Genomic DNA, 216,109 nt, shown 5'->3' with positions numbered 1-216,109 from the left:
CTTCAACTTGAGCTGGGTTGTTTCAGTGCTGATTGAGATAGGCTGCTTCAGTGCTGAGCTCTCCCTGGGCAGCAGCTGCACTTGACCAACTGAAGCAGACCACCAAACTCACACACACTGGTGCCATCTATTGGTCAGAATTTAACTTCGGTCCTTAATTCAGGCCACCCAACAGCTGACCTTTGACCACTGTAATTCCTGTAGTCCATTCTGTTTCTGCTTGTAAGTAAAGCAGACTCAACCTTGTGCTGGCTGTATGACCTTGGGCAAGTTAGTTATCCACTCAGAGCCCAGTCTTCTCATCAGTCAAATGGGGAAAATAATACTTCTTCTCAGGGTGGTTGTGAGGAATTCCATGAGATAACTTATGTGAAGTGTTTAGCAAAGTCCCTGGCACATCCTAAAAGCACTCGGTAAATGTAGTAGTCGTCGCAATTGTAGTTTTAGTAGTGGTTATTATTAATTTTATAACAGACATAAGCTTATCTGTAGAGTCATCTAATGACTGGTTTACTCGACTAATGACTGATTTATCCGGATCCACCCAATCTCCCTGGCACCATTTGGTTTGGCAGTTGAAGAATCTTTGTCATGTCTGTCTCCCATTAAAAGAAAAAAAACGCCAACAGAGGTCACATATGGCTTCCCAGGCCACTCTCCACGGGTTTCTTTTTCCTAAGACAGAGGCTTCAAAACTTACTTTTTGTGCTTCTGCGAAAACACGTTTTTTTGAATGCAATACAGAAGCCCGATATCCAAACCAAATGGAGATGGAGCTGCCCTGGCGGAAGCCACAATGTCTGATGCAGAATTCCTACCCTGCTGTCCTCTCTCCAATAACTAACTCTCTCCACTTCTCTGTGAGGTGCTCTCGGGGATTCCTAGATTGTTGGGAAGATGGTTTGGAAACCACTGTCCCAAGGGCTAAAACAAGATTGATTTGAAGTCGAATTGGGGGGCGGGGGGGGGGGCAGCCCCGGTGGCTCAGCAGTTTAGCGCCGCCTTCAGCCCAGGGCCTGATCTTGGAGACCGGGATCAAGTCCCACATCGGGCTCCCTGTGTGGAGCCTGCTTCTCCCTCTGCCTGTGTCTCTGCCTCTCTGTGTCTCTCATGAGTAAATAAATAAAATCTTAAGAAAAATGAAGTCAAAGGGGGATTAGTATTTTAACAAATCCAGTGTTCCTTTTAAAATCCTTGTCTGGGTCCTAAGCTCAGCATTTCATAGCTCAAAAATTGCTCGAGTCGTTGTACCATAGGTTGTGGGCATTTAAAATCCTTGGAATCCCAATATCCTTGGTTTTAGGGTATTATATAGCATAGAATTACAAATCCCTAAATCCCCAGGGGCTTAAAGACCCTAAAACCCTTGGAGCAGTAGTTCTTAACTCAGAATGAGCTTCTCTTACTTTCCCTGCCCACCTCCTCCTTACTGCGCACGCGCTATTGGTCAGCGGCAGACATCTTGTCTCACTCCCCTCCCAGTCCCCTGCCCTGAAATGGCTTCTGATCCTCCTCCCCACACATGGTTGCTAAGTGATTGGAATTCACTGTTATGAGTAACCAGAGCCCAGTGTGAGTTACTTTGTCACGGGTGTATCCAGTCCTTGTAACAACTTGAAATCCAGTGCACAGACACAAGAGAAAACTGCACAAAACTGGAGAGTCTTTCCTCCCCCTCCACGACAGCTGGCCCATCCTAGGGCTCCGTCCTGCCTCGCCCCAGCACTGATGTCCCTGGCTCCCCCACCCAAAAGCAACAGAGAGAGGGCACGTTAGTTGAATGGGAGGCTGCATCTGAGCTGGGCTTTGAAGGATGGGCCCAGGGAAAGATGGAGGAGGAACACTTTACAGAAAGAGGCAATGGTATAAATTCCTTCATGACACAAATACTTATTGAGCACCTACTCTGTGCCAGGCGATAATATTGTAATGGTTAAGGGCGTGGGTTTTGGAGGCAGATGCACCTGTGATCCTATCGGGTCTCTGCCACGTGCTGGCTCTATCCATAGGCCCACTCCACTCAGGTGTCAACGAGCTGTCAGCTCTCTGCTCATTCCCCTATGTCTCTAGGCAAGGAACTCCCTCTTCCCTACCCCACTGAGTATCACCAACCCCCACCTCTCCCCTCTCCCTCTAACTGAACCTGTGTGTTTATCTAGTGGGCAGTTTGTCTCCTTTCCACTTCAAGCCCCTGTTGTAAAATGGTTGCCCATCCTGTTCCCAAACAAGGTTGTCGTCAGGTGGCCCGAGTTCACTATTTGGATCTGTCGGGAGCCTGGTGTGGGGTACTGTACTTTTGGTTTACTCACAGGTGGGAAGGCTTGCAGCAACCTCCATGCAGGCACAGAAACCCAAGTACAAAAACCTGGCAAAGAGTGAGTACCTAGTAAGTGGTAGCCACAACACTCTTTACTAGGTACTTGCCATTCCCGTAACACCCATGATCACCTGTGGCACTATAATCACAATAATCCTAGGAGACAGGCACAATAATATTATGCCCATTTATGAATGAGAAGACTAAGAGTTAGCAAGGTCTTTGTAGCCTGGATTTGTGTGCTTGCATGAAGGTTGAGCTTTGCTCACTGGGGGTAAACTGAAAAACACAGTGGGCAACACCAGATCCCTGACAGGTCAGAACAGGGAACTCAGCCACCCTTTTACACCAGGAGCCTAGGGAGGAAAGGAGACAAACTTCCCATTAGATAGCCCTGCATGCGGAGTTGAGAGTATGTGGGTAGGAGATCGTCACAGCAAGGCAGAAGAGGGAGTTTTCCCTATGTAGAGGGGACAAGGCAACAGGATGGCTAGGAGGGCAAGAGTTACAACAGCTGATAATCATTGAATTCTTAGTATGGACTGAGTGCACAGCTAGAGACCTGACAAGGATGAACTCTTTTAATATGCCAATCCTGCAGGATGGGTACGGTTAGGAAAACTGAGGCTTACAGTGCTTTTTAAGACTATTTATTTATTTATCTGAGAGAGAGAGAGCCAGGGTAGAGGTAGAGGGAGAAGCAGGCTCCCCGCTGAGTAGGGAGACCTATGCAGGGCTCGATCCCAGGATCATGACCTAAGCTGAAAGCAGACAACCAACTGAGCCACCGGGACGCCCCTACAGTGTTTAAAAAGAAAAAAAAGCCTTGCCCCAAATCACACAACTGGTAATCCATGGCCCCTTCCAAGTGCCAGGCCCTTTACATGTATTATGTCACTTCATCCTTTCAGCAATCCTGAATCTTAAGTACTAGTTCAGGTGAGCAACAGTGAGGTTCAGAAAGATTAAGGAATCTGCTCAAGGTCACACAATTAATACGGCAGAGCCGGTCTTTGAGCGAGGACAGCACGTGCCTCAGGTGACCCCGACGCTAAGCCACAGGAGCAGGCTTCAGGTCTGTCTACTGCCAGAGCACCACACTTTCAGGAGATGAAATATACATGCTGGGGGAAGGATTACATCTGTGGGAGGGGAGGAAGAAAAAAAAAGTTTCCGTTCTGGCGGGGAGGGAAGTGAGTCAGAGGTTAGGAATAATTCCGGGCCAGGAAAAACTGAGGGATGCTGAAAGGCACAGAGTGGCCAAGCTTGGCACGTTTGCAGGGCCTCCAGCTGGGCAGCAGCGTGGTTCCCATAGAACCTGGGGTGCTTCCTGGGCCGCAGGACTGGGGGCGGGTGGCCAGGGGCTGCTGAGGGACTGCTCCTGGTCCTACCCCTGAGGGCTGTGTGACCTCTGAGTGCAGTGGGCCCCTGCTGGGTGTCTGCTTAAGAGCCTGGAGGGAGGAACTACCTACCCATTCCCAAGGTGGTGGGCCAGGCACTGAGCTTGGCACTGTGCACGCTTTATCCCAGAGCAGGGCTCGCCAAATTCCAGCAGGATGGGTGGCGCCAAGCTCATATCTGTAGATAAGAAAGAGCTCTGAGAGGTTAAGTGACAGCCAGAAGGTGTGGACATTCTCCATGGGGAGAGCTCGGACAGTGAAGCTACAGAGTCCTGGTTCCTGACTATTAGGCTCATCCTACCCTCTACTGATTCCCCCAGAGAAGTCCTGAAAGGCCCTTAGAGGCGCGCAGCTCGCCGGCTCTTGTGTGCACTCCCTGGAGGAGAAGCCTGTAAACGGCCATGCCGTTTCTGTCCCCATCATTGGGGCCACCTGGAGCCTAGATCCAAGTGTTGATAAAATGGGGGTTGAGGCGGAAACCCAAGAACAAGCTGGAGTCAGGCTGTGGGTTCCTCCCAAGGCCTTCCACCCGGGGAGAGAACAGCGAACTCCCAGAAGAGCCCGCCTCTTTCCCCCCACAAGTGAACTGCTGTCTTGTAACAGCGGGAGATGCACTGCCCCCTAGTGGCCGAGCTCTGGACTGAGCCTGGATCCTTAGCACTAGGCAAGGGGTCAGGAGGCCCATCACCCAGAGGATTCTATGACCAGCCATTTAGCACCTGCTGATTATGCGGAACTAGCTCTGGAGTCACACGAGAACTGGGTTCAGGTCTTGGTTCTCCTCCTTGCTGGCTAAGTGACCATGGGCCAAATAGCACATTAATCTTTAAGCCTCAGTTTCTTCACCCATAAGATAAAGACAGTAATACTAGTTTCACAGGGTCAGTGTAAGAATTAAATGAGATAATACATGCAAAGGACTTAGAGAACCTGGCACATTATGAATGTGAGATACAATGATGTATATAGCGCTGTTCTTTTTTTAAAAAAAAGATTTATGAATTTAGAGAGAGAGAGGAAAAGAGAAGGTGGAGGGAGGGGCAGAGGGAGAGGGAGAATCTCGAGCAGACTCCTTGCTGACCATGCAGCCCAACATGGGGCTTGATCTCACAACTCTGAGATCATGACCTGAGCCAAAATCAAGAGTCAGATGCTAGGCAGCCCCGGTGGCGCAGTGGTTTAGCGCCGCCTGCAGCCCAGGGGGTGATCCTGGCAACCCAGATCGAGTCCCATGTTGGGCTTCCTGCATGGAGCGGCTTCTCCCTCTGCCTGTGCCTCTGCCTCTCTCTCTCTCTCTGTGTCTCTCACGAATAAATAAATAAATAAGTCTTTAAAAAAGAAGAGTCAGATGCTTAACTGACTGTGCCACCCAGGTGCCCCAGCACTGTTCTTTTTTGGCACATCTTAGCAGTTTCATCTCTGACTCTTCTTGACTTCCCCTAACTTGCTCTATTAGGTCCTGGATGCCCCCACGTGTGCTGTCTTGCCCCAAGGCAGGCACTGTCAACACACTCATCTAAGGCTTGTGGGCAAGACCTGAGCTAAGCCATGTAGTTTCCTCCATGTATACTTTTAAGAAGTTCTGACTGTACATCTTTGTACATCCTGTGAATGTTCATAAACATGCTTTACACAGGCTTTTTCTGTGTTTCTGAGCAGCTTTACATCCACAATTTCACCCGAATCTCGAATCTCGTAATACTCCCCATGATATATTTACATTTTTCTTTTAAATTCAATGAATTAACAAATAGTGTATTATTAGTTTCAGATGCAGAGTTTAGTGATTCCTCAGTTGCAAACAACACCCAGTGCTCATTCCATCATGTGCCCTCCTTAATGCCCATCACTCAGTCACCTCATCCCCTCACCCACCTCCCCTCCAGCAATCCTCAGCTTGTTTCCTAGAGTTAAGAGTCTCCTTCTTACATTGCTGGTGGGAATGCAAACTGGTGCAGCCACTCTGGAAAACAATATGGAGCTTCCTCAGGAAGTTAAAAATAGAGCTACTCTATGACCCAGCAACTATACTACTAGGCATTTACTCAAAGGATACATAGTGATCTGAAGGGGCATCTGCACCCCAATGTTTAGAGCAGCAGTGTCCACAATAGCTAGACTATGGAGAGATCCTCGGTGTCCATCGACACATGAATGGATAAAGAAGATGTGAGATTTTATATATATATATATATATATATATATATATATATATATATATAATATATATATATAATATATATATAATATTTATAATGGAATATTACTCAGCCATCAAGAAAACAATATCTTAGCATTTGTGATGACGTGGATAGAACTAGAGGGTATAATGCTGAGAGAAGTAAGTCAATCAGAGAAAGACAATTATCATATGATTTCAGTCATATGTGGAATTTAATAAACAAAACAGAGGATCATAGGAGAAGGGAGGGAAAAATAAGACAAAACCAGAGAGGGATATATATATATTCCCATTTTTTTCAGTGAAGAGATTGAAGATAGGAAGAGAAGTGACTTGTTCAACATTGCACAAGTCAGCACAGGATTTAAGATTGGATGCCCCCCCCCCGCCAAAAAAAAAGATTGGAACCCAGAATCTTCTGTTGAGTCTAGCGCTTTACCACCAACCCTTGCAACCAACCGCCAAGGGCCCTGAGCTCTGACTAACCATGAAGCATCAATAACCCAGGATATGGCTTATTGTTTGGAGACCACATCATTGCACATGGCAAGTTTCTTGCTTCTACTGAGGCTAGGTTGTATCCCCAGTAACCTGTCAAACTATGACTCTTCTCCTAAAAGAAAGGGCAGCAAATTACCAGGACAGGTGGCCCAAGACTGACACATCTCCAACACATGCCAAGAATACAATTAAATGTTAGATTACGGGTTTGAGGAGAGGTGAGCATCGTCCCCTCAGCCAAGCTGCATGCACTGCTGAGAAATTAACTTTTGCCCTGTCCTCACAGCCAGCTTGATTTAGCCACTCGTCTCCTGTTGGACATCATTGGGGCTCAATAGTGCAACTCTGTCCTTAGTACAAAGACTGGGAAGTGTTGATGTGTGCCGTGAGCATGGGTGCTGATGGCAGTACCTTTTTGCAAGCACTGAGGGAAGCAGTATGTTAATAGCTTTCTCCTGGTGTCGCTTGACATGATTCTGGGGGTAGAGGATGCATTCTTGACTGTCAGTACCAGAGGCTGGCCTGCTCTCATTCTGACACATTGGCAACAGGAGCACAGCTGGGATAACAAATCATTGAGTGCAAGACCCCCTCCTCATCCTCTGTGTGACCCTGAAGCCCTGGGAAGCATGGTTCTGCTGAGAGGAGAATCTTGTTACTTACCCCTGGAGCACTGGATCTCTGCTATTACTTGCTCTTCACTCTCTCATCACCATGGCAACCCAAGAGAGGGAGCCAACATTGAAATCCATTCCCCAATAGACCTATGTGCAACAGCAAGCGTTCTCTCTCTCTCTCTTGCTCTCTCATGTTAGAGAAGGGGAGCATTTTTAACCCTCTCTTTATGCTTCAGCCTTGTTCCATGGTGGAGAGCAAACACTCTCACCCACAATTTGAGGTGCTTGATATACCTCTTTCTTAGAAGTTCCTGCGTAGGAGCTACTACTCTGATTGGTCTGAGATGAGTCATTAGGGCTCCATGTCACCAGTGAGCAAGGTCATCACCATGAAAAGTGATATACATCTATGTCTATATAGTCAGTTCCCCCTGCTCCGGATTTTTAGGTCAGGCCAATTTGTTCTGAAGACCTTAGCTTCTCAGATTCAGAAAGGAGGGAGTAGCGTAAGCTGCATTTTCCAACCCATTTTTTTTTTTAAACCGGAGAACCCTGCAACAGAAGGAAAGAGAAGAGGAGTTGCCAGGCATATGCTGAATCCTCAAATCAAGCCTTTATTAATGAATAACCTTTTCCTGCTGTATTGCTAATTGTTCCTTGTGCTACATAGCATTCTTGAGATGAAAGCTTTGAGGAGAATGGTGAGTGGTAGGATTCAGGCATGAAAACTCCTCCTTGAACCCACAACACCTAGGAAGGTGTCCCAGGCCTACGTCTACACTGGGCAGAGAGGGTACACTTGTTAAATTTCCTAACCTTTCACTGATCTCTGATTACCTGGGGAGCAAATTCGATTGAAAATCAAATTTTGGGGGCACCTGGGTGGTTCCGTGGTTGAGCATCTGCCTTTTGACTTGGGTTGTGATCCCAGGGTCCTAATATCAAGTCTGGCATCAGGCTCCTCACAGGGAGCCTACTTCTCCCTCTGCCTATGTCTCTGTGTCTCTCATGAATACATAAAATCTTTTTAAAAAATAAATAAATAATTCAAATTTCATATTGAGCTTCTGGTTGTGTGGGGCTCTTCCGTGGGCACTCAGAAGTGACCTGATATGTAGCAAAAATTGTTAGTCTGGGAGCAGGGGCTTTGCCTTCAGCTAAGAGTGAAAATATGCTCTGCTCAAAACAGATCCATGCGAATGTACTTAATTATCATACACTTCTGGAAAACTGCAGGGCAATTTCCACAGGTAAAAATGTTTAAAATAAAAATCCATTATTTGTAAACTTATGAGATTTTATTTGTGGCTATGTAATATTTTCTGAGGTGGGGGCAGTTTTGTGGGAAGGAATGAGCACCAGAATCAGCAGACTTGACTTAGGTCCTGTCATTTATTATCTGAAATATCTTGGACAATTGACTTAGTTTCCTTATCTCTAAAATGGGGACAGTCATTAGCCTATCAACATCACAGCTTTGTTGGTTATGAGGTTTGAGTGAAAGTTTACATGATGAAATCACTCCGAAAGTTGTAAAATGCTATATACAGGTGTATCTTAATAAGCACCGTGAAAGGAACTTCGGTGTAATAGTCTGCCCTTCAAAATGCAGACATAAGCCCCAAAAATTTCTGGGAGAAAAACCCTTGGAGATCTGGCATAAAAGACATTCAGGAAAATTACTAGAGAAGCTAAAGCTTGTGGCTTCACTCGTAGATGTAGCTGAAATATTTCTGTTTTGCTTTCTGCTCACCCTCTCACGGATATTCTGTTTCCTACTCAACCTGAGGAAGCTGTCAAAGAGGCTCCGTATTGTACAAAAAGGTGAACACGGAAGCAGTAGCTTTGCTTGAATTGCTGGGAGCGGTGACTTTTGATAGTTACCATCAGTAATGGCTTACAGAATCTTTAGTTTATGCTATTTCTCCAAAGGTAGGCTGTCTGCACACTTGAGTAAAACGAACATAGGCCCCCTGAATGTACTTAGCATATCAGGAAAATGGATTTTTTTCCCTAGAAGCTACTTTATGGATTCATGCTATTTCAATCCCACCCCTGCAAAAATACTGGAAATTAAAAGAAGATTCTCTAAAGAGGTGGAAAACCCTACACGTAAGCCATAAAAGAATTACCGCAGGCACAAGAACAACACCAAAATGGTAGGAGAAATTCCAACTGACCAAAACCTTTGCTGAAACTAAAAGTAAAATGAAGGCAGAGTCACGGGAATACAAAGGAAATTACTGAAAGTGAGAAAGTTTCTTCTTTTAAAAAAGGGAAGGGTGGAGATACTAGTCTTTATGTACTGCATTACATAATATAGAATATATTATAATTATTAATATATACATACTACATATTAATATATGTAATATAATGTATTACATATATATAATGTATTATTTCTTCTGTGTACCTTTCCCCTCTTAGACATACACACACACACACACACACACACCTATAAACTGTTCCATGCAGTTAGTTGAAAGGAAAATCTCTTACTACTGAATAGAAGGTAATTATAAATGCAGGTCTTCCTTGTTATATATTTTTGTGACTGCAAGAATATTACATTGCATCTGGGGACACCACAACTGAAAACATACAGAACGGGGTATGATTTAAAAGAAATAGGCAAAGGATTAAGGAATTAGCCATATTAAAAAATGTTTACAGGAACTAGTATCCAAAAGTGCAGGGGTGCCTGGGTAGCTCAGTCGGTTAAGCATCTGCCTTTGGCTCAGGTCATGATCCCGAGTTCCTAGGAGTGAGCCCCTCATCAAGCTCCCTGCTCAGTGGGGAGCCTGCTTCTCTGTCTCCTCCCTGCTCCGTGCTCTCTCTCTCTCTCTCTCTCTCGCTATCTCCTTCACTATCTCTGTATCTCTCTCTCTCTCTAACAAATAAATAAATAAAATCTTTTTTTTTAAGTGCAAATCTGGGACGCCTGGGTGGCTCAATGGTTGAGCATCTGCCTTTGGCTCAGGGCGTGATTCTGGAGTCCCAGGATCGAGTCCTACATCAGGCTCCCTGCGAGGAGCCTGCTTCTCCCTCTGTCTCTGCCTCTCTGTGTCTCTCATGAATGAATAAATAAAATCTTAAAAAAAAATAAATTAAGTGCAAATCTAGGGTTGTGTGAGGGGGGTAACCTCAGATGTGATTTTACTTCATGCTCTCTTCTTTCCAGATGCTCCTTTAAAAGCTTACACTGTTTTTAGACTGTTAAGTTAAGGGTTAAGGCAGTCATAACAAAGAAAAGAAAGATTAACTTCAAAAGAGCATCAATAAAACTGACAGCTTAATTGAAACCATAGAAGCCAACAGACAATGTGATGATATTGTTGAACAGCTGGAAAATTTTTTAAAATGAAAAAGCAATATAAAACTTGATATCCAGCAAAAATATCTTGCAAAGGTAAAAGTGAACACACCCACACAAATATATCCAACTGATTCTTTACAAAATTGCCACAGCAATTCAATGAAGAAAGAGCCTTTTCAAAAATGGTGCCAGAATAATTGAACATATAGAGGCAAAAAATGAACCTCATCCTAAATCCCCACCTTATACACAAATTAACTCAAAATGGATAACAAACAAATGTAAAGCACAAAATTAGCAAACTTCTAGAGAAAACCGTAGAAGTAAATTTGGGGGATCTACAAGTAGTCAAATAATGCTTAAACCTGACACCAGAATCACCATAGTATAAAGAAAAAAACGATAAATTGGACCTCATCAAAATCCTATGAATTACATAAAAAACAAGCTACATACTGGGAGAAAACATTTGTAAACCACATGGCTAACCAAAAACTTGTGTCTAGAATATAAAAAGAACTCTAAAAACTTGACAGTAAAAAAACCCAAACAATCCAATTAGAATATGGGTAAAAGACGTGAAGAAACATTTCAGTGGAGAGGATACACACATGGTAAAATAAGCATATGAAAAGATGTTCAACATCAGTACCTATATTAGCTGGCTAGAGCTTCCATAACAAAATACTACAAATTGACTTCAACAACAGAAATATATTTTCTTACAGTTCTGAAGGCTAGAAGTCCAAGATCAAAATGTTGGCATGGTTGGTTTCTTTTGAGGCCTCTCTCTTTGGCTTGCTGATGGCTGCAGCCTCTTTGCATAGACGTCTCTCTATGTACACGTGCCCCTGCGGTCTCCTTGTCTTCTTATAAAGATACCAGCCATATTGGATTAGGTTCCCACCCTAATAGCTTCATTTTAATTGATTCACTTCTTTAAGGACCTTATCTCCAAATACAGTTACCTTCTGAGGTATTAGGGGTTAGGCCTTCAACATACAATTTCGGGGGTGCCTGGGTGGCTCAGTGGTTGAGTGTCTGCCTTTGGCTCAGGTCATGATCTTGGGGTCCTGGGATCCAGTCCCTCATCAGGCTCCCCTCTGGGAGCCTATTTCTCCCTCTGCCTATGTCTCTGCCTCTCTCTCTGTGTGTCTCTCATGAATAAATAAATAAAATCTTTAAATAAAATAAAAACATACAAATTCGGTGGAGGGGGCTCGATTCAGGCCATAACATTAACCATCATGGAAATGCAAATTAAAACCACATTGAGATACCACTTCATGCCTATCAGACTGGCTAAAATAAAAAAGTTGTGACAATACAAATGCTAGAGAGGATGTTCAGGAGCTAGATCACTGATACGATGCCAACGAGAATGTAACATGGTACAGCCACTCTGAGAAATGAGAATGGCCATTTTTCACAAAACTAAGCATGTACATGCCATATGACCTAGCAACTGTGCTCTTGGTATTTATCCCAGATAAATGAAAACTTATGTTCACACACAAACTTGTACATAAATGTCCATAGCAGCTTTATTCATAATATTCCCAAACTGGAAACAGTCCATGTACCTCAGTGGGTGAATGGTTAAACACTGGAGCACATCCATACCATGGACTACTATTCATGAATAAAAGGGAACCAACCGTTGATATACATAGCAGCCTGGAGGAATCTCCAGGGAATTGTGATGACCAAAAAAAGCCAATCCCCAGAGGTCACATACTGTATGGTTCCATTTATATAATGTTTGAAAGGATAAAATTTTAGAAAAGAAGACTGGATTAGTGGTTTCTAGGAGCTGGGATGGCAGCAGGGAAATGGATGTGGCTGTAAAAGGGTAGCACCAGAGTGCCTTGTGATATAAAACTGCTCTGTATTTGGGTGTGGTAGTGGTCCCAAGAATCTTTACAAGTGATTAATATTGCACAGAATGAAACACACACACACACACAAATACAATTAAATGAGGAATCTCAATAAGGTCACTGTATTGAATCAATGTCAATTTCCTGATTGTGCTATTGTACTGTATTTATGCAAGGTGTATGTACTAATGTACGCAAGTTGTTATCATTGGGGGAACTGGGTAACAGGCATATAGGATCTTTCTATATTATTTCTTACAACTGCAGGTGAATCTGAATGATCTCATAATAAAAAATTCAGAAAAAGAAAGTGAACTAAAGATATTTTCAGAAAAAACTGACAAAATCTGTCCCCAGCAGATTCATACTAAAATAAATATCAAATACAAGTAATCAAGACAGCAGCTTAGAGATGCAAGAAGTGATGAAGAACAATAAAAATAGTAAATCTGTTGGTAAATCTTAAGTAAACATTGTATACATCAACCATAATAATAATGTCATGTAAGGTCAACAATATATGGAGCTTTAAATTATGCAGCAGCCATAGCAAATAAGTCATGAAGAGGATAAATGAGGTTAAGGGGTTCATACAGGAAGCATGAACTAGAAATAACAAGGTTCATTTTACAATGACAACAGATTCAATTCAGTAGAAAAAGATAAAATTCTTAAATTTGGCTGTACACAATACCCTAGAGTCAACATTTTTTAAACAAAACTTGATAGAAATAGTAATTGGTACATCTGTAGTCATAGGACGATTCTATCATACTTCTTTCTGTAAATGACAGAATAAGCAGACAAAATATATTGGTAAAGCTATAGAACTGCACTGTTCCATACAGTAGCCACTGGTCGCATATGACAATTGAGTACTTGAAATGTGGTTAGTTCAAGTTCAGATGTTCTGTAAGTGTGAGATACACACTGGATTCCAAAGATACAGTATGAAAGAAAAGGAATGGGCAGTGAGAAGTGGAGACATGTTAGCTGGGGTAGGGGGTGAGGGGCAGGCATTAACCCCAGAGTCCTCTCCATGGCTGCCACTGGCAGGGCTCAGACTCGCAAAGTGGACCACAGGCCCCCTGCCCCAAAATCCATGATCTGATGGCAGCGGTGGTAGCCTCTCCAAGCTGGACTAGCCAGCACCAGGGTCTCCAGGCTCAACTCTGCCTGTCCTCAGAGAAGCCTTCAGCAAGCTGCCAAGGATGCTGTCCAGTGCGGCAGGGTTCTAGGTGGATGCCAGCTCAGCCATCTCTTCAGGCTGTGAGCTCTATACCTGAGATGACTGCTTTGTCTCGACTGGACAAGGACCCATCTCATGAATTTTGGAGGATGGGCACAATTCAGCCCATAACAGCTAGTAAGAACATAAAAAGATGCTCAACATCATTAGGCTTTAGGAAAATACAGATTAAAACCGCAATGTGATACCACTTCACACCCACTAGAGTGGCCACAATAAAAAAGATAAACAAGTGCTGGCAAGCATATGGAGAATTTGGATACCTCATACATTGTGGGTGGAAGTGTAAAATGGAGCAGCCACTTTGGAAAATAATTTGTCAGTTCATCAAAATACATATAGTGTTAGCACTATGACCCAACAATTTAACTTCTAGGTACATACTCAAGAGAATAGAAAGTGTATGACTGCACAGAACTTGTACCATGAATGTTCATAGCAACATTACTGGTAATAGCCAAAGGGTGGAAATGATCCAAACCTACAATGACTGTTGAATAGATATACATATTGTCATATATCCATACAGCGGAACACTATGCAACAATGAAGAGGCATCAACTGCTGATAGTTGGCTAACACAGAATGAATCTCAAAAGCATTGCACGTGAAAGTAGCCAGATGCTAAAGGGCAAGTATTACTTGATTCTATTTATATGAAATGGCCAGAAAAGACAAATTGATAGAGACAGTAGATTACTTCTTACCTGGGCTGACAGTGGGAATGAAGAGCGAGAAACCCTTTTTTTTTTGGTGGTGATGAAAATATTCTAAAACTGGATTGTGATGATGCATATACAACTCTAAGATTATTAAAACTCATCAGATTGTGCATTTGAAATGAGTGAATTTTACAGTATGGAAGTTGTATTTCAATAAAGCGGTTTTTGAAAGTATATGAAAATGAATAAAATCTTACAAAACAAGAAAGGCTACATCTGTATGATTCCATTTATATGAAATTCTAGAAAAAGCAAAACTAAAACTATAGTGATAGAAAGCAGATCAGTGTTGCCAAGGGCCAGGGGTCAAGAGGGGATTGTTCAAAAGGCCTTGGGGAGTCTTTTTGAGCTGATGGAAATGTTCTATATTTGGATTGGAGTGGTGATTATAACGAGTATAAAGTTTCTTCAAAACTCCACAGACTGTTTAAAATCAGTAAATTTTATTGTATGTGATTTGCACCTCAATAAAGCTGATTTTAAAAATGCTTTAAAATCAGTGAAAGATTGTAACAGGCTCTTCACAAAAGATGCAAGAATGGCCCATAAGTACATTAAATGAGGCTGAACTCGATCAGTCATCAGTGAAATGCAAATTAAAACTACAATATGAAATACTACTACACACCCTCGAGAATGGGCAAAATTAAAAAAGAAAATTTAAGAATGCCAAGTGCTGACAAGAATGTGAAGCAATTGGAGCTCTCATATATTGCTGATGGGAATGCAAAATGATACAACTAACCTGGAAAACAGTTTGGAAGTTCCTTATGAGGTTAAAAAAATATATATCCTGTCATTCCCATTCCTGGGTATTTAACCTAGAAAATGAAAACATGATTCCAAAAAGACTCGTACCCAATGTTCCTAGCAACATTATTCATAAGAGCTAAAAGCTGGATGCAACTCAAATGACAATGAACAGGTGAATGGATATTTGAATTGTGGAATATAAACAAAAAAAATTGTGGAATAGTCATAACTAATGGAATACTAAAAAGAATTAACTTCTAATAGGCAACAGCATAGATGAATCTTATAAACATTATGCTGAGCAAGAAATGGCAGACATAAAAGAGATCTTACAGTGTGATTCAATTTCCATGAAACTCTAGTAAAGATAAGTTTAATATATGGCAGAAAGCAGATCAAGGGTTTCTTGGTTGTGAGGGTTGGGGAGGTTGTTAGGAACCTGGTTGGGGAACAAGGAGACTTTTTAGGGTGGCAAAAATGTTCTATACCTCGAGTGTGGTGTGGGTGTATAAATTTGTCAAGCTCATCAAAATACACACTTTGAGTGAGTGCATTAATGTGTATGTAAATTATACCTCAATAGAACTTATTTTAAGAAATGATCAGGGAAATGCCAATTTATTTTTTAATTTTTAAAAATTTTTAAAAGATTATTTATTCATGAGAGACACACAGAGAGAGGCAGAGTCATAAGCAGAGGGAGAAGCAGGCTCCCTGCAGGGAGCCCAATGAGGGACTCAATCCCAGGACCCCGGGATCACAACTGGCCCAAAGGCAGACGCTCACCCACTGAGTCACCCAGGTGCCCGGGAAATGCCAATTTAAACCACAATGAATTTGAAGTCATGCATTATGGACTTACCAGAATGGCTAAGATGAAAAAAGGAGACCATCTAAGCATTGATGAGGATACACAACTACCAGAATTCTTTTGTTACTGATTGGAGTGTTAATTGGCACAACCACTTGAAACACCACTTGGCATCTATCAAAGCTGAACATGTATGTGCCCTATTGACCCAGTAATTCCACTCCTAGATATGTAAAAGATACATCCCAAAGAAATTTATCAATATGGGCATCAGAAGACAAATGAAAGAACGTTTGAAACCACAGTGAGAGGGTGACAGAACATGAGAGACTCCTAACTCTGGGAAATGAACAAGGGGTAGTGGAAGGGGAGGTGGGCAGGGGGAATGGGGTGACTGGGTGGCGGGCACTGAGGGGGGCACTTGACGGGATGAGCACTGGGTGTTATATTATATATTGACAAATCAAACTCCAATAAAAATATACAAAAATAAAATAAATAAAACCCTTTCTTTTCTACAGCTCAAAGGAGCTCCTTTCTATTTGCTAAATGGGATACTGCCCAATTCATGACTTGTTCAATAAAGCCAATTTGATCTTCAGAAAAAGAAAAAGAAACCACATTATTCATAATATTCCAAAGTTGGAAACAACCCAGACGTCTATGAATGGTAGAATGCATAAAAAATTTATAATATTTCTATAGTGAAATATCACACCACAATAAAAGGAAATGAACTGTCTATATACTATATGAATGAATTTCACAAATGTAATGTTGAGTGAAAGAAGCCAATGATATGATTCCATTTATATAAATTTTTATAGGAGAAACTAATCTGCGGTCTTAGAAGTCAGGATCATGTTTTTTCTCTGGGGAGGAGAGAAAGAGATTGTGAATGGGAGGCGGCAGGAGGGAGGCTCCTGGGGTGCTGGCAATATTCCATATTATGCCCTGAGTGGTGGTTGTATGGGTGTGTTCACTTGGTGATAATTCATTTAAATGTATACTTATGTTATATTTTAATAAAATAATGTATTAAAAAATTCAAAACACAAGGTAAACAAGGAAAAAGGATATTTCTCCAAGCTGTTTTCCATCTACCTGGTTGCCTTCCTCAGAGAAAATCACCAAAAGGTGCATCTTAATGTGCCTTTTTAGATACATCCTGTACAATACAAAAAATAAAAATAAAAAAGCTTTTTTTCTTTTGAAAATTTGTAATTTAAATTATCATACGTGAAATGACTTTTTCATTTGGTGTACAGTTCTCTGAGTTTTAACACAGGTATAGAATCATGTACCCACTTTTTAAATCAGAATACAGAATAGTTTCATCAATCCCCCCAAATTCCCTTTATAATCACGCCCTCCCTTGCCACTAGCCCCTGGCAGCCACTATCTACTCCCCATCAATATAGTTTTGTCTTTTCAAGAATATTTGCTTTGTTTTTATTGTTTAGAAATTGAATACGTTTGAAGAAAAAGAAAAATATGTTTCAGACCCATATTACATCTTTGTTTCTTTACAAATTGGTAATCAGACAAAAGCCAGTATTTAGAATTCATCCATTTTCATATTGTTGATTCAGGTCTTGGCTTAGGAGAGGAACAATTAGCCTGGGCATCTGAAAATTACTAAACAGGAAGAAGAGAGCCACAGCTAATAGCAATTTTCAATTTTAATGATGTGAGGAGATTCCTCCAGGAGTGGTAAGCAAGGAAGTGAATAAGTCTCACCAGTTAAAGGGAGATGCTTAGGATACCATTAATCAGTCACCAGGGAATAGGTAGCAACTCTTAATAAATTACTGAAAGAATGACACAAAAAAGCAAAGTCCCTGAGGTGGGGATGAATGAAATATTTCTCATGTCTTATATAAAATATGACTGGTCCTTGGCTCTTTCTCCTTTTCTTACCTCTTTTGAAAATGTGAGGACATAAGCTACTCTTCCTAAAATACAAGATTAACAAATTAGAACAATAACAATTAATGAAATAAATAACAAATAATGAAATGGAAAAAAAAACTACCTTATTCATTGGAATTTCAGGGGAGCCTGAAGAAAGTGTACATAGGACTGGTGGGCTTCACCATACATACAAGAGAAATAGCCCAGAGCAGAGCGAATGTCCTATGTTTCTCAAAGTGCTTCAGATGGCAGGGAGAGTCCTATGTGGAAAGTATGGACTTGTGGAAGGTTATGAACTTGAGGGATCAGCTTGAAGTGAAAGTGAGGAAAAAGATGGAGGACCAGTGAGATGGCAGATGGCTATGTGCTCCTTGATATAGCCTTTCTCTCCTATAACCTCACAAGTCTTGGGGGGAAATGCATAAATCATATGTGCTTAAGTATAATGTGATTTCTTTTAGAAGATGGTGAGAGGGTTGCAGTCTTGGGCCAGGTTCTGATTAGAGGCCTCAGGAAGCCTGTGTGTAGTTAGAAGCAGAAAATGATTCAGGGAAACGTAAGAAAATAGAGACAAAATCACAGAAAGAACTATTTCCTGTGGTCCTGGTATTAGGGTTCCAGCCACATATACTAAATCTTTGATGAAGGCTACAGTAGATATGGTGACTTGGTACTCAGTTCCATTCCACCCTCATCCTAGAGTGTCATCCTGTAATGCAGATGATGGAAGGCACACATACCAACACACTTCCCAGACCTCCTTGCAGCTGAAGTTCTGAATATGATTTAGGTTCAGCTAATCAGATGCATAGGCATGCAATTTACAAGGGTAATATGGCTTGTACTTCATTTCTGCTGCCTGTCCTGAGAAGCACAGTGGTTGAGTTGTTTATTCAGGAGGTTAGCAGAGGTCCCACGGTCTAGGTATTGACTATATCGGAGTCCAGAGGTAGTGATAGGATATCCGTTTTGCTGGTGCAGGTTGTACTATATGTGGCATGTTTCTGGAACTGATAGCAATAGTAATGGCTTCCCGTCTATGGCAGTAGTAACATGGTTCTAGAGCTGGAAATTTCCTGACCGTATGGAGAGACAGCAGCACTCTTTGATGGCTTGGCTTTGTGGTGTGCCTCTGAGAATCATTCTTAAAGGCTTGGCATCTGTTTCTACAGGTCTCCTTAGTTATTCTCTAAGCCATTTTACACCCTGTAATAAATTTCTCCCTCCTTAGACCAGCTAGGGTGGCTTGTGTTCTCTGAAATTGAATTCTGACCAATAAAGAATGTAGTAGCAGGAGTGCTTAAAGGTAATAGCATTTCAGAAAGTGGGAAACTCAGATCGATTAAATAGCATGATTGGATTTGAAAGCAGTAATGATACTATTAGTATTAGAAGATGGGATATTGATAGTCTATGACACATAATGGCAAACTGATCAAATTATCACAAGTGGGCATCTACAGTGAAGTGTCTATTGATGGAGCAGATAACTGCTACTACAGATTATTTTGGCGCTAATGATACCCAAAAACCATGGAGTGGAATAACTTCTAATTGTGCTCTAGAGGTTTAAGAAAGACAATGGCAATCTTAGGATTTAAATTCTAAACTCAAAGAACAGAAGACTATGAGTTTTTATTCTCTTATTTCCTGTTGACACAGAGCTGACATAGCTAAAAATTAGAGTCCAATCCTATGGGTTGCTAAATTACAATGTATGCCAAACTGACAGCCTTGTCAGGTCACTTTTATGAAAGTAAGGGCATTTATTTGATTAGAGTGAGACCTGGTAGAATAGAAATGGGGATATTTGAGTGAATTCAGAAGACTCTAAGTATTTCACCAATGAGCCTTACTTGCCAGTGGAAGCATGCTATTTGATGAGGCTGGTTCTGCCTTGCTTGAACCAGCTAGGGAATATTGCTTGAAGGGAATGTTCCCTTACTTAAGCTACTTGCAAGGGAATGTCAGTTTTCCTCAGGTACCATTCCTACCTCCACTCATTGCTTCTGGACCTAAAACTAGAGTTAAGTCACAGAATGCTCCAAGGGTACAAGTAAAAGTCTGAACTGGGAGGAGATAATTATGAAATTTTGCTAATTTATCATGGAAGAAATCTGCAGAATATGCATAGGAATGTGTTTTGAGGATACTATACCACGGAGAAAGGAATGTAATTTTAGATTAGGCCAAATATATCAACACCTTAATACTTATCAAAGATTCTGGATTCAATAACTAGTTTGCCCAGTTGAAAGTGGTTCTTTTCGGTTCAGTTGACTTAAGTCAAGTCTGAAAATTAGCCCATATTAAATGAAGTTGATATGCCAGATATTCCTTAGTATAATGTACAGGAGATACTCCAAAGGCTTAAGGAAATAGAAACAATGGAGTACATTTATGATATATGACCCACTAACCTACATCCTAACCATGTCCCCAAGAGGATCTAGGGGATGTTCTCTTTCCCAAGGCATTGAAAAATATATCGATGAGAGGAGCCTTATTATTCTTGAAATATGCAATACTGGTAGTCTTCAGTAGCCCAGGGATAAAGGTAAGAGATGCTGCCACTGAAAGGAACTTTCTTATTTCAATGAGAATAATGGGATCCTAGAATGGCAAAGACCAAGTGGCAGCACTTAATGACAAGAGATAGGGTGAGCATGGTTAACATGATAGGAGCATGGCCAGAGATATAATACGAATATTTGGACTTGCAGAGAAGTTTGATAGGGGCTAATTGTCCTTCAGTTTCCTTAGATGGAAATAAATAAGCAGCCTACTAAGTTTTAATTGATCTGTGTAGCCAAAAATCTGTCTCTGGTGAACAAAGATCTAATTTAAGTCATTGTTATTGAGATTCATGGCCTCTCACCTAGTTTGCAGGCTGGAATCTGTTCACATACCCAGAGGCCCTTGAAGAGAAAGCCAGGTACACTTGAGGAAGAATTCCACAATACCATAAGTATGTAGTAAATTTTCTTTCTGGCTTTTTTTCTTTCTAGCCAGAGGGGGCCTGTGGCCACTTACCAGGGTAACCATGACTGGGCAACTAGAAATACTCATACTTTTCAGAGATTGGACACTGACGCTGAACTCACAGTTATCCACAGCCACTTAGAATACAATGGTCATGATGAGAGTCAGGGCTTATGGAGTCAAGAGACAGAATTTTATCCTGAATCCATCTACAATGGGTCCAGTGGATCTGCAAATAATCATATGGTTATTTCTCAGTTTACGGATGTATATTTAAAATAGTCGCACTCAGCAACTGACAGATCTACTACATTTGCTCCCTGACCAGTGTAGAAAGGACTATTTATGGTAGAAAGGGCCAGGTAGGGTTTGCTGTATCTGTCAATACCATATCCCTGGGGAAATCACAAAGATGAGTGCCCACGAAAGATATGAAGGATGTGTTTGGTTATATGGGAGGTGGAAGAGAGATTTCTATAACATCCTTATTTAACTTGCCTATTTGGTTTGTGCAGAATTATATATGGGTTTTGGAGAATGACAGTTGATTATCAAACTTTAATGATTAATCCCAAACAGGATTTTTTTAGAAAGCTACATAAATCATAAGAAACTGCAGAACATTGGAAAGACCAAGATCTTAAAAGCAGCACAAAGGAGACATTACCTGCAGAGGAAGACAAATAGAATTAGAAGCTAGGAAATCTATCACCTTGCTTCTGGGATAGGGGAAAGATGTTCTGATAACAGAAATGGAAGTTGGAGTATGATGTGAGATGAAGGATAAAACACCCTTTTACTGGTTTTAAGCCTAGGAATGTAGCTACCAGGGTAATTTGCGTGCGTTGCTTTGAGGGATCTAGTGGTATAGGGCTCCCAGTGTCACATATATCAATCTTACTTTAAATATCCAAAGAAATGGATTCTGGCTGGTAACAGTGGAAAAAGACTTTATTGAACTGTTGAGCTCATGGATCCACTAAGAAGTTCCCTGCAAAAGGAGCAATAAAGTCTGGACATCCAAAAGCACTTTAAGTCCTATCTCGGAACCAGAGTGTTAATGTGAAGATGCCACCACTGCCACCAGAATATATTCCCCAACTTTCCATCCTGCTCTGCTATGTATTAAAAAATTTCAAGGAGAAGCATCTGATTAACCAATCCTTGGTCACGTGGATAAGCCTCTAGCTGACTACCAGCTTCGTAGCTGGGGCCTCCAGACCTACAACCATAAGGAAATAAATTTTGCCAAAAACCAAAGTAAGCAAGGTCGATTCATCCCCAGTTGAGGTTCTCTACATGAGAGCCAGTCTGGCGGATTCCTTGGTTGCAGCCTTGGTGAGAGCCTAAACATAGCACCCAGCTAAGCTGAGCCCAGATTCTAACCCATTGAAATGGTGAGATAATAAATGTGTTGGGGTAACTTGTTACACAGCAATAAAAAACTGTCCATTCTAGCCTCTTAATGTACCTCTCTGTACTGCAGAGGCTAAAAAGCTAAAAGGATATTTTCTAGATTCCCTTGCAATTAGGATTCTGGTTATATTATAGGCCAATCAGACGCATACTCATGAGCCTTGAATGGCAGAAGGGAGGTGAAGGCTATGCTTCTGCCATTTCTGCTGGTAAACATGGTTGTGAACATGTTTGCTTATTCTGTTGCAATTTAGTCACTAGCTTGTGGGTGGTGAGAAGTGGGATGCTTGGCCTTTTTTTTGCTGGCATAAATCATAGCAGGTGGAGCATGGATCTGTAAGTAGCAGCTGTGGTGTTGATTTTTCATCATGGTAGCAGGAAGTAGCAGTTTCCTAATCATAGAAGAATTAGCAACTCCCTTGGTGGCCTGGTTCTGTGGTAGTTTTGGAAGTTGTTCTTGAAAGTTCAATTTAGAGTCAGTCCTCTTGATAGTTCTGTAAGCCACTTAATGTCTAGTAATAAATCTTTTCCGGCCTTAACTAATTAGAGTTAATTCTGTTCTCTGCAACCTTACCTTAACTAATAAAGGAGAGAAGTCCTCAAGTGATAACTAAGTGTAAATAAAAATGCATTGTAATTAATAATACTAATATCTTTTAGTAAACAATTTTTCGTGTTCACTATAATAGATTTGTAATATTTATTTTTATAAAGACAAGTAAAGCCACCTTTACATTTAATTTAATGTATACATTAAATTATAATACATTTAATTTAATGTATAAGGTATAATGCAGTGGTTCAGTTTAACACAATTACATAAGATTTTTAATATTAAGAACAACTCATTTGCTTAACAAGGTAGCAACTATAAAACTATGTGGTCATTTTATTTCTCCTGCAGACTCAGAAAATAAATGTTTGCCTTTTTAACTTGCATTTATAATCATCTTCCAATTCAAAAATCTAAGAATTCAATTTTAATTAAGATAAGCTAAACTTTGATATTCAGACTTTAAAACCATATCAATTATTAGTAACAATGCTCCTAAGTATCTCTTTTTGTAAATGTAACTGACAAAATATTCAATAGTATGTGCAATAGTGCCTTTGTATATAAGCATAGAACCTTGTGTCTTTCTAGAGCTACTATAATTTAACAAACATTGCAAAATAGCAAATGTATGATAGTGTACATATAAACTATTCACTAAGCTCTAAAATTTGGACACAGGGATCCCTGGGTGGCGCAGTGGTTTGGCGCCTGCCTTTGGCCCAGGGCGCGATCCTGGAGACCCGGGATCGAATCCCACATCGGGCTCCCGGTGCATGGAGCCTGCTTCTCCCTCTGCCTGTGTCTCTGCCTCTCTCTCTCTCTCTCTGTGACTATCATAAGTAAATAAATATTTAGAAAAAAATTTAAAATTTGGACACATTTCAGCAAATCATTTCTGAGAAAAGGCACATTAGCTTATTTACCAACTCTATGTTTAAGTGATAATTTCTTTGAAAAGAAAAAGATGACCAAATCATTTTAAAGACAACACTAGTGTTTGGCCAAGTCCAACTTATGAAGTTTAAATGATCAACTTAAAATTCTTGAATCGCTTTGAAAATAACATAGTCTATGATGATGAAACCCTCTGTCTTTGTGTTAGGCCTTGTTCACAGTGGCCTCTTGTCAAAGGCTGACTAAACCAATTCCTTTCCAGAAAGGGAGATGTCTTCGGTTATTCTAAAGAATTTTTGCCCTTTTATTGTTTCATATCTGAAAAGTCAAAGGGCTTAAAACCAAAGCCTTTTGTGAAATAAGAAGCTTCAGTGGATTATCTCTCCCCTCTCCTAAGTCAATTGATTAATAAATTGCTCTTGTCAAAAATAGCACAGAAGATTGAATAGGTTTGCTTGCTTTTTTTTCCTTTAAAGTGCTAACAAAGCCCACTATCTCTAAATGGATTTTCATTATAATGACTGAAATATAAGCAACATAAAATATGGAAATCACACATCTAAATCAGATAGATGGGTCAAAACTTTTTAGATAGACACCAGCAATTACTTTAACTATCATTACACACAAGTATACTTTATGAACTTGCCAGATTAATACAGTAATTCAGTCTATCTAATGTAGCTTAAAACATGACTGGTGAAAATTCAAAATCTAAAGCTAGAACCAAAGCAGTCACAGGATACTCTGAGACAAATGCCACAAACAGCAGTGCTCAGAAGAATTTCAAGTAATTGCTCAGTCTAATAAGAGACCTATATAGTTAACTGTATTGTTTCTTAACCCTTCTATGAGACTGGCTTTATCCAGCTTAAAATTAAATCCAATATTGTTTCTCCTTATATTAGCCCAGAATCTTTTGAGTTCTTGACTTGTTTTTATCAGTAACAGTTAGAAGTGTGTCAGCAGCTTCTAAACCACTCAGGTAGGAAGAATGTAGAACTTACTAAAAAACGATTTATTATTAGAAAACTAAACTAGATTAACTTTAAAAAGTCTTATTTCAGTTAGTTAACTTGAAAATGAGGTCCCCATATGGTAATCACTTAGATAATTAAGGCTATAGATCTAAGAGCCCAGAATTCTAAAGCATTCTAATAGAACTGAGGCAATTTGGAAAGTAAGGTTTATCAATGACAAGTCATCAGCAATAATACTCAAACATAACATTACATTTTCAAAATTGTTAGTAATTCATATGTAAATAGCACAAATTAGGAATTTTCTTACTAAAAGTGATATGGTAGTGCCCTCTGGTGGGAACATTTAGAGTATTTCTCTGATATCGCATAACATGTGAACTATAAAAAAGTTCATTTGTAATGAAGAATATCAAAATTAGAGATTACCACAAAGCAATGAATCACTGTGCTTTCACATATCTTCCTTTTAATCTTCAAACACATTGGTAACAAGATAAATCCCTGATCCTATTCCCATGAATCAGGCTAACAGCTACAGCAATCTTGGTAAACTTGTCTATAATAGGCAATTCCTGTTAAGAAACTTATATCTTGGTTCTACAACTTAACTGAGAGGTCTTTGCATTTTCTAGTTTCACTTTTACATCTACGGGTTTCTCAAAAAACCTCACCAATGCTGGTTCATTCAACAAAGACGCAAGAATCTGTTCAAATGCAAATGACCACTGAGGTTCTTCCCTCAGAGAAGAGGGATCTTTCTTCAAGTGGCTCTCTGTTTTCCCCTCACTGGGTCCTCCAGAAGCACAGACTGTACCAGAGAATTCTTTGGCTGATGCTGTAGGGCTATGTAGTTTCCTTCCAACTTCTTCCATCCTGAGCAAAAGGCTGGTTACAAAAGCAATGGCTTGATATAACGACTCTTCTTCAGGGTCCCCATGAAATAGATTATATAGGGTCTTTGAAAATTGAATGAATTGTGACTGAAAGACACAAGTTAGAAATACCATATTTTTTATAAAAAATAGTGAAAGAGAATAAAGGGGAAAGGAGAAAAATGAGTGGGAAATATCAGGGAGGGAGACAGAACATGAGAGACTCCTAACTCTGGGAAACAAACTAGGGGTGGTGGAAGGGGAGGTGGGCGGGGGGTGGGGGTGACTGGGTTTCGGGCACTGAGTGGGGCACTTGATGGGATGAGCACTGGGTGTTATTCTATATGTTGGCAAATTGAACACCAATACAAAATAATTTTTTAAATACATTTATACAAAAAAGAAATACCATATTGATGTTAGATTTAGCAAAAAGAAAGAAAACTTAGAAGTAAACAGTCTCCTATTTAGAATTTGTACCATTTAACCCTTGCCATAGAAGTTAAAGAAACTAATGATTAATTCCCAAATAAATCTTGGTTCTAGAAAGATGGGTATGAACCATGGAAGAAAATTCCTTTTAAATTAAATTCCTTCTCATACATTGCCTAATAGCAATACATTATATACATATATTATATATACAATAATTCTTGGGCAGCTTACCTGACCGCATTCCCTCAATGTTAGGTGGTACTTTTTTTTTTTAAAGATTTTTATTTATTTACTTGGGAGAAGGGGAGGGGGAGAGGGAGGGGGAGAGGGGAAGCAGACTCCCTCCTGAGCGCAGAGCTTGATCTCACAACCCTGAGATCAAGACCTGAGCCACCCAGGTGCCCCAGTGGTACTTTTAATTAGGCAAATTCCCCTATTTCCTTACAGATGGATTGTTCATTCATTAACCAATCTTAATGAAAGGCTTAATAATGAGTTCCCCTTGATCTTTCCAAAGGGCTAGAGTGGGCAGCTCAACTAGGACAACTTAAATTTATGGAAGAACATTTTGGGAACTATCTAGTAGTACAAGGTAGCTCTACAGGACCCATTTAGACATGTTTCTCTTTAAAGACTGGGGTGGGACCCAAGTGGAGGAAAAATCTGGTTTGTTTGCTAATTGCCCCTAGATAATCCAAAGACATTTCTAAAAGATATTTGTCAATTTTAAAAAAAATACAATTCTAACACAATAGTCCTATAAGTCAATCATCCTTAACAGAAAAGTTTATCTGTAAGTAAAAAGCAAATGCAAAGGATATACTTAATCAAAATAAATAGTACCAAACTTTTAAGTTTTAGTTCTCTCTCTACCTTAGTCTGTATACTGCTTATTTAGAAAAAATTTTAGAATAAACATCATATTGATTCATTTAAAAAAGTACTTATTCAGCTACCAAATTACCCAGTCCACGAGGAATACTGTTATTTGATAGTTCTCATTTTGGTAATGTTCTGGAAATCCTCAGTATCTACACCAACAGATTTTATTTTATTTTATTTTATTTTATTTTATTTTATTTTATTTTATTTTTTATTTATTTATGATAGTCACAGAGAGAGAGAGAGAGGCAGAGACATAGGCAGAGGGAGAAGCAGGCTCCATGCACCGGGAGCCCGATGTGGGATTCGATCCAGGGTCTCCAGGATCGCGCCCTGGGCCAAAGGCAGGCACCAAACCGCTGCGCCACCCAGGGATCCCCCAACAGATTTTAAATTTAAAAAACATATGAACATAAACTGACTGAAGGGTGCTTAAGAAAGAGATGGATTTAGAATTGTATCAAGTAGTAGTCATTAGTATTGTTCCAGCAGGTTCAAATACAAGATGATTAGAAACCAGCATGTGACCTATTTTAGTAACTTCTTATTCCAAGTACCTAGCATTGGGTCTGTCATCTAGTAGGCACTAAAAAAAATGTTTACTGAATAAATGAACACTTCTAATAAAGCTGGAAATAAGAAACACTGAAATGTATGTTTATACATACATCTTTTCTAGAGTCACAAATGTTGTCATAGCAGAGCAACTATTCTGAAACACTAAATGCATGTTTACTAAACACTAAAACTAAGTGTTTAAAGTAGAAAGCCATTAAAAAATTTGTTCCTACTCTTCTGTGCTCATCTGAAACTTACAGAGATGATATATAGATTTAACTATTTTTGTAATAGAAGATTAGCTATTTTAGAGTTGGATACACCCACATTCATAAAAACAAACAAGAACCTAGAATTTTTTCTTTGAAAATACTCTACCTGATTCATTCTTGGTAAATCCTTAATGTTTTCTTCTTTTTTGGAAAGCTCATCTTCCCATTGACTTAGATATGCTTGAATATCAACTTTTCCTTTGCCTGTATAAGTGGAATAAAACCATTTCATAATGAACAGTTTTATGAACATAATATTTCCCCAAATCTCAGAAGGAATAACTACAATTAGAAATTATTTCATTAAGATATAAGATTCCACCTTTTAATAACCCAGGAAATAATCTGATTTTACCTTTTATTTCACCCACTGGCTTTCAGAATGTGTTTTCCATTTCCATTAAACTAAAACTTTTACTTTGGGGAGGCTGGGGACTAGGGAAGATGTGAAGAGAGGGAGAAGGATGCATTTTAGATTAAACAGTATACCCTGGCTTGACAATGTAAATTTCATTTAGCTGTCCTCATGCATACTATTAAGTTTAAAATAGCTTCTATGTGATGTTATTAATATGCAGATTCTGAAGTTGTCCATGGTGGCTCTTAAAAAAATTTAAAAACCTACTATCCATTCATTCCTTTGAAGAGTTTAATGAAGATATTTAATGATTATAAATAATTACTTAAGGCCATTGGAAAACTAGGTAGATATACTGAACAACCTAGGGAAGGTGCCATATTTAAACAGATCTTTAGCAATTTATTATTTTCTAACTAAATGTTGCTCAGAAACATGAGAATAATGATGGACTTTTGGAGAGCAATTTGATAGTCTCAATCAAAATATTAAATGTGCATATTCTTTGGCACAGCATTCTCATACCTCTATGATTTTATCCTATCCTAATGAAATATGTATGAAAGTATCCTATAATGTAAGTATAAAGTGTTTGCTGCAACATAGTTTGCAATATAAACAACTGGAAACAACCTAAATGTCCATCAATATTGGTCTAGCTATGGAATTATGGTACAACTAATCAATGGAATGCTCTATGCCCATTAAAAAGAATAAGATAGATCCAAATGTACTGACATGAAAACACATCATGATATATCACAAAATTGAAAAAGCAACTTGTAGAACACTATTTATGGAATGTTTCTTTTTTTATAAAAAAGAGATGTCTATATGTGTATATACATAGGAATGGGTCTGGAAAGGATATAGAACAAAATGTTTTCATATTTACTTCAGGATGGAGTTCAGAGGGAGTATGAAGACTTCTGTTTAAATTTATTTTATTAAAAAAATAATAAAAAAATAAATTTTTTTATTATTACTCTTGTAATTAAAAATAAGTATTTTTAAAATAGCAAAATTAAATGAATGTGGGTCATTTACTATAATTTCTGAGACTTAAGTATCAAGACAAAAAAGACTAAATTGTCAAACTAAACACAAAAAAGTGAAAAAGCTCTTAGAACAAATCAATGTCCTTTAAAGGGAATCCACTATTTGCCTTTGTGGCTAATTCTATTCACAAAAACAGTAACTTTAACTAAATGATATTCCTAATCATAATACCTTTTTCAGGGCTGTTTTTTAATGATGCCACTTTTTTCACATTTGGAGGCTTGGAAACTAGAGGAAAAGAAAACAATTGCATTTTGTAAAATATTTAACAAATAAGTACCTTTTGAAAGTAAAATATTTTATAAAAAGACTTGGGTACATGTTATCTTCTTCAATTCAGGAAACCATTTTTATTTATTTTAAAAAGAGTTTTATTTATTTGTTTGAGAGAGAGGGAGAGAGCAGGAGTAAGGGGAGGGAGAAGCAGACTCGTCACCAAGCAGCAAGCCCAACGTGGGGCTCGATCCCAGGACCCCAGGATCATGACCTGAGCCGAAGGCAGATGCTTAACTGACTGAGCCACCCAGGCACCCCACAAGAAACAAATTTAAGCTGACATGACTTCCTCTCATCAGAAGACAAAGTATTCAAGAATGTTTATAGTAGAAAGAACACTGGGAAAAATCTGTATGAAAAAAATCCTAGAAGTATACCAAATATTATTTATTTTTGGGTGGGGTTTTCTTCCTTATGATCTTCTTCAAACTAAACTGTGTTACTTTCATTATTAAGAAAAAAAGCAGGCGGGAGGTCAGAAGACTGAGCTATTCATCCTGATTGTGGCAACACCTCATTGTAAAATCTTGCACAAGTCACTTCTCCTTTCTGGGTCTCTGTGCCCTTATCTATATATATTAGTCTCTTCAAACTTATTGTTCAAACAGTAACATATAGTAACTACAAACATACATTAAACAGGACTTAGACCTTTATAAGACATTCATGTTTATGAAAAAAGAGGTAAAGGACACAAAAATAAGTTTATAACACTTCTAAATTATGTCCTGGAGACAGACTCATCCCTGTCTCCTATACCTACAGTGATTTATAAGTATTCACTGTTTGAATAATAGCTATGACCTTCAATCATCAAAGATTCTATTGTTTCCACTGTATTTTAAGAAGGCACGAAAATCATTGGATACATTTTAGAAATTCTGCAACATAAGTAGAAACAAAATGCATGTTTTTTCTAATCCTCCAGTAGACAAAAAACTCCATAAATTAAAACCCAAAACACACTTCAGTTAATTAGTCAAATATTTATGGGGTACTTACCATGCATTTAGCACTGTGCGAAGTGTTATGGTAGCACAAAAGAAATATGAAGTATATTAACTCAAATTTTATTAATGATAGCTGGGTAAAAAATTATTTAAGCCAAGAAGATCTCTATGAGTAACTAATCATCAAAAAAAAGATACATTTTAAACAGGTATTTACCATGGAGCTGACTGAAATAAAGTAATTCTTCCTTGGAAAGTTCATCTCCTTTTGAAGGGTCCTTACATTTCACTTCAGTATAAGCTGAAAACAGATAACCCGAATCAATTTACTAATAATAAGGGACAGAAATGGGCCCTATAATAAGTGATCAAGCATATCTGGGGGCAGAGAGTTAAAAGGTCACTGTAAGAAAGACATGTGAAGAAACGTACAAGTGGTACTCTATAGCAAATAACAGGAAGTAGTTGATCACTTTGAGTTCTAGTAGTTCTCTTACTTGCTTTTCAATGGTTTTCTGAGAGCCATTACAAGTCGAAATAAAAAAATCTGGCATTTTGAAATCTCTGAAAATGTAACCTCAGTCATTTAAGAACATCTTCAATAATGAGGCAAACATGAAGTTGAGGGCTTTAACAGATACACAGTGGTTTCTTTTTTTTTTTTTCTTCCATTTTTGAGCCTTCTACTTAAAGTCAATTCATTCCATGGCAAATCAGATATTCTGACAGTAATCTAACTTGACAATGTAAAGTCCTTCATAATTAAATTATTAGCTGGTTTATCTTTGGTTTTAAATGCTCTGTTTGTGATCTGTGTGTGAAGAGTCAAAGATGGCTTTTAGATATTTGGTCTGGTAAAAAGTGGTTCCTGGCTATCCTAGGAAGACTCTAAAAGGAATCCCAGGTGTAGTTTTGACAAATTATGAGGTGCCACTTGCTTGTGTGAATTAGCCTATCTAAACTAAATGGTACTTTTGCAACATTCGTTTAGCTTAAAGCCTAAGGCTGTTTTCCCAAAATATGGATCAGGCCTGGGAAAGGCAGCCTCTGAAGGTCCTTGGAAAACACCAAAGTAAACTGGCATGGTATGGTAATATTAGGGTAGTATGGTAGAATAGAAAAAAACCCTAAGCTTTGGAGTCAGACCTAGGTTTGTATCCCAGCTACACAATTTATTAGCTATGTGATCTTTGCCCAATAATTTAATCTTTCTAAGCCTTACTTTCCTTATCATCAAACTTGGAAGGATAATACCACTTCTCAGGGATATTATGAGAATTAAGTAAAATAATACATGTAAAAGTAAACACCTCAACAGAGCAAGTGCTCAATAAATGGGAGTGTTTTTTTGTTTTTTGCTTCCTTTTCCAAATGTTTAATATTCCTGCTGCCTAAATCTCATTTTTTCTGAATAATCTGTAGTATTCCATGAGTTTGGCAGCTTGTCGAAAGTTAAATTCTACTCCTCAATGACAATAACAACATCACATCTCAATATTTTACCAATGTTCAAAATGTTAGATAGTTCTTATACATGAACTATCATTAAATTAACCTACTAACTGGAAGGAAACTTGTGAACCCATCTGTTATACAGAACCTCTTCCATAGATTTCACTGTAACCTTGTATCAGCAAAAGTACTGGACATATGATCCATGGTCCCAATGAAGCAATGACCTTATATCATATTGAAAATTATGCTACTTATTAAAATCGAATATCTGCAATTATACTTGTTAAAATGGAATCAACTCCTGTACATCATTAAAGACTGTTAAACTCTTACCTGGAGGAATATGCAGCTTAAAAAGCAGCTTAAGCTTGTCAATGAAACTTCCATTGTACATTGTATCTGTTCAATAAAATTCAATTACAAATATTCAGATTTTCAAAGATCATTCAATCCATTCCAGCAACACAGATTAAGATACAGATGTTAGCCAGTAATTAGGATTCATAAACTTTCCATTACTTAAGCTAATAGTTAAACCACCACCCAGTCAGCCAGATTCTCTTCTTCAAGTGTAGAAGCAAAATACCCTTCATCAGAGGGAAAAAAGCTCTCCTGCTAATTTCCCTTCCCCCAAACTAAATTTTCTTTTTTTCTTTCGAATGAGGCCTTATGCCTCATTTGAGGAGAGAACTCCTCTTCAAGGGTAATTCCTAATAAGAAAGTATGCCAGGGTGTGGAAAAGCAAAGGAACAATGTAACTGATGAACTATCTATAGGTACAGCATGTTTGTTAGGATTATTTCTCTATCACTTTTCTAGGTTATGTGGTTGATTTTTACTGGGGGGGGGAAGCTTCTCTTGAAGTATCCATGTGTCTGAATTGGGTGAGATATAGACATTTTCTTCCTTCATGTTAACCTTGAAAACATCCATATCTATACAGTTTGCTTTTCTGAGAGTGTTGGGTCAAAATGAGACCAATATATTTAAGATTTAGTTACAAACACAGAAAAAGATCCACTTACTGCTAAAGCTGGGGATAATGTAACTCAGGCTGATAAAATCTGACTAAATTGACAAGAGCAGGCAGTACTAAGTATTTCTAGGGGTATCTTATTTTTTGCTTTTAAAAAAGAAAATTATTGGACTTCACCCTACCAATTGCCGAGGAGAAGTCTTTGAAGTTTATAAGGCAGTCACAGTTTTCATCCAACAATCTGAATGTCCATAAGGCTAACGAGTCTTTGTTTGCAGCATGAGCCCAGGGGCTCAACAACTGATATAACATTCTGAACTGCTGGCAGTCAATCTGGTATTGTTCCAAATATGGCAGACTGGGGTCATGGTACTTCAATACTGGACAACTCAAACACCAATAATAGGAAAAAAACAGCTCTTTCTATTAAGACAAATAAAAAGAGGAAAGTCAATAAGTCATACAAAGAATTTATAAAATTTATAAAATTATTTTCTGTTAAGCATGTCTACTAAAATAATTATAAAATATTTAAGAGTGGTAGGTGGTAAAAATTTTGCTTAAAAGTATTATTTTTCACCTGAAGAAAAACAACTGTACCTTAAAGAGGACATAAAGTTCATTCAATTCATGAAGGCTCAAATTCACATCTTGTGATACAACACGCACCTTTAAAAAGATTAAAAGCAATTTAAAATTTTAACACTTCAGTATTTAACACATGAACCCATTTAGAAATTTCCCTCTGGTAGAATAAAATGATTTTCTTTGAACTTTTTAAATAACAAAGATAAATGCACCATTATGCCCTTTAAAAAGGTTGTACATAGACTACAGGTTTAATTCTACTCTGATGTGTACTTTCACCTTTATCCCCTCATACCCAGTAACTGCCAAAAGGACATCCATTTAATGTCTATAAATATAAGCAATGGTATTCTAAGTCTCATTCCATATATTTCTCTTGCCACGTAAACAGTCTGTCAAGTCATCAAGTGGGACTGTCATGAAATACTTCAAAGACATTGGGAGAGATGTGCATTCCCTCTCTGTGCCAAGAAACATAATCCAAGAAGTAATGAGCTTAGAAAATATGTAATTTTATCTTAACTTGACAAATAAGTATCAATGGTATAATGATTCTGGTATTTAAGAAATGTAAAACCAAAGGTAAAAATAATTAATAAAATAGTGGAAATTAAAAACCTAGTATACTCAATAAATAAAACAAAGAATTGGTTAATTTAAAAAAAGTAAAATAGACAAATACCTGGCAAGTGTGATAAAAGAAAACACAAATAAACATTGAGAAGTAAAATGATAATATAAACACAGGTATGGAGATCATTAAAAGTATCCAGCACAGAGGAGGTAGCATTAGCTATCTGTTGAATGAATTCTGTAAGCTTTATATCATTATATCTAAAAGTCTAGACGAAATGGATAATTTTTTTAGGAAAAGAATAAATTACCAAAATTAACCCAGGAAGAGCAAATTCTGAACAGACGAAATTGAAAAGGTAATAAAAAAATCTGCCTTCTACCAAAAGGCAGCTGATCCAGATGGTTTTATAGGCTCAATCACTCAAACTTTCAGGTAATGTATAATTCTTATTGATCTAAACTATACTCAAGCATAGAAAAATGTAATTTATTCCAAAATTCATTCTGACATGAGTGCAACTCTGATATGAAAACTAAAGTTAGCATACACACAGAAAGAAAATGTAAGCTAATGTCACTTCAGCATAGATGTAAAGAACATGGCTATTTAGTAAAATCATCAAAGCAAAATATTAAAAAAAAATACGACATGACCAAATAGGATTTTAAGAATCCAACATAAGTCTAACATTAGGAATTCCTTAATATAATTTACTACATTAACAAAGCTGGAAAAATATATAATATCAAGATATGGAAAAGTCTTTTGATCAAAACTAACACTCAATATTCATTTTTTAAAAATGTCTGAACCTGAATGAATCAGGAACGCTCCTGGTCAATAGTAGGCTATTAGTATGGTTCACCCTTGAATAATGTGAGGTTTAAGGGTACTGAACCCCTTGCACAAAAATCAGCATATAACTTTTGACTCCCCCAAAACTTAACTACTAATAACCTATTATTGACCAGAAGCCTTACCGATAATATAAATAGTGGATTAACATATTTTGTATGTTATATATATTATATATTGTGTTCTCACAATAAATAAATTTAGAGGAGAAAAAATATTAAGAAAAGCATAAGGAAGAGAAAATAAATTCACAGTACTGTATTTATCAAAGAAGATCCATGTATAAGTGAACCCACACAGTTCAAACCTATGCTGTTCAAGAGTACATAAGTTTTTGGGAAGTCAAAAGTTATATGTGGATTTTCCAGTACACAGGGAACCAGGGCCCCTAACCTCTGTGTTTTTCAAGGGTCACCTGTACAGCATGTGCCTACTATGGTATACTATTTGGTATGTTAGGAAAAGTGAGGGAGGCCTATATGTACTGATATGCAATGACTAATATATTTCTGAGTGAAAAAAAGTAAGCTACAAAAAAAAGTAAGCTACAGAACAAAGTAACTGACATGATCTCATTTTAAAAACTATTATCACCCCATCACACACACACACACACACACACACACACACACACACACACATTTACATCTATAGATACATAGAAAAATATCTGGAAGGATATATGCCAAATAATTTTAATATTAGTTACTTCTGGGATAGGGAACTTTTATTTTTTTATATTTCTGTCATGTTTAAATTATTTACAGTGAACATGTATTGCTTATTTTTTAATCTTAATATATAAGAATAATAGCTCTATGCTAACTACGTCACAGTAACGTCACTGAATTATTTAATTGAAAGCTAAACCTAGAATCTTCAGAAATGTTTATTTTCTCAGATTGGTGTCTCTGAGGATGTGGCCTTTAAGCAAACAGGTTAATAAAAACAATACATGCTTATGATAAAAGCTGAAATGGTACAGAAGGATGTATATACAGCAAAGTAAAACTCTCCCTCTCTCACCCAGGCTCTATTAATCCCATTCACCAGAGGCAACCAATATTAACAGCTTCATATGTAGCCACCCAAATATTAAAAAGAAGAGTATTTAAAAAAATAAAATAAAAAGGAAAGTATTTAAAACATACTGTTTTGTGTCTTTTTAACCTTATCTTAGGTTTCCAAAGATAACAATATGTATTAGCAGCACTGACTACTATGTAGGTCAGCTGTTCTTATTGATGAAGCATGTCACAAATATGTTATGCTTAAATGCCTATATCAAGCATTCAATATTAAAGGTCAAAGAACATTTTGGAGAAATCAACATAATTCGACTAGAAGAAAATAATTTACTACCTCTCAAAAAAATTTATAGTAAGCTAAGCTGTGACAAGAATCTAGCTCAAAAGTTTAGTTATATTCATTTTCTTCACATGGAAAATCAACTTTTTAAAAGAACTTCGGAAAAAATGTTACTCCAATTAGTTTCCCCCCATAGGGTAGATACTCACCACATTCTGCTTTGTCGTTTCCTCTAGGGTCTGTATGACATATAATCTACTTCGACAGCGCATGCTGTGTATTTCTTCATAGCAAATATTACCATATTTCTGTAAAAAATATGATTTCAGTAGATATTCATAATAAATATCCACTTTTCTTATAAATGAATTTCACCAGACTCAATTCTCAGAGGCCTTGGCTCTATTCCTACCTATTTTCCTAACTTGTTCAGTGGTTATGCAAATTTTCACCTCCCACATTTCAGTTTTTCTATATATTTTCTATATATTTCCTATATATTTACTAGAGAATTTCATCTACTATGTGTCTAGACTAAGTGCAAGAACATTGGAAAAATTCTTAAGTCTTTAAGAAGAGAATAATTTTCACCTTTTTAAAAAAGATTTTATTTATTTATTTGAGAGACAGAGAGCATGGAAGAGAGAGATCATAAGCAGAGGGGAGGGGTAGAGGGAGAAGCAGACTCCCTGCTGTGCAGGGAGCCCAGTGAGGGACTTGATCCCAGGACTCCAGGTCATGACCTGAGCTGAAGGCAGATGCTTAACTGACTGAGCCACCCAGGTGCCCTAATTTTCACCTTTTTATATGGTTATAGATGTTTAAAAGTGGTCATTATCTGTGAAAGCAAGTGAGTATTGTTTTTTTTGAGTATTGTTTTATTATACATAATATTATACATAATATTATATATAATATATTATATATTATTATTATATATATATAATACATTATATTACAGTTTGTAATAGCAAACTGAAGGAATAACCTAGAACAGTTCACAGAATTCTTTTTTATACAATGCAATACTACTCAGCCACAGAAAAAATGAAATCTTGCCATTTGTAACAACATGGATGGACCTGAGGATATTATGCTAAGTGAAATAAGTCAGACAGGAAAAGACAAATACCACATGCTTTCACTTATAGGTGGAATCTAAAAAATAAAACAAAACAAAACCCAGGCTCATAGATAGAACAAAGCAGTAGTTGCCGGAAGGGAAGGGAGTTGGGGGGATGCAAAATGGATGAAGGGGATTAAGAGGTACAAAGTTCCAGTTGTAAAATTAAATAAGCCCAGGGGAGATATAAAGTACAGCATGGGGAATATAGTCAATAATATTGTATTAACTTTGTATGGTGACAGATGGTAACTGTACTTATTGTGGTGATCAGTTCACAATGTATACAATACAAATGTTGAATCACTAAGTTGTACATATGAAATTAATATAATATTGCATGTCAATTATATGTCAATAAAAATACACCAATAAATAAATAAAGTGAAACTGGATTTTAAATTATGTCTTTACATATATTATTCTTATTCTTAATATACCACTAGAGATACAACTATCATTTAAACTATGCTATGTAATTATATTTGTGGTATAAAAAAAAACTTACCTCATTTGACTCTCTAATCAAATCTGTAATATCCACTGTAATATAATTGCCTTTTTCACCACTCACGTTTGAACTCTGCCTAACACTTGAAGGCAATGGGCTATCCTTATTAGTGACGCTGTCAAAGAACCTATCCAAAAGTGACAGTAATACAAGAATCAGTGGAAGTAAAATGCAGAGAAAATGACAGCTAATTTCTTCCTAGTTAGTTAGAGGTTAATGTCAACCGAGAGGACAGAGGATGGTCTTATGAAGAAGTGGAACCTGAAGATAGTTAAGAATTAGGAGGACAAAGGAGGGGAATGGGATGGTAAAGAAAGTTTTTCAGAGGTAGAGAGGAGAGCATGAGGAAAGCAAATAGAGTCCTCAGCAAATACCACATAGCCTAGTAAGAATGGAATATAGGGTATGTACAGGCATATAAGGAGAAATAAGAAAGGTACATTGAGGCCTTAACATAGAGTATTCTGAATGCCAGAGTGTTTATATTTTATTCTGTACAAAGTGGCATTTGATGCACCATTCTAACAGTTACCTTAATCAAATATTCATTTAGCATATACATATATCGTGTATACACACACTCACACACACGCACACATACAACACCCAAGTGCTCCAATATAAAATAACATTCACAGAAAAAACACTGGATAAATAAAACTCAGCCTACCTGATTAAAATTACTTGAAAACCAGAACAATTTCCCCCACTGGATATTTAACAATTATCAACTCCCCTTCCCCCTTAAAATTACTTTTACACAACAACACTTTATAGCTCAAACTGGGACTATGAAAGTTGTCGCATGCAGAATCCACAATATTAGTATAAATGTATATGTTATCAAGTAGTTTACTTCAAAAGGGATTTACTGTTACAATATTCTATTGGGAAACTGAGAAATGGACTTTAGTCCTAGATTTTTCATTTGACTAGCTTTGTGAAATTGAGCAAAATGTTTAAAGTTTCTAGGGCTCATCTGTAAAATAAGGGGGTTGAATGACATAATCTCCAAAGGGCTCTCCAGAGTGAAACGTTATGGTTCTGACAGTACCTGTTTAAAGCTGTCACAGCTTCAGCATCATCTTTACATGTGAGCAGTCTGTCTAAATTGTAGTCGAGTATTGCCAATCCCAGTTGTAAAATGGCCTTTATTCCATCATAGAAGAAACAGTCCACAACATTCACTGCACTTTCAATAGGAAGCACACTAATAAAAAGTGTGAGGAACCATGAGAGAGAAACTGAGGAAAAGAAGGTCATATCAGTCATGTGTTCTGTCAGCTGGGGAAGGTGATCCCTGATAAGTTCTTCAAAGACTGCCTGATCCACCAAGGCACCTGGCAAACATAAAAGGAAGTTTAAAAATGAACACCTTTCAAAAGGATTTGTTTCTGATACCTTTGCACTTGTTAGGATGCCAATATATCTCATTTCTATTCTTTAAATTATGAATTTCTTAGAGTGTCTTTTCTATATTTCACACATCTCTTTCTCTGCTAGTAAAGTATGTCAAGAAGCACTTGAGAAACTCAGTTCAAATTCATTTGAACAATAATTTACTGAATCTTTATTATGTGCAGAAACCTGTAATAGGTAGTATAAGAGAGACACCAATTAACGAAATAGCCTCATCTTCAAAGAGCTTAATATCTAGTACAACTTAAGATAAATACACAAATAACTGTAATGAAAGACAATATGATCAATAACCCAGCCATAATACTGAAGGCTTATGAGGGTACAAAGTAGAGACCACCTATGGCTTTGCAGTAGTATCAAAATCTATAAATATTTGATGACTGAAGAAAATATTATATAATGAACAAACCAAGAACTTGATCCTTCTTTCAAACCTTGCAGATATCATCAATACCATTCATATAAATGTGGAGATTTTAAGCTATCTATCTCTCATCAGGAAACTATTAAAAATGTTCCAGTAGCTCTGGATACTTCAGACCACCACTGTTTCAGCAATACAGAGAAGGTAAATTTAAATTTCTACTTTATTTAAAGACCAAGCACTTTATCTTAAAAAAGCAACATAAACAATCTTTCCAATCATATATTCAGTACAAAAAGCTCTTCTTGAGCATGTCAGTGAATGCGACATTTTGATATTGCTTCTATTTTGTATATTTCAAAACTTAACTGATCAGTTCTTCCATTTGATATATAATTGGATAGACAAGAGACATATAAATTGTTTAGAAAAGAAATATGTGCTTATAGATGGGATGTGTGTCTGTGTGTTTTACCAATGATTCGACGGTTAAAATAATCAGGCAACATTCGTTCACACAAAGCAACCAGAAGCCAAAAAGCTTCTTCCTCTTTTGCATACAGAAGCAGCACGGAGGTTAAGATGTTCATTGCCTAAAAGTCACAGAAAGAAAATAAATAAATACATACATACTATTTGGGTGATAATTACATTTTTAAAACATTTATTTATTTATTTATTCATATATATATATATAGATAGATAGATAGATATAGATATATACACATACAGAGAGAGAGAGAGAGAGAGAGAGAGAGAGAGAGAGGCAAAGACATAGGCAGAGGAAGAAGCAGTCTCTCCACAGAAGCCCAATGTGGGACCTGATTCCGGGACGTGAGCCAAAGGCAGCCGCCCAACCACTGAGCCACCCAGGCGTCCCTACATTTCTTCTTCAAACCCTTGTTTTCAGCAATAAAAACTATGAAAAGTAATCATAATGGAAATGTAAGAACTCTGAGCCAGTCCAAAGCAAAACAAGGTGAAGTCAGACTAACATTTGCTAATCAGTTACTTAGCAGTAAATTCAAAGAAACTGTAGTAATATGAATATAGAACAAAATAAGTAAAACCTCTATAATTTGAGACTAATTTCAATGAGTAAAATATCTTATTACAAATCTTGGAAAAGACATAATTTTCAAAAACATTAAAACTGGAGAAACAAATTCTATCTGTATTTTCAACTACCTATAGGAGAACATCCCTCTAGATGTCAATCATCCTCAATTGTGTTCAAAACTAAACATCTTTCTTCTATTAAATAGGATTTTCTTTGCTATCCTAATTTTAATCATGCTAGAAACCCTTCATGTGCCACATAAAAATTGTCTTTATAGCCTAGAGTTTCTTATAAAATATCTTTAAATCTGCTTTATCTTCTCTATTCCACCCTTTCTCCTAATTTATCTTGCATACAAATGTCAGATCATTACTTTTATATAACATTTGGCCGCAGCACTTATATAATAAAGGCAATAAACCCTTAATGAATAGAATCTGGAAAGAATGGAAATGAGTGAAGAAAATTAAATCTCCTGTATCCTACCTACCCAGAGATCAGCACTGTTAACAAGTTGATGTATTTGTGTGTGTATTTTCCTTTCTTTTTCCCCTTCTAAAATTCATACCAAACTGTTGATTTTTTTACTTAGCATCCCACTATACATTTCCAATGCCATTAAATAATTCTTCTAAAACAGTGTATTTAATGAGTATGAAATAATCTAGTAAGTTGAATATACTATAAATTACTTGACCATTCTATTACTGTTGGCATTTAGTTTGGATCCAATTTTCCACTATTATATATAACACTACAATGAACAACTTTGTATATAAATCTTCATCCAATTGCTTAACTCTTTTCTCAGGAAAGATATACAGCAATGAAAGTATTCAGTTAAAGAAAACTATTTTTATTTTTTAATTTGAAGACTTTATTCAATTATTTGAGGGAGAGAGAGAGGATGAGCAGGGGGAGGAGCAGAGGGAGAGAAACAAGCCGACTCCCTGATGACCACAGAACCAGAGGCAAGGCTTGATCCCAGGACCCTGAGATCATGACCCAAGTTGAAGGCAGATGCCTAACCCATCTGAGCCATCCAGGCCCCCCAAAAATACTATTTTTAAAGGATATGATATTATTGCCAAATTGTATTCCAGAAAGATTGTACCAATTTATATTTCTGATCAATAGTGTTCGAATGCTTATTTCATTGCTTCTTTGCCTATACTAAATACTGAGAATTGTAATAATTCCAATTGCTTTTTATTTGATAGTGAGAATGGTATTTCATGGTTTTAATTTGAATTTCTTTAAGGCTGAACTTACTTTTTTAGGCTTTGTTAATCTATCTGTATTTTTGGTTCTATGACTAATCTTTTCATGTTCATTGCTCATTTTTATATTTAATGCTTTTCTTATAGATGAGGGTGACAAAACACGAGAGACACCTAACTGGGAAACGAACAAGAGGTAGTGGAAAGGGAGGTGGGCAGGGGGTTGGGGTGACTGGGTGGCGGGCACTGAGGGGGGCACTTGGCGGGATGAGCACTGGGTGTTATGCTATATGTTGGCAAACTGAACTCCAGTAAAAAAAGATTATTGTACTAAGTATGTAAATTATTTGCCAGATTTGGCACTGTATTTGACTTCAAGTTTAGTGTTTTTCTTAATTTAAATTCAATTTGTCAACATATAGTATATCATTAGTTTCAGATGTAGTTTTCAATGGTTCATCAGTTGCATATATACCCAGTGTTCATCACATCACATGCCCTCCTTAATTCCTGTCACCCAATTACCCCATCCCTCCACTCACCTCCCCTTCAGCAACCCTCAGTTTGTTTCCCAGAGTTAGAAGTCTCTCATGGTTTGCCTTCGTCTCTGATTTTTTTTTCCACTCAGTTTCCCTTCCTTCCCTTATAATCCCTTGCACTACTTCTTATATTCCACATATGAGTGAAACCACATGATAATGTCTTTCTCCAACTGACTTATTTCACTTAACACAATACCCTCCAGTTCCATCCATGTCGGTGTAAATGGTAGGTATTCATTCTTTCTGATGGCTAATATTCCATTGTATATATACACAACATCTTCTTTATCCATTCATCTGATGAAGGACATCTCAGCTCCTTCCACAGTTTGGCTATAGTGAACATTGCTGCTGTGAACATTGGGGTGCAGGTGTCCTGTCGTTTCACTACATCTGTATCTCTGGGGTAAAATACTCAGTAGTGCAATTGCTGGGTCATAGGGTAGTTATATTTTTAGCCTCCATACTGTTTTTCAGAGTGGCTATTTAGGTTTTTTTTTTTAAGATTAACTTATTTATTTGAGAGAGAGGGAGAGAATGTGCCCAACCATGGGAGGGGAGGTGGTGGCTGAGCAGAGGGAGAGTGATGGAGACAATCTTAAGCAGACTCCTTGCTGAGCATGGAGCCCGATGCGGGGCTGATCTCAGGATGCTAAAATCACAACCTGAGCTGAAACCAAGTCAGACACTCAATCGACTGAACCACCCAGGCGCCCCTCAACTTTAGTTTTTACTCCATCAATTTTCCTGCTCAAGAAGCCATAATGGGAGGAGGTGTCAGTGAAAATGGCAGAGTAAGTCCCTCTGAAAATGCTCTCTTCGATACAGGCAACAAGAACACTGACAAGTATTGTTGGAATCAATTTTTCAGAACTCTGAAAATTAACCAAAATCTTAAAGCAATTCAGAAAGCATTTATTTAAAATGGCTGAATCCCAGTAAAAACAGCAAGCTCTTTGGGATTTTAAATTGCCAATACCCAGCCCCCCTCCTCAGCTTCAGAGCAGTCTTAAAAACCAACATTCTAGCAATCATGGTTAAAAACTCCTAGCAGCTACCTTAGGGAACCAACTGGGGGCTAGGTTATTTAAGAGCCCCATTTCCACATAATTATGATTTATTTAACCTGTCTGGTGGTTTCGACATAAAGACCCCACTCCCAAGTCTGTGATTGTTTGATCTAAGACAAGGTTAACCATAGGCAAAGAGCCTTTTCCCCAGACTTTATGTTGAAAACAATTGGAGGCAGTTATTGAACACATGGCTTGCTAAGGCAGTGGATAACAGTTGGGTCAAACAATAGGCTAATAAAGGGTTAAAATGAAAAGGTGGGGAATGAGAAATCCATAGGTGGCTTTTTAAAGCTCTGACATATTCCTGGTAATCTAGAAGGCCATATGAGTGATATGGCTTTATGCATATCCAGAGCTGTGTATATGCTCAAGAAGAAACAGAAAAGGCCCAAAGCTCGTACCTCTGGTTAAACTTGAAGTTCTACACAAGCAGAATGTGATGGAGAATAGAAAAAAATAGGGAAAAATCAACAAACCAAAAGTTGGTTCTTTGAAAAGATGTTTTAAGAAATTAAAAAAAAAAAAAGAAAAAGAAAAAAGAAAAAAACCGTGAAACACCTTTAGGTATTCTAACCAAAAAGATAAAAGCAGAGAGAAAGGACTCAAATTACTAAAATCAGGAAATAGTGAACATTACTACCAATCTTGACAGAAATAAAAATGATTATAAGGGAATGTGCTAACAAATTAGATAACTTAGATAAAATGGATAAAGTCCTAGAAAAACACAGAGACCAATTTAAGAAGAAACAGAAAAATCTGAATAGACTTAAAACAAGTAGAGACTCAATTAATAATGAAATAATTTCCTGCACAGAATATTCTAGGAACAGATGGCTTCACTAGCAAATTCTACCAAACATTTAAAGAAGAGTTAAAATCAATCCATTATAAATTCTTCAAAAAATCAGGAAAGGAAGAAATACTACCAGCTCATTCTATGAGGCCCTGATACCAAAACCAAAGGTATCTCAAGAAAACTATTTATTGAAATATTTTATGAATATAAATGTAAAAATTCTAAACAAAATACGAGCAAACTGAATCCAATAACACATAAAAAGGATTATACACCAAGACTCAGTGAGATTCATCTTGGAAATACAAGGTGGGTCTACATATGTGAAAATAAACCAATGTAATACAGGATATTAATAAAGGGAAAAAAAATCACACGATTATCTCAATAGACAAAGAAAAATTGTTTGACAAAATCTAACACCCTTTCATGGTAAAAACACTCAATAAGCTAGGAATATATGGGAACTTCCTCAACCTGATAGAGAATCTACTAAAAACCCACAGCTAACATCATACTTAATGATGAAAGACTAACTGCATCCCCCCATGATAAATAATAAGACAGGAATACACATTCTCACCAGCTCTCTTCAACACTGTACTGAAGGTTCTAGCCATGTCAATTAGTCAAGAAAAAGGAACAAAAGATATCCTGATCAGAATGGAAGAAGTAAAATGTCACTATTCAGATTCTATGATTTTATATTTAGAAAATTCTAAGGAATCCACAAAAAAAATCTACTAAAACTTAATAAGCTCAGGAAAATTACAGTATACAAGATCAATATACATATGAATCAATTTTATTTCTATATACTGGCAATGAAAATTCCAAAAATTAAATCAAGAAAATAATTCTATTTACTATATCAAAAAGAATAAAGTATTTAGAAATAAAATTAACAAAGGAAGTACAGGGCTTAGGAGGTAGAAACTATAAAATAACTTTGAATAAGATTTAAAAAGAAATAAGTAGGGGTGCCTGGGTGGCTTAGTAGGTTAAACATCTGCCTTCGGCTCAGGTCATGATTCCAGGGTCCTGGGATCGCGCCCCACATCAGCTCCCTGATCAGTGGGGAGCCTGTTTCTGCCTCTCCCTCCCCCTCTGCTACTCCACCTGCTTCTATTCTCTCTCTCTCTCTCTCTCTCTCTCACTAGCTCCCTTGCTGGCTCTGTCAAACAAACAAACAAACAAATAAATTTTAAAAGACCTAAATAAATGGAAAAGAAAGATATCCTGTGCTCATGGATTAGAAGACTTAATATTGTTAATATACAGTATTCCCCAAGTTGACCTACAGATTCAATACAATGACTATCAAAATCCCAGCTGGCTTTTTAACCCCCAGAAATTAATAAGCTAATCCTAAAATTCATGTGGAAATGCAAGGGATCCAAAAGAGCCAAAACAATTTCGGAAAAGAATAAAGTGAAAGGACTCACATTTCCTTATTTCAAAAGTTATTACCCAGCTGTAGCAAAAAAAAAGTGATACTAGCATAAGAACAGAAATATAAATCAATGAAATAATAAATCAATGATGCAAGTCCAGAAACAAACCCTAATATTTATGGTCAACTGACTTTTCAACAAGGGTGCCAGAGTGATTCAGTGAGTGAAAAGAACAGTTTTTTCAACAACTACTACTGGAACAACTGGCTAGCTACAAGTAAAGGAATGAAGCTGAACTACCTCCATAAAACATACACAAAAATTAACACAAAATAGCTCAGACACCTAAATTTAAGCATCAAAACTATAACTCTCTTAGAAGAAAATATAGGAGTAAATATTTTGAAGCTTGGATTAGGCAAGAGCTTCTTAAACATGACATTAAAAGCACACATGACAAAGAAAAAAGAGAGATTGGACTATATCATTAAAACTTTAAAAAACTGGGTAGCCCCGGTGGCACAGCAGTTTAGCTCCGCCTGCAGCCCAGGGTGTGATCCTGGAAACCCCGGATCCAGTTCCACGTCAGGCTCCCTACATGGAGCCTGCTTCTCCCTCTGCCTGTATCTCTGTCTCTCATGAATAAAAAAATTGAAAAAATCTTAAAAAAAACTTTAAAAAACTTAAAACTAAAACTTTGTGCTCTAAAGGACACCATTAAGAAAGTGAAAGGACAACATCCAGGGTAGGAGAAAATATTTGCAAATATATCTGATAAAGGATTGGTATCCAGAATATGTAAAGAACCATTAACACTTAATAATAACAAGATAAATAACGAACTTTACAAATGGGCAAGCGATCTGAATAGCCATTTCTTCTAAGAATATATACAAATAGCCAATAAGCATATTAGGGAAATGCAAATCAAGACCACAATGAGCTACCACTTCACATTCACTAGGATGGCTATAATCAAGAAGAGAGGCAATGGCAGGAGGGGCAAGATGGCGGAAGAGTAGGGTCCCCAAATCACCTGTCCCCACCAAATTACCTAGATAACCTTCAAATTATCCTGAAAATCTATGAATTCGGCCTGAGATTTAAAGAGAGAACAGCTGGAATGCTACAGTGAGAAGAGTTCGCGCTTCTATCAAGGTAAGAAGACGGGGTGGGGGTGGGGGAATAAAAAAACAAAAGGCATCCAAGGGGGAGGGGCCGCGAGGAGCCGGGCAAAGGCTGGGGCAAGTGCCCCCAGGACAGGAGAGCTCCTTCCCAGAAAAGCAGGAGCTGCACCAATCTTCCCGGGGAAAGGTGCCCGCAGGGATTTGGAGCAGGACCCCAGGAGGGCGGGGATGCCTGCAGGTTCCCTGGGACAGTAACAGAGGAACCGCGTACCGGGGAGAGTGCGCCCAGCTCCCTGAAGGGCTGCAGCGCATGGATGGACCTGGAGCAGCTCAGAGGGGATCGGGCAGAGGAAGAGGCTCCGTGTGGAGGGGTCTGCGCGGCTCCGGGAGAGCTCAGAGGGGCTCAGGCAGCGGCTCCGTGGAGAGGGGGCTGCCCGGCCAGGAGCGCGAAACCACCAGCGAAGGCCTGGGAGCACTGTGCGCCGGGACACAGCCCAGGATCCGGCCTCCCCACGGGACAGGCAAAGGCCGGGAGGGCCCAGGACAGCAAGGACGCTCCTGCCCCGAGCTGAGCAGATCAGCGGCCCCGCCCCGGAGCCTCCAGGCCCTGCGGACAGAGAGCTCCGTAGTTACTGCCAGAGCTGAATCCAGGACTCCAGAGCTGGCCCCACCACTGTGGTTGTTCCTCCTGGGGCCTCACGGGGTAAACAACCCCCACTGAGCCCTACACCAGGCAGGGGCAGAGCAGCTCCCCCAAGTGCTAACACCTGAAAATCAGCACAACAGGCCCCTCCCCCAGAAGACCAACTAGACAGACAAGTTCCAGGGGAAGTCAAGGGACTTCAAGTAAACAGAATCAGAAGATACTCCCCCGTGTTTTTTTTGTTGTTGTTGTTGGTTTTTTTTTTTTCTTTTTGACTTGTTTCCTTCCCCCACTCTTTTTTTCATTTCTTTCATTTTTTTTAATTTTTATTTATTTATGATAGTCACAGAGAAACAGAGAGAGAGAGAGGTGCAGAGACATAGGCAGAGGGAGAAGCAGGCTCCATGCACCGGGAGGCGGATGTGGGATTCGATCCTGGGTCTCCAGGATCGCGCCCTGGGCCAAAGGCAGGCGCCAAACCACTGCGCCACCCAGGGATCCCTTTCTTTCATTTTCTTTTTCTTCTCTTTTTTTTCCTTTTTTCTTTTTCTCTTTTCTTTCCTTCTTTCTCTCCTCTCTTCTCCTTTTCCCAATACAACTTGCTTTTGGCCACTCTGCACTGAGCAAAATGACTAAAAGGAAAACCTCACTTCAAAAGAAAGAATCAGAAACAGTCCTCTCTCCCACAGAGTTACAAAATCTGGATTACAATTCAGTGTCAGAAAGCCATTTCAGAAGCACTATTATACATCTACTGGTGGCTCTAGAAAAAAGCATAAAGGACTCAAGAAACGTCATGACTGCAGAATTTAGAGCTAATCAGGCAGAAATTAAAAATCAATTGAATAAGATGCAATCCAAACTAGAAGTCCTAACGAAGAGGGTTAACGAGGTGGAAGAACGAGTGAGTGACATAGAAGACAAGTTGATGGCAAAGAGGGAAACTAACAAAAAAAGAGACAAACAAAAGACCGTGAAGATAGATTAAGGGAAATAAACGACAGCCTGAGGAAGAAAAACCTACATTTAATTGGGGTTCCCGAGGGCGCCGAAAGGGACAGAGGGCCAGAATATGTATTTGAACAAATCCTAGCTGAAAACTTTCCCAATCTGGGAAGGGAAACAGGCATTCAGATCCAGGAAATAGAGAGATCCCCCCCCTAAAATCAATTAAAACCGTTCAACACCTCGACATTTAATAGTGAAGCTTGCAAATTCCAAAGATAAAGAGAAGATCCTTAAAGAAGCAAGAGACAAGAAGTCCCTGACTTTTATGGGGAGGAGTATTAGGGTAACAGCAGACCTCTCCACAGAGACCTGGCAGGCCAGAAAGGGCTGGCAGGATATATTCAGGGTCCTAAATGAGAAGAACATGCATCCAAGAATACTTTATCCAGCAAGGCTCTCATTCAGAATGGAAGGAGAGATAAAGAGCTTCCAAGACAGGCACGAACTGAAAGAATATCGTGACCTTCATACCAGCTCTGCAAGAAATTTTAAGGGGGACTCTTAAAATTCCCCTTTAAGAAGAAGTTCAGTGGAACAATCCACAAAAACAAGGACTGAATAGATATCATGAGGACACTAAACTCATATCTGTCAATAGTAACTTGAACGTGAACGGGCTTAATGACCCCATCAAAAGGCGCAGAGTTTCAGATTGGATAAAAAAGCAGGACCCATCTATTTGCTGTCTACAAGAGACTCATTTTAGACAGAAGGACACCTATAGCCTGAAAATAAAAGGTTGGAGAACCATTTACCATTCAAATGGTCCTCAAAAGAAGGCAGGGGTAAGCCATCCTTATATCAGATAAACTAAAATTTACCCCGAAGACTGTAGTGAGAGATGAAGAGGGACACTATATCATACTTAAAGGATCTATCCAACAAGAGGACTTAACAATCCTCAATATATATGCCCCGAATGTGGGAGCTGCCAAATATATCAATCAATTAATCACCAAAGTGAAGAAATACTTAGATAATAATACACTTATACTTGGTGACTTCAATCGAGTGCTTTCTATACTCGATAGGTCTTCTAAGCACAACATCTCCAAAGAAACGAGAGCTTTAAATGATATACTGGACCAGATGGATTTCACAGGTATCTACAGAACTTTACATCCAAACTCAACTGAATACACATTCTTCTCAAGTGCACATGGAAGTTTCTCCAGAATAGACCACATACTGGGTCACAAATCAGGTCTGAACCGATATCAAAAGATTGGGATCGTCCCCTGCATATTCTCAGACCCTAATGCCTTGAAATTAGAACTAAATCACAACAAGAAGTTTGGAAGGACCTCAAACACGTGGAGCTTAAGGACCATCCTGCTAAAAGATGAAAGGGTCAGCCAGGAAATTAAGGAAGAATTAAAAAGATTCATGGAAACTCATGAGTATGAAGATACAACCGTTCAAAATCTTTGGGATGCAGCAAAAGCAGCCCTGAGGGGGAAATACATCGCAATACAAGCATCCATTCAAAAACTTGAAAGAACTCAAATACAGAAGCTAACCTTACACATAAAGGAGCTAGAGAAAAAACAGCAAATGGACCCTACGCCCAGCAGAAGAAGAGAGTTAATAAAGATTCGAGCAGAACTCAATGAAATCAAGACCAGAAGAACTGTGGAACAGATCAACAGAACCAGGAGTTGGTTCTTTGAAAGAATTAATAAGATAGATAAACCATTAGCCAACCTTATTAAAAAGAACAGAGAGAAGACTCAAATTAATAAAATCATGAATGAGAAAGGAGAGATCACTACCAACACCAAGGAAATACAAATGAGTTTAAAAACATATTATGAACAGCTCTACGCCAATAAATTAGGCAATCTAGAAGAAATGGACGCATTCCTGGAAAGTCACAAACTACCAAAACAGGAACAGGAAGAAGTAGAAAACTGAACAGGCCAATAACCAGGGAGGAAATTGAAGCAGTCATCAAAAACCTCCCAAGACACAAAACCAGGGCCAGATGGCTTCCCAGGGGAATTCTATCAAACGTTTAAAGAAGAAACCATACCTATTCTACTAAAGCTGTTTGGAAAGATAGAAAGAGATGGAGTACTTCCAAATTCGTTCTATGAGGCCAGCATCACCTTAATTCCAAAACCAGACAAAGACCCCACCAAAAAGGAGAATTACAGACCAATATCCCTGATGAACACAGATGGAAAAATTCTCAACAAGATACTAGCCAATAGGATCCAACAATACATTAAGAAAATTATTCACCATGACCAAGTAGGATTTATCCCCGGGACACAAGGCTGGTTCAACACTCGTAAAACAATCAATGTGATTCATCATATCAGCAAGAGAAAAACCAAGAACCATATGATCCTCTCATTAGATGCAGAGAAAGCATTTGACAAAATACAGCATCCATTCCTGATCAAAACTCTTCAGAGTGTAGGGATAGAGGGAACATTCCTCGACATCTTAAAAGCCATCTACGAAAAGCCCACAGCAAATATCATTCTCAATGGGGAAGCACTGGGAGCCTTCCCCTAAGATCAGGAACAAGACAGGGATGTCCACTCTCACCACTGCTATTCAACATAGTACTGGAAGTCCTAGCCTCAGCAATCAGACAACAAAAAGACATTAAAGGCATTCAAATAGGCAAAGAAGAAGTCAAACTCTCCCTCTTCGCCGATGACATGATACTCTACATAGAAAACCCAAAAGTCTCCACCCCAAGATTGCTAGAACTTATACAGCAATTTGGTAGCGTGGCAGGATACAAAATCAATGCCCAGAAATCAATGGCATTTCTATACACTAACAATGAGACTGAAGAAAGAGAAATAAGGAGTAATCCCATTTACAATTGCACCCAAAAGCATAAGATACCTAGGAATAAACCTAACCAAAGAGGTAAAGGATCTATACCCTAAAAACTATAGAACACTTCTGAAAGAAATTGAGGAAGACACAAAGAGATGGAAAAATATTCCATGCTCATGGACTGGCAGAATTAATATTGTGAAAATGTCAATGTTACGCAGGGCAATTTACACGTTTAATGCAATCCCTATCAAAATACCATGGACTTTCTTCAGAGAGTTAGAACACATTATTTTAAGATTTGCGTGGAATCAGAAAAGACCCCGATAGCCAGGGGAATATTGAAAAAGAAAACCATAGCTGGGGGCATCACAATGCCAGTTTTCAGGTTGTACTACAAAGCTGTGGTCATCAATACAGTGTGGTACTGGCACAAAAACAGACACATAGATCAATGGAACAGAATAGAGAACCCAAAAGTGGACCCTCAACTTTATGGTCAACAAATATTCGATAAAGGAGGAAAGACTATCCATTGGAAGAAAGACAGTCTCTTCAATAAATGGTGCTGGGAAAATTGGACATCCACATGCAGAAGAATGAAACTAGACCACTCTCTTGCACCATACACAAAGATAAACTCAAAATGGATGAAAGATCTAAATGTGAGACAAGATTCCATCAAAATCCTAGAGGAGAACACAGGCAACACCCTTTTTGAACTCAGCCACAGTAACTTCTTGCAAGATACATCCACGAAGGCAAAAAAAACAAAAGCAAAAATGAACTATTGGGACTTCATCAAGATAAGAAGCTTTTGCACAGCAAAGGATACAGTCAACAAAACTAAAAGACAACCTACAGAATGGGAGAAGATATTTGCAAATGACGTATCAGATAAAGGGCTAGTTTCCAAGATCTATAAAGAACTTATTAAACTCAACACCAAAGAAACAAACAATCCAATCATGAAATGGGCAAAAGACATGAAGAGAAATCTCACAGAGGAAGACATAGACATGGCCAACATGCACATGAGAAAATGCTCTGCATCACTTGCCATCAGGGAAATACAAATCAAAACCACAATGAGATACCACCTCACACCAGTGAGAATGGGGAAAATTAACAAGGCAGGAAACCACAAATGTTGGAGAGGATGCGGAAAAAGGGAACCCTCTTACACTGTTGGTGGGAATGTGAAATGGTGCAGCCACTCTGGAAAACTGTGTGGAGGTTCCTCAAAGAGTTAAAAATAGACCTGCCCTACGACCCAGCAATTGCACTGTTTGGGATTTACCCCAAAGATACAGATGCAATAAAACTCCGGGACACCTGCACCCCGATGTTTCTAGCAGCAATGGCCACAATAGCCAAACTGTGGAAGGAGCCTCGGTGTCCATCGAAAGATGAATGGATGGATAAAGAAGATGTGGTTTATGTATACAATGGAATATTACTCATCCATTAGAAATGACAAATACCCACCATTTGCTTCAACGTGGATGGAACTGGAGGGTATTATGCTGAGTGAAGTAAGTCAATCGGAGAAGGACAAACATTATATGTTCTCATTCATTTGGGGAATATAAATAATAGTGAAAGGGAATATAAGGGAAGGGAGAAGAAATGTGTGGGAAATATCAGAAAGGGAGACAGAACATAAAGACTCCTAACTCTGGGAAATGAACTAGGGGTGGTGGAAGGGGAGGAGGGCGGGGGTGGGGGTGAATGGGTGATGGGCACTGGGGGGACACTTGATGGGATGAGCACTGGGTGTTATTCAGTATGTTGGTAAATTGAACACCAATAAAAATAAATTTATTAAAAAAAGGAAGAGAGACAATGAAGTGTTATCAAGGATGTGGAGGAATTCGAACCCTCAGTACATTGCTGGTGGGAAGGTAAAATGGTGCCATCTCTGAGAGGTAGTTTGGCAGTACCACAAAATGTTAAAAATAGAGTGACTATATAACTCAGCAATTCCACTTCTAGGTATATACCTAAAATAATAAAAAAAAACAATGTCTACACAAAAAGCTGTATAGGAACATCCATGGCAGCATTATTCATAATAGCCAAAATGTTGAAACAACCCAAAAAGTCTATCAACCATTGAATAGATTAAGAAATGTGGTATGTCCATACAATGGAGTATTATTCAGCCTACAAATGTATGCTACAAAATTGATGAATTTAAGTGAAAGAAAGCAGACACAAAAGACCACATATTTATCATTCCATTTACATAAAATGTCTATGATAGGCAAATGCATAGAGGCAGAAAAGTCGATTATTGATTGCCTAGAGTTGGGGGTAGGGTGAATGGGAAGTAATTCTTGATGGATATGGGGCTTCTTTCAGGGGTGTTTTGGAATTAGGTTGTGATGGTGGTCGCATGACATTTATGAGTATATTAAAAACAATAAAAGATAAAGTTTGTGAGTATGTGAGTTGTATCTGTAGGAGGTTAAAGGAAAGTAAAGGGAAAAGAAAGGGAAGAAAGAAAAGGAAGAAAATAGATCAAATAAATGGAAGGGAGGGAGGGGGGAAAGAATGAAAAATAAACCAAGCTAGTCAGCACTAATGAGTCAGTACGGCTCACATGGCTCCTTCATCAAAAGCAATAAACCTGCTTATCAAATTCAGACTTTGCCCAGGCTTGAATGATTCTCCATGATCTTGTCCCACACAAAGTTTAGTTACTTCTTGATTCCAACATGAACCTAGCCAGTCTGATCTCCATGGCAGGCTTAGTCTTACCTGAATGGTATTGCTCATATTGTTACCTTAACTCAGAATAAATTTCCTCTTGCCCTCCATGTTTCTAATTTTACTCTCATCTTTTAGTGAGTTTTATTTATCTATTGAGTGAGTGAGTGAGTGAGTGAGTGAGTGAGAGATTGTATGTATGTGAGTGGGGTAGAGACAGAGAGAGAATCTCAAGTAGACTCTGTGCTAAGTGTGGAGCCTGACCCCACAACCCTGAGGTCATGACCTGAGCTGAAACCAAGAGTCAGATGCCTACTGGACTGAGCCACCCAGTCAGTCATCTCATCTTTTAGAAGTGAAAAGCAAGTGCTACCTACTTTGAAGGTGCCTCTACACTACTACATATGGATAACATCACAGAATCTGTGAGTGTAAATTCTTTGAGGAAAGAAGCACTATGCTTCTTTTTTTTTTTTACCTCTCAGAGATCTTAAAATATGCTAAATACTTGTAATTTAGGTGATTGGTTCACTTAAATTGCTTTTTGAAAAAATTCTCTTGATAAGATTTAATGGATAAGATTGATACATAATCATTATGAGTGCTCAGTTCATTAAAAGGAATGTGTGGCTGAGACTACTAGCTATCCACCACAATCCTATCTCCCCTTCTTCGATAGTATCTGAACATATTTATGCTCGGTCACATTATATTTTGCAGACTTCTTTGTAAATAGGTGTGGCCATAAAACCAAGATCCTTACATAATATGGATGAAGTGATATATGTAGGTTTTAGGCCTAAAAGCCAATAAATTTTACCACAATTGTTTCTCCATGCTCTCTCCTGCTTCCTGTGAGGGGTAATGGCAATGAAAGAGCATGTTGGAAGCCATGTTTGAAGATGACGGGGCCTGCTGTTAGCCTAAATCCCTGAATAATCTCATGAAGGAGAGCTGCCTATCGACTTAAATACTTGCTCTTGCTCTTCTTTGTTTATATGTTTGAGGAAACTTCGACTGTGTTTAAGTTATTACCTGTTTGAGATTATTTGTGTTAGCGGTCTAACTTCCCTAATTAATATAGTGTGCTCCTAAAGGATTTTTTCCAGTGATTCCCCCACTACTTACAAAATAAAATTCAAACTCCTGACCTATCCTGATTTACCTTATTGATTTTTTTCTCTATCTACTTCGTTTCATTCACCCTACATTTCTACTAAACAAAACACGGTTCTAAATATATTCCATGTTTACCTCCCTGTGTTTGGTTACATTGATCTCTTTACCCAGAACATTCTTTCATTCCATCTCCATACATCCAAAATTCAATTATCAAGACCTACAAATGCTAAACTCTTCCACGAGGCCTTCTCTGATTCCTCCAGATGAAAATAACTTATCCCTATTATAAATCCTAATAGAACTTTACATTTCTCTAATGATTTGTCCCACTTGTTTTTTATTTGACAATGAATATATGTTTTCATACTTACTCATCTGTATACCTTCAAGGGTAGGATCCTTATATGATTCATCTTTCTACAGTCTTAAGCACCTAGCACAGTATCTTTTACAAAGCATGAATTCAACAAATATTTGTTAAAAGAAAAATGAAGTAATGAAATATCAATTCTCTTAAGTATTCCTACTACCATCCTACCTAGATTAAAAATACCCCCTATCATGGGCAGCCCCGGTGGCACAGCGATTTAGCGCCGACTGCAGCCCAGGGCGTGATCCTGGAGACCCTGGATCAAGTCCCACGTCAGGCTCTCTGTATGATGCTTGCTTCTCCCTCTGCCTGTGTCTCTGCCTCTCTCTCTGTCTCTATGAATAAATAAAATCTTTAAAAAAATACCCCCTATCAATCTCAGCCCAATCTCTGTCCTATTTATCACAATTTTAAAATTAATGGAGCTTTATTTAATATGGTGCTACCATTTGGAATAGGCACACAGATAGGCTTATAATGAAATCATACCTGGCAGTATCCAATTTTGGGATTCTTATATGCATAAGCAGTGAGCACCCGCCTCAGAGAAGATATACCAGTGTCATTCTGAAAGGCTGGGTGTTCAGGCAGGGAGCGACACAAATCACGTTCAATTTCCTCAGTAGCCAAGTTGCAGGTCCCTAAGGACTGCTCAACCAATTCAGCATAATAGCCAGGATTAGCAGCCATGTCATTAACAGCACCTGTGCAGATGATTGCATTAAGATACAAAAGAAGAGGAATGTAATAAACCTACCACTTACATATACACATAAAGAATTGGATTAAATTTAGCTTTATACTCAAGTGCTATCCTAGTACAAACAAAAGGAAAGCCTTCACTAGAATCTATAACATCAACATACCAATTTTATCTAATAGAATTTTCATGAACTGTTTCTTCCCCTTAACTTTTCTTTGACATTAGAGATAGAGACCTTCAATTAGCCATATCTTGCCTAATAAACTATTTTGCTCAGACAATAGATGTGTGGATATACAGGTAAATACATGTAACTACCTTATTCTCTTTGACTAATATGAACTCATGACGAATAAGACTTTGTTCTAGCCATCTAGCCATATGCACTAAGTAATTATTTTTACTTAGTGCATTAGCTTCTGGAAGGGGCATAGCTAATGTCTGTTAATAAAATGAATAAATGTAATACCTGAAAAAAGCATCCAGAGCTCTCCCCTTAAGGCCTCTGGAATCCCTCTTATAACCAGATCTCGAGTCTTTTTGGTCCGAAACATGCTAACACCGCGCCCACATTCTGCAAATAGGATGTTCCATGATTGTTCCTTCATCTTTTCTTTCAACTGTAACAAAAAATCATACCAAGTAAACATGGTGAGAAATTAACTTCTTTCAAATAACTTGAAAACTCTCTTCCCTGTGAGACAATACCTGCGGAAATCAAGAACACAGAAAGCCAAAATCAGTACTCACAGAGGGGCCAAACACTAGACCACTCAGTGAGACAATACCTGCGGAAATCAAGAACACAGAAAGCCAAAATCAGTACTCACAGAGGGGCCAAACACTAGACCACTCATCACAAATCTTTCAAATCCATGTGAGCATAACAGCTTTAATTTACTATTTTAACTCTTACCTAAAATCATATAAAAATGGGAAGAGACTTACACTTAAGAGGTAAAGCTTTGACCCATCACTCTCCCCCAAACACCCAGATTTTAGGATTATTGGCAATCAATGCAAATAAAACCCAATGTTCAATTTTCATTGTTTATCTTAATTCTTTTTTATTTTTATTTTATTTATGATAGTCACAGAGAGAGAGAGAGAGAGAGAGGCAGAGACATAGGCAGAGGGAGAAGCAGGCTCCATGCACCAGGAGCCCGATGTGGGATTCGATCCCGGGTCTCCAGGATCGCGCCCTGGGCCAAAGACAGGTGCCAAACCACTGCACCACCCAGGGATCCCCGTTTATCTTAATTCTTGATAACAGCCCTTTTATTTTTTTATTTGTTTTTTTCGATAACAGACCTTTTGTGTAATGGAATGAAACAAGTCACACAGTAGTACCTGCTGGAAAACCTGATTTAGAGCACCAAAAGAAGAGTTTTCAGTTGTGATACCTTCTAGTCTGCTCTAAGATTTTTACTTTTGATCAACTGTTTCAATCGACAGATTTAAATATTTTGTTTTCCTACCATTTTGGAATTAAGAGTCTCCAAACTCTGAGGGTGAAATACTGTCATTAAGGCTTCAGTGTTCACAGTTTCACTGCACTCTCTCTGGCATGTCAAAGATCGTACCTCAGTATTATCAGATGGGTCTGTAGAATCAGAACTAATGGGAACCTGAAAAAGAAAAAATGTAATTGTCCCAAATGTATGCTTAAAAATTTCTGCAAGAAATAGAAATGCTAATGTTTTATCTGTCATTTATAAACCACCATCTATCTACTTAATAAATATAAAAGCAACATCTCAGAAAGACATTGTGTTTCTATCAAATTTAGAGATGTAGACAAATCAATGTCTGGAACAGCAAACTCAGGACTTCAGTGAACCCACTGCCCTATAAAAGTAACAAAATACTGGCAAAAGATTTTAAAAAGTACCAGTTCAGAACACTGGAAATTTACCAAAGGCACAGAATGAACTGAAAAGCATCGATACAACTGAAACTAATGAACCTCAGTAGGAACACCAGATTCTGTGAAGTTTTGACTTGAGGCTATTCCCATAATCCCTCCTCCCAAGCTCAGAGATATGGTAGCCATGAAAGCCTGCATTAAGACAGCCGATGGATCTTTTGGCACTTTATGAAAATCCCCATCCCCAGAACACAGTGAATACTTTGACCAAACAATAGCTCCCTGGAAAATCTCCATTCTCAGGGTGTTGTTATCATTTGATTCGATTCAGAGCTCTGGTCTCTGAAAAAAAGCCCCATCCCCAGGGCATTACAGAAAGTCATAGTAATCTGCTGATAACATCACAGCTGCCTAAGGCTATAATTTCAGTTTGGGGCAAACAAGAGCCTGGCTAAAAACCTAAAAGGAAGATCTGGATAACAAGATAAACACAGGGAACTTTGAAAGATTCTGACGGATTCTTGGGGATCTAGAGGTATATATGCATGTACAGGGGTATGAAACTCCCTGGGAAAGAAATAGGACAGTGGAAGGCCCCAGTCACTCAACTCTGGCTGACTTTGGAGGTACGCAATGAACCTCTAAGGCTGATTTATAAGCTACCTGAAGTTTGAGGTATATCTTCACATAAAGATTTCCTGGTAAAAAGTAGAAAACTTAATAGTTAAAGGCATTTAAGGAACTCTTCTGTCCCATCACTGGCTGACCACCAAATTATACTGATTCATGGGGGTAATCCAAGAAAGCCAGTTTAAAAATAAAAACAAGAACTATTTAAAAAGAAAAAGCAACCAATAGAAAATGGCTTTGAGAGGGTCCAGTTCCTGAATTTTGTAAACTAAGAATGTAAAGTAGCTATTGTAAATATATTTAAAAAATGAAAGGAAATTAAATTTAAAAAAATAAAGCACCCAGTTAGAAAGTGGGCAAAAGATCTGAATAGAGAGACCTCATCAAAGAAGATATAAAGACAAATAATCATAAAAAATGCTCAGTATTATATCGTTAAGGAATTGTAAATTAAAAAAAAAAACACTGAGATACTACTGGCTATTAAAATGGCTAAAATCCAAAACACTGATAATAACAAGTACTTGCTGCTGAGGATATAGAACAAGAACTCTGATTTATTGCTGGCAGAAATGCAAAATAGCACAGCCACTTTAGAAGACGGTTTGGCAGTTTCTTACAAAGCAAAACATAGCCTTACTATAGGATTCAGGAATTGTGCTAATTATATACCCAAATAGTTGAAAATGTATGTCTACACAAAAATTTGCATGTGAATGTTTATAGCAGTTTTATTCAGAGTTGCTAAAAATTGAAAGCAAACAAGGTATCATGAGGTGAATGGATAAACACTATGGTATATCCAGATAATGAAATATTTTTCAGCAATAAAAAATGAATGGTCAATAAAACCTAAAGAAATAGAAAATTTGAACTTACTAATAACATGTAAGGACACTGAAAATGTAATCCAAAACCTCCCACCAGAGAAAAACCCTGGGCCAGATGGTTTCATGGGTGAATTCTACCAAACATTTAAAGAAGAATTAATGCCCATCCCTTTCACATTCTTCTAAAAAATTAAAGGGGATGGGAACACTCCCAAACTAATTTTACAAGGCCAGTATGCCCCTGATACTAAAGTCAAATAAGAACATTACAAGACATTACAAGTCCCAATCCCAATGAATATAGATGCAAAAACTCTCAACAACATACTAGCAAATCAAATTCAAAAGCACATTACAAGGCTCATACACCATGATCAAGTGGGACTTATCCCTGAGAGGCAAAGATGGTTCAACATACATAAATCAATAAATGTGATAAACCACATGAATAAAGGATAAAAATCATCTGATCATACCCATAGATGCAGAAAAACCATTTGACGAAATTCAATGTCCTTTCATGATAAAAACTCTCAACAAAGTGGGTATAGAAGAAACATACCTCAATTTAAGAAAGGCCATATATGACAAGTCCACAGCTAACATCATACTCCATGGTAAAAAGCTGAAAGCTTTTTCTATGAGATCAGGAAAAAGATAAGGCTGCTAACTCTCACCACTCCCATTCAACAAAATACTGTAAGTCCTAGCTAGAGCCATCAGTCCAGAAAAAGAAATAAAATGCATCCAAATAGGAAAGGAAGAAGTAAAATTCTGTTTGCTGGTAAAATGATTTTTTATACAGAAAACCCTGAAGACTACCAAAAAAACTACTAGAACTGATAAATGAATTCCGTAAAGTTGCAGAACACAAAATCAATGTACAGAAATCTGCTTCATTTCTATGCGCTAACAATGAAGCAGCGGAAAGTGAAATTAAGAAAAACAAATCCCAGGATGCCTGGGTGGCTCAGTGGTTGAATGTCTACCTTCGGCTCAGGGCGTGATCCTGGAGTCCCATGATTGAGTCCCACATTGGGCTCCCTGCATGGAGCCTGCTTCTCCCTCTGCCTATGTCTCTGCCTCTCTCTGTGTGTTTCTCATGAATAAATAAATAAAATCTTTTAAAAATCCCATTTATAATAGCAACAAAACCAGTAAAGTATCTAGGAATAAACTTAACCAAAGAGATGAAAGACCTGTACTCTGAAAACTATAAAACACTGATGAAAGAAATTCAAGATGACACAAAGGAATGGAGACATTCCAGGCTCATGGGTTGGAAGAAAAAATATTGTTAAAATGTCTTTATTACTCAAAGCAATTACTCATTTAATGCAATTCCTATCAAAATTCCAACATCATTTTTCACAGAACTAGAGCAAACAATCCTAAAATCTGTGTGGAATCACAAAAGACTTCAAATTGCCAAAGCAATCTTGAAAAGGAAAAACAAAACTGGAGGTATCATAATTCTAGATTTCAAGTTACATTAAAAAGCAGTAGTAATTAAAACAGCATAATACTAGTATAGACACACAGATTGATGGAATAGGACAGAAAACCCAGAAATAAACCCACAATTACATAGTCAGTTAATCTTCAACAAAGTAGGAATGAATATCCCATGAGAAAAAGTCTCTTCAACAAATGGTGTTGGGAAAACTGGGCGGCCACATGTAAAAGAATGAAACTGGACCACTTTTTTATACCATACACAAAAATAAACTTAAAATTGACTAAAGATCAGATCTAAATGTGAGATCTGAAACCATAAAAAAATTGAACAGAGCATAGGCAGTAGTATCTCTCACATCAGCTGTAGCAACATTTTTGTAGATATGTCTCCTGAGGCAAGGGAAACAAAAGCAAAAATAAACTATTGGGACTGTATCAAAAGAAAAAGTTAATGCACAGCGAAAGGAAACAAAACTAAAAGGTAACCTACCGAATGGCAGAAGATACCTGCAAATGACATATCTGACAAAGGGTTATAACCATATCCAAAATATGTAAAGAACTGAAACCCAATACCCACAAAACAAATGATCCAACTTAAAAATGGCCTCTAGAAGACATGAACAGACATTTCTCCAAAGAAGATAACCAAATAGCCAACAGACACATGAAAAGATGCTCAAAATCACTCATCATCAGGGAAATGCAAATCAAAACTACAATGGGATATCACCTCACACATGTCAGAATGGCTAACATCAACAACACAAGTGTTGGAGAGGATGTGCAGGAAAAGGAACCCTCTTGCATTGTTAGTGGGAATGCAAACTGGTGCAGCCATTCTAGAAAACAGTACAGAAGTTCCTCAAAAAGTTAAAAATAGAACTACCCTACCATCCAGTAATTACACTATATGGTATTTACATAAAAAACACAAAAACACTAATTCAAATGGATATATGCACCCCTATGTTTATTGCAGCATTATTTACAATAGCCAATACAATACAATAGTGTGTGTGTGTGTGTGTGTGTGTGCACGTGCACACACACAAGGGAATATTATTGTGGCACACACACATACACACACACATGCAATGGAATATTTTATATAGCCATAAAAAAGGAATGAAACCTTGATATTTGCAACAACATGGATAGAGCTAGAGAGTATAATGTTAAGTGAAGTCAACCAGATAAAGACAAATACCATATGATCTCATTCATAATGTGGAATTTAAGATACAAAACAAATGAGCAAAGGAAAAAAGAAGAAAGAGACAACCAAAGAAATAGACTCTTAGCAATAGAGAACAAAATGATGGTTATTAGAGGGGAGGTGGGTGGTAGATGGGGAAATAGGGAATGGGGATAAATGAGTACATTTTAAAAAAAAGCATTTCCTAGCAAACCAGTATACTGACTTGTATTCTGTATATACTCTTACTAAAACCTCTAAAAGTGGATAAGAGAAACTAGAAAACCTTAGAACTCTGAATTACATTTGAAATGATGATAAACTCATTTTGAAATGAAATCCTTTCTTTACAACTGATCATACCCAACTACTAGAGGCACCGGAGAGATTTTGGGGAAAAATTCTGGTTCTTCAGGTTTAAGAGATACAAATAAATTGAAGGAGAAAGATAAGCAAAGATTAAATCTAACACAGAGAATGAATCTGAAATGGAATAAGCCAGGAAAAAAAAGTGATATAAGCAAAAATATAGAAGCACTGGGAGAGAAACTACCAGGACTGATCAGGTTTTACCTGCGACCTCAACATCAAGCTAAGGAGTATCCTGGGTGCACACCTGAAGAGAATTAAAGATTATAAAGTTGGGGCATGAAAATTCTTGATGGTTAACATGAAGATGCTGGGTCTGGAACTGAGATATATATATACTGTAATTACATGTTTTCATTGTGTTTTTCTTTTATCAAAGAAAAAGCTAGTCTTATCAATACTGCATTATAATTGACTTAGCATAAAATTTTTAGTCTACTCTGCAGAGGTAAAAGCCGCTATAATCCTATTCAAATAAAATAATATAGCCTGTAAAACCAATGTTGATTTTTTTCTTTGAATTTTTAATTAAAATACAATAATTATAATATGATAAATTTTATCAATCTATTAAAAATGTGAGTTTCCCAGGCATTGAAAGTGAAAATTAGTTTGAATTGAAACTACCTACATTTCGATAAAGGATATACAAAACATCAAAATCAGGCTCTTAACCACCCTTTGCCAAAAATATTTGCCTTTTCTAATATTTTACTAGTAAATAGCTTTGCCACTATTTTCCTTTGGGCTATAATATTTAAGTAAGGCTGAGCTCCTTGATATTAAATAAAAGATACCCAAACTGGTTTAAAATTGCTGTCTCTCTATAGAAGTCAGAGGAGAGTCCTTTTTTAAGGCCTTATTAAATTCTTAAATATAGTTTGAGTTATTAAAAGCTATGTTACATGAAAGCACAAGATGTGTATTATCTGAGATACTGCAGATACAGTCAAGAAAGATCAAATGGTAATAGTTTTTAAATGTGACAACTGAATTTAAATTGGAAAAAAGTAAAATCAATAAATATGAGTTCCTAAAAAAGGATAAAGTTCTTAATTCTAACTTCTGCTTTATAATGTGACTTAGAGAATATAATTTCTTTGGTTCTGGTCTTTTTAAAAAAATAAATCTAAGCATGAATAGAAAAAGTACTATGAGCTTTTGAAAGAACGGACCACAATGAAACACAAACTTTTTTAAAAGAATGATTTGATTGCTATATAATTACCTCTGTGCTAATATCATGACACTGAGTTGAAGTTGCTCCGCACTTGAGTCTGAGTTTTGCCACCAGTTGCTCAAAGTCTTTAACCTCACTGAAGCGAAAAGCTGTTTTTCCTTTTATGTTAATGATGACAGATTTGCTGGAATCATTTGTCTTATCTATAGCTACAACCTGGAGGGTAAAAACATACTATAAATGAATCACATTCTCCCTTGTTACTGACATTTTCGGGCAAAATATGTTTAGTTTAATCTTTTGTGGCTAAAGCTTTGGTCCATGGTATGACTTATTAAGGAACAGACTTTGGATGCTAGTTGCACCACTGACACAAACTCAGTGCAAGTTATTTCACTCCTCAAAAAAAAAAAGTTTTATCAACATATAGCCTTAAAAAATAACAATACAAATGTAAAAATTCAGTGCTACAATGCTGACAATTTATTTCTAACTTACATAAAAGCTATCAATTCTATTCTTTGACTATGCATTTCAAATATAAAAGTCTAAGTTTTGGTATTCATAAATGAGCAATCATGCTCCATCTTGAGTCATCCTGAACCCTTATCTGGTTTGTAAATTTTTAATTTTTTTCTATTTTCACTTTTAATAAGAACTATAAGGCTCTTATCCTAGTACTTTTATCCTGAAGAATAATACTGAACTTAAAACATGATTATTGGGGCACTTGGGTGGCTCAGTTGGTTTAAGTGTTCAACTCATGATTTTGGCTCAGGTCATGATCTTGGGGTTGTGAAATCAAGCCCTGCATTGGGTTACATGCTGAGTGTGGAGCCTGCCTGGGATTCTCTCTCCTCCTCCTTCTTCCCTCTCCCCCACCCACTTGTGTGTGTTCTCTCTGTCAAAAAAAAAATGATTCTTTAAAAATTACAAAAAGGGTGGTACAAATAAAATTTTTGATAATTTACAGAATTAAATGATATTTTATTCTGTGAGTGATAGCATTTTCAAACTAAAACTGATATGTAACCAAATGTATATTACCTCTCGTAATGGAATGATTACACTACATAGATTGCCATCGTGGCTAGCAAAGCAGACATAGTTTTCTGAGATGCACATTTTTCCATGAGTATTAAAGTGGCTGAATGGTACCCATAAGAAACATTCATGTACTTCTTTCAAGGTTTCTTCTTTGGGGAGCCTAAAAAAAGCACTGAACTGCTCACTGTGGGCTCGATTTTCCAGACCTCTGAAGAAAAGAACAAAGGGGGCTCAAATAATGACTTCTAAAGTGCACACATGCCTGTACTGATTAATCTAAATGTACTGTAAATCAGAAAGATTAAATACTACATGCTATGTTCTTAAACTATGCAATGGAAGATACACACTGATTCATAACAAATTCATTTTCCTTGTTCCCTTTTCCAATTTTGTTTTATTACTAGATTACAATGCACAAGTTAGAGATAATGTAGGACTTTAAACCATCTGTTAAGGAGTGATTTACCAGAAGATTTTTATTTTTATTTTTTTATTTTTTTATGAGAGAGAGAGAGAGAGAGAGAGAGAGAGAGAGAGGCAGAGACACAGGCAGAGGGAGAAGCAGGCTCCATGCACCGGGAGCCCGATGTGGGATTCGATCCCAGGTCTCCAGGATCGCGCCCTGGGCCAAAGGCAGGCGCCAAACCGCTGCGCCACCTAGGGATCCCTACCAGAAGATTATTATTATATTATTATATGCTCATAACATGCAAATATGGCTAAACCAGTGCTGGTAAACAATTTTTATCTGTGGTTATCTGAAAATCAAGAGTCACCCAGTTCAAACAAAATAAAAATGCAACAGAAAAAATGAACAGAAAAAATTAAAATTTACAGGATCAAAATTTAGACAAGAACAGTACATATAAGACAATATTAAAATTAAGTAAGACAAATATTTAAATGTATGTTTAGGGATGCCTGGGTGGCTCAGTGGTTAAACATCTGCTTCTGGCTCAGGGCATGATCCTGGGGTCCTGGGATCAAGTCTCGCTTCAGGCTCCCTGCAGGGAGCCTGCTTCTCCCTCTGCCTATGTCTCTGCCTCTCTGTGTGTCTCTCATGAATAAATAAATAAAATCTTTTACAAAAATAAAAAATAAATGTATGTTTAAAAAAAATCCATACTAGAGGCAAAAAAAAAAAAAATCCAACACTGCTTGCACAGTACTGGGCACAGGATAGATGTCAACAAATAAATATGACTTGTTAGCTGATATGTAAACATACGAATAAAAAACAACTGCTTAAAATAGTACAATTTTTCTAGAGGCAGTAAACACTTGTGTTAAGCAGCAATGCCAGTAGTAAGTAAATTATGCAAGTTCTAACACAAAGCCAACAAAGTTAAAACCAAATTCATCCTTCCAGTATATACTGTTTGAATACATGGCATTTCATCATGTCTCTCAAACTAATTCTGAACAGAAAACCACATTAATTTTACCTCACTTAAATTATAATTTGCTGGGTTATTTTATTATTTTAAAAGATGAGTTTTAGGGATCCCTGGGTGGCTCAGCGGTTTAGAGCCTGCCTTTGGCCCAGGGTGTGATCTTGGAGGCCCAGGATTGAGTCCCACGTCAGGCTCCCTGCATGGAGCCTGCTTCTCCCTCTGCCTGTCTCTGCCTCTCTCTCTCTCTCTCTCTCTCTCTCTCTGTGTGTGTGTCTCTCATGAATAAATAAAATCTTTAAAAAAATAAAATGCAGATTTAAAAAAAGATGAGTTTTATTTATATAAATGAAAAGATGTCCATGGTATATTATTTTAAGGCAGAAAAAGGCAGACTGCAGAATAATATGTGATGTTTAGTCCCTATCATGTCTTTTGCAAATACTTTTTAATTAATGCATTAAAAAGCCTGGAAGGATATACACTGAATTGAACTATTGTTAATGTGCTTCTCTACTCTTTATAGAAGTGATACATATTGGTAAAAACAATAAGCTGAAGCAAAAAAGATATTCAGTTTTAGAAAAAAGTCATTTGGAGACTGAGTCTAAATAAGCTATTGTTCTTTTCAACTTACTAGAAAAAAAAAGATTTAGATGTATATGGTTTTCGGGATGCCTGGTGGCTCAGCAGTTAAGCATCTGCCTTTGGCTCAGGGCGTGATTCCAGAGTCCTGGGATTGAGTCCCACATCGGGCTTCCTGCATGGAGCCTGCTTCTCCTTCTCCCTCTGCCTATGTCTCTGCCTCTCTCTCTCTCTCTGTGTGTCTCTCATGAATAAATAAATAAAATGAAATCATATATATATGATTCAATAGGCTCTCTTAAAAATGCACAGAGACAAAAATGGATTTCCTGTATCATTTAAATACAGACTTGGTAATGAATAACTCACTGATAGATGGCCTTTGAGAGGATATTCTAAGAGAAATAAAATGGCTAAAACGTTTATGTTTATGGTGGCTAATCAAGGAAAAACTTACCAAAACAAATGCTCAATTATATATAATATAAATAAATGAGTACCTAATCTTTACAGAGTTCTATCTGTAAATCATGCACCCCTAGACCTCTAAAAAATTCACCTTGCTGATCTATTTTCCAGAAAAGCAGGCCGACTCACTCAAAAAGAAATCTTTATGTATAAATTTTAGAAATAGAAATAGGCAAGTAGAACAACCATACCCAGTTAGGGCTATGTAGTAATCACACAACCCTCTAGGTCACTTGTTCTGGTCTACCCATAGGATTGCAATCTCAGTTTCCCATACAGTCTATACCCTCATGCTCCTTGCCAGAAGACGCATGCACTAGCTGTTTCTAGATCCTCTCTTCTCTCCCTCTCTTTTGGCATGCTCATTTCAGTCAATTGTTCTGAGTGTTGAGCAGTATGAAAGGGCTCTGGTCAGTTTCAGCAAAATATAGTGGCAAACAGCTATCAGAGATACTTCTCATGGTGCCTGGGTGGCTCAGTCAATTAAGTGGCTGACGCCTGATTTTAGCTCAGGTCATAATCACCGGGTTGTAAATTCAAGCCCTGAGTTGGGCTCCATGCTCAGAATGGAGCCTGCTTGTCCCTCTCCCTGCCCCTCCACATCCCCACTTAAATACATAAATAAAATATTTTAAAAAATTATGTTGTCTATAAATGTTTAAAAATAAACAATAATTTTATGCTATCATACCTGAAATTGTCTAGACTACTCACAGAGAAATTTAGACTAACCATGCATATAAAAATCTCTAAATTTCTAAAAGCACTCCAGGGCAAATCCTACTGGGATCTCAATAAATAATTTTCAAACCTAACTTCTATTACTTCTTAGGATTAAAATTAATGGAAGGGATACATTTGTGAAATGCATACAAATAAACAAAAATACCCCACACATCAATGATTAATTCTAAAGAAAAATTATCATATAACATAGAACAGTTAATTTTTAATGATAATCAATGTTATCATTCTTTGGTAAAACAATACTTTAAAAAGTATTAAGCTCTGAATACCTCTTGGTGATTTGTAGAGGATCATCAAGGATTGGGTCATTAGCAAATGTTTCCTTATCAAAAAGTCTCTTTATGGCATAGTTTGCCAGCTGTTCCATAAGAAGATATGTTTCATTAATATGCAAAAACATTGAAAAGTAGTGATTCTCCCCTTGGGAACACACATGAATACTTTCTGTTAGTAAAACATTTGAAGTCTTTTCAAGTTTTGAGACTGCATCCCAGGAGATAATGAGTTTTACTGCAAATAAGAATACAAGCAGATATGATTAAATTTCTCAATACTGATTAATGTTTATCAATCAGGTCTTTTGAAATAATAGCTAACCACTTCAAAATGGTATGAACTAAAACATTTTAGACTTCAAGATCAGTTAAAGTTTTGTAGCATGACCATGAACATATAATTGGTGATTCTAAGAACAGATATAATTTTAAAGAATTTTTTAAAAATATTCAGATTTTATATTTAAATATGCTACTTTACAGAGTTGCATAATCACTGATATAAAAGCTGTATGTGTGTTATGAACATTACTGTTTGATTCTTCTTTATAACTTTGGGCCATTAGGTATTAGGGCTACTATGTTTATATTCTATCTCTAAAACAAAGATTAAAACATGAATTGTAGAAAGTCAATAGTTTAGAACAAAACAAAAAAAGGAGTTATATGCCAGGTCACCATCATTTAATATTCATTCACATTCCACAATATGCAAGGCATTCTGTATATACTTTCAATGGCTCCTATGTTAAGGATTCTTTTTCTAGATGAAGTGAACTTTTTAATGTATAGTTTAATTACTCTTAATATCAATCCTATTGCTTTATATACAACCTAACAACACCACAGAGTTGATAGGTCAGTCGGCATGTTCAAAATCATGGTAAGCAACAAAAACCACTTACTTTCTGATCCCAACAAAAAAGAATAGAAGCTCAGAAAATTGGTGCTAAGATAGAGCCAACCCTGACAAGGAACCCGTCCTTTCCAGTAACTGCATGAGTAATAGGTCACTAACTTCTCCTGCTCTGGTAAACCAAAACATTTTCCAAATTTCAAAAGTGCTTCTCGAAATTTCTCAGGATCATCTTCTTTTGCAAAAGAATGTCTTCCCTCTTCAGCAATCAATCCCTAAAGGAGACAAAATATTTTTTAAAAACTAATTACTTCCTACCAATAAAAACACATTTTATATATTTAAACAGTTCACTGAATACAATCATATATATCTACACAGGTACATATACCTGTATATGTGTGTACATAAGTGCTTCTTTTAGGACAGAGGTGAGCAAATTTTCTTTAATTTTATAATTAGGCTTTTTCTAATGCCTCACAAGGAGCTAACACAAATACAGGTGCTAAATATTTTTTTGATTGAGCAAAGGATTCATCCAAATTCTAAGCTTAAGAAATACTGAAATGAAAATATCCCTAAGAGCACTTATAAGGGGACCAGAAACTAATCATTGACTTTATAGTTTTCTTTAGCACTGATTCTGACATTCATATGTGTACTTATGCCAATATTGAAAGGTGTCAGGAAAACAATGACCTTCCCACCTGGCTTGTGATCCTAAAATAAGATGGTCAAAGATTTTAATATCCCAGCTACAAAATACATCCCCATCACTTACTCTTATTTTTCCTTGTACAAAATGAGTAATATCTTCATTTGAATCAAACACAGATAAGGTCTTCATGATATTTTGTTCCAACCAATCCCAATGTTTGGTAATTTCTTCTCTGTTGGCTCCTAATTGAAAATGAAAAAGAATAAAAGATTCAAGGGAAAGTCCACAACAAAACTGCTCTTGATATTTACAAGCTTAGTTCAAAAAGAAATAAAATTATATTTGCTCATTTTTAGAAATGATGATCATAAAGGAATAAAGATATTAATTACATTTATTCTCTATTTCAATCTCTATATATGGAGACAAATACTATTTTCACCTCAAATGAGAGACTAAAATATTTAATGAAAGGAGAAAAAATAAATACAACTCATGAGAAAAGATACAAAATTCTGAAAACAAGACGCCAGTAACTGGTGCCTACAGCAACCAATATTTTTAAAGAGAATATACAGAGTGCCAGGACATAAATATAGAATTTAATCCATGGTCTTCAAATAATACAGTCAATACTATCCCTATAATCTATGTGACTGCAAACAACATGCACATGACAATACTATGTCAATGTCAACATGTTACTGAAGTCACAATACCAAGAAAAATAACTTTAATTAATCACAAATAAAAGCCATGGGAAAATTTTAAGCCTTTATTTTGGTCCTTTAGGTATAAGGAAGTTTTATTAGTAGGTAATTATTATAGCTCTGCATCATGTTAATTTGGGGGAATAAGTAACACAATAATCCTCCCTCTTTAAAGTGGAATGGACATTTTTCCCTACCTAACTTCTACCAACCAGATTTAGAGTTGAGGTTACAAATGTCTCAAAATGTCAGCAGGTATAATGTCTTCCTCATTTAGTTTAAATGGCATTCAATTTAAGAGAGCCAAGAGAAAACACCAGCAACACTAAAGAAAATATATAGGGAAATGCAAAAGACAAGCCACATATCTTTAAAAGTTCATGGTATGCTGTATGTTCACACATATAAACTATCCAGGAATTTACATGGGTTTTTTTTAAGTGTATCTACTTGGGAAGAGAGGGGGAGATGAAAGAACGAGAAAAAGGAAGTCTTTCAACATTAAAAAGGTCAGAAATTTGGGATTTTAATTTAGACCAACATTATAATGGCATCATAAAAGAAGTAAACTGTCATTTTTTAAAATTTTGAGTTGTTTTATTAGAAAGGATATCCTAATTCATTTTCTATGTACAAGGTATATTTATGTGAAAGCATCTCAACTATCTCAGCATGAATGAATACATAGCATTACCAGTAAAACATCTCTTCTTAGGATATAATCCCTTTTGTGAGAAAGTAGGTGTGTAACTAAAAATGTTTCAATTTTTTAGGCTTATACTTTCTTGGGGGACAATCTTTAGTTTTGGGCTTAATTCTCCTGAGTTATTACAGATGAAATGACGTATCTCATGAGGAGGTTCTCATCTTCTCAGCAGTTGGGTAAGCTGAAGAAAGGAATCATATAGCAGTAGTGCTGACCAAAATTTGCTCAAAATTTGCTGGAACACATGCTTTACATCCCTCACACTAATGGATTTTTTTAAAAAACTGTAATAATCTGTAATCCTTCTTATCTAAACAATCATATTATCTTGTCTCTCAATATAGAGTTACATGTTTAACTCTTTTCTAAATCAAAACTGAGGAGAATAAATGTAAATATTCAATTTCTTGGGCAGCCCCGGTGGCCCAGTGGTTTAGCGCCACCTTCAGCCCAGGGTGTGATCCTGGAGACCTGGGATTGAGTCCCACGTCAGGCTCCCTGCATGGAGCCTGCTTCTCCCTCTGCCTGTGTTTCTGCCTCTCTCTCTCTCTCTCTCTGTGTGTATGTCATGAATAAATAAATAAAATCTTTTTAAAAATTTCAATTTCTTAGTATCTTTATTTGATTATACGTTTTATTTTTATTTTTGATTATACGTTTTAAAAATCATACTCACCACATGCAATTGACAGGTAAACTTGAGAATCTGGTGTCTGGTGTAGGATGCGAAATGGAGCAACTTTAGCAGTAGAGTCTAAGACTGAATCAAGAGTCCCAACCAGAAGCCCTATTGTAATAAAGAGACCGGTGAAATAAAGATTTTACAAAACATAAAACCAGTATCATTTCATCTGAAAAAAAAATGGATTAATCTTTTTTAAAATTTCCAGCCCTAAGTTTCCTTATAAAGATTTTCTTAAGCAAAAAATCTATTCAGGATGAAAGGATTACTGTGATCCAATGTGAGTAGTGCTTGAGAATATTATCTTTCAATAAAAAAATAAGTCAGGTTCAATCATCTGAATCTCACTATATATTTACAGCACTTATATATATCCTTTACTAAGGTTGTACATATAGCACTAAGAATGTAGATTCTGGTACCAGAGATTTCCTGAGTTTGAATACTGATTCTGTCACTTGTGCCAAACTGAACCAGTTGTATTTACCTTTTTTTTTTCCATCCTCATTTGTACAATAAGGTTAAAATAGAACCTACCACAAAGGGTTGTTGTAAAGACAAAATGAGCTATGCTTACACACAAATATTAGAACAATGCTTAGCACGTAGTGTAACACTCAATATTAACGAATGATATTATTATATAAGAAAATCTTGGATATTTAAATAAGATAAAACCCTGATTAACAAAAATGTATAGGAAGGGGATTTTCTTTTTAACAATTCTTAATGCCTCAATTTGGAATTCAAGGCTTTCGATCAATTAGTTCCAATGTAATTATCTGATTATATTTCCTACTCCTTCCTAGAACAAAGTTTGCTGCTTTAAAATCAATTACTTTCTCGGGGGCACCTGGGTGGCTCAGTGGTTGAGCACCTGCCTTTGGCTCAGGTCATGATCCCAGGGCCTTGGGATAGAGGTCCACCATCAGACTCCCTACAGGGAGTCTGCTTCTCCCTTTGCCTATGTCTCTGCCTCTCTCTGTGTGTGTCTCTCATGAATAAATGAATAAAATCTTTTAAAAAAAAAACCCACAATTATTCTCTGTTAGAGTCTTTGCTAAGCAATTCCTTTTTTTACCTGTATATGCTAACGCAAGGCTCCCAGCTCAGTCCAGCTAATCTAAATTCTACATTTTCTTTAAGGCCCACTTTCCATATAGAACCTTTACTGGCAACGTCAAACAATAATGCCTTCTCTTTTCCCTGATTACTTGAAACACTTACAGTCTATGCAATACAACCTAGCATTTTGATTATTAGGCTAGTTATTTATTTTATTTTTTTTATTTTTTAGGCTAGCTATTATAGCTACTTTCTAAATGCTTCATGTATATGAATCTAGTCTCCTTACCTAAATTATTGGTTCTCTGAGAACAATTCATGTTCTCTACTCCTGGGTTTGTATCACCCCTAGCTTTCAACATATTGCTGGGTACAACAGGAGCAAAATTTCAATGGGATGACTGAAATATATAAAACTACCTTCCTTTTCTGGAAGCTTTGATTGGTTGAGTGTTGGTGTTGTTTTATGAGGCATTTCTCTTTAGTTTAGCATACAGATTTCTGAGAAAATATTTAAATCGATTACAAAATAGGCTTCTTTCCCTACTTAAAAGGAGTTAAGATTACAAGCAAGCTTTGAAAGAGAATATAGGTAGATTAGCGAATTTGTGGTAGGTAGTTATGAGCATCAAGGGAGGTAAATTAGAAAGTAAGGGGGTAGAATAAAGATATAAAGAGAAATTTTGTTTGGCTGAGAGGGTAAGAGAGTCAATGTAAGAATCAATAAAGAGTAAAAATAGGGGTCACAAATGCACATTAACATTAACAATCTGACAGAGGGTTTCCATAGTGGGGATAAAGTATCAAGAAAGATTTTGGAAATGGCAACATGTACAGATTACAGAGAAAAAAGTCATCTGATATGAAAAAAGTTCTGGTAAGAATGGAAGAATTTAAGAAATAGAAATAAGAAAATCTAGACAAATATTATGAAACAGGAGGCGTTGGGGAAGAGAATGGGAATGAGGAGAGACAGACGAAGTGATAATATTTCAACTAATAATGACAAAATTCCTGAAGGATCTGGAGATAAAGAAAAAAAAATTCTATCACTTTTAGCATGAAAAAAAAAGACTGTGAGAAATTAGATTTGGCTAAGAGTTCAAGGATAAAGAAAGAAAAGTAGGAGCTAAACAATGCAGATAGCCTCTTCAAAGCAATGTGGTTGAAATTATTCAGGAAATGGAAACAAGGATAATGTTCTCAGTTTGAAGACCAGGAAGTAAAACTATTCAGAAGAAAGACAAAAGAGTAGATGTAAAAGAACCAAAAGAGGTAACTCTCTTCAGGTTGAAACACAAAAAATCATGTGTATGAATGTCTGTGTATATAAATATCATATGACATCTAGACAAAATTGTCAAAATAAAGGAATTATAACTTTAAATAAAAACATTTATGAAACAGTTCTAACTGCTAGATTTGCCTTCCAAGAATTTAAATTCTAAAATTTTCAAACAATTATTTTCAAATTTGTAGGGAAAATCATTTATTTTAACTTTATTACATTTTAAATAAAACTAGCTCAAATTTTACTTCCTTATTTACATATACTAGAAAAAGTAGTATTAGAACAGGAGAAAGAACAAAATGAAAAAAAAAAAGAAAAAAGTCTTGCTCAGCTGAAAAATCATGGTGGGAATGTGGATGTGTGAGGAGGCAGGAAAGAAAGGGGAGACCACAGGTAATCATTCCTGAGTAACATAATAATCATTAGTCCCTTGATAGAAAGTTGTGAGACTGGGGACAAAGCAGTCAAAGTCACTGGTAAGAAAGGTCATTTTTTTTTTGGTAGCAGCAACAGCAGCAGTAGAAATGTCCACAAGATTATAAGTGTCTTATACTATGTACAAAGGAAATAGCTCAGTTTTTGTAAGTACATTAAATCAGTCAGTATAAAACTACAACAAATAATCTGGAAGCTAGCACTAGAATACATTTCCAGTCACTTGGGGAACTCTTGAAGCTCTTTAAGCTATAATCATCATTGAGTCCTTGCAAGTCAATCAGGAATTAATATGCCAACGTCTGGGTTGTAAAAGTACAAGAAAACAAGTAGATAACTTTGGGTTGCTTTTCTATGTATATACAGAGGTTTATTATCTGATAGCCTGAACATCCAAGGTCATCAATCATCCTTACACATGGGAATTTCTAGAGCTACAGTAAATTGGGAAGAGAGCAGACACTGTTAGCTATATGACAGAACACGCAATTTAAAAACTGAAGTTCAGGGATCCCTGAGTGGCGCAGCGGTTTTGCGCCTGCCTTTGGCCCAGGGCGCGATCCTGGAGACCCGGGATCTAGTCCCACGTCGGGCTCCCTGCATGGAGCCTGCTTCTCCCTCTGCCTGTGTCGCTGCCTCTCTCTCTCTCTCTCTCTCTCTCTCATGAATAAATAAATAAAATCTTTAAAAAAAAACAAAACTGAAGTTCAGGGTAGCCTGGGGGCTCAACGGTTTATCACCGCCTTCAGCCCAGGGCATGATCCTGGAGACCAGGGATCGAGTCCCACATCAGGCTTCCTGCATGGAGCCTGCTTTTCCCTCTGCTTATGTCTCTGCCTCTTTCTCTCTGTGTCTCTCATGAATAAATAAAATATTTTTAAAAAAATTTTTAAAAATCAACAAATGTGATTATCTCTTGTTTTAAAACTTCACTTCTGGGATGCCTGAGGGGCTCAGTGGTTTAGCGCCTGCCTTCCGCCCAGGGCGTGATCCTGGAGTCCCAGCGAGTCCACATCGGCCTCCCTACATGGACCCTGCTTCTCCCTCTGCCTCTCTCTCTCTCTGTGTCTCTCATGAATAAATAAATAAAATACTAAAAAAAAAATAAAATAGGGAAGCCCCGGGTGGCTCAGTGGTTTAGAGCCGCCTTCAGCCCAGGGCGTGATCCTGGAGACCTGGGATCAAGTCCCATGCCTGGCTCCCTGCATGAAGCCTGCTTCTCCCTCTGCCTGTGTCTCTGCCTCTCTCTCTCTCTCTCTCTCTCTGTGTGTGTCTCTCATGAATAAATGAAATATTTTTTAAAAAAATAAAATAAAACTTCACTTCTTTATATTGGATTAAGGCAGGAAAAAAAACCAAGACCATCTAGACTGGAGTTAAAAGAACAATGGAGACAGAAAACAACAAAGGTTTAACTCTCAAGTCTCTTTAATTCTCTATCTCCGGTTTTTCTATTCTACAGATTAGGGCATTCCTTTTTAACAACCTTTTCTAGTTGCTAAGGGTATTATACCTTGAGTCTCATATTTTCCAACCACAAATAAATGAATCTGTAACACCTGCTGTGTCCCCAATGACTGCCATCTTTTGCTTTTGCTCTATCACATTATTTGTCCTGCTTAGAATGTCCTCCTCATTTATCTCTACCAAATCACATCCCAGATATTATTAGTTCTCATATTTGGCTGATTTAATTAAAGAAAATAAAACTGCTTTTTGACAAGATGCTTCTCAGATGTCACGCTGGAATTCTGCCACCAGAATACCACCTCTTGTTATTAATCACTGCTTTTAAGAATCTTTGTATCATTTAACAGGACATCTGATAAGCATACTTTACACCAGAGCTGGCCTTGGAAAATTGTTTTGGGGGCTTCAAATACTCCTCATTCATGACTGTAAGTTACTCAAATCAGGCTGATATTATTATTACTGACTACCCCAGTAATTATATATTTGCTTGCTTACTTGTTTATTATCTGTCTGTCCCACTAGATTATGGACTCTGGAGGGGTAGGATCTATTCCTGTTTTATTCACTACTGTATACCCAACACCCAGGACAGTAAGTAATTACCACCCCATTTCTCTGTTTCTCTTCATAACAAAATTCCTAGAAAGAATTATAAATATTCACTCTGCCTCCAAATACCTGCTTAGCTTCATATCCTCTAGTCCGTCTGGTCTCTGCTCATAGGTAACCTTAAAGTAGCCTTCCCAGACCAAATTTATCTAAAACACCAACCTCTTCCCCTCTCTATAATTACATCTTACTTTATTTTCCTTCATATAGCCATGTATTACGTATTTGTTTGCCTCTCTCAACTAGAATGTTAGCCCCATGAGAATAAGGATTTTGTTTTGCTCACTTGCTATTATCTCCAGTACCTAAAAGAGTGGTTTTTAAAAAGCACTTGGTTAAGTATGTGTTAAATGAATGTTATCCTCTTCAACCACATACAGGATTTACTCTTATCTTTGTACTTATATAACAGGAGCAAAAGGTGGAAGACTGCAGATTTTCTAACGTAAAGGTAATATAAAATCCAAGTCATAGCTGTACTCCAACAGGGTAAGGTAACCATTATGGTGTCATTTCTTTTCTTAATTTTTTCCTTACCTTACATCCATAGTCCTTCCACAACTGCAACTATCCAGGAGAAGCAAAAGTTTTCTTTTTTTTTTTTAAATTTTTTTTTTTAAATTTATTTATGATAGTCACACAGAGAGAGAGAGAGGCAGAGACACAGGCAGAGGGAGAAGCAGGCTCCATGCACCGGGAGCCCGATGTGGGATTCGATCCTGGGTCCCCAGGATCGCGCCCTGGGCCAAAGGCAAGCGCCAAACCGCTGCGCCACCCAGGGATCCCAAGCAAGAGTTTTCATCAGCTGAATCACTTCTACATCAAGTATCATGTTTTGAAAAATATAACTAATGTGACTCAAGTTATATATATTCTTCAATACCATTCAGTAAGACAAGTGATGCTTTTATCTGTAGAAGTGCATTTGGAGAACTTCCAGGTTTTAGGCACTCAGATCAAAATGAAATACTGCTGTGATATTATATTCTAATACTTATATATCATTTTGGTTATAAATCTTTTTTTTAAGATTTACTTATGAGAGAGAGAGAGAGAGAGAGAGAGAGAGAGAGAGAGAGAGAGGCTGAGTCACAGGCAGAGGGAGAGGCAAGCTCCATGCCGGGAGCCCGACGCGGGACTCAATCCCGGGACTATAGGATCGCGCCCTGGGCCAAAGGCAGGCGCTAAACCGCTGAGCCACCCAGGGATCCCCCAGTTATAAATCTTAAATGCATAATCACTATCATACCAAAGTTACTGAATAACTATCAGTTTTATTTTTGTAGGGGAAATCACTGCAGATTGGACATATTCAATATTACTATTTCAAATCACTTTCTATATATAACATGGGAAATCCAATTACTAGGGAAAATGGTATGAATATTCATGTTCCTTTGGCTCTATAGAAAATGGTACTCTGAAAAAAAAAGAAAATGGTACTCTGTTAATAGATAAATGAATATCAGATGTTTATAAAGTTGCTCAAAACTCATTTGAATCTCAGAACAATGCCATGAGGCAAGGAAGATAGGTTTTGTTCCCATTTTACAGACGAGGAAACAAAACCTTTATAAAGGGAACCCTCTTACACTGTTGGTGGGAATGTGAACTGGTGCAGACACTCTGGAAAACTGTGTGGAGGTTCCTCAAAGAGTTAAAAATAGACCTGCCCTACGACCCAGCAATTGCACTGTTAGGGATTTACCCCAAAGATTCAGATGCAATGAAACGCCGGGACACCTGCACCCCGATGTTTCTAGCAGCAATGTCCACAATAGCCAAACTGTGGAAGGAGCCTCGGTGTCCATCGAAAGATGAATGGATAAAGAAGATGTGGTCTATGCATACAATGGAATATTACTCAGCCATTAGAAATGACAAATACCCACCATTTGCTTCAACGTGGATGGAACTGGAGGGTATTATGTTGAGTGAAGTCAATCGGAAAAGGACAAACAGTGTATGTTCTCATTCATTTGGGGAATATGAATAATAGTGAAAGGGAATATAAGGGAAGGGAGAAGAAATGTGTGGGAAATATCAGAAAGGGAGATAGAACATGAAGACTTCTAACTCTGGGAAATGAACTAGGGGTGGTGGAGGGGGAGGAGGGTGGAGGGTGGGGGTGAATGGGTGACGGGCACTGAGGGGGACACTTGACGGGATGAGCACTGGGTGTTATTCTGTATGTTGGTAAATTGAACACCAATAAAAATTAATTTATTAAAAAAAATGAAAGATGAATGGGTAAAGAAGATGTGGTTTATGCATACAATGGAATATTACTCAGCCATTAGAAACGACAAATACCCACCATTTGCTTCAATGTGGATGGAACTAGAGGGTATTATGCTGAGTGAAGTAAGTCAATCGGAGAAGGACGTGTATGTTCTCATTCATTTGGGGAATATAAATAATAGTGAAAGGGAATATAAGGGAAGGGAGAAGAAATGTGTGGGAAATAACAGAAAGGGAGACAGAACATAAAGACTCCTAACTCTGGGAAACGAACTAGGGGTGGTGGAAGGGGAGGAGGGCAGGGGGGGGTGAATGGGTGACGGGCACTGAGGGGCACACTTGACGGGATGAGCACTGGGTGTTATTCTGTATGTTGGTAAATTGAACACCAATAAAATATTAATTTATTAAAAAAAATCTTTATAAAACAATTACAGCTGAATAGAAACATAAAAATATTAAAGAATCACAGAAGACAAAGGTAGTACGGTTAATGAGTGGAATCAATGAATTCAATGGTGTACTTATATATTTGTGGATGTTCGCTTGCGGTTGACTTATGAAAAAAAGAATTCCATAGAGGAACCCCTGGGGAGGGCAAATTATACTGTGCTCTGTTCCCTCCCTAAAACATTTTGATCCATACGAAATCAAGTAAAAAGTTACTTTTAAAGATTTCTTTGAATGAGAAAGGTCAGCCTTGCAGGAGGTTCTGAAAAATAAAAGTTGGTCAATGTCATCACTTTTTAGTCTTTTTTTTTTCATGAAAATGAAAACTCAATAGCAAATATTAGTTTCCTACTTACATTATAAATTTCCAATATCTTAGCCAAAAAACTCTCTTTGTATACAATACATATCATTACTATTACTTTAACTTAACTCTTGAGGATTGAAGATTCATGATCCTAAGGTAAAGCTGAGTAGTGCTTTCTTGTCTAGGCCTAAGGAAAGAAACACCCTAGCAACAAGCAAGGGAGGGGAAAGGAAGAGAGCAGTGTTAGCAACAGGTATCTAAAAAATCTCCTGAGTCTTATAGGTAAGCAGTCAATAATCCTTCCACTACTACCAAGAAAAAGTGGTGACAGTGATCATCTTTCACATCTTAAAACCACCAATGAAGCTGCCCTTTATCACTCAAAACAACACAGACAGACTTAGAGGGTAAGACGTTAAGTGAAATAACTCAGTCAGATAAAGACAAATACCATTTAATTTCACTCATGTGGAATGTAAGAAACAAATGAATAAATCAACACAGAGATAAACAAACAAAAAACAAACTCTTTAAATATACAGAATTAGTGAATCCCAGAGGGGAGGTGGGTTGGTGGATGTATGAAACAAATAAAGGGGATTAAGAGTACACTTATTGTGATGAGAAATGACTAATCTACAGAATTGTTGAATCACTATATTATATAACTAAAACTAATATAACACTGTGTAATTATACTGGAATTAAATATTTTTATTTTTTCATTTGTTTTCATTGAACTTCAATTTTCCAACATATATCCCATCAACTTCCCTTTTCAGTGCCCATCACCCATTTACCACAAAGCCCCTGCCCACCTCTCAGAGTTAGGAGTCTCTCATGGTTTGTCTCCCTCTCTAATTTTTCCCAGTCAGTTCCCCTCCTTTCCCTTATAATCTCCTTCACAATTTCTTATACTCCCCATATGAGTAAAACCATGTGATGATTGTCCTTCTCCAACTGACTTACTTCACTCAGCATAATACCCTCCAGTTTCATCCACATCAAGGCAAATGGTGGGTATTTGTCCTTTCTGATGGCTGAGTAATATTCCATTGTAATATATATATATATATATATATATATATATATATATATATATATACCACATCTTCTTTATCCATTCATCTGTCAAAGGACATCATGGCTCATTCCACAGATTGGCTACTGTGGATATTGTTGCTATGAACATTGGGGTGCAGGAGTCCCGGCATTTCACTGCATCTGTATCTTTGGGGTAAAACCCAGCAGTGCAATTGCAGAGTCACAGGGTAGCTCTATTTTTATCTCTTTGAGGAACCTCTACACAATTTTTCAGAGTGGCTGCACCAGTCTGCATTCCCACCAACAGTGCCAGATGGTTCCCCCTTCTCCACATCCTCTCCAACATTTGTTGTTTCCTGTCTTGTTAATTTTTGCCATTCTCACTGCTGTAAGGTGGTATCTCATTGTGGTTTTGATTTGTAGTTCCCTGATGGCAAGTGATGCAGAGCATTTTCTCATGTGCTTGTTAGCCATGTGTTATGTCTTCTTTACTGAAATTTCTGTTCATTTCTTCTGCCCATTTCATGACTGGATTTCTTGTTTCTTGGGTGCTGAGTTTAACAAGTTCTTCATAGATCTTAAATACTAGCCCTTCATCTGATATGTCATTTGGAAATATCTTCTCCCATTCTATAGGTTGTATTTTAGTTTTGTTCACTGTTTCTTTTGCTGTGCAGAAGATTTTTATCCTGATTAAGTCCCAATAGTTCATTTTTGCTTTTGTTTCCTTTGCCTTCATACATGTATCTTGCAAGAAGTTACAGTGGCCAATTTCAAAATGGGTGTTGCCTGTGTTCTCCTCTAGGATTTTGATGGATTCTTGTCTCACATTTAGATCTTCCCACCATTTTGAGTTTATCTTTGTGTATGGTGTAAGAGAATGGTCTAGTTGCATTTTTCTGCACGTGGCTGTCGAATTTTCTCAACACCATTTATTGAGGAGACTTTTTTTCCAGTGGATACTCTTTCCTGCTTTGTCGAATATTAGTTGACCGTAGAGTTGAGGGCCCATTTCTGGGTTCTGTATTCTGTTCCATTGATCTAGGTGTCTGTTTTTGTGCCATACTATCTTGATGATAACAGGTTTTTTTAAAAGTACATTTCTACTTGTTTTATTTTTTTAATTTTATATATATTATATATATATTTTAAATTTTTATTATATATATTTTTAATTATGTAAATATAATTTAATTAAGAGAGAGAGGCAGAGACACAGACAGAGGGAGAAGCAGGCTCCATGCAGGGAGCCTGACATGGGACTCAATCCTGGGTCTCCAGGATAATGCCCTGGAGTGAAGGCGGTGCTAAACCACTGAGCCACCCGGGCTGCCTGATGATCACAGTTTTGTAATACGGCTTGAAATCTGGTATTGTGATGCCCTGGCATTGGTTTTCTTTTTCAATATTCCTCTGGCTATTTGGGGTCTTTTCTGATTCCATACAAATCTTAAGATTATTCGTTCTAACTCTGTGGAGAAAGTCCATGGTATTCTGGTAGGGATTGCATTGAATGTGTAGCAAATTGCCCTGGGTAGCATAGACATTATCACAATATTAATTCTTCCAATCCATGAGCATGGAATATTTTTCCATCTCTTTGTGTCTTCTTCAATTTCTTTCAGAAGTGTTCCATAGTTTTTAGGGTATAGATCCTTTACCTCTTTGATTAGGTTTATTCCTAGGTATCTTATGCTTTTGGGTGCAATTGTCAATGGGATTGACTCCTTAATTTCTCTATCTTCAGTCTCATTGTTAGTGTATAGAAGTGCCACTGATTTCTGGGCATTGATTTTGTATCCTGCCACACCGCTGAGTTGCTGTATGAGTTGTAGCAATGTTGGGGTGAAGTCTTTTGGGTTTTCTACATACAGCATCATGTCATCTGCGAAGAGGGAGAGTTTGACTTCTTTGCCAATTTGAATGCCTTTTATTTATTTTTGTTGTCTGATTGCTGAGGCAAAGACTTCTAGTACTATGTTGAATAGCAGTGGTGAGAGTAGATATCCCTGTTGTGTTCCTGATCTTAGGGGAGACTGTCTTTCCCCCTTCTCTATTGAGAAGGATATTCACTGTGGGCTTTTCATAAATGGCTTTTAAGATATTGAGGAATTTTCCCTCTATCCCTACACTTTGAGGAGTTTTAATCAGGAATGGATGCTGTATTTTGTCAAATGCTTTCTCTGCATCTATTGAGAGGATCATAGGGTTCTTGTTTCTCCTCTTGTTGATGTGCTCTATCACGTTGAATGTTTTATGAAAGTTAAACCAGCCTTGCATCCTGGGGATAGATCCCACTTGGTCATGGTGAATAATCTTCTTAATGTACTATTGGATCCTATTGGCTAGTATCTTGTTGAGAATGTTTGCATCTGTGTTCATCAGGGATATTGGTATATACTTCTCCTTTTGGTGGGGGTATTTGTCTGCTTTCTTTAAATGCTTTTTAAAACCATTTCTTCTTTAAATCCTTAATATAATTCCCTTGGGAAGCCATTTGACCCTAGACTTTTGTGTCTTGGGAGGTTTTTGATGACTGCTTCAATTTCCTCACTGATTACTGGCCGCTTCAGATTTTCTATTTCTTCCTGTTTCAGTTTTGGTAATTTGTGGTTTTCCAGAAATGCAACCATTTCTTCTAGACTGCCTAATTTGTTGGCAATTAGCTGCTCATAATACGTCTTTAAAATTGTTTGTATTTCCTTGGTATTGGTTGTGATCTTGCTCTTTTTTAAAAAAAGATTTTATTTATTTATGAGAGAGGGAAAGAGAGGGAGAGAGAGGGAGAGAGAGGGAGAGAGAGGAGAGAGAGGAGAGAGAGGAGAGAGAGAGAGAGAGAGAGAGAGAGAGAGAGGCAGGCAGAGACATAGGCAGAGGGAGAAGCAGGCTCCATGCAGGAAGCCCAATCAGCCCTGGGACTTGATCCCAGGACTCCAGGATCATGCCCTGGGCCAAAGGCAGGCACTAAACTGCTGAGCCACCCAGGGATCCCCAATCTTGCTCTTGCATTTGTGATTTTATTCACTTGAGTCTTTTCTCTTTTCTTTTTAATAAGGATGTCTAGGGGCTTCTCTATCTTACTAATTCTTTCAAAGAACCAGCTCCTGGTTATGTTGATCTGTTCTACAGTTCTTCTGGTCTCTATTTCATTGAGTTCTGTTCGAATCTTTTTCTCTCTCTTCTGCTTGGTGTAGGTTTTTTTTTAAAAAAAAATTTTTATTGAAGTTCAATTTGCCAACATATAGCGTAACACTCAGTGCTCATCCTGCCAAGTCCCCCCTCAGTGCCCATCACCCAGTTACCCCAACCCCCCACCTACTTCCCCTTCCACTACCCCTTGTGCATTTCCCAGAGTTACATGTCTCTCATGTTTTATCACCCTCACTGTTATTTTCACTCATTTTTATCTCCTTTCCCTTTATTCCCTTTCACAAACTTTTATATTGCCCAAATGAATGAGACCATATAATGTTTGTCCTTTTCCGATTGACTTATTTCATTCAGCATAATACCCTCCAGGTCCCTCCACGTTGGTGTAGGTTTTACTTGCGGTTCTTTCTCTTTCTCTTCCTTTAGATGCGAGGTTAACTTGTGTATTTGAGTTTTTTCCAATTTTTTGAGGGAGGCTTGTATTGCAATGTATTTCCCTCTTAGGACCGCTTTTGCTGCATCCCAAAGGTTTTGAAGGGTTGTATATTCATTTCCATTAGTTTCCATGAATCTTTTTAATTCTCTAATTTCCTGGTTGACCCATTCATCTTTAAGTAAGATGTTCTTTAACCTTCATGTGTTTGAGCTTCTTCCAAATTTCTTCTTGTGATTGGGTTCTAGTTTCAAGGCACTGTGGTCTGAAAATATGAAGGGGACAATCCCAATCATTTGGTATCGGTTCAGACCTGATTTGTGACCCAGTATGTGGTCTATTCTGGAGAAAGTTCCATGTCCACTTGAGAAGAATGTGTATTCAGTTGTGTTTGGATGTACAGTTCTGTGTATATCTGTGAAATCTATTTGGTCCAGTGTATCATTCAAGGCCCTTGTTTCTTTTGTGATGCTCTGCTTAGAAGATCTGTTATTTGCAGAAAATGCCATGCTAAAGTCTCCTACTATTAGTGTATTATTATCTAAGTATGTCTTTACTTTGGTTATTAATTGACTGATATACTTGGCAGCTCCCACATTAGGGGCATAAATATTCATGACTGTTAGGTCTTCTTCTTCAATAGACCCTTTAAGTATGATATAGTATCCCTCTTCATCTCTTACTACAGTCTTTGGGATAAACTTTATCTGATATGAGGATGGCTACCCAGCTTTCTTTTGAGGAGCATTTGAATGGTAAATGGTTCTCCACTTCTTCATTTTCAGGCTGGAGGTGTTCTAGGGTCTAAAATGAGTCTCTTGTAGACAGCATACAGATGGGTCTTGCTTTTCTTCCAGTCTGATACCCTGCGTCTTTTGAGGGATCATTTAGCCCATTCACGTTCAGAATAAATATTGAAAGATATGAATTTAGTGTCATCGTATTACCTATTCATCCCCTGTTTTGTAGATTGTTTCTTTGGGCTTCCTCTTTCTTTTACAGGGTCTCCCTTAATATTTATTGCAGAGTGGTTTGTTGGTCATATATTCTTTCAGTTTTTGCCTATCCTGGAAGCTCTTTATCTCTCCTATTCTGAATGAGAGCCTTGCTGGATAAAGTATTTTTGGCTGCATGTTCTGCTCATTTAGTACTCCGTATAGGGACTCCTGGGTGGCTCAACGGTTAGGCATCTGACTTCGGCCCAGGGCGTGATCCTGGAGTCCCAGGATCGAGTCCCACATCAGGCTCCCTGCACGGAGCCTGCTTCTCCCTCTGCCTGTGTCTCTGCCTCTCTCTCTGTGTGTCTCTCATGAATAATTTTTTTTTTAAAAAGTACTCTGTATGTATCATGCCAGCCCTTTCTGGCCTGCTAGGTCTCTGTGGAGAGGACTGCTGTTAATCTGGAATTTCTCCCCATAATTTAAGAATCTGTTGTTTTGCACTACTTTAAGAATTTTCTCTTTATCTTTGAAATTTGCAAGTTTCACTATTAAATGTCGAGGTATTGAACGGTTTTTACTGATCTTGGGTGGGGGGGGGTCCTATCTCTTGGATCTGAATGCCTGTTTCCTTCCCCAGGTTAGGGAGGTTCTCAGCTATGATTTGTTCAAATATACTTTGTGGTCCTCTCTCTCCCTCAGCCACTTCTGGAATCCCAATTATACATATATTCTTCCTTCTCAAGCTATCATTTATTTCCCTACGACTTTCTTCATGGGCTCTTGTTTATCTCTTTTTTTCCTCAGCTTCCTTCCTTACCATCAACTTGTCTTCTATGTCACTCACTCTCTCTTCAACCTCCTTAACCCTAGCAGTTAGGACATTCAGTTTGGATTGCATCTCATTTAATCTTTTTTTTTATTTAATCTATTTTTAATTTCGCCCTGATTAGATCTCAATTCTGCAGTAACAAAGTCTCTAGAGTCCTTTATGTTTTTTTTCCAGAGCCACCAGTAGCTTTATAATTGTACTTCTGAATTGATTTTCTGACATTGTATTGAAATCCAAATTCCTTAAAAAAAAAAAAAGAAATCCAAATTCTGTAACTCTGTGGCAGAAAGTAGTTTCAGGTTCTTTCTTTTATGGTGAATTATTCCTTCTAGTCATTTTGTCTAGTGCAGAGTGGCTGTTTGAGTGGGCTGAGTCAAAAATATCAACCATGACCTAAGTAAAATACACCCTAGATAATTTTGAAAAGGTCAGAGACCAGAAAATAAAAGAAAAAGAGAACAGAATAAAATAAAAGGACCATTAAAGTGAAAAATAAATTTTAAAACAAAGTAGTAAAAATAAAAAGCCAAAAATAAAGAAGAAAAAAGAAAAAGAAAAAAAAAGTAAAGAAAAGAGGAAAAAGAAAAATTAAGGGGGGAGGGATGGTGGTGGTGAAGAAGTGTAGGGAGAATGTAGTCTACCTGAGGGGTCCTAGATGTTGATTCTCTTGGTTCTGAGTGTGTACTGTTCTGTATGTTAGAAGATGCTCAATCCCAAATTTATATAAGCCAACAATACTTATTAATAGCCCCAACATTGACCACCAAAACATAAACAAGATAAGAGGGTGCAGAATGGCAAGGAAGAGAGAATATAATCCTACAGAATGAACCTACAGGGTGTTCCCCTTGTCTCTGGGTGTCTGTTGGTCTGTTTTAGAAGGTGCTAACTTCCACCATTGTAAAACAAAACGAGGCAGAAAAAAACAAAAAACAAAAACCCTTATCTCATGTATCTATCAAAATTAAACTGAGTATGTTGAAGGGAATCCAGAAGTGAAAAACATATCTAAGACATGTAATTGTAGAAATATGAAAATCAAAAAGGAAAATACTTAAAAATGAAGAGCTGGTAAAATATTGTAGTTAAAGTGGGAAAAGAAAAAAATATTGGAAATTTTTTTAAATTTTTATTTATTTATGATAGTCCCACAGAGAGAGAGAGAGAGAGAGGCAGAGACACAGGCAGAGGGAGAAGCAGGCTCCATGCACCGGGAGCCCGACGTGGGATTCGATCCCGGGTCTCCAGGATCGCGCCCTGGGCCAAAGGCAGGCGCCAAACCGCTGCGCCACCCAGGGATCCCAATATTGGAAATTTTTAGTCTGATATAAAAACAACGATCTCCAGCCTGGTCCTGGAGCTTTCCCATACTACTTGTTCAGTAAACCTGCTCTTCCCTTTTTCTTCCAGCTGGTCTTCTGAGGGAGGTCCTGCTGTGATGATTCTCAGGTGTGTGCACCTGGGGAAGATGTCCCGCCTCCTGCTGGGTGCCAGGCTCAGTGGGAGTTGTTTATCCTGTGAGACCTTTGTTCACTAGTGTCCCTGCCTCTCCCAGGCACAAGGTGAAACAAAGAGGAAAAACAATGGTGGTGGCCAGATTCCCAGGTCTGGAGTCAAGCTCCCTTTGAGTAACTAATTATAGTCTCCCAGTTGGCACTGGCCTAGATGCTCCTGGGGTGGCAGGGGTGTGCTGATCTGCACCGCTTGGGGGTGCCCCATGGCAGGAGAGTCCTCGCTGTCCTGTGCCCTCCCTGCCTCCGCCTGTGTGGGGTGGTGGGGCGCAGGAAGGCTGGCTTTGTCCACTTGGGCGCCCTGGGATCTGGGGCCCTGTGCCGCTGGACCCGCGCTCCCAGGGACTGCCTCTCCTGAAGGGAACAGGGCACAGTCACCTCCATCCGGAGCCAGCCCGCCTAACCAACTGGCTTCTCCCAAATGCCCCAGAGGGCTGCAGCGCTCCAGGCCTTTACTGATATCAGACTGCAGTTTGCGGTGAGCTTTCTGCCAGGCGCCCCTCCTCTTATAGTGATTCGGGGAACCTTGAGGCTTCACTGCCCCTCCTGCGATTCTGCCTGATTTCCCTGCTAAACACTTTTCTGTTAGGGAAAACTGGCGTGGATTTTTAAAGTTCCTGCTTCTCCAGGGCTGGGCTTTCCTACCCGAGTCTTTCACCACTCCACTTTAGCCTGGCTACTTGGGCTTCTCCTCCCCCACTTTATTGGTTTTATTTTTTTTCTTCCTACTCCTTAGAAGTGAAAACTTTTCTCTCTGTAGCATTCCAGGTGTTCTCTCTTTAAATCTCAGGTCAAATTTGTAGGTGTTCAGGATGTTTTGAAAGTTACCTAGGTAAGTTAGTGGGCCCAGGAGAGTTATGGACCCCTACTTTTCCACCCTCTTGCCCCTCCCTCTTAAATACATTTTTAAGAAAGAGATCTTTATTTTTATTTTATTTTTTATTTTTTGTAGTTTCAAGTTTTTATTTAAATTTCAGTTAGTTAACATACGGTGTAATATTAGTTCCATGTTGTAGAATTCAGTGATTTATTACTTACATACAACACTCAGTGCTTATCAGAAGTGCCCTTCGTAATACCCATCACCTATTTAGTCCACCCCCCAGCCCACCTCCTCTCCAGCAATCTTTAGTTTGTTCTCTATGATTAAGAGTCTGTGTCTTGGTTTGCCTCTCTTCTTTTTCCCTATGTTCATCTGTTTTGTTTCTTAAATTTCACATATAATTGAAATCATATGGGGGGCAGCCAAGGTGGCTCAGTGGTTTAGGACTGCCTTCAGCACAGGGCTAAAGACCCAGGATCGAGTCCCACGTTGGGCTCCCTGCATGGAGCCTGCTTCTCTGTCTGCCTGTGTCTCTGCCTCTCTCTCTCTCTCTCTCTCTCTCTCTCTGTCTCTCATGAATAAATAAATAAAATCTTTTTTTAAAAAAAGAAATCATATGGTATTTGTCTTTCTCATACTTTACTTATTTTGCCTATCATAATACTCTCTAGCTCATCCACATCACTGCAGTGGTAAGATTTCATTCCTTTTTATGGCTGAGTAATATTGCATCAGGGTACAAAAATACTGATTCAAAGGGGCACATGCTCTCTGATTTTAATAGTAGCATTATCAACAATAGCCAAATTATAAAAAGAGCTCAAATGATCATCAACTGATGAATGGATAAAGAAGTTGTTGTATGTGTATATGTATGTGTATAGAAAGATGCACACACACTCATATATATGTAAAATGCATATTACTTTTGTAGCTATTAGTGCAATGGATGGATCATAGCTTAGTTCTATTTTTTAACTTTTTAAGGAACCTCCATACTGTTTTCCACAGTAGCTCCCCCAGTTTGCATTCTCACCAATAGCACAAAAGGGCCGCCCTTTCTCCACATCCTCATCAACATCTATTGCTTTCTTCTTTTTTTAAAATTTTTTAAAATTTATTTATTTATGATAGTTACAGAGAGAGAGAGAGAGAGAGAGAAAGAGAGAGAGGCAGAGACACAGGCAGAGGGAGAAGCAGGCTCCATGCACTGGGAGCCCGATGTGGGATTCGATCCCGGGTCTCCAGGATTGCGCCCTGGGCCAAAGGCAGGTGCCAAACCGCTGCGCCACCCAGGGATCCCCATCTATTGCTTTCTACATTGTTAACTTTAGCCATCTTTAAAGTACACTTGACCCTTGAATAACGTGGGTTTGAACTGAGCAGGCCACTTATATGTGGATTTTGCCCCATATAGTTCATTACTATAAATGTATTTATTCCTATGATTTCTTTAACACTATCTTTTCTCTAGCCTAACTTTGGTGTAAGAATACCATATATAACACATACACAAAATATATGCTAATCGACTGTTTGTTATTGGTAAAGCTTCCTGTCAATAGGAGGGTATAAGTACTTAAATTTGGGGGGAGTCAAAATTTATGCGTGGATTTGTGAATCCACATGGAAGGTGGGAGGTCTGGCATGCCTAACTTCCATGTTGTTCAAGAGTTAACTGTAATTTTTTACTTGATTTCACATGGATCAAAATGTTCCAGGGAGTAAAGGAGGGAAGTACAGACTATGATTTGTCCTCCTTAGGGTTGCCCTATGGGATTTTCTCATTAATAAGTCAAAATATTTATTATTTTACAGGGTGGGTGTGGGTGGGGATTTGATATTTCCTTACCTAAAATGTAATGTCATGGACACCATCCAGGCACTTCGGTCCCAATAATAAGTTACTTGGGAGGCTAAAAATTTTATCAGTTTGTTCCTTTGTGAACATGAAGTGCAGGCATATTTTGCTAAGAAAAAAATTAGAACATTTTCAGAGTTGGGCTCCTTGAATTGGGAGTAGGGAAAAAAGAAAGCCCTATATTTTTGAGGGATGTTCATTTTTTTTTTTGAGGGATGTTCATTAAGAAATTCTTTAAAAGGCTACCTTACTGTTTATCATATGTGTAATTATGATGAGTTGTTTACAAGGTGATTTGTTAAGTTTATATAAATATCATAAAACATTTTGAAATGGAAAGCTCATTTAAACTGTTAATATAAAAAAGTTAATATGTTCTAGTTTTTACATATAATTTAATTTCAAAGTAATGGTGCCAAAATGAAAGAGGAGATAAGAAAACAGAATACCTAAAACTTCTCTATTTTAACAAATTTTACCTTTTAGTCTTGTTCTAAAATCCCAAAACATGATCTATTGAGGGAGATTATCAGTCTAACACGCATGAAACTGCTTACACTTTTCAGATACAGAATATTCAAGCATAAAATAGTTTCAACAAATTATCTAAATTAAAGCTTCCTTATTGCCAGGTCTTCCTACATCCCATACACTAGAATGTAGCTCCATAATTTCACTCATGTAGTAGCTCCAAACTATCAAGCAGAACAAACTGTTGATTTGTGCTTAATTAAGCCAAATATGCATAAATTATTTTCAATTACATAAAGCCAGGTGCTAAATTTAGATGCCACAGAAAAGTCATTACCGTTATCAGCCAGGAGGATCAAGGGATAATGTAAGGTGACTGCAAAAACCCAGAAGAGTGAATTACTTCTCTAAATGAAAGGAAATTACTTTATCTATGAAATAACATTTATGTATAACAAAAATTTTCACAAGATATCCTACTCTGCTCTGAACCAGGACAATTAAGTAAAATAATTAGGCAAATGATAAGTAAACTACCAGATATCCACTAGATGTGTTTCAGAAATTTAGAAAAGGACCTCAGAATTCTAACTTACAAATTAGTCTCCTGTTACAACCACCCAATGATTCTCTGTTGCCCCAATTCCATTATTAGGAAGAAAAAAGTGTCAACTAACTTCAAGTCCACTGCTCAAGTCATTACATTGCTGGTGGTTATTGCCAATTATTACATGGCAAAGAAATAAAATCTTAAAGAAATTACAACTATTTACATTTCAAAGATGGTTATTATCTCTTCTTCATTAAACAAAATGCATAAAGGAATCTTTTAAAGGGGTAGCACGTAACACTGGATTTCAGCGAACAAAATGGACAAAGGCAAGCTTATGCTGGCACCCAGTCAAACTCCTGTGAGAGCTAATCCAAATGTGGATTTGTGGTAAAGCATAGCAAAGCTGTTGGCTTCACAATTTTAAGTAATAATACAGTAATTGAGCAGTTATGAAAATCAGCACACACTTTCCCTCTGGACCAAATAGAACCAAACAAACCTTAAAAAACACCTCTGCTCCTTTCTGATCATTTTGCTTAATTTACATGTAATACAGTGGCAGCATTCATGTAGAAATTTCAAGCATTTTGAAAATACCACAGGTAAAACAACCATGCAGACACACAATCAACCACAATATGGGGCTATGGCTATTCTCAACATACATGTGTGGTAGAAATCTTGGTGTATTTCTGCAGACCAACCTCTTATTGTAGAGATATGGGTTTGAAGAGTACATGGGAGTGGATGGAATAGAGAAACTGGTGCAATTTGGTCCATGTTTTAAGAAAACATGTCAAATGAGAAACTAAAAACAGAAAACAAGGAATGATTAAAAGAAATTTGCAACAAGTAAAAAAACTATTTCATACTACATTATACTGATTTGATTCTCAATCTGATTTACCTATTATTTTTCAGGAACACAGTTGTACAAAGTGATATATAATTCTTTGGTAATGAGAACAAGGGCGCCATAAAAATTCTGGCCAAGTAAAATGTAGAACCAGATTACTAGCTGTAACACAGGACTATAAGATCTATTTTAAATACTCTAACCTGTTCTTGATGGACTAAAGAGGCAAATTATGTCACTGGGTATTTATGAACATTGCTTCTCAAATTTTGTCTGGAAAATATATGCATCTGTTAAATAGAAAGTCTCCTCTGCAAATAACACTTGTAATTTTTAAAGATCAGAAAATGATATATTGTGAAGTCTAATGAGGCAGTTTTTGTTGCCATATTTTCAAGAGGGCCTTTTTCCAAACTGGATGAGACGAACAGGTCTTGCAAAATTAAAAAACAAAAAAGTCCTGTAGAACCTCAGATTTCTCTCCACCCTGGGGGTGGCTTGAAAAAAAGGAAAGAACAGCACACATTTATCACCATCTTAACAACACACACTGATTTGGCACCTATTATCTTTCATTTTATCCTCTCAGATCTGTGAGGTAGACACCATTTCACAGAGGATGAAAAGCCATGCCCTCTCCTCCATGAATCCTTACACAACCTTTCAGTTATTCGGTTCTAATTATAATTTGCTTGATTTACTAGTTACTGGTTATAAATATAATTTGCCTGGTTTACTGGTTACTTCCCCTAACCTGAACGTCTTCCCCTTATCCAGATTATGAGCCATTAATTCAAAGGAGGGGAAGTGAATCTTAACTGTCTTTGTACACTAGCATTCCATGTGGCACACAGCAGGCGTTTATGGTTGAATAAATTAAAGACTTGTCGAATGACATTCAACAGAGCTGGGAAGGGGACTAAAACGCAGATTTTCGTACTCTTCCCTCCTCCCGCTACATCACGCTGCCTAAATGAAGTCTGGCCCACCACTTCGAGGCCACCATACCAAATTGCAAATTGTCACGAAAAAGATCTCAGCGTTCCCCAGGGTCCAAAAGTTTGAATGCCCCCGCCCAGATGGGAGGTCTCAAAACCAAATTCTCTGGAGGCTTTACACACTAGACCAAGGGACGGTTCTGGATTCACAAATCAAATCACTGAAGGCAGGATGGATTAGGCGGCAAGAGTTAAACTTGCAATTGTTTCACAGGCGTGCTTACAAGCATGGCTTTGAAAGAAAAGGGCAGCGTCAAACACTCGAGAGGGAAACGAATTACGACGGTTAGTCTGAAATAAGATCCCAAGGGCGGAAAACGGGGTGACAAAGTAAAAGATGCTAAAATGGGAGGGGTCAGCAATGCTGAGACCTATCCCTCGCCCTCGCCCTGACACGTGCCCGTCCCCCTTTCGCCCCCCACCGCCGCCTGCTAATCTCTCATTTGAAGCCCATCCCTCAGGAGGTGACTGGGGCTCTTCTCTTTCTCCTCACCATCCTCCCCGTCCACACACACACACGCACCCGCACTCGCACTCCCCAGGATGGTGATTATAGATAGGGGATTTTGCGAAAAAAGTTAAGTCCACAACTGTGAACTGACCCCAGTCACCAGCCTCAATGCTACCTGTCGATGACTTATAGTCGTCATCAGCCCCCGTCCCCGAGGGAAGCGACGGGGCAGGTACTTTGCCTCCGAGAGAAGCCCTCCTCTGCCTCATTGTTCCTCCGCCTCAGAAAAGACCCCTCCACCCTTTATCCCCCTCCTACCCAAAGAGCAGCTGCTCTCCCGGCGAGGGGTTCTCAGAACTCAGGGAGGGCGACGGAAAGGTGGTGGCGGGAGAAGAACCCCAGCCCCTCCACCCGGGGTTTAGAATCCGGCGGTGGGTGGCGACGAGTTAACTGTTTTCCTCACCGCCTTTTAAGAACCACAAGCCCAGCCCCGAGGTGGGTGGGGGATGGCCGCAGCTTACCTGTGAGACCCCCTCCACCTTCCTCAACGTAGCCCCGACGCCGTTGCAGCACGAAGTAATCGTTGGACCTTTCCATCAGCCACAGCTTCAGCGCATTTTTAAGAAGCACTTCCTCAGGCTTCAGCCACATCTCGAACTTTGTGCCGCCAGGCAGCAGCGATCCAGATGCCCTGCTCACCTCACCCTCTACTCCTCTCTTTCCCTCTAATTCTCCTCCCACCAAATTTTCCTCAGGCAACGGCAGCTTTCCTCAGGTTTTCCACACTTCCCCCAACCCTCCCTCCTCTCCCACGTAGGCAGAGAGATTGCCAATTCCCTCCTACAGCTCTACCGCCCAAATGGGAAATAGTCCTGCTTCCTTGCCTCCTGGGAATTGTAGTTTCCTACTCGCTTTTTCTGTACTTAAACAGCGGGATCTGAGGACTACAATTCCCACAATCCACAGGGATGAGAACGGGGCGGGGGTGCTTTCAAAGCGCGTCCCGCCACCACTTAAGTGTATTTTGTCTATTTAAAGTTTAAAGCGGTTTTTGGTTCAAATAAGTGAGCCTCAGGTATAAATGTGTTGTTTCTTCTCATCCATTTACAGACGAGGATGTTAAACTGTAGGAAACGATGTTTTTGGAATTTTGAATAACGAACGGCCCAAACTGGGAGGCAGCCTTTGCAGCACTGATTCTTCATGAGTTCTTACTTTGTACTAAAGCGATTTCATATAAATTATCTCACGTAATTGTGACAAGTCTTGCGAAGTGGATATTATTTCCCGCTTTGCACATATATAAACAAAAGCGCAGACGGGTGAGGTGACTTAACCAAGGTCACGCGGTAAGTGGAGTCTGATACACTTGCTTGTCTGCTTCAAAATCTTCCTTAGATTAGGTTCTTTTTGCTTATACAGGAAGAACATAAAATCTCCAAAGCCCCATGATTTTCTTCACGCCATGGGCTCCTTCCTCCCCACTCTGCCACCTCAATCTGTTTGTAATCTGTTTATTGCAATCAGCCACAGAAAATGTCTTTGCCAACGTTCCTTTTCAGGATCCAAACAATTTATGAACATTTCCCCCCTTTATTAAACTCTTTAAGGACATAAAAATCTCTTTCAGGATGACCTTCACCTCTTTGTACCTTGGCATCTGCTTAAACACAAAGGTGAATGAGGCCAATGATTTGTATGACACCGCAGTGAGGAATTATTTGAGGGATGTTTTTATTTGTTTCGAAAACTGGGCCCACCAGAATTAAAGAGTACACTAAGCGCAAGGCAGTTTTGTAAGAAAGACGGAGTTGGGGAGCAATGTACAAATAAACAAGGGGCTCTTGGTGTGCTATTTTGAGAATAAAGCCACAAGGCCATTTCACTTAAAAAAAATGCGGTGAGACACCCCCAGATGCCAAATCCTGGAGCCAAAGAACTGTGCCTTGGAGGAGTGTTTCTAGCTTAACCCTCCCAAGATGTGGGCCAGCTCAAGGGAGACAGGCATATGCAACAAGCAGGGATTTTTTTCTTAGGGGTGAAAAAAAGGGTCAGTTTGGGATTCTCTTCTGCTAAAAGGCAGTAAATAGTTCCAAGACAGCTTTCTGGAGAAGATCGGAAGAGGCAATCTTCCCAGAGCCCAAACTGCAATTTATCTGTAGGGAAAGCCATCCCAATTTGGATGTATACTAAGGAAGATAATTTATTTTCCTGGTAAAAGATGGGTAAATGTGGCAGAGATATGAGGTGCCCCTTTTACCTTTCCTTCTCCTTTTTCTTCCTCATCAAACCACATTCTTTACCAATATCCTTACAACTGTGTAAAGGGCTGTCCAGAACTGGATGGTTCCTCTGTATAATATTGATTGATGATTTTAATTTAAAAATTAATACTAATTAATAAAATTTAATCCTTATTAATAAAAGAAGGATTTTTACATCCTTACTTTATAGATGAACAGGATCTCAGAGAAGTTAAATAACTTGCCTAAATTCACATAGCTGAATAAGTAGCAGAGTTGGGGTTTGAACCTAGATTTGTCTGACTACAAAACATGACACTACACTACCTATGCATATGATTTAAAGATACCTTAAATACATATCCAAAGCCAAACTTATTTCTACAATATTTCCTCTGCCATTTATCCTTCTAGGCTCTCATAGTTCAGAGCACCACTGTTTACCAGGATGCTCAAGCTAAGAACCTTGGAATAATCTTGAACTTCTTACTCTCACCACCTTCATTGTCTCTCTCACACACACACTCACCTCTACTTCTTTTTCAAAAGTCCATCCCATCCTACTACTACTTCAGATTAGCCTCACATCATTTTCCTTCTACTCTATAATAGCATCTCACCTCATCTGTCTGCTTCCATTCATGTTTTCTGATTTATTCAAGACACATAATTATGGACATAACGTTATATCATGCAGAGATAATACCTCATTTATCTAGCTGACTCAACCTTCTAAATCATAGCCTGAAACACCTTTATGAAAAGGTACTAGAAAACCCCAAATAGCGGTTCCAAACCCTGTGCCATGGAAAAGCTAAGGCTGTCAAAGATTGTACTGGATTCTTATTTGAAATGAATTTCACTAGCTTAGTTTATGCTTTTTAGCCTGTAGCGGGTTTAGAAGCAGTAAGATTCAAAACAGGTGGGTCACCACTAGAGGAGAACCACTGAAAAGTTTGCTGCTCAAAATGCGGATCCCGGACCAGCAACATCTTCATCACCCAGGAGCTTGCTAGAAACTCAGAATTTCAGACCCCCATCCCAGACCTGCTGAATCAGAATGTGCATTTTAACAAGATTCCCAGCGTAATTTGTGGGCACATTAAATTTTTTGTGCATTGATTTAAGCAAATTAGATATTTGAAAATCAAACTCTATAACTTGAGGGTGGTTAATCATGTTTCCATTAAGACCTACATAGGCATCTTTTAAAAATAAGCCCTGTTAGAGAAGTTTAGATACCTGAATTGCTTTTTTAAAAAGTTTATATTAGGACAAAACCATTAACATTTCTTATGTGGTATGTAAATATAAACCTTATATTTTTTAATGTTTAAAAATAGTTTTAAAATTCACTCCAAACAGAAGAGGCAATAAGTAAAAACCTCAATATTGGTTACAGCCTAGGGTGATAAAATTTCTCTAGATGTTATGGAGCTTAAAATACTTAGTAAATGAACACAAACTAGATGGAGGTGGGGGCGGGGAGGAATGTTCCGAGCATTCCAACTGCCTTTAAATGCCTGGGAACCATTATTATTAGTAGTAAGATAATACAAATTAACTTAGGCTAACCCTATAAATGAACTCTTCGAAAATCCCTCTTAAGTTGGAGACTCGGGATCCCTGGGTGGCACAGTGGTTTGGCGCCTGCCTTTGGCCCAGGGCGCGATCCTGGAGACCCAGGATCGAATCCCACGTCGGGCTCCCGGTGCATGGAGCCTGCTTCTTCCTCTGCCAATGTCTCTCTCTCTCTCTCTCTCTCTCTCTCTGTGACTATCATAAACAAATAAAAATTAAAAAAAAAAAGTTGGAGACTCGCCAACGGGGGCTGCCCGAATCAGTTTATTTTTTGATTATTATGTGAGAGTAAAATAAAGTCTGTTGCTCAAACTAGCTTTTTGGTTATCGAAATAGGAAGAGGGGATCCCTGGGTGGCTCAGCGGTTTGGCGCCTGCCTTTGGCCCAGGGTGCGATCCTGGAGTCCCGGGATCGAGTCCCGTGTCCGGCTCCGGGCATGGAGCCTGCTTCTCCCTTTGCCTGTGTCTCTGCCTCTCTCTCTATGTCTATCATGAATAAATAAATCTTAAAAAAATAGGAAGAAAATTCAGAAATGACATGGAATTCTCCTTTGTAAATGCTGAAGAGAATAAAAAACATACATATACACAAAGACTTGTACATATTCATAGCATTATCCATAATGGACAAAAAATAGGAACAATCCAAGTGTTCATTAACTGATGGATAACCAAACGTGGAATATATATCCAATGGAATATCATTCATTCATCAATAAAAAGGAATGAAGTGCTGATGCATGCTTCAAACATGAATGGGCCTTGAAAATATGATGCTATGTGGAAGAAGTCAGTCACAAAAAACCATATAGTAAGTGTATTCCGTTTATATGAAATGTCCAGAAGAAGCAAATCTATATAGAGAGAAGGTAGACTGGTGGTTGCCTGAGGCTGGGAATGGGAGCAGAAATTGACTGCAAAGGGGTATGAGGGAACTTTTGGGTATGATAGAATGTTCTAAAACTGGATTGTGGTGACAGCTGCACAACTCTATACATTTGCTAAACATTGTGTAACTGTGCATTTATAATGGGCAATTTTTGGTATGTTAATTATACTTCAATACAGATATTGAAAATTTTAAAAATTATAAATTCTGTCCCTAAATAACTCCCTACAAAACAAGAAATGAGAATATAGGTCAAGTTTACTGTGAGCATCACACAGGTACACCTGCATATTGCCTCATAAGACATGTGTACCCAAGACATATGTGTACCCTGGTTTGATAATCATAGCTCTGAGGTATCCCAAGCCTGTTTATTCTTAACATGTTTGACAAAAGAGATGCACTTAACTCATTAACAGCATCCCAACAAACATACTGCCAAAGAGACGACTGAAGGAAAAGTAAACCTTAAAGTAATAAAATGATTTTATGTCTTGGGTAGTATTAAGATGGACTGGCATCAATGGGTTTTTCTAAAATTATTATCAGTGGTCAGCCTTATTATTTACCTTACTGACTTGAAAAATAAATAAGTAATAAATAAATAGTTCATGGTAGCTCAGTTATATCACAATGACAGCAATTCCTCTCTATGTAATATGTAAGTAAATATACTAAAGTTTTAGTTTTTATTCATCAAATATATCAATGACCATTTTTCCTTCCCAAATCCGAGCATATATGAAAAGTTAGTATAGGCTAATTAGACTAAACACCAGACACAAACTTTTATTGGAATATTTTATTTACATTTTATATTTAAAGAGAATCAATACAAATCGGGAAATATTTACAGCATTTCAAATCAGTGTACAAGAATGCAATGGTTTTGTCCATTTTACATTTAGCAAACAAAAATACATGTCTGTTCTGCTTTTGCCTAAATTTTGCTGGAATTTGCACTGGAAACACAACTTTAAAACCAAGATAAGCCACACAGAATACGAATAAAGTGCATTTTTAAGTAGCTCTATTTTACTTTGGTGGATGAAAGCTTCAAACTTTATATTAAGGCACCTGGAATTCCTCCCCCCCCATTCTTTTTTCAAACACCAAGAAAATGCATTCACAAAATTTATAGCTATATGGACAGAATTTTAGTTTACCTAATGTAATTTCAGCCCATTTAGGTAAAATGTAAACTCAATTTTCAAAGTTGGTATTGTTTGGAAAACATTTTCTACAGACTAATTTCTGCAGACTAATTCATACATAACGATAATTAGCAATTTTTGTGTGACTTAATCATTATCATTTTCAAATACTGTAATTTATATACTCCGCTTTTGAAAATCGTATAATTTTGAGAAAGTTATACAGCATTTTTATAAGGAAACTTTTTGTCTATAATCTTATATCAAATTGGTGTCATTAATATACCAATCAACCCAGTCCAGTCCATATTCTCTGATTATGCTCAACACTCACATGAATTACATTTAGCCTAATTTTAAAAACAAGAAATCATTAAAATGAATATTTTGCTTTAATCTTGTTCTATCAACTTAATGTAGCCTAAAGAGACATTTCATGAAGTACTAGCCTAAGTTTGCATTGCTTTTTACATTACAATTCCAGATCAGTATAAGCACCTGGAGAAAAACCCTGACACACATAGCCCAAGCTAAAATAGTAGTATTTTTAATTAAGATACTATCATAAAATAAAGTGATTACAGCTATTCCACATCTTAAAAGCAACATGTCTATAAGAAAATTGTTATAAATTAAAAACATGACTACTTGAAGAGAGTTTTATATTTTTAAAAATGTTTCTATCACTATTGAGAGGAAACTTGCCTATGAAAAACATTATAAGTTTGTGGAAAAAAGTTAATAGATTAAATATTTTAATTTAACTATAGCATATTAGTCATCTCAGCACTTTCAGTATCATTCTTATTTAATTAAGTTTATCCAGTTTATTAATAGTAAACTATGCCCTGATTGGCAGTTCTGTTATTACTAAAGTTTCAAGTTTTCTAATTGACACAGATTTTAGGATTTAATTTCTCGAACAGCAATCTCTTGATCAGGAGTTTCATCTTGTTCAAAGGTTGGGTTGTCAACATGAGGAACACCATCCACTGCCACGGAACTTGCCTCATGGTTTACCAGCTGTAGATTCTCATCTTTAAAAAGAAATGGCAATTTTAGGATGATTTCACCCCTCTCCTAAGACAAAATTCAACACTCACATCTAAAAAGCCTTTCCTGCCTATCATACTCTGATAATGATACTCATTCCCTGTTCCTTTAATAATTGTACGAGTTAGGCTATGTCTTACATAAGGCATATATGATCTTATTAAACTGATTTACAATTACTTTTTCTTTGATTCACATGTGTGCTTACTTCAACCTCCTTAAGAGCAAAAGTTATGTCTTCTGCTGCTTTTTCATCCTTAAGCCTGGCTTCACATTTCAATCACCTGGGTGCTTTAAAATATTACCTATGCTTTTTCACATGCATAGATAGACTTTAAAAACAAACAAACAAACAAACAAACAAACAAACAAACAAACAGGAAGGTAGACAGAGTACCCCGAATGGAGTACAAACAGTTACAGATGAACATAATTATATAACAGAGGAAATAAAGAACCATCCTGAAAACAGTGGGGAAGGAAAGCACTTAACCTAAGTAATTTTGGAAAACAGTATTCTGACTATATCCTATAAGGCTAAAAACAGAAAGGACACTAGTTAATGAAATCGTGAGTTACAAATAAGGAAAGGGGAAGGCTAGAATAAACTCTGTGGTGTTTGACTAAAATTAGATATATCAGTATTGAGCTCGTGGTTTTTCAGATAGATGATAGATAGATAGATAGATAGATAGATAGATAGATAGATAGATGTATATAGATATGTGTGTGTCTATTTGTCTGAGTACATGCACATATTTCCTAGCTTTGTTCACTGAAAGGGCTAACAGCAATGGTACCCCCATAGCAATCAATGATCATGCCTAGTGCCCAGATCCTGGTTTTGAAGTACCATTTTCCAAAAAAGCCCCCTCACCCCCCACTGCCCCTCCAATGGCTCCTTCTAGGGCTAGTACAAGGAGAGTACAAGATTAACCCCTTGTAGCCCAGGGGTCAGCAAACTACAGCCTGCAAGTCAAATCAATGGCTAAGAGTGGTTTTCACATTTTTAAAAGGTTGTAAGTCAACCATCTCCCCTCCCAATGCAGCAGATTCTTATGGCCTTCAAAGCCTAAAATATTTACTATCAGACCTTTACAGAAAAAGTTTGCCAATCCCTGGCTTAGAACATCTTGTGGTATCAGAAAAGTAAGAAGTGCTCAAAAAAACAACAAATGCTAAAAGAACACAGAAACCACCTTGATGGAGTTCCAAATTACCAAATCTAGGACAATCTAAGCAATGAATAAATCATGAGAGTAAGACTACAGGATAAATGAAATATCTGTGAGTCCATACTATTATATATAAATAATTGAATAAATAAACAGAAAGAGGATAATGATTCCTTAACATATAAACTTAAAGTAGAAAGAAGGATGGAAATAGAAAATTACCATTTGGCACACATTTCAGTAATAATTATTGCAAGGAAAAAGCACAGATTGCTAAAATTAGTGGGTAAAAGCATGAGAGACAGAACATTTGCATAGTCTCCAAGTGTCTCTCTATAAGATAATTACAAAGGGAAAAATAGTAACTTTAAATGGAGAAGCTTGGCAGACACTATCTTAACCAACTAAGCAAAATAAAAACCATCAGTAATAAGACATGAACATCATATGCCTCCTTATATGAGGAAGAGAAGGACACAATATCATTTCTGTGGTATTCTTGTCAGAAATACATAATGGACAATGAACTTATATCATTGGGAAACAGCAGATAAGTTCAAAGTGAGAGACATTCTACAAAATAACTGACCAATAATTTTCAAAGTGTCAACTTTATGAAAGACTAAAGAACAATCACAGATTGGAGATAAAAAACACATGACCATTAAAAGCAATGTGGCTCTCTTAACAAATTGGGTGAAGAAATATATTCAAACATAATAAAGGCCATTTATGACAAACCCACAGCTAATATCAAGCTCAACAGTGAAAAGCTAAAAGCTTTTCCTCTAAAATCAGAAATAAGACAAGGGTACTCAACTCTCACCACTTCTATTCAACATAGTATTAGAAATCATAGCCAGAGCAATTAGTAAAAAAAAAAAAGGCATCAAAATCAGAAAGAAGTGAAATTATTTCTACATGACATGACCATATGTCAAGAAAATGATTAAGACTCCACCAAAAGACTGTTAGAATACATGAATTCAGTAGAGTTGCAGGATACAAAATCAACATACAAAAACAAGTCACATTTCTATATACTAACAATGAAATATTTGAAAGAGAAATAAAGAAAATGATTCCAGTTATAATAGCATCAAAACAATAAAGTATGGGACGCCTGGGTGGCTCAGGGGTTGAGCGTCTGTCTTTGGCTCAGGGCGTGATCCCAGGGTCCGGGATCGAGTTCCGAATCGGGCTCCCTGTGAGGAGCCTGCTTCTCCCTCTGCCTCTCTCTGTATCCCTGATGAATAAATAAATAAAATCTTTTAAAAAAACAATAAAATATGTATGAATAAATTTAACCAGGGAGGTAAAACTATAAGACACTGATGAAAGATACTGAATACAAACAAATGGAAATATATTCTATGTTCATGAATTAGAATACTATTTAAGTGTTCATATACCCCAAAGCCATCTATAGATTCTTTTTTTAATTAATTTTTATTGGTGTTCAATTTACCAACATACAGAATAACACCCAGTGCTCATCCCGTCAAGTGTACCCCTCAGTGCCCGTCACCCATTCACCCCCACCCCCCTCCCCCTCCACCACCCCTAGTTCATTTCCCAGAGTTAGAAGTCTTTATGTTCTGTCTCCCTTTCTGATATTTCTCACACATTTCTTCTCCCTTCCCTTATATTCCCTTTCACTATTATTCATATTCCCCAAATGAATGAGAACATACACTGCTTGTCCTTCTCCGGTTACTGTGGCCAAGTTCAAAAAGGGTGTTGCCTGAGTTCTCCTCTGGGATTTTGATGGAATCTTGTCTCACATTTAGATCTTTCATCTATTTTGAGTTTATCTTTGTGTATGGTGCAAGAGAGTGGTCCAGTTTCATTCTTCTGCATGTGGATGTCCAATTTTCCCAGCACCATTTATTAAAGAGACTGTCTTTCTTCCAGTGGATCGTCTTTCCTCCTTTATCGTATATTAGTTGACCATAAAGTTCAGGGTCCACTTCTGGGTTCTCTGTTCTGTTCCATTGATCTATATGTCTGTTTTTGTGCCAGTACCACACTGTCTTGATGAACACAGCTTTGTAGTACAACCTGAAATCTGGCATTGTGATGCCCCCAGATTTGGTTTTCTTTTTTAAAATTCCCCTGGCTGTTTGGGGTCTTTTCTGATTCCACACAAATCTTAAAATAATTTGTTCTAAGTCTCTGAAGAAAGTCCATGGTATTTTGATAGGGATTGCATTATACGTGTAAATTGCCCTGGGTAACATTGACATTTTCACAATATTAATTCTGCCAATCCATGAGCATGGAATATTTTTCCATCTCTTTGTGTCTTCCTCAATTTCTTTCAGAAGTGTTCTATAGTTTTTAGGGTATATTTTGAGAACCATTTGAATGGTAAATGGTTCTCCAACCTTTTATTTTCAGGTTGTAGGTGTCCTTCTGTCTAAAATGAGTCTCTTGTAGACAGCAAATAGATGGGTCCTGCTTTTTTATCCAGTCTGAAACCCTGCGCCTTTTGATGGGGTCATTAAGCCCATTCATGTTCAGAGTTACTATTGACAGATATGAGTTTAGTGTCATCATGATATCTATTTAGTCCTTGTTTTTGTGGATTGTTCCACTGAACTTCTTCTTAAAGGGGAGTTTTAAGAGTCTGCTCAGCTCGGGGCAGGAGCGTCCTTGCTGTCCTGGGCCCTCCCGGCCTCTGCCTGTCCCAGGGGGAGGCCGGATCCTGGGCTGTGTCCCGGCGCCCTGTGCTCCGGGGCCTGCGCTGTTGGATTCGCGCTCCCGCCCCGCAGCCCCCTCCCTGGAGCCGCTCCCGAGCCCCTCCGAGCTGCTCCGGTGTGTGCTGCAGCCCTTAGGGAGCTCGGAGCACTCCCCTGTGCTCGCAGGTGTCTGTTAGTGTCCCAGGGAGCCTGAGGGCATCCCCGCCCTCCTGGGTCCTGCTCCAACTCCCTGCGAGCCCCTTTCCGCCCGGGAAGGTTGGTGCAGCTCCTGCTCCTCCGGGACGGGGCTCTCCTGTCCTGGGGACACTCGCCCCGGCCCTAGCCCGGCTCCTCGCGGGGCCCCTCCCCCTTGGAGGCCTTTTGTTTTATTTCTTTTTCCCCGTCTTCCTACCTTGATAGAAGCGCGGACTCTTCTCACTGTAGCATTCCAGCTGGTCTCTCTTTACATCTCAGGCCGAATTCGTAGATTTTCAGGATGGTTTGAAGGTTATCTAGGTAATTTGGTGGGGACAGGCGATTTGGGGACCCTGCTCTTCCGCCATCTTGCCCCTCCCCCTGCCATCTATAGATTCAATGCATTCCCTATCAAAATTCCAATGGCATTTTTCACAGAAATAAAAATCCTAAAATTTATATGGAACTGCAAAGACCCTGGGTAGCCAAAGCAATCCTGTGAAAGAAGAACAAAGTTGGAGCTATCATACTTCCTGATTTCAAACTATATTATAAAGCTATAGTAACCAAAACTAGTATACAGGCATAAAAATAGACACATAATTTAGCACCCAAAAATAAACCCATGTACATGTAGTCACCTAATACTTGACAAGGGAGCCAAGAAAACACCCAATGGGGAAAAAAGACAGTCTTTTCAATAAGTGGGGTTGGGTAAACTGGATATTCACATATGGTAGAATGAAAATGTACCCCTACCTTACACCAGTCACAAAAATGAACTCTAAATGGACTAAGGACTCAAACAAGACCTGAAACCATAAAATTCCTAGAAAAAAACATAGGAGAAAGGCTCTCTGACATTGGTCTAGGCAATGATTTTTTGTATAGGACACCAAGGCACGAAACAACAAGTGGGACTACATCAAACTGAAAAGTTTTGCACAACAAAAGAAACAATCAACAGAATGAAGAGGCAACCTACAGAATGGGAGACAATATTTGCTTATCAGATAAAAGATTAATATCCAAAATATGAAACTCATACAACTCAGCAGCAAAAAAACAAAAAATCCAATTAAAAATAGAGGAACTAAATAGATATATTTTCTTCTTTTTAAAGATTTTATTTATTCATGAGAGACATAGAGAGAGAGGCAGAGACATAGGCAGAGGGAGAAGCAGGTTCCCTATGGGGAACCCAATGCCGAACTCGATCCCAGTAGCCCGGGATCATGCCCTGAGCTGAAAGCAGACTCTCAACCACTGAGCCACCCAGGTGTCCCTAGATATATTTTCAAAGAATACATATACATGGCCAACAGGTACATGAAAAGATGATCAATATCACTAATCATCAGAGAAATGCAAATAAAAACACAACACAATCACCTTACACTTGTTAGAATAGCTACTTATCAAAAAGACAAGAGGTAAGTAAGTGTTGGCAAGGATGTGGAGAAAAAGGATCCCCAGTGCACTGTTGGTGGGAATATAAATGGGCATAGCCACTATAAATGACAGTATGGAGGTTCCTCAAAAAAAATCAAAAGTACAAGTACCACATGACCCAGCAATTTCAGTTTGGGATATAAATGCAAAGGAAATGAAATCACTATCTTGAAGAGGTTATCTGCACTCTCATGTTTACTGTAGCATTATTCACAATAGCCAAGATATGGAAACATCCTAAATATCCGTTGACAGATGAATGGGTAAAGAAAATGTCATAGACACACAGGAATATTATTCATCAACGAGAAAGAAGGAAATCCTGCCATTTTGCAACAACATGGGTAGACTTTTGTGCTAAATGACACAAGAGAGAAAAAAGACAAATACTGCATGATCTCACTTATCTGTGGAGTCTTAAAAAGAAAAGGCCAAACTCAGAAAGAGAATAGAATGGTGGTTGCCAGGGGCTAAGAGAGAGCGGACGGGGATATGTTGATTAAAGGGCACACTCTCAGTTATTAGATGAGTAAGTTCTGGGGATCTAATGTACAGCATGGTGACTACAGCTAATAATACTGTATTACAGACTTCTTAAAGTTTATACATTATACTATACTTAAGTGTGGCAACCATCTGTCACCATATGTTATTACAATATCATTGACTATATTCCTTATGCTGTGCCTTTTATTCCCATGATTTATTCATTCCATAACTGGAAGCCTGCACCTCCCACTCCCCTTCACCCATTTTATCCATCTCCCTCCCCTCTGGCAACCATCACTTTGTTTTCTATATTTATAGTCCTAATTATGCTTTTTGTTTGTTTTTTGTTTTTTTAGATTCCACATGAATGAAATATTATGTTATTAGTTTTTCTCAGTCTGACTGATTTCACTTAGCATGATACCCTCTAGGTCCATCCATGTTGTTACAAATGGCATGATCTCATCCTTTTTATGGCTGTGTGAAATTCCATTGGATTATATATACCACATCTTCCTTATCCTTTTGTCTATTGATGGACACTTAGATTGCTTCCACATCTTGGCTACTGTAAATAATGTTGCAATAAATATAACGGTGCATATATCTTTTTAAATTACTGTTTTCGTTTTTGTTGGGTAAATACTCAGTAGTGGAATTTTGGATATACTTGAAAGTTGCTAAGAGTAGATCTTAAACATTCTCACACATACACAACAAAAATTTGTAATTAGGTGGTGAATTTATTAACTAACCTTACTGTGCTAATCATTTTGCAATATATGGGTGTATCAAATCATGTTGTACAACTTAAATTTACACAATTTTATGTCAAATATATCTCAATAAATCTGGGAAAAAAAGAGTAAAAGGGAAATACAATGTGGGATCCTGGAATAGAAAAAGGACCCTAGTGGGTCAACTGGTGAAATTTGAGTAAGATCTGTCATTTGGTTAATAACATTTTATCAGTTAATTTCCTGGTGTTAATAATTATATATGGTTATATAAGATGTTAACATTTAGAGAAGTCGAGTGAAGGGTATATGGGCATTATTCTGTTTTTGAGATTTTTAGTCAGCCTGAAATTATATCAAAATTAAAATTAAAAAAATACCTATGCTTGGGCCCCACTCCTCATGGATTGTGATTCTAACCATTCTGGGGTAGAGTCCAGGCATCAGCAATGTTTAAAATTTCTCTGAGTGATTTTAATGTGCAACTAGGGTTAAGAACTATGGCTCTTATTTAGTGGTTCTCAAAATGTAGTCCCAGGACCAGCAGCAACGGTACCACCTAGGAATTTACTAGAGACAAAAATTCTCAGGCCCTACTCCAAACCTACTGAGTCAAAAACTGTTGGCAGCCCATTCATTTTAAAAAGCTCTCCAGGTGATTTGATGTATGTGTAAGTTTTAAAACCAGTGCTCTAACACAACTTACTGTAATGATGGGACAAGCCGACATGAACTAATCAACTATATGTTCACAAAGTTATTTAAATCAACTACCACTGCAATAATCAATAGCTAATAGCCAAGACACTCAAACTCGTAATACATAATCATAGATAAAATTAAATCTACTCTACATGGTCATTGATTCAACATTTATTTGAGCATCTACTATGTGGCACACTGTTCTAGGTGCTGGGTATACAATAGTGAGTAATAAGACACTATTCCTATCCAAAGGAATCTTAGCCAAGGGAGTCTTTTCAAAGGAGGTTAAGTTTTTTTTTTATTTTTTATTTTATTTATTTATGATAGTCACAGAGAGAGAAAGAGAGAGAGGCAGAGACATAGGCAGAGGGAGAAGCAGGCTCCATGCACCAGGAGCCCAATGTGGGATTCGATCCCGGGTCTCCAGGATCGCGCCCTGGGCCAAAGGCAGGCGCCAAACCGCTGCACCACCCAGGGATCCCAAAGGAGGTTAAGTTTTAAAGGAGAAACAGGAATTAAACCAGGCTTCTCCAATTTCTTGGGCGAAGAAGAGTGGAAGGAATGAGCAGAGAGAAAATAGTGGTTCAAACCATGACTGTGGAATTAAGGTTGAGAATTAAGGGATGGATTAAAGAAAAGAGATGCTGAATTAGTAAGAAAGAGAGTGAAGAATCTAGGGATCTCCCTAGTTTCTTGTGTGAGGCACCTAAATGGGTTTTACTATCATTCATCCATTCAATACAGAGCAAGGAATTTGGATCATCATTTCATTTGCTTGTCAAATTCTCTGCAAAAACTGTTCTGCTTACTACCGTGCCTCACAATAACAACAGAACACACAAAAAAGTAGATTAGAACTTTTTTTAACAAGCTAGCGATAAATTGAATTGTCCTGTACACTTTATCCTTTGTCATCACTGAATTCTATCACCACACAGTTATGGAAACAAACAAACAAAAATAAAAATCACCTAGGGCAAATAGACAATGATTCTCTATTGTATGTAGAATAACCCACAGATTATTAAATATTCTTATGACTACTTTGTACTCCAGGAAATGTCTGAAGATTAGATTACAAGAAATACAAAGTGTACATTTGCATGATAGAACTCCTTGTGACATTTTCAGGAATGATGTGTATGGCACTGATAAGCCTACTGAGGATAAAGGTTTATGTCAATAGAAAGCTGAAACTCTCACAAGTTGTATTTTTAAAAAAAGATTTCATTTATTTAGTTGAGAGAGAACAAGCTGGGTGAGGGGCAAAGGGAGAGGCAGACTCCCTGCTGAGCAGGGGGCCTGACTCCAGGCTCGATCCCAGGACCCAGGACCCCGGGATCATGACCTGAGCTGAAGGCAAATGCCCAACCAAGTGAGCTACCCAGGTGCCCTTCCCACAAGTCATCTTAACATTTAGTTTTCTTCTACTTCTATGCCAGGATTAGGTTATTTCAAAATAAGGATTGAGAGAAAACCACCAAATCAACAAAAACCATGAAAAAGGTCAAAGTCAAAGAGAAAAGGAAACTAAGTTTTGTATGCAGCTTTTCTCTGAGGAAAAAAGGAACTGAACTCCCTGAAATTTATCCACTGGTATGACTTACTAAGTTACAATACTGACTCACATGAAGTTTGAAAATAATATATTCAATTTTGTTTCCATGGCTTGTTCATTTCATGGTAAATAATCAACAGGTGGCAGCACATATTCTTACACAGTTTCCGATCTGTGCAAAAGATGGGTTCCTAAGAAGTTGTGTATAAAATCACTTCGGGACTCCTTTATCTTACTTTTTGATTGCTCTACAATAAACAATGGCTTCTAAAGTTTCTCCTCAGCCTCTATAAGCTAATAACCAATACTTAAATGCATCACAGAGAAGCTATCCCATAAAAAACCTTTTTATTTTGTGAATAACCCCCACTCCTGATGCATTTCATCTGTTTCAGATACACCTGAATATGTGCATATTAAGTTAAGGCAGGGATGCGTCCTGCACCGCATCTTTGTTACTACAAAAAATCTGGAATGTGTTTGTGTGTGTGTGTGTGTGTGTGTGTGTGTGTGAATTCAGGTAACTTTATTATTTTTTTCACATATTTTTTAATAGGAGTTCAATTTGCCAACATATACCATAACACCCAGTGCTCATCCCATCAAGTGCCCCCCTCTCAGTGCCCAACACCCAATCCATTTACAATTGCACCCAAAAGCATAAGATACCTAGGAATAAACCTAACCAAAGAGGTAAAGGATCTATACCCTAAAAACTACAGAACACTTCTGAAAGAAATTGAGGAAGACACAAAGAAATGGAAAAATAGTCCATGCTCATGGATTGGCAGAATTAATATTGTGAAAATGTCAATGCTACCCAGGGCAATTTACACATTTAATGCAATCCCTATCAAAATACCATGGACTTTCTTCAGAGAGTTGGAACAAATTATCTTAAGATTTGTGTGGAATCAGAAAAGACCCCGAATAGCCAGGGGAATATTAAAAAAGAAAACCATATCTGGGGGCATCACAATGCCAGATTTCAGGTTGTACAACAAAGCTGTGGTCATCAAGACAGTGTGGTACTGGCACAAAAACAGACACATAAATCAATGGAACAGAACAGAGAATCCAGAAGTGGACCCTCAACTTCATGGTCAACTAATATTCAACAAAGGAGGAAAGACTATCCACTGGAAAAAGGACAGTCTCTTCAATAAATGGTGCTGGGAAAATTGGACATCCACATGCAGAAGAATGAAACTGGACCATTCTCTTGCATCATACAGAAAGATAAACTCAAAATGGATGAAAGATCTAAATGTGAGACAAGGTTCCATCAAAATCCTAGAGGAGAACACAGGCAACACCCTTTTTGAACTCAGCCACAGTAACTTCTTGCAAGATACATCCACGAAGGCAAAAGAAACAAAAGCAAAAATGAAGTATTGGGACTTCATCAAGATAAGAAGCTTTTGCACAGCAAAGGATACAGTCAACAAAACTAAAAGACAACCTACAGAATGGGAGAAGATATTTGCAAATGACGTATCAGATAAAGGACTAGTATCCCAGATCTATAAAGAACTTATTAAACTCAACAGCAAAGAAACAAACAATCCAATCATGAAATGGGCAAAAGACGTGAACAGAAATCTCACAGAGGAAGACATAGACATGGCCAACAAGCACATGAGAAAATGCTCTGCATCACTTGCCATCAGGGAAATACAAATCAAAACCACAATGAGATACCACCTCACACCAGTGAGAATGGGGAAAATTAACAAGGCAGGAAACCACAAATGTTGGAGAGGATGTGGAAAGGGGAACCCTCTTGCAGTGTTGGTGGGAATGTGAACTGGTGCAGCCACTCTGGAAAACTGTGTGGAGGTTCCTCAAAGAGTTAAAAATAGATCTGCCCTACGACCCAGCAATTGCACTGCTGGGGATTTACCCCAAAGATACAGATGCAATGAAATGCCGGGACACCTGCACCCCAATGTTCATAGCAGCAATGTCCTCAGTAGCCAAACTGTGGAAGGAGCCTTGGTGTCCATCGAAAGATGAATGGATAAAGAAGATGTCGTCTATGTATACAATGGAATATTACTCAGCCATTAGAAACGACAAATACCCACCATTTGCTTCAACGTAGATGGAACTGGAGGGTATTGTGCTGAGTGAAATAAGTCAATTGGAAAAGGACAAACATCATATGGTCTCATTCATTTGGGGAATATAAAAAATAGTGAAAGGAAGTAAAGGGGAAAGGAGAAAAAAATGAGTGGGAAATATCAGAAAGGGAGATAGAACATGAGAGACTCCTAACTCTGGGAAACGAACAAGGGTGATGGAATGTGTTTAATGAATGAAAGGAACAAACAACAAAAAGCAGGAGTACTCTGCGGGGCATATGATCCACAATGGATCATTTGTGGGGACTCACTGCCCCTCATTGTGATGCTTACTTGCTGACTGCACATGTTCTTCCAAAGGTGGTTCATCTGCTCCCTGAACGGAAGCATATCCAGATGATGCGGTCTCACTGCGATTATCCTCTTCATGAGAAGAGGCACTATTTGATGTCTCATTGGAAACAGGGACTTGTAAAGACACTGATCCATCTTCAACATCCACCTTGGGAAAGCATTTGAACAAATTAAAAGATTCTCAGAGTACATGTTTTTCCCTGACATATCATTACAAAGTATCTTCATAGGTAACTTATTAGAGCTATGCTTCTTAATCTTTTAAACCTATCATCTCTTTTGATGATCACAAAAATCTCTTGCTGGTCCCAGCCAGAGCAATTGGGAGTAACTAGTTCCAAGATGGGGTGAAAGATGTTACAGGCAGATTGCCTTCACATCTGATGTTCATCTGGGTGATTCCAGCACTTCATAATACAATGCCTGCTACAGGGTAGGCACTCAAAACAAACAAACAAAAAAACCCCAAAAACATTCACTCTGATTCAAGTTCACCTCCAGCAGTTTTCAAAAGGCAGTTGCTGGCAAAATTCAAATAAAGTCTGAAACTTAGTTAATAGTAACAACCCAATGTCAGTTTCTTTCTTTTGACAAACATACCACAGCAATGCAAAATGTTAACAATAGTAAAAACTGGGTGAGGGGTATGTGGGAACTCTCTATATTGTGTTTGCCACTTTTCTGTAAGTCTAAAATTATTAAGAAACAAAACATTTATCAAGAACAACAACATCTCATGCGGTCTTCTAGGGGATTTGAGAATCAGTATCATCTATGTATCTCCTGAAATCAGGAAGATTTTGTTGAGCTTGACTTTCTGTTGTTGGTGTGATGTAAAATAGGTTAAGTTTTATATCATTTGCCAAATATAATTTAATATTTATTATACTTATTCAAAATACAGATGCTCATCTAACTACAAGTTTGATTGCTGTGCAATAGTAAGAGCAAAAATGCAAGGGGTATCAGAAATCAGCTGGTAATTTATATGGTCGTTACTGACCAAATAATAAAAGGAAAGAAGGAGGAAAATGGAGGTGTGATCCAACATGGCACCTTACTGTCATTATGATATAAATAGGTCCAATTTTTGATATAAGTCACAAGTCTAGCATATTACATAGCTAAAAATTAAGGATGTTATTTTCCTGAAGGCCCAAGTACATAAATAACTTGTTCCTTCATATAAATGGTTTAGCAATGTTTACCTCAATTCCCAAAGCTTTGAGTATGTCACATTTGCACATGGGGCAAGTCCTGTGTTCTAACAGCCATGGGTCAACACATGTCTTATGGAAAATATGGCTAATGAAAAAAAAAGCACATAACTTGGTTATCAGTTGTGAAATAGCAACAACACTTGACCTAATATACTAACAGGTTATTCTATATTTTTATTTAGTTTTTTAACAGATGTCTTTTTTCTTTTAAACACACTATTACAGCATAAACACTATGAAGGAGCCACAGAAACAAGATTTGGAAATTTCATAATATAGCATTTTTAAATATAAAAACCTCATTACCTTAGCTTCAAAAAAAAACTATTTTCAACACTTATTACTTCAAAAATGGCTAAGATGTTACCTAAGACTTTGTTCGGTATTTCAGATCTTTATTATCTTGTCATTCCCTAACTATAAAAATAGCACAGTTAGTCATTCTCAATAATATAGTACACCAAAGTACAAAGTACAAGATAATACTGATAATTTAGGCCACGTGGTAAGTTCTAAGAACATCACTATTTAATAGTTAAAGAGCATTAAGAACTTCCAGGAGAAGGATAATATAAAACTAAAGAATGAAGACTTCCAAATAGGTGCCCATTGAGTTAATTTTTTTTTCACTCAATAGGACTGTTAAAATTATTTTAAATTAATTAATCCAGTAAAAAATATATATTTAAACTATGGTGCTGACTAGGTTCTCAGTTTTATATGGAACTAGTTTCCAAATTGTACCAGATTCTAGAAACTTTATATAATTAGCCTTATGCCAAAGTATTCAACTGTATTTAAATGAAAATAAACCCTTTCTTTACATCAATTTGGAAACATTCAATATAGTTTCCCTCAATACAATCATTGCAATAAGCCAGATATTCTTATTAATGGTATAAAATAAAATCAAACTTACTTGCAGGTTAAGATGCGCACCAAATCATTTGGTTTATATAGTTCAATACACACAGCACAACTATCTCCATCAGGGCCAATCTCCTATGAACAAATAGTTATTATTACTCTGATGGATAAGAAAAGATACATTAAACCACAGAGCAAGATCAGAATATGTATGTACTTAAATTGCATAGATTCTTTCAATAAGCGACGTAAAATTATTTAGACTTAACTGAAGTCTTTAAAAAAAAGAAAAGGTCAAACTTATAGAAACAGAGAGCAGAAAAGTGGTTGCCAGAGGCTGGAGGATGGGAGAAATAGGGAGTAGGTGGTAAAAGTGTATAGACTTTTGGCTATACTATGAATAAGGTCTGAGGATCTAATGTAAAACATTGTGACTGTAGTTGATAATGCTCTTATACAGCTGAAATTCTAATATAATTTACACTTAAAAAAGGTAAAAGAATAAAGTCAACCAAAAGAGGAACAGTACAAAGAGGAGCAGGTAGCATTTCTTTAAAATGAGGTTTGTATAAGTTCTATAGCTATGTTTTCTCATTTAAGAAAAATTAAGGTATAATTCACAAGCAGTGAAATTCACTGTTTTTAGTATACAGTTTCACAAGTGTGAACAAATATGCACTCAGTCCTCACCACAGTCAAGATATAGGATAGTTCTATTACCCCAACAAATTCCTCTATACCCCTTTGTAGTTAATCCCTACTCTCACCCCCACCCTCTGGCAACCACTGATCTGTTTTCAGTTCCTATACTTTTTGTTTCTCCCCAGTGTCATATAAATGGAGTTATGTATTATATTGCCTTTGAATTTGGCTTCTTTCACTTAACATAATACATTTAACACTCATCTATGTTACGTGTATCAATAGGGACTCTCTGCCCAAAGCACATCCTTTTTTTGCTAAATACTATTCCATGATGTGGATTTGCCATAGTTTGTGCATCCATCCACCATTTGAAGGACATTTGGGTTCTTTACAATTTTTGCTGATTATGAGTAAAGCTGCAATGAAAAATTATGTACACGTTTTTCTGTGAACATAGTTGTTCCTGTAGGTTAACTATCTAGTTGAGATTGCTGGGTTCTTTAAAAAGTGTTATTTTTGACTTCATAAGAACTGCCAAATTGCTTTCAAAACTGGCTATACATTACATTCTCACCAGCCAAATGCATAACAATTCCAGTTGTTCCACATGTGGCCAACTCTTGGGTACTGTCAGTTGTATTAGTTTTAGCAATTTTAGAATGTGCTGTGGTATCTCATTGTGGTTTTAATTTGCATTTCCCTAATGACTAATGACGTTGAGCATCTTTTTATCTGTTTTTTGCCATCCATATATTTTCTTTGGTAAATGCCTGTTTGGCCCTCTTTTCACTATGCTGTTTGTTTACTTACTACTGAGCTTTGAGAGTTCTTTATATATTCTAGATATCATCCCTTATCAGATATGTGATTTGCAAATATTTTTTCCCAGTCTGTGGGTTGTCTTTTCATTCTCTTAACCATGTTAAAGAACAAAAATTCTTTTTTTTATTTTTTTTATTTCATTAGTCTTTTATTTTTTTTTATTTTTTTTATAAATTAATTTTTATTGGTGTTCAATTTACCAACATACAGAATAACACCCAGTGCTCATCCCGTCAAGTGTACCCCTCAGTGCCCGTCACCCATTCACCCCCACCCCCCGCCCTCCTCCCCCTCCACCACCCCTAGTTCATTTCCCAGAGTTAGAAGTCTTTATGAAGAACAAAAATTCTTAATTTTGACAAAGTCAAATTTCTATTGTTTTCTTTAGTGGGCTTGTTTCTGTTGTCACATCTAAGTAATCTTTGCCTAACCCAAGTTGTGATGCTATTTTTTCTCCAAAGTTTTCTTCTAAGGATTTCATAGCTCTAGGTTTTATATTTAGGTCTGTGATATATTTTAACTTAAATTTTACAGACAGTATGAAGTGCTGTTTGAGGTTCATGTTTTTTGCATAAGGATACCCAAACATTGTATATGGAGAGTCAATAATTGACTACCCCTTTTTCATTTAATTGCCTGTGTGCCTTTGTCAAAAATCAATTGATCATATATATGTGGGTCTATTTCTGGACTCTTTTCTGTCCCATTGATCTAAAGTTCTAGCCTTTCTCCAATACCACACTATACTGGCTACTATATTTTTAAAATAATTCTGCAGATTAGGCAAGTTGATTCATCCAAATTCGTTCTTCACTATAAAAATTGTTTTGGTTATTCTAGTTCTTTTGATTTTCCATATAAACTTAGCATCAACCTGTCAATAAATACAAAAGATCTCACTAGGATTTTGATTGGAACTGCACTGAATCTATGGATTAGTTGGGGAGGATTTGGCATCTTGATAACAGTGACTCTTCTGACCCATGAACATGGCATATCCCTCCACTTATCTAGGTTTTCGTTGATTTCTTTCATTAGTGTTTTGCAGTTTTCAGGAAACAGATCATGTACATATTTTGCAAGATTTATGCCTAAGTATTTCGTGGTTCTAGTGCTATTATAAATGGGAGTTTTTATTTCAATATGTCCTGTAGCTCTTTTTTGATACATGCTTTACACACCAAAGGTAGTTTTTAACTTTCCTAAATCTACAAACGGATGTTTAAGTAAAGTTACAATAAGGCATTATATTAGTTTCCTGTTTTTGCGTAAAAAATGACCATAACTTAGTGGCTTAAAATAACACAAATTCATTCTTTTGTTGTTCTAGAAATCAGAAGTCTAAAAGTCAATGTGTTGGCAGTTCCTTCTGTAAGCTTCAGGGAAGAATCCCTTTCCTTGCCTTTTCTAGCTTCTGGAGGCTGTCTGTATTCCTTGGCTCATGGCTCCTTTCTTGCATCACTATAATCTCTTACTTCCATTGCCACATATTCTACTGCACTGCAGTCAAATCTCCCTTTTTCTTCTTCTAACAACACTCACATGTGATTATATTTAGGACCCACCTGGATAATCCAGGATAATCTCCACACCTCAAAATCCTTAACTTAATTTCATCTGCAAGGTCCTTTCTGCCATATAAGGTAATATATACAGGTTCCAGAGATTAAAACCTAGATATCTATGGGGGCCAATGGTCATTTTTTAGTCTACCTCCAGCATCAAATAGATAAAAAAAAAGTCGTAAGAATTATAAATTCTAATGAAAAGCATACTTTGGAAGAAAATTCAGTTTCAATGATAATTTAGTAGCATTGCTTTAAAACAAACAGCATTTAAAAGTCATAAATGCACCTTGTCTCCTTGTTTCAGTGTACGTAGTTGAAGCCTTCCAATAGCTTTTTTAGCATCTGCCTTTAATTGTCTCTGTAATATAAATAGCAGGTATTAGAAAAAACTATTTTTAAAAGGAATAGGATGAAAAAGAGAGGATTAATAAATATTTATTAGGTACAAGTCAATGTATATATGAATTTTTAAAGATATAATTTAACCATAATAAATGTCCCATTTATCTGCTATAAGGCAGAATTTTTAAATTAAAAATTTTCACTTATGTTTCCCTACAATCTTAAATATTAAATAGTACCTTTGGGCTACAATAACAAAGCTACTATCCCAAATAGATTCAGATGCTATGAATTTTCCACGGAATTTTCCTATTTTCAACCTTTGAGAATCTTAAAATGCATCTTTCCTCATTTCTTTTTTGAATTGTATCTTGTTTGGTAGAAAATCCACAGGATTTGGATTCAAATGGACCTAGTTTTGAAATCTGTGTTTGCCACTTACTAAATAAATAATCCTGGACAGGTAATTAAATTCTTGAACTTATTTACTTACCTATAAATTGGGGATAATACCAATCCATACAGTGTTATTTTGCATTAGTGCAGAAAAACTGCTGTTTATAACTACTACTGCCTTTTAAGGAGGGTAGATTCTGAAAGTAGTAAGCCTTTCTTATTTCACTGAACATATATTTTCATCAGTCTGGATATGAAAATGCAAGCCTAAGGCTCATTTTGTAAATAAGGACTAAAATATGCATAATTGGATCAGAAGTTTAGCTGGGGGATTCAAGATGGTGGCGTAGGAAGATTCTGAACTCACCTCCTACCACAGACACAACAAATTAGTTGTACAACATATGGAATAATTTCCGCTGAAAAAGAGCTGAAAACTGGATAAACAGAGCCTCCACAACAAAGGATAAAAAAAAACCCACCATCAAAATGGGTGACAGAGGCAGAGACATAGTCTTACCAAAAATAAATAAATAAATAAAACAAAACCCACCCCAGATACAGCAATCCACAATGGAGAGGGATCTCAAAAATATGGAACTTTTCCCTAAGAAACAAGGGTTTTGTGCTTCACATCAGGCACCCCTTCCCCTATATCTTGCATAGGCAAGATAAGCCCCAAAAATGTTTGGCTTTGAAAACCAACTAGGATTAGTTCCAGAATTTTAAGAAGAGAATCTCCTCTCAAAAGGCTCATGTATTGATTCAATCACCACCAGGCCCGGTGTAAAAGATACCAGTTTGAAGTGTCTGCCAGAGGGCCAGAAACTTGTTGGGACTCTATCAAGGGACAGAAACATAGACAAGTGCCATTTTTGATAATTCATTATAAGTTGTTGATGCTGGTACTGGCAGTGACAATTTTGAACTCTTTCTCTAGCCTGTTGGTGCTAGAAGGTACACCTCACTGGGGGCTCACCCACCCCCAGAGCTATTTCCCCACCAAAGCAGGCAGTAATGCACAGTTCACAGAGGGGTCATCCTTTGAGGGGCTGGTGCAGGTGTGGCCCAAGGTCATAGCACTTCTGAGCTCTATGGGAGCTCTCAGCTCTTACACAAGGCTGTTCCTTCGAGGTTTGCAGAGGGAGCTGATTTACCTAATACATAGAAATAAATGCAGAGCTTCAGGCAAAATGAGAGGACTATGTTCCAAATGAAAGAACAAGGTCCAGAAACCCCAAGGAATTGCAAATAAGAGAAACCCAAAGAGATCCACGCCAAGAAACACTATAATTCAAATGGTAAAAGTTAAACAGACAACCTTAAGAGCACCAAGAGAAAAACAGTTTGCTACTTACAGGGGAAATCCTATAAGTCTACCAGGAAATTTTTTACCAGAAACTTTCAAGCCAGACAGGAGTGGTATGACATATTTAAGCGCTGGAAGTAAAAAAAATTTCCAAACAAGAATTCTCTATCCAGCAATGTCATCATTCAGAATTGAAGGGGAGATTAAAGAGTTTTCCAGATAAGTAAAAGACTGAACACATTCATGACCATTAATTCAGCCTTCTAAGAAATGGAAAATTTGCAAAAATAAAAACTGCACTGGAAAAGGTAAATATATAGTAAAGATACTGGATTAATCACTTATAAAGAAAGTGCAAGATTAATTAATAGCCATTAGTAGTAAATTTAACTAAAACTACATAGTACTATAATAATTACTACAATTATTAATAAGTAGTAAGTAAATAATTATTATAGTCAATTATTTAAGGGCTGCATAAAACAGAATGATATAAAATGTGATATTAAAGATAAAATGTGGGTGGGACAAAAATGTTTTGGAATGTGTTCAAATTTAAGTTCTTATCAATTTGAAATCAATCATTACATACATATTATATGTAAGCATCATGGTAACCACAAGGCAAAAACTTCAGTAAATACACAAAATAAAAAAGAAATCTAAATGTAACACTAAAGAAATCCATTGAACCACAAAGGAAGGGATGCCTGGGTGGTTCAGGCAGTTGAGCATCTGCCTTTCAGCTCACGATGTGATCCCTGGTCCAGGGATTGAGTCCTGCATTGGGCTCCCTGGAGGGAGCCTGCTTCTCCCTCTGCCTATGTCTTTTCCTCTGTGTGTCTCTCATGAATGAATAAATAAAATCTTAAAAAAAACACAAAGGAAGAGAAAGAGAAGAAAGGAAGAGAAGAAACTACCAAAAACTCCAGAAAACAAGTAACAAAATGGCAGTAAGTACACACCTATCAATAATTACTTTAAATGAGAAGATGTGGTATATATATATACAACGGAATATTATTCAGCCATTAGGAATGACAAATAAAAAAAAAGGAATGACAAATACCCACCATTTGCTTCAACGTAGATAGAACTGGAGGGTATTATGCTGAGTGAAGTAAGTCAATCAGAGAAGGACAAACATTATATGGTTTCATTCATTCGGGGAATATAAAAAATAGTGAAAGGGATTAAAGGGGAAAGGAGAGAAAATGAGTGGGAAATATCAGAGAGGGTGACAGAAAATGAGAGACACCTAACTCTGGGAAACGAACAAGGGTTAGTGGAAGGGAATGTGGGTGGGGAGATGGGGTGACTGGGTGATGGGCACTGAGGGGGGCACTTGATGGGATGAGCACTGGGTGTTATACTATATGTTGGTAAATCGAACTCCTATAAAAAAATACAAAGAAACAAACACATAAATAAATAAATAAATAAATAAATAAATAAATAAATAAATAAATAAATAAAATAAAAATTACTTTATCTGTAAATGGACTAGATTCTCCAAATCAAAAGGCACAGAGTGAGTGAATGGATAAAAAAAGACCCAACGTTATGCTGCCTACAAGAGACTTTGAAAGTAAAGACACAGAGGCTGAAAGTGAAGGGATAAACATATTCTATGTAAATGGAAACAAAAATAAAGATGGTATAGCTATACTCATATCAGATGAAAACAAAGATTGTAAATAAAGGACAAAGAAAGGCATTACATAATGATAAAGGAGTCAATCCAGCTAGAAGATAAAACATTTACAAATATATATGTACCCATATACATATATGGGTGAGGAGCACCAGCACATATAAAGCAAATATTAACAGACCTGAAAGGAGAAATTGACAGCAATAAAATAATAGTAGGGGACTTTAACATTCCATTTACATCAAGATAAATCATCCAGACAGAAAATCAGTAAGGAAACATCAGCCTTAAACAACACATTAGATCATATGGGGTTGATAGATATATATAGAACATCCCATCCAAATGCAGAATACACATTCTTCTCAAGTGCATATAAAATAGTCTCCAGGATAGATTACATGTTACAGCACAAAACAAGTCTTAAATTCAAGAAGACTGAAATCACATCAAGCATCTTTTCCAACCATGAGGGTATAAAAACTAGAAATCAAAGAAAAGTATAAAAAGGCACAAAAAATGTAGAAATGTAACATGCTACTGAACAACCAATGAGTCACTGACAAAAGAAATAAAAAAAATACCTAGAGACAAATGAAAATAGAAATACAACATACAAAAACCTGTGTGATGCAACAAAAGCTGTTCTAAGGAAATTCATAGTAATATAGGCCTGCCTCAAAAAAACAAGAAAAACCTCAAATAAACAATATGACTTTACATCTTAAAGAAATAATAAAGATACAGTGGAAATAAATGAAACAGACTAAAAAGATAGAAAAGATCAATAAAACGGAGAGCTAGTTCTCTGAAAAGATACACAAATTTGATAAACCTTTAGCTATACTAACCAAGAAAAAAGAGGGCTCAAGTAAACAAAATCAGAAATGAAAGAGAATTTACAACTGATACCACACAAATACAAATATCATAAGAAAATACTACAATTATATGCTAACAAGTTGGACAACCTAGAAGAAATGAATAAATTCCAAGTAACACACCACCTTCCAAGTATGATTATTAAGAAATAGAATATCTGAATAGACCAATTTCTACTAAGGAGATTAAATCAGTAATGAAAAACCTCCCAACAAACCAAAGCCCAGGACCAGATGGTTTCACTGGTGAATTCAATCAAACATCCAAAGGATATTTAACACCTGTGCTTCTCAAACTCTTCCAATAATTGAAGAGGAAGGAACATTTCCAAACTCATTTGATAAGGCCAGCATTACCCTGATACCAAAGCCAGGCAAGGACACCACAGAGAAAATTATAGGCCAATATCTCTGATAAACACAGATGCAAAACTCCTCAACAAAATATTAGCAAACTGAATTCAATAATACATTAAAAGGATCATGAAGCACAATCAAGTAGGACTTATTTCAGGGATACAAGGATGGCTCAATATCTGCAAATCAATCAACCCAATATACCACACTAATAAAATGAAGGATAGGGGCACCTGGGTGGCTCAGTCAGTTAAGATCTGCCTTTGGCCCAGGTCATGATTTTGGGGTACTAGGATCAAGCTCCGTATTGGGCTCCCTGCTCAGTGGGGAGTCTGTTTCTCCCTTTCCCTCTGTCTGCCCCTCCCCTCCACCTGTGCTCTCTCAACAAAATAAATAAAATCTTTAAAAAATTAAATAAAGGATAAAAATCCTATTATTATCTCAGTGGATGCAGAAAAAGTTCTGACAAAATTCACCTTCTATTTATGATAAAAACTCTCCACAAAGTGGGTATAGAAGGAATGTACCTCAATATAATAAAGGTCATTTATGACAAACACAGAGCTAACATCATATTTAATGGTGAAAAAAACAAAAACTTTCCTTCTAAAATCAGGAACAAGGCAAGGATGCCCACTCCTGTCACTTTTATTCAACATAGTATTGGATGTCCTAGCCACAGCAATAAGGTTAGAAAATGGAATAAGATGCATCCAAATAGGAATGGAAGAAGTAAAAACCATAGATGACATGATTCTGTCTATATAAAACTCTGAAGTTTCCATCAAAAACTGTTATAATAAATGAATTCAATAAAGTTGTAAAATGCAAAATCAATATACAGAGATCTGTTATATTAATAATGAACTATCATAAAGAGAAATTAAGAAAGCAATCCCATTTACAATTACATCAATAATAATAAAATAGCTATGAATAAACTTAACCAAGCAGGTGAAAAACTTGTACACTGAAAACTGTAAGATGAAAGAAGTTGAATAAGACACAAATAAAAGGAAAGATATCTCATGCTCATGGATTGGAAGAATTAATATTGCTAAAATGATCATACTATCCAAAGCAATCTACAGATTCCATGCAATCCCTACCAAAATTCCAATGGCATTTTTCACAGAACTAGAATAATTCTAAAGTTTGTATGGAACCACAAAAGGTCCCAAACAGCCAGGGCAATCCCGAGACAGAACAACAAACCTGGAGGTATCATGCTCCAAGATTTAAAACTATATTACAAAGCTGTATAGTAATCAAAACAGTATGGTATTGGCATAATGACAGACACAGATCAATAGAACAGAATTTAGAGCTTAGAAACAAATCCATACATATACAGACAAATTATGACAAAGGAGCCAAGAATATACAATGGAGAAAGGACGGTCTCTTCAATAAATGGTGCTAGGAAAATTCGACAACCATATGCAAAAGAATAAAAACTAGACCATTATCTTACACCATACACAGAAATTAAAATAGATTAAACATTTGAATGTAAGACCTGAAACTGTAAAATTCCTAGAAGAAAACATAGGCAGTAAACTCCTTGACATGGGTCTTAGTGACATTTTTGTGGATCTGATTCCAAAGGCAAGGAAAACAAAAGCAAAGATAAACCAATGGGACTACATCAAACTACAAAGATTCTGCACAGCAAAGGAAACTACCATGAAAATTAAAAGGCAACCTACTCAATGGGAGAAGATATTTGCAAATCACATATCCAATAAGGAGTTAATAGCCAAAATAAAGAAAAAAAAAGCTCTTACAATTCAACAATAAAAAACCCAAACAATCCAATTTAATAAGGGGCCAGAGGGTCTAAATAGACATTTTTCCAAAGAAGACATAAAGATGGCCAATAGGCACATGAAAAGACATTCAACATCACTAATTATTAGGAAAATGCAAATCAAAGCCACAATGAAATACCACCTCACACCTCTTAGAATAGCTATTACCAAAAAGATAATAACAAATGTTGGATAGGACGCGGGAATGTAAGTTTGTACAGCCACTAGAAAAACAGTATGGAGGTTTCTCAAAAAATTAAGAATAGGGGCACGTGGATGGCTCAGTCAGTTGAGCACCTAACTCTTGGTTTTGGCTCAGGTCAGGATCTCAGGACTGTGAGATTGAGCCCTGTGTCAGACTCCACTTAGCTCATGGTCTGCTTGAGATTTTCTCTTTACCTCTCATTCTGCCCTCCCCTCTCTAAAATAAAATAAAATCTTTAAAAAAAATAAGAATAAAAAAATTAAGAATAGATCTATCATATGATCTAGCTGTTCCATTTCTGGGTCTTTCTGAAAAGAATACAAAATCATTAATTCAAAAAGATACATGCATCCCTATCTTCATTGTCACCTTATTTACGATAGCCAAGATATGGAAACAATCTAAATGTCTATCAGTAGATGAATGGATGATGAGTAAGTGGTACACACAGACACATACAGACATAGAGGAATACTATTCATCCATAAAGAATGAAATCTTGCCACTTGTGATAACATGGATGGACCTTGAGAACATTATGCTAAGTGAAATAAGTTAGGCAGAGAAAGACAAATACCCTAAGAGCTCACTCAGATATGGAATCTAAAAAAAAGCAAACGAAATAATATAAAAACAAACTAATCGATACAAAGAACACACTTATGGTCATCAGAGTGGAAGGGGTTAGGCAAGATGGGTAAAGGGGATCAAGTGAATGGTGATGGACGGTAACTAGACTTTCATTAGTGATCATTTTGCAGTGCATACAGATGTCAAATTGTGTTATGCACCTAAAAGTCAATGTTATATACCAATTTTGCCTCAATAATTATACAAGAAGTGACTTTGGGGTTTAGGAGGAAATCTAAGAGGTTAGAGAAAGGTGAGAAAGAATCAATAAAGGACGGTCTCTCTTTGTGGGGGAACTGGCCAAATGGAAAAAAATCCCAGGTGGTATGAGATATCGTTAATTTAAAATTATCTGTAATGCTGCAAATAAATCCTTCCTTCCCTTTCAGTAAAATCTATCACACACACACACAAATGCCACAAGTGAATATAATATATGTGTAAATTGAAGAAAAGGCTAGCTTTCACACGTGGACATGGGTGCTATTTGGCATAGAGACACAGGATGTGCAGCATGGCAAAATGATAAGCCAACCTCCTATTTGGTACTGTAATATGAACTTAGAGAAAATTCAGCAAACTCTAGGCACTCAGAACCAGAGGTTATTGTGAATATGTACCTCCATCCCCAGCAGGGAAACCTCCAGCTGATGTGAAGAACATGTGAAAATTAGAGATAATGTAAGTAAAGTATCCAGCATAATATCTGTCATATAGCAGATATTCAATAAAATGTTTATTAAATCAAAATATAAACTACTATTCATCAATAAGCATAACAAGTTCTTGTAACATGTTTATACACATCTGTAACAAATATATTTTGGAAGGGGATAATCAATGAGTATAGGTATATGAGAAAATTCCTTAATGTCCAAACCTGCCTCCTACCTAAGATACCATTTTGTGAAAAGTACTTGGCTTAATGCCATGGAGATTACTAATCAAACCATTTCTTTGCTGTCCCAGGAGCAGCAGAAACTTTTTAGATTGTTACCTGACTAGCAGATATAGATTAATAGAAACAGTTTTAATAGGAAGGCCTAGCTAGTCCTTTGAAGAAGAGATGCTAATTGAGACCCTTCCACTCCCACTTTGGGACTTAATTGTGAGTTAACTCAAAAGGGCAATTCGATGGTACTTTATTTTATGCACACATATTTTCTGTTACTTACATCATAAGTAAATAACAGAGGAACAGTGAAAGGAAGTACATTTAGGACTTAAGAGTTGGAAGAACTCTTAGAAATCACCTAGCCTAAAAAAAAAGAAAGAAAGAAAGAAAGAAAGAAAGAAAGAAAGAAAGAAAGAAAGAAAGAAAAAAGAAAAAAAAAGAAAAAAAGAAAAAAAAAAGAAACCACCTAGCCAGATATCTAAACTGACGATAAGAAAACTGATGCCTACGGTAGAAGAGGGCCTTGCTCAAAATCTAGGAGTTGGCTAGCTCTAAATATAATTTCCAAGTCTATGCTTATGAGAATAGTACTCACATTAAGATCAATGCAAAAAAAAAAAAAAGCCGGAAGGATATAAAACTACAGGGCAAAATCCAAGATGCCAGAAGATCCCAGCAAGGGACTTGAATTAGAAGGATCTCTAAAAGACTTGCATCATAGTATAAAGCAATGTTTAACAAAGCAGCTTTGGAATTAAAAAAAAAAGCCCTTTAATAGGAAATTCAGGTATTTCCAATAACTCCTACTGAGCTTTTATAAAGGAAAGCATATTCTTTTTTAAAAAATATTTTATTTATTTATTCATGAGAGACACAGAGAGAGAGAAAGGCAGAGGGAGAAGCAGGCTCCATGCAGGAAGCCCCATGTGGGAGTCAATCCTGGAACTCTGGGATCATACCCTGAGCCAAAGGCAGGCACTCAACCCCTGAGCCACCTAAGTGTCCCAAAGCCATATTCTTTAAACATGGATGAAAGACCCATGATTTTGGTAAGAAGTACAAACTGTGTTGTTAGAGCTTGAATGAAGGTCTCTCACAATACTGCCATTAGTACTCAAAATCACATTGACAGCAGAGTTTCCAAGGTGCATTCATTCCTCTAAAAACTGAAATATGAGAACAACATGAAGATTAAGCAGTTTATATTAAATACATATGTTTGGATATGTTACTTAAATCAAACTTATGGATGCCCAAATATGCCTCCACATTTAAAGATAATGTGTCCCAAAGCAAAGTGTAATTGGTGTTTAACTCCTTAAAAACAACTTCAAGCATTTATCTACTTTGTTACACAAATTACACACTGGACACTTCTTCGATGCCTTTCCACCATTTCAGAATTCCCTCCTACCTTATAAATTCCAATAGCACATGGTTTCTACCTCTTTTATAAAGATTTTACTTGAGAAGGAGAGAGACCACAAGTGGGGGGAGGGGCAGAGGGAGAGGAATAAGCAGATGACCCACTGAGCAGGGAGCCTGATGCAGGGTCCTGGGATCATGACCTGAGCTGAAGGCAGACACTTAACCCACTGAGCCATCCAGGTGCCACTGTACTTCTTATCATATTCTGTTACTGTACTATTCATGTGTCTTTCTCTCCTACTGCAAGTAACTGGAGGACTGGGCCTTAACCATTTTTAAAAATTTTCCATAGAGCCTAGTAGTTCCTCAAAAAATAGCTTCTGAATTTAGAAATTAAAACAATTTCATGATTTTCTCATCAAAGTCACAGTTGTACTCATTAAAAGCCTCTACTCCACTAAATTTGGGGAAAGAAAGGTTTAGGGAACAGGTATTGGCCCCCCACTGTGGTCAGGTTCAACCCTAAGCTTTTTTACACATGTGTCATCTTGTTTAATCATTAACAACCTTATGGAATAGGTATTTTAATATCCAAGTTTTGTAGACAAGAAAAGGTTCAGAAGCTTGACTAAAGTCCAGGCAGCTGGTTAGTTGCAGAGCTGTGATTCAATTCAAGCTCAGGTTCTATCTGGCTTTAAAAGCCCAGGATCTCTCCACTATAGTACACTGCCTCCATTGTGTAATAGCAGAGAAGCATTTAAAAGGCTTCACATTCTTTGTGAAGAAGATAAATGAAAGAAATTAAGAAAAAAACCAAAAACCTCAAAATCAGCTATTATCCAATCTTCAAATACTTCCTAAATTCGCTACTTACTGTGATTTGGGGAACTCTTTTAAGCAACTCTTCATACCAACAGACTCTCCCTGCCTCCTCTCCAATCCAAAAAGATACCTGGTATAAGAATATTTGGCAACAGAATTGAAGACTAATTCAAAAAAGCTTGGTTGTCAGCCAGCTTTTTTAACAGAAGCTTAATGTCATTAATCTATTCAAAAGCTGTGATCATTCTAGTCACTGAAAAATCTCGGCTATATAGTTTTCTTAGTTCTGAGCAAGACTTTATTTGGGTTGAAAATGAAAAGTCAAGCCAATTCTTAATACTATATGACAATGTTCAATTTGTAAATTATAAATTCAAAGAAAGGTATTCTACCTAGTTTATTGGTGTATTTACATCTAAGTATGCAAAATAAATGTTCCAGGCTGGTGATTTGTCAGCCTAGTTTTTGGTCCCAAGGCATTCATTCAGCTTTGAAACCCACATGAATAACACTAGGCAGGGAGTCAAACCTAATTACTTGATTGGGGGGGCAGGGTGTGCAAAAGAAAGAAAGGAGCGTGGATATAAGCAAACCCAGATTTTCTGGCTTTAACACATCTCTTAAAATTTTTTCTTCTTTTTCAATTTTTTAAAAAATTTGACTCAATTTATAGAACAGAATCAAGAATTATGGTAACAAGATTCTTTTCCTCGGATCTATTCCTGTTGTGAACAAAATCAATGTCTAAGTCATGTGGCTGTTCAGATATATGAAAACTGAAAGAAATCTTTTTTTCTATAAAAACCTATGCATAATATTTTAATGAAGCATTCCTAAAGGAAAGAGGAGGTACAGGCTATAAAAAATGTTCCCCCTAAGTCTAAGGACCTATAGAGAGGGGGATAAATAGGAGTACAGACTTCCTGCCTGAAGGTGATCACTGTGAATGGTGTGAGGAAATGCACACTAGAAGGAAGAGCTTGAGGGAAGGGGGAATTTGACCCTGTAGATAAGTTATGACTCAGATTATTGTGTTTTTCAAAAAAGACAATCAAAACCTTTAGAATTAGTGATGTAAATATAAGATTAGAATAAGCAAATATAAAAAAAATTGTGAGACCCATTATAAGAGCTTCCTTTTGTTCAATGAGAGAGAAAGACTATAAAAACTAGGTCCTACTGGGAGACTAATTTTTTGATCTTCCCTTCTTATCTAAGAGTCAAAATAATGGTTTTGTAAAAGGCTCTAATAAGTCTCAAATTTGGGCAGGAACAGATACATACATACAAATATACCCACCACAAGTATATATGGACAGTGGTACGGTATGCAGACACCTGATAAGTCTTCCAGTTAATTTCATGTACTAGGGGAGAAAACCTAGCATAACCAGAAACATTTCAAGTATTTTTAGTCATGCTTTAAATTCAAGGACAGGGCTCCTAGGTGGCTCTGTCAGTTAAGCATCTGCCTTCGGCCCACATCATGAACCTGGGGTCCTGGGATGGAGCACTGCATGGGGCTCCCTGCTCAGCAGGGAGTCTGCTTTTTCCTCTCCCTCTGCCTAAAAAAAGCTCAAGGACAAATTTTAAGATATTAATGTAGCTTAGTTCTTTCTCTTATGAGACCACAAAGGAATGCTATCTCTTTGGTAGCAAATTACAAAGACACATGTGGCATATCTTTGCCCAGGGAACCAGTTTGAGTCTTAGGGTCTGAGGCTCAGATGGGTCAATATGTAATCCTGCTAGCAACTGGCCATACTTCCTGAAACTCAGGACCCCAACAATGAAAATAGGTGCATATCATCAGGCTTTACTGTAGTACCAAGCAACCGTGACAAGTTGGTACAACATGACCTACCGCTCCAGGTGTACATAACAAAATCATCAAAAACTAACGTAAAGAACACTTTGTGGGCCACATTCCCAGGGTTGACCAAAGGCCAGTCACAGTTCCCTTGGAGACTGGAAAGGAGTAAGCAACTAGATCAACTGTGCTATCTTTCTTCACAACCCACCTCCTAGCTCTCTTTTTTTTTTCTTTTCTTTTTTAAAGTAGGTTCCACACCCAGCATGGAGCCCAACATGGGGCTTGAACTCATGACATGTGAGATCAAGATCTGAGCTGAGATCGAGTTGGACCCTTAACCAATTGAGCCACCTGGGTGCCTCCTACCCCCATCTCTTGATCAAGGTCTTTTTTAACAAAGAGTCATAGTTATTTGGACTTCTGCAGCTAGTACAGCATTTATATACATAAGGGGCAGTCAGAGCAACATAATACCTAATACTTGCAGAAGCCAATGAAGGGTGCACATAGGCTTCTTTCAATCTGTAAGACCATTTCAAACATCTTTATATTGATATATCAGTGTAATTATGTTTACTCCCTTATTCTAGGACTACTTGAACTTTGTGATAAACATGTACAGAGCCATTTAATATGGTAATGGAACTAAATCTAATTCTTCCTTGGGCCAATCACTCTCCATTGGTATCATATGCTTTGGAGGTTTTAGTTCAGTTTCAGTTTTGACTATCACATGATTTATTTATATAAGGAGGTTGAATTTTGCCAACAATACTAGTATTATACCATATCACAATATGATTATGATACAGTTTGGTTACAAAATAAATCAAGGAAGTATCACAAAAGTGTTTATGAAAACTTCCTAGAAGAATTTTTTTGCCCACATACTAGATATTATTACAGACAAGTGTTATTACCAGTGAGGATGACTCTTGTCTTTTCTGGATTCCATGTTAGTTGAGGGCAAAACCAATCATTTGGCTCAAATTACACTATTAAACAGTCATAGATTCCCATTGACTGTGGTATAGGAAGGCCATCTCCCTTCCATGAGGAATATATGGGTATCATTCAATATTGTTCCTACTAGCTTGTCTTATTTTGGTCCATCTCTTTGCCCAAGATAAGTTAGAGATCAGCAATGTAAATTACAATTTCACTCAAAAACTTTCCACAAGTTTGGGGATCTTCATGTGTCTCAAAGATGCTCTCCCTGAGCTTCCATAGTGAAAAATGGAAGGCCATTATCCCATGGGTACTTGGGCCTCCGTTTGTAGTAAAATAGTTAACAGACCCTGTTGTGTCAAATATATGCTCTTTGGGCAGCCCTGGTAGCTCAGGGGTTTAGCGCCGCCGTCAGCCCGGGGTGTGATCCTAGAGACCCAGGATCAAGTCCCATGTTGGGCTCCCTGCATGGAGCCTGCTTCTCCCTCTGCCTGTGTCTCTGCCTCTCTCTCTCTCTCTCTCTCTCTCTCTGTGTGTGTGTGCCTCTCATGAATAAATAAATAAAATCTTAAAAAAACACAAATATATGCTCTTTCCCAATGCTGAGTGCTAACACTCTCTAGCATTATGCATTGGGTCTGTGTGCCCATATTATCAAGGCTTTATCATCTTTCCAAATGGATTCCCATTTTCCCCCCTCCTGCCAGATGATTCCTTCCAATGTGTCTATTTCAAAGAGTAAATTCTTTCCTTCTGAAAGTCACTCCTCCTTAAAAGTTAATTCAGCTTCTTCCTTTATACCTAGGTCAGATTCCATTTTACCTAGAGCCCTCTTTTATTTCACTAGCTAATGTTCAATCCAACACATGCCTTGTTGCCACTGAATATTAACTGCTTAAGTACAGTTAGGATATATGGCCTATACCCCCAAATTCTGGGTGTCTCATGCCAGAGTCAAGTGTATAGTGGTCACTGCCAAATTCACTAGTTTGAGCACACCATAACGTCTTCCATAATTTTCCTTGTCTCAGGTTAGGGTTGTTCCCAGTGTGGACACAAATCTACCATGAAATGCCTAATATGTCATTTTCATTCACAACCCTTTGACATTTTTCATTTGTTTAAAAGCTTCCCATGCACCGGAATAGGGATGATATGTGTTCTCACACATCATTCTATGACATACAGGCCTGTGGCCACTATGTGATGCCCATTATATTTGGGCATCGTGGTCATCAAAATTCATGGCTACACATTTGTCAGTTTGCCTGACATTCTATCCTATGCATTATAGTAGTTCAGAGGGAAGACATGTCTGAATATTCTAATGAATTCCTAATATTCTAATGAAGGTAAGTTTCCATAACTCAGTTTCATTACTATTTCTACCTGTAAAATGAGAATAATGCAGTTAAGTATTTAGTGATAGTTATATATAAACATCAAGCTCTACCTTTTGATAATAGGAAGTCAGGAAAATTGAGTAACATGTAAATGACATTGTAATACCCTCAAATATTAATAAGGAAAAGGGATTACCAGTCATATATTTAATACTTTAGTCACTGAAGGATACACAGATATAGCCCAGTAAGTAGTGAAAGAAGCCCTTTCCAAAGCCTTCTCTAAAAGGTGAGAAGTTTTCATGCTAATTTTCCTTTTTTAAAGATTTTATCTATTTATTTATTTGGGAGAGAAAGAGAGCAAGCACATGAGCAGAGGGGAGGGATGGGGGAAAGAGAACGAGAATCTTATGCAGACTCTGTGCTGAGCATGGAGGCCAACTCAGGGCTCGATCCCATGACTCTGTAATCATGACCTGAGCAGAAATCAAGAGTTGGATGCTTAACTGAGAGCTACCCAGGCACCCTGTGATGCTATTCTTGACCATTTTTACACAAGCTAATGTTCATAAAATATATTATAAACTATGAAAATTACTTGAATGATGAGACCAGAATTATATATTCAATGGAGTTTATGTGACACCAGCCAGTTCTTTATAAACTGTATTACTTTCTGATGGGGTTTAATGCCATGTTAACAGATTTATTATAGTACCTGGAATACAGAAATACATACTGAATCACGAACATATGCAAACCAAGCACTCTTGTTATTGTATCCATAACCTTTAAGTCATACTGGATACCAATTTTTCTCCAACATCAGAGATAAAAAACAGTGCAATATATAAATGTCAAATATTAACATACTGTGAAACTACTGAATGGCTTGGCATAAGAATTTTAAACATCCTTTTGACTACAGTTAGTAACAGGCTGAACCTGCCACCAATGGGATAAGTGATTTCTCTGAGAGGAACAGAAGTCAATTAACTTTAAACATTGAGATAATCATCACTCATTACAATATACTTGTGTCTAATCTTCATGAAGGTTTTATAATAAGATTTCAATTTCTAGTCTGTTCCTAAATTCAATTAACTTCAATAGAGAAATCTTCACTGCTCCCCCACTCCCAAATAAATTGGGTTCATCTTTGCTTATTGGAAAAAAGAGTACATAAGTGGCCAGAATTTCATTGCCTTGGGAGGAACTTCTCAGTACATATAAAAATGTATTCCTGCCCTTACTATATGATAAGCTAGAAGCATTAAATCCCTATTGAGCATTCTGGAGAAATAGCACACCACTCTGCTGTTATGTTGAGAATATTTGAGAAGGAGAGGAGCTAAGAAATGATGGTGGCTTGGCCCAGGATGGAAGCAATGGAAGTGGTGAGAAGTAACTGGATTCTGGATATTTAATAAAGGTAGAACCAACAGGATTTGCTGATGGAGGTAATGTTGGGAAGTGAGAGGTAAAAGAGGAACAAAGAATAACTCCAAGATTTCTGGCCTGGTGTCAAGAGAAGTAATTATGCAAAGGGAAACAATAATAGCATGTTTGTGTGCTCACAATAGCAGAAGACAAGGCAGAGGACATAGGACACAGACACAGATGCACATATGGGTAGCTGTGGCAGAAGCATGGAGAAGTACTCTTTTGATCATTTCAATTTCCTCAGTGGAATACGATCCAAACCATGAGCAGAGAGTGAACCATGAGCAGAGGTGTTGGAGGTTTAAGGAGAAAGGAACATGTATGATTAGTTACCTGCAAAAGCAGCGGGGGAGGGGGGAACTAAGAAAACAGAGTACAATTGTTGGCAGTATTGAGAGCTCACCCTGAGTCTGTGGTCATAAATTTAAAGGAAGATCAGTCTGTACTGATGTCAGTGTTTTCCTGCTACTTCAAAGTGCAGGCACTGAGTAGGGAGGAAGCAGGATATAACCAGGGTTGGATTGTGACAGCAAGTATAACAGAGAGAGAAGGGCCAAAGGAACTGAAGATGTATGTATCATATATGGTAATGACCATGGGAATGGCCATGGAAGTGAAGGTGGGGAAGGAGAAAAGTGAGGCTATCAGGGGGATGAGGGGCAGTTTAAAAGTGGTAGGATCAATGGCCACAACCACAGGTAATTCCCTGGTTCAATGATGCTTCTCTATTTCTGCTCTATTAATTCTATATTTTGTAACTATTTATACATCAGTTGTTAAAATATGGTAGAAATGATGAATATGTGACTGGAGTCTAGCACTCTATCATTCATAATCAGATCTTTAAACTTGCCATCCCATGATATTCAGTGTAGTCTCTCTACCCAGCCCTGATCCCACGTAAAAATACACACATACACAGATGCACACATACGTGTAAAATAGCAGTGGTTACTTTTTGGTGGTGACTACAGATTTTTTGTTATATGGGGTTTGAGTGAAGGTTTTTTTCCCTTGTACTTCCTGATTTCTAAATTTTCTATATTAGCATGAAATGTTTTGGTAACTAAACAAAAATTAAAAAAACATATGTATTTACACCCAGATATAATTAAATGCTGGCTATGCTCCCTAATGAGGTGTCAGAAGACTTAAGCAAGATTAAGGCCATAGACAAATTACAGAAAATAAAACTTCTTAGAGGATGGAAGCTGATATGTTTTTAAAACTACCAGTTTTCATAAAACATATGCATGGATCACTGTCTAACAAGTGAAATATATTACAACACATGACTCTGAAACTACAATTACAGGAGTATTTTGGGGGCTCTTGGTTGGCTCAGTCCAATGGAGCATGTGACTTTTGATCTTGGGGTTGTGAGTTTGAGCCTCAGGTTAGGTGTAGAGATTACTTAAAAATAAAATCTTTAGGGGCGCCTGTGTGGCTCCATTCGTTAAGAATCTGCCTTTGGTTCAGGTCGTGATCTCAGGGTCCTGGGACTGAGCGCTATCTTAAAATTTTTTTTTAATAAAACCTTTTAAAAAAGTATTTTTAGATTGGAATAAAGGACCATTACAAACCTGTTTCCTGCTTTGAGCTCTTGCATTCCGTAATCTTCGAGCAGAATAAAATATAAAATAGCCCACAGTTGCTGCCGTAATAATGAAAAAGGACACAGAAACGAAGAAAATTGAATAGTGATTCACCCAAGGGCCATGCTTTTTCCCTACTTCGATGACCATTGTTACTTGTATGCCTCTTTGAATAGACTGCAGAATTTTTGTGCCTTTCAGATTGCCAATCATGATTGCAACAATGTCTCCTGCACCTGTTAAAGAAAATAAATTCAGTTTTAGTTTTGGTAAAGCATTCTGTGTATAAAAATACAAATGCTAAAGTGATTTTAAAGTATTCCCAGTGAGACAATGGAAGGATATTCATGTATTCAATTAACGTTTATTGGGGACCTACTATGCATATATGTTACAGAGGATATAAACATGCTGAGACTTCGGTTACTGATCTTAAGAACATAGTTTAGTAAGGAAGCTAAGACATATAAAAAATACCTCCTCCCCTCTCTTCAGGTTAACCACCTATGATTCAACAGTATTAAGTTTGGGGCCAAATTTGTCTCTTACATGAAGGCTTTCTTAAAGATAGTCCCCAGATGGTAGAGGTTAGGGCTTACATCCTAGGGAATCTGAGATTTGGGAAGGACTGAAATACATAACTACATATTTTCCTAATTTATAAGGTGATAGACTACTTCATGAGCTCACTACTAAAATGTACAAGAATTTACATATCAGTAATCTAAGATAATGTTTATAAGCCCAAATACACTATATATATACATATATATGTATATATATATATATATATCTCCATGTACCATTTTTTCCATATCCTCTAAAACAATATAAAATTTATTCAAGGTACTCTAAGGTCTTGCACGGCACGGACCTTATCAGGTTAGCAATGAATAAAACATGTAAAATTAATACTAATATGGGCAGCCCCGGTGGCTCAGCAGTTTAGCGCCGCCTTCAGGGCGTGATCCTGGAATTCTGGGATTGAGTCCCATGTCAGGCTCCCTGCATAGAGCCTGCTTCTCCCTCTGCCTGGGTCTCTGTCTCTCTCTGTGTCTCTTGTGAATAAATAAATCTTTAAAAAAAGTAGTAATGTGTGGTTCTATTCAACACCAACTAAGGTCAAGCCTGAAATTAGACTAAGTTTATTACTTAGTCTAATAGTCTAAATCTTAGTCTAGAAGTTTAATCTTTTTAATTCCTCTCTGTCTACCCCAAACTATATAAATCCTGTGAAAAAAAAGTAAAGGACAAACATTGTCTTTCCCATTGTTGTGAGAATGTCAGATTACTCATGCCATTCCAACTCTTATCAAGGTGTATATTCCTTCTAGTTTATATGACCTGAGACCAATAATCTTAAGCAAAAGAATAGAGTTCTTTGAATGTTAAGAGATTACCAGCCAGAGAAACCTCCTACTGATACTAGGTTAAGGTACTAATAATCTTGGTTAATGATCAAACTCTGATCTGAAATAAACACAACCCTACACCCACCCACACATGAGCGAACAAGACTCTAAAAGGCTTAATCTCTTTAACTAGACTTAACTACGTAATTTTCCCAATTTATAACGTAATAGACTTTAGAATTTAAATACAAAAGTACATTATTAAAATAGTATTCACACTTTCGATGGTCAAATTACGAGTACAAACCTTAAATGACAAGGTACATAGCAGAATTACTACCCGAGTAATCCCTTAAAAGTTTATGGTCCCCAGTGGCCAAAGTCTTCAAAAGATCAAGATGATATTGCTTGAAGTTACTAATTCAAAAAATATATTCATAGAGTATTGTTACAGATCCATAAAGTTCTAAAGAGACTAGCTTTTAAATATATGATAGCCATTTAGCCAAAACCTTTTACAACTTTACTAATTTGCCAATACTTAGTTTGGTAGGCACTAACGACTTACTCTCTTCTCATTTACATGAAGAAAATCTCTAAAGCAATGGGAAGTGGAAGAGTCTGAAATGCTTTTTGTTGTATCTTTTTCCTCTATCAGTATTTGACCCAAATATACCTTATGGATCTAGAGAATCGGCCATTTTGCAAGAGAGCAGCTCATTTTTCTATTTATTTGGGAGCTTTTACATTTCTAGCTTTGGCACTAAAAGCACAGTTATTATTTCAATTTTCTTTTGTCAGTATTTGTCTTTTCCTTACAAGCCATCTGTTGGGAAAATTTGGGGTTATATATATACATATTTTTTAAAGATGTATTTATTTATTTATTCAGAGAGAGTGAGAGAGAGGCAGAGACACAGGCAGAGGGAGAAGCAGGCTCCACGCAGGAAGCCTGACGTGGGACTCTATCCCCGATCTCCAGGATCACACCCCTGGCTGCAGGCGGCGCTAAACCGCTGAGTCACCAGGGCTGCCCAAAATTTGGGGTTATAGAGATTTATTATATAAACTCAGCATTCATTTCTGATATTGTAACCTGTATAATCTTTGAAAGTAGAGATAATTCTAAAAAGTTTTAGAACATAATTTTAAAGATTTCTTTTTATTTTTTATTCTATTTTTTAAAAAGATTTTATTTATTTATTCATGAGAGACACAGAGAGAGAGGCAGAGAAAGAAGCAGGCTCCATGCAGGGAGCCCAATACGGGACTTGACCCGGGACTCCAGGATCACACCCTGAGCCAAAGGCAGACGCTCAACCGTTGACCCACCCAGGCGTTCCCTAAAGATTTCTTTTTAAATCATATATGTGTCCTAAACTTTTTGACTAATAGAAATAAGTTTTCATTCTTTTAGAAGATATGATGTGGGTGGCAGGGGTGGATGCTCAGGAAAATATGGACCATTGTGGTCAGATGGAGATTAAAAAACAAGAGCAGTCAAGAAATGTACTTTGTCTACACATAGGGAACAATGCTATGCTTCAATTGCCTGAAATTCATATTCATACATGCTATATGTAGTCTAAATATCTACTGAATTAGTTTTCTAATCATATACAAGACCTATTTCTAAACATTCTTATACATATCCCCACATCTTTGCAATGATTTAAAAACTGCTCCCTCCTTCCATTTCCCAATCATAGCCTCTGGTCTTCTGGTGTGAATACCCAGAATCCTGTCTGAAAACTCACTGCTAATCTAATCAGCCATGTAGATGTGATTTTCTTGGTGTCTCCCATTATCAGATTCTTCCTTCTATTCCTGCTGCCTGTTTAATATAGGTTATCATAATTTCCTTGCCTGAACTACTTCAGTAATCTCCTAACTTGTCACTCTACATCCCTGTCCTTTAAAGTTTCACCAGAGTTTACCTTCCTGGTTGACTTGTGCCATCACTTGGTTGCATCATGCCTCTTTCTGGCTCTAAAGTCTTTAGTGACTCGTTGGCCTAGCATTTAAAGCCTTTTATGATCTGGTCCCAACTGACCTTTCCAGTTTGATATATCTCCACTACAACTCCATCTCATGAACAGGATCAATGGCCACAACCACAGGTAATTCCCTGGTTCAATGATGCTTCCAGGCAGGTGGGATTGGCTATTCCCATTCACCTTTTATAATTCTCCTTTTGTTTATTCTGTTCCCTCAGACTAAAATCTCTTACATCTGTTGACATTCCCCTCCTCCTTCTCTGCCTGTGCATTACTCAAATCCCCCAATGCTCCCTGCCTCTTATGTTATTTTCCCAAGTTTTAAGTGAGAATGTAAATGTTCCCTCTTTGTTCCCTTGTCACTTGATTTTTAAATTTTATCTAGTACTTCATTTTGCTTTGAATTTCAATTGGTGTGTTATAGTCCCTTTCTAAAATAAGAACATTTTAAGGACAAAGACTGTCTGTTAATCAACTACAGTAGTGCTTTCCTTTAACTGGTATTATCAGAGAGTTAGGTATCCTCTAATAAATAAAATCCCCAGTAACTCAAAGTTCTACACAAATAATTTTAACAATTTTGGATGGACATTTTAAAAAGTAATCTATACTATCTTATTTCCCTAACTAGGATACACTAACTATAATCTATTATTGACAGTGGATCATCTTTGTGAGCCATTATTTTATATGGTACTGGTAAGGTTATTTATCCCCAAACTATTATGATTTTTCACCAAAGTCATAGATTTTTGGAGCTAGAATGGACTTTATAGATCATCCAGTCTGACTCATTTTTGAGTTCTCACTTTGGGTCACTTTTGGGGGGTGGAGGGGGTTCTCCCTTGTTGCCTCTAGCATTGTCTCTCCCCTTTCTAATTTTATACTTTCAATCTGCTTTCAACTCTAAAAAGTCAATGAAGCTTTGGTCTAAAGAAAAAGTAAAACTGGCTTCCAAAGAAAGCTTGAGGGCTTCAGTTGCCAGTACTGTCTGATATTTATATTGGTTGCTCAGTGACATTTTTGTTTGCTTCCTCAATCCAGGCCATGCTCTGGATAATTGAGGTTGCCAGATAAGATTTATCTATAAACTAGCCCCTGTACTTAATGCTTTACATGCATTAACATATTTAATCCTCATATCAACCCTATAAGGTAGGCATTGCTATTATCTCATTAAAGATAAGACTGACTAGCTTGCCTAGGATAACACAAGCTAATAAGGACAGAACTGGTATCTGAACCCAGGCAGTTTGGCTCCAGTGTCTCTGCTCTTTGCCACCATTCTATATCAACTCTATCTTTAGTGAAACCTAAAGCTATTATTTTACTGTAAATGTGAAAATTACTGAAAACATGAATGTAATTAATACATTCAGGATGGGGGGGTGGTTGTAGTAAATACTTAACAAGGAGGAAGCCTTGATTTGTAGTGTGTGCCAATTGCCATGGTGTAAATAATTCTCCTATGGCCATATGAATGCACAGTTTGGAAAACACAGGTATAATTATCTTCTTTTAAAAAAGATTCATTTATTTTATTTGAGAGGGAGAAAGACAGGGAGGAGGAGGGGCAGAGGGAGAAGGGAAGCATACCCCTTGTTGAGCGCAGAGCCTGAGAGGGGCTCAGATCTCATAACTCTGAGATCATGATCTGAGCTGAAAACCAAGAGTTGGATGCTAAAACCAACCGAGCTACCCCAGACACCTCTGGGTACAATTATCTTGATAGCATTCACTCAATTCAATAAGGAATCCTTGAACTTGCTACTTAAAAATCATTAACAATACCATATAGCTCAAGTTTTTTGCATTTTTACTCTGTTACCTAAAATATTTTGGGAAAAAGGGATAGATTAGGAATAGGTAACAATTAAGCAGAAGACATACACACTCTCTAATTTCACATGTTGAACAGTAAATAATGGTTTCTGCCTGTGACTATTTTGGGAACAAAGGTAATAAAATAGACTGTAGCAACTCTTACTACTCTTAGAGAATATCACTCAATTAAAATGTTAATATATGGGGATCCCTCGGTGGCTCGGCGGTTTGGTGCCTGCCTTTGGCCCAGGGCGCGATCCTGGAGTCCCGGGATCGAGTCCCACGTCGGGCTCCTGGCATGGAGCCTGCTTCTCTCTCCTCCTTTGTCTCTGCCTCTCTCTCTCTCTCTCTCTCTCTCTCTCTCTCTCAAAAGTATGTCGATCCTTGGCACTACTGGTGAAAGACACTTTCCAGTTATTATTCAAAATACAAAAAATTGGGCAGCTCAGGTGGCTCAGTGGTTTAGCGCCACCTTTGGCCCAGGGTGTGACCCTGGAGACCAGGGATCAAGTCCCACATCCAGCTCCCTGCGAGGAGCCTGCTTCTCCCTCTGCCTGTGCCTCTGCCTCTCTGTCTCTCATGAATAAATAAAATCATGTTTATATATATATATATGTATATATATATATATTCTGCTGGTGGCCAACCCCTTTAATTTCCTTCAAAAAGCTAATGATATGGTTTTTGCCTAATCTTATTTATTTGTGAAGACAGACAAATTCATTGAACAAATATTTACTGTGTATAAACTATGTAGTAAGCTCTGTGCTTCTGGACCTTCCTCCTTCCACATTTAAGTATTAATGTGTCAAAACATAAAATAAATTCTAAAGTATTTTACAATATATAAAATATTCTAAGTATAAGGATGGCATACTTACAGAAGCATGGCATTCAAACACAAAATACAAGGGGGTGTGGAATGCTGTTCTAGTATCTCTTTCAATTAGTATCCTACTTTTAATATTAGAAAAGAATATTTGCAATGAGTGACTTACAAGTAATTAGTAAGGACTACTGAAGGCCTAAGTAGCTCTTCAAAAACCTTCTCACATTCAATACTGCCCAACATCTTGATAATATAGTGAGGTCAGGACTTCTGAATTCACTCATATGTGGAATGAATAAGATCTAGGTGTGAAAATTCCAATATGATTCTCCAACAAACATCCTCCATCAGAAAATCTGGAACCAATTCAAGTGGACTTCTGAATATTCATTTTGTTCACAGTAGCTCTCAAAGGCTCAGTTTTCCCCACTGTAGCAACTAGGGCAGGTCAATGTATTTCAGCTTTGGGCAACTAGGGAAGGTCAATGTATTTAAAAGAGCAATACTGTTCCATTGATCTATATGTCTGTTTTTGTGCCAGTACCACACTGTCTTGATGACCACAGCTTTGTAGTACAACCTGAAATCTGGCATTGTGATGCCCCCAGATATGGTTTTCTTTTTTTAAAATTCCCCTGGCTGTTCGGGATCTTTTCTGATTCCACACAAATCTTAAAATAATTTGTTCTAAGTCTCTGAAGAAAGTCCATGGTATTTTGATAGGGATTGCATTATACGTGTAAATTGCCCTGGGTAACATTGACATTTTCACAATATTAATTCTGCCAATCCATGAGCATGGAATATTTTTCCATCTCTTTGTGTCTTCCTCAATTTCTTTCAGAAGTGTTCTATAGTTTGTAGGGTATATTTTGAGAACCATTTGAATGGTAAATGGTTCTCCACCCTTTTATTTTCAGGTTGTAGGTGTCCTTCTGTCTAAAATGAGTCTCTTGTAGACAGCAAATAGATGGGTCCTGCTTTTTTATCCAGTCTGAAACCCTGCGCCTTTTGATGGGGTCATTCAGCCCATTCACATTCAGAGTTACTATTGACAGATATGAGTTTAGTGTCATCATGTCACTAATAGTGTCATATTTAGTCCTTGTTTTTGTGGATTGTTCCACTGAACTTCTTCTTCAAGGGGAATTTTAAGAGTCCCCCTTAAAATTTCTTGCAGAGCTGGTTTGGAGGTCACATATTCTTTCAGTTCCTGCCTGTCTTGGAAGCTCTTTATCTCTCCTTCCATTCTGAATGAGAGCCTTGCTGGATAAAGTATTCTTGGTTGCATGTTCTTCTCATTTAGGACCCTGAATATATCCTGCCAGCCCTTTCTGGCCTGCCAGGTCTCTGTGGAGAGGTCTGCTGTTACCCTAATATTCCTCCCCATGAAAGTCAGGGACTTCTTGTCTCTTGCTGCTTTATGGATCTTCTCTTTATCTTTGGAATTTGCAAGCTTCACTATTAGATGTCGAGGTGTTGAACGGTTTTTATTGATTTTAGGGGGGGATCTCTCTATTTCCTGGATCTGAATGCCTGTTTCCCTTCCCAGATTGGGAAAGTTTTCAGCTAGGATTTGTTCAAATACATATTCTGGCCCTCTGTCCCTTTCGGCGCCCTCGGGAACCCCAATTAAACGTAGGTTTTTCTTCCTTAGACTGTCATTTATTTCCCTTAATCTGTCTTCATGGTCCCTTAATTGTTTGTCTCATTTTTCCTCAGTTTCCCTCTTTGCCATTAACCCAGAAGTGGACCCTGAACTTTATGGTCAACTAATATACGATAAAGGAGGAAAGACGATCCACTGGAAGAAAGACAGTCTCTTCAATAAATGGTGCTGGGAAAATTGGACATCCACATGCAGAAGAATGAAACTGGACCACTCTCTTGCACCATACACAAAGATAAATTCAAAATAGATGAAAGATCTAAATGTGAGATAAGATTCCATCAAAATCCCAGAGGAGAAGGGATCCCTGGGTGGCGCAGCGGTTTGGCGCCTGCCTTTGGCCCAGGGCGCGATCCTGGAGACCCAGGATCGAATCCCACGTCGGGCTCCCGGTGCATGGAGCCTGCTTCTCCCTCTGCCTGTGTCTCTGCCTCTCTCTCTCTCTCTCTCTCTCTCTCTCTCTCTCTCTCTCTGTGATTATCATAAATAAATAAAAATTTAAAAAAAAAATCCCAGAGGAGAACTCAGGCAACACCCTTTTTGAACTTGGCCACAGTAACCGGAGAAGGACAAACAGTGTATGTTCTCATTCATTTGGGATGAATAATATGAATAATAGTGAAAGGGAATATAAGGGAAGGGAGAAGAAATGTGTGAGAAATATCAGAAAGGGAGATAGAACATAAAGACTTCTAACTCTGGGAAATGAACTAGGGGTGGTGGAGGGGGAGGAGGGCGGGGGGTGGGGGTGAATGGGTGACGGGCACTGAGGGGGACACCTGACGGGATGAGCACTGGGTGTTATTCTGTATGTTGGTAAATTGAACACCAATAAAAATTAATTTATAAAAAAAAAGAAAAAAAAAGAGCAATACTAAAGGTCATAAGACCAAGGAGTCCTAAGTGGCATTTTTTAAGCTAAAAAAAAAAAAAAAGTAAACTTTTAAGCCTGACTAGCTCATCTTCCTTCAAGTTCCTGTTTTGTGACTTTCTTGACCCTTTTTTTTAAAGATTTTATTTTATTCATAAGAGACACAGGCAGAGGAAGATGCAGGCTCCATGCAGGGAGTCTGATGTGGGACTCAATCCCGGGACTCTAGGATCACACCCTGGGCTGAAGGCAGGTGCTAAACCACTGAGCCACACAGGGATCCCCATTTCTTGACCCTTTTGATTATTCCCAGCCACAGATAAACTGACTTTAGGTTTCCTAAATTGACTCCTTCATATCAACTCTCTTGATTAAAAAATAAGTCCTATTATTGCACCTCAACAGATATACAAATGATTTCTCAAAGGTATTGGATATACAGGTCTGTGGTTTACTGGGAACCAGACAAATCAGTACTCCACACCTCTTTAAATATGTCACTATGCTCCTAACTAGCCTTTTAGTTATATTCTAGTCTGTTGCAGAATACGAAACAGGCATTGGTACAGGTTAGCTGTTAGGTAAAGCAACGGTTCTTAACGTTCTGTATTGTTAACAAATGACCTTTTGGGGGGAGGGATGGTGACAGCAAAAAAGACTAAAATCACCTTTTATTATCATTCCTTTAAGCCAAAAAAAAATGATGCAGAGGTAGACAACCATAGTACGGCAAATTGCCTTTCTTTCTGCCTTGAATCCACAGATATTTCTGCTATAGGTTTTGAAAAACAATACTACAATACAGAATAGGTCTCAGTTTGATATAGCACCAAAAAAAATTTCTGGCACTTGGGACTCCTCAGAAAACAGCATATTAAAGACACTAGGGAATTGAAAGCAACACTGTTCAAAGGTCACATCTGCATAATTTGTGGATGACAGGTCATATGCACAGGTTAACAATTCTTAGAATTATTATTTAAAAATACCTAGTCCTGTCTAGACTATTCTGACTACCATTAGGGTATGTTTAGCATATTGTTAAGAACCAGAAGGCTAGATCAGCATTTCTCCAAGTTTTTAGTCTCAGGACTCCTTTATACTCTTTAAAGTTATTGAGGAATCCAAAGAACTGCTGGTTACGTACATTATTTCTATTTATAGTTACCATATTAGAAATTAAAACTCAGAAATTTTTTTAACACTGGGAAGTTTTTAAAATATTCTTTAATTCATTTAAAATCACACCTGTGGGACACCTGGGTGGCTCAGACGGTTGAGCTCTGCCTTCACCCACGGGTGTGATCCTTGAGACCCCCAGATCGAGTCCCTACATCGGGCTTCCTGTATGGAGCCTGCTTCTCCCCTGCCTGTGTCCTCTGCCTGTTGTGTGTCTCTTCATGAATAAAAAAAATCTTTAAAAAATAAAATACAGTTGTAAATAGATGTTAATAGACCTTTTTAAAAAGATTTTATTAAGAGAGTACTTGTATGGACGCACGAGGTGAGGAGAAGCATGAGGGAGAGGGAGACGGAGACTTCTTGCTGAGCTGAGCCCCAGGCAAAGCTTGATAGGGTTGGGGGGGCTCTGGAATCATGACTTGATCTACATTAACCCAACTGAGCCCATGCACTCCCATAATAGACAGTTTAATTAATTAAAAATATTTCCCCCAAAAAAGTAATTAAGTTTGCATTGTCCTTTTTGTGCAACCGTATTAAAGTTCAGCACTTAATAGAAGAACCCAGCTGGATCTTCAGATCCACATTTGATCTATTGTATCCATTTTTCTGGTTTCAGTATATAAAGAAATCTGTAGTCATGCAGATTTTGTAATTAAAAATTGTATATAGGGATCCCTGGGTGGCTCAAGGGTTTAGGTGCCTACCTTTGCCATGCAAAGTCCCGGATCAAGTCCCAACATCAGGCTCCCCCATGGAGCCTGCTTCTCCTCTGCCTGTGTCCTCTGCCTCTCTCTCTCTACTGGTCTCTCAGAATAAATAAATAAAATATTTAAAAAAAATAAAATTGTATTTATAGTATTTAATATCATTTTGAAATACTTGTAGATATTCTTTGATACTACACCAAAACTCAACAAGTGGTAGTTTCTTAAACGCTAGGTGCAAAATAGAATTTGAAAGTATATCAATGAACTCTTTGTACTAAATGAAAATGCTTGGATGAATCTATCTTACATACCAAATGGATCCTTTATCCATGCTGGTTTTGTAATATCATGTATTGGCCATTTGAAAAGTACTAGTTCACTTAGTTATGCAGATCTTATAGTGATTCAAGATTATACAATATCAAAAAATCATGGTTATTTAATATCACCACTGATCTCATCGGAAAAGCCTAAGTATTAAGAAATTGTCAAGTTTATGTGGCAGATAAAGTTTTCCAAAACTCTAACTTTTGCTTGAATACTTAGATTTTACCATTAGCAACAAATACTGTCATTTTTTCCCTTGAAATGACAGGCTCACTTCATTCAAGTTTTAGAAAAGTTCTTCCAAATACCCAAGTCTGAATTACGTTTGCCAGTAGTATTTTTATTTTTTTAAAGATTTTATTTATTTATTCATGAGAGAGAGAGAGAGAGAGAGAGAGAGAGAGAGAGAGAGAGAGACGCAGGCTCCATGAAGGAAGCCCAACACAGGACTCGATCTCAGGACTCCCGGATCATGCCCTGGGCCGAAGGCAGGCGCTAAACCACTGAGCAACCCAGGGATCCCCGCCAGTATTATTTTTAAATTAAGAAGGAGCTGTTTAAAGAAAGGTTACCTCAAGGGTGCCTGTGTGACTCAAGTCAGTTAAGTGTCTGCCTTAAGGTTCAGGTTGTGATCCCAGGGTCCTGGGATCAAGTCCGCATCGGGCTTCCTACTCAGTGGGGAGCCTGCTTCCCTCCTTCTGCCTCTCCCCCTACTTGTGTTCTCTCAAATAAATAAATAAAATATTTAAAAAAAGAAAAGCTACTTCAGCTCACAACTCAGTCATGTTAGTGCTTTTCCTTCAGACAACCATACTTTGGGATGCTGCAGAAGTCCTTTGTGCCTACCTCGCATTTCATCACACAGAATATTCAAAAAAAGAGTTGTGCATGATAGGGCAGAGATTTAATAAAATTAATTACACTTACTAATTCATCAAGGACATTCTTAAGTGAAGCTGGATTTTTTTTATTACTATAAATGCATAGAGATATAGTATATGATAGTTTGGTGCCGCTGCTTTAATTTCTGCTAAGGTGCCAGCAGTAGTTTCCCACCATTGCTTTTACATCACCTGTGTAAACAACACAGTGAATATGGCAATTTATTTTATGTCTATGTATTATTATGAGAACAGTTTTCAATTCATGGACCCGTGAGCGAGTCTGAGGGACCAGTGGTCCCAGATTCTGTTTTTTTTTTTAATTTTTATTTCTTTATGATAGTCACAGAGAGAGAAAGAGAGAGAGGCAGAGACATAGGCAGAGGGAGAAGCAGGCTCCATGCACCAGGAGCCTGACGTGGGATTCGATCCCGGGTCTCCAGGATCGCGCCCTGGGCCAAAGGCAGGCGCCAAACCGCTGCGCCACCCAGGGATCCCCCCAGATTCTGTTTTTAAAACCGTTGGGCTAGATTAATGATTCTCAAACTTTAATATTCATGCTGATTACTTGAGAAACTTGTTAAAACACTGAACTCCCTGGCCCCATTTCCTGATTCAGTCTGTCTGAGGCCAGACTTAGAAATCTACAGTTTAATAAGTTCTCTGGGTTCTTTTGCTGCATGTGGTCTGTGGCCCATACTTTCAGAAATATTGGCCGGAATTTTGAATTGCACTTTGATGTTATGCTCAAGGAGTTTCAAGATAGTGGTTCTCTCTGGCTAGATCAATGCTAATCCTTCATTTTGCATAGAAAACTCTGCCAATAGAATTATTTTATCAGTAAGTACTTCATACAGAGAAGTTTGAAAATTAGCCACATCAGAAACAGGCCCATTCCTCTCCTGTTATAATACATGTCCATTGCCTCTCCATTGTTTCTTACCTAAATCTATGTAACAACCTCCTAACTGGTCTTCAAACCACCAGTATTTAATCCTCCAATTCATTCTTCTCACAGCTACCAGATAAATTTTCCTAAAAAGGAAAAACACTCATAGTATTCCTTTGCTAAAGGCCCTTAAGGAGCTCTATTTTACCTACAGAATAAAGTTCAACTTCCTTTTATAAGATCTCCACCCATCTGGGTTAGGTATTCAGCTTTTACACAGTCTAGTGTAGACCTCCCTCAAAGTTATCTGGTTTTTTTGAGTTTTGCTATGAACTTCTTCAGGTTAGGGACTGGGTCTTTCATCACTATATCTACATCTAGTAGAGTGCCTGGCACATACTACATGCCAAATAAATGTTTGATAAATGCCATTTTAAGTATGCTGTACATAGTGATAATCTGAATCTTGATTCAATCTGAAAAGAAATTCATCCTTAAAGATAATTGCGGTGGACAGAGTGTAAGGTGTGCTTCTTCCCTACATTCAAAGATCGCATATCTTGATAGAGCATGTCTGCCTACATCAAGGACATATTATATATAAAGATAAAGTTAAACGCTAATTCTATTCTATATAGAGTTTGGGTTTAATGTGATGCCTACTGCCACTGTGCTGATCCCATTGAAATTATCATACCGCCAGAGCAGCACTAATGGCAATAATCCCTCTCCAACCTGGGGCTTGACTATACCTCAGTTTTCCATTTACATTCAGGAGCTAGGACAGACGCCATTTTAGCTCCAAGCTCAAGGTAAAATCCAGTCATCCTGGCTCATAGGAGACTGGTAATTTAGCCACTTATGAGGAGGTTCAGAGGACAGAAAAGAGAAGTCTTGAAACAGCTGGAAGAGGTTTAATATCTATAAACCTTAAATTTGTGCTGATACTAAGGGAGAGAAAATAATAAGATATGCTATTGCAAGACCATGCAGAAATTATAGTATATGTTATTTCATTAATATGGTATTGTTATTGTATTAAAATTTTATGAAGTTCTATTGTCAGAGTTTTTGTTTGGGGGTAGTAAAGTTTCTAGAAAGCAAATTCAACATTTGTTGTTGCTATTTATTTATGTTTTCTAAGGTTAGTTGGTAAACTCTACAGCATCAAAGTATTTATTCAATACATACAATTATCCCAATACTTTGAGAGAATAAATTGTGCAATATCCGGAGCTGTTCAGAATCTGTAAGAATATCTGATGGTGAAGCAACTACTGACTAGCAACATATACACCACAGGTTAAAAACAATTAGATATTTGTTAAGCAGTAAAAAAGGATAAGAGATTTAGGGGTTTCAGGCAAAGAAAATGTATATAAACGAGCATAAGAAATTATTGGTGGGCAGCCCCGGTGTTTAGCGGTTTAGCGCCACCGTCAGCCGGGGCTGTGATCCTAGAGACCCGGGATAGAGTCCCACATCGGGCTCCCAGCATGGAGCCTGCTCCCTCTGCCTGTGTCTCTGCCTCTCTCTCTCTGTGGGTCGCTCATGAATGAATAAATAAAATCTTAAAAAAATATTGGTGATTCTTTGTTTTTGCATTAATCAGTTCTGTTACCCTGTGACATGAGACCTTGAGAAGGAGAATTCCAGTGAATAAATTGTTGCTGTACCCAGGGAGAAAATATGAGCACAAAACCAAGCCATAGCCTAGACTGACAATGAAATTGGGAAATGGTCTTCACCATCTTCCACTTTACCCTCAACCTTTCAGACCAAGTGAAACCAGTACAAGAATGTATGGAAGGGACATACACTTTGTACCTTAAATTTTTCTGAACTCTAGAGAATGCCAGTTGGTATGGATCTAAAAGCCTCATCTAAATTATTTCAGTGTCAGACTAAAATATCATTAGCCAAAAAAAAATGCAATAAAGGCTGTAAAGGTGACCTCTCTGGAATGAAGTACCACATCATTTATCTTTACCTACTCCCTGCTCACTCTTCCCCTATCACAACATCCAGAACAGTGCTGGTCATAAAGTGTACTCAAAACTTTGTTTAAATTGGAACTTCTTTTTGCACACATGCTCTTCAGATATAGTTTGTGATAGGGGAATTACATTGGAAATTTCATTAGTCACTAAAATTATGAAGAGCACTGTGTTTAGATACAGTATTCATCTTGATCTGGCCATAAGAACCCAAGGGCACAAAAGTTACAGATGTCCCATTAGTATTCTATGAGATCTCTGTATTAGAGAAAAAGAGAATCTGGTATGTCTCTGCAGAAATTTTGATATCATTTGCTATAAACAATTCATAAATAAGGACATTCTACCAACTGAGAATATTAAATTTCCTCCTGTATGAAGCATTATAAAAGCGAACTTTTGTACTAAGGTACACCCACTAAATATAAAAACAAACTGGTCTCTCTTGTGTTTTTATACTTCCACGATAAATTGTTTCTCAAAGTCAATATGAAAAATAAGCTTAGACTGCAGTGACTACACTTTGAAGTCGCATTAATTTGATATAAAAGGTACATTAGTACAAAGAAATATAACTGTCATCATATTTGAAAACATTGTTCTTATCACAGTGAGATAACTAGTTTAGTTACTCCTTGACATTGACAATACTATGATACAGTTAAAATCTGAGGCCAGTCTAATTAAATAAAGGAGGAGGGAAGGAGGGGGGATTTATAAAATGAATGGCAATCAGTGTTTTCCAAATTCTACTTCAGGTGCTATTTTCAAAAAAAAGAGGTTCTACAGATAAGTTTAGAAAATAATTCATTGAACAAAGCTGAACAGTGCTTCTTGAGCATATATCAGAGGCTCTGAGAAGGCCTGCAGAGATGTGCATTGCCAATCCCCCAAAAAATGCTACAGATGAGGGTGAGTAGGTTGTTAAACTATCCTTTAATGAATCAGGCTGTGTACTTCATGCTTTATATATTATCTGATTTATCCCTCCATCACAATAACCCTAGAGGTAGGTACGATTATCACCTCCCATTCTGTAGATGAAAAAACTGAGTCTTAAAGAGGTTAATCTGGCTAAGGTTATAAATCTATTACATAACAGAATTGAGGTTCAAATTAAAATCCATTTGATTCATTTAAGTCCCTTCTCTTTGTCACTGTGCTATCAAAAGGTCCACAGTCTTTCCTTTTGTTAGAGCTTAACATCTTGATTTTAAAGAGTTGTTCCTGCTTAGAATGGAAACACACAGGAAGAACAAGATAGTTGTTTTAGTTTCTTGATTATGTGATTTCTCCCTGTGTTTCTCAAAAATTGCCCAGAAAAACAGCAACTTGGATGTCAGGCATTCCCCCCCCCCCGCTTTTACATATAAAATAATTACATATTTCAAAATGTGGAAGTGAACAGCTGTAATAACCAAAGGAGAAATACTGTTTATTAATAAAACTCTCAGCAAAAGATTCAAGAGGAACTAACATTTGCTAAATATCCACTCCATGTCAAACACTTTATTTACAAAATCACAGAAAAAGGGCATGATTATTCCACTTTTTATGAACCAGATAAATAAAGTCCAGGTTCACAATTTGCCCAAGATCACATATTTATTCATTTGTAGACCTGGAATTCAGGCTGAGCAGTCTGACTCAAGGACACCTATTCTTCCACTGTAATATGCTGTCTTTCAATTTCAAATAGAACACATTCACCTTTGGTACACTAGATTGAAATTAAAATAGAGCAATCATAGAGCTTTCCTAATCATCAAAGAATAATCCGTTAGTCTTTAATTACATCACTCAAGGTAAGTCAATATCCTCTTCTTCATTAGTTCAACCAAAAGGTACCAGTCAAAGAGAAATGGCAAAAAAGGGTTGGGGGTTGGAGGTAAAGCAAGGGAAGTGACTGGTGGACTGGCACTAGCCAGTGCCAGTCTGTCTTAAACATCCTGTCCTCATGCCAAAATGAAATGGTGGTGGTGGAAAACAAGAATTTGAAATACCACTGAACTCCAAATACCTGGGGACAATGTTAAATATAGGTTGCTTATAGATCTATGAGTGAAGACCTCCCTCAGTATAATCATACTTTTCTGGCTTTCCTCTGAGTGCTGAGATACTCTAAAATAGAAAAGATGTACCAACTAAAAAATATGTTAATGGCTACGTTACAAATCATAGTTATGTTCCTAAAACTTTCAGGAACATTACAAATGCTATTAAAATAAGCCAACTTGTCAGATCACCATAGGTTGGACCATAGGTTAGGAAAACAAAATGCAGAATCCTTAAGGTGAAAACCATGGAAAAGGTAGGGTAGAGCTAGAGTCGACGTTACAAGGAAAATAAATAAACAGAGAAAATTCTAAACCAGCATGATCAGGACAAATATAATAAACAGGCTATCATTATGAACAAATGCCACACAGGAAACCCTAATGGGTTGTGTTTCAAAAATGCATTTGTAAGTCAGTTGTTGGGAAGTAGAGGCAACATATTTTCCCATAGTAATGTTGTTAAACAGTCTTTGAGTTCCCAAAGGACCCTACAAATGATTGCATGTGAAAGGCTTGAGGACTAAAAACTGCAAAGCAAATACGAACTATTATTTAACCCATATGTGTAATAAAACTTTTCAGGAAACAGTTTCGCTGTAATACCTAAAGCAAAACCAACAAAAGCATTTCGAATTTATCTTAAATGCTAGAACATAAGAAAATACATAATGAATCAGGAGGACTACATGGTTCATGGGAGGTTTTCGTGGAGATTGCAGAAGTAAGTTGTGGACACATTCAAGGTTGTTAGATATGAGAGCAGTGATTCGTTATGTTTAATTTCACTTCAAAAGAAGTGGAACCACATAGAGGGAAGCTCAGTTTTTTTTATTTTTTAAAAAGATTTTATTTATTTATTCCTGAAAGACACACACACAGAGAGACAGAGACATAGGCAGAGAGAGAAGTGATTCCATTTTAATAATGTCTTAAATACCACCTTGACTGAGCTTGTTATGTTGGGCATATCCTTAATAAAGTATAAAATAAGAACACCATGATTCTCCTCTGCCCTTGCCTCTAGCAAGTTTTCCTCTTTTCTTAAATGGCAAAAATTATTGTCATCAGATGAACCCAGTGTGTCATAGGTGAAAATTGCCAACATATTGGATTCTTCATACAAAGCTGGTAAACTTAGCACTATTCTTGTAAATACTGAAAAGAAGAGATACTGAAGGAGGCAAATGAGGAAGCAGGCTTCTCATGGGAAAGAAACAAAAATACCAAGACAGGGGTGAGGCATGTATATGTATGAGGGGAAAGAATAAATATCTAAATAGTGATATATGAAGGGTAAAGAGAAACAGTTCATATTAAAATAGGAAAAGTCAGCCTTTAAAATTCTTTAGTGTTCAAGGTTATTTTACATATGAAGAAACCAATTAGTGTTAACAAGAAAGGACAATATTAACAATCATACAGGTTAGATACATTCAAAAGGCCAAAGCAATTCTTTGAATTCTCATAAGTCTGTAAATCATTTCTATTATCAGATATGATTTGTTCCTGTTGTTGCTATAGTCACATCATTAATGCTTTCTTTAGGATTTATCAATGCTATAGGAATATGTGGCGTTTTTAAAAGTATTTTTACAAGTATAAAATATATTCAGTAGAGGAAATTCAGAAAATACAGAAAACCTAGTAAAAAAAAACAAACAAACAATAATCGCCCATAATTCTACCAACCGGAAATAGCCAAGGTTAACATTTTGGTGTATTTTCTTTTTTTTAATTGTTTTGTATTTTCTTTTTATTTATTTATTTATTTTTTTATTTTTTAAATTTTTTTTAATTTTATTTTTATTTTATGATAGTCACAGAGAGAGAGAGGCAGAGACACAGGCAGAGGGAGAAGCAGGCTCCATGCACCGGGAGCCCGATATGGGATTCGATCCGAGTCTCCAGGATCGCGCCCTGGGCCAAAGGCAGGCGCCAAACCGCTGCGCCACCCAGGGATCCCTGTATTTTCTTTTTAAAAGCTAAGACTTTAGTTTCAGTCAGCATTTCACCAAGCTTCTTCAACATTTTATCTGAAATGATAAGGATTAATATCGAGAGAAATATACACACATCATCATCATCATCATCGAGTTCTAGACCATCTTCATTAAAAAAAAAGCTCAAAATAAATAGGGTTAACTCAAAATCACTGATTTATATCTAACTGGAGCATTCAAGCATGAAAACCAAGTAAATCACAACTAGGTTCTGAACCTAACGGCCTCCTTGAAGTCAGGCATGAATCACCAAACTTTCTCTTCCAAAGAAATCAATATTGTAACAAGCCTATGGGCAAATTCAAGCAGCAAGTATGTGCCATGATATATAGAAAGACATACATGCAGCTTAAAGAGAAAAGAGAACAGGAAATAGAACAACAAAGAGCCTTTGTGCTCTGCTCAGAGGGCTCCAAAGTGGGTGTTAACAGCAAAATGTGGCACCACTAAACTGGCCTGGGAACTGCATCCAGAAACACATGTACTCTGTGCTTGGAAAGAGCCCCCCCCCCCACAGTCTCCTGCTGCAGTTCCCTGTAGTTAGCAAGCTCCAGAGCTGTGAAGGAGAGGGTTTCTGCATGTGACCACGTGCTGCAAGAGGGCACTCCCTCAGGGCACAAAGTTTAAAAATTCTTCATCTTGGGATGTGAGACAGTCTTCTAGGAACTGTTCTGATTCTTGATCTAGGTGCTGGCTGCACAGGCATGTTGACTTTGTGAAAATTCACTGAGCTATATATAGGCTAACAACTGATGGACCTTTTTAGTGTATATACGTTATAGTTCAACAAATTTACATATACAAAAAATTCTTCATCCCTAGATAATATTTGTGGCACCCTCTCAAGTAAACTCCGGGCAAAACCCCAACAGCAATTTACACTTCCATGGCCATCATGAAAAACGAAAAGCCATTTTAGCCAATGAGGTGCTACTTAACCAAGCAATGGGGGAAAGTGGCTGCGAACCTCATTTGTGACAAAGACATCAGGAACAGAATACCTAACCTGGGATAAGAGGAACCGATAGCACAAATGGTGATCAAACCTTTCAAAAGATCAAAGCCACATCAGGCAATGCATATGGGTTAGACCCGATCACATTTATGGTCAGAAGTATACATTTAAGTAAAGCTCTATATAGCATATTTTTGTTTGAAATGTTCCAATTTGGAGATCCCTGGATAGCTCAGCGGTTTAGTGCCTGTCTTTGGCCCAGGGCATGATCCTGGAGTCCTGGGATCAAGTCCCACATCAGGCTAGCAGCATGGAGCCTGCTTTTCCCTCTGCCTATGTGTCTGCCTCTGCCTCTGTTTCTGTGTGTGTGTGTCTCATGAATAAATAAAATCTTTGAAACAAAAGAAATGTTCCAATTCATATCTCTCCCTGTCACCATTTCTGCACTTCCTTTCTGCTGGTTAATGAAAGAGAAGCTTGATCTCTATCCCCCAGTCAAAAACCACCCCCTTTAACTTATAGGGAAATCCTCTATCTTTAATTACATGGGAAATGCTTGCAATAACAAGCTGGATACAAAACCTTACATCCAGTATATAATTCTAATTCTTTAAATATATATGCAGAGCAAAAGAAGAAAATAACAAAAACACCCCAAAATGGTAACATGGTTATATCTATGGATTTTTACATTTTCCTTTAAATTTTCTTTTCTTTTTTTTTTAATTTTATTTTCTTAATGCTACATTAATACCCATAAAAACAACCATTATAAAAGTAGGATATAAAACCCTGTCTATACATGAAAAAAGAGACAAGAAGGAATAATAATGGTATTGTATAATTATGCATAGCTTTTATTTTTATTTTTATACTTTTCTGTATTTTCCAAGTTTTCTGCAAGAAGTAGGATTAATTTTATAATCAGAAATAACACAGAAATGTGTGAGAAATATCAGAAAGGGAGACAGAACATAAAGACTTCTAACTCTGGGAAATGAACTAGGGGTGGTGGAGGGGGAGGAGGGCGGGGGGTGGGGGTGAATGGGTGACGGGCACTGAGGGGGACACTTGACGGGATGAGCACTGGGTGTTATTCTGTATGTTGGTAAATTGAACACCAATAAAAATTAATTTATAAAATTTTAAAAAAATAAAAAAATAAAAAAAATAAAATAAAAAAAAGAAATAACACAGAAAATGTCTTTGATACTCTCCTCTGTTTACTCCATTTAAGCCTGGGAACAGAGATTAAATATGACATTCTGTAGGAGATAACATGTCTTCCAGGGACTAAGCGGGGCATGGAGTTCTTTATGTGCTTAGAAAAACAATTTGCTGATCGAGCTATATTTCCTTTTCAGTTTTTTTTAAAGGTTTTTAAGTAATGGAATTCCACATATCACCAACATGTTCAATGGAAGCATTTTAATTGAAGACATAAATTGAATGCTGGTGTAAACCAAGTTTTTAAAACAAAAACAAAAACACAGGTAAAGTTCAATGTAAATACTCATTCTCACTATCTCTTTGTTACCTAGGTCATTTCATCATTTAAAACCCATAAACTGGGCTATGATGGTGATCACCATAAAAAATAGGGAGCCTGCAACCTGGAAGCATTTGTACACTCTTATTCTTCCTACTTTACCTTAATTATTTCATATATTCAGGCAAAAACCACAATATGCATACAATAGAACCTTGATAAATGCTCAATGAATTGAACTCCCCACTAGATAATTTCCTAGTGAATCTTATGACTCTCTGGCATCCTTGTTTTTTTTCATTCTTTGGTACTTAGAGCAACTCAACAAGTATTTTCAGAGCACATACAGTATAAAGATTCCCATGAGTAATATGAAGATTAATAAAATATTAAAAGGGTAACAATCCAGTAGGGAGGTAAGACATAAACATATAACTACTAGCAAATTGCAAAAAGTACTATAAGACATGGAGTGCCATGGGAGAAAAACAAAAGGATTATTTTGGTTTTGGTGTGGGGATGTGGGGGTGTGGTGGGAAGAGGAAAGAAGGAATTGAGAAAGGCTTCAAAGATGAGGAGGCATCTGTGTTGGATTTTGAAGGATGGGTAAGTTTTTGGCCAGCTAGGAAGAAAAGGGTATGGAGGCAAAAGCAGAAGTACAAAGTAATGATAATGGGAAAGGACAGAGGGCATCTAGGGATCAACATGAGAGAATAGATATATAAAGCTTTGAAAGTATATTGGGACTAGATTAAGAATCTTATATGCCATGCTGGGAAACACAGTCTAAAATTTGTAAGTAATGGCCTTTTGAGCAATGGCATAGATGTGATCAGAGAGCTGTGTTCCAGTGGCAATGTGGAAGACATACTGGAAGGAAGAAATGACTGGAGGTGGAAACCAATTAGAAGCCTAAGCATTTGTTCCTTTGAGAAGCTATAGGAACTAAAAGCAGGGTAATAACAGTTGAAAGGGACAAGAGGACATTATGTGAGAAGATTTAAAGTGATAGAATCATCTGGATGTGGCAGTTATTTTTTTTATTTTTTTAAAGATTTTATTTATTTATTCATGAGAGACACAGGCAGAGGGAGAAGCAGGCTCCATGCAGGGAGCCCAACGTGGGGCTCGATCCAGGGTCTCCAGGATCACGCCCTGGGCTGAAGGCAGTGCTAAACTGCTGAGCACCCCCTCCTGCCCCCCAAGGATGTGGCAGTTATTTATCTGAGGTGGGGCTGCTGGTGACCTGGGTGTGAATGCAAGGAAGAAGAGGTGTCAGATAAATGAATCAATAAAATAACAGAAATGAAACAATAAAGAAGAGAAGCCAAGAGTGCTTGGGAGAATTTCACAGGAGTGGTCAACAGTGTTAAAAGAGTACTGCAGAAATACCAAGAAATTGATTCTGAAACGGTACTTTACACTGGTAAATCATCACCACCCAGTCTCTTCTCATCCTCTTTTGAGCCTATTTAAAAAAGTTCTAAAAAAATAAATAAATAATTAAAAATTAAAAAGTTCTTTTCAAAGTCAACATCCTAGGAAAAAAAGCAGAATAAAAATTAAATGTCAAGTGGTTGGCAAGGGATCGGGTAGTGATAAATCAGTATAAAATATTATCTCAGGGCAGTCCCGGTGGTGCAGCGGTTTAGTGCTGCCTGCAGCCTGGGGTGTGATCCTGGAGACCCAGGGTCGAGTCCCACATCAGGCTCCTTTCATGGAACCTGCTTCTCCCTCTGCCTGTGTCTCTGCTTCTCTCTCTCTCTGTCTCTTATGAATAAATAAATAAAATACTAAAAAAAAACAATGAAATTTCTTTAAAAAATATTATCTCAAAAGTCCTTTTGTGAAGGAGAAAATTGGTAGTTGAGGAAAAAGTAGTTATTTGAGAAAAGAATGACAAACACATGTGGGCCCAAAGATCGTTTTCTTGTAAAGAATTCAATCTACTCACCCTATTCCTAAAGTGTTAGAGTTAGGATTTTAGATAATGTGGACTTTGAAGTATTCTAGGCTATTCATCTTCAAATTATGTGCTACCAACATCAGATTCCATTTTCGTTTTCTAAAATACATTTATTTAACTATCTTAATTGTGATAAAAATATTTTAGTAGTTTCCTAATATGCCAGGCACTGTGTTAAACTCTGTATTTGCATTATCTCATTTAATCCCAGCAACCTTATGAGGTAAGGCTATCATTATGCCCATCCTAAACAGGAGCTTAGAACAGTTGCTTTAAAACTTTTATTTACTGGAGAGAAACTCCACTTTAAATAGCAGTTAGTTCTGTTACTTGAAAGAAATGGGTCTTCATGTTTCCAGGCCTGTGAGAGGTGAGAGTATGGATGTTCAGCAGAAACTCAAAGGACAAACAATACAGCATAAACTCAAAAGACAAACAATTCAAGCACAGGCTCCGGTGAGAGTGGGTTAAGAGAGATTTCATAAACAAGACGACAGCAATAGTTTTCTGACACCGGGTGGCCCTTGTACAATTTAAGACAACACATACTGAGTTAATCAACACTTAAACCTCAAGCCCACCTCTTTGCCAGGAAGATCCCAGAAACTGGTTGTTTCTGACCAGAGATTACAGTGAACCCTAGGCTTACTCTCAGGAATGAGCAAAGAAAAAAAAAACACCACAGAACTTTGGGAACAAATGTCCAACAACACACGTGCATGAAATGCAAAGTGATTTTTTTCCCTGTGTTGAAAAGAAGTTTCTCTAGGAGTTGACGGAAAAAATGTGAGTCTATACTTCAAGTAACTAGCCAGTTTTTGGATGGCTAGTTACCCTAATGGTAAAGTTTGCTATAATTATCGTGTCAGTAATAAAAATCTTAAAGTCTCAAAATACTTTTCTAAGTGTAATTGAGTAATCAATATTTAGGGTTTTATTTCTCTATAGTATCCTGAAACAAAACAGCCATGATTAGATTCAAACTGACAGCTGCATAAACATTTATATTTGTATGTTTTTGCGTCTTATTAGCATTAACTCAGTATAATAGCTAACTTTAATTGAGTGTAATTATCATGTTAGGTGGTTTAGATATATTATCCTTAAGAATCATAGCAATGCAAGTATCTCCATCCTACAGATACAGACACTGAGACTCAGTAAAGTTAAAGAACCTGACCAAGGACACAAAGCTATTGTGTAGTAAAACCAGAATCTGATATCCAGTCTTGACTACAATGCCTGTACTTTTCCTAGTGCACCATATGGTCTCTGAATAACATACAAGATGTATGTAGTGTGCCTGGCACTTAGTGGGAGCTCAAAAAAAATTAATTTTATTGTCCCTTAAAATGATTCGACAAATACAAGCCTATATCCTTAACAGGATGAAAATAGGATGAAAGCGCTCTAAATAGGAACTGTCTTATCAATTCCCAATCATTCATGCAAATGAATCTCATTTGGAGAAGACCAAGTCAAACCTTCGCATTTAGGTAGCCAAATGAAATGCAAGTACTTCAAAATGTACCAAATCCTTCTTCTTCGTTTTTAATAGACTTTAAAAAGTAATTTTATTCTAACCAATGAACTACCAACCAAGAGAGATACAGTTGCTCTTTTAATCTACAGTAAGATCTAAGAATCACAGCATTTTAGAACTGGATGGGATCTTAAGGGTTCATCTAGTTCACTTTTGCCTCTGCACACTCTGCCAATTTGGCTTCCACCTCCTACCTCTCTACTATCATCTGGCCAGTGAGTAATTTGTACAAGGTCACAAAGCTGCTGGAGGAAAAGAAGGCCCTAAAGGAACTCAGGAGATCTGAGTTCAGTCCTCTTTCCATTATTCCATCCAGCCTCTCAATGCTCTCTCTAGGCAGAGCCAAACCCAGGGATTTAAGAAAAACACAAAACCTCTAGCACTTAAATAATAAGCAGATTCATTTCTCCAGTGACTCCCTAAAAAGCTAATCCTATCAGCTAGCCTTTACTGAGAAGGATGATGTGTTAAAACTCTTTACAGTCATTATTTCATTTCATTCTCAAGTCAAACCTGTGGGAGTAGTTCTTAATTCTTTCCCTTTTGATTGATAGGGAACACAGACATAAAGACTTCAAGTAAGTTGCCCAAGGTCACAGAACTAGGTAGCAAGGGTGCCAGAATTTAAACAAGGTCTGACTTGGGCCCTAGCTCTCAACAATTAAGATATACTATTATGTGTCTCTTCCGTTTCCAGTTTTTTTTTTCTTTGTCCTTTGGGGCTTAGGATCATACACATGCTAAGACTACTTAATCACAAATAAGGAGAAGGTTTCTGGAAGAATCACTGAATAGGGGGATAAACGGTAACCCACAACACCTCCACAAATTGAAGACCTGCCTGGCACTACTTTTTCCCCCAAAGTCGAGGCCTCTGCTCTCCGCAGGCACAAAGCTCTTCTTTTTAATTTTTTTCTCAGTAACATTAATCACCTGTTTTGCCACTCCTTAATCTAAATCGGATCTTTCAAAGGCCAAGGAAAGCATTGATCCCAACAATCAGTTGGCACCCGAGACCCCCCGGAGGCAGAGAGGAGCCCCTGAAGTCGACAAAAGTTTCTTCCCAAAGTGCAATGAGGTTAACAGGGCACAGTAACACAATCTCGTACCTGAAACTAGGAGCCAGGGAGAGAAAAACGGAGAGAGGAAGGAAAAATCTGCTCTGGGCCTGAGGTCGTTAAACAGGAACAGAGTGAGGAAGGGATTTCCAGGCCGTCTTCCCTCCAGTCAGGGTCTCAAAGCTAGTGCCCACCGCCAAAGCGGCCCGGGCAAGGCACCCTCGTGGGACGCCGGGAAAAGGCGACGCAAAGAGCCCAAACAGTCCTCGAGTCGCCAGCCTCCGCACTCCGTTTGTCTTACCCTTTTCCACCAGACAGGCAAATTCTGGAGGATTTTCTCGCCCAACCCCCCACGCAGGGTGAAATCTCGGGAAGGAGAGGACCCTGCCTCCTTTGCTAGGGGCAGAAAGGGCACTCGTTTTACTTCGGAGCGAGGAGATGGGGGCGGGGTGGGAGTGGGGGAGACAGCACTGAGGAAAATAGGACCCCCACACACACAACAAAAACTGGCCTTGGCAGGGGTTTGATGGGGCGCCTTGTAGTAGCGGCACTCACCCGGGTGAGACATGGGGATGACCTCATTGCGGGTCCCCGGGAAGTTAAAGATGACGGCTCCAGACGCCCCTCTCTCGTAAGCCAGATGGATCTTGTCTGCGAAGGTGCAGCCCCCGCCGCGCTGGATGAGGGCCAACCAAGAGACCTGCACGGTTCTCCCCCAGTCCCCCGGGACCGTGGGCACCGTGAAATTCGTGTGAGGGTTACAGGCGTTGAGCGCCCCCGGCCCGTCGGGCGGCACCAGGACCCCGGCCACAGGCTCGAGCGGCGAATCCTGGCCGTACACGCCCTCCTCGCTCAGCTCCCACACCGTGCGGTTCACTCCAGTGTGCGGATCCCGCCAGGACACGTTGAGGTAGGCAGTCCACACTGCCTCGGCTCCCCGGGAGCCGGGGGCGTGGGGGCTCAGAGCTAGCAGGAAGCACCACGCCAGCAGTCGGGAAAAGGCGCAGCCACGGCGGCACAAGACCCCGTCCCCGGGCGGCGGCCCCATGGCGCGCGCGCTCTGCGGTTCCCGAGGGCCCCTGGCACGCGCCCTCCCACTCTCGGCAGGATCCCGGCCCGGGCCCAGGTGCGCGCCAGGTGGGGAGGGAGCCGGGAGGGACTGGCGTGCGCGGGAGCGAGGTGGGAGCCGCGCGGCACGTAGCGTCGACCCAAGCGGTTGTGGCTGATGCAGCTCTTGGCAGCTCCGGTCCTCTCCGCTACTGCTACAGCCGCGTCGAGCTCTGGGGCTTTAGCGAGAAGCTCCGCCCAGACGACTGGGGGTAGAGGTGGCTGGGAGGGAGGAAAGGACACGGCGGGATCCGCCTCTTAAAAGGGTAATGTGATGGGTAGGCGTCAGAGTAGGCTCTGAGGCCGGCGGCCAGGTGTGTATCGCGTCGTGTTGTGCAAAATGGACAGGCCAGGGACTAGAGAATCTGCGACCATAACAAGCCCTCCCGTAGGATCCGGGTCCGTTTTGGATTGCAAGGGGGTTTTCCTTCCGAACCTTTGCCTAGAGGCCGTTTCAGCCTTAAGGTGCCAGAATGTGAAAGTACTTCTAAAAGGCACAGATGCGAGGGATTGAGGGATCGGAGTTGGAGGCCAGGGGAATTTGGGGAAGGTGGGTGGTCCTGGGAGCAAGCTGTTTATTGATTCTCTATAGGGGGAGGGACGGAAAAAGCGCGTGGTTACTTTTTTTTTTTTTAAACCTTTCTCCTTTCCAGCTCCAGACAAGCGTCATACCTGGGTATTTTCTTACGCTTACCTCATGCTGAATAGACTGCATCAGAAGCCCCTTCTGAACGTGATCTAACCCTCAGAACAGAATTACAGTTTCCATCCACCTCAAAGCTAAGCCTCATTTCTTCGTCTGCTAGGAACCAGGTTTACCCAAATCTATACATCTGCACCATTCCTGACCTAAACTAAACAATCTTTCCCCATTTCCCACCAATTTAAAGAAGCCTGACTCACCTTAGTGATTCACTCACGGCACTCTGGCATTATGATTCCTCCTTACCTTAAGCGTACAAGTTATATCTACCTTGTCAGTTATCACATTTAATAGGGTGCTCCAAGAATATGCATTGGATTAAACTGAATTAATACACCTGTTGTATGATGGTGATGAATAACTTTTGACCTTGCTCTGTGCCTCAGTTCCCTCATCATCTGTAAAATGGGGATAATAAGATTACCTTCCTCATAAAGTTGTTCAGAGGATTAAATGAGTTCATGCATATAAAGCACTTAGAACAGTACTTAGCAGGGTGTAAAAAATATATCTGTTCAGTACCGTTATTATTAAACAGGGTCAAGGACCCCATACCTTGTGAATAATCTTAAAATTGTTGCTTTGAGATAATAACCAGAGAAAATGATGTTCAGGATGTTTTAGCCATTTTTCCAGTTCAGAGAGATGTAATTCACTTTATCCAGCCCAGCATTTGTTTAATTCTTGATCAGTCACTCCTTGCAGTCCCTGGCCCAACATTTACTTAATCAATCTTATTCGGAAGGATTAAGCATGGGACAGTTCTTCACTTGATACTCTTATGGCTTGAGAGAAACCTAGAGGAAAATTAGCACCATAACTGAACAGCCCCTAGAATCCAAATAAATGGGCAACTTTGTGAAACATGAACCCTATATACTGAAAAAGACATTATGTTAGAGGTCAAGCCTGGTGTGCGAGGCCAATAGCATGGCAGCCCCAGCTACTGATGTTGTTAATCTCTAGGATAGAAATTACCTAAGGAAAAAGAAAAGGTAGGATGAATCATCTCTAGCAAATGGTACAATCCCAGAAATTGTCTGAATTTCTTGGCAAAGAACACTCAAAGTTCAATAAATATTGCCTACACAGCAATAAACTATATTTATTTTTTAAGATTTTATTTATTTATACCTGAGAGACATAGAGAGGGAGGCAGAAGCACAGACAGAAGGAGAAGCGGGTTCTACCGGGATCATGCCCTGAGCCAAAGGCATACAGACACTCAACCGCTGAGCCACCCAGGTGTCCCTATATTGTACTTTAAAGAAACACTGTATTTAAAATTACAGAGATCGGCAGCCCTGGTGACTCAGCGGTTTAGCGCCGCCTTTGGCCCAGGGCATGATCCTGGAAACCCAGGATCGAGTCCCACGTCAGTCTCCCTGCATGGAGCCTGCTTCTCCCTCTGCCTGTGTCTCTGCCTCTGTCTGTATATCTCATGAATAAATGAATAAAATCTTACAAAAATAAAAATAAATAAATAAAATTACAGAGATCTGTTATAAGGCATCTACAAAAATGAAGTTCAGAGAGCTATTTGTTAGTATCCAATCTTCCATCAACTGTATGCCAGCCATGGGCTAAGCATTGGGGCAAAAAAAAAATCAAAGAAGTCATTAACTCTGCTGTCAAATTCTTAAGTTAGCTTTGATGAGACAAGCAAACTGGTAATTGTGGTTTAAAGTGCTATATGTATATAGTGTAAATGCCATGACAGAGGTGTGCACAGGGCAGTAATGGGTAACAAAAAGAGGAACCTAACCCAGACTGGAAAGTAGGGGAAAGCTGCCCAGAGGAGGTTACACTTGTGCTGAGTTTGAGAGCGTTCACCTTCCTAGACTGAGAACAATACAAGGGAATGCACTGAGGCATGAAACTGACCAGCAAGTACTTGGGAGACAGCAAGTACTACAGGCTCTATAAACACAAAATGGTTGGAACCCAGAGTACAAGTACAAGACACAAAGTTCTACAGGTACACAGAGGTCAGTTCTTGAGAGTCCTTTTGTGAAAGCTAGGGAGTTTGGACTTTATCCAAAAGCAAGGAGTAATACAATCAGGGTACCCATGGAGTAATATAATCAGATCTGTATTTGAGAGATCATTACGGCTTCTCTGTGGATAATAGATTGGAGGGGACAAGCCTAGAAGCAGGGAGGACAGAGAGATTTTTTTGGCAGTGCTCCAGGTGAGAGATGAAGGTAGCCCAGCTCAGACCCCAGGAAATGAAGAGAAGTGGACAGAAGGAAATGTATTTTAGAGGATGAAAGAAGAGGGAAGAGGAATTGTCCTGACGTTTTTGGCTTGAAAGACTGGATGGCATTTAATCAGGAGGAGGGTTTTAAATGTGTAGAAGGGAGAGACAGAGAGATGAGCTCAGTGTAGACATGTGGATTTTGAGGTGCCTATGCCATAACTATGTGGGCAGTCAGATTTTCTGATTACTGAACACCAAGTGCAAGCCATTGGAGAGGTGTAGGTATACAGAGGCCAAAAAGAAAAGTCCCTGCCCTCAATGAGTGTGCAGTTTAGTAGGAAAGTCAGAGAGGTAAACAGGCAATAGCAGTACAGTTTAATGAATGTTATGACTGAGAAAAACATGGGGTGCTATGGCAACATGGGTGTGGCTGAGTCTTTAAGAACAAATAGAGCTAATCAAGCAAAGAGAGTAAGGATATTCAGGCATAGGCAATGGCCTATTACATGAAAACACCAGGAGCATTCAGGGAACTAAAATTAATCAGTGAAGTATGGCTTGGGATGCAAGTTGCAAAGGGAGAGCCAGCAGAAGTGAAGCCGGTCAAGTAGGTTGTGGCAGAGCAGGAGGTATTTAGAAAATTGTGCTAAAGAGCATGGACACTGTACATTTGTGCATACATGCACACACAAAGTAAATATGGCAAAATGATAATTGTTGAAATTAGATGGTGGTTCTAATAGATGCTCACTGTACTATTTTTTTAACTTTGTATTTTAAGCGTTTCATAATGATGGGTTTTAAATTGTGAATTTGTATGGAAGTCAGTGGAGCAAATAAATGATTATTGTCAGACCTAGGCTTAAACAGAGGATCTGGGGCAGCCTGGAAGGCTCAATGGTTTAGCGCTGCCTTCAGCCCAGGGTGTGATCCTGGGGGCCCCAGGATAGAGTCCTGCGCTGGACTCCCTGCTTGGAGCCTGCTTCTCCCTCTGTCAGTGTCTCTGCCTCTCTCTCTCTCTCTGGGTCTCTCATGAATGAATGAATGAATAAATAAATAAATAAATAAATAAATATTTTTTTAAAAACAGAGGATCTGGATTGTATGAGGACAAGACAGGAGGAAGAGAGCCTAGTGAGGAAGCTAACCTCCACAGCACTATTCTGGAGGTCTAACTCAGTTGTGGAGATGGAGGTATCAGACGATCATGGCTTAAAGATATAAACCATTAAAATCATCCTACGAACTCCCCTTGCTATGAGTCTGTTCTCACCAAGCAACCTTATTATCATTTAGTGCCTCCTGTAAATATGCCTACAGGGAGATAATGCACTGATCAGTAAACACTAGTATCTGGTCCACTTGGAAGTTATGCTTCTCATTATAAATTAATCAGTTGGCATTCTGGCGTATGTATTGGTCTCTTGTGAATTTGGCGAAGTGTGAGTCAGTGCCCAGGAGCCCAGCCTCTAGTTATACTACCAATCAAATTTCAAATCCTATAAAGCTAGGAACCAGACTGCACATCATGACTGCATCAAAGTCCTTCCCCTTTGTGGGGACTTGTCTGAGTAACTCCATGGCTTTCTCCAATCATATCCCTCTGTCTTGCTGTGATTTCTTTTCAAACTGCAACAGAGCCTTGCTACGAAGAATGAGGTCTGTGGATCAGGAGTATCAGCAGCATCTGTAGGAAGCTCGTGAGAAATGAAGAATCTCGGGTCTCACCCCAGTCTTGCTGAGTCAGAACCCACATCTTAACAAGATCCCCAGGTGATCTGTATACGCACTTAAGTTTGAGAAGCCTTGGGGCAGACTAGAGTATTCCTGGTTGGTAGCCAGCACTACTACCTCTGCTTGAACACTCTCAGTGTCAGAGTTTAGCACCTCATGGGGCACTGCATCCTGAGAGGTACTACACTTTTTAAATTTTTAAAAATTATATATATATTATATATTACATATATTATAGCTATATAATATATGTAATTATATAATAAATATGTATTTATTTGAGATAGCAGTGGGGCGGGGCAGAGGGAGAGAGAGAGAGAGAGAAAAGCAGACCCCCCTACCCCCCATTGCGCAGGCAGCTCAATGCAGGGCTCCATCTCAGGACCCACAGAGATCACCACCCCAGCCGAAGGCAGACACTTAATGACTATGATACCCTGGTGCCCCAGTACTATACTTTTCTTGTTGGAAAGTTGGTGTAAATGCAGTTTGATTTTGCTTCATTCCTTCCCCTTCCTTGCACCCAGCTCTTGGAAGCCCAGGTCCCTATGCTACTCGTGGCCGTACTGCTACCCCACCAGGACCTTTGCTTTGACCAGTTTCCCTGTACCAGACCTCACCTTATTCCTATATATATTCCTTATACCCTCAAACCAAATGTACTAGCGCTAGATGTATTCCCTTGGGGGCCCTATTGTCCCTAAGGCTAATAACAGCTACTGTTCATTGAGCATTTACTCTGTACTTTACATGCATCATCTAATTGAATTCTCACAATTATCCATTAGCATCCCCATTTTCAGAAGAGGAAACTGTCTCAGAGAATTCGCAACCTGCCTAAGGTCACGTACCTAGTAACAGAATCAGGATTCCAATGGGGTTCTGACTCTAAGTATTCATAGCTGATAATGACTTAGTATCTTCCCTCTGGAGAGTGGCATTCACATTTTAACATCGCCTTATACCAAAGGAAGTTCAAGTGAAATGTTTCTTTTATGCATTTCAGGCACTGTAACCAGTGAGGGAGACACACTTGGGCCAGGAGCCTTTTGGAATTCCTCAAATCCTACCACAGAGGCTAACCCTGCCAAAAATTTGTCTCAGCAGTACTTGAAATGAAAGCTGCCCTAAGAGGTACACTATCTAGTAATGAACTAATAAGCAGAGCAGCATCCTGCAAAAGCAACAGCAGGACACCACTGTGACTGATTAAGTTTCTGATCAAACTGAGTTTCTGCAGAGGTGCAAAGACGGATGATAAGTGTTCAGCCTTTAACGTGTCCACAAGAAATGAGACATCACATCTGGCTTCTCACCATTAGATAAATGGCAAAGTGCCATCAACAAATAGTGTCCTGGCATCTAAGCAGTGTTGTGGCTATCCAGCTCAACAACATAGGTGTAGAGAATGCATATAGAAGGGATGGCAACAAACTTCTGCTCTAGGCAGCTGTTCTATGGATAGCAAGAAGAAATTGATGGGGGCCTAGAGAGAGCCAGCAGCCAAACAAAACAAAAAACCCAAAACATGATGGTGCAGCATGCTTTAAAAATAACATAATTTCCAAGTGCAGGTAAATCTGCATCAGCTTAGGTAGATATATGGCTATTAGAAAACGGGATCTTTTTTAAACCAAGTTTTCATGCACTCAAAGAAGAGAATTTCAGAGAGGTTTTCCAACAGTGGGTCTGCTATATCTGAAGCAGTCTTCTCATATCCATAACATTAATAGCTACCAGCAAGAACCTACTATAGGCCACATACTGTCTACTTTTGAGGTGAGTATTATATGCTACATCTTACAGAAGAAGTGACTGAGGCCCAGGTTAAGTAACTTGCTGAGGTCACCCATGGTAACCAAATGACAGAATTGGAATTTGACCCCACGTCTTAGTACAAAGCTACACTGTTCTCATTACACCACTTTCCACTCAATCCAACAGTGCCTTCAAAAGCAGAGGTAGGAAGGCAACATATTTATTGAGAACCTACTATGTGCCAGACACTTTACATGCCTAAATTATATCATCTGATTCTTATAACAGGTTATACAATCCCATTATAATTCTAATTATTATAATTCCATTTTTTTTTCAGATGAGGAAGATGAGGCTCAGAAAGTTAAAGTATCTTGCCAGAGGTCACACAGCCAGCATGTGGCAGAGCTGGAACTCTTACTGAGAGTATGACTCCAAATTCTATGCCATTTTCGCTTGCTGTATTACCTTTCCACATACATCGTAAGGAGGTTATTACATGGTGGAAAGATGGGTATTGTTACAGCCACATCCAGTGACATATTTTAATATAGTAAGAACCCCCTCACCAGAGTGCTGTGATCTCCTGCTGCACAGCCCCCAGATTCCTAAGCAGAGATTATGAAAGTACATTTAGTCAGGTGCTTCATCATCATTTAAAAATGCCTACTGCTTCAGTTGAGCACACTCGTATACATGGGTGTGTGGAGAGGAGTGGCTGAACATGTGTCATGTGCAGAAAGGATGTTTTACGTCCACTAAAACTGGTGCAGAAAGAATTATACTGATGGAGGACAATGCAGAAAATTTGTGCTCAATTGTGTCGACTTGCTTGCTGCTGGGCAACCAGATTAGCTATCTTGAGTTTGGAGAGATGATTGAGGGGATCCCAGATTGCTAAAGAGAAACAAAGGTGGAGAAGGGCCCAAGATATAGGGAGCAGGAATGGGTCAGTGCTGGGTGAGTGGGGGAAATGACGGACACAAGTGGTTTTTACCCTCCACTACAGGTATCAGGACAATCTAGTTGGGAAACTCATCTGGTCTAGGGAAGTCCCCTCTCTTTCCTTTTCAGGTTTCTAGTAAGACGAAGATTTTAAAAGAATTAAATCTATGACCACAAGACACATATATGCTATTGAAAAAAAGGAAAACAATTACTCAGGGGGTGGGGTTTGGGAATGGGAGAGAAGAATGTTTTTTAATGAATTTGCTCTACAGATAAGAACATACATTTGAGGTTTACTTCCAACCCATTCCTGCTACTTAGTAGACTCGATTGACAGAACTCACCCATTATAGCCTCAGTTGTTATTTTTAATATTGCCATTGACTGGTTATATGACACTGAGGAAGTTTCTCTTTCTTCTTGCTCAATGATAAAACAGGGAGCACCTGGGTGGCTGAGTGGTTGAGTGTCTGCCTTTGGCGCAGGTCATGATCCCTGGGTCCTGGGCTCGAATCCCGTATCTGGCTCCCTGCAGGGAGCCTGCTTCTCCTTCTGCCTATGTCTCTGCCTCTCTCTGTGTGTTTCTCATGGATAAATAAAATCTTTAAAAAATAAAACAGGGATAATAATAATGCATTCTTTTATGCATTTCAGGCACTGAAATATTTTATATATAAAATTATATAGCTATATTTTGAGCCATGTAAGGTTTCCCTCAGATCAAAGCCTAACAAATTGGGTGGTATACCTCAAGAAGTACCTGTGATCTTGCCACTGCCTAGGATGAATGACAGAAGGGAGTAGGCCTCACAGATGAAGATAGGATCCATTAGCTAAATTAGGGAGGAGGGGACTTCTTAAAAATGTACTGGGCAGTGAGGTTTTTTTTTTTAAACCTATAGACAGAATGGGATTCATTTTTAATAGAAACATAATTTGATCATTCCCAGGAGAATTGGGGTTTCTGAAAAGCAATTTAAGAACACCCTACTTATATTCTATCACAATCACCTACTGAGGGGAAGTCTTGCCTTTTAAGAAGCTTTAGTGGGCCTGAGCTTGGGCAAAGGCAGCTTTGTATTCTGAGGGGCAAAGTCACAAATTCACAGCTGCCAACTATATGCGTTAGGATTAGCCACAGCTGGACAGGGCTCAAATATGATCAATAACATGTAGTAAACCAGTATTTGGCAATGACTGACCCGGCGCTGATCACATATTTGAGACCACTGACATTGGCTGGCTTACTGCTCATAATTCACACAGTCGTTAAGTTCTGTCACACCAGAATTAGATAAGTGTTACGGTTATATTGGTCGCGGGAAACAGGCAAAGGACAAGCTGGCCTTCAACAAAAGGGTATTTTTGTGGCCAGAGAAACTACTTTGCTTCGACTTCATCCTGAATCACACAGTGTGAGGCACAATGACTTGCATGAGGAAAAATGCAGAGGAAAAAAATGTCCAGATCTGCTGAACCACAGCACACTCTGGCATCTACAAAATCACTTTTCCCCAAGCTGACAGTCTTCCAGTTTGTGGGGATGGGAGGCACACTTTTTCCTAAGTTGTCTCTGTGTAACTTCGGGGGCAGATAGCATCAGTATACTTCATGTTCTTCATAGCAAACTAGTTCAGACGCCAAAGTCAGTGACTGCTTAATATTCTGGATGTTGTCAACTCTGGAGCCACAGAAAGCCTTTCACCAGAGGCAATGAAGTGGCTCAGTAATGTTTGCTCTTCGTGAGAGCAAAAAAAGAGAGAGAGAGCAGAAATTGAAAGCCTGGAGCTCTTGTTTATTTGAAGAAGATGCTCATCAAGTTTACCTTCGATAATCCCACCAGTTCATTAAACGTCTTCATTTTCCTGAGATGGGGATGGGTGAGGTGTTTTAGAGACCTGACTGAGAGTGTATGTTTGGGCCCTATGCAGTGTTTATAAGCCCCCTGCTGATTTTTCAGACCTGCTCTTTGGTTGGATTCAAGGCATGATGAAAACTTCATACACATTTCAAGAATAAGGCTGTCTTCTCTGAGTGCTTTCAGTTATGCCCTTCATATGCATTTTCAGCACAGATTTTGAAATTCCAAGACAGAGGTAATAGTAAAAATTAAAAAAGTGTATTTATAATGCCTGCTGTCACTCCTTTTTTTTCTTTTTATTTCTTTTTTGGGGGGTACAGTGTACTTTATTGATGGTACATTACAAGGTAGGGCTCTCCAAGCCCCTCTCCTTCCTCGGGGTCTGGGATGTAAATTGGAGGTCAGGAGATTCTCAGTGTTGGGGGATTAATTTGGGGCAGGGACTCCTCAGCAGCTGAGGGCCTCTCTTTTCCTCTTGTTCTTGCTGGGGCTGGTGGTCCAGGAGGCTCCTACTCCTTGGAGGCCATGTGGACCATGAGGTCCACCACCAGGGTGCTATAGCCGAATTCATTTTCATACCAGGAAATGAGCTTGAGTGGTCATTGAGGGCAATGCCAGCCCCAGAGTCAAAGGTGGAAGAGTGGGTGTCTCTGTTGAAGTCGCAGGAGACAACCTGGTCCTCAGTGTAGCCCAGGATGCCCTTGAGGGGCCCTCTGATGCCTGCTTCACCACCTTCTTGATGTCGTCATATTTGGCAACTTTCTCCAGGCGGCAGGTTAGATCCACAACTGAACACGGAAGGCCATGCCAGTGAGCTTCCTGTTCAGCTCAGGGATGACCTTGCTCACAGCCTTGGCAGCGCCAGTGGAAGCAGGGATGATGTTCTGGGCAGCCCCTCAGCTGTCTCGCCACAGCTTCCCAGATGGGCCATCCACGGTCTTCTGGGTGGCAGTGGTGGCATGGACAGTGGTCATGAGGCCCTGCATGATGCCAAAGTGGTCATGGATGACTTTGGCCAGAGGAGCCAAGCAGTTGGTGGTACAGGAGGCATTGCTGACAATCTTGAGGGAGTTGTCATACTTCTCGTGGTTCATGCCCATCACAAACATGAGGGCATCAGCAGAAGGAGCAGAGATGATGACCCTCTTGGCCCCGCCCTTCAAGTGAGCCCCTGCCTTCTCCATGGTGGTGAAGACCCCAGTGGATTCCACAACATACTTAGTACCAACATTGCCCCATTTGATGTTGGCGGGATCTCGCTCCTGGAAGATGGAGATGGACTTCCTGTTGATGACAAGTTTCCCGTTCTCAGCCTTGACCATGCCGTGGAATTTGCCATGGGTAGAATCATACTGGAACATGTACACCATGTAGTTGAGGTCAATGAAGGGGTCATTGATGGTGACAATATCCACTTTGCCAGAGTTAAAAGCAGCCCTGGTGACCAGGTGCCCAATACGGCCAAATCCATTCACTCCAACCTTCACCATTGTGTCTCAGGGACACAGCTGGCACTGCATCAGAAGATGCAGCTGTCTGTCGAATGCAGAGGAGCAGAGAGCCTTTTTTTTTCTTTTTAAAGATTTTATTTATTTATTCATGAGAAACATAGAGGCAGACACATAGGCAGACGGAGAAGCAGGCTCCCTGGGACTGATGGAGCCTGATGTGGGACTTGATTCCAGGACCCCAGGATCACAACCTGAGCCAAAGGCTGATGCTCAACTACTGAACCACCGGGTGCCCCTCCCTTTCCCTTTTCCACAGAATCTTACCCATGTCACTGCAAGATGTGTTAGGTAGAAGTAAACCAGCAAAGAAACAGCAATCTTTCTGGGGAAAAAAGTGCCAGACTAATTCCACCCCTTCCCCCCAATCACTATAGTCAATATATACATTTAGGAATAAAATATCTTTACTAACCTTGACCCTATGGGCTGACATACACAATTGTAAGCAGTAAGCATCATTGGGCATGCAGGAATTAACAATTTTCTCTTTTGGGATTTCAGTGATTTATTTTTTTAAGATTTTATTTATTTATTCATGAAAGACATACAGAGAGAGAGAGAGGCAGAGACATAGGCAGAGGGAGAAGCAGGCTCACGCAAGGAGCCTGACGTGGGATTCCATCCCAGGTCTCCAGGATCACACCCTGGGCTGAAGGTGGCGCTAAATCCCTAAGCCACCAGGGCTGCCTGAGTTTCAGTGATTTAAGAGAAAATCCACCTGCTCTCTAACTTATTCATTGGAATGATGAATTTTGGGGGGCACTTGGGTGGTCCAGTTGGTTACATGTCTGCCTTCGGCTCAGGTCCTGACCCTGGGGTCCTGGGATGGAGCCCTGTAACCCGCCTTGGGCTCCCCGCTCAGCAGGGAGCCTTCTTCTCCCTCTCCTTCTGCCCCTCCCCTGCTTGTGCTCTCTCCCTCACTCACTCTCAAAAAAAATTTTTTTTAAAGAGAATAATAAACTTTTTTTAAGAGCCTTTAGTGTCTACAAAGTCTTATGATATTTTCCAGGGAAGATAAAAAGATCAATGCAACATGGTTGCTCCATTAAGTATCTCAGGCTAATCGGGGTAAATTGTATCAAGAAAAATTTTGTGGGCCCTCTCTGTGTTTATGCCTGCATTCATCTAGATTGTCAGCAATACAAGGTTTAATTGAAAACTTCACCCAATCTCAAATGTCTGCTAATGGAGAAGTGATATTAATTTTATTTTAGGCTGTTGTGAATAGATTTCTAATTGATCTCTCTGCTTTTTCTCTTTTCTCCACTCCACATCATCCTTCATATTACTGCCATGTTATACTTCCTAAAGCATAGCTTTGATTCTGTCACTTCACATTGCATATTAAACAAAATATAAATTTCTAAACTTGAAAGGCTAGCCCTTCCACCATCTAGGTCCATCTGACCACTGCTTCCTCTATGCTGCCACTGTATCTGACTGTACCATATACAGCACTTTTCCTACTCCACTGCATTTCTTTCTTTTTTAAAAAAGATTTTATTTATTTATTCATGAGAGACACAGAGAGAGAGAGGCAGAGACACAGGCAGAGGGAGAAGCAGGCTCCCTGCGGGGAGCCCGATGCAGGACTTGATTCCAGGACCCCGGGATCATGCCCTGGGCCGAAGGCAAACACTCAACCACTGAGCCACCCAGGTACCCGTATTTATTTCCCTCCATACCTAGCACCTCCCTCAGAGATCGAGTTCCTTGAAAGGAGGGGTTGCATATTTTTCTCCTTTGTAGTCCTAGCTCTTATCCTGGAACATTAGAGTACATCTGAAGAACAAGTAAATGGATGGCCAGATTTGAAGAGAAGGCTATCTGGTATGAATTTTTCCCATTGTTTTTGTTAAGGTGTAGTTGAAATACTATAAAATTCACCCTTTACCCTGTATAGATCTGCAAGTTTTGACAAATGCACAGTTGTATAGCCACTACCACAATCAAGACATAGAACACTGTCATCACTCCCCAACTTCCCTTGTGTTATGCCTTTGCAGTCAAACCCTGCCCCCCCACCTTACCCTGGCAACCCTAGTCTGTTTTCTGTCCCTATGGTTTCGCTTTTTCCAGAATGTCAGATAAATGGAGTCATTCAGTATGTAGCTTTTTGTGTCTAACTTCTTTCACTTAGCAAATTGTATTTGAGATTCATCCATGTTATTGCGTTGGCATGACATTTAAACAAAAGAGTTGTCAGAGAGATGGGTGCTATGAGGGGGTACAAAGTCCTGTGTGCGCATAGAGGCAGGAATGTTTGCTTCTGACTCAAGGAATTAGAAGATATTTCATGGAGAAAGTAACATCTGAGCAGGGCCTTAAGGGACAGGTAGTTTTTTTGTTTCTTAAGATTTTATTTATCTATTCATGAGAGACACACACACACAGAGAGAGAGAGAGAGAGAGAGAGAGAGAGAGGCAGAGACATAGGCAGAGGGAGAAGCAGGCTCCCTGCCAGGAGCCAGATGCTGGACTCAATCCTGGGACCCTGGGATCACGCCCTAAGCCTAAGGCAGATGCTCAACTACTGAGCCACCCAGGCATCCCATAGGTACAAACGGCCAAGGGAAGGTAAATCAGTAAAGGATATAGCAGGAACAGAAGCAGAGAGTCAGGAAAGAGCAGAGTGGATTTAGAAAACATTGATTCAGTTTGGTTAGTCCACAAGAGGAGGAGGAGTGCAAAACAGGGCGGAAAAGGTAGGTTAGGGCTTTGTTGGCCATGAAGACGTATTTAGGAATTTAGTCTTGATTTTATGAGGTAGCGATCAGCCATTGCAGGTTTTTGATTCAGACTCTTCTCTGAGGAAAGTGATACTTCTGCCTGCAGGTAATCATGTTGCCCTGCCACAGCTGAAGTAGACTGTTTTCTGTTGGGGTGAAAACTGTGACTCTTAAAACAGGGCAACAGATGACATCTAAATATATCAAAAGTTATACCAAGGATATAAAATATCTGCACCAGTGGTATTTGCTAGAATATGTATTCATGATACGACCAAATCCAATACCTACAAAAAGCTCCCTTATCTCTCCATTCATTTGTATTCTCTCAATTTTTTTTTGATAGTCAAGGTATCAAAAAGCCAAGTATTATTCCTGGATCCTAGTTTTCCTAGTTCTGCACGGAAACATCTTCCCAGGGATAAGAATTTACATCAGGGCTTCTATCTTAGCAGATAGCTGAAAAACAAGTCCCAACTTAACAGCAGTTTCTTTTGTAAAAACCATATTACCTTTGGGATCCCTGGGTGGCGCAGCGGTTTGGCGCCTGCCTTTGGCCCAGGGTGCGATCCTGGAGACCCGGGATCGAATCCCATATCGGGCTCCCGGTGCATGGAGCCTGCTTCTCTCTCTGCCTCTCTCTCTCTGTGACCATCATAAATAAATAAATTAAAAAAACCATATTACCCACCACTATTACTCAAATTTCTATGTAAAAAGCTCTCCTTCCTATTATGGATGCTTTTTCTCCCAGACAAGAACAGACATTTGACTAAAGAGGATATGCAGGGATCCCTGGGTGGCGCAGCGGTTTGGCGCCTGCCTTTGGCCCGGGGCGTGATCCTGGAGACCCGGGATCGAGTCCCACATCGGGCTCCCGGTGCATGGAGCCTGCTTCTCCCTCTGCCTGTGTCTCTGCATCTCTCTCTCTCTCTCTGTAACTATCATAAATAAATAAAAAAAAGAGGATATGCAGATGGCAAATCAGCACATGAGAAAATGTTCAACATCTCAGCCATTGGGGAAATGCAAATTAAAGTCGCAATGTGATATCACCTCCTGCCTCCCAGAATGGCTTAAAAAAAAGTGGTCACCCCAAATGATGGTGAGGCTGTTGAGAAACTGGATCACATATACACATATATTATTGATGGTAATGTAAAATGGTACAGAACATCTGGAAAACAGTCTGGTAGTTTCTTATAAAGCTAAACATGCAACTACCACATGACTCAGCAGTTTCAATCATGAGCCTTTATCTCTAGGTTCACTAAAACCCGAATACAAATGTTCCTAGCAGCTTCATTCATTATTGCCCCAGACTGGAAACAACCTGGATGTTCTTCAGTAGATGAATGGTTCAATTGTGGAACATCACTACCCTGGAATACTACAGTAATAAAAAGGAATGAACTATGAATATATGGAACAATCTGGATAGATCTCCAGAGAATTATGCTGAGTTGGAAAAAAAAAGCCAAGCCCAAAAGGCTACATACAATTTGATTCCATTTATATAATTTTTTTGAGACAAAAAAATTATAGTAATGGAGAAAAGGTTAGTGGTTGCCCAGAGTTAAAGAGAGTATGGGGTAGAGGTGTAAGTGGCTATAAAAGGGCAAAATGAAGGAGCCTGTAGGAATGCACTTGTTCTGAATCTTGACTGTGGTGATGGTCACACAAATGCACACCTGTGATAAAATTGTATGGCACATGCAAATGAGTGCATTAAAACTAGTAAAATCCAAAGAAGGTGGGTAGATTGCATCAATGTCAATTTCCTCATTGCAATACTGTACTCTAGTTACTTAAGGTGATACCTCTAGGGGAACCTGGGTGAATGGTAAATGATATCTCTATTTTTTACAACTGCATGTAAATCTACAATTTTCTCAAAGTAAGAAGTTTTTTAAAGAGATAAATATGTGTTGGTTGTAGAAATGTATACCTCATTACTTGAATTAACTTTAGGAAATTATTTTTGGTTCTTTGCGAAGGAATTTGGATGTTTTTTATGGCATTAAAAAAAGTAACAACAGTAAAATTCATCATGTTTCTAGTTTCAATTATGTTGTCAGGAAACGAGGAGCCCAAACAGGGCAACTACCTCTGTTCCTGTCATTAGTGGTTCTAAACTTTTTTTGGAATCAGAGCTACTTCTGCAAATGTGATAAAATTCATGTCCAGAATAAATGAACACACACAATTTTGTGACCAACTTCAAGGGGTTTTATGGGCCTCATAAAGTTTATCCAATGACCCCATGTTAATGTTGATCTACTGCTATACTGTTCTATAAGATAGTCAATAGCCCCATGTGGCTATTTAAAGTTAATAAAACAATAAATTCAGTTCTTCAGGCATATTAGCCACATTTCAAATGTTCAATGGCTACAGGTAGCTTGTGGCTACGTACTGGATGGTAAAGAGACAGAACTGAATGTTCTATTGAATAGACTTGCTGTAGAACATTTAGGATAAGATTTACTTTATTTTTTGAAAACCAATTCCATGTACTTATAACTTCAAAAATACTTCAGCTGCACAAAGACCCTGTGTGACCCACCTGTGTACCTCCAAGGACCACCACCCCTGCCTAAGAACCTCGTCTTTAGATGGATTCCATTTTATCCATAAGTGTTTTCTTTTCGGTATGCCTGGGTGGCTCAGTGGTTGAGCATCTCCCTTCAGCTCAGGGTGTGATCCAGGAGTCCCAGGATCGAGTCCCTCATCAGGCTTCCTGCAGGAGCCTGCTGCTCCCTCTGCCTGTGTCTCTGCTTCTCTCTCTCACTCTTTTTCTGTGTCTCTCATGAATAAATAAATAAAATCTTTTTTAAAAGTTTTTTTCTACTAAATTTAATTAAGGGACTAATTTAAATCCTCTTTGAATTAAGTAGGCTATAGACTGAAAATTATTATTTCAATTATTATATACAATGGCAGAAAAAGATAGGGCTGGCATTTCCAAGTAGGAAGCATTGTTTCAAGTGCATGAAGTACTTTTGGAGGAGAACATAGGTACAGATGAATAGATATTAGAAGATAGCCAAGAGTCAGGCTCATCTACATAATACCAGAACAATTGGTTAAAAGTGGAACATTCAGTTGCTTTCTTTCTTTTTTTTCAGTTGCTTTCTTTTTTTTGTCAGTTGATTTCTTCAGCTAGTTTCTTTTATTTATTTTAGTGTCATGTAAACATGTATGACACTAACTGTGGCAAAGGTTATTAAAATAGAAAGGGGGAAGAACAAGATTTTAAATGCTGTGGTGAGAAAACAACTGAGTTGAGTAACATTTTATTTTTAAATGTGTTTAGATTTAAATTCAAGTTAATTAGCATATAGTATATTATTAGTTTGGGGGTAGAATTTAGTGAGTCATCAGTTGCATGTAGCACTCAGTGCTCATCATATCAAGTGTCCGCCTTAATGCCCATCACCCAGTTACCCCATTCCCATTCCCTCCAGCATCCCTCAGTTTGTTCTCTAGAGTTAAGAGTCTCTTATGGTTTGCCTTCCTCTCTGTTTTTATTTTATTTTATTTTTCCTTCCCTTCCCCTATGTTCATCACATTTGTTTCTTAAATTCCACGTACAACTGAAATCATATGGTGTTTGTCTTTCCTTGATTTATTTTGATTAGCATAATATACTCTAGTTCCATCCATGTCATTGCAAATGGCAAGATTTCATTCTTTTTGATGGCTGAGTAATATTCTGTTGTGTATATATACACCACCTCTTCTTTATCTATTCATCAGTCAATGGACATCTGGGCCCTATCCATATTTTGGCTATTGTGGACATTGCTGCTACAAACATTGGGGTGCATGTACCCCTTCAAATTACTATTTTTGTATCCTTTGAATAAATCCCTAGTCATGCATTTGTGGGGTAGGGTAGTTCTATTTTTAATATTTTGAGGAACCCCCATAGTGTTTTCTAGAGTGGCCGCACCAGTTTGCATTCCTACCAACAATGTAAGAGGGTTCCCCGTTCTCTGCATCCTCATCAACATCTGTAGTTTCCCATGTTGTTAATTTTAGCCATTCTGACTGAAGTGAAGTAGTATCCCGTGGTTTTGATTTGTATTTCCCTGATGCTGAGTGATGTTGAGCATTTTTTCATGTGTATATTGGCCATTTGCAAGTCTTCTTTGGAGAAATGTCTGTTCATATCTTCTCCCATTTCTTGACTGGATTTTTTTGTTTTTTGGGCCTTGAGATTGGTAAGTTCTTTATAGCTCTTAGATACTAGCCCTTTATCTGATATGTCATTTGCAAATAGCTTCTTCCATTCTGTACTTTGCCCTTTAGTTTTGCTTATTGTTTCCTTGGCTGTGCAGAAGCTTTTTATCTTGACGAAGTCCCAGTAGTTCATTTTTTTGCCTCTGGGGATGTGTTTAGGAAGAGTTGCTGCAGCTGAGGTCAAAGAGGTTGCCACCTATGTTCTCCTCTAGGATTTTGATGGATTCCTGTCTCAAATTTTTAAAATCTTATTTATTTATTTATTTATTTATTTATTTATTTATTTATTTATTTATTATTTAAATTCAGATTGCCAACATATAGTGCAATACCCCCTGTCTCACATTTTTAGATGTGTAGGCAGAAAAAAGGTGGAGAAAATGTAAGAGCACTTGTGTCTTGCAATAAGTAGCTTTCTGGTTCATTGTAATTTGTCAAGTATTTAGGAATAGAGGTCATTCATGTTTTAAGTGGTCATAATTAACCAAAGCTCTGATGATCTTTTCTTTATTAGAAAAATTATATTCTTGGTGGGGGGGGAGAGCAAGAGAGAGAATCTTAAGCAGGCTCCATGGAGCCCTACATGGGGCTTGATCTCATGACTCTGAGATCATAACCCGAGCAGAAATCCAGTCACTCAATTAACTGATTAAGCCACCCTGGTGCCCCTAGAAGAATTATATTCTTAAAATGTAAACAATATCCTCACCTTCTTGGTTTTCTCCTTCAAATATTAAAATCTTTTTTTTCTTTTTTGAATTGAAATTCATTTTCCACCTAAAGCTAAGTACACACCTGAATTATGGTATTGAATGTACAGTTTTCTCAGGGTCAGGGTTTATTGGTCTCCTACAAAAGAATTGAGTTAGATCTCAATTCTAGATACTAGTAGATAGGAAAGAGTGATGTAGATCATACAAAACAGCAGACAATCAAAAGACATTTGGGGTTGGCTTTGAAATGCATTTCTCAGTGTGTTTTCATTTTATGTTTCACTCAGGCATTCCCTTCAGACCCATAAGAGGTGATTCTGAGGTAGTATGAGTGATCAAAGACAATTAGCCTCAGATTTCAACATTGCTTGTGGACTGGCTGCATGCAGGTAATTAAATTAATGGCATAACTTAGCATATTTATATTCTGTATATCACCTTACTCTCATGAGAATGTAACCACAAAGGAGAATCTATGGACTCATGGGTCTTATTCATTCCGGGAATTTATCCACATCTTCAAGGTGCCTGGCTGGTTTGAAAGTAATCAACTAGATTGATTTTTGTTTTATTCAAATCTTTTTGGCTGACCTTGACTAACTGAGTATCTTGTGTTTTCTTAATTGAAAGAGTTGCCACATGGTATCAAAAGATACTGGAAACTTTGAGTCAGATGTCAATTATAGCATGTTACTGTTTAAATATGCTTAAGTACCAAGGTGTGTGTATTAGCCATTAAAATGCTCAACGTGCCCTCTACTGGGCCTTTCTAAGGTTGGAACAGAAAAATGCTGTGTCATCTGGTTGTACAGTGGGTTGAGAAGAGGAATTCCACTGTAACTATTACATGCGATGAATAAACCATAAATATCAGTTCACAAGTCTTTTTGGGATGGATAAGTCTGGCTCACTTAGTTTCAAAAGGAAGATTTAAAATGCCATCCAGATGCAAAAGAACTACAACTTTGTTATGTGCTTAGGAAATCCCCTGTGTTTTATGAAATAAAATAATTTTAATGTCAGGTAATCTCTCCATAAATATGGAAACTAACTAAACAATTCTACCATTATTATATTATGGTATAATTATTTTATTATTATGTAAGCCAATTTCGTAATTCGGCCACAAGAGGACATCTGTGAGGAGGTGAATTTAAATTCAGGATTTTTTCAGGGCTTACAAAGATGCATTTCCATCCACTGCCCCCATCCCCATGGTTTTATCTGAGGCCCAGTCTTATAAGTCAGTACGTGTTCCTATAAGTTAAGTGAGTGGTTTGCTTATGGAGAAGATTGGGGAATTAGATTCAGTGTGGTATTTTTTTTTTGGCAAAAATTATTTACATCTTTTTCTTGGATCGAAATATTTTTTAACATCCTCTGTGGTAAAGTGACAAATATCCAGCAAGTATCTTCCAGAAAACTACCTTCACAGTCAGTGAGGTGGTACACAATTCAGCTATATAAATTGTATGCATAGCCACATTTTAGTTGACCACATATTCCTGCTTATAGCTTCAAAAGAAGCAAATCATGAAACTACACAGAATCTAGAGAGACTACTGTTTCTACTCTCCCCAGTGCCAACTGGCACTCAAAAAATAGAACTGGCCAGAATATAGCTGGCTAGTTTCTTTATGAATTTCTCCCTAAGGCACAAAGATCAGCTTCTCATACCCCTGGGAATCAAAGTTTTTCATTTTATCACACTGAAAATTCTTCTGGACTATTTCATTCAATGCCTTCAATTAAGTCATTGTTCTCTGAGTTTTCTAAAACATTGTCCTCAATTGCTTACACCATTATTAAATACTAACAGGTGCAAAATTAATGCTTGGAGCACTAGAAATTTGCCTTTTGGTGTGTTAGTCCTCACTGCTTTCCTTTTGTTATGGATATTAATGGCATGCCAAAGATGGGTGAAACTGACTCAGAGACAGGAAAACAAATATAATTAAAGGAATTTGGATCATATATTTTTTCACATTTCAGTAGAACATAGTACATTATTGTTTAGCTTCTCAGAAATCAGAATATAATCTATGCAGTAATTGAGGGTAAGACTTTTTATTTGTCTGGTTTTGCCATTTTGTTTGGCAGAAGGTAAAGAAATCTTGAATCACCCTTCTACTCTGAGTAATATTTTCTTTGTCTAAAGTGCAAATGGGTATTGTGACTTCAGAAGACATTCTAGAGAGTATACTCTCTCTAAGATCTTCTCTTACTGTAAATAAATGGAAGTATCCTCATAAGATGTCCCAAATGAATGTCAGAAAATACCACAACTTCATGTTTTAAAAATGTAATCACAGGCTAAGGGCACAGGCCATTAAATGGAAGCCTAACGTCCCAGATTTGTAATATATTACTGCTTGAAGGGGACACATCTTGTAAGTATTTCCCACTTCACTAACATTTTAAGTATTCATAGAATGAGGATTAGTGGGCTACAGACAATATTTCTTCAGATAAATATTAATAGTATATCCAATAGTTTAAACAGTTTTTGGAAATAATGTGGATATTCTTTTAGATTTAACATTGCTAGAAGTACAGTCCAAGCATACAAAGTAAAGAAAACAGAACTCCACTTGCATTATGAAGTTATTTTGCAAATAGAGTAAAACTTTACTAAATGAGATTTGCTTGAAGTTGGCAAGTTCTGTAATTGGAATGATAGAATATAGAAATATTTCGTTATTTTGGAGAAAGGCTAGGACTCATTCTACAATGAAAGGGAATTCATGGTATATATAAGTTCTGCACTGGGAACAGTTACCTTGAATGAGAAAAACAATTTTTCTAGTGCCATAGGAAATATTCATTTACATAAAAGCAACTGGACTATTAATTAAAACCATTTATATTGTTCTTTGAAGTAGGGTCTTATATTTCATTAGCTTTGATTACAATGCTATAGATGTCTAAAAAGCTATTTTAAAAAATACCCTTCCATAGTTCGTTGATTTCCTGTCAGATAGGCCTTCCTTTTAAACTTTTAACAAAACCCAAAATGCAGCTTTATTATTTTCAAGTAATACAATAACACAAACGAATTGCTACCAAAATCATGCCAAAGAAAAGCACTGCTGGATACCCTTTAATGAAGGCAAAGATTGTTTGCAGGAAAATACTTGCTTTTATATACTGCTTTAAAAAGAGTTCCTATTCTCTGAAGGCACTTAATCATCTCCCCACACTTTTAAGTGCCAACCCACATTTTTAATTTAGATTAAACACTGGTGAGAATTAATGAGGCTTTTATTATACTCTTCCCCAAATTCAGAGTATGAGGCAGATCACTACATCTGCAAAAGCTTCTACAAATAAGCGAAGGGGTAATGTTAATTCTACAATATTGTGCAGTGACACAAGGCCTGAGCTAGAATCCGATTCCTTTTCTCCATAACACTGGGTGGGTGTGAAGTCTCTGTGTAGGTATGTGAATCAATGGTGGTAATGGAGGCAGTTTCTATTGCCAGAGCTTTATATAGAAGCAGCCTAACAATTCATGCCTCCTGCTGCCAGCTGAAGGTGAGACACCAGATAGCTCCAGGGAAAGCTGATAGGAGAAGAGCACTGTGAATAGCTAGCAAGGCTGTCAGCAAGCCAAAGAACCCCGAAATTTCTGGTGTTGCCACACTTCCTTGGCTAGAGAGAGAATTATGAAGTGGGTGATGCTTATTGGGAAGGGCACATACTCCCCTTTTCAGCCTCATTTGTTCATTCGTCACTGAGGACCCAGTATTAGTCACTGTGCTAAGTGCTGTGTATCCCTGGATGAATGAAACGAGGTCTCTGGATCTCCAGCAGTCTGGTACTGCGGCCAGGTCATGCCTTATCCGATCTTGATTATTTTGCTCTCAAGTCACTAGCAACGATTCAGTCCCTGCTGTTGTATCAGTGGTTAAGGTTAAGAAGTTTCCTTTCCCAGGGGCATGTTACTTTCAAACAGGGCTTCAAAAACCCTATAACTTTTTTAAAACCTAGAGGAATGTTGCTCTCACAATGGATGGTTTCAGATATCATAGGGAAGAGGATATTGTTGGGCAGAGCAAATCCTGGGACCCAACAAATCACTTTACATAGGTAACTGGCTCTGAAATCCTCTCCAAGACTCAAAAAGTAAAGTTGTTCTCAATACGCAAAGGCAGGGCACCTGGGTGGCTCAGTGATTGAACGTCTGCCTTTGGTTCAGGTTGTGATCCCTGGGTCCTGGGATACAGTCCTGCATTAGGCTCTCCACAGGGAGCCTGCTTCTCCCTCTGCCTATGTCTCTGTCTCTCTCTCTGTATCTCTCATGAATAAATATAAATTTTAAAAATCCTAAAAATGGGATCCCTGGGTGGCGCAGCGGTTTGGCGCCTGCCTTTGGCCCGGGGCGCGATCCTGGAGACCCGGGATCGAATCCCACATCGGGCTCCTGGTGCATGGAGCCTGCTTCTCCCTCTGCCTATGTCTCTGCCTCTCTCTCTGTGACTATCATAAATAAATAAAAATTTTTAAAAAAAGCCAACATCTTAAAAAAAATCTTAAAAAAAAAACCCAGCAAAGGTAATACCCCCTCCCCATCAACAGGGAAAAAAAAAAGATTGTAGTAGTAAGAAACATTGACATCCTACTTTGCCATTAGTAAAAATGCCAAAAAGCCAACACCCGAGAATTGAGTGGACAATATAAAGCAAAGAGAAGGGGATCCCTCGGTGGCTCAGTGGTTTGGTGCTTGCCTTCAGCCCAGGGCTTGATCCTGGAGTCCTGGGATTGAGTCCCGCATCAGGCTCCCTACATGGAGCCTGCTTCTCCTCTGCTAGTGTCTCTGCCCCCCCCCCTCTCTCTCTCTGTGTGTGTGTGTGTCTGTCATGAGTAAATACATAAAATCTTTTAAAAAAATAAAGCAAAGAGAAGGCAACTTTATGTAGTGAACAGTTTAATCCTGTATTAATCCTAAATTAAACCTCTATTTAGTCCTATGTTGTTCAAGAGGGCAAAACTAGGAAAATGTGTGAAAAAGATACAGGGGGGTACATGCTGGTGTAGTTTGAGAAATAACCTCCTGAAAACTGCCCAGCAACGAACTGAACGGCCTGTTTGGTGAGATGATGAGATCTTTGTCTCTAAAAATACTCAAGTAGTGAATGAATGGCCACCTGACAGAATTGTAGTTGAAGGGATTCGTGATATACATGGAAGATTTATGTTCTTTTATGTTTGGCCTATGACTCTATTACTCTATGATAATTGAGAATCCAGGAAGGACACAAATAACACATAAGAATATAGACAAATAGGCAAAAAACAAATTAATGTGACCTGTGTTCATAAGCATCAGATAGATGCCAAATAATGGAGAAATCAGGGTGAACTGTTAGTCAAGAAAGACTTCGAATAGGACATACCTTTTGTCCAAGATTTTAAAGTGAGAAAGAAACATGGACAGGCAAGGAAGAAAATGTAGAATAAACCAAGCAGGGGATGCCTTCATCAGCATTATCTTACTACTACCATTTTTTTGAGTATCTATAGCTATTCTATAATAGCTACCATGCCACGTGCTTTCTTTACATGTGCTATTTTATTTATTTATTAAAGATTTTATTTTTTTATGAGGGAGAACATGAGTGTGGGGTGAGGGGCAGAGGAGAAGGCTCACTCCCCACTGAGCAGGGAGCCTGATTGGGGCTGAATCCCAGGACCCCAGGATCATGATGCAAACCAAAGACAGACACTTAACCAACAAAGCCACCCAGGTGCCCCTACATGTGCTATTTCATTTAGTCTTTACAACCACTCTGTAAAGGAGTACTATAGTATTCCCCTTTTATAGTTGAGATGACTGAGCTGAGAAGACTAAAATACAGAGAGGTTAAATAACTTGTCCAAGATCACACAGCTAGAAAACAAATAGTGGATCTGATATTCAAACCCAGGCCCATCTCCCTCCAAAGCTTGTGCCCAGAATTACTACTATATTCCACTGCTTCTCATTAAACCCACACTGAATGCGTGAGGGCTCAGAGAGAGAGAGAGAGAGAGAGAGAGAGAGAGAGCTATGAAATGTGAAATGTGGCAAGGCAGGACACATAGTTGGCCCTCAGTAAATATTTGTTGAGTGGATACATAAACCCTTGAGTTTTAGATTAAAAAAAAAACACACATTTTTATGTCTTCTTTTATCCCCATGTTAGAAAACCCAATTGTCGGGGAGCAGGGCAAGATGGTGGAGGAGTAGGGTCCCCAAGTCACCTGCCCCCACCAATTTACCTAGATAACTTTCTTTCTTTTTAAGATTTTATTTATTTATTCATGAGAGACACACAGAGAGAGGCAGAGACACAGTCAGAGGGAGGAGCAGGCTCCCTGCAGGGAGCCCGATAGGAGACTCCATCCCAGGACCCCAGGATCACGCCCTGAGCCAAAGGCAGATGCTCAACCGCTGAGCCACCCAGATGCCCCTACCTAGATAACTTTCAAGTCATCCTGAAAACCTACGAATTCGACCTGAGATTTAAAGAGAGAACAGCTGGAATGCTACAGAGAGAAGAGTTTGCGCTTCTAACAAGGTAGGAAGGCAGAAAAAAAATAAAAAAGAATCAAGTGCAGGAGGGGCCCCACGAGGAGCTGGGCTAAGCGGGGCTGAGAAAGCCTCCAGGAGAGGAAAGTCCAGCCCCCGAGAAGCAGGAACTTTTAAAATCCGCACTGGATTCTTCCGGGACGGAAAGCCGCTCAGCAGGGAATTCCGGCAGAACCGCAGGAGGGTCAGTGGCGCCTCCAGGTTCCTGGGGTCACTAACAGAGGAAGTGCATTCCAGGGGAGGGTGCGCCACACACCAGGGGCTGATCTCGATAAAGGGCTGGAGCGAGCACCCAGCGGGGCCTCAGGAGAAGCTCAGGCGGCGGCTCCGGGCGGAGGGGGCTGCGCAGCCCCGGGAGCCCAATTCTAGCAGTTCAGGCCCCGTATCCCAGGGCGCCGGGGAACATAGCCCAGGACCTTGCACTCCCCGGGACAGGCGGATGCGGGGAGCACACGGGACAGCGAGAACTCCCTGCCGCCAGGTGCCCCCAAGCTGCGCAGATCAGCACCCACCACAGCCCCGGGAGCATCTAGGCCAGTGTGGACTAGGAGCTGTGGTAGTTACTGCAAGGAGCTGATTCCAGGGCTGGAGAGCTGGCCGCCGCCACTGTTGTTCCTCCTGGTGTCACCCTCTGCCTGGGACAGAGCAGGGCCACCAGGGAGCAGGGGCCTCACAGGATAAACAGCTCCCACTGAGCCATGCACACACCTGAGAGTCAGCACAGCAGGCCCTTCCCCCAGAAGACGAGCTGGAAGAACACAGGAAGAGCAAGTTCTTGACGAAGCAGCGCTGGAAAGCTCCAGGGGAAGTCGAGGGATTTACTCTATTTAGAGCCAGAGGATACTCCTTCTTGTTTTCTCTTTTTCATTTTTTTCTTTTTCTTCCTTTTTACAATGCAACTCATTTTTAGCCACTCTGCACTGAGCCAAAATGTCTAGAAAGAAGAACTCACCACAAAAGAAAGAGTCAGAAACAGTACTCTCTGCCACAGAGTTACAAAATTTGGATTACAATTTGATGTCAGAAAGCCAATACAGAAGCACAATTATAAAGCTACTGGTGGCTCTGGAAAAAAGCCTAAATGATCAAGAGACCTCATGACTGCAGAATTTAGATCTAATCAGGCCAAAATTAAAAATCAATTAAATGAGATGCAATCCAAATGGGAGGTCTTAACAATGAGGGTTAATGAGGTAGAAGAACAAGTGAGTGACAGAGAAGACAAGTTGATGGAAAGGAAGGAGGCTGAAGAAGAAAGAGAAAAACAATTAAAAGACCACGAGGAAAGGTTAAGGGAAATAAATGGATAAATGGCAGCCTCAGAAGGAAAAATCTACATTTAATTGGGGTTCCAGAGGGCGCTGAAAGGGACAGAGGATGAGAAAGCATATTTGAACAAATCATAGCTGAGAACTACCTTAATTTGGGGAGGGAAACAGGCATTCAGATCCAGGAGATAGGGAGATTCCCTCCCTAAAATCAATAAAAACCATTCAGCACCTCAACATCTAATAGTGAAACTTGCAACTTATATTGGGAGAAATATTAGATTAACAGCAGACCTCTCCACAGACATCCAGCAGGCCAGAAAGGGCTGGCAGGGTATATTCAGGGTCCTAAATGAGAACATGCAGCCAAGAATACTTTATGCAGCAAGGCTCTCATTCAGAATAGAAGCACAGATAAAGAGCTTCCAGAATAGGCAGAAACTGAAAGAATATGTCACCACCAAACCAGCTCTGCAAGAAATATTATGGGGACCCTGTAAAAGAAAGAAGAATCCTAAAAAATAATCCACAAAAACAGGGACTGAATAGGTATTATGATGACACTAAATTCATATCTTTCAATAGTAACTCTGAATGTGAATGAGCTTAATGATCCCATTAAAAGATGCAGGGTTTCAGACTGGATAAAAAAAAAAACAAGACCCATCTATTTGCTATCTACAAGAGACTCATTTTAGACCTCAAAATACCTACAGCCAGAAAATGAAAGGTTGGAGAACCATTTACCATTCAAATAGACTTCAAAAGAAAGCAGGGGTAGCAATCCTCATATCAGATAAATTAAAATTTATCCCAAACACTGTTGTAAGAGATGAAGAGTGACACTGTATCATAATTAAAGGATCTATCCAACAAGAGGACCTAACAATCATGAATATTTATGCCCCAATGTGGGAGCTGCCAAGTATATCAATCAATCAATAACCAAAAAAAGACATGCTTAGATAATACACCAATACTGGGAGACTTCAAAATGGTGCTTTCTGCTAATGACAGATCTTCTAAGCACAACATTCAAGAGCTTTAAATGATACACTGGACCAGATGAATTTCACAGATATTTAGAGAACTTTACATCCAAAGGCAACTGAATACACATTCTTCTCAAGTGCACATGGAATTTTCTCCAGAATAGACCACATACTGGGTCACAAATCAAGTCTCAGCCGATACCAAGAGACTGGGATTTTCCCCTGCATATTTTCAGACCAGAATGCTCTGAAACTAGAACTCAATCACGAGAACAAATTTGTAAGCAATTCAAACACATGGAGGTTAAAGACTATCCTGCTAAAAGATGAAAGTGTCAACCAGGAAATTAGAGAAGAATTTAAAAAGATTCATGGAAACTAATGAGAATGAAGATACAACCATTCAAAATCTTTGGGATACAGCAAAAGCAGTCCTGAGAGGGAAATACATCCCAATACAAGCATCCCTCAAAATATTGGAAAAAACTCAAATGCACAAGCTAAATTTGCACCTAAAGGAACTGGAGAAAGAACAGTAACTAAAACCTACACCTGGGATCCCTGGGTGGCTCAACGGTTTAGTGCCTGCCTTCGGCCCATGGCATGATCCTGGAGTCCCAGGATCAAGTCCCATGTCAGGCTCCCAGAATGGAGCCTGCTTCTCCCTCAGCCTGTGTCTCTGCCTCTCTCTCTCTCTCTCTCTCTCTCTCTCTCTCTCTCTGTGTGTGTGTATGTGTGTCTCTCATGAGTAAATAAAATTTAAAAAATCTAAAAAAAAAAAAACCAACCCTACACCAAGCAGAAGAAGAGAGTAACTAAAGATTCGAGCAGAACTCAATGAAATAGAGACCAGAAGAACTGTAGAACAGATCAACAAAACCAGGAGTTGGTTCTTTGAAAGAATTAATAAGATAGATAAACCATTAGCCAGCCTTATTAAAAACAAAAGAGAAAAGACTCTAATTAATAAAATCATGAATGAAAAAGGAGAGATCACCACCAATACCAAGGAAATACAAACGATTTTAAAAACATATTATGAGCAGCTATGTGCCAATAAATTAGGCAATCTAGAAGAAATGGACACATTTCTGGAAAACCACAAACTACCAAAACTGGAACAGGAATAAATAGAAAATGTGAACAGGCCTATAACCAGGGAGGAAATTGAAGCAGTCATAAAACCTCCCAAGACACAAAAGTCCAAGGCCAGATGGCTTCCCAGGGGAATTCTATCAAACATTTAAAGAAGAAACAATACCTATTCTACTAAAGCTGTTCAGAAAGATAGAAAGCTATGGAATACTTCCAACAGACATTAAGAAGATTATTCACCATGACCAAGTGGGATTTATCCCTGGAATGCAAAGCTGGTTCAACACTCATAAAGCAATCAACATGATAGATCATATCAACAAGAGAAAAAACAAGAACCATATGATCCTCTCAATAGATGCAGAGAAAGCATTTGACAAAATACAGCATCCATTCCTTTTTTTTAAATTTTTGTTTATTTATGATAGTCACACACAGATAGAGAGAGAGAGGCAGAGACACAGGCAGAGGGAGAAGCAGGCTCCATGCACCGGGAGCCCGACGTGGGATTCGATCCCGGGTCTCCAGGATCGCGCCCTGGGCCAAAGGCAGGCGCTAAACCGCTGTGCCACCCAGGGATCCCCTACAGCATCCATTCCTGATCAAAACTCTTCAGAGTGTAGGGATAGGGGGAACAATCCTCGGCATCTTAAAAGCCATCTATGAAAAACCCACAGCAAATATCATTCTCAATGGGGAAACACTGGGAGCCTTTCCCCTAAGATCAGGAACAAGACAGGGATGTCCACTCTCACCACTGCTATTCAACATAGTACTAGAAGTCCTAGCCTCAGCAATCAGGCAACAAAGAGAAATAAAAGGCATTTAAATTGAAAAGAAGAAGTCAAACTCTCCCTCTTTGCAGATGACATGATACTGTACATAGAAAACCCAAAAGACTCCACCCCAAGATTGCTAGAACTCATGCAGCAACTTGGCAGGTACAAAATCAATGCCCAGAAATCAGTGGCATTTCTATACACTAACAATGTGACTGAACAAAGAGAAATGAAGGAGTCAATCCCATTGACAATTGCACCCAAAAGCATACTTAGGAATAAACCTAACCAAAGAGGTAAAGGATCTATACCATAAAACCTACAGAACACTTCTGAAAGAAATTGAGGAAGACACAAAGAGATGGAAAAATATTCTATGCTCATGGATTGGAAGAATTAATATTGTGAAAATCTCAATGCTACCCAGGGCAATTTACACATTCAATGCAATTCCTATCAAAATACCATGGACATTCTTCAGAGACTTGGAACAAATCATTGTAAGCTTTGTGTGGAATCAGAAAAGACCCCGAATAGCCAGGGGAATTTTAAAAAAGAAAACCATAGCTGGGGGCATCACAATGCGGGATTTCAGGTTGTAGTACAAAGCTGTGATCATCAATACAATATGGTACTGGCACAAAAACAGACACATAGATCAGTGGAACAGAATAGAGAACCCAGAAATGGGCCCTCAACTGTATGGTCAACTAATATTCCACAAAGCAGGATAGACTATCCACTGGAAAAAGGACAGTCTCTTCAATAAATGGTGAAAATAGATCTGCCCTACGACCCAGCAATTGCCCTGCTGAGGATTTACTCCAAAGATACAGATGCAGTGAAATGCCGGGACACCTGCACCCCGATGTTTATAGCAGCAATGTCCACAATAGCCAAACTGTGGAAGGAGCCTCAGTGTCCATCGAAAGATGAATGGATAAAGAAGATGTGGTCTATGTATACAATGGAATATTACTCAGCCATTAGAAAGAAATGACAAATACCCACCATTTGCTTCGACATGGGTGGAACTGGAGGGTATTATGCTGAGTGAAATAAGTCAATCGGAGAAGGACAAACATTATATGGTCTCATTCATTTGGGGAATATAAAAAATAGTGAAAGAAAATAAAGGGGAAAGGGAAAAATGAGTGGGAAATATCAGAAAGGGAGACAGAACATGAGAGACTCTTAACTCTGGGAAATGAACTAGGGATGGTAGAAAGGGAGGAGGGTGGGGGGTGTGGGTGACTGGGTGATTGGCACTGAGGAGGGCACTTGATGGGATGAGCACTGGGTGTTATTCCATATGTTGGAAAATTGAACACCAATAAAAATACATTTATAAAAAAAAAGGGTAAAGAGACCTACTGAGATCATTTATAAGTGGATACTTTTTTATAAACTATTGTAAACTTGGAACATTCTTAGACTCCTGGTGGTAACTGGCCAGTAACTATGAAGTGAATCCATTCAAAGTGCCCTGCCTGGGAAAAAAATGCTTGGATGACATTTTCATATATCTCATGGTCTTCTATGCAAGCTGGTAACTTCTTTTTGTAAATAAAGTTTTATTGGAACACAGCAAAAAAAAATAAGGATGACATGAATGTGAGACCATATAGTGGTACATAGTGTAAAGTTTTCAAACTAAATTCTGTAATAAGGTTACCTCAAACAAAAACAGGACTTGGAAAAAAAAAAACAGGACTTGGTGTAGCCAGGTAGAAGGAGGCGGTGTAGACAAAATGTCAGAGAGTTGTTCACAAGAGAGCAGGCATTCTTCGAGGAGCTCAGAAGGGCAAAGTGGAATGTGGGAGACATCAAAATATGAGAGAATTTAGACCAGAAGGGCCCCAGACTGGGGAGTGTAGATTACAAGGGCAAAGGAGGGGCATGTCAGTGTTGGGGCAGGGAGGGTTCAATCCAGTGGATGGTAACGAGTGCTGAATTACCTGCATGTTAAACTAATCAGCCATTAGGTTACAAATGGAAGTGCTTTAGAGTCTTGCACATCAGGTGCAAGATGGGGCTTGAGTGGAGTGTTACCAGAGTATCTGGAGGATGTTGCATAAAAATGATTATTGTGGGGCACCTGGGTGGCTCAGTGGTTGAGCGTCTGCCTTTGGCTCAGGTCCTGATGCTAGAGTCCTAGGATCAAGTCCTGCATCAGGCTCCTTGCAGGGAGTCTGCTTCTCCCTCTGCCTATGTCTCTGTGTGTGTTTCTCATGAGTAAATAAATATCTTTAAAAAATGATTATGAAGAAGGAGCACACGACAATATTCTTTTAGGCCATTTTAATAACTCAAATGTCCTGGGAAATGATCTGTTTGTTATGACTAATGCTAATTACCTATCTCTGCATTGAGGAGATGAGGATTTCAGCAAAAAATGGTAGAAATCTAGTCAAGGCCTTACGATGTCAAAATTGCAATCATTAAATACCTAGATGCCCTGCATTCGAGTATTGAATTAAATCCAATCTCCGTTTGCTTGCATATATTTTTAGCTTGTACGTGGAAATGTAAATTGAGTTCTTTTCCTCAAAGCAGTCAATTCAGCAGAGGAGGAGGAGGAGGAGGAGGAGTGTATAATCAGTCAAAGAGGATGTTTGACATTATTTTAGCTTGAAAAACGTCTATGTGGACCAAATAACTACTTTTCCAAATAATTTTTCCACTGGTTATTTTTATTAGCCTCATACAGGATATAATCAGAATCTTAAATGCTCAGTAACTTACACACAGTAAGATTAGTTGCAGTTGGAGGCCACAGCGGTTAATTCTGAGAAATTTAGTACCACTCCAAACACAAAGGCAAATGTTCTTTAAAAAAATAATAATCTTACCAAAAAGCCAGAATATACAAAAAGGCCATATCTACCAAAGAGCTTCCTGAACAATTTTTGTAACAGTACTCAGAGGGAGAGTAGGGTAAGTTGCATTTGAGCTAAAGAAAAATGTATCATTTCTCTAACCATTTCACAAAGAACATACCCTTTCTACCAACCCCCCCCCCCAAGAAAAAAACTGCAGTCCTTTGGAGGAACAAGAGAAATTAATGAAGGCCTAAAAGAGATAGGAGGGCTCTAACCTGATGTATATTACTTTTTGATACCGAGGTTAAACCCTAGCATATAAAGCCCTGGGGAGCTATTTGTTCTTGTTTACATAGCCATAGCCTGACCTTGTATTGCGATGTATTTCCTCCTCAGGACTGCTTTTGCTGTATCCCAAAGATTTTGAACGGTTGTCATCAATATATATGCTCCGAATGTGGGAGCTGCCAAACATATCAATCAATTAATAACCAAAGTTAAGACATACTTAGATAATAATACACTTATACTTGGTGACTTCAATCTAGTGCTTTCTACACTTGATAGGTCTTCTAAGCACATCTCCAAAGAAACAAGAGCCATAGCCTGACCCAAGAGAAGCTCTGCAGCAGTAAGATCTTAGAAGAGCAAGCTCTGGCTGACAATTGGGATTTCTTTTCTTTTTAATTTAATTTATTTTTTTGTATATAGTTTTTATTGGAGTTCGATTTGCCAACATATATCATATCACCCAGTGCTCATCCTGTCAAGTGCCCCCCTCAGTGCTGGTCACCCAGTCACTCCAACCTCCCGCCCACCTCCCTTTCCACTACCCCTTGTTCGATTCCCACAGTTAGGAGTCTCTCATGTTCTGTCATCTTCACTGATATATTCACTCATTTTCTCTCCGTTCCCTTTATTCCCTTTCACTATTTTTTATATTCCCCAAATGAATGAGACCATATAATATTTGTCCTCTGATTGACTTATTTCACTCAGCACAATACCCTCCAGTTCCATCCATGTCGAAGCAAATGGTGGGTATTTGTCATTTCTTTCTTTCTTTCTTTCTTTCTTTCTTTCTTTCTTTCTTTCTTTCTTTCGTCTTTTTCTTCACAACAATGACTGCAATCTTTATATGCATCAGAAATTGTGCTTTCCATGTACAATCTCACAGCAACTCTGTAAGGAATGAGTATTTTAACCTCATTTTACATATGATAAAATTGAGCCCCATGGATTAACCTTGCATAATTTTGAGTTGAGATCCAGATTTTTCTTCACGTTTTTTTATAATAAATTTATTTTTTATTGGTGTTCGATTTGCCAACATACAGAATAACACCCAGTGCTCATCCCGTCAAGTGGCCCCCTCAGTGCCCGTCACCCATTCACCCCCACCGCCTGCCCTCCTCCCCTTCCACCACCCCTAGTTCGTTTCCCAGAGTTAGGAGTCTTAATGTTCTGTCTCCCTTTCTGATATTTCCTACACACTTCTTCTCCCTTCCCTTATATTCCCTTTCACTATTATTTATTTCCCCAAATGAATGAGAACATATAATGTTTGTCCTTCTCCAACTGACTTACTTCACTCAGCATAATACCCTCCAGGTCCATCCACGTTGAAGCAAATGGTGGGTATTTGTCGTTTCTAATGGCTGAGTAATATTCCATTGTATACATAAGCCACATCTTCTTTATCCATTCATCTTTCGATGGACACTGAGGCTCCTTCCACAGTTTGGCTATTGTGGACATTGCTGCTAGAAACATCGGTGTGCAGGTGTCCCGGCGTTTCATTGCATCTGTATCTTTGGGGTAAATCCCCAACAGTGCAATTGCTGGGTCGTAGGGCAGGTCTATTTTTAACTCTTTGAGGAACCTCCACACAGTTTTCCAGAGTGGCTGCACCAGTTCACATTCCCACCAACAGTGCAGGAGGGTTCCCTTTTCTCTGCATCCTCTCCAACATTTGTGGTTTCCTGCCTTGTTAATTTTCCCCATTCTCACTGGTGTGAGGTGGTATCTCATTGTGGTTTTGATTTGTATTTCCCTGATGGCAAGTGATGCAGAGCATTTTCTCATGTGCATGTTGGCCATGTCTATGTCTTCCTCTGTGAGATTTCTCTTCATGTCTTTTGCCCATTTCATGATGGATTGTTTCTTTGGTGTTGAGTTTAATAAGTTCTTTATAGATCTTGGAAACTAGCCCTTTATCTGATACGTCATTTGCAAATATCTTCTCCCATTCTGTAGGTTGTCTTTTAGTTTTGTTGACTGTATCCTTTGCTGTGCAAAAGCTTCTTATCTTGATGAAGTCCCAATAGTTCATTTTTACTTTTGTTTCTTTTGATTTCGTGGATGTATCTTGCAAGAAGTTACTGTGGCTGGTTCAAAAAGGGTGTTGCCTGTGTTCTCCTCTAGGATTTTGATGGAATCTTGTCTCACATTTAGATCTTTCATCCATTTTGAGTTTATCTTTGTGTATGGTGCAAGAGAGTGGTCTAGTTTCATTCTTCTGCATGTGGATGTCCAATTTTCCCAGCACCATTTATTGAAGAGACTGTCTTTCTTCCAATGGATAGTCTTTCCTCCTTTATCAAATATTCGTTGACCATAAAGTTCAGGGTCCACTTCTGGGTTCTCTATTCTGTTCCCTTGATCTAGGTGTCTGTTTTTGTGCCAGTACCACACTGTCTTGATGACCACAGCTTTGTACTACAACCTGAAATCCCGCATTGTGATGCCCCCAGCTATGGTTTTCTTTTTCAATATTCCCCTGGCTATTCAGGGTCTTTTCTGATTCCACACAAATCTTAAAATAATTTGTTCTAACTCTCTGAAGAAAGTCCATGGTATTTTGATAGGGATTGCATTAAACGTCTAAATTGCCCTGGGTGACATTGACATTTTCACAATATTAATTCTGCCAATCCACGAGCATGGAATATTTTTCCATCTCTTTGTGTCTTCCTCAATTTCTTTCAGAAGTGTTCTGTAGGTTTTAGGGTATAGATCCTTTACCTCTTTGGTTAGGTTTATTCCTAGGTATCTTATGCTTTTGGGTGCAATTGTCAATGGGATTGACTCCTTCATTTCTCTTTGTTCAGTCTTCTTGTTAGTGTATAGAAATGCCACTGATTTCTGGGCATTGATTTTGTATCCTGCCACGCTACCAAATTGCTGTATGAGTTCTAGCAATTATGGGGTGGAGGCTTTTGGGTTTTCTACGTAGAGTATCATATCATCAGCAAAGAGGGAGGGTTTGACTTCTTTGCCAATTTGAATGCCTTTAATGTCTTTTTGTCTGATTGCTGAGGCTAGGACTTCCAGTACTATGTTGAATAGCAGTGGTGAGAGTGGACATCCCTGTCTTGTTCCTGATCTTAGGGGAAAGGCTCCCAGTGCTTCCCCATTGAGAATGATATTTGCTGTGGGCTTTTCGTAGATGGCTTTTAAGATGCTGAGGAATGTTCCCTCTATCCCTACACTCTGAAGAGTTTTGATCAGGAATGGATGCTGTATTTTGTCAAATGCTTCTCTGCATCTAATGAGAGGATCATATGTTTCTTGGTTTTTCTCTTGCTGATATGATGAATCACATTGATTGTTTTACGAGTGTTGAACCAGCCTTGTGTCCTGGGGATAAATCCTACTTGGTCATGGTGAATAATTTTCTTAATGTACTATTGGATCCTATTGGCTAGTATCGTGTTGAGAATTTTTGCATCCATGTTCATTAGGGATGTTGGTCTGTAATTCTCCTTTTGGTGGGGTCTTTGTCTGGTTTTGGAATCAAGGTAATGCTGGCCTCATAAAACGAGTTGGCAAGTATTCCGTCCCTTTCTATCCTTAGAAACAGCTTTAGTAGAATATGTATTATTTCTTTTAAATGCTTGACAGACTTGCCCTGGGGAGCCATCTGGCCCTGGGCTTTTGTGTCTTGGGAGGTTTTTGATGACTGCCTCAATTTCCTTGCTGGTTATTGGCCTCCTCAGATTTTCTATTTCTTCCTGTTCCAGTTTTGGTAGTTTGTGTTTTTATAGAAATGTGTTCATTTCTTCTAGATTGCCTAATTTGTTGGCATATATCTGCTCATAATACATTTTAAAAACTGTTTGTATTTCCTTGGTATTTGTTGTGATCTCTCCTCTTTAATTTGTGATTTTATTAATTTCAGTGTTTTTTCTTTTTAATAAAGCTGGCTAGGGGCTTCTCTATCTTACTAATTCTTTCAAAGAACCAACTCCTGGTTTTGTTGATCTGTTCTACAGTTCTGGTCTCTATTTCATTGAGTTCTGCTTTAATCTTTTTATCTCTCTTCTTCTGCTTGGTGTAGGTTTTACTTGTGGTTCTTTCTCCAATTCTTTTGGGTGCAAAGTTAACTTGTGTATTTGAGTTTTTTCCAATTTTTTGAGGGAGGTTTGTATTGCAATGTATTTCCCTCTTAGGACTGCTTTTGCTGCATCCTAAAGATTTTGAAAGGTTGTACATTCATTTTCATTAGTTTCCATGAATCTTTTTAATTCTTGTCTAATTTCCTGGTTGACCCATTCATATTTTAGTAGGATGCTCTTTAACCTCCACGTGTTTGAGCTTCTTCCAAATATCTTCTTATGATTGAGTTCTAGTTTCAAAGAATTGTGGTCTGAAAATATGCAGGGGACAATCCCAATATTTTGGTATTGGTTGAGACTTGATTGGTGACCCAGTATGTGTTCTCTTCTGGAGAAAGTCCCATGTGCACTTGAGAAGAATGTGTATTCAGTTGCGTTTGGATATACAGTTCTGTGTATATCTGTGAAATCTATTTGGTCCAGTGTATCATTCAAGGCCCTTGTTTCTTTGGTGATGCTCTTTTTAGAAGATCTGTCATTTGCAGAAAATGCCATGCTGAAGTCTCCTAGTATTAGTGTATTATTATCTAAATATGTCTTTACTTTGGTTATTAATAGATTGATATACTTGGCAACTCCCATATTAGGGTCATAAATACTCATGATTTTTAGGTCTTCCTGTTTGATAGGCTCTTTAAGTATGATATAGTGTCCCTCTTCTCTGACTACAGTCTTCGGAATAAACTTTATCTGATATGAAGATTGCTACCCCAGCTTTCTTTGAGACCTTTTGAATGGTAAATGGTTCTCCACTTCTTCATTTTCAGGCTGAAGGTGTTCTTAGGTCTAAAATGAGACTCTTGTAGACAGGATATAGATGAGTCTTGCTTTTTTATCCAGTCTGATACTCTGCGTCTTTTGAGGGATCATTTAGCCCATTCACATTCAGAGTAACTATTGAAAGATATGAATTTAGTGTCATTGCAATACCTATTCAGTCCCTGTTTTTGTGAATTATTTCTTTGGGATTCCTCTTTCTTTTTACAGGGTCCCCCTTAATATTTCTTGCAGAGCCAGTTTTTTGGTCACATATTCTTCCAGTTTCTGCCTATCCTGGAAGCTATTTATCTCTCCTATTCTGAATGAGAGCCCTGCTGGATAAAGTATTCTTGGCTGCATGTTCTTCTCATTTAGTACCCTGAATGTATCATGCCAGCTTCTTCTGTCCTGCCAGGTTTCTGTGGAGAGGTCTGCTGTTAATCTGGTATTTCTCCCCATATAAGTTAAGAACCTCTTGTTTCCACTGCTCTATGAATTTCCTCTTTATCTTTGAATGTTGAGGTGTTGAACGGTTTTTACTGATCTTGGGGGGGGGGGTCCTCTCTATATCTTGGTTCTGAATGCCTGTTTCGTTCCCCAGATTAGGGAAGATCTTAGCTATGATTTGTTCAAATTATACTTTGTGGTCCTCTCTCTCCCTCAGCCACTTCTGGAATCCCAATTATACATATGTTCTTCCTTCTCAAGCTATCATTTATTTCCCTAAGACTTTCTTCATGGGCTCTCATTTATCTATTTTTTCCTCAGCTTCCTTCCTTACCATCAACTTGTCTTCTATGTCACTCACTCTTCCACCTCCTTAACCCTAGCAGTTAGGACATCCAGTTTGGATTGCATTTCATTTAATCTATTTTTAATTTTGGCCTGATTAGATCTCAATTTTTCAGTAACAAAGTCTCTAGAGTCCTTTATGTTTTTCTTCCAGAGCCACCAGTAGCTTTATAAGTGTACTTCTGAATTGACTTTCTGACATCGTATTGAAATCCAAATTCTGTAACTCTGTGGCAGAGAGTAGTTTCAGGTTCTTTCTTTTATGGTGAATTATTCCTTCTAGTCATTTTGTCTAGTGCAGAGTGGCTGTATGAGTGGGCTGTGTCAAAAATATCAACCATGACCTAAGTAAAATACACCCTAGATAATTTCGAATAGATCAGAGACCAGAAAATAAAAGAAAAAGAAAAGAACAAAATAAAAGGACCACTAAAGTGAAAAACAAATTTTAAAACAATGTAGTAAAAATAAAAAGCCAAAAGCCAAAAACAAAGAAGAAAAAAAAAGAAAAAGTAAAGAGAAGAGGAAAAAGAGAAAAATTAAGGGGGCGATGGTGGTGGTGAAGAAGAGGTAGTGTAGGGAGAATGTAATCTACCTGAGGGGTCCTAGACATAATTCTCTTGGTTCTGAGTGTATACTGTTCTGTATGTTAGAAGATGCTCAATCCCAAATTTATATAAACCAGCAATACTTGTAGAAAGCCCCAACATTGACCACCAAATCATAAACGAGATAAAAGAGGGGAACAGAATGGGAAGGAAGAGAGAATATAATCTTACAGAATGAATCAGCACAGTATTCCACTTGGTTTTGGGTATATGCTGGTCATGTATTAGAAGGTGCTAGTTTCCACCATTGTAAAACAAAACGAGGTAGAAAAAAAAAGAAAAAGAAAAACCCTTATCTTGTGTATCTACCAAAATTAAAGTGAATATGTTGAAGGGAATCCAGAAGTGAAAAAATATATCTAAGACATGTAATTGTAGAAATATGAAAATCAAAAAGGAAAATACTTAAATACGAAGAGCTGGTAAAATATTGTAGTTAAGGTGGGAAAAGAAAAAATATTGGAAATTTTTAGTCTGATATAAAAATAAGTCATAAAAAAACAAAAACAAAAACGAGTCGTAATGGAAAAAAGAAAAAAAATTTTAAAAAAGGACCCTCTACTTCAATATACTCTTTTCCTTGGTCCTGGCTCTTTCCAGCACTGCTTGGTCAAGAACTTGCTCTTCCCTTTTTCTTCCAGCTGGTCTTCTGAGGGAGGTCCTGCTGTGCTAATTCTCAGGTGTGTGCACCTGGGGAAGATGTCCCGCCTCCTGCTGGGTGCCAGGCTCAGTGGGAGTTGTTTATCCTGTGAGACCTTTGTTCACTAGTGTCCCTGCCTCTCCCAGGCACAAGGTGAAACAAAGAAGAAAAACAATGGTGGTGGCCAGATTCCCAGGTCTAGAGTGAGCTCCCTTTGAGTAACTAATTATAGTCTCCCAGTTGGCACTGGCCTAGATGCTCCTGGGGTGGCAGGGGTGTGCTGATCTGCACCGCTTGGGGGCGCCTCATGGCAGGAGAGTCCTCGCTGTCCTGTGCCCTCCCTACCTCCGCCTGTGTGGGGTGGTGGGGCGCAGGAAGGCTGGCTTTGTCCACTTGGGCGCCCTGGGATCCGGGGCCCTGTGCCGCTGGACCCGCGCTCCCGGGGACTGCCTCTCCTGAAGGGAACAGGGCACAGCCACCTCCATCCGGAGCCAGCCCGCCTAACCAACTGGCTTCTCCCAAATGCCCCAGAGGGCTGCAGCACTCCAGGCCTTTACTGATATCAGACTGCAGTTTGCGGTGAGCTTTCTGCCAGGTGCCCCTCCTTTATAGTGATTCGGGGAATCTAGAGGGTTTACTGCCCCTCCTCCATTCTGCCCAATTTCCCTGCTAAGCACTTTTCTGTTAGGGAAAACTGTGGCGCGGATTTTTAAAGTTCCTGCTTCTCCAGGGCTGGGCTTTCCTACCCCAGAGTCTTTCACCGCTCCACTTTAGCCTGGCTACTTGGGGTTCTCCTCTCCCACCTTTTTGTTTTTAGTTTTTTCCTTCCTACTCGTTAGAAGCGATAACTTTTCTCTCTGTAGCATCCCAGCTGTTCTCTCTTTAAATCTCGGGTTGAATTCATAGGTGTTCAGGATGTTTTGAAAATTATCTAGGTAAGTATGTGGGCCCAGGTGAGTTATGGACCCCTACTCTTCCACCATCTTGCCACGCCTCAGTCTGTACTCTGAAAACTTTAAAACACTGATGAAAAAAATTGAAGATGACACAAAGAAATGCAAAGACATTCCATGCACGTGGATTGGAAGAACAAATACTGTTAAAAAATACTTAGTACCCAAAGCAATCTATAGATTTAATGCAATCCCCATCAAAATATGAATAGCATTTTTCACAAAACTAGAATAAATAGTCCTAAAATTTGTATGGAACCACACACACAGAAAAAAACCCTGAAAATTCAAGAAAAGTAATGCTGGAGGCATCACAATTCTGGACTTCAAGTTAATTATGAAGCTGTAGTAATCAAAACAGTATGGTTCTGGCATAAAAACAGACACATAGATCAATGGAACAGAATGAAACCCAGAGATGAACCCATAAGTATATGGCCAATTGATATTAAGCAATAAGAATATCCAATGGGAAAAAGCCTCTTCAACAAATGGCTTGGGAAAACTGGACAGTAACACACAAAACAATGATACTGGACCACTTTCCTGTACCATACATAAAAATAAATTCAGAATGTATTAAAGACCTAAAGTTGAAACCTGGAATAATACATATCCTAGAAGAGAACATAGGCAATAACTTCTCTGACAACAGTTGTAGAAATTTCTAAATAGTCATGTCTCCTGAGGCAAGCAAAAATAAACTATTGGGACTATGTCAAAATAAAAAGATTCTGCACTGTGAAGGAAATAATCAACAAAACTAAAAGGTGATGGAGATATTGGGAGAAGACATTTGCTAATGACATATCTGATAAGGGGTTCGTATCCAAAATACATAAACAACTCTACAACTCAACACCCAAAAAGCAAATAATCCAATTAAAAATGTGCGGGAGACATGAAGAGAGATTTCTCCAAGAAGACATCCAGATGGCCAACAAACACGTGAAAAGAATCAACAACACAAGAAACAAGTGTTGATAAGGATGTGGAGAAAGATGGGAATGTACACTGGTGCAGGCACTGTGAAAAACAGTATGGATTTTCCTCAAAAAGTTAAAAATAGAACTACCCTCAATCCAGTAATCACACTAGTGGGTATTTCCTCAAAGAATACAAAAACTAGGGGATCCCTGGGTGGCGCAGCGGTTTGGCGCCTGCCTTTGGCCCAGGGCGCGATCCTGGAGACCCGGGATTGAATCCCACGTCGGGCTCCCGGTGCATGGAGCCTGTTTCTCCCTCTGCCTATGTCTCTGCCTCTCTCTCTCTCTCTCTCTCTGTGACTATCATAAATAAATAAAAATTAAAAAAAAAGAATACAAAAACTAATTTAAAGCGATACATGCACCCCAATGTTTATAGCAGTGTTGTTTACAATAGCCAAGATATTGGAAGCAGCCCAAGTGTGCATTGATAGAAGAATGGATAAAGAAGTTGTGGTATATATACAGACACATATATGTGGATATATACAATGGAATACCAACCTGCTATAGAAAGAGTGAAGTCTTGCCATTTGCAACAATATGAGTGGAGCTAGAGAACATAATGCTAAGTGAAATAAGTCAGAGAAAGACAACTGATTTCTCATCAGTGGAAATCATGAAACACATGATTTCACTCATATGTGGAATTTAAGAAACAAAACAAACAAGCCAAGAAAAAGAAAGAGATAGAGAGTGAGAAAGAAACCAAGAATGGTGGAAGGGGAGGAGGGCGGGGGGTGGGGGTGAATGGGTGACGGGCACTGAGGGGGACACTTGACGGGATGAGCACTGGGTGTTATTCTGTATGTTGGTAAATTGAACACCAATAAAAATTAATTTATAAAAAAAAGAAACCAAGAAATGGATTCTTAACTCTAGAGAACACACTGATGGTTACCAGAGGGGAAAGGGTGGGAGGATGGGGAAACAAGAGATGGGGATGAAGGAGGGCACTTGTGATGAGCTCCTGGTGTTGTATGGAACTGTTGAATCACTATATCGTACACCTGAAATTAGTGTTACACTGCATCTTAACTAACTGGAATTTAAATAAAAACTTACAAGAAAGGTAATGCAGGGAGGTACAATCATCAGGACTTTATGTTTAATGAGATGTGGGGGGTATCAAGTACTTTCAGGCTCAAGGGCAGGGAAGAGTTTAGTGGAATAGAGGGACTATCAGGAAGCTAGTGTGGCTAGAGCTGAGTGAGTGGCAGGGGGGTGGGGAGGTTACAGGAGATGAGGTCAGAGTGGTAGGCAGGAGCCAGGTGATTCATGGCTCCAGCAGGACATAGGAAGGAGTGCGAATTACTCCAAGTGCCATGAGAAGCTACTGAAACTTTAGTGAAGTTTTTTTTTTTTAAGATTTTATGTATTTATTCATGAGACATGGGGGGAGGGGAGGCAGATACACAGGCAGAGGGAGAAGCAGGCTCCATGCCGATAGACTGACGTTGGGACTTGATCCCGGGTCTCCAGGATCACACCCTGGGCCGAAGGCGGTGCTAAACCACTGAGCCACCTGGGCTGCCCCTTAGTGAAGTTTTTAATGATTTTCTTCCCTTCCCTTCATACACTTTGTTCTTATTTCTTTCCTCTTTCATTTCTAGAAGACATTTCCCCCAAAACATTTAGTGTTTGTGTTTGCTGCTCTGATCAAACCCTTCCTTTCCATGTGCTTACGTATGCTCTGGAATTGATGAGTTTTGGGGATTCTGAAATGCTTCAAACCTCACCCTTGTAATCCCTTTCATTCGACACGGTCGAAATGATAAAAACCTAAGAACCATTTTATCCTGCCCCAATTATTGACTTTGCTGAAATCAACTGCACTCAAACCTACACATTTCTTAAGGCAATTTGCTTCTTAACAGCATAGTTAACTTTCAGGACCTGTTTGCTTATCAAGTTAGTACTTAACAGGTTCCAAATTTCACACTTTAATAACAAGCCTCTTGTTTTTTCTTGTTCATCTGGGACAGAACAGGATGGATGTCTCTGAAACATTTGCAAATGGTTGTGAAGACGTTGTGTAATTACTGGAGCACCTGGGTGACTCCATCAGTGAAATATCTGCCTTTGACTCAGATCATGATCCGGGGGTCCCAGGATTGAGTCCCGCATCGGGCTCCCTGCTCTGTGAGGAGTCTGCTTTTCCCTCTGCCTCGCCACATGCTTGTGCTCATTCTTTCTCTCATTCTCTCTCGAATAAATAAAATCTGGGGAAAAAAAAGATGTTACATAATTGCTTACGGATACATAAGCATAGTCTTTTGTTTCTAATACTATCAAAAATGCGAGGTAAAAACGGACTGCAAATTGGGACACCCTGAATGAAGGATTCACCTCCAAGCATTAAGCTATCCATTATTCCTCTTCAGTGGCAGACTGAACTTTGTCCCCTTCAGAAAAAAAGAAGCCTGCTCATAGGGAGGCTATAAATAGAGTGGGCCTAGGAGGAAGGACATTCTGTCCACATATCATGAAACCATGAGAGAGTGCAGGAGCATTCTTTATGCTTGTTGGGGCCTTGAGGGCAGCCCAGATGGGGAAAAGGGGGCACAGGAATTTAAAATTGTCAGGGGTGGGCGGATAATGCATTTGTACCACAGTGAGGGCACAGGCACAGTGTATTATTGCTAGTGAGAAAGAGACAATCTGAGACCGGGCGTGCCACTATCAATTGGGACTTGGTATTTCCTTGCTGAGCACAAATAGTCTCAGAGAACACCAACATTAGGGGGAGGCTCAGGACAAAAATAAGCCTATTCCACAATCATGTCTGAACATAGTCCAAATATGAACTGTGTCCGATTCGCAAAAATGACCAAAAGTCTCCCATCCTGGCTAATGCCAAGTGACTGCTACTTCTTTCTCAATTACTGCTATAGCTTCTGGTCAGCCTTCCCCACATAGAGAGAAGATGTAGTTAGAAATCCAGTCACAGGATTGCCTCCTCTCTTTGATAGCCTCTAAACCCAGAGCAAAGCCTGCTAGAGTCGTCAATTCAGCCTGGTTTTCCTAGGAATGTCCTGTTTTAAGGCCCCAAAGTCCTGCTTTCTGGGAAATTCTATAGTCTCAGCAAACTGGGGTGGCAGGTAGATGGCCTGCTTCCCTAGACCCTCACCCAGATCATCTGAGTCCCTCCTACCATCCTCTTATGGAGATGCCCCGTTGCTTTCCTGTGCTGTGCCTACCCCCCTTTGCTGAAGCAAATAAAAAATCCAACTTTTTCAACTACGGATTTGTTCCTAGTGGTCTTTGGTTGGAGGTCATCGACGTGGGTAAGCAAAGAGGCACGACGTTGTGGAAAGGTTCCCAAGGCCTAGCATGGAACAATGGGACTGGATCAAGGGAGAGGGAGGTGGAGCAGGACAAGGATGACAGGGTGCCATAGTGCGATTTTTCCGGAAAGGTGGTTTGTGGGGGTGCTAAAAGATGAGAGGATGGAGAGGAAGCCAAGAGCTTTTGCAGGAGGAGGAGGAATTGTTGCCCTCATCTTTATTTTATGTATCCCTTAGAATTACCCAGTAGTGTGATTACTGGATTGAGGGTAGTTCTATTTTTAACTTTTTGAGGAACATCCATACTGTTTACCACAGTGCCTGCACCAGTGTACATTCCCATCTTTCTCCACATCCTTGTCAACACTTGTTTCTTGTGTTGTTGATTCTGACACGAGTGAGGTTATATCTCATTGTAGTTTTGATTTGCATTTCCCTGATGGTAAGTGATAATGAGCATCTTTTCTTTTAATGAGCATGTCCACAAAACAGGACACTAACCCAAAGACAGCAAAAATTAACAACAGGTGGGCTTATATGACAACATAATGACCCCATCTTTAAATGGGCCAGAAGGTGACTGTAGATTTTTGGTATCCACACCTGCCTCACTCTTTGCCAACTGCACCATCTAATAATCTCTGTAAGGAAAATTTCTGGGAAGACAGAACTATACTAACACACTAGGCGATAGGTCTTATAACTGCAAAACACTAAACTTACTATTTTAATTCTTTGCAGTTGAGAACTTTTGGTATTAGAGATCAATAATCAGAGACGGAGACAAACCATGAGTGACTCTTAACTCTAGGAGACAAACTGAGGGTGGGGTGGCTGGAAGGGAGGTGGGTGGGTGGGGACGAGGTAACTGGGTGACAGGCATTAAGGAGATGACTTGGTATAATGAGCACTGGGTGTTATACGCAATTGATGAATCACTGAACTCTATCTTTGAAACTATGATGTGCTCTATGTTGGCTAATTTAATCTAAATAAAAAAATAAAGTGGTAATAGGAAAAATGAAATAAAATAAAATGAAATAAAAATATGGCAGGCACCCTACAACAGTGCCTGACATAGAGGAAATGGTAACAAATATAAACTATTACAACTACTACAGTTATGCTTTCTTTTTCAATGTGCTTATTTTAAAAGAGGGACAATGTGGTAGTTCTAAAAAATGTTTTTGATCATATATCCTTGGTTATGCTGCAAGTACACATTGAAGGCTAAATGTAACTGCCTTGTTTTTAATACTCAGAGTAAAACTCAGAGTCAGGCATTCAGATGACTGTGTGTGCCTCCTGATGAGATTTACTATAAGTGACCTTTGGTAAGTCTTTGAAAATCAGTGGCTGGGTACCCACATTCCACTAGATGTTGGCCTCTACTGCATGTTGCAAAGCAAGTTTTGAAAACAGGACTACTGTTTAGTCTGGTACTGTGTATACTTTAAAAATAGCTGTGAAGACAATGCAGTTGCCCACAGGAAACCTGGAGTACTCAGAATCTAAACTGAAACTAAGGGAAGTAGGTTCCTTAGAATAGGCTTGGCTTCTGATTTTCATGAGCAGATTGTCCCTGTTTATTTCTACAAAAATAAAAGTCACTTGTAGAAATGAAGGAACACACGGGGAAGGGCTTATGAAAAAAAATAAATGTGAATGCCTGAGTTCTGGGAGTGTCCAGGGTATATTACAAAAGGCAGTGAGTGAGTGGAGTCTTGTACATTGACAATAATTTCATGCCACTGAAAGACCATCTTTACCTGGTTTTCTGATACCCAGAGAAACCAGTAGCTTGTTTTTCCCACGCTAGTACTAACCTGCCATTATTGCACGGGCATAACCTGCATGTTCCAATCCCTATTATTCTTTTTTTTCAATCCCTATTATTCTTAACACAAATTTGATTTTCTCTCTTTTAAAATTTTGAAATCTGTTTCATTTACATGAATTTCCTCAGATGCCAGATTTGGTGGTGATAATCAATTATCCTTGATATTGTGTTCTTCCAGCTCTTAATCTGTTTGAAATCATTACCTTTTTTTTTTCCTTAGCCATCTGGAGCTAAAATATCCATTCCTACCTATAGTAGAGAAAGATTAAGAGAGAAATCTACTTCTTTACTGGCTTAAACACACTTTGTTCAGAGAGCTGCATTGTTTTACAAAACAAATAAAAACAATAATTCTCAGAAGTAAGTTCCAGTACAAAGTTAATAAATTAGATGATTATATGTACTTAAGAAGTCCTAAGTAAATACTTCTCAGGGAAACTTTTACTTTTGATGCAGATTCCAGTGTGATCCTATTTCTACCATGCCTTTTCCACTGTATAATTTTTCTTAGAGAGCAGTTTTATATGAATTAGTCCCACAAACATATTCACATCTCACATGCACACAGCAGATAGTGGAATTCTCATTTTTTTAACATTTTGCATACTTACAATATGCTATTGTTTACTCATAATAGTTAATCAGGATTGTAGCAATTGCATAGTTGAGTATGTACGATCCTTTCTGAGGAAGAAAATGAATCAAACTGAAAAGTACAAATTAAAAATGGAATTAAGATATTTGGTTTTTTAAAATGTTTAGAGGTCAGGTGCATTTTCTTAAAAAGCAGTTATATAATAATGAGCCAACTAAAACAACTAAGAAAATCATGAAAGAACATATGGATCACTTCATGAATTGCCTTGGTCCTTGGAACAACCTAACTACAAATATTAAGTAATAGTAAAGTGATTCCAGGTAGTGCTGGGAAAAAAAATTAAGCAAATCATTTGACAATGTTGTCGCCAAATCCTAGAGTAATTCTAAATGGAAATGCCATTTTAAGATAAACAATGACATAAACCTTCTTTGGGACTCAGTCATTACTTACCAAAATTCGCCATCTGTATCGTCTGGTTGCCAGTCTCTGGAACATTATAAATCACAACAGCATCTGCGTTTCTTCTGCCCGCTGCTTGAATTTTTTCTGAAAATGTACAATTGCCTCTTTCTATCAGCGCAATCCAGGGACTGTTAGTATTAGTAAACTCAGTGTTGTAATCACAAGCCTGGTAATTATTGTTCTGAGGGATGCCAACCACCCCCATAGCATTAGCCACCGGCGAAGCTAATCCATAAACACCACATTCACACCTCTCTGTCGTGGTGTAGTTGCTGGTTTCATTGTAATAAGTCACGGTCACATAGGCATTCATGGAAAAAGACACCGTGATTTTAAATAAGAAGGCAAAAATTACAAGCGGCGGAAAACAACTGGACTTATTCTCCTGGCTCATTGCTCGTTCATCTGAGCACACGATTCAAAATGTCTGCTGGTATTTCCAAATATCAGTCACCATTTGTCCACTTGGGTCCCTGCTAAGAAGAAGTCTGAAATTTCAGTTGCAAGGAGGTAATTGATCTCACCTCTAACCACATAAGCCCTGAATACATCAGGCTCTATTTCACTTGGGTTCTCTACGTTCTCCCTTGCCTCCCCACCTCCAACTGCACACACGTGACCTTTAACCAGGACTACCTTAGCAATAAATAACATCATAAACTTTATTCTACATGTCAACTTATCAGGATTGGATGACTTCCTGCACTGAAATTTTTTTCTTAATGTTCCAGCGAATGCACTTTCATAAACACGGAGTGGATCGGAATGAGGAACAGGACTTAGGAATCCCACGTGACAAGTCTGAAAGTCACCTCTCTCAGAATATTTAAAACACTAAACTGGTTTTCCAAGCCCCGTTGAAATATGCTATCAACCAGTTCTTCCAGGAGTAAGTTAAGATCCAGACGTTTCACTGCTACAGGGGTAGGAGAATTGATTTTTGTAGCCTTTTCAGCCCTCTTATTTCTTTGTGGATTTTTTTCTTAATAGGCTTCCCAAGGAATATCTTCTGCCACCTTGTTTATATTCGTTGAAAAGTAAACATTTCAGTGGCTAGGGATCTTTTCAGGTACAGTGCCTGGCCCATGGTAGGCACTCAAATATTTGTCGATTGCTCGATACCTGAGTTGCTCTGCATTCCATTAATTTTTATGTCCTATGTGTTATATTGTAACAAAATATTGGTCCAGGTGTAATTTTGAATATTTAGTATTTTTAATTCTAGTGCTCTCAGAGGTCTAGACTTTTATTTGTTTCATCACTTCTTTTATTGTAAGCTCCGTGGGGCGCCTGGGTGGCTCAGTGGTTGAGTGTCTGGCTTTGGCTCAGGTTGTGATCCGGAGATCCTGGGATCGAGTTCTGCATCAGGCTCCACGCAGGGAGCCTGCTTCTCCCTCTGCCTATGTCTGTGCCTCTCTCTCTGTGTGTATCTCATGAATAAATAAATAAAATCTTAAAAAAATTATTGTAAGCTCTGCTTTTAATCGAGAGTGCACTGATACAGATTGCTGAGGGGTCAACTGGTCTGGGTAAGTGGCTGGGTTAGGGTGATCACAGTCTGCCATGGGCTAGTGAAGAAGGAGATAAGTGGATGAGAAGACAGAGCTATCAGGAGTCTGGGCCAAGAGTCAGCAAATGAGACAAACAGGCATCAGGCTGTCAGAAAAGAAGAGGATACCAGACCAAAAGGAAAGCTGGCACAATGGTAGTCTGAAGTCCAAGGAAAGTAGTCTGGAATCAGAATGTCTACTAGAGCCAAAGGAACAGGACAACAGAAAACAGGAAAATAGGAGACATTGTTGAATGCGATCACCAATAGAGATATTTCTTCTCCTACTACTTGTCTGCCTTTAGGCATCTGAGATAACAGCCTTAGGAGCGGGCCCACTGCTGGGTGGGAATGAACAGTAACACTATTTAGCAGAAGGGAGGAGTTCAGGAAATATAGGACCTGGTCAGGAAATAGGACCTGATAAATAAACCCAGCAGATGCACAGTATAAATTTAACCTTTCTATATTATATTATAGCTGTTGATTACTCACTTATATATCCCTTCCCCCCCCAATACCCCATAAGCACCTTGCACATAGTAATCAGTTAATAATTATTCATGGAATTGAACTGGAAAGTTTAAAGGTCTCTGTGTATTAGCTTGTGGTCTACTGAAGGGTAAACACAAATAGTTCATTATTTTTGCTATTAGGACTGAGATTTTGATGTTCAAACTCAGAAGAAAGCCTGTACTCAGTGGACAAAGAAAACTCTCAAACTGAAAGAAGTGCTACTATTGCCAAAACCATTAGTTTGCTGATTGCTGATAGACATCTCTGATAAATGCAATGTCAGTGTTCAACATGCAAAGAATCAGTCAAGTCCTAGAAATTTGATTCCGCTTTTCCTACGGTTATTAAATTGCTTCTCAAGCAATTCTCATGAAAAACTTCTCATGAAATAGTTTAAAAAACTGATTAGTGAGAAGTTAGCTAAATCCATTAGAAGTTTTGTTCATTGTGACGTACTAGTTTTAAATCTTCACATATTTTTTGTAGAAGTTAAAAATCATTACAGGTCTTAAAAATGACAACTTTCCCTTTAACACTTTGCGGCAGTGCTGGTGCGTGAAGGAGAATTTTACTAAACTATTTAAAATTGCTCTCAAGGTTGAAGTGCATGACTTTATATGGTAACCAGCATTATGTATCTGGTATGTAAGTTCATTTATGCTTCCTTTTATGAATTTCAGAGAGAGTCATCACTTACAAAGATGATTTTAGATTGTTTTTAAATTTTTGCAGTTAAGTAGAGTAAGTTCCAGAACAGTAAATACCCATGAATGCAATTTTTCTGTTAACTCTTAAGATAATTTGTTGGGGCATGAGTGGTCTAGTGCTTATTCGGTGTTTTTTAAAATTTTTTTTTCATTTTTATTTTTTTATTTTATTTATTTATTATTTATTTATTTTTTATGATAGTCACACAGAGAGAGAGAGAGAGAGAAAGAGGCAGAGACATAGGCAGAGGGAGAAGCAGGCTCCATGCACCGGGAGCCTGACGTGGGATTCGATCCGGGGTCTCCAGAATCGCGCCCTGGGCCAAAGGCAGGCGCCAAACCGCTGCGCCACCCAGGGATCCCTTTTTTTTCATTTTTAAATAGATTTTATTTATTCATTTCAGAGAGAGAGAGAGAGAGAGAGAGAGAGAGAGAGAGAACACAAGTGGGAGGGAGAGGCAGAGGGAGAGGGAGAAGCAGACTCACTGCCAACCAGGAAGCCTGACCCAGGGCTCAATCCCAGGACCCTGAGATCATGACCTGAGCTGAAGGCAGACGCCTAACTGAGCCACCCAGGTGCTCCTAAAGTTTTGTTTGTGGAACACCTACATTATACTCGCTTGGAATTTTATTAAAAATGAAGATTTCTGGGTCCCACCCCTAGTCATCCTGAATCAGAATCTGAGGGGAATATCTAGGAATTCACATTTTAAATAGGCTCTCCAGGTAAATCTTTACACTTTACAATTTAAGAACTTGAGATCATACAACTTGTATATGAAGAAGATAGTACAGGATCTAGTAGTTTGGACAGATTGGTCATTTTATTTCCATCTCATTGTGCTTCGACTTCCAAACTATATTTGTATTATCTCTATATTGTATGTCTACATATCGTTCAATCTGATTTTGTATGTTTTTTGTACTTTAGGTGGTAGTCTGAACATTTTTGAAGTATATTAGAAACCCAAAGTTGGCACAAGTGCTGATTTTGCCACAGCTACTATTATATCCTCAGGGAAATAAAAAACCTCTTTGGGACTTTTCTTCACTTACACAATAAAAGAGGTTGGATTAGAATTTATTTATCCATAAGGTCTTTTCCAGATCCGATATGCTAGAACTCTGTGAACATAAAAGTTGTTTAGAAACTATCCATTTTTTTCAAAGATTTTATTTATTTGAAGGTGAGAGAGCGAGAGAGAGAGAGAGCATGAGTAGGAGGGGCAGAGGGAGAGGAAAATCTCAAGCAGACTCCTTGCTGAGTGTGGAGCCCAGTGTGGAGCTTGATCTCATGACCCTGAGATCCTGACCTGAGCCGAAATCAAGAGTTGGACACTTAACCAACAGATCCACTGAGGCGCCCCTAGAAACTGTCAATTTTTAATCTTTCCTTCCTTCATGTTATATTTGTGTCTATTGTCCAAAATAGAAATATTGGACTCATCTCTTGGTCCAGGTCATACCACTCACTATGTTACCTTTATTCTTACATTGTTATGGTGATACCATTTCTAGCCCTAAGTTTTTGTTTTCCCTTATCCTAAAGAAATACATTTAATATGACTGGATTTTTTGGATTACTTGTTTCTATCTGAATATTAAGTACCCTAATGAATATTAAGTGTCTTGGCAATGTTACATGATCAATATTAATAAATGCATAGAGAAGGGAACCGTTCATCTCTCAACCAAGGAACATTTCAAATTTCTCTGTAGGATTGAACAACGGTTATGGCAAATCCACCATTGAAAAATGAGAAAGCAGGGAAGCCCAGGTGGCTCAGCGGTTTAGTGCAGCCTTCGGCCCAGGGCATGATCCTGGAGACCTGGGACCGAGTTCCACGTTGGGCTCCCTGCATGGAGCCTGCTTCTCCCTCTGCCTCTGTGTGTGTGTGTGTGTGTGTGTGTGTGTCTCATGAATAAATAAATAAAATCTTAAAAAAAAGAAAGATGAGAAAGCACAGAGCTGTGTTCTAATAGAATGCAGGCAACCTTTGATTATTCATAGCAACTTCCAATTCTGAGCCAGGTGGCTCTAAATTGGTGTGTGTTCAAAAGGAATAAAAATTAATTTTAATATTAGCCCAAGCCAAGTAAAAGTAACTGATATTTGTTATTACAAAATCACTTGATGGCTAAAGTCAAATATGCCTAGGACCATATGACAGCAAAGATACATGAAAGACATCTACATTTTCTTTGGTTTCTAAGAAATTGCTCTTGTGATTTTGAGGGGGGAGGGGAAGAATTTTGAGTTAAATTTTTTTCCTTTCAGTGAGAATTTGTTAAGAACTGGACAATTAAAATTGGGGAATATGCCCCAATCTATATTTTAATATTATCTCTGAAGTTTAAATAGACTATATCTGTGCCCAATCTCACCTGTCATCTAGCTGGTCTCCTTGCTTTTACTCCTGCCTCCTACATTAGTAGTAGTAGTATACAGGTTGGACTGCTGGTCAGAGACCCCAACTAGTGATGACATAAACAAGATGGTTTATTTTTCTCTCATGTAATAGCCAAAAAACAGGTAAGAAGTACAGAACTGGTATGGCAGCCCCACAAAATCAGGAACCTCGGCTCCTACTAGCTGATTGGGTTGACATCCCTAGAATGTTGCTCTTCCTCTGCAAGATACAAGATGTATCACCATGCTCACATTTTAGCCAAAGGGAAGCGGGGGAAAGGGAAAGAGAGCATTCCCTTACAACCTTTGAGGAATTGGTTCAGTAATCGTACAAATCACTTATGCTCACTTCTGAACTTAGAACTTAGTCACAGGCCATATCTAGCAACAAAAGAACCAGGGGAAAGTATTTGTTAGGGTAGGTAGCCATGTGCCCAGCTAAAAACGACAGATCTATTACTATAGAAGAGAAGAATAGTTATTAGGATCCAACTGTCTCTGGTGACCTGTTTATATCCATTCTCCTTCCAGGAGACAGTGACCATTCTAAAACATAAATTGAATCACGGCATATATTGGCCACAGACCACTTAAGGGCTTCCCAGTGCTCTGAAAATACCAACTAAAATTCTTACTATGGCCTACAAGGCTCTGCATAGCCTGCAAGAGCCTTGGTCTATTTGCTTGTCTTATCTTGTGTCCCACTTTCTGCGCTCCAGCCATATCTGTTCTCATTCAAGTCCTCAAACACACATTCACTTTCTCAGGAGAAACTTTCCCAACCTGGCTTCCTTTGTTAAAAAGCTCTATAAATTTTTTTTTTAATTTTTTAATGATAGTCACAGAGAGCGAGAGAGAGAGAGGCAGAGACACAGGCAGAGGGAGAAGCAGGCTCCATGCACTGGGAGCCCGATGTGGGATTCGATCCCGGGTCTCCAGGATCGCGCCCTGGGACAAAGGCAGGCGCCAAACCGCTGCGCCACCCAGGGATCCCTGTTAAAAAGCTCTAATAGCAGAAATCTTGCCTTTGCAGCACTGAGTTCATGTATTTGTGCAATCATTTGACTGCTTCTCTCCTCCATGACACTGTAAGGTCCACGAGGGTAGGGGCCATGCGTTTTTGCTTGTATTATGGTGTGTTCCTATTGCTAACCTTGTCACAGAGTGGGCATTCAAATACTTGGATGTATGTCGCAATAGTCTGGTTTATTATTTTACGAGCTCCAGGATTTGGAGAAGTTTATCTCACAGTGAAACACTACATGTAGTGATACACTACATGAAAGTTTACTCTTATTCAAACATTTTACTTTGTGCGCAAGTTAAAGAAACAGTTTGGAGTTATAAGCTTAACCTTCTAATTTAGTTGCTTTGACAATCTGACATTAAATAATTTAGTCAAAAAAAATAAATAATTTAGTCTTTTTCTGTTTTAGTTCTCCATCTACAAAATGGATATTAAAACTCTGTTGGGTTTTTTTTAGTATTTTATTTATTTATTCATAAGAGACAGAGAGAGAGAGAGAGGCAGAGATACAGGCAGAGGGAGAAGCAGGCCCCACGCAGGGAGCCCGCTGTGGGACTCGATCCCGGGTCTCCAGGATCACACCCTGGGCTAAAGGCGGCACTAAACCTCTGAGCCACCAGGGCTGCCCCGATTCTTTCTTTAATAGCTTACCAAAGAATTTCAATGTGTATATCTCATGTGCAATCTAAACTTCGAGACTGTGGTCCTCCAGGAGGTTATATTTTATAATTTACTAATTGATTCGTTAATTTGAAGGTAGTATCGCAGTAATATATTTGTGTGGCTTTGGAATTAATGAACACATTTTGTCACTTGAAGGTAAGTTCTTCTGATGGTAATTTGGCATTTTTCTTAGGAAACTGCTACCATAGCTATCCAATTTTACAACAGTCAGAAATGTGGACACAGATTTGTAACTCCAAATTTAGATAGAAAAGCTTCTAGAATATGAACTAAATTGCCGGGGAAGTTGTTTCTAAAGATCCTAAATTTAAAACATAGTTCATATTTCTCATTTAATATGAGAACAGAAATTACACTTGTTAAAGTGTAGCTTTTGGGCAGCCCGGTGGCTCAGTGGTTTAGTGCTGCCTTCAGCCCAGGGCATGATCCTGGAGACCCGGGATCGAGTCCCATGTCGGGCTCCCTACATGGAGCCTGCTTCTCCCTCTGCCTGTGTCTCTACCTCTGTCTCTCTCTCTTTCTGTGTCTCTCATGAATAAATAAATAAAATCTTTTTTAAAAAAGTGAGTAGCTTTGAAACCTGAGCCTGAGGTTTTTAGTCAATAGCCAAAAAAT

At 38.5% G+C, this 216,109-nt stretch overlaps 2 protein-coding genes and 1 pseudogene across 4 annotated transcripts; all 3 read right to left on the bottom strand.

Annotated features, from left to right (window-relative positions):
- Window positions 1–22,790: 22,790 nt before the first annotated feature.
- Window positions 22,791–94,137, bottom strand: TBC1D8B (TBC1 domain family member 8B). Of its 2 annotated transcripts, none has more exons than XM_055339124.1 (21): window positions 93,883–94,137; window positions 71,564–71,674; window positions 69,595–69,713; window positions 68,863–69,088; window positions 67,952–68,192; window positions 64,489–64,696; window positions 63,490–63,657; window positions 57,388–57,537; window positions 56,379–56,529; window positions 55,696–55,910; window positions 39,813–39,930; window positions 38,606–38,891; window positions 37,549–37,678; window positions 36,127–36,225; window positions 33,190–33,258; window positions 32,772–33,012; window positions 31,947–32,012; window positions 30,376–30,459; window positions 29,104–29,160; window positions 27,622–27,719; window positions 22,791–25,476 (listed from the first exon to the last, which is right to left on the bottom strand). In XM_055339124.1, exons 1-21 carry the CDS (start codon window positions 94,010–94,012, stop codon window positions 25,081–25,083), a joined length of 3,363 nt encoding a protein of 1,120 aa, XP_055195099.1. In that variant the 5' UTR covers window positions 94,013–94,137; the 3' UTR covers window positions 22,791–25,080. The 2 variants fall into 2 exon arrangements, with proteins under 2 accessions (XP_055195099.1, XP_055195101.1); XM_055339126.1 differs by having other exon boundaries at window positions 57,493–57,537.
- A 4,723-nt stretch (window positions 94,138–98,860) lies between these two features.
- Window positions 98,861–209,192, bottom strand: RNF128 (ring finger protein 128). 2 transcript variants are annotated; one of them, XM_055339007.1, is made up of 7 exons: window positions 208,590–209,192; window positions 134,633–134,880; window positions 117,119–117,190; window positions 113,850–113,932; window positions 112,919–113,015; window positions 111,690–111,858; window positions 98,861–100,264 (listed from the first exon to the last, which is right to left on the bottom strand). In XM_055339007.1, the coding sequence occupies exons 1-7, from the start codon at window positions 208,993–208,995 to the stop codon at window positions 100,131–100,133; spliced, it is 1,209 nt and encodes a 402-aa protein (XP_055194982.1). In that variant the 5' UTR covers window positions 208,996–209,192; the 3' UTR covers window positions 98,861–100,130. The 2 variants fall into 2 exon arrangements, with proteins under 2 accessions (XP_055194982.1, XP_055194981.1); XM_055339006.1 differs by lacking the exon at window positions 208,590–209,192 and adding an exon at window positions 160,796–161,528.
- LOC129518770 (glyceraldehyde-3-phosphate dehydrogenase-like) lies at window positions 170,979–172,041 on the bottom strand (annotated as a pseudogene).
- Window positions 209,193–216,109: the final 6,917 nt, after the last annotated feature.

Source organism: Nyctereutes procyonoides, unplaced genomic scaffold (assembly GCF_905146905.1).
Source record: "Nyctereutes procyonoides isolate TBG_1078 unplaced genomic scaffold, NYPRO_anot_genome, whole genome shotgun sequence".
NCBI lineage: Eukaryota > Metazoa > Chordata > Mammalia > Carnivora > Canidae > Nyctereutes > Nyctereutes procyonoides.
Note: the sequence above shows the minus strand (reverse complement) of the source record. Positions and strands in the feature narration are given on the sequence as shown.

What these genes read in the sequence shown, in the direction of transcription:
- TBC1D8B (XM_055339124.1), bottom strand. Translation starts at nt 94,012, where the DNA reads ATGTGGCTGAAGCCTGAGGAAGTGCTTCTTAAAAATGCGCTGAAGCTG. An exon ending in TTTTTTGTTGGGATCAGAAA is followed by an intron (nt 68,193 to 68,862) that starts GTAAGTGGTTTT and finishes TCTTATTTGCAG; the next exon opens with TAAAACTCATTATCTCCTGG. An exon ending in AAAAAACAGCCCTGAAAAAG is followed by an intron (nt 27,720 to 29,103) that starts GTATTATGATTA and finishes CCACTTATACAG; the next exon opens with GCAAAGGAAAAGTTGATATT.
- RNF128 (XM_055339006.1), bottom strand. Translation starts at nt 161,288, where the DNA reads ATGGGGCCGCCGCCCGGGGACGGGGTCTTGTGCCGCCGTGGCTGCGCC. An exon ending in GAGCTCAAAGCAGGAAACAG is followed by an intron (nt 117,191 to 134,632) that starts GTTTGTAATGGT and finishes TTTATATTACAG; the next exon opens with AGACAATTAAAGGCAGATGC. An exon ending in CACTGAAACAAGGAGACAAG is followed by an intron (nt 113,933 to 117,118) that starts GTGCATTTATGA and finishes ATTTGTTCATAG; the next exon opens with GAGATTGGCCCTGATGGAGA.